Source organism: Ornithorhynchus anatinus, chromosome 11, assembly GCF_004115215.2.
Source record: "Ornithorhynchus anatinus isolate Pmale09 chromosome 11, mOrnAna1.pri.v4, whole genome shotgun sequence".
Taxonomy (NCBI): Eukaryota; Metazoa; Chordata; class Mammalia; order Monotremata; family Ornithorhynchidae; genus Ornithorhynchus; species Ornithorhynchus anatinus.
The window spans coordinates 43,884,120-44,111,169 of NC_041738.1; the positions used below are offsets into that span (position 1 = coordinate 43,884,120).

Here is a 227,050-nt window from a genome sequence, read left to right on the forward strand (position 1 = left end):
TCTGATGACCCTGTATCTCCCCCAGCGCTTAGAACAGTGCTCTGCACAGAGTAAGCACTTAACCAATACCAATATTATTATTATTATTGTTATCAGGTTGCCCCACGTAGGGCTCACAGTCTTCATCCCCATTTTACAGATGAGGTTACCGAGGCACATTCATTCATTCATTCATTCAATAGTATTTATTGAGCGCTTACTATGTGCAGAGCACTGTACTAAGCGCTTGGAATGCACAAATCGGTAACAGATAGAGCCAGTCCCTGCCCTTTGACGGGTTTACAGCCTAATCGGGGGAGACAGACAGACAAGAACAATGGCAATAAATAGAATCAAGGGGAAGAACATCTCATGAAAACAATAGCAAATAAATAGATTCAAGGTGACGTACATCTCCTTAACAAAATAAATAGGGTAATAATAGGCAAAAAGAGAAGGCAAGTGATTCGCCCAAAAGTCCCCCGGCTGACTAGGGCAGAGGCGGGATTCGAACCCATGACCTCGGCCTCCCAAGCCACCGAGCGGCGCCGCTTGGAGCGGGACGAGGACCCCGGCGGGGACAGCGGCCAGAGGAAGCGGGCTCTATCTGTTACCGATCTGTTCGTTCCGAGCGCTTAGTACAGTGCTCTGCACAGAGTAAGCGCTCAATAAATACGATTGAAGGAATGACCCCTCCCCGCCGACAGGGGGCAGCGCCTCGCTGGCCTCGGGCGGGAGAGGGGAGGAAGCCGCCGGAAGTGACGTCACGGGGCGTGGCCCGGCGAGGTCCCTCCCCGCTCCGCCCGCCCGACTCGGCTCTTCCCGCCCGACTCGGCCCTTTCCGCCAGTCCTCGGCCCTTCGCGCCCCGACTCGGGCCTTCCCGGGGCTCCCTCAGGATGGGGAAGAAGAACAAGAAGGAGAAGAAGGGAAAAGGGGCCGAGAAAACCGCCGCCAAGATGGAGAAGAAGGTCTCCAAGAGATCCAAGAAGGAGGAGGTTTGGCTTCCTCCAAACTAGCTCTCTTCCTCCCCCCCCGAGCCGGTCCTGCTGAGAGCGCACCTCCTCCGGGAGGCCTTCCCGGCTTCAGGGTCTCCCTCCCCCCCCCGCCTCCTCTTCACTCTACTAAGGCCAAAAGTCCATTTACAGCACTGGGAGGAGCCTCCAGGCACCTAGTTCTAAGAGGTGCCCATATAAGATAGTAATGTAATAACAGCTATATAATATAATATACTTAGAACTTGTTTTATCAAGGAGGTGGATAAATCCAAAATTCCATTTACAGCACTGGGGAGCCTCCAGGCACCTAGTTCTAAGAGGTGCCCATATAATATATTAAATAATATACATTTATATAAATATAATATACTTAGAATTTATTTTATCAAGGAGGTGGATAAGTCCAAAATTCCATTTACAGCACTGGGGAGGAGCCTCCAGGCACCTAGTTCTAAGAGGTGCCCATATAATATATTAAATAATATACATTTATATAAATATAATATACTTAGAATTTATTTTATCAAGGAGGTGGATAAGTCCAAAATTCCATTTACAGCACTGGGGAGGAGCCTCCAGGCACCTAGTTCTAAGAGGTGCCCATATAATATATTAAATAATAGAATATGCATTTATATAAATATAATATACTTAGAATTTATTTTATCAAGGAGGTGGATAAGTCCAAAATTCCATTTACTGCACTGGGGAGGAGCCTCCAGGCACCTAGTTCTAAGAGGTGCCCATATAATATGTAAACATATTAAATACTATATGTATACATTTATATAAATATATTGTACTTAGAATTAATTTTATCAAGGAGGTGGATAAGTCCAAAATTCCATTTACAGCACTGGTGTGCCTCTAGGCATGTATTTCTAATAGGCGCACATATATTAATATAATATACATATATATAAATATAGTATATTTATTTTACTAAGGAGGTGGATAAGTTCATAATTCCATTTACAGCACCTGTGAAACTATAGGCACGTATTTATAATAGGCACACATATAGAAATAGACCTTAAATATAAAGTTATGGTAGAATAAACATATATTTATAATAATTGAATAATGACTTAAAATGTTTATAAATTTATATAATATAACGTGTAATATTTATCATTTATTTTATTAAGGATGTGGTTAAGTCCACAATTCCATTTATAGCACTTGTGTGTTTGTAGTCACGTATTTATCATCCTCTTGATTTTATTAAGGATGTGGATAAGTTCATAATTCCATTTACACTTGTGTGTATATAATGGGTGCTCATGTAATACATAAATATATATTAAATAATATAACACTTATAACTTTATATACTTATAACATATTACACATATAATTTACTTTATTAATGATGTGGATATGTCTATATTTCCATTTACAGCACTTGTGTGCATATATCCACGCATTTATTGTCCTGATGATTTTATTAAGGATGTGGATAAATCCATAATTCCATTTACAGCACTTGTGTAAATATAGGCACATATTTATCATCCTATTGATTTTATTAAGGATTTGGATGAGTCTATAATTCCATTTACAGCACTTGTGTGTATATGGGCACATATTTGTAATAGGTGCACATATAAGATATATAAACATATTAAATAATATAATTATACATTTATGTGCATAAAATATTTATAATTTATTTCATTAAGGATGTAGATATGCCTATAATTCCATTTACAGCACTTATATGCATATATGCACATATTTATAATCCTATTGATTTTATTAAGGATGTATCTATAATTCCATTTAGTTACATCGATGGGGAGTGATGCCCGTCTGCTTGTTTTGTTTTGCTATCTGTCTCCCCTTTTACTACTACTACTACTAATAATGTTGGTATTTTTAAGCGCTTATTATGTGCCAAGCACTGTTCTAAGTGCTGGGGTAGATACGGGGTCATCAGGTTGTCCCACCTGGGGCTCACAGTCTTAGCCCCCATTTTATAGATGAGGGAACTGAGGCCTGGAGAAGTGAAGTGACTTGCCCAAGGTCACACAGCTGGCAAGCGGCGGAGGAGGGATTAGAACCCATGACCTCTGACTCCCAAGCCCCGGATCTTTCCACTGAGCCACGCCGCTTCTAGGCTGTGAGCCCGTTGTTGGGCAAGGATGATCTCTATCTGTTGCCCAATTGTACTTTCCAAGCGCTTAGTCCAGTGCTCTGCACACAGTAAGCGCTCAATAAATACCATTGAATGAATGAATGAGGTTAAAAGCTGCGGGAGAGCGGCGTGGCTTAGTGGAAAGAGCACGGAGGAGGTGAAGGACCTGGGTTCCAATAATAATAATAATATTTGTCAAGTGCTTACTATGTTCCAGGCACTGTACTAAGCGCAGGGGTGGATACAAGTCAAGTGGGTTGGACACAATCCCTGCCCCACGTGGGGCTCACGGTCTCAATCCCCATTTTCCAGATGAGGTAACTGAGGCCCAGAGAAGTAAAGTGACTTGCACAGGGTCACACAACGGGCAAATGGCGCAGCCGGGATTCGAACCCATGACCTTCTGATTCTCAGGCCCGGGCTCTATCCACTATGCCATGCTGACTCTCGGTAGTAATGATGGTATTTGTTGAGTGCGTACTGTGTGCCAAGCACTGCTCTAAGCGCTGGGGTAGATACAAGGTCACGAGGTCGTCCCTTATGGGCCTCACAGTCTGAATCCTCATTTTACAGATGAGGTAGCTGAGGCACAGAGAAGTGAAGTGACTTGCCCACAGTCACCCAGCCGACAAGGGGCAGAGGCGGAATTAGAACCCACAGCCTCTGACCCCCAAGCCCAGGCTTTTTCCACTAAACTTTTAATCCCGGCTCCGCCATTTGCGATGATGGTATTTGTTAAGCACTTACTATGTGCCAAGTACTGTTATAATCGCTGGGATAGACACGAGGTAATGAAGTTGTCCTACACAGGACTCACAGCCTCAGTCCTCATTTTACAGAGCTGGGATTAGAACCCACGACCTCTGACTTCCAAGCCCAGACTCTTGCCACTAAGCCACGCTGCTTCTCTTGTCTGCTGTGAGACCTTGGGCAAGCTGCTTAACTTCTCTGCGCCTCCGTTGCCTCATCGTGGACTCCAAGAAGGAGGCCAAGGACTCCTTCTGCCAATTGAATTTACCCCCAGCTCTTAGTGCCGTGCTTGGCACATAATGCTTAACAAACAGCACAAATAATAAATTATTAATAACAGTTATCATTATTCCGTCGCTCATCCCTTCCTGAGAAATCAAGCAGCACACCCCTCTCAGGGCTAAGTCAAAAGAAGAAAGAAGTGAGCGGCTCCTACAAAATACCCCAAGGTGGAGGAATAAAGAAGGCTTTTAAAAGAATAATAATATTAACGGTGGCATTTCTCAAGCACTTAATATGTGCCAAGCACTGTACTAAGCACTGAGGGTATATATAAAGGCATCAGGTGGGAGATAGTTCCGGGCTCTTATTGGGCTCAAAGGTCAAGTAATGAAGAAAACTGGGTGGGGTGCAAAAAAAAAAAGCCGGTTTATTCAGTTGGGACCGTATCTCTGCACTGGTTGATAAAGGTCCCACATCTCTGCTCTTATCAGGCCAGCACAGTAACAGTAATAATAATGATAATAATTGTGGGTGTTTGTTAATGGGTATTAAGCACTTGAGAGAGGACAGTACAACAGAGTTGGTAGAAATGTTCCCTGCCTACAAGGATCTTACAGTGTAGAGGGGTTAAGTGTTTACAATGTGCCAAATGCTGTAACAGATAAATAGAAGTAGATAATAATAATGTTGGTATTTGTTAAGCGCTTACTATGTGCAGAGCGCTGTTCTAAGCACTGGGGTAGATACAGGGTCATCAGGTTGTCCCCCGTGAATCTCACAGTTAATCCCCATTTTACAGATGAGGTAACTGAGGCACAGAGAAGTGAAGTGACTTGCCCACAGTCACACAGCTGACAAGTGGCAGAGCGGGAAATCGAACCCATGACCGCTGACTCCGAAGCCCAGGCTCTTTCCACTGAGCCACGCTGCTTCCCCAAGATTACAGATGGATTACAGCCTCTACCACATGGGTGCACAGTCTTAAGAGGGAGGGTGGATTCCCTGTGTGACTTTGGGCAAGTCACTTCACTTCTCTGTGTCTCATTTACCTCATCTATAAAATGGGGATGAAGACTGTGAGCTCCAAATGGGACGACCTGATCCCCTTGTATCTACCCCAGTGCTTAGAACGGTTCCTGGCACATAGTAAGCTCTTAACAAATGCCATTATTAGTATTATCCCCATTTTATAGATGAGAAAACTAAAACACAGGGAAATTGTGACTTGCCCAAGGTCAGGCAAATGGCAGAGCTGGGACTAGGACCTAGTTCTCCTGACTCATTAATTCAATCCTGTGCTCTTTCATCTAGCCTACGCTGCTTCTCTAGGCCACCGTCTTTCCTCTTACAGTCCTTTTATAAAAGTGGCGGAATAAACGCGCACTGTTTCTTAGGAGCGTTCTTTATGACACACACAAAAGGTAGGAATAGAGTGACCGTAATCGCTGGATGCAATATCGCCTGGTGAGCTGTGCACATTTAGAGTTCGAGTTCCAATCCTGCCAATTCTGGTATTAGGTGCCGTTTAGATACCAAGCCCTGCAGTGAGCTCAGGGAGAGACCCAAGCTGAACAGGTCGGATACAGACCCTCGTGGGGCTCACAGTCGAAGAGGGATAGCGAGCAGGCATCTTATCCCCATCTCACAGGTCAGGAAACTTGGGGACCGAGGGGTAAAGTGGCTTGAGCACGGGCTTGGGAGTCAGAGGTCATGAGTTCGAATCCCAGCTCTGCCACTTGTCAGCTGTGTGACTGTGGGCAAGTCACTCAACTTCTCTGGGCCTCAGTTACCTCATCTGTAAAATGGGGATTAACTGTGAGCCTCACGTGGGACGACCTGATTACCCTGTATCTACCCCAGCGCTTAGAACAGTGCTCGGCACATAGTAAGCGCTTAACAAATGCCAACATTATTGCCCAAAGTCACACAGCTGGCCATTGGCAGAGCGGGGATCAGTATTGCACTCTCCAGTGAGATAAAATTATGTGGAGGAACATGAGGAAAAGGACTGGATACATCGATTCCTTTAATTCCCTTGGATTTAAAACAGAATCCACACTCCCCACACATTTATTAAGAGACTGCATTCTAAATGACTAGGTGTTTGTTTTCTTTAATGGTGTTTGTTAAACGTTTGCTCTGTGTCAAACACTGTTCTAAGCTCTGGCTCACTGTCCACGTTGGAGGGACAACGGGTATCAGTTTCCAGATTGCATTTGAGGAAACTGAGGCACAGAGAAGTGAAGGGACTTGCTCAGCAAACAGTTGGCAGAGCTGGGGTTAGAACCCAAGTCCTTTGACTCCCAAGCCTGTGCTCTTCCCACTAGGCCATGTTGCATTCCAAAAGTCAGGGAGAGGGTGTTGCCCTATGGCTGGGTAAGGAACGGGAAAATGGGCTGCTCTGGCTTTGGGGAGGGTGTCCTGGGATGGGCGGGGAGAGAGGAGGTTTCTGACCGTCAGATACTGGGCTCATTAGAAATTATAGAGCCAGTCAAAGAGGAAAAATATCTAGGAAAATATCCGTTTGCAGATGACTCCCTGCCTCTGCCCATTGGCATTTGGGGCTTAATTTTAAATGGTATTGGAGGAAATGTAGCCTTTAGCTCTATGACCTGTCTGGGTCATTACACTCTGATTTTGCAGAAACCATGTGATAGACAGTTAACTTTCTCAAAGTCTTCCAGCTTTCAGGAAGTCAATTGCCAAGAATATGTAATTTGAAAATCCAAATTCCTGAATATTGGGTCGGAAGACTACACTTGCCATATTCTCCCCCCTAGGTCCTGTAGCTATTGAAAATGTACCTGGTTATGGTGGAGGTGGGAGTGAAGAACTGTATAATCAAGACTATGTTTTTAAAGTTGAATGTGAATTTATGGAGGAAACAAAATAATCCAATAGGATGCTAACTAGTAACAAAAGTAGTAAAAAAAAAAAAAATTACTTCCAGTGAGCCATCACTTTCAAAATGGTTTTTCCATTTAGTTTAAATTTTGTGAAAAAATGCAACAACTCCGTTTTATGATTAGACCTAAGTCAGATTTTGACAGACTAGAAATTAACATATATACTATTGTAATTGAAGCCCTCCCTTATATGAGACCGTTTGTTTGCTTTCAGGAAGACCTGGAAGCTCTGATAGCACATTTCCAGACCTTAGATGCTAAAAAGACCCAGATCATTGAAACACCGTGTCCTCCACCCTCACCAAGGTAAGAAAGCAGAGGTTCCATTAAGCCTGTTAGCCACTAGGTCTGTTGAAGCAGCGTGGCGCAGTGGAAAGAGCACGCGCTTTGGAGTCAGGGCTCATGAGTTCGAATCCCAGCTCTGCCACTTGTCAGCTGTGTGACTGTGGGCAAGTCACTTAACTTCTCTGTGCCTCAGTTCCCTCATCTGTAAAATGGGGATTAACTGTGAGCCCCACGTGGGACAACCTGATTCCCCTGTGTTTACCCCAGCGCTTAGAACAGTGCTCGGCACATAGCGCTTAAATACCAACATTATTATTATTATTGAAAATTTCCTCTCTCTGGATAAATTGGAGCAGTGGAGCATTCCCCATTGACGTAATATTATCATAAATGACCAAGACATTTTAACCTTCCACAAACTGAAACTACAGGGTGAGTATGCTACAACCTGTTTCTTTCCTCTCTTACCTGGAGCACCGAGTGAGAAACTAGAGAAAGTTAGCGATATTTATGGAACTATGAAGTCTCCCATCACAGATGCTTTAAAGGTGACATTATAGAGCACCGTAAATGGCAGCATCATTTTCCCACTGATATTTTGGGAGACCGAAAGTGTTGAGCCAACAGGTTTTTTGCAAGATATTGCCCTTAAAAATGGGAAGTCAACAAGCAAGGCAACCCCACCTGAGTGAAGTTTTGTTGTGTCTGGTCTTAAGTGATTTGAAATCCTCAGCTGAAGGGTGTCACTCTCATTATTAAGTGTTTTGAACCTAAAGTGGTTTGAATGTGGAAACACAGTACAAAACTTCTTGTGGGTTTTGTTTTTTTTTAACACTGAGGAATTAGACTGGGAAGAGGATGCTATGAAGTAGTGTTTTCCAACCATTTCCTTCATGCTGATTACCAGGTCTGCAAATGGGAGGTGAATTTGCTGTTACACCAGGGGAAACGGATTGAGATGGTGGGGCTCCGCAGGAAAAGGTTGTCAGTTTCCTCTGCCAGTGCAAAAGCAGGCTTAGCAACAGCCTTGCTCGTGTGGTGCCCGAGATTCCCAAGGGCCTTCTGGTGGGGTGGCTGAGATATACTTTTGGGAAGCTGCTATAGTTAATCGATTCATCGTACTCATTAAGCGCCTACTCTGTGAAGAGCACTGTAGTAAATGTCTGGGAGAGTACAGTAAATGTAGAAGACAGAATCTCTGCCCACAGGGAGCTTAGAGCTTAATTAACTGACTTATCTTCACGCTGGAGCGTTGATCGTCATTTCCATTCATCTCTTGTTGTGAATCCCGGTAGTCTTCGGCAATTGCACGACACCTTTTCCAACTGCGGCTCCGAGCGTCCAATCTTAATTTTCTGTTTACCGTTTTGGCTGCCATGGTATACAGTTTTAAGTAATTTAGCCTACCTTTGCTCGCTCTTAGTTCGCCGAAATGTTAATCGGCTATGATAGGGTGACCAGACACTATGTTGTGCACAGCCAGATTGAAAAAGGCTTTCATGTGTGTGTTCCACCAATCCCAAATTTCGCAGCCAGACAGTTTGCAACGTCCATTAGGCCTTCAGCCTTTGGAATTGTCACCTACAGTTTTGGCCTCGGCGGGTACGTTCGGGACCTTTACACCCACGGTGGGTGACGGAAACTAGTTCAAGAAAGAGATAAAATATGGAGTATTTCCTGCTAACAAAGATCAAAAGACCATGCTTTTAGGTAGGACAGTCTTAAAACTAGCTGATGGAGATGAAGGGGAGTCTGTTCTCTCTCTTCTCCCTTTCAAGTTTAGGGGAGAAAACAGGCCTTTCTTTTGCTTCCTAAATAGAAATCTTTGTCCTCAAAACTAGATGAGATCAGAGAGACCCAATCACTTAATTTTTGAGATAATACATCCAAACCGAAGTCTAAAAACAATGTTCTATGCGGGGAGCATTATCCGAACTTACTATTTTCCTGCAGCTAGGTGCAAAGAAGGCTTCCTTTGACTTTGTCGTGGTCCCTGGGCAGAGTGGATTTAATTATCATCTTATAAAAGGGGGAAAGAGTGAAGTGGTGTGCCCTCGTGCTTAGTGAGCGCTAACTAAAGCTTCTTCACGAAATGAATGAATCCTTGGTGTTCACCTCACAGTCAGACCATCATCCGTGATGCATTTTGGAAATTGGGTCAGTGTTTTTTCTGCTCTCTCCTCCACTCTTCCCCTCTCCACCAAATTCCCTAGGGAAGGGAGGTTGGTGGTTTATCTACCCTGCTGAGTTTGGCGTCCGTAGAGAAGAGTAAAACTTCTTCAGAAGGTTTGTATCCATCCAGTCACTTGGCACAGAGTAAAGGCTTGACTACCACAATTATAATTGTCCAAGACATGTATCCCTCTCTGGGATCTGTGACTCCTTTTGACAAAACTTGAGGGCTTGCTCAGTGGTGTGATTCGGTGCTAGAGATATCAGAATGCACCGTTTAAATCCTCAAGAGGTAATAATGTTGGTATTTGTTAAGCGCTTACTATATGCAGAGCACTGTTCTAAGCGCTGGGGTAGACACAGGGGAATCAGGTTGTCCCACGTGGGGCTCACAGTCTTCATCCCCATTTTACAGATGAGGGAACTGAGGCACAGAGAAGTTAAGTGACTTGCCCACAGTCACACAGCTGACAAGTGGCAGAGCTGGGATTCGAACTCACGAGCCCTGACTCCAAAGCCCGTGCTCTTTCCACTGCGCCATTCATGTAGCAGCCATCTCTTCAACTGAAAATGGAATATTGCTTTTGACCGGCTGCCTAGAATGCAGTGTTTCCATATAAAGTATAACTACTTTATACTCAATAAATACTATTACTTCTACCGACGCAAGGTGAGTGATGCCAAGGAACTTGGAATGGGAAAGGCATATCCAATAGGGAACAGGTAGCGGGGATAGTGATCTGCAAGGCTGATTTCTTGAAGGCTAATTTAACTGCGTAACCAACCCTCAGCTTCTTGCCCTGTGTCCACCTCAAAAATTTGTTTTAAGAGTATTGTTGTATCTTCAAACGCCTACTGAGACTTCAGGTTCTTTGCTCTTGACAGTTTCCAGATGATTTCTGTCACTATCTAGGAGAAAAGCAAAAGGGAGCTAGATATTCAAGAAGACAAGGACAAGAGAAGGTGTCTGTAGAAACTGAAAAATGGTTTCAGACATGTTATAAATGGACCTAGCCTTTGCTGATGTCTGCGCTTTATGTCCGGCAGGTTAAACGCCTCTCTGTCTGCCCATCCTGAGAAAGATGAATTAATCCTTTTCGGAGGTGAATATTTCAATGGCCAAAAAGTAAAGTATATTTCTTTTTTTTTCCCCTTCCTTCACTGTCATTTGCATGGATTTCATTTCATCTGGTGCAAAATTAACCTGAATCATGAAATATGTATTTGTCCTAGAATGAGAGCAAAATAAGTAACCTTTTAATTCGATTCTCATATTGTCATGAGCCTGAGCTGTCAGACCAAATGTGAAGTTCTGTCCTTGACAAGTCGAACTGGGATCCATCAAGGGACTGAAGTGACTCTGTTTGCATCAATTTTGCAGAAGTTCCTAATTTCTTGGTTCTGTTATAGTCTGTATATATCTTTTTTCTTTGGCTGTCTCGACTAGCATAATCCTAGTTTTTTCCTCTTCTCTGCTTCAGCTGAAGTCCTTATTCAAATTTCATTAAAAAGGACAGCCTTTGTCCCTGTTTAAAGCTGATGTCTCTTTTTTTAATTTTTTTCATGGTATTTGCTAAACGCTTACTATGTGACACACACTGTACTAAGCACCGGAGTAGATACTAGCTAATCAGATTGGACACAGTCCATGTCCCAGATAGGGCTCACAGTCTGAGGGAACTGAGGCGTGGAGAAGTGAAGTGACTTGCCCAAGGTCACACATGGGGCAAGTGGCAGAGCTGGGATTAGAACCCAGGGCCTTCTGATTCCCAGGTCCGTGCTCTGTCCGCTAGGCCATATTGCTTCTCCGGTGTTGCAGAAATGCTCGGTGTTGCCCATAGATGGAATATGCTTTGTGGAAAAAAGCTTGTTAGTGTCATTAAATTAGTTTTAATAGGAAGTATTCTACTGATTGGGATATCCCAAATGGTTCTAAAATGGGTTGGAATGAAGCATGGCAACACTTCCTAGTTCAGTGTTTGGGAAACAGTGTGGAGCGTAATCTTGGGCTCTCATTTCCCACTTGTAGATAATCTCCCAAGGTTGGCAGGCTGCCTGCACATTTATGGTGGAATCCTGAAAAATTGCAAGTCCTTTAAGTTCCACAAAGCATTGCTTTTTGGGATGCATGTTTCTTAGAAGCGAGCCCGCGAAAGCCTTCCTTTCCACCTATCTGGGGTCTCCTCCCTGCTCCTTCCAGCCTTTCTGGCTCAGTACGGGGGTGACCTGTCTCTCTCTAGCGAGTTGGATAGGGATGAGAACCAGAAAAAGCCTGCTCAACCGTACTGCCAGGTGGGCAGCCAGAAACAGAAGTAGACATTTTAAGATGCTGGGCCCTGACATACATCAACCAAGTCACTCTTTCCTGGCACCCAGATTTCTACCATTAAAATGGGGTGCAAATCTTTGACACTTGGGCAAAATCAGTTGCCTGTTTCTGTTCTTGAAATCATTTATCTTTAATCACCTCCCCTTTTTTTGGTGGACACAAACACATTTCAGACACATTTCATATCCTGAGAATGTAATAATGTTGGTATTTGTTAAGCGCTTACTATGTGCCGAGCACTGTTCTAAGCGCCGGGGTAGACACAAGGGAATCAGGTTGTCCCCACGTGGGGCTCACAGTCTTAATCCCCATTTTACAGATGAGGTAACTGAGGCACCGAGAAGTTAAGTGACTTGCCCAAAGTCACACAGCTGACAAATGGCCGAGCCGGGATTTGAACCCATGACCTCTGACTCCAAAGCCCTTGCTCTTTCCACTGAGCCACGCTGCTTCTCTAATGTACCTGACCCTGGAAAATAAGTTAGGAATCACAGACCCGTCTTGGAAGTTAAGAGCAACATCATATTTATGTAGCATGAGTTAATTATATCCTAGACTGTGGATGACCAGAGGCTACTGCTGAGGAGCTATTTTTTTTTTCCAATCTCTGCCCCCCATCTTTTCTCCCTTAACCATTTAGTTCTCTCGTCCTGAATTCCTTCTGACACATCCCCTCACAGATTCACGAGTTCACGAGTCTGCTATTGATCTCACTGACTCTTTGCTGCAAGTCTTTGGAATTTCCTTTTCTTTTTAATAGAGTTTCATTACTTGCTCATCCCTTCACCAAGGGGAAAGAGGATTGTTATTGATGGAGAGTAAATGGCTCACAAAATTAGCGCCTGATTCAGGATGAGATTGCTCAACCCGGAATTTATTAGTCTGCCACTTTAGCGAGCTACATGTCTGCCTTAGCTGCTATTATTCCCCTCTTCTCTTTAACACACTTTCTTTATTATCTTTCCTTTTGCATTTCCCATTTCATTTGTAGATTTCTGTATGTCCGGAGATACTGACAACCTGAACACAGTCTGCTACTGTCTCATAGGTGACCCTCGATCCCCTCCCCTCCCTAGTCTCTTGTTCTTCTTTCAGAGTCTGCTCACTGGCATATCAATCCATTGTCAGGAAAGATCCCCGTGTCTCCATGTGCTTTCCTCTTCCCCTGTCCTATTTTTACCCCTAGCATTGAAACCTCGCACCCCCTTGGGCTAGGCACAGAGCAGAGTGTTAAACAGGTCTTGGATATTCAATTTCCATCTTGCTCCTCTGTGGTGGCCCTTCTAGGACAGAATCCTCTAGACTGTAAGTTCATGGTGGGCAGGGATTCTGTCTACCGAGTCTGTTGTTCTCCCACAGGTGCTTAGTACAGTGCTCTGCACACATTAAGCGCTTAATAAATGCCATCGACTGATTGACAGAAGACACTAGTATCAGCTGGGGGAACTTTTGCTTCTGTTATTCCTATTTGGATAAATTACCATGTAACCTCATCTGCAATTCTGTCAAAACAACTTGAGGGTTTCTTGGTTCGTTTTATAATTTCCATCCCCTGTCCACCTACTGACTCTTGAAACTCCATGCTCCAGCAGAAACATGAACAGAAGGGACAAGAAGGCGTGAGTGCCAGTGTACAACCGATATTCTTCTAAGCAGTTCCTCTGCCCAGCCTTCCTCCTGAAGATCCAGGACTGAGGCTCATCCATTGTCATCAGTGAGGATTTCCGTGGTCACGCTTTGTTAACCTCAATTCCCCACACCTTCAGTGCTTTTCCAGTCTTTTTTTCCCAGTTGCTTAGGGTCATTTGCTTCCAGGAGGCCTTCCCAGACTAAGCCCTCCCCATTCCCCCTACTCCCTCCCTCTGCTCTACCCCTTCCCCTCCCCACAGCACTTGTGTATATTTGTATATACTATTTATTACTCGATTTTATTAATGATGTGTATATATCTATGATTCTAATTATTTTGATGGTATTGATGCCTGATGGTTTTGCTGTCTGTCTCCCCCTTTTAGACTGTGAGCCCGTTTTGGGCAGGGATTGTCTCTATCTGTTGCCAAATTGTCCATTCCAAGCGCTTAGTACAGCGCTCTGCACACATTAAACCCTCAGTAAATACGAATGAATGAATGAAAAATGGTATTCACTGCTTACTAGGTGCCAAGCCCTCTGGTAGGCAAAAGATAATCAGGATGGACATCATCCCTTTTTCATCTGGGGCTCGCAGTCTGAGAGAGAGAGAGAACAGGTGATTTATCCCTGTTTTACAAGTGAGGAAACTGAAGCATAAGTTTCCCACGGCAGGCAGGTGCCAGATCCAGGCTTGGAACCCAGGAATAGCTGCATTTCTTCAGGAGGTGAAGTTGATTTTTGAATTTGTAGAAATGCTTTGGAATTCTTTGAAATGTAAATTGCTGTGATTTATAAATATAGCTGTGCTCTCTTCCTTCCCCTACTAAAAGGGGTTTTTTTAAATGGTATTTGTTATGTGCCAGGCACTCTACCAAACACTGGGGTAGATACAAAGGTAATCAAGTTGGGCGTAGTCCGTGTTCTGCATGGGGCTCACAATCTTAATCCCCATTTTGCAGATGAGGTAGCCAAGGCACAGAAAATCTAAGTGACTTGCCCAGGGTCACACACCAGATGAGTGGTGGATTCTGGATCAGAACCCAGGTCCATCTGACTCCCAGCTCGTGCTGTATCTACTAGGCTGTGCTGTTTCTATTACTAAAGACTGTTGGCTGATTGCAGTTGATATTGGTTCATTTTAGAAGAAAATCTCCAGAGTGTAACCTGCTGTTTTAGGGATAAATGTCACTTCATGGTAAAGGTCAGTATATATATATATATATATATATATATATATATGTTCTTTTTGGCAGACTTTCCTGTATAATGAGCTGTTTATCTACAACATCAGAAAAGACACATGGACTAAAGTGGATGTCCCCAATCCACCTCCCAGGCGCTGTGCTCATCAGGTAAAATATTTCAAAGTCTATCTTAAAATAAGTGAATTTAGGATTGTAATTTCCTCAGAGTGGAAATTCTGCATTATAAACTCCTAGAGATTGAAGTATACAGGGATGTTGTCTCTGTGTGGGGGCGGTCTGCCTCAAGCTTTCTCCAGCTGTGGGCCATGGGGGATAGGTATTCTCATTTTTCTTATTTAACTTTCAGATCTTTTAGTGACCAATGCCCTTTTTAAAAAGCCTTTTTAGCATGTCTGGGTTTCTGCTACAAACACATGCACACACACACACACACCTCTCATCCTTGAAGAATTAAAGTTTGGAAACCATTTGGGATTCTTTTGAGTCAAAGGTATTTGGTAAGGGGCTGAAAATAGGATCTGATTTACATAGCTACTTTATAAAGACTAAATAGACAGGGCTTATTAATGCTACTGTAGTTAAAGTTGCCTTACTTTCCGTTGTGAATTCTCATTATGAACTCTTTTGTAATGGATCAGGGAATTGGAAACCAGAAATTGATATAGAACCTTTCAGTGCTCTAGCATTTTTGATCTTTGGCTCAGCACTTCTCTGTGCCTTAGTTTTCCAATTTCTATGCAGTATCTTTGGGATAGGATTGATATCCTAGATCTTTAGGGGATTTATTATTATATCAACACCGTTGAGCGACAGGAAAAACAGGACTTTACTTTCTGCATTTTTATAACTCAAGCCTGTGGAACCTTAAAGTTAGTCACTAGCACCTTCTTTCCAAATCATCAAACAAAATTAACAAAAAAAAAAAACCTTGAAAAACTTTGAACTAATGTTTTGGGAAAAATATTCACACTATGTGAATAAAAAACAAATTGGATATATTTGATGTTTTAAAAGAATAACCAAATGCAGACAACATGGGAGGTTAATCCCATCATGGCTGTTGTCAGATAACCTGGGATGTTTTATTCATTCTAGGCATTTTATTTTCAAAATGGAGAAGAACGTTTTTAGGAGCTACTAGAAAAGCAAAGAAATTATTAAGGAATTAAAACGTTGAGTAATAAAGGAAAGTAACAGCTTACACATACAGGAGGAAATTGAAAAAGGTAAGAAGTGGAAAGATTGGTCCCAATGTTCAAAGATAAACCAGTGGCACTTAAGCATCTTTGTACAATTTTAATATTACAGTACTCACACTCCCTAAGTGCTCAGTATATTCGATTGATTGATTCTTCTGACAAGACTGTTAATGCATTGAATTTTGCAACTGATTTTCAACTGGTGCTGTGATTTTCATAGGTAAAATTTGTTTGCATTGAACATCTAGTTCTTTTATACACACACACATACACCTCTCTCTCCCTCTCTGTAGATATATATATTGACCTAATAATTGGTGCTGTAGCTGAATTGCTAACTTTGCGAGTTGTAAACCACTAGCAAATAAAGGTTTATAGACAACCTTAACTATAGCATTGCTTGCTAAGACCCTGTAATTAGCCCTGAGGAAAGAAAATGTCATGAAAAACGCAGTTGTGGCCCAGCTAGCAGTGACTTAATTGTTATTTATGCCAGGATACTGGTCCTACCAACTCTAGCTCTGCGGGGTGCCTAGAAGTACACCAGGGACAACTCCTGAAAAGAATGATTGTCTGACCTTAAATGCCCTTAGTTCCCATCTAGCAGGCGTGTGTATCCCTGTCTCTCCGATAGATTTGGGTTTCTATTTCTACAGTCAGACTTCTATACTCCCCCTTCCCGTCTTGGAGGAACCCACATTTGTGGGTGTTTATTATCAGACCTGGGAGAATCTTTATAATTGCGGTGCCGAAACAGCAATTCTGGGTTGGCTATTTTCACATAGTTGCTCGCGAGGAGTTGCCCTCAGAGATGTATTACAGTACAATAGAAAGCTGATTATGTGAACTGGATAATTATGTGAACAAAATGGTTATGGAACTTACTAAGCGCTTACATGACTATGTCCTACAGGGCGAGGGTGGATTCAAGGTAATGAGATCGAACACAGGTCACATTCCACATGTGGCTCACAGTCTGTCTCGTAAGCCCAGAGAGATTAAGTGCCTCCTTGCTCATCGTCCCGTTACTGGCCAGTGATGGGGCTGGGACTCCATCCCGGATTTTCCGACTTCCAGTCCCATGCTGTTTCCATTAGGCCGCCTTGTCTTCAGAAGCTGGTCAACCACCCATCAGAGCTTTCTAAATCCCATTTTGTTTGGTTATCCAAATTTCAATGATATTTATTGAGTGCTTACTCTCTGCAGAGACTAATTGTACTATGCACTTGGGAGAGTATAATGCAGTAGAGTTGATAGACAAAATACCCGCCCTAAAGGAGCTTACAGTCTAGACGAGGAGGCAGACGTGAAAATCAGTGACAGCAGAAGGGTCAGAATATATGGATATGGACAGAAGTGCAAAAGAGGACTGAGTATCAGAGTGCGTAAGTGATACAGACCCATGTTTTGGCATGGGCTATTAATGATACGGCTTCTTAGTGACAGGGCATTCTTTTAACTTGGGCTGAATTTAGGAGGGGGCGCTGAGACTATAAATGAAAGAAAAGTTGTCGTATTAAGACCCAACCCTGTCTTGCTAACCGGAAGAAATTTATATTAGAAAAGAAGAAAAGTAAACAAGGAGAAGGGTGAAAAGATAAAGTCAAGATGAGAGCTCAGATGTTTTAAGTAATCAGAGGCTAGGTGAGCCGCCTGAGCGATACAGACCAGGCTAAATTTCCCACCTGTATAATCTCTCCCATCACTCCTTGGAGTGCTCGGAACACAGTACGCACTTAATACCGTTGCTACTATTACCTGCTTATATGCAGGGAGCTATCTTGGACTTTAAGCCTCTATAGCCCAGAGGCAGGTCTGCGACCTATCCACTAGGCCACACTGCTTCACTGGTTGGTCATTGATCGGAACTTGCCCATCACTGGAAATTGGAAGATTTCAATCCCCCACCTTCATGATTACGCCACTCCATCAACATATCTATTTGTTTGTTGATCTGCTTACTTTGTTTCTCTGTTTTTTTAATTATTAATGATCATAATAATAATAGTATTTGTTAAGAGCTTACCATGTGCCAGGCACTGCTGTAAGCACTCGAGTGGACACAAGCAAATGGAGTTGGTCACAGTCCCTGTCCCACTGTCTCAAATCCCATTTTACAGGTGAGGTGACTGAGGCCCAGTGAAGTGACTTGCCCAGGATCACACAGCAGACAAGGGGCGGAGCTGGGATTAGAACCCATGACCTTCTGACTCCTAGGCCCATACTCTAACCATTATGCCATGCTGCTTCTCTACCTAATTTTTCCCATCTTGCATTTTGGAATTTAAGTTCACCTGGTTTTCCATTAGATGACAATCACCTTGAGAGCCAAAACAGTGTTTTTTAATCCTATGTTCCCAGCACATTTACACAGCACTTTGGATCGTGTTGATGATCTGGGTCATAGTTACTGAATGGATTTTCTGTTTGAATATTTAGGAAATGAGAATTGGAACCTGCTAACCAATCTAGAGCTCTCCTCTGGAGTGTAAGCTTGTTGTGGGAAGGGAACGTGTCTGTTTATTGTTGTGTTGTAGTCTCCCAGGCGCTCAGTACAGTGCTCCGCACACAGTAAGCACTCGGTAAATTCGAATGAATGCATGAGTGAATCTGGATCTGATTAATTATGCTTCTATTGGTATGTAGACTTTTACCAATTGCTATGTAGCTTTCTCATTCTTGAAAGTGAAAATCCGACCATAGTGGAGGCCTGCAAGGTGGGATGCTAGAGGATGAAGACTGCATTATCTATTGCTTTCCCTTTTTTCGTCAGTGGGGCAGTTCTTGAATACATCCTTCAGCCTGTCCAAAGCAATGCCCGGGGGACAGATGGCTGTAGAACATAGGGTTATATCGACCAAGATCCCTCTTTCTGAGTTTCTTTGAAAACGCAAGCCCAGTTCCTTCATGAGTTTGAAGTTTTTCCAGAAATATAACAGTAGGCAGATGGAGTTCAGCTCCTGAAATATACATTTAGAGCACCAAAGCTCAAAAAATGTCTTCCACAAGGCTAAGATTTTTTTTTTTTGCCCTGCAGTGAACTGCTAAGGAGAACAAAACATGAGCACTCTTGATTTTTATGTGCCTGTTTCTTCCTTCCCTTTGGCTTATTTCCATATGGGACTGTGGGATTCCAGTGGGTGTGTTCTTGTTGCTATCCTTCTGACACCTCTTGCCAACTTCATAATGCTGGTAAATATTATCAAGTCGAGTGATGGAAAGGGAAGGAAAATCTGTGAGTTTTAGCCTTCAGTAGGTTTAAGAATTAAAAACTATGAATGTCCTATGAGAAGCAGCATGGCTCAGTGGAGAGAATATGAGCCTGGGAGTCAGAGGTCATGGGTTCTAATACCGGCCCCGCCACTTGTCAGCTGTGTGACTTCGGACAAGTCACTTAACTTCTCTGTGCCTCAGTTACCTCATCTGGAAAATGGGGATTAAGACTGTGAGCCCCACGTGGGACAACCTGATTATCTTGTATCCCCCCCCAGTGCTTAGAACAGTGCTTGGCACGTAGTAAGAGCTTAAATGCCATAATTATTATTGTTATTATTATTAATGTTCTTGTGAAATTTGAAGGAGCAGAACCATATTTTGAACGTCCCCCAAATACTTTCTAGCCTTCCACTTAGCTAATCAGTGAATTATTTTATGTAGGTGAATGTGTTGAAATTAATGAATATTTAATTTGCGAAAGCCACACAGCACAGTGTACTGTCCATTGTTTTTTTAAGTCAGTGAGAAATCTTGTAAAGTTCCCATACAGTTGAACGTGCGTACGCATACTGGAAAGACAGTGAACTGCAAGAAGTAAAAGTAACTTGTCAGGAGTTAGAGATTTTTCCAGGTTTAAAATCGTATCCGTGTTTACTTTTGTAATTGGGGCTTAATCCGAGAAGCATGATTGTATCTTCAGCGACTCTGCCTAGCAGGTGGCAATCTAATAAATAACTCTTATTACGTGGCTGAATAGTAGGGAATTGCAGCAGACACTTCTCTCCCTCTCCTCAGCTTTCCTTCGCCCCCAGCACCCCTCCCCGTTTTTGAGAAGTGTTGGGCGATCAACTTTTCATTGCCACCACGAGCCTCCAGTATCACATTCTTAAGCCTGCATCATTCATCTCACTGATCTCTCTCCCTTCTCCAGTCCATACTTCGCTCTGCTGCCCGGATCATTTTTCTAAATTCTGCGTGCATCTCTGCACTCCTCAAAAATCTCCCGTGGTTATCCGTTCCTGTCTACATCAATCAAAAGTTCCTGATACTTGGCTTTAAAGCACTCAGTCAACTCTCTCCTTCCTTCTGGTCCACTCCCTTCTCCCCCTATATCCCGGCTCACACTCTTCGTTCCTCTCAAGTTAAGCTCACTGTGCCTCGATCCCATCTCCTCTGCCGTGGACCTCTTGCCCGCACTGTCTTCCATTCCCCCCATCCCCACCCATCTGAAACTCTTTTCCCTTTCATATCCAACAGAGCACAGCTCTCCCCCATCCTTCTAAAATCACATCTCCAGGAGGCCATCATTCAGTCGCATTTATCGAGTGCTTACTGGGTGCAGAGCACTCTACTAAGCATTTGGAAGAGTACAGTACAGTAAACAGATTCCCTGCCCACAGTGAGCTTACACAATTTCTAATATCCCTAACTGCCATTTCAGCCCTTCTGTGCCGCTTCAGCAGCTAAGTAATCTCAACTTTCATAGTACTTATATACATATGTTATATCCTTTAGTACTCCCGCCACGTGTCAGCTGTGTGACCTTTCTTTCTGCCTGTAATTTAAATGTTCGTCTCCCTCTTCCGGATTGTAAGCACCTTGAGGGTGAGGATCACACTTACTTTATTGTAGTCTTCCACATGGTTGGTACAGTGCTCTGCACAATTAGGTATTCAGTAAGGGCTAGTGGTTGATTGTCTTCTTTCCCTTAGCAGCTCCGTGGCCGCTTGATGGCATTTTGTCTTTGGTCGGGCACCTCTGTCAATTTCACGGCTTACTCCCCTGATTCAAGGAGGTATAATGGCTTTAGCCATATTTTAGGCAAATCCTGCAGACATAAAGGGACGTTATAGTTGTGGTGCTTCTGGATTCTTCTCTTTAAACACTTTAACTTCACCGTGACTTTCACTAGAAATAATTACAGGTCAAGTCCAGTGGCTTTAGAGTCATTTCGGTAATGTGTGATTTTTGTGCCCATCCAGGAGAAAGACTTGGTCACCTTTGAAAGCAGTGAGAATTTCTGTAGTAGGCTCGCTGAGAAGCTCAGTTTGAGGTCTCTGCCTTAGAATGCTGCTGATGTTGTCCACCGAGGAGGTTTTGCCCCAGTTTTTACAAGGTTGATATAGTGTGATTTTCTAATAATAATAATAATGTTGGTGTTTGTTAAGTGCTTACTATGTGCCGAGCACTGTTCTAAGCGCTGGGGTGGATACAGGGTAATCAGGTTGTCCCACGTGAGGCTCACAGTTAATCCCCATTTTCCAGATGAGGTAACTGAGGCACAGAGAAGTTAAGTAACTTGCCCACAGTCACACAGCTGACAAGTGGCAGAGCCGGGCTTCGAACTCTTGACCTCTGACTCCCAAGCCCGTGCTCTTTCCACTGAGCCACGCTTCTTCTGCTTCTAAAGGAGCTATCTTTATGAGTTGGGATTTAAATTGGTTCAGGAAAATATGATAAAGAGGATAAGAAATACCACATCACTAAGAAACCATCAGATAACTGGAAAAGGTTGAGCATAATCTTCAGAGTAAGCAGGTACTCAATCTTTCCCCCGTCACTCCCCCCACCCCCCGACCCAGACATGTAAAAGTCCACAGAGAGCTGCTCATTCTTAATAATAATAATAATGTTGGTATTTGTTAAGCGCTTACTATGTGCCGAGCACTGTTCTAAGCGCTGGGGTAGACATAGGGGAATCAGGTTGTCCCACATGGGGCTCACAGTCTTAATCCCCATTTTACAGATGAGGGAACTGAGGCACAGAGAAGTTAAGTGACTTGCCCACAGTCACACAGCCGACAAGTGGCAGAGCTGGGATTCGAACTCACGAGCTCTGACTCCAAAGCCCGTGCTCTTTCCACTGAGCCACGCTGCTTCTATTCTTAGTTTGAGAGTCTCAAAGCAACGGCATTGGAGAAGCCTGGCGATCAGAAGAAAACGGGGACCTTGTTGTTCGTGCCATACTTGAAAATCCTCCCTTGAAAGGATGAGTAATAATGATCTCAGCTGCAGGTTGTGTCAGCAGCTACTGGAGGGGGCATTCACTTCAGAAAAAGACATTAGGAGTGATTAGGATTCTTAACTAGGCCCCTCTTTATCTTGCCAGGCTGCAATGGTGCCACAGGGAGGAGGACAACTCTGGGTATTTGGAGGGGAGTTTGCCTCTCCGGACGGAGAACAATTCTACCACTACAAGGATCTCTGGGTCCTGCACTTGGCCACCAAGACCTGGGAGCAAATCAAGTAAGTTCCCTCAGATCTTTCTTGCTCTCTTCCCCGTTCATTGCATCTTTGACGTCAGGCTTTCCTCAGGTACGTGTATTAGGAAGGGTGGAGGTTCTACCCGAATCACCAGAGCTACGTCTGCATGTATAACTGAAAAAGAACGAGGGAGGCTCTCGACTGTTTTTACGTGATTGATGTCCGGATACCCTCATCTAGAAATAAAGCCCGTCGCCCGGATGAGTTGCCATCTGCCACGTGGCTGTGTTTGAGTGCATTGCCGTTATCCGCCTCGGTCAGCATTGTGTTTTGGCTCGTACTCCTCGCCCTCCTCCCAGCCACGCTCAACCTCGACATCCATCATGTTTTAATGCCTTTCTCTTCCACCGGGCCATCTGTCTGTTCCCTTAGAGGCCACCACTTCGGTAAGTTCGCTTGCAGTGGAGCTGTCCCTTACCACGATGCGATCATTTCCTCCCCGTTGAGCTATCGCGATTGGTTCGGAACATAGGAAGAGAAGGCTTTAAGTCTCTTATATAATCCAAGTTAAGCACCTTCTCAGTGGACGGCTTATTTTACGCCTTCACCCGTTTCGTGGTTCTCTGCTGAATCCTGCCCCAAAGATTCTCACGGCTGGGGACGTGCAAGCATTTAGCTCGGAGCTAGCCAGAATGTTAGTCGTCCGATATTTACAACTGCTTGACATTGCTATTTTGGAAGTCGGGAAAAGATTTTATTTAGGAGGGGGAAAAAAAAAAGATGCTCCTTGATGGATTCATGCTCAGATAGAGAGATTGAGAGCTAACAGACATTATTGCTCAAATTGTAATTACCCTTACAGTGTATTGGAACTGTGCAAAATTTAAATGAGAGGTGCCTACCCTAAGGGTTTGCCATCTAAATTATTCAAGGCAGCGAAAATGATCTTTCAGTACAGTGAAATGAATTAGAAAACACATCTTGAATTCTTATACGGTTTGGCGATTCTGTCATTAGATGGCTCATCCCAAGCCCAAGAAATGTAAAACTGAGGAGAAAAGAGACAACAGTTCTTAGAAAACTACCTCTGAAAGAACTGCTCTCTGTGTGCCATCTTGTTTCTGAGTTTTCTCACTTTCTCACTCGTTTCTGGGAGAGGCCTATTAATGAGCAGTCCGTTGCCAACGTACAGGATAGGTCCAGAGTATCTTTCGCGGGGTCACCTAGGAAGCTATAAACGAGCCAAGATTAGGCCTCATTATCGTTGTAATCGTCAGCTGTAACATCACATAGTAAGCGCTCAATAAATATGATCGAACGAATGAATTGAATGAACCAACTGGGCCTGTGGTTTGCAGAGCACTGTAATAGATAATTGAGTGACACTCAGAAGTATTAGATGTGTTCCACTGTCCTTGAGAAGTTTACAGTCTGAGAGAAGTCAGACATGAATCGATGAAAATAAAATAGTTCAAAGAATATGAGCACAGATGTTGATATAGGCACTTGAGTTTATTATTTATATCACATAAGCAGATAAATGCATAACAGTGTGTAGGTGCTTGAGGATAGGGCTTAACTAGGGAAATTGGGAGGATTAATCAGGGAGTGGCCCCTGGAGGAATTGGTGTTTTGGAAGGCTTAGGAAGGAAGTGGTTTGGCAAAGTCAAGGAGGTGAAGAGGAAGATATTTGTAGGTCCCTAATTCGTTGCGTATTCACCCAAGAATATCGTATAGGTGTCTGTATTTTGGTTTACAGTCAGTCCTTGCCTGGGGCTCCATTATAAAGCACGGGGCCTATGCTTAAATAGCTTCCAATATATTATTAAATATGTAGCTGTTTAATTCCTAAATATAATGTTGATCCTGTGGAGGAGATGTTTGTTGCATTAAACATATAACCCCTGTGGAACACTGAAGTTCAGGGGTGCTCTGAGTGGTAAATATCACACTGGAGCATCGCCAGCATTAATGAATTCTATTCTCGCATCTTGAGCCAGTTTTCAGTCCAGTTACTGTTTAAATATAATTTGTTTTGCACTCAGGGTGATTTAACCAAGAGCATATTTATATACCTCTTTGGAAAAATTACAAAATCTACATTAATATAAGGTATTTTATGGAAATTGATAGAAGCATCTTTGTTACATGACAGTGCTAAAAATCAAGTTTAGCTCTTAATTTCAGGCCAAAAGTACATGAGGGGTGCGGGACAAAGCTAATCTGCTTTGTTAGGTATGTTTTCGTTATAGGCATTTAATTCTCTGAATTCGGTTTCTCCGGAACTGCCCCAGTCTTTCTAGTGACTCAAGCTGACCATTGGCCAAGAGAGATCATTGGTGAAATGAGTAGCAGAGACAGAAGCCCATCATGGTATTCTTTTTCGGTTGTTCCTGTCTATTTAAATTATGATAAATGAACTCCCCCCCGCCCCCCCCATAATGGGACACTTGCATTAAGGAAGAACCTTACGTTATAGGAAAATTGTGATTTGGTAACCATTGATTCAGGAGAAATTAATGCATTTGGGGATAGAGGATTTGAAGCTCCCATCCTGCCAGGTGGTTTCTGATACATCATTAGTCTGCTACTAGTAGAATGTTTTACATCCTTCCCACGAATTGTGCTTTTACCGTATTAAATGCTGTAAGATGCCCCAGACACCAAGAAACAGAGTACTGAAGAATACAGTGAAGCTGAGGCAGAGTCTGGGTGGGAAGCATAGCAGCATCTTGCTTTGACCTATGCCCCCATACATGTGCACAAACTGCGTCTTCTGATTTTGAATCTACTTGCAGCAATTTGAGTTCTCTCCCGAAGAAGCTCTTGTCGCGAGAAGAACATTCCCTAATTCTCCCTCCATGTTATATCCAGATTACATAATGAACACGTGTTAATAGCAGAAGTAACTCTACTGTAATCAGTTCTGTGTTTAGTTCCTCGAACTTGATAAGGAGACTTTGTACCTAATTGCCTGAGCCCAGAATTAGAACTCATAAATCTTGCTCTTGCGCTGATTTTTGCCGGGTGATTTTGATTAAATTAGACAGCAGCCATGTGCATGTGTATATGCAAGAATATTTTCACGTTCGAAATGAACTCTCTCTGCACACTTACTGTTAGGAAGAGAAGAAGATAGAAGGCGTGCTTAAATGAGGTTGTATCCTTACTTTCTCTTCCTCCTCTTCATTACCTCCCCAATCCCTACTAAACTAGATAGTTCAGCTTCCAGACTTAAAGGTACTTAAAAAGGCTTACTGTTCTGCCCATTTTTTCATAGGTCTGCATTAAACCTCGATTCCCCCTCACACCCTATTAGTCTCCTGCAGTCTACATTTTAGCAAAAAATGTGTTCTCCCACCTTAATTCTTACAAAATGCAGTAGCCTGCCTGTAGATTCTAGGCTCCTCACTTCCTCAGCTCTCCTCCCAAGTCCTGCCACTATGCAAGAGGGTAGCCTTGCTGTTGTGTGGGAATAAGGAAGCCGAGGAAGATAAACCAATAAAAAAGGGTTGGGAAATGGGTTGTTATTTATTATGTCAGTGAACCGATTGGGTGGAACTGAATGTTTCTGGGTAGCCCCGAACTCTTCTGGTCTCCTTGAGATCTCCTGTACTGAGGATAGAACCCTAACCTGACTTGTCCTGACTTCCAACCCATCGGCCTCCTGTTGACCTCCTTGTAAGGTTATGGGAAGCAGTTGGTTTACTAGCGAGGGAGGGAGTAATTTGCAAAGTTATGGTGAGTTTTGCTGGTAAGGGGGACTGTGTGCAGAGAACGGGGAGAATTTTAGAGGCCTGGGGAAAGTGTGTGCAGAATTGAACAGCTGGGAAAGGGCATATCAGTCATATTCTCGTTTTAAAAATTGTTGAGCTCGTTCATGGAAATGTGAATAAACGGCCGAGTCACAGCTATATGGTTTTTTTTTTTCCTCTTTTGACCAAGGATTTATGGACTGTTAAAAGTAGGAGACTAGATTAAAAGGACTGATGCTTTTTATTTAATTATAAAATTGAATCATCAGCCACTAACTGAAGTTTGGCAAAGATTTCCTTAATGACTTTAACACAAATCAAAGCGGCACAGAGTAGCCATTGGAATGTTCAAGTGGCCCGATGAATGCAGGGGGCCAGTTGATCACAATCAAGATCAGGTTACAGAAGACAGGAGGTAGAGTTAGAGGAATGCCGACAGGATCCTGTCTCTGTCGATTTGGTCGATCGGCACCAGTAGCATAATAGCCAACCTTGGCAAAGCTCTCCTGTGTAAAATTTTAAAACTGCAGATATGCTCTTGTTGCTTGGTCCTTGTTGCTTTTCTTTTAGATCAATACAATGAGAACGGAAAAAAAAGGGAAGCATAAATTACGACGTTTGTGCCAAAGTTTGCCTTATCGAGGTTACATTGCTGAGGTTTGAAGATTATGGAGTAGGTTCAAATGAGATGAAGAACAGACGAACGGTTCTTTGTGAGATATAGCGGGTTTCCTTTAATTTATGGACACAACTGGGTACAAGGTTTTGCGTCAGGACTCTAGTTTTACAAATGTTTTACGGAAGGAAAAGCTGAAACAGGTTGAGGCAGTCAGCAGGCGTAATGGAGGAGGTGGATTAGAATTCCGTCTTTAGATTTCAACCCTCTGTTTATGCTGAGTGTTGTAGGAAAGGTCTCCTCGGCTCCCCAGCTGTTCTCCTCTCTTGCTCGTGTGCACCCTCCCCATCAATCAGTCGTGTATTTATTGAGCACTTACTGCGTACTAAGCACTTGAGAGAGTGCAGTACCACAGAACTGGAGACACATTCCCTGCCCAAATGGAGCTTACAGTCTAGAGGGGGAGACGGACGTTGAAATAAATTGTGGGTATGTATATAAGTGCCGTGGTGCTCAGAGTGCGGTGAATATCAAGTGCTTAAAGGGTAGAGATCCAAGTGCATAGGTGATGCAGAAGGGAGGGGGAGAAGGGGAGATGGAGGCTTAGTTGGAGTAGACCTCTTGGAGGAGATGTGAGTTTAATATGGCTTGGGAGGGAGGGGAAAGGACTATATGAGTGGGAAGGGAGTCCCAGGCCAGAGGGAGTGCTAGTCTGTGTTCTCTCTCTCTCTCTCTCTCTCCCCCTCCCTCCCCTCCTCCTCCCCCACCCCCTTCCTCTATCTCTTATCCCCCCTCCATAACATCTTTAAATACCCCCAGGTAAAGCAGCATGTCATAGCAGAAGGAACACAGGCCTGGGAGTCAGAGGACCAGGGTTCTAAGCCCAGCTCCTGCTGTATGACCTTGGACAAGTCTTTTAATTTCTGACCTTCAGTTTCCTCACCTGTAAAATGGGGATTCAATACCTGTTACTCTGCGAGCCTCATGTGGGACAGGGACAGTGTCCAACCTGATTATCTTGAATCTGGTACAGTGTTTAGTTCAGTGCTTAGCCCATAGTAAATGCTTAATAAACACCGTTATCATCATTGTCCTTATTAAAGCCCGAGAGGTAAAGACCATCATTTTTTGGCTCTCCCGATATTTGTTTTGGATCTGAGTTCCAGTTGTGTAGAAATTGCTCTTGGCCGGGTAGTTTTGAATAAGTTGAATAGGTGTGAAACAGGTATTAGTTAAACGGCATGTAGCTCGAATTTGCTGTGACCGGTACAAATCGTCGAAAAGCTGGGTAGCCTGTTTAAAAGTTAGTCGGTGCACTTCGGTTGGCATTGAAACGTAATGCTCGCCAGGTGGTGTCTGATGTAATTCATAGTCCAACCACGAAGAAATCATAAAACATTCCACTAATGTTAATTTAGACCAAAATGGAGCTAGGGTGGAGTGATAGTCTGGGCTCCAAAAGTGCCCAAGTGAGCAGAAATTGAGAGAATTTGTTCAGTGCCAAAGACTCCTCAAGTGGACTGCCCCCACCCCTTTGGCTTTAGTGATGATGTCACTTCTGCGGCACTCTTGACAGCGAAAGGACACTCAGACTGATGACTTGTTGTGATTGTCCTTGGTAGTTGCTCTGTGGCCATGTTGGCAACAGAGACTTTTTAATTGACTCCATAATGGCTTGGAAGTGAGAGGGCAGAAGACACAATCCCATCAATGTCAAGAGCACTCTAAACCAAATGAAATTGTTGGTGTCCACCTCCCAGTCTCCCTTGTCCTTTATGGAGCAGACGGAAACCGGCCTACTAAGTACAGGCATTTGTTTTAAGAACAGTTGTCTCCAACCTTATATAGAGGGTGGGCTAACAAAACTGTCTCCCAGTTCTGCCTCTGCAGCCCTCCGGTCTACCATGTGTCCGTGGTACAGTTTGGTTAACCAGAGTAAAAATCTGGCCACCTGTGTCACCCCACCGCAGTAGGATGTGAAAACTCTGGCCGTGATCTGTTTTCGTAAGAGGGTGGAAGAGTCTAATATTGGCTCTGGAACCGTGGGCCTAAGGAACGGGAAGAAGGATCGAACTGGAATGGAAACCGAAAGAGGTGATCTGTAGCTCCTTGTGAACAGAGATCGTGTCTCAACTCAATGGTATTGTTCTCTCCCAAATGCTTAGGACACTGCTTTGCACATGGAAAGTGGGTTCACTAAATATCATTGATTGATTTATCTGTGCAAGCTGTGAAATCTGAATATCCCGTCTCCTGCTTTCTCTGAAGAAGCTGATTTTCTAAGGCGATTTCCACTGCTCAGGGTAGTGTTGGACCTCCGCCAACCCTCTGGGATGTTTGTCTATCCCCTATCCTTTTCTGGGGAGTAAAGGGACTTCCTGGACAAAATCAATCCATGGTATTTTTTGAGCACTTATTGTGTGCAGAGCACCGTATTAAATGCTTTGAGAAAGTACCAAACAGTAGATGGAGGCAGCAGCGGCACGGGAGAGAATCGAGGGCGGAGACTCAAGTTTACAGCTTGGAAGGAGACAATGGTAATCCACTTGTCAGCTCTGTGACTGTGGGCAAGTCACTTCACTTCTCTGTGCCTCAGTTCCCTCATCTGTCAAATGGGGATGAAGACTGTGAGCCTCACGTGGGACAACCTGATTACCCTGTATCTCCCCCAGCGCTTAGAACAGTGCTCTGCACATAGTAAGCACTTAACAAATACCATAATTATTATTAATTACTATTACTACCAAGAAAACCCTATGACTACACTACCCAGAATGATTGCAGATGGAGGCGAGGCGTTCTGAGAGATCTGTCCGTGGCATCGCTGTGGGTCATAGATGACCCGTCAGCATAAGACAGGATGTGATCCCTACCCACAAGGAGTTTTTCGATCTACGGGGTGAGCCAGACACTCTGTAATAACTCAGAAGTGCAGCACAGAACACCAGGCGCCAGCTATTGAAAGCGAGAGTAGCTGTTTTACAAAATCTGCACGGCTACAACAATGCGTGCAAAATTCCCACCTCATTTTTGAGGGAAACAGCCTTGTCTTGTCCGACATCACCAAGTGCTGTTTGCTCACCTTGTGAGACCCTGAACCTTGGGGACTGGATTGAAAATGAAAAGCCGCGTGGTTGCAGACAAGTCGCTTAAGCTAACCAACACAGCAGTAAATTCTGTACCTTTCATTCAGTTTGGTAAGGTGTCAACTTCTAGGAAATATTTGGGAAACAACTGTCAGGTGTTGTGAATATGACCACATACGTTTTGTAGAGCAATCCTTGTTGGAAATGGGGCAGGGGGGACAGCTGTCTTGAGTGGCAGCTATCTCTGCTGGAATGATTTTGCCCCTGACCCTAATGCTCCCAGATGAAGAAACTCCCACAACATTATGCATGTATTTTTGAGCTGTGTATGAAGACTGCTTGCTGAGTGGGATTATATTACATTTTTTAACACTCCATTTAGAATGATGGCATTCAAAAGGGCTGTTGAAAGGTGAAATATAAAGGAGTTTTTTTGTTTTGGGGGGAAGGTTGACTCCTTTTATAGGAGAGCCTATCTTCTGTTATACTTCCAAGACACGGTAGAACTTGGCTTCTGTTGCCGACGATGTGGCTGTGTGGTCTTGTCGGACTCAGCTGGTAAAACAGAACTGGCTCAAAGTCTGCAGATGTACAGTGCTCTACCCACAGTAAGCACTCAGTAAATATCACTGATTGAGAGTGTATTCTTAAGTGGGCAGCTCCTTGAGAAAAGTATTGCCATAAAGTGCTGTAGCTTTTTGAGCAAACGAGTTGCCAGTAATGGTGATGTACACTTAAGTGGAATGTAGGTTTAGGTTGGAGAGTGGTGGGGGAAATGATGTTTTACCATCAATAGGATATGCTCTGGGCTTGTCCAGAGTAGTTAAGTGACTTGCCCAAAGTCACACAGTAGACTCCTCAGGGAGTAGAGTGGCCTCCCTCTGACCTGGAACTCTCTTCCCCTTCGTATACAACAGACCGCTATTCTCCCCACCTTCAAAGCCTTACTCGGCCCCTCTAAACCCTCATTTCCCCATTTCCCTCTCCCTTCTTCATCACCTTTGCGGCCTCTAAGCACTTGATATTCACCGCACCCTCCCCACGGCATTTTTGCCTGTATCTGTAATGTATTTTAATGTCTGACACCCCCTGTTAAACCGTAAGCTTCTTGCGGGCAGGTAACGTCTACTAGCTTGTTGCCGTTTTGAAGGAAAATGTGAGAGCTTTTTCCGGAGGAAGGAAGACACTCATAAAACTAGCTCATCTCACAGAAAACAAGTCTAGAAGGAACACACTTGAAATGTCGAAATGCAGACCAAAAGCTGACCCTATAAGGAGAAATTTATGGCTTTTCATGTTTCCTGGCTTGTATAAGCTTGATGACTCGACTGATACTTTACTGCTGCTTTGCAGTTGACAGTTGGTGGTTTTTATAGCCCCTCACAGTCAAACACAAAGATTTAACCTAGCTGTGCAAATTTGCTTAGGTGCAAGGACTGAAAGAAAGCAGGCGGAGGAACTAAAAGAAATACCAAGTACCTATCCTTGTAAAACTACTAGCAGTCCAAGGGTGAAATATGGCACTCGTTTAGCTGGGGAATAATTGGGAGGATATCAAAAATTGGGGCAGGCTTGAGGTGTGATGAGGAATGGGGTTTGAAAAGAAAGTAATTTTACTGAAGAACTCAGCTTTGAAGAACAGAATCGAAGTTATGTAAAGGAGAATTGTTTTCAAAATTCAGATTCTGCTAGGAAGCTTCAAAGCAGTGAAGGAGCTTATTCTGAAACAGTTCTAATGAAGACTTCAGTTCTTTTAGAGCACTCACCTTGTTTTGTGTTCTCTAAAACAGGCTTCTAGCACCTACCTAAATTGTTAAAGTTGTTTGTTCTATATTTCTGCTGTAATTAGGGCCTTATTTTGATTGTTTGAACTTTGATCTATAAAATATAGATCATCAATTTTTAAAGATTTAAAATTTAAGTGAATTTGTTAACCTGGAGTTTCCCAAGGATTTGGATAGAGCAGTGTACTATATTAATGCAGAAGAATGTCTTTTGGTTTTCAAACTTCTGTGCATAGATGGTGTGAGTTTCTGTTTATCGTCCACTTGCTGCTTCCTTGTCCCTCCTCCCGAACCTGACTGAAGATTAGGGATAGGGTCAGATTTCGGGAGAGATCCAAGCAGTGAAGGTTGGGTTTCTACCCTAGATCAATCAATCAATTGTATTTATTGAGCGCTTACTCTGTGCCGAGCACTGTCCAAGCTCTTGGGTGAAGACAGTACAACAAAATTAGCAGGCAAGTTCCCTGCCCCTAATGAGCTTACAGTCTAGAGGGAGAGACAGACATGAATATGAACAAATAAGTAAATAAATGGGAGAAGAGAGGCAGCCACGTTTTCCACATTGCCCGTTACTGGTCCTCCTTCTCCTTTTCCAAGCCTGTAGTGAATCTTTGGTATGTTTTTAGGTACCAACTAAATGCCTTTTGGTCTCAACTAATTTTTTTGAACCCGGGTATTTAGAACCATAAATGGCACTGGTGAAAATTTAAATGGTCTTTTATCTCCTACCTTGTTTCCAAATCCAGCTGTTTTTCCTCCACTTCATTTCTTGGATTCTCCCGTTCCTCTCCGTTCATATGGCCACTACTTTGGTTCAAGCTTTCATCAGTTCCTGGATGCACAAAAGCCGCCTTGCTGACCTCTCTGCCTCCAGCCTCTCCCCTCTTTAGACTGACCTACGTACAACAGCTGGGTCATCATTTTAAAATGCTGTTCAGGACCAGAACCAGTCACCCTACCCTTCAAAGAATCACCAGTGATTCCCCATTTCTCTATCTCAAATAGGAACTTCTGATCATTCAATTTAAGACTTTCCTACTAGCACTCCTTCTTAGACCTATGCCACAGCTTAAAAAAGTCTCGAAGTCTCCTCCCTGTGTTCCTTCTCCCCATCTTCAAAGCCCTACTAAAATTTCTTCGCCTCTACGAGGCCTTCCCTGATTGAGCCCTCCCACCCCATCTTACCTCTCCCTTTTGCTTCATCTATACATTTGGCTGTGTTGCCCTCACTTTGTTATTCCCCAGCCCCTCAGCACTTTTTAAATCAGTGATACTTATCGAGCATTTGCTCTGTGTCGAGCACTGAACTAAACACTTGGGAGAATACAATATACAACACAGTTGATAGACACGTTCCCTGCCCCCACAAGGAGCTTACAGTCTATAGTGGGAGACGGACATTAGTATAAATAAATGAAATATGAACATATTCATAGGTACAGATAGATATGCATAAGTACATAGCCATCCGTAATATATTAAATTGTGTCCGCTTCTCATCTGTAAGGTTCTTCTTGCAGGGATTGTGTCTGCCTACTCTGTTGTATCGTACTCTCCCAAGCTCTTAGTTCTGTTCTCTGCACACAGTAAGCACCCAGTACATACCACTGATGATACGGTGGGCAAAGAGGACTTACCAGTACTGGCAAAATAAAGAACATGCACATGGCATTGTGGTAAGTCTCACCCCAGATCTAGAAATTAGAATCTGAATTCCAAACCGGGTTTCGCAATTCCTTTCTGTGGAAATGATCTCATCCATCTCTCTGTACTGCGTCTGTTCTCCAGATCTGTGAATTTGTCTCCGTCTCCTTACCTAAGCGAGGTATTCGAAAATGCGTGGTGGTTTTAAAACTATGTCGAAAAGGCAGTCGAAAAGCCCCTGATTTAATTACTTTCCTCCCTGTTGTGTTATTTGCATTTCAGGGCAACAGGGGGCCCCTCGGGCAGGAGTGGACATCGGATGGTGGCCTGGAAAAGACAATTAATTATCTTTGGTGGATTCCACGAAAGTACACGGTTGGTGTCAGCAGCAGAAAATGGACAGTCTTAGTGTTGCACTATTTTCTTCAGGTTCTTTGTTCAATAAACCAATAATACCTTAAATATTTTATTGCCAGATCTAACCTCTCGGGGCACCACCTCCTTTCTTTTGCTTCGAATGAGAGAGTGTATACACTCTGTTAAAGCAGTGGGAAGCTGACTTCGTATGGGAAGAATAATTTTGAACTGCCTTCTGGAGGACTGCTTGCCACCTGCTAAAATAACCTGGTTAAATGATCTTTCTTTTCCCCTCCTTTCACTCTGCATTCAGAGCTGCTGCAGTGGTACATGTTACTCCGGGGTTGTGGAAGTGGATGCAGGGTCTGGGTAGCGTTTGCACCTAGCAAAAACTATCTGCATCTCCAGAGGGCTCTTTTCTAACCCTGGGAAAATGCCTCCAGAGGTTCAAGGAGTTACTTCAGTACTTAGATCTGCCCCAGCCCTCTGCTGTAACACTTTGTCAAGCAGGTGTGCTGTCGTCTTCTATTTTGCTGGGTAAGGAAGTAGTGAAATCATTTGTAAGGCCAGCCTCACAGGACGTTCAAAGCAGTGTTATAACTAATAACACGTACAGGGCAAAGATGATGACTGTGAGTCCCTATAGCCTTAGCCAGTTCGGGGAAGTGGTGATGGGTTTTGGGTGGAGGGGATGGGGGGTAGAGAGGGAAGGAAGGATGGACAGACTTTCTTACCACCGCATTACTTCCCCCTGACCGTTCTCCCCTCGCCCACCTATTTCCATGATTTACCACTGCTCAATTGTTTGCCACTATGTCAGTGGTGTTTCTTGAGCCCTTGCTTTGTTCAAACCACTGAATTAAGTGCCTGGAAAGTACAGTTCAACAGAGAAATCGGAGTTGCTTCTAAAAGTCAATTGAGCAGTAATAGAAATGCCTTCTTCCATAGTTGTCTTTTATTTCACTTTGTTTTAACCAGAGACTACATCTACTATAATGACGCCTATGCCTTTAACCTGGACACTTTCACCTGGACCAAGCTTTCTCCCACGGGGCCTGGCCCAACACCAAGATCTGGCTGCCAAATGTCTGCCACTTCAGAGGGCAACATAATCATCTACGGAGGCTACTCTAAACAGGTAAAAGACCTCCTGAGGAAAATCGGTGCCACTTTTCTCTGCCTTGCCATCGTCTAGTACTTTCTCAGAAAAGGAGACTCCAGATCAGATTGATGACTGTCACTGACATTTGAGGATCATTTTTGTCCAATACTGGAAAAGAGGAAAAAAATTGGAATCTTTTTGTATAATTGCATGTACAGCAGCGGCCTGCACAAGATGTGGAACTTGGCGATTGTGACTTGGTGTAAACCACGAGGAGTCTGAAACGCCATTCTTCCAGCCACGGTACCCTGCTATCATTCTGTATATTTAACCAAAGACCCTGTCTCTTCCGATGTTTTTTATATTGTTTCACTCTTCCTTCTCCCTGCTTTAGTCTTAAATTATAAGCCCCCTGAGGGCCAGGAACCCTATCTAATTCTCATCTGTATATTCTTTCCTAGGAAGAGTAAAGTAATTTGCACACAGTAGGTAGTAAATAGACACCAGAGCTACTGCTATAAACTCTCCCACATTTAACTAGATAGAATAAAAGTTATGTAATCGATTACTACCTTCAAATCTGAATTCTACTAGTAGTTGTACTTTAAGTGCCTAGTGGTATTTTTAGCAAGTAGCCCCCAAAGTGCCTACTGTTCTCTAAGGAGCACAACAGAAGTACAGGGCACATTCCCTGCCCACAGAAGTGGAGAGTTTCAACGAAACATAATAAAAGCAAAAGTCATCCTTCTATATTGATAGTCTTTCTGATTGAGAGTTGAATGTTAAAAACTCTCTGGATATTGGATCCAATGTAATATGAGCTTAATAATCACACTTCCCACCTATATTTGAGGAAAACGAGCCAACTATTCACATTTTAAAATAGTATTTAAATGCTTCATTCATTCAATAGTATTTATTGAGCGCTTACTATGTGCAGAGCACTCTACCAAGTGCTTGGAATGTACCATTCGGCAACAGATAGAGACAATCCCTGTCCAGTGATGGGCTCACAGTCTAAATGGGGGAGACAGACAGCAAAGCAAAGCAGAACAAAACAAAAACAAAAAAATGCTTACTATATGCCAGGCACTGTTCCAAGCTCTAGGGTAAATACAAGATAATCAGGTTGGACACAGTTCCTGTTCCAAGTGAGGACTCACAGTCTTAATCCCCATTTTACAGATGAAGTAACTGAGGCCCAGAAAAGTTGTGACCTGCCCAAGGTCCCACAGCAGACTAGTGGCTGAGCTGGGAGTAGAACCCAGGTCCTTCTGACTCCCGTGCTCTATCCACTAGGCCACGCCGCTTCCCTGTCAGAAATTATTGCTGAACTGCTGTCTCAAGGATGAAGAAGTGTTTTATTATTTTTATCTGTGCTATCTTTTTCCCACTGTATGTTTGGAAATCTGTCTCTCCTCGGCTTCCCCCTTTGGAATGTCAAGTCCACTAATAATAATAATAATGTTGGTATTTGTTAAGTGACTATGTGCAGAGCACTGTTCTAAGCGCTGAGGTAGATACAGGGTAATCAGGTTGTCCCACGTGAGGCTCACAGTTAAGCCCCATTTTACAGATGAGGTAACTGAGGCACAGAGAAGTGAAGTGACTTGTCCACAGTCGCACAGCTGACAAGTGGCAGAGCCGGGATTTGAACCCATGACCTCTGACTCCGAAGCCCAGGCTCTTTCCACTGAGCCACGCAGCTTAGGACCCTGTCTTCTACTCATATTGCTCTTCAGCAGCACCTCGTATAATGCCCTGCCCATTGTAACAAGCTCAGTAATACTGACCGTTGATAAGGAGAGAGAATAGGCTGCTGATGGTAATTGTGCTTTTCCATTTTTGAGCAGCTGTAAATCACATGGGTGTATTCCATATGCTCAAACTAAAAATGAACTATAAAGAGCGGGAGAGAAAAGGGGATTAAGGGAATAGCTGAGTTACGGTGGAAAAACAAAAGTTAATCGGTTGGCCAGGGCAGAGTGAATCTTAGTCTAATATTTATGGATATGGTTTGGGAGTGATGGAAGACGTTAAAGAGGCAATACCTAGGAGAACTCGGTAAATCGAAGAGCCTTTCTCTGATTAGCATATACTTATTTTATATTGCTTCTTGCGTTCAGAATCCAGGAAATTTGTGCTCTGTGGCCCTTTTGACTAGATGTATTCGTGGATTGCATTGCCCAGTCTCCATGCTGGGAAGGGAGAAGTAAATATTTTATTGGTAACTTAAGCAAAGCCTTCTGTGACTGCTTTTTAATGTCTCTAATGCAGACAGAAGCAGCGGGATCTTGGTTTTATATCTCAGCAGAGAGGCATCACTTCCAGCTGAGTAGCACCCGGAGAAGTGGATACATTGTTCTTTCTCGTTGAATAAATGAGCAAAAGGAGTGGAGTGGAATGGGGAGAGGAGGGAAATATTTGTAAATTTAGAAATAGTTTGTGTATTCCCATGGATTGCTCATTTCAACACATAAAAGAGCACTGAGAACATGAATGGATTCCTCCTTCAGTGACTTGTGTTGTCTCCCTTTCCTCTCTCATCTGCCTCCATCTGCAATCTCCCTCCTCCCTCCCATCCCCGCCAATTAAAAACTGCGCTGTGGTCAAGACTACTTGGAAGATGTGAGTTTGTAATGAGTGGAATGCAGCTGAGTACCTGTAGTGTGTTGCGGCCCTTGGAAATGAGACTTTAGCCTTCTTTATCCTGGTTTTACCGAAGGTTGAATTTCCTCTAAGTGTTATGGGGTCACTTTGTTCTGGGAAATGAAAACCACTTCATTTTCTCGACCCGAAATTTGCCAAGTGTTTCAGTTAATAAACCCTTTCTAGATATTTTGGTCGGGGAGGACATAGAGAAACAAGACCAATTTCCATTAAACTGGAAGTGGTTGCAAAATGTAATCTAATCATTCATCCTGCCTGTTTCAGAGGTACAGAACAGTAAACACAGGAAAAACTCATGAAAATGACATCAGTTTATTTAAAAGTCCTGTCAAATTCTAAATAACTGATTTTCCTCAACTAGAGCAGCTACTATTCCTCATCAGTTGGCTGTCCTATACTTTTTAAATGCAAGCATCAGATAATCCAGAAGCTACGTGGCCTAGTGGTTAAAGCACGGGCCTGGGAGTCAGAGGAACTGGGTTCTAATCCTGATTCTGCCATTTGTCAGCTGGGTGACCGTGGGCAAGTCACTTAAGCCACTTCTCTGTTCCTGTTACCTCATTTGTAAAATGGGATTAAGACTGGGAGCAACCATGTGGGACATGGACTGTGACCAAACTGATTAGCTTGTACAGTGCCTGGTATATAGTAAGTGTTTAACCAATACCAGTTTTTAAAAAAGAAGTCCATTTTTGCGCATTCCTTTCTTTTTTTTTAATAAGGTTACAGCATATTTTCATAAAAGCCTACCTGGGTCTTTCTCTTTTCTGTGTCTTTTTCTCTCATTTTTTTTTCCCCCATTTCCTCCTTTTATTCCCTTTTCTGTGTTTTACTGTAGCCAGTGGCTTCCATTGGGTATTTCTTAAGTTGCTTGGGAACATTTGGGCTGAAGAGATTGCCAATCCCTGTAGTTCCTTACCGCTATAACCTTTTACTGTTCCACTGAATTCTTTTCGTTTATCTGTCAAACATAGCCCTGAATTAGTAGAGCGTATGTATGTGTAGTATAACCATCATTTATACACTACTATTTTCCCTACCCGTAATCGCCCTTTATACTCTACTATTTCTCTTATCTGTAATTTCGAGACTGTCTCTAATCTATGTCTGTCTTCCACTACATAGTGTAAGCTCTTTGTGGGTCAGGGATCGTGTCTACCCATTCTGTCGTCCTCTCCCAAGCAGTTAGTACCGTGTTCTGTGCACAGAAGTACTCAATAAGCGTCACCGATTGATTTATACATAGCCAGCCCCGGAACTGTAAAAGGTTACCACCTTTCCTTTCTGATCATTTGGGTGAAATTGGTGTGGAGCCGAGGGAGGAAGGGAGTAGAAACAGAATAGAGGGGCTTGGTCTGCCATCAGATTAGTAGCTACCCCAGTGCTTGACACAGAGTAAGTGCTTAACAAATACCATTTAAAAAAAAAGCAAAACCAATGTGTTGACTCAGCTTTCACCCTCATCCTCCTTCTCTCCCCTCCCCAACTCACCATGGAGTGGAAATGGGCTGGGAACTATCCAGGGCTGTCCACTTCGTCCAAAAAAGGTGTTCACGTTGTTCATGGAGCTGTTTACCCCAGTGCGCTCTGACGTGCCTGGGTACAGGAAGACTCCCGCATACTGCAGAAAGTTGGCTGAGATATTAGTTTCTTCCTTTCCCCCTGGCTGTAGCAATTTGGGTTGTTGGTGGACTCTTGGTGGTGAGTTCTTCTGGCGGGAGGGGAGAAGGAAGAAGATGGAAACCATGGAGGAATGGGAACGATGCAATTTAGGAGGGAACCAAGGCGCATCTCAGTAGATATAGATTATTGAGTGAGATTGAAGTAACTGCTGCATTAAAGACTCGGGTATGCTGCCGCTGCAAAGGTACCGTTATTTATGGATAAGGTGAAAAGCAGTGTGGCCTAGTGGATAGAGCAGAGGGCCTGGGTCCCAATCCCAGCCCCACCACTTATCTGCTGTGTGACCTTTGGCAAGTCACTTCACTTCTCTGGACCTCAGTTACCTCATCTGTAAAATGGGGATTGAGACTGTGAGCCGTATGTGGGACAGGGACTCTGTCCAACCTGATTAAGTTGTATCTACCCCAGTACTGTAGTACAGTACCTGGTACATAGTAAGTGAATAAATATGATTGACTCACTGACAAATGCTATTAAACATATCCCCACCAGAAACAAAACAAGACAGAAAAACTGCCCTTTACTGGCCCACTGTTGCTGGTGACTGTACCTGGACTCAATCCTCGAGTTAGCAAGTTATTGCATTTTTTTTTTTTTTAAAGAAAACAATCCATACTTTTGGTCCAGTGGAAAGAGGAAAGCCTTGGGATTCTGGAAGGCTAGGATCTAGGCTTGGCTCTGCCAGGCGGGACGTACCTGGCGGGGATTTGCCACCGATGCTGAAGGTGACTGATGACGAACTAGATAAGGTGTCCTCTTAGTTGAACTGGCCCAGCAGGAGCCCCCAAGAATAACTAGCCAACAAGGCTAGTGCAGATCTCAGGGCCTATAAAGCTAACCACGTGCTGGATTATGGCATCAGGGCTGAGCACGCGTACAGTGCTGTGGTTATTTTGCCTGTAAAAGGGTCTGACGCACCCACTCACGCATTTTGCAGTGTGCTGCGCCCCAGCCCATTTACCCCATTGCATTTTGTGCCCCAGAGGGAACCCAATTCTGCTACCTAGACTGGGAGCCCCATGTGGGACAGAGGCTGTGTCCAATACTGTGTCAACCCCCAGCACTTGTTTCACAGTAAGCGCTTAACAAATATCACACTCGTTAATGTTATTCTTATTATATTTTTCACCAGCAGATAAAAGAAAGTGCATGTCACCAGCACAACAATCAGTTCCTTTCCACAGACACTCAGGGGAGACCCATCCACTGTTCTCGACATGTTTAAGAGAAATATATCCCTTCATTAATCCTCACTCCCCAATTGTTATGGGTTTCACTGCAAACCCAAAGAGAATCTTGGATGCCGTTTATATAGCTGTTGCTTGTTTGAAAGAGGAAAGCGACTTAGGGATAGATTACAGCAGTTATTCGTGGCTGGGATCTCCTCTGGCTCACCTCGTCACCCAAAAACAGGGATACCAGAGTATCCTAAAAGCAGGATTCCGGATGCTGGGATAAGGGGCAAAGTGGAAACCAGACAGAGCCGTGTCAGGCCGAGGTATCATTTGTAAGGTGATCTACTGATTCGGGCCAAGACTGACCCTTAAAACCTTGGGTCCATCTCTGTTTTTGGTTTCTGGGGCTGCCTCCCCCCTTAAGGAAAATGTGGAAGGAAGAAGATGGAACTAATGTTTTGGGAAAAAAAAACTGTGGTGTTGCCATGCAATAACTTAGTGTTGGTATTTGTTAAGCGCTTACTATGTAGCGAGCACTGTTCTAAGCGCTGGGGTAGACACAGGAGAATCAGGTTGTCCCATGTGGGGCTCACAGTCTTAATCCCCATTTTACAGATGAGGTAACTGAGGCACCGAGAAGTTAAGTGACTTGCCCAAAGTCACACAGCTGACTAGTGGCGGAGCCAGGGTTCGAACCCATGACTGCTGACTCCAAAGCCCGTGCTCTTTCCAGTGAGCCACGCTGCTCTCTCTCATCTGTCTCAACACAGGCTTACGCAGAGTGCCTCAGACACCAAAACATTTTAGCTGTGCTGTTTGTTCAGCAATTGAGTCAAAAAGCAAGGAGGAAAATCTAGCTCCCCAAAGACTAAAAGGGGACACAAATGGAGGTGTTGGCTGGGAGTGCAGAATCTGATAGGAATTGAGAAGCAGCATGGTCTCCAGGCTAGAGGAGAGAATTTGGTCAATCTGCTCCCCCACCGCCATTTACTCATTGGCTCAAATCACATAGTAGTGATGCTATGGCTCTGCCTTCTACTCAGTGGGGGTATTGAGAGTGAATTTGCTAACTTTAAAACGTGTTTTGAAGCCTGCAAAGGTTTTGAAACACCTCATCTATGAGGACTAGGGTACTTTGAAGAGAGAGAAAAGCCCTCTCGATGAGGACCATCAGAGTTAAGAACCGTACGGTGACCACATCCAAACATGGGCATGATTCCCATGCAATTGGAAAGACCCGTTCTCCCGCCTCCTCAGCCCCCATTCCTGGGAACTGAGCTATTCCAAGGACTTCCTCGGGCTCCCAAGAATCAGGGGGCTTGTTCAGTGGGATACCAACTGCTTGCTTGACATAACATTCCTGGTGGGTGATTTAGACTTCTTGCTTGCAGCATAGCAATCTTGTTTTCAGAAGTTTTCTCCTGGATCCTTGTGTTCTCTCTTTTTTTTCCCCTCTCTGAAGAAGCTGCAGTCACTGCATCCTTAGCCGAATAAAGTAATGAGAGCCTACTATTGCTAGGCAACCAGCACAGAGTGTGCTTGACTAGACCACAGAATGCAGCTGGAAGATGTCAAGAGACTAATATCCTGCACCTCACCAGTAAAAATTGCTTAGACATCGCAGTGGGGCAGTATGTGAGGCGAGGTTTTGGATGCAGAGAGGTAGTGTGCTGCATTTTAACTGAGAGTCTTTTCATACTTTCCTCTTACAAGTAAATACAGTCGTGCCGTCGCTTGCTGAGAGATGTTTACAGAGATGAACAGATCACATGATTTTCCCCCCACCTTCTTTTCCCCAGCATCTGAGCTGCTTTGATACGCTTTCAAGAAAATTACTGTTGGAAATTGAAAAAGAGTAAAGGCATCCTGTGAACTTGAGGAAAACAAAGACTAGTCAGCAAGGATGCCGCATATATTTCTGCAAGGAGATTGATAACATTACCAGATTAGGAAAAAGAATGTACTTTAGCATGATTTCCCTTGAAGTAGGGAGCTCTGTAATTCTTAAGAACTGAGAGATGTTTTCAGATGGAAGAAAGTAGCTGCTGCTTGAATGCCAAACATGACCAAGCAATATCTGGATTTCATTTGGAATTTATCTGCCTGCATAGTTGTAATGTACCTTATGCCCAATATATTCAGTCAAGTGAGCCGGGTATCGTTAATATGAAAAATCTGTAGCAATGTCTCCAAACCTTATTTTCACCTGGGCGACAGCTTTGTGCTCATAGATGGTTTTCTCCTCTCTACGGCGACTAGTTCTCTGTGGCAGACAGCTGGGCCAATCGATCTTCCTCTCAGCCTGTCCTCACAACATGCCTGCCCAAGAATGGAACAGCCCCTCACATTTGTACTAAAAAGCAGCAAGAGCAGTTTTTAAATGGTAGAGGAGACAGGTGGTGTATTTTCTTGGGAACATTGTGTTATTTTATGATCTACATTGAAAAAGGTGGTCGAAGTGGCATTTGAAAGCAGATTCCTTGAAAGCGGCATCGGTTCCTCACCTTTTAGCTTTACACCTGGGCAGGGTTTTGTCTTTTTAAAAATTAATAATCACTGCCTTTTTGAGGATGAACCCCCACAGGTAAGTTCTAATTACAACTGTGGCCTGGGGAATGGTTTAGAGAGGTGTTTTAAGTTCAGAAGAGAATAGATACTACTCTTTCTCCTTTTGAGAGAGACAGCTATTCTTGCTGTTGATCCTTGCTGGTGCTGTGTGGGTGTCAATTCTGTCTAGGTCAGCTGGGAGACGTTCAGATTGCCTCCCTCTTGCCATATAAGTCTAGTTCGGAGGCGCAGAAGGAGGCTAGTGGAAAGAGCACAGGCCTAGGAGTCAGAGGACCTGGCTTCGAATCCCAGCTCTGCCAAGTGTTTGCTCTCTGACTTTGGGCAAGTCACTTAACTTCTCTGCGCCTCTGTTCTCATGTTCTCCCTCCTACTTGGACTGTGAGTCCCCTGCAGGACAGGGATCGTGTCCAATCTAACTCACTTGTATCCATCCCAGCACTTAGAACAGTGTTTGACACAGAGAAAGCGCTTAATAAATACCATTTAAAAAAAAAAAAGAGGGTGCCCACCTCACTTTCTTTTCATTCATTCATTCAATCTTATTTATTGAACGCTTACTGTGTGCAAAGCACTGTACCACAGCCCAGCACCCAAGTCCAAAGGAACTTCAGCTCTTGATTTTGGGACCTGTAGGAGGAGTTTACTCAGCAGACCAAATTACTTACAAATGGCCACATGTTCTTTAGAAGAGGGGATTGGTCACCGGATTAATACTATAGCGTGAGTTTTTCCTCAAAACTAAGTTTTGCAAGCACGCAGTCCTCGCATTACCACGGGACTAGGTATACCGAAGTTTGAGAAACCTTACAGTAAGTGTGGTCTTGGAGAGAAAAGAGTTGGAAGGAGATGGGGATACTCAATTTTATAATTGTTAAAATACAGGGAACTGGGAATGCAGAAGTTGAACGGTTGAGACTTTGCCAAAAGCAAAATGGAATATTGTCATTTGATGCTTTGGTTGGTCCCGGCTCATTGTAGTCTCTCTGGGCCTGCGCTGGTTCGGGATGACCTACGGGATTGGTGTTCACTGCTCAGTAAATTCCACTGGTGGATTGTCTCTGGGCCACCGGGCTGCAAGTGCGCCCATTCCTGGGAAATGCAGAGGCATATGATATTTGGTCCAGAGATCCCCGGAGCCACGAAACAGCTGTTCACGGACAGCATTGGCCCCTGTAATGAGGGTGGCACAGGACTCCCTCGTAGTTTTGTGGCGCTCTTGCCGCCGGATACAGTTACAGCTCGGGGCCAGGCTTGACTGGGAACCAGGGCAGACCGGACCCTGTATTTTGGCCCATGGAAGGGTCTACCTCAGTTTCCCTGTTTGGAGATGGAAATAAAGGATTCAATCCAAAGCTCGCTGAAGGTCCTGAAGTATGAAAGACCCAACATTGTCATTCATTCACTCAGTCGTATTTATTTAGTGCTTACTGTGTACAAAGTACTGTAATAATAATAATAATCGTATTTGTTACGCGCTGTGTGCCAGGGACCGTACTAAGCTCTGGAGTGGATTCAGGCAAATCAGGTTGGACACAATCCCTGTCCCAAGCAGGGCTCACGGTCTCAATCCCCATTTTCCAGATGAGGTAACTGAGGCACAGAGAAGTGAAGTGATTTGCCCAAGGTCACATGGCAGACAGGTGGCGGAGCCGGTATTAGAACCTCTGTCCTTCTGACTCCCAGGCCTGTGCTCTACCACTACGCCGTGCTGCTTCTGTACTAAGCGCTTGTGTTTTTTATGAGGTTCCCCCCAACTTAGCTATAGCTTTAAAGAAAGTGTGGGGTGGCACAGCAGTACTGGGGTAACTAGGTCTTGGGTGGGAAGATCTGGAGTGCTTCAGCCATCTGAGTATGAGCTGATACATATATATATTTTTTTTAAAAAAAGGCAGTGGATGACTCCGGTGTGAGGCATTAATTTTGTGTTCTCTGCACAGTAGGCCGGATCTCTCCATTTATAAGGTGATGAGAATTAAGAATAAGCAGGAACTGAACTAGGAGGATGGATGTATAATGGTATTATTAAGCCACCTGCAGTGGTGCTGAATGGTGCCACCTTCAAATAGAGCAAGAATTTCTCTGTGCACAGCAGAACTCTCCAACAAGAGGTAGAGGTGGAAAAGAGGGATTTCAGAAACGACCCTGGTAACTAGATGTGCCCTTTTCCCTCCCCCAGCTCTCCCATCTACTAGAGAACAATGCTCAAGAGCTGGGGCTCGTTGATTGTAGTTTGGTAGCTTGATGGTAATGAGATCAAAGTTGAGTGTGCAAAAAGACGTGTACCCCCAGTCCTAGAACGCATTCAATCAATCAGTCGATCAGTCTTTATTTGTTGAGCGTTTACTGGGTGCAGAGTGAGGTACTAAGCACTTGGGAGAGTACAACGCAATATAACAGAGTTGGTAGATACGTTGAGTCGAGAGGAGGAGATAGAGGAGGAGATATTGTGAGGCCGAGAGAGGGGTGAATAAAGAGAGCGAATCCAGATGCAAGGGTGATGCAGAAGGGAGTGAGAGAAGAGGAAATGAGGACTTAGTCAGGGAAGGCCTCTTGGAGGAGACGTACCTTCAATAAGGCTTTGAAGATGGAGAGAGTAACCGTCTGTCGGATGTGAAGAGGGAAGGCGTTCCAGGATGTGGGCGAGAGGTCGGCGGCGAGATAGACGAGATTAAGGTGCGTTGAGTAGGTTGGCATTAGAGGAGTGCAGTGTGTGGGCTGGGTTGTAGCAGGAGAGCAGCGCGGTGAGGTAGGAGGGGACAAAATAATTGAGTGCAGGTGTTGTGTTCTTGTTAATTAAAGATCCCACCATACTGTATCTGACACCGTGCTCTTTCCAGACTCACACTGTCAGAAGCACATTCCTTAATTCTCCTATCACTTTCTGGCCAAAGCACATAATGAAGCATGCATCTGGCAGAACTGGTCTAATAATAATGATGGTATTTGTTAAGCACTTAATATGTGCCAAACACTATTCAAATAATCATGGTATTTGTTAAGCACTTATTATGTGCCAGGCACTGTACTGAGCTCTAGGATAGATACAAGATAATCAGGTTGGACACAGTTCCGGTCCCACATGAGGGCTCACAGTCTTAATCCCCATTTTACACATGAGGAAACTGAGACACAGAGAAGTTTAGTGACTTGCTCAAGGTCACATAGCAGACAAGTGGAGCCAGGATTGGAATCCAGGTCCCCTGGCTCTTGGGCCTGTGCTCCTTCCACTGGGCCACACTCTTTCTGATCTGATCAACATTAGTTTTTGTCTGGAAAGAAATAGATTGGCAGAGGGCAGCTCCTTTACCTACGATTCGCTGAGAACTAGGCTGCAAATGCCGAAACGCCGGAAAGCCAGTTGTGACAGCTGCCTCTCGCTATTTCTAAGGGTAACATCCCTGAGACAGAATGATCACTTAAAAGGGCTGCGATTTTACAGAGTATAGTATCATGTGCGTAGATGACATGTTTAAGCTTACTCTGCTAGTTCTCATCAATCCCTCCTCTTATTTTGCAGAGAGTTAAGAAGGATGTTGACAAAGGCACTCTGCATACAGACATGTTCCTGCTGAAACCAGAGAACACGGAAGGAGGTATCATATCCAAAAAGAAAAAAAAAAGTGGGGCACAGATTTGTCTTAGGACTTGGCTACGTTGTTAGAGAAAGCCAGTGCCTTTAATCCCACAGAATGAAAGAAAGTGAAAGTCCTTTCCATTGGGAAGTAGGAGCTGATTTTATCAAGATGTGGTCACTGGAGCCTTTTCCCCCTTGGCAGTAATAGTAATAATAATGGGATTTAAGTACTCATTATGTCCTAACACTGTACTAAGCACTGGCGTAGGTACAAGATAATCAGGTCCTATCAGTCAGTCATATTTATTGAATTCTTACTGTGTGCAGAGCACTGTACTAAGCGCTTGGGAGAGTATAATTCAGCAAGGTTGGTAGGTACAGTCCCCGCTCACAATGAGCTTACATCCTAGAAAGGTCCTATATAGGGATAACAGTCTTAGGAGGGAGAACAGGTATTCATTCGGTCGTATTTACTAAGCGCTTACTGTGTGCAGAGTATGTGAATCCCCATTTTGCAGATGAGGGAACTGAGGCACAGAGAAGTCTAAGCCCAAGGTTACCCAGCAGAAAAGTGGTGGAGCTGCGATTAGAACCCAGGACCATTCTCTATGCACTAGGCCACACTGCTTCTCAGTAATATCTCCTAATAATAATAATAATGTTGGTATTTGTTAAGCGCTTACGATGTGCAGAGCACTGTTCTAAGCGCTGGGGTAGACACGGGAATCAGGTTGTCCCATGTGGGGCTCACAATCTTAATCCCCATTTTACAGATGAGGTAACTGAGGCAAAGAGAAGTTAAGTGACTTGTCCACAGTCACACAGCTGACAAGTGGCAGAGCCGGAATTCGAACCCATGACCTGACTCCAAAGCCCGTGCTCTTTCCACTGAGCCACGCTGCCTCTCTTGTTGGGACTTTGCAGTAGGAATCTAACAGCTGAGACTTTTTATAATCTGACGACAGGTCAGGGCGGGGGGAGTAGGGTGGTTAGCAGGCATCCGTAGACCCCCACCTCCCAAATCATCCTACACCAAAGAATTTTTTTTAAATGGTATTTACGTGCTTACTATGTCCCAGGTACTGAACTAAACACTGAGCTAGATACAGCTAGAGAAGCAGCGTGGCTCAGTGGAAAGAGCCTGGGCTTCGGAGTCAGAGGTCATGAGTTCGACTCCCGGCTCTGTCACTTGTCAGCTGTGTGTCTGTGGGCGAGTCATTTCACTTCTCTGTGCCTCAGTTACCTCATCTGTAAAATGGGGATTAACTCACATGGGACAACCCGATTACCCTGTATCTCCCCCAGCGCTTAGAACAGTGCTCTGCACATAGGAAGCGCTTAACAAATGCCAACATTATTATTATTATTATACAAAATAATCAGATTTGGCACAGTCCGCGTCCCATATGGGGCATGGCCCAGGGAAGTTAAGTGACTTGCACGAGGACACACGGCAAGAAACGCTCTGGGCATGTCACTCCCCTTCTTAAACAACTCCAGTGGTTTCCTATCAACCTCCGCTCCAAACAAAAACTCCTCACTGTAGGCTTCAAGGCTCTCCATCACCTTGCCCCTTCCTACCTCTCCTCCCTTCTCTCTTTCTGCCGCCCACCCCGCACGCTCCGCTCCTCCGCCGCTCACCTCCTCACCGTCCCTCGGTCTCGCCCATCCCGCCGTCGACCCCCGGGCCACATCCTCCCGCGGTCCCGGAACGCCCTCCCTCCTCACCTCCGCCAAACTGATTCTCTTCCCCACTTCAAAACCCTACTTAAAACTCACCTCCTCCAAGAGGCCTTCCCAGACTGAGCTCCCCTTCTCCCTCTACTCCCTCTACCTCCCCCCCCTTCACCTCTCCGCAGCTTAACGCTCTTCTCCCCCCATTTCCCTCTGCTCCTCCCCCTCTCCCTTCCCATCCTCTCAGCACTGTACTCATCTGCTCAACTGTATATATTTTCATCACCCTATTTATTTTGTTAATGAAATGTCCATCGCCTTGATTCTATTTAGTTGCCATTGTTTTTACGAGATGTTCTTCCCCTTGACTCTGTTTATTGCCATTGTTCTCGTCTGTCCGTCTCCCCCGATTAGACTGTAGTCAAACGGCAGGGACTGTCTCTATCTGTTGCCGACTTGTTCATTCCAAGCGCTTAGTACAGTGTTCTGCACATAGTAAGCGCTCAATAAATACTATTGAATGAATGAACACGGCAGACAAGTGACAGAGCTAGGATTAGAACCTAGGTCCTCCAACTCTCAGGCCCGGGATCTTTCCACTAGCACCCGCCGCTTAGAGGCATTGGATCCCTAATATCGATTTCCTGATTTAAGAGTTCCTCACAACTGCTACGAGGCTTCCCACTCTAGATTTACAGCTGATTTGGGAAGCAGCCCAGTAACACCATCCCCAAGTTAGCACTCCTGGAAATAGCCATCTTGAAGAATCTGTTTTAATGCTGAACAACCCAGATGGACTCCTGTTCTGAGACCAACCTCAAGTTGGGGTTTTTTTCCTTCTTTTTCTTTTCGTATCTGATCCACATTTTAAAATAAGATGGAACGCCATGATTAACTGCTCATCTTATGATATTATGTAATGCTTTCCAATCTCTTTCTTGTTAGGGAGTGTGGCAGTCCAGCAGGCTAGTCAGCCTCTCACACAGAAGAAGGAGAAAAACCCAGAGGTTTCTAGAGCAGGACTCATTCCTCGGGACCCTTCACAGAAGGGAAGTTCTCTTGCGTTGGGATGATCACATACCTGGTGACATCAGCTGTAGCGGAGCCAATGCGGGAAGAATTGGGCCAGGAAGTGGAGGCTAGAAAAGTGAGGAAAATCCTCAGAGTCATAGGAAGAGTTACTCCCTTACCACCCTCCCAGACTCTTGATAGGGAAAGCAGCCTGAGAATCAGCGGGGTGAACCACCAAGAAAGAATCCCTGGATGGCATCCCCACAGAAATGAAACAGTATTTTAGTGAGGTGGTAGGATTTGGAATTTTTAAAAAAATGGTATTTGTTAAGCGGTTACTAGTGTCAAACACCGTTCTAAGCGCTGGGGTAGATGCAAGTGAAATAGGTTGGACGCCGTCCCTGTCCCGCACGGAGCTCACGGTCTTAAATAGGAAGTAGGAGGGAAAACGGGAGAACTGAGACACGGAGAAGTTGAGTGAGTTTCCCGAGGTCGTACAGCAAGCATTTGGCGGAGCCGGGATTAGAACCTAGGTCCTCTTCTTCCCAGGCCCGTGCTCTCTCCGTTAATCCAAGATGCTTCTCTGTTAAGTTAGGATCTAGTACCAAGTCAGAACTAGTTGTTTATTCCTGAATCGGTAAGATTCTGTTGTATCACTACCGATGCTGATGAAACCTTAAAGTGGACTGGTTCTGTGTTTATAACTAAAGGAAGTTCCTGTGTAGTCTCTGTGGGTGGGGCTTGCACATTTGAAGGGAGGGAGGGCATTTGGCATTGAGTGCCTCGGTAGCTGAGCCCCTAGGATTTGGGGCTGGCTAGCTGGACTCTGGCTGCTTGAAGTACCAAATTTAAGAATAATGCGATGATGACAGAACTAGCAGGGCAGTCTCACCATGCACTAGGAGTCCCTGTCCTGGCTTTGAATTGCCAGGGACCCTAGAAACCCTAGTGTTTGAAACTGGGTGTCCCACTGCCAAAGTGACCAGACACGTTTCAGGCGGTGGAGACTGTACTTAACCCGTGTCCCTCTGGGCTCCATGTGTTCCGCCGGGAAGGCCTTTCTTCTCACCCCTGGCTTATCACAAGAAAATGGTCAGTGTGTCAGCAGCTGAGATTTGCCACTTTTCATTTTTAGCATCAGGCCCCTAAGCATAAAGAGCTGGGTTGCTCAATAAGGCAGAAACGGGGCTAGGGTTTTGCCTGGCGGTTTGCTGTTTGAGGAGCAGGGTGGCCTAGTGGATAGAGGACGGGCCTGGGAGTCGGAGGACCTGGGCTCTAATCCCGGCCCCTCTACTTGTCCGCTGTGTGTCCTCGGGCAAGTCAGTTAACTTTTCGACGCCTCAGATCTGTCATCTGCAAAATGGGGAGTCAATACTCGGTCTGCCTTCCCTTCCCCGACTTTGACTGTGAGCTCCCTGAGGGACCTGATTATCTTTATCTACCCCAGTGCCTGACGGTAGTAAGTGCTGTGTACCTTGATGATAACGATGGTATTTTTTAAGCACTTGCTATGTGTCAGGCACTGTATTAAGTGCTGGAGGTACTCTCGTCTGTCGCCGACGACCTCTCGTCCACATCCTACCTCTGGCCTGGAGCACCCTTCCTCACATTAGACAGATAATTGGTCTCCTCCACTAGAAAGCCGTACTGAAGGCACATCTCCTCCAAGAAGCCTTCCCTGACTAAGGCCTCCTCTCCTTTTCTCCCTGTCCCTTCTGCATCGCTCTGACCTGCTCCCTTAATTTGTCCTCCCTTCCATCCCCACAGCATCTACGTATATTTCTGTAATTTATTCATTTGTTTTTTAATGTATATTAATGTCGATCACCCCCTGTAGACTATGAGCTCATTGTGGGCAGGGAACATGTCTGTTATTGGGTTATACTTTCCCAAGCACTTTGCACATAGTATAAGCACTCAATATGATTGAATGAATTAATGCTTAAATACAATAATAATAGTATTATTATTATTCCCCTTGGCCTGATCAGGAGCTTCAGCCCTACTTCTCTCCTTTCCTTCCTCCCTCCATCCTGTCCCTCAACTCCTACCAAAGATGCTGGGACCTGTAGAAACAAGTTCACTCGGGATCTTGCCCAAAAGGAAAAAATCTAGGGGCACCCTAGCTGAATGTCCCCTGAGGGACAGATCCCATGTCTTATTGCCAATTTGAAGGTGGTAGAATGGTGGTCTGTTGGATATGAAGGGGGAGCGGGTTTCGGGTCAGCGGGAGGATATGAGCAAGGGTTTGGCGGCAAGACAGATGAGATTTAGGTACAGTCAGTACGTTGGTATTAGAGGAGCAGAGTGTGGGCTGCTCTGTGGTAGAAGGTTAGCGAGTCAGTTAAGAAGGGGAGAGCTGTTGAGGGTTGTAGTCGAAGCGGCGTGGCCTAGAGAAAAGCCACTTGATAAGGAGTTCGTGTTCGATGCTAAGGAAACAAGTGCCGAATGGTGCGTTTTCTCAAAGCAGCACTGTGAACAGTGGATCCACCCCAAAATGCTCAACTGTAGCATTCTACCCAGTGAAAGTGCTGAAGTTGTTTTGACGGCAGGGACAAAAGGTGTGACTTTAAAAATCTAATTTCATTTAGTAGTAAAATAGTAAACAAATTGTCGTAGGTACCTGGAGGAAGATGGGATCAAAGCCAGTAAGCAAACCTAGAAATTTTCAATGAACAGATGATGACAGGCTTTTTGTTGGTGTTTGTGTGTGTGTGTACGTAACCTAATTATACACTCAGTATTTAAAAGAATAATTTTGGTTTCTTAAAGCCATACAGTAGCTCCACAACTTAATGTTTAAAATAGCTCAGATTCGAGCCTCAGAATGAGGACTGAGACCTATAGTAAAATCACATTAATTTGGACTCCACAAATGCAGAATTCATAAGTCAGATCTTCTTTTGCCCTTCAGCGCTGCTAGAAGAAGGTAGGTTTTGATCTAAAAATGGAAGTGTGTGACAGACCCCAGGGTTTTCCAAACCTCAGCTAAACTGAAACTGCAGGAGATATATAGAGGCATGTGAGAATCAGTTGGGGGAGGAGCCAGAAGGATAATCACCTACTTGGCTTATTACCTGACTCTCCCACTAAATTGTAAACTCCATGAGGGTAGTTATCATGTCTTCCAACTTCCTTGTACACTCCACAGCATTTAGTAAGCACAGTGCTTTGCTCAGAGGAGCTCAGTAAATACTGCTGATGGATTGATTTGAACCTCCAGCTGCATAAGATAGATTTAAAAGCAAGCAAGCAAGCGAAAGAGAACAATGCAATAAATAGCTAAATTTCAACTGAGCATAAAGGAGACATCCAAAATTTTCTGACAAAGTTGCATTGAAGTATTACAATTCAGGCTTTCCATTAAATGGGATTGACCGTCCCTCCCTTCTTCCCTTCTAAATTGGTGGTTTTCACTGTGCCTAGAAGGCCAAAAATTCCAGGAAAGGGTATATTCAGTCCACAGAGCTGCATTAGAGATGAATGTTAAAAAGTTAGGTTTTTTAAATGCCTCTGTAATTTGATTCTGGATGGGAGAGTTAGAGCTCATGGATTCTTTTTAATTTGAACAAGATAGGTTTTGGGATGAGCTGAAAGTGAGTGAATATAAACAAAAAGTTTAGAAAGACTAGAGATTTGGGGAGGGAAGAACTTGTTATTTAATATGAACCAAGTGAAAGAAAGATCATGTGGAAAGACTCTCTCAAATAGACTTCAAACAAATGAAGAAGGGAGAATCAATCCAACATGGTGTTTATTGGTGTCCTACGTGCAGAACACTATATTAAGTGCTTGGGAGAATTCAGTGCAACAGAATTGGTAAATACATTCCCTGCCCAAAAAGAGCTTACAGTCCAGAGAGGGAGACAGACATTAATCACAGATATATCAGTAAGTACTGAGGCTGGGATGAATATCAAGAACCCTGGGGGAAGTAGAAGCGTTGAAAGAGTTATTTAATAGAAATCTGGGTAACTCCATTTCTTTTTTTTTATTTTAGAATCCCAGATCAAAATGTTATTCTAGGAGCAGAAAAAGAAACCCCTCTATTTCCCTAAATTGTCTTTGTATATCAGCAAGAGTGGAGGAGATGGTGTTGTGGGATTTATCATTATGTAACAAGCCTTTGAATATACTGTTAGGTCATGATAACCCAAGGACCTGTCTGTATCATTTACTTTTGTCTTTTTCTAGATTTGTGATGAATATTTGACCATCACTGTATTTCACCTCCTTGCTTGACTCTCTTCTTCTATCATTCTTTAAAATTGTGTTTTGCAGTTGCCTTTCATGTTACGGTAAAAGTATGTAATTTATAGTTGAATGCATAATTACTCCTTAAAGGGAACAAGGGGAAAATGTAATATGTACATCAGCTGTGTGATTAAACTGACAAATGGATATGATTTAATATTTGTATTTTAACAGTTACTTTAAATAATGTTAAAGCAACCAAGTACGTCAGTGGGTGGTATACAGATATCACTCTGTAGCTGAGGGATTACTAAAACTTCCCAGTAGCTTTGTAAATACATAGAAAAAAGTGTACTTTTCTTCACACATTTTTACCAACCTGCCTTTCTTCGTGGAATTCTGGCAATATATTTTTATTTGCCTGCCCTAAAGTGTCCTGGCCCCAGTTGAATAGGCAAGTGACCACTTCCAAACCTAGACTAGAGTTCTGTAATTTCCCCAGTCTTTTCACGGGCCTGGTTTTCAGCTGTCTCTCATCCCTTTGAATTGGCCTGTTTTCTCTCTGTTACCAGGAAAATGGACATGGACTCGAATGAACCCTTCCGGAGTGAAGCCCACTCCGAGGTCTGGCTTCTCCGTGGCTCTGGCCCCTAATAGTCGGACCCTCCTGTTTGGCGGGGTGTGTGATGAAGAAGAGGAGGAAAGCATCGAGGGTGATTTCTTCAATGACCTGTACTTGTACGACACAGCCAAGAATCGCTGGTTTGCAGGGCAGCTAAAGGTATTCTCACCCTCAGGTGGATGAATTAAGCCGTCGTAATAGGGATGACTACAAGTTCACAAACGTCTGTTTTAGAAGAACAGAAAAAAATATTAGCAGTAGACTTGGGTACACCAGGTGGAGAAAAATCTGAAATGGCATTTATTGCTGGGATTTTTTTTTTCCAGGAATAGATATTGCCATGGAGAAGCAGCGTGGCTCAGTGGAAAGAGCCCAGGCTTGGGAGTCAGAGGACGTGGGTTCTAATCCCGGCTCCGGCACCTGTCAGCTTTGTGACCTTGAGCAAGTCACTTAACTTCTCTGTTCCTCAGTCACCTCATCTGTAAAAATGGGGATTAAAAAAAAATGTGAGCCCCACATGGGACAATCTGATGACCCTGTATCTCCCCCAGTGCTTAGAACAGTACTCTGCACATAGTAAGCACTTAACGAATACCATAATTATTAATTATTATTATTATGAATTAGTAGGAATACCTAGCCTTCTGGATAAATGTTTTTTTTCTTCCACCCCTTTTTCTCTCCCCTCTTTCTGTAATTTCCTCCTGGTCACTCCTCTCATCTCCCCTGCTACTCCTCCTTTAATGGTATTTGTTAAGTGCTTACTGTGTTCCAGGGCCACGTGCAGGGGTAGATACAAGCTAAATAGGTTGGACACAGTTCATGTCCCATGTGGGGCTCACAGTCTTAGTCCCCCTTTCATAGATGAGGTAACTGAGGCACAGAGAAGTGAAGCGACTTGCTCCAGGTCACGCAGCAGTCTAGTGGCGGAACCAGGATTAGAAGCCGGGTCTTCTGACTCGAAAGCCCCTGCTTTTTCCACTAGGCCATGCTGCTTCCCAGCTCTTCTGCTAGGTCCCTCACCAGTTCAGTGACTTTATTCGGCTGTATCTTTTTTCCTGCCTCTCTCTCTTTCTCTCTCCCTGCCCCGTCTCTGCTGTCTTTTCTCTCCCATCCCTCCCCTATTCTCTGTTCCTGTCGTTACATCTTAGTGACTCCTCTCATTTCCCCGACTCATTCTCCCCTGTTGTCTGCCACTATGTTTTCGCTGCAGTGGCAGACAGCACTACATTTTCACTACATTGCCACTAGAGAAGCAGCGTGGCTCAGTGGAAAGAGCCCGGGCTTGGGAGTCAGAGGTCATGGGTTCGAATCCTGGCTCCGCCACTTGTCAGCTGTGTGACTTTGGGCAAGTGACTTAACTTCTCTGTGCCTCAGTTCCCTCATCTGTAAAATGGGGATTAAGACTGTGAGCCCCACATGGGACAACCTGATCACCTTGTATTCCCCCCCAGCGCTTAGAACAGTGATCTGCACATAGTAAGCGCTTAACAAATGCCCACATTATTATTCTTCTTAGAGGGGGACACAGACAATCAGTCACTTATTGAGCACTTACTGTTCAAGTAAGTGCTGACATGATCTACCGCCCATACCTGCAGCCCATTTCTAAGTACCTGTTCATGCTGTAGAACTCCCCACCTGCTTCCATGTTGCTTCCCAACCTGCTGGGATCAGGAGGCCTGAGGGGTCTCTGCTCTCGTTGTACTCCCTTCCTCGCTTACCTCCTCCGCACACAAGGAAGCAGCAATCCTGCTGCATCTCTCACTCACGTGTGGGCTCACACGCACAGACAGATACATACACTCCTTTCTCTTGCTCTCCCTCTTTCTCCCCTTTCTCCCTCTTCATCTCTCTCCAACATAAGTCTTGCCAGGTTTTGAGGTTTTGAGTCTTTCTAATGTTTACTTGAAAAAAAAAATTCCTCTTCGTTTTTTTAAGGTGTTTGCAAAGTGCTACTTTGTGCCGGGCACCGTACTTAACACTGGGGTGGATACAGGCTGATCGGGTTGGACACAGTCCCACACAGGGCTCATAGTCTTAATCCCCACTTTACAGATTAGGTAACTGGGGCCCAGAAAAGTTAAGTGACTTGCCCAGGGTCACAGAGCAAGCAGGCAGCAGAGTCGGGAGTTGAACCCAGGCCCTTTTGACTCCCGGGCCCGTGATCTACCTACTGGGCCACGCTGCTTCTTATCTTCTTTCAAGATAAGAGGCTCATCGACTGGACCTCCGTCGATGGTCAGGGATGGAGTGATTCAACTGACGGCACAGATCTCCCCCATTTGACCTTTGCCTTCTTACGGACTTGATTTCCGGACCTGCGTTTACCGCGCCACTAACTGATATTAAGTATCATATGTATTTCCACACCTCTCTGCTTTGACTATCTGGTGAGCCATAGCGGATGGCAGAGGGAATGAAGTGAGGTGCTCACACCTAGTAGAGGAGCCTTTCCAAGTTCACAGACCTAAAAAGCTAGTAAGATGTCGATTGCTGCCAAATCGCAGCCTTAAAAATCGAACGTTTTCAAGAGATAAAGATTCCATTTGGACTCCAAGTTAAGAGCCCGTTGGGTAGGGATTATCTCTATTTGTTGCCAAATTGTACTTTCCGAGCGTTTAGTACAGTGCTCTGCACACGGTATAAATACGATCGAATGAATGAACGAAGGTCTAGGAAGAGGAATAGGCAACCTCAGGCCAGAGAGCAGCAAACTTGTTACCTAAAGTGGCTGAGAAACTTCAGCTACTGTGAATATTTATGAAATGAAAAAGAGAAATTAGAATCTTTATGAAGAAAAATTTTAATACATAAAACTTTGGGAGGCGGTGTTCATTTCTTCATGCTTTCATTAGCTTGGCATTGAACAAAGGGAAAAAGTAGGTATGACTGCAGCCTTGTTTTGAGTTTGCCCTATGAGGTATTTGGTTGTTACCCAAGAAACTTTCCCTCTTTGAGAGCAGACTGATCTGCTTCTAAATTCTTGGCAGGCCTCTTAGTCCTCCAAAGGCACTGAGTGTTACTCAGCAGTGCACTGTAATTTATCACTTCGTAATTGTATTTTGATTACATTAAGTGGTGGGTTATTTTCTCCTGCCTCGGTCACAAAATAGTGACGGCGCAGGGGAGACTAGAGGGTTAATTCCTCTTTTTTTTTTTTTTTTTAAGAGGCGCTAGGCTTTCAGTTGCTATAGTAAAAGCACCAGCGTTCCTGAGCCCCAAGTTTGATTTATATTTTTTGCTGTAAAAAATTAACAACAGCCAATACAGAGACCAAAAGCATGTGAAAGAATGTGCCGTTCAGAATCGATTTAGGCCATCGGTTGTTTTAAAAAATTTTTGTACTTGAAAAGGCCGTTCCCTCTTCTGTGTCGTTGGAGTTCACTGGCTTGTGTGTTCTTTGTTCTTTGGCTTCTTTCTGTCGTGTCACTAGGGACCTAAATCGGAAAAGAGAAAACGCAGGAGGGGCAAAAAACCGGAAGCCGGGGGACTTGAACACGAAGAGTGTACAGGGCCCAATCCCCAGGAACCTTTGGAAGTGATCAAAGAGGTTGTTGCAGAGGATGGAACAGTCATGACTATTAAACAAGTCATCTCAACCCCGGGGATGGAAGCGGAGAAATCTGAATCTGAAGATGAAGCTGGAGGAGAGGCCCGCGGCCCAGGCGTGGAACCCTGTCCTCGCTCTAATGCTATGTTGGCCGTGAAACACGGCCTACTTTACGTGTACGGGGGCATGTTTGAAGCTGGAGACCGCCAGTTCACACTCAATGATTTCTACTGCATTGATCTTCACAAGCTGGAAGAATGGAAAGTGTTGGTGGAGATGGATCCAAGTAAGCTGGGGCCAGAGTTTCTCTGTTGTCTTACCTGTGCATAAGAAGTGCCATTTCCAGGGTCGGACCGATAGTCCGAGCCGCCAGCGTGCTGTCTCTGAGAGGCGACAGGATGCCCTGGGAAGCGAGCAGTCTGGTGGTTGCTCTCCTTGACAACCAAGGCAATCCACTGTTCAGAGATCAGCCTCAGAGGCACAGGGTCAAATTTCCCTCCTTTCCCCGCGTTGACCACATCTCTCGGTCGGCCGGGTTCATTCAGCTTTGAATTTTGCTTCTCCGAAATTCCGTCCGGTTAGTCCGAGACTTAAGCCTGATGAGCTGATGTTCATATATGGGAAAGGGATGATTTAAAAATGCAGTCACTCTGCCCCTGGGTTTTAGGCAGCTGTGGCTAGTTATATCTTGAGACTATTTTTTCACCCCGGATAAATCTCGTTTGAGCCGACAGATCTTTTAGTGGTGGTCTATTTAGGGTGCTGCTGATCGGTGAGTCATTGCAGAACAGATTTTAGTCGGGCCCTGATTCTTTAGATTGTCAGAAGGCTGCTGTTTTTATTCACAGAAGAACTAAACTTGGCAAAGGTTAATCTCTCTAGCAATCTCTCTCCACCTCTAATTTTGAACTCTGTGGCTTTTTTCATTGTTTGATCTGAAAGTCTTCCTTTAATCTTTCAATCACCATCTAAAATAATTCCACAATTTCACCGGTTCTTTCCACTGCCTTATTATTTCTAAAGTAGGCTTTTCTAGGGTCAGGTCAGTGATTTTGTTACACTGTGGCTGGAGAATAGAGAAGAAACGGATTGATGAGAGACTAATAATTGTTCTATTTTTTAAGTGCTTACTATATGCCAGGCACTGTACTGAGCACTGGGGTAGATACAGGATAATCAGGTCGCACATGTGGCTCACAGAGTAAGCAGGAGGGAGAACAGGTAGTGAACTCCCATTTTGCAGATGAGGGAACCGAGGCACAGATAAGTTGTAACTTGCCCGTGATCACACAGCAGATAAGTAGCGGAGCTGGGCTTAGAAACCAGGTCCTGCGACTCCCAGGCCTTTGCTGTTTCCTCTAGATCACGGTGTCTCTCTGGACGGACGATCCGTATCCATTGCTTTAGAATGGATGATTATGCCCAGGATATGTAACCGGTTGAGAAAAAACGATCCCTGCTTGGCGGGAGTTGTTAGAAATGTTCAGCTTCTAAAAAAAAATCCAAATTTTGAGAACACTTTAATATTGCTTAAAAGGTGGATCCCAAAGAGTCTATCCCAGACTATTTTGCTGAAATATTATAGAATTAAATTACAAGGGTAAAGTGAGGAAAAAGTGTATTTGAAAGTGTCACTCTCCTCCTCTAGACTGTAAACTCGTTGTGGTCAGGGAACATGTCTGCCAACTTTATGTTGCGCTCTCCCCAGCACTTACTGTATTGGTCTGCATGCAGTAAGCAGTCAATAAATGCGATTGAGTGATTGAAATGCCATCTGGGTCGGTCACTCCAGCGGTCTCCTCAGCCCAGTGTTCTGTCAGTAGTAGTTATTGAGTGCTCATCCCGTGTACAGCACTGAAATCAGTTATTGGTAGAAGTTGATAGTCAGTGGTCCGTGGCTTCCAGTCACGTACAGTTTAGTCGGGGAGGCGGACCTTAAAATATATTACTGGTAGGTGGAAACAGTTAAGGCCAGAGATAGGTTCATAAATGCTATTGGGGATTGAGGCCGGGGGCGAGTATCCAAGTACTTAGGTGACTTGGAAGTCCTGAAGGGACAGTGGGTGAGGTGAGATTAATCGGGAAGAGTCCTCCTGGAGTAGGTGTAATTTCAGAAGGGTCTGGAGGATGGAGGGGAGTAGAGGGCTGTCAGATGTGAAGGGGGAGGGAGTTCAGGGCAGAAGGGAGGGTGCGAGCAAGAGATTGCTGAGAGAGATGAGAGTGAGGCACAGTGAGTAGGTTGGCTAGAGAGGAGCTGAGTGTACGAGCTGGGGTTTAATGGGAGAAGAGTTTGGGGGCACAAAGCTGATGGAGTGTCTTAAGATAATGGTCAGGAGTTTCTTCTTGTGGCAGAGAGGAATGGGAAATCATGGAGGTTTTGGAAGAGTGGGAAGACGTAGGCAGTTAAGCGCTTAACATGTGCCAAGCTCCGTACTAAGTACCTCAAGCATAGTTTGGGAAGTCTGGAAGACTTGCAAAATAGATTCTAATTATCTTCTGTAATCTTGTTGTTTGACTAGATTTGCTTTCTAACGCCACTTATGAAAATCAAGGAGAAGGGCACATCTGGGAAAATTGTAAACAAGATTTTTATTTGTTGAGGATTTAAAATTAGCAGCCCTAGCAACAGTCGTTCGGGTGGGGCCCGGGCAGCAGGTTCACCACACTGAAAGGGTTAGAAAGTATTACTCATATGACACTGGGGAATGGGCAAGAAATAAAAGTGATCAGGCTGTTCCATTTCAGTTCTCTGACCTACCGGGCTCTCACCGTTTTCACTCCTCTGTGCTCTGATTCTGCCACAGCATCCCTTCGCCCCCCTTTCACCTCCTCCCTTGGGTCTGAGGGATGCCCACTGGTGACAGGGTGGCATCGATTATCAGGGCATTGGTGGCCTTGGACATCTAGAATGTTCCATTAGTTGGTTGAAGGAAGGTAGATGTATGGAGATAATCAGACTCAGCTACTTTGTCCTTTTTTGCAAGAAAGTCAAAGCTCCCTAGAAATTTTGCCCGGTCAGGCCCATTACCTCCGATTTCACACTGTTAGGGTTGCTACTCGTAGGCGATTCAAAGTTTGGCATTCTGAAAAGTTTCAGCAATGATAATTCGTAGTTTTTATTGAAATTGCCCCAAGGAGCAGAAGCATGTTTATTCTTTTCATTAAATACTTTTTCCTAGATTTTGCCTTAGGGAGGTCTGAGAGGGAGGGAGGTCTTTCTGCATCCCTTTGGTACAATCAGTCCATTCTGGCCCTGCTTGCTCTCTCTCTCTCCTCCTTTCTCACTCTTCTTTTTCTTTCTCTTCCTCTTCAGGAAAAAATACAGTAGCAACATCTTTTGAACAAATCCATATGACTCCCACATTTAAAGATTAGAAAATAATGCATTTTAAGACCGTGCTACTTTTGAGTGGGGAGAATACTTTATTTCTTTCGTGACTCCTTCCTATTGCAGCTCTCCAATGGTAAACCAATTCCTAAATGCCGCTTGTTTGGGTGATCTAATGAGAGGGGAGATGAGTTACACCCAAAAGCTTTGAGTCATTGCTTCTCACATCTCTTGACCCTCCCATCTTCCTTGGTGGCACTCATTTCAACATTATATCATGCAGTGAGTTTTTGCTTTATCTAATTTTTCTTTTGCCAATGTGGGATTCTTTGTTCCAATCTAATGTACACAGTGGGGAAAAACTCGTATATCTTGCCTCATCTTGCATCTGATTCTCAAGGATGATCAGGGAGCGAAAGAGATATACTTCAAACCATCTGTTTCCATAATAAACAGTTCAACTGTTGAGTAGAGCATTGAATTCTCAGAGGAAAGCACCAGGTAACATGTAATTCTCCTGTGGCATTCCTGAGGTCTAATTTAAAAACCACGTGAGTTTATTTTGCTGTTACAGAAACCCAAGAGTGGCTCGAGGAATCCGACTCTGAAGATGGAGATGATGGAGAAGGTGCAGAGGGAGGGGATGAGGATGAGGACACAGAAGAAGAGAGCGAAGAAGATGAAGGTATTTGTGTAGCAGAATCGAAGACAATTTTGTGTTCGCCAGGATCCCGTTGATACTTGGGGTTTGAAGTAGAAACACGTGGCCAGTGTTTGGTGTCTCAAGTTAGGGTTGAGGTGCGTCGATTACCTGAGGAAAGAGGAGAGTTTCTTGGGAAACTTGTAGATGAAAGTGAAGATATATTACCCGAATAGGTAGTGGGGGAGACTTACCTGGTTCAAAGTCTGTTCTGTGAGCCTGTGTTCTTGGACTTTGAGCCTAAAGTTGCAATGTGTGAACTGTGAACAAAAAATGGAAGTGACAGCTCGAATCCTAGTATGTCCTTTCGTTACAGAAAGGCTATTAAATTTTGCAGTTGGGTGGCTTTAATTGTTATATATAGTAACAAAATTGCAAGAGTGACCTTGAGTTTTTCACCTCATGGGATTGCCTTCACAGTTTATGAATTCACTCACACACATTCTCCTTTTCTCTCTCTTCCTCTCTTCCTCCCCCTTCTCCTCCCCTCACTTTTCTTCCCCTCCTGACTCCCAGAAGAGGAGCAACACCCTTCAGTTGAACCTGACGAGAAATTCACAGACTATCTGCCTAGGACTGAGCAGTACTGGGTTAAACTGGCCCAGAGCAACATGGGGCCCGATGCAAAAGAGAAGAAGGTGCTGAAAGTGGCCCACGCCATGGCAAAGACATTCTTTGACAGCTCCGTCTAGAGACAGTACTTGGTCTCTGCTGCATAGAATGGGTATTGTACAGTTGAGAGACGTAACTACGCTGAAATTGAGGTTAATGCAGATAAATCCGGCCCACTGCAGACAGACACCTGCAAGCTCACCCTAAAATCTCAGGAGGCTCCGTCTTTCTGGTACTATTCACCGACTTGTGCCATTCAGAACTGAGGAAAAGCGTGTGGCAAGTCTATGGCTGCCAGTAGCTCTTGCGTATGAAACCACTGGAGGAAGTATTTGGAAGCCAAGCGGAAAGTATTTGTTGCAGATGTTTTATTTTAGTGATGGTTGAATGTTCTTCAGTGTTCCCAGCTTACTTTGGTGTCTGAAAACTTGCTGAAGTAGAGACGGGGTCGGGGCTTGGGAGATTTTGTAATAAAGAGCCATTTGGTTGGCTCATTTGTTCCTAGTGTCTTTCCATTTGTTCTTTGGCGTATTGCACTTTACAACTTTCTGGTGGCAAGTGTTTTTGTTGAAATAACAAGCTGTCTTTCACCCCCAGCTGTCTCTCATCTTCCCTCCCACTTCCTCTGCCTTCCCAGGAGTGATCCTTTTTGAGTTGGGAGGGGGGAGTAGACTTGGAGAGAAGGACTTTAAGAGTCTTTGAGGCATAATTTAAACACCATGTGCTTTAGTTCTGCAGAAGGCGAAGAGAGTGGAAGTGGGGCACAAAGATTGGCAATATGATTTCTGTATTCAGGCGGAGTAAAGCACACTACAGTTCCAAGAGGCTTGGGGAAGAGGCAATGGGAAGTGACTCTAGGAAGGGAAAACCAGAGTAAGCTGGGAGGAATGGGACTCTCAGGGAAAAGGTTTCATAAGGAGGGGAAGAGGCTTATGATCTCTTAAATTTAATTCAGTCCTTTAGATGGGATTCACGTATACCCAAGAGTTGAAAAAATGCAAAAGTTGCAGTAATTATGACAGAGCCTGAAATTAGCTCCTCTGTCTAGCTCCCGATCACCTCTGTAAGTAGGTGATCTGCGGAACAGGGTCAGATGATCAATCGAAGAGAAAGTGATTTTTCTGTGGTAGCTCTAGCTGCGGCTGGAATTAGGCCAGGTGCAGTGACTCAGAAAAAGGAGGCTCTACTTCTTGGAAGGGAGAGGATAGACTAAAAGGAAATCCAGCGGTTGGGGATACTGGTGGAATTAGCTGCAGCATGAGACTAAATACACAATCTCTACCTCCACCGGACATCAGATTCCATTTCAGCCCTCTTAAAACGTTGAATATCTGTGGTGTTGGGCCTTCCTCTGCTGTCACTAATTTAACTGTTTTGCTCCTCACATCAGATTACAAGCACTTGTTCCTTGCTATAATGTTAATGATATTAGCCCTCTTTTTATCGTCTAATCGGTGTAAATGGTTGTTAAAATGCGTTCGGCACAAGAACGCTGTTATTTCCTTAAACCGTACTATCCCGTATGCCACAAAGATTTACAATTTTCAGAAACGAGCCAAGGTTGATAACCAGCAAACATCCCACTTTATTGCTTAAAAGCTTTAAAAAAAAAATTGACTCGCGGCAGCGAGAGTGTCGACAGAGGCAAAGTCTATTTAACAGTGTAATGGTGCTTGGAGCTCTGGCTTTTTCTACGAAATGTTTCATGAGAAATAGCCAAAGGCTGCTTATTGACGTGGAGGTAAAGCTTGAGATGGGTCCAAAATAGACCCGCGTATCTGTGCTGGGCCCGACCCATGGATAACTACATTAAAATTTTGGGTCATATCCAGATATGGGTTTGGGTCTAGTTTGGGGAAGGTTAGCGTGTGCTGCACTGAAAGAAAGAGTAGCCACAGCCACCATCAAAATGTCCAGGATATGTCAAACGGGAACTGTTCCCATGGCCCGTCCAGAGGCAACACTTCCATTTTTCCACTTTTCCCCCCCATTTCTCTCTCCTCTCCTGGCCCTGCTCCAGCCAACCCATCCAAGGCACCACTCTGCCTCAAGGGGAGGGCAGGCCTGGCAACACCTTTTGTAGTCATCTGCTCGAATTAAGGTGGCCACCCTCTAATGTGGAGATTCACAGATTCGTACCTGGTCCAGCTGGTAGATTTTGACTGCAGAGTTGTGGGTTGGGCTGGGTAGAAAGCTTCCTCTTTTGGAGGCTGGGGAAAAGGTCACTGAATAAGGACCCCAGATTGCTAGCCCAAAGATAGTTTTGGACTAGAGAGATACTCCATCATTGTTTACATAGGAAAGCACAAGAACTGGATCTCAACTGGATAAAAGCAAGCCAATCACAAATGGCTGTCCTTTGAGCAGTATTTACTCCATGGGGATCGTTGATCTTGGCAGCCAGCCAGCTGTATGCTTAGATTAGATCACGTCGGAGGGTGACTTGCTCGAGTGATTTTTGTATTTCTCGGTCAGATTAACCACATTCCGATTGGTAAAAACGAGCGTGACAGTGCTGCGATGAGTAGCTCAGTCCTTTAAGCAGCAGGAAAGGACGACAAGTATTCCATATAAGGGGCTTAGTGAGTAGCGTCGTTCCTGAGAATTATCTTGAAGATATCGCTCCAACCAATCACCGTTAAGTAAAAAAATAGAATTCGTACTTAATGAATTTAAGGAGATGAGCCATCTTGGTAGGGGAATTAGGAGCATTTAGTTTTCTGCTGGAACCAGTGTTCTGCACGCGAAGCATCTCTCCCTGAATACTAGCCACTCTTCTCTCACCCACTGGGATACATAGTTATTCTCTTCATCCAAAATGGATTGGGGATGGAGTGGGGGGAACCCATGTGGAGCCTGAAAACAGTGGTCTACAGTCTGTGGCTACTAGTAAACACTGTTTGCTTTTGTCTATGCCGTTGTAACCTTTCTCAACCCGGCAGGTAGTGAAATCTGAAAGGGAACTTTTCTTGGTGCTTTTTTGAAAAAAGGATCCTCAAAACTGCTTAGCCAGCAACCTCTTCTCTGAACGCAGGATTCTGTAGCACACACAACCTGGTGCGTTGTCTCGGCCGCAGCTGCAGTGTCCCACTGTTGTTTCCAGAGAAGGCAAGCGGATATCGTGCAGCAGCACACGGCCTTTCTGAGTTTTGAGTGGATTGAGTCCTTTAGAAGATGCCTGTGGTGAATCAAAGTGGCCTCGATGACATTGACAGCTTTCTCTGTGGAGTTCCCTTCCGGATGCCGGGGCGCTGCCTGTTTGTCTAAAAATATTCGGGGGTGAATAAAAGGGAGAGATCATAGGGCTGACTGCTAAATCAGGCGGGGAAGAAACCGAAGTCAGTGAATGGACCGGCGGATCCTAGCAAGAGTCAGAAGGGCCATTCTAGCTCCTCTGTTACATTTCTGCAGGCCAGCCCCTTCTCCCTGCAGGCCTGTGCTGATCTAATTTTCCCCTCCAAATTCTACAGCCCCTTTTTGAGAGGGGAGAAGGTGACGCCAACGATGGAGAGACGCTGAAATGAATGGTGTTCTTTCCGAAACAGGTTCCCGTCTAAATTGGGGAGCACTTTTCCTCCAGCAAAGCGGCCCTTGGCCCCAGGAACGGTAGGAACCGAGCAAAGGTTTTTGCCAAGCTCAACCGAAAAACCATAGCAAAGCACCAAAAGGAGAAGCCTGACCTTTTTCAAGTAGAATCCAGGATGCTCTCATTCATTTCTGCGGGATTATCGGTAGACTCGGTTCCTTAAACTGGAAGAGGCTAATTTGAACCCAATGAAGATGAAATAAGCAAGGCTCCACCAAGTGAACTGCCTATACCATTTAATTGCCATGATAAGAACAGGACCGGTAAAGAAGTGTCTTGTGTGCGGCACAGCAGGGGAGAAGTAAAAATATTGTACGGGGCTCTGTGGTAGCCGAGAATAGAATCTATAGTGCTGTGCTTGGCACAGCAGTAAATGGGCTGTCTTTATATTGTTTTGACAATAGGCTGGTTTTCTGAACTTAGTACTGTGTGCTCAGGCAGTTCACACTCAGGGCTCAGTGAGTTCAGGTTAATAAGTGATTAGTGAAGGCCTGGAGTTGCCTAGATTTATTGTAACGCTAAGGCGTAATCAATCAGTCGGATAGAACAGTGCTTGGCACATAGTAAGCCCTTAACAAATGCCATCATCATCATTTATTGAGCGCTTACGGCGTGCAGAGAGTATAACGCAGCAATATTACTGATAGGTTCCCTGCTCACAACGAGCTTACAAGATGCCAGGAATCTGTGTCACTGAGAGGAGCTAAGGGGTCAGACTCCTTAAATTTCTAATTACTGCTAGTTTGAGAGAGCACGGGACCGAGTCAGGAGACTTGGTTTCTAATCCTGATTCTGCCGCTTTGCTGTTGTGTGACCTCGGACGACTCTCTGTGCCTTAGTGTCCCCAACTGTAAAATGGGAGTTAAATACTCGTTCTCCCCCTTATGCGAGGCAGGGGCCGGGTGTGGTTGGCATGTGGTGTGCGCTTAACGATTCCACTACTAGAGAAGCAGTGTAGCCTAATAATAATCATTATGGTACTTGAGTCCTTACTATGTGCCAAGCACCTTTCTAAGTGCTGGGGTAGATACAAGGTCATCAGGTGGTCCCATGTGGGGCTCACGGTCTTAATCTCCTTTTACAGTTGAGGTAACTGAGGCACAGAGAAGTTAAGTGGCTTGCCCAAGGTCACACAGCCGGCAAGTGGCGGAGTCAGGATTAGAACCCTCGTACTTTGAGCCCCAAGTCCGTGTTCTTGCCACCAAGCTAAGCTGCTTCTCATGCTGCTTAATCCTAGTGAAATAAGCACAGGCCTCAGAGGGCTCGTGTTCTACTCTTGGCTCCACCCGGCTGCTCTGTGACCTTGGGCATGTCATTTAACTACTGTGTCCTTTAGATTCCTCATCAACAAAATCGGGATTAAATACTTGTTCTCCCTTCTATTAAAAATGTGAGGCCATGTGGGACTGGCACTGAATCTGCTGATTGCCTTGTATTTACCCCAGCGTTTAGTACAGTGCTTAGCACATAGTAAGCGCTTAACAGATACCATAACAGATACCATCATTATTATTGCCTCCTCGATTGTTTTTATCATTAGCATCCGTTTTGGTTTAATTTGTTGATGTGTGATTTTTTTCCTTCTTTCCCAATGCAGCCAGCTCTTTTATTCAGGGATTTATTGTATACTTTTTGGAATGGGGAAGAGTGGAAAGAAGAGCTGAATCAGCCCATTTTTTTTCTTCTTAGCAGAAGTGGTGAAAAGGCTGAGTATGAGAGGGGAAATAAAAGAAATAACCAAAATGAGTATTTTGGATAATGTTCCGATAATCTCAGCTCTTTCTCTCCCCTCGCCAAAGTCGGGGTATTGGTAAATTGGCTACTTTCAGATTGGTGTTTGGCTCTGTCATCTCACTTCGGTGTATAAGGTTGGTACGTTGACATCTAGAGTTAATAATTTTTCATTAGTCCGTATGCCAGCGGCCCAGGGGATGCCCTTTTGGTCTGGCTTCCAGCCATTTTGGCACATGCTGGTCTTTCAGGTACCAAGCTTGGTCCAAAGCAGAGCAACTTCCTGCCACCCCGGAAGACTCCGAACCCCATGGGGCACCTTGGTTTCAATCAGACTGGGGGCACTCCAGGGCCCCACTGCCCTGGGGTTCAACAGCAGGGGCCAAGAACGCTGCAAGTTGTTAACCCTCTGCAGCAAAAAGCAACAGCAGAAACCTCCTTTGCCGGTACTCCAAAAACCTTTTCCTTTTTTTGATTTTTCCGCTGAAATCCTTGACCTAGGGCACGATCTATGAGCAGCCATTTGAAGGGAAAAGAGAAGATTAATCGTTCCAAGAGGGAATTTAGAAGAGCAGCCTAGGGTGTGCAGCAGCAGAATTGGGAGACTTATTCCAACAGGAGAAAAACAGAATGCTGTTTGTGCTCCTCTTTTTCTTCTTTTAGGAAAAATGGTGAGAGACAGGATCCCAGGAGAAAGATAAAAACTCTTAAGCGGGAATTGCTGAGTTTCATTTGGTAAAGAACAAATTATAGTCTGTACTGGGAATGGGGAAAAACACTCAGTATTTCAGAACTTAATGCTCCTTGCGTTTTTGCTTCTGGAAAATTCAGCGGGGCCATGAAAGGTGTATTTTTTTTTTTTTAAAAAAAAACACCGTCAATGGCAGAAGTTCCTTTCTTTAAGAATAAATATGCATTTAACCTGTCCCCCATTAATGACAGGGTATCTTCGCCATCAGGGGCTGGTTCTTGAGAGGAGCTAGAGAGCCTCTTCATTTTGCAAACCGAATGGATCCTGTTCACTCACTGCAAATTAAGTGCAAGAATTACAGCCCTTGAAAAATCATGGAAAAAAATGAAAGGTTTTAAAGGTTTCAATAATTTACTTAGGTGATGCTTTAACTTACTCTATTAGTTGCTTAAAATAAACATCATGATGGCATGATTTAAACATAACATTCATTAAAGAAATTATTTTATTACCATTTTTTAAAATAACCAAGCTATTTTTTTTCCAGCTAAGAGAAAAGAAAAAAGGCCGAGGTAACTTTTTTAGCCACTTCATCAATGAGAAAAGTTAGAATATAGTCAACATTCCCTTTTTTGTCAATGCACAAAATAATCGCACTGTCAGCAAACAGTTTACATGCACCAGGAATGAAAAAAGAACAAAACTGGAAAAAAAGAAAATGCAGTTAGAGACCATTTTACTTGAGGATACACAAAAAGGCATCGATGTTAAGGGTTAGTGGTTTCATGTCTAGTATAAAATTGACCCAAAAGACAATCGACTTGAACGTAGTCGAGATCAGACTCTACTGGGTGTGGTCTGGGGGGCATTGCGTGTATAGACTGGTTACTACCGTGTCCTAAACACATTGAAAATGACGTAGCTACACACACAGTGAGGGAAAGCAGCCCTGTGGACTTGCTTTCCGTGTTGTCACAGCAGACTTCCTGGAGCTGAGGAGAGATCTTGGCACGGCAGCATTGGCCCCAAACTGCCCCCCACCAGGCCCACTGGAGGTGAAAGCGCAAGTCCCAGCTACCTCGGGTTATGGCAGTGACGGTGCTAAACAGGGCAGGTCTTGCTTTCTTGGCTTCCCAAGTAAGAATAGCTCACAGTTCGACAGCTGGAGTTAGAGAAGGAAAAGCTAAGTCAGGCGGGTGCCGTGGAAGCTTTGGATATCACTTGGCAGCCACAGCAGTTCAGCTCCCTTGACAACTGTAGCCTAAGTCCCGGCGTCAGACGTTTGACCTAATCCATCCTTCTAAGTGAACCATCTGGTTTCGGTTCGAGGCAGAGCAGGGGGCTAAGTAGGTCCTACAGGACCGCACCAGACCTGTAACAGCGGGTTGGCTGTTCCTGTCGTAATCTGCCCGCATACCCCACGGACAAGACCCTGCCGACTAGGAGAATTTCCCTTCTTCTTCAGCTGTATATTGACCACCCTTTAGGGCCACCTAGTTGTTGATAATAGTTGGGAGGTGTTGGTAATTGTTGGCAGACCGGCTGAGGTTTTTTTGGAATCAACCCGGTAATGCTTCCTATTTGAAGACCACTGGAAGGCCCAGCTTCCCTCAAACTGGTGTTGGGGCATGTCTGGCATCATGGTTGACAGCAAAAGTCGGCCATACGGGCCATCACGATGGGATGAATTAGGACTCGGTACTTCTCACACAAAACACATCTCCCTTAAGAAGTTGCAGAGTTTTCTGTTCTTGACAAAAAAAATGGAACTTGGCATTAGCCCGTTTCAGGGAACTGTGCTTATTCAGAGGCTGTGTTGACCTTTATTTTGGATTTTGGTTTGTTATTCTGACAGTTGAAATGAAAGTTTATAAAACTGGAAGTAAATGACTGTCTAGGGGCTGTACCACTATCGTGTTCATTCATCGGCTGCCCTGGGCCACTTTAACGTGCCAGTCATAGAGTCCTTTATAGCTTCCTAAATTTCAGAACTGTGGAAGAGAACTGCCTACCATCATTTTCATTGCCTGTGTGATAGCGGATTAACAGGAAGTAAAGAAAATTCCAAAGAAGGGAGGACATCCTCTAACCCTGGCGGCTGTGGAGTGAGCGCTTTGTATCGACAACTCATCGGTCTCTTGATCTTTTACATGCCCTTTACATAAGTGACTAAAAATGAAAAATCAACATGAATGTTGATCGAGGATTTCATAAGGAAAGGTCGGCGTATAGTGTAATAGCAAGAAGTTAGGGACGGAAATGAGAATCTCTAGTTCTTACCAGTGTGGCTCTCAGCCTTTCTGGCCTTTTCTTAGCAGGGTTTAAAGGACCTTCACAAACAAGAGCTTCAATTTTTTTGTCCATGCGCTACCTCTCTCAGCACCATTAATGTCCCTGATTTTATTCGTGACCTGCATGCTCCACATACTTAAAGAGATTTGAAGGGAGTGGTCTTCCCTAAAGGCTATTTTCAACTAGCCTCACTTTAGACCCTGCTTCTGTTTTCGCCACTAAAGTTCTAGAAACCCCTCCGCACGAACCATTTGCCCCTTTCTTGTAGGCCAGAAATATAGGAAACATTTACTTTCCCCTGAGGTGGAGGGCAGTATGGTTATCCATTCTTCCCCCTGCCAGTGAGTTGGGTTTTAACCTGGACGTCTTCCTTCGCATCCAGCCGTAAATAGGCCGCGACACACCTCATGCACTTCAAACCACAGATAACTTTGCTTTCCCTCACTTTTCTGCATCCATAATTTTTCTTCCTTTTTTATCTACAGGTTCTACCTCCCATTTTAAATCAGGAACCTCTCCTTTGCCAATATACCCCATGAAAGCTTAAAGCCTCATCAGCTTCCTGAGTGTGGCCCTTAACTAGTCACTTTCTTAACTAGTCACTCTCTTTCTGCATTTCAGTTTCCCACATTGCTATGGCCCCAAGCTTTGTGACAGTAAAGCAAAGTAGGAGATTTATCCCTGCGTTGTTTCAAGCAATCTTAGTTACCTTTTGATCCCTGATGTCAAGGAATTAATCATCATCCTGACAGTGCCACTTCTCACATTGAGGGGTGCGAGTAAGACAATGTATCTCTTGAGAATTCCTCCTTAGGAAAATCACTGAAAGGGAAAAAAGCTCCAACCTTCTACATGTTTTTCCTTGAAGAGGAGTCAAGACCCTTTGGTGCTTTGCTCTTGTTCTAAGAAAAGCCAAGTCCTTCTCCTAGAGACCCCCAACACAATGATTCAGATGTACAAATGGTTTTCCCGCCAGGAATGTTTGGAATGATAAGCCGGAACCCTTTATTTTTTGCTTCTTTTATTTTTTCATGAAAGAATTCAGGGGAAGAATGCCCCTGGTTTATTCCTCAGTAGAGGCAGGGTGTTCTACACCAAAGAAACCCTTAGTTATTCCTTTTTTCTGGCTGAAAGGGAAGGCCCCAAACTTAGAAAGTAAGACCTAAAAAGAAAAATGAAAGGGGCAGGCGAGGAGAAAAGGAGACAAAGTAACACTTGGTTGTTTCCAAGACAATGAAGGGTGAATTATATCAAGTATAGTGACCAGCTATGCCTCTCTTCCCCCAAAGACAGAGCATTAAGGAACAGGATAGTGGGTAGAGCGAGGGCCTGGGAGTCAGAAGGACCTGGGTTATAACCCCGGTTCCCCCACTTGTCTACTCTGGGTGGGTTAGTCACTTCACTTCTCTCTGCCCTCAGTTCCCTCATCTGTAAAATGGGGCTAAAGACTATGAGCCCCATGTGGGACATGGACTGTATCCAACCTGATTAGCTCATATCTACCCCAGTGCTTAGAACAGGACCTGGCACATAGTAAGTGCCTAACAAATACCATAAATCAAAAATGATTAAGAGATAGCATGAAGGATTTAGGGTAAATCTAAAACAGAACTGCAAATGCCTCAGGGATCAAATGAAAAATACCTTTTTCTGGAGAGTTTTAGAAAATTAGAATAGAATTCATTTCTCGGGGATGATTCAGGTGTCGTCCTGATAGGACACAAAGACTTACTGATCTTTTTCTGTCTCTTCCAGCCCTATGAGTATAATAATGTTGGCATTCGTTAAGCGCGTACTACGTGCCGAGCACTGTTCTAAGCGCTGCGGTAGATACAGGGTAATCAGGTTGTCCCACGTGAGGCTCGCAGTTAATCCCCATTTTACAGATGAGGTGACTGAGGCACAGAGAAGTTAAGTGACTTGCCCACAGTCACACAGCAGACAAGTGCCAGAGCCGGGAGTCGAACCCATGACCTCTGACTCCGAAGCCCAGGCTCTTTCCACTAAGCCAGTCATCTGAAGGAGAAAAACATTTGAGGAATATTTGAGGGGTGTTCCTTCACCCTCCTACAATTACCAGTTCAAACTGGTGTGGCACAATTGTTTAGGAGTGAGGAAAAAATGGTCAGGCCAAGAGTCCAGCCAGTCCACAATATTCTTTTTTATGGTGCCAATAAAATTCTTGGAGGGATAGTCGTAGTCAGCTCTTTCGATACTCATAGCAATGGTTGTGCCATCAAACAGCCCACCTTTCCTCTCAGGGGCACTTAGGTAAAAGGTCACCTGGGCTTTATCAGGGCCGACAACAGTTTGGGGCCCCATCCAGAAGATGAGTTTTTTTGTCTTCACATTGTGAAGACATCTGATAATGTGATTCAGTGATATATTCGTACGGTGGAGCTGCTCATAAGAGGAAGATGGTTGATATTTGGGTTGAGGAGCAGTGATCATTTTGGAGAATGGATCGGCAAGCAGTAGGTTCTTTGAAATTGTATTTGCATTTTTGGGTGTAGTGTTTATGATTTGCTCAACCTAGAAATTAGGCTTTGGAAACATTCAAACTTTCTTCTGAAGATTTGTAAAATAGAGTTATGTCCCATTCTTATCAAAGGCAGTTCTATGATAAGTTGATGAAAACGTAGTTTTAAAAACCAGGTTACGTTAAAAAAAAAATGTAGCCAATAAAATGTCAAAGAAAAGATTCTAGGAGATGAACCTCCAAACATTTCAAGTGCATGAATTGCTTTTCAAAAGGCAGAAAAATAAGATGGATTTCCAATTTTTTTTTTACATCACTTAGCCAGAGATTTTTCACCTGAGGATTACAAGGAGCTTTACCAACTGATAAAAAGTAGTTTCCTCCCCCACTAACAGGTGGGTCTACTGAGGCACAGAGCCGACAACTATGCTTTTGAAAGCAGCGAGGATGCAAGTTACTAGCCTGTAAGATGCAGTTTTTAGTATCATCAAATAGAATTTCCTCTGAGGTCGTGCCGACACCCCAAGCTTGTACCACACACCTCTTTGAAAAAATTCCTTAAACCCTTGTGTAGTGTTACCCTATGGTTCGAAGATGATTTGGTGTTCCTTAAACCACAGAAAATGTGCCAATTAAGATGGAGATGGGCTCCTGTTATGCTGGCTGTCACATTCACTGTGGGATCTTAGATAAGTCACCAAAGCACTCTGTGCCTTAGTTTTCACATCCGCAACATGGGAATAGTAATGTTTCCTCACAAGGATCCTAAGTCCAAGTTTGTAAAATGCTCCCAGGAGGGCTACTAAATGTTATTGTAAAAGCTGCATGTCAACCTCCTTCCGTTACCTCTCAGCCCTGTGCTTTGCTTAGCTTTTTGTGTCTCCTGGGGCATTTGAACCAGGGCACGCTAGTACTGACATGTCAGGCAGCATCTTTACAATGAGTGATTGGGCCGTCACACAGATTTTTGACTTCGGGCAGAGAAGAAAAGCAGGTGCTGTTTTAAGGCATTCAACCTGCAATAATTAAGCCAATCCTTGTTTTTAATCACATTGTTTGGAATCCAATTAAAGTTCATCTTTCAAACACAGTACACGTTATATCCCGATTCAAACAAGCTCTTAAGCCAATGGGAATTGCAGGAAATGAAACCAGCTTGTAATGACTGAAAGAAGAAAAGGCGGGGGGGGGGGCAGTGAGGCATTTGGAATTTGGAATTTAATTCACTGGCCGCCTGCACAGGTGCTATTGGAAAACTAGTCACTCACCAGTATAAATCTCTAGTCATGAAACCACTAGTTCTTTTATTCCTTGATATGCATTTTTGTGCTGTTGCTTTTATACAGATCTAAATATCGTGTGGTGTTTTCATGTAAATATGTAACCTGCATCTGTAGGTACCACTGTGTCATGCAGTTATTGGAAGGTACAAAAGAAGTCTCTCTAATCTTTACAAAGAATTGCAAACAGAATTACAAAACACATATCCCAGCATGTATGATTTGTAGAGCTGCAAGTAACAATAATCTTTATTTGGTTCACCTCAGGTCTGCAGCAACCACTCAATATTAAAAAAGAGAAACGAAAAATTAAGATGTACAAAAAGATGTAATATCCCTTGAGAAAGCAAGATTTATCAGAAATGTAGTTGTCTTACCTACCGATCCTATCTCCCACTCTCATGCCCCTCCCCCCGCAGAAATAAAACCAAACCGTGTGAAGGAACAGGGGTTGAATGTGTAAGGAAAAGAACTGAACTTAACGGGAACATGCTCTAATCTTTAGTTTATTTCTGGTTAAAAATATAGCAATCCAGTGCAGTGTAGTAAAGAAATCTGCTTCAAAGGTAGCAGAGAAACAGCTAAACGTAAGCAAAGCAAAGCAGAGTCCATAAATCTGGGCTGCACCCAACAACTTCGTACGTGAAATAACTTGAAAGAATTTCCCGAACGTGAAGCCTAGGCGTTTTGGATATGGATGTTGTCTATAGCTCGGTATAGACAGATACATAGTGTGTCTGGTGTTGTCTCCAATAGCTACTGATCAGAGGAGCAGTCAAACATTTTGGTCGTACCCTATCCTTTTTGTCGGATCATGGAGCAGAGCTGCTATAATAGGTAGAAACGTACCGAACCCGTTCTTGTTTGACTGGAACCGCAGATATATTGTACATTGTCTTTTGATATGCAACACAAGCTCAGGAAATTTTCAAGCCACTGAGTTAAAAACACGTTCCTGTTATTGGGACCGGAACAGCTTCAGAACAGGGATACTGCATCTTTAATGAATATGCATATCTATCAGTGGGGGAAATCAAGGCAGGCATATTACAAAGATGGTAAAACCAATGAAATTAAGTGACATATACTGTAGAAAAGAATACATCCTTAAGAGGCTGTCTTTGCCAGTGATGTCTTACAAGGGACATGTTGGAAGCCTGAATATACATCCTGCATACAAAGTGCAAAAAGATTACATGCTCAGAGCCCAAGCATGATGTCAGAAACTGTCCATGGCGAGATGTACCAGACACACCTATCACGCCGCTCCTCTCCTGCCCGAAGCCCCCAAACTTCACATTTAGATGACTCATCTGCCTCGAACCTCCTGATCTCCTCTAGCAGCAGCAAGGCTCTCCTCGGTCGCTGGTGTGTGGGGTGGCAGGGGGCGAAAGGGGTTTGGGGGGTGGGGGGGGTCGGGAAAGGGTGCCTGAAGGCAACTTAACATCTCGGGCTTAGGTGCGTTCACCCACATCCATGCTAGATTTGCATTCTCGAATTTGCGGGGGAGGGAACGGGAGGCGCCGGGAGTTAGGCGAGGGATCGGCCTTCTCGAGGCAGGAAGAGGGGTTCGGCTGGGGCGCGTGTCTATCCCTTTCCCTCCCTAAATACACATTTGCAACTCTTTCAAAGGCCCATCCCCACTACTCCCCGCTAGGAGATGCCTCAACTGCCCCAGGCTCCTTCCAGTACTCGCTGTCAGGGTATTCCAAAGCTGAGAGGAGAGACACAAAATACGACTCCCTGTGTTTCCATCTTCCCTCTCTACTCCCCGCCCCGACTCAGTGTCACCACAGTAGCTGCTTTCTCCCTCACGTCCAACTCCGTTCTGATCGACTTCTTGCTCCAACCCCTGGGAGCCTCGCTTTCCCCCCGCCCCGATCTGTGTAACTGGGATGACGATGATGCTGATTTGATTTTGCCATTGATTTGCCGGGATCCCTTCTCTTCCCATGTCAAGCTGGGAGGGTCGGCGTGTCGGCCACCTTCTGCCATGCCACACAGCATAGTGTTATACAAGCAAAGAATTTTGGCTAAAATCCAAAAAACATTACCCAGAAAAAAAGGCAAACTGTGAGTGATACCCAATCGTGTTGTTCTTCTGTGAAAAGACTTGGAAGTTGTCGTTGGACAGTTTGAGTTGTTATCTTTCCCCTTTCGTGTTTTGCTTTTATTTCCCCGTTCGTACACGGAATCGTTATTTTTGCTACCAAGACAATCTCGTCAGATGAAAAAGTTAATAAACAAAATGGCGACTCCAATGTTTAGCAAGATCACCATGACTACCAGAATAGGAGCCGAGCCCTGAAACGAAAAAAGAGAAAAGGACGGTGAATTTTATATAAAATAGTACATAGTCTCCTTTTCGACCCCCATTTCCCGCACCCCAGATCTGATGGAAGCAGGAAAGAGCCAGTGTTTCAGGGTCTAGCCAGCAGGGTGTCTGTCTTAGTTCGTCAAAAAAAAAAACAACTTACAGTCAAGTTCAAGCAGAGGTATGTGGGTTTGAAGGCAGGGAACATGTCTGCTAACTCTGTTGTACTCTCTCCAGTGCTTAGTACAGTGCTCTGTACATAGTAAGTGCTCAATAAATGCCTTTGCTTGAGTCCCTCATATGAGCTGCCTCTCACTGACCACATTTCACCAATACCCATGACCGATTCTGAACGGTCGCTGGACTACTGGTGGCCGATGAGGGCTTCTGGTGGCCTGGAGCCTTAGCTTAGATCCCATGGTGGCTTCTCCGGAAGAAAAAAGTGTGCTATGCTATAGAATCTGAACCACGGGCAGTTTCTCCCCCGCCCCCCGCATCAGAATAGGTATATGTCAAAAGGAGGGCTCTTTGCAGCCAACGGCAGGTGGAAACTAGGAAAGGCTGAAGGGGTCTTGTCTTGCTTTTACCCTCGCAAGCGAGGGTAAACTCAATGCCGAGTGAAAAGCTTGCTGAATCAAACACAACACACGTTATGCCAAATCCCCAGCCTCTCAGTGTTCTGTTTGGATTCTCCCCACCCCTGCTTTAATTTGGTTTTTTCCAGCCATGTGATTTTAGACAGCAGCTTCTCTCATTTCACCCACCTTGGCTGTCGTTGGGTAAAATATGTCAGAATCCAGTGTTCCTGACCCAGTTGCTCTGCAGGAGGTACATCCAAACCCACACCACCCCAGTTCCTAAACTGCTCAGTACAGCGCTTGGCAGATAATAAGCTCTTAACGAGTACAGTAATTAAATAAATTAAACCTGCTTTGTTCATGGGGACTGTATGTGACCCAAATGAAAGCAACAGAATCAGAAGAGGGGGCGGCGGAATCCGGCCTTGAGTCGCTCAAGACCTTCCCTGGTTACGGCCCTGTTTCTCTTCCCCGGGGAGCTGTCCGGAAGAAGCGGATCACACAACCGAGCCGCGAACTCAGCCGGGGTCGTGAACTCAGCCAGGTTTACGGGAATAACTACTACTCGTCTTTTAGACCAATAAGGTGAGGGAGCACCTGGTTACCTGATTTCTCAAGAGAGACAGAGCTGGTTGGATACATTCAGGTCAGCACACCATAGCTGCTTGTAAAATGAGAGCACGATAATGTCGAAACCCCACATCTGCGGTGAGGGGAGGTGTCGGGCTCGAATTCCCTGCAGGGGACTTAGAGAAAGGACCCAGTGGCGTCTGAGTGTTTTCCATTTTTCCTCCTCATCTCGGGGCCCTTTCTCGGGCCAAGTGGAGGTCGGGGTCCCTCAGCTGCTTCCAGGCCTTTTAACGGGTTCATTCCGTGCGTCACTCAGGGACCCGAAGGAGGTTTTTACATTTCCCACACCTGCTCTCTCCCCAGCCCTGATGTGTGTTCTGCGGCAGCGGGCATTCAGATGAGCATCTTTTTAGGCTTTTGTCTCGCTCTTCTGATCTATTTTTAAAAAAGCCTCCACTCTGGATGGGTAACATTTCTTCCTCTGGAGTGAACTGACTCGGGTAGGTGGGGGGAGAAAGAGTACTGTCTCCAAGCGCTGGAGCTTGCTGGAAAGGCATACGGAGTTGCATAGCAACCGGGTCAAGGGAGCCAATCAAATGGAAAGATTTCACAGAGCCTCTCCCAGCGGCCAGGTACCTGCCCCGGATTGGTAAATGTGGATCCGTTCGCTTACGTGAAATAGCTCCTTTGGTTCAGCTGACTTCCCCCTCCTGCTGCCAGGTTGAAATCACACTCAGTGCCCCCGTGCAGTCTCCTATGTACCAGCAGTGGGGGTTTGGGTGTCTCTCAAAAAGATGATTCCGTCTCTGTCCCCGTTTCAGTGGAATAACCACAGATTGCACAGAAAGCGGATGCTGGGGCAGTTTCAAGCAGCATCGATTCCCAGACAGGCAGCAAACTTTCACCCCTGGCGGCAGTCTGGATCCTGAGGGAAAGGAACGTCCTCGATGCTGTCCTGTGCCACTCTAACAGCCGGATGCCCGGATGTCTGGTCCGGCAGACGGGGCGGGAATCGGTTGAAGTGTGGCTTGGGCTGAGGGTCGTGGGCTCTCTCTCCTTTCCCAGGCCCACAGAGAAGAGGGACGGGCCCCTCGGTCTGTACAACTTATCAGACTTGCTCGCTCTTCACTAACAGGCAGCTCTGCACAGCAGCATGTTTGTGGCATGCCCTGCCCTTGACGTATTCAATCCAAGATCTAATGCGCGTACATAAAAGGGGAATCTTCCACACTTTCCTGAATGTCCTCACCCTTTCCCGTCCTCTTTTCCCCACTCATTTAGCCTCCCCTCCCTCCAGTGTCATTATTTCTCTCAGAGAAGCTCAAAGCCTTTAAAGGCAACTGTAGTAATTCAGAGATTTACTGTAAGACTCAAGTATGGGGTGTGTGGATGGCGGGGGGAGGGGGCAGCTAGAGTTGTGTCTATTTTACAGATGAGGTAAGTGAAGCACAGAGATACGAAATCCCATCTCCCACAGTGAGAAAAGGGGAAGTCCCTGCCTTGAGGGCTAGGGCAAGCTGGGACCCTCTTGTCGGAAAGCAGTGGCTCCGGAGTCAAGGCGCTTTAGAAGTGAGTGGCAGAGGTTCTTTCTCAAATCCAGCACTGACTTCACTCTGGATCCCGACTTTTCCATAGTGTCCTTGGGGTCTAAGCTCTTCTGCGGTACGTCAGATCCTCTGGGAGTGGTGGTGATTCTCCCATCAGCCATCAGGGTGCTTTTAGAACCCAAGTGGTGATGCAGTGGGCACTGGGAAGAATCTTGGCTTAGACGTACCCTTTAAGAAACTCAAATCACCCTCCCAGGTATCCTGTGGTCCCTTTTCTGAGACGTACTATCTCAGACCATCGCACAGACAGGCAGGAGGATTTGGACTCATTGCCCACTGTGGCCACGGCCCCTGGGCAAAGCCTGGGGCGTGGGTGGGTTAAGTCTCCGGGTCTGGATTCCAGTCAGCCGCTGACTCACTGAACAACGTACCCGGGAGCTGAAAGGGCAACAAGTGATTTGCCTTCCCTAATTCACATTACAAATTACTTAAATGGTGGTTAGCCACATCTGACGGGCAGGCAGACTCTGCGGTAGGAAGCAGGGACTGATCAAAACCTGCGGGAGACTGAGAGCTGGGACATAAGCCGTAGACGGGGAGCCCCATGAGGGACAGGGACTGTGTCCAACCTGACCACTTGTATCTACTCCAGTGCTCAGAACGGTGCTTGACACATAGTAAGTGCTTAACAAATATAATAATAATAATGATAAGCAACCTGACAGGTGAGTTAGCCCCTGAACCTAAGAGCCCTCCATGTCTCCACAGCATAAGGGAAAACCAAGGCGTGTCCTCCTTCCCCCATCCTCTGGTCTGCTCCTTGAACAGAGCCTTAAACATTAGGAGGAAAAGGAAGACGATCCTACAAAAAACATGGTGATTGGAAAGTCTACTGACTCTGTCGTGGAGGCAGGAATGGAAAGCAAATGAGACTTTCTTTGGGACCCACTGAGTCCGATCCCTAGGGACTCTCTTTAGTCAAACAGGAGGTGGGTGGGTCGGGGAAGCAGGGGGAAGCTGCCGGGCTTCAGTGCAGCAGAACGTCTCGAACCTTACCCTTCTTGGTGGCGTGTGATATAACTGCAGTGTTCAACTCCGAAGTTAACATGGCTCTGCGCAGACATCTCCCTTTCATCCAGGAAATAAATCCACACATTTTAGGCCTCCAGGGGCTCCGGTGCTCATTCCCATCGCCCAGTGAGCCAGAGGCAAGAAGCAGAAACCAGCTCCCAGCCCACCCCGATAAAGCCCTGAAGAGTGTTTCCATCTCCAGAGCACATGAACTTGTGTCCCGAGGTCAAATCCCTCCTTTTATGGAACCCAGAGCCAAGTCCCGAGCTAAGGAAACCGAGCACTTAACACGGCCCTCCGGGCGAGTCAGCGGGAAAAGGTTTCTGCTGTTAGGGGTCATCTGCTTTTGTTTCTTGCATTACATTAACGTTTGCTTCTCATACAGAAAGGAGGGAGTGGGAATGGAAGGATGTTGGGCCAGAATTCAGAGAATCTGGATTCTAGTTCCAGTTCTGCCCCTGGCCTTCTGTGTGGCCTCAGGCATATGACTTTACCTCTTTATGCTTCATTTCCTCATCTGTAAAATGGAATAATAGTACCTGCCTCATCACACTTCATACGGGTAATATTAGAATAAAAATAAGATAAGAAATGTGAAGCTGTTTTGAAAGTATAATACCAATTCAAAGTATTTTTTATAAGAAGAAGAATGCCCAGCCTTGTCTGGAGCACCAGCACACACATGCACGCTATACGCACTCAGCCTGTGGGTGTAGCCACTATCTCCCCCTTCCTGTTCTCCTGCCCTCACTGAAGGGGGATTCTCAGACCTCTAGGTCTTGCCCCTGAAGGCAGAACCCTTCTTTCAGCATTTCTGAACTTCATCCATCTATCAAGCTTGTACACACTGGGTGAGACAGTCCTGGAGCCCTCACACAAAGCCCAGAGTTGGGCAGGGAGCAATTGTGGGGATAGGAGGGATGGGTGTGTGTGTGTGTAAAACAAGAATGACACAGCTGCCTGTCTAAGGAGGGGCTCAGGAGTATATGCTCCAGAGCTCTCTGGACCCCCTACTTTGTTCTCATGCCTCCCTAATTTCCCTTTTGACTAGGTGACAAGGATGGGTAAGACCGAACTGAAAACACAGGGCCTTGACTCAAATCTGAACATCACTCCCCCTTCACCCGACGTTCCTCTTCTTACAACTGAAGTATTTTGGGGAGAGGGGTTCCTGGCAGGTTCCATGTTCTGCTCAGGTCCCAAGCACACTGATATAGTAATAATAATAATATTGGTATTTGTTAGGCGCTTATTATGTGCATTTATCACTGTTCTAAGCCTGGTGGTAGATATAAGGTAATTAGGTTGTCCCACGTAGGGCTCACAGTCTTCGTCCCCATTTTCCAGATGAGGTAACTGAGGCACAGAGAAGTTAAGTGACTTTCCCGAGGTCACACAGCTGACAAGCAGCAGATTTGGGATTAGAACCCATGACCTCTGACTCCCAAGCCCGGGCTCTTTCCACTAAGCCGCACTGCTTCTCTTGATAGCGGCAGTAAGAAGAGAAGAGAGGGCCCATCCAAAACCAAAAGGAAAATAGTACCATGGCCCGGTGCAGTCAATTCTCTTCCTCTGTGTTCACCCTCCCAGGTCCTTTCAGGCCAGCCCTCTTTCACCTACTTGGTTTTCCATTGCTTAATCTCCCTTAGTATCCGGGAGAAAGAACAAAATGCCCAGAGAGGGGAAAGACATCTTTCTCTAGCCAGGTCGGGTTATCCAGGATTACAAAGGCCATGTCAGCCCTTTAAACTGAACCTGACCCCGCACGGCCCTATTTCGGAACAGGATCCAAGACCGGAAAAGCTCCTTCCTAATCTTCAGGGATGATGTCCAGCGACTCAAGGCCTGTGTGTTGGGTTGTTCTTGCCTCAACGCACAACCCATATTACCTCAGGCCTCCACGAGACCCTTGCTACCTTCTGCCTCCTTGTCCCTAGGTGACCAGAAGAAATCAAAAGGCTAATGGGAAGCAGCATGGTGTAGTGGATAGAAAACGGGCCTGGGAGTCGGAAGGCAATGGGTTCTAATCCCGGCTCCGCCACTTGTCTGCTGTGTGATCCTGGGCAAGTCACTTCACTTCTCTGTGCCTCAGTTATCTCATCTGTAAAATGGGGATTAAGACTGTTAGCTCTACTTGGGACAGGGACTGGGTCCAACCTGATCTGCCTGTATCCACTGCAGCACTTAGTACGGTGCCTGGCACATAGTAAGCGCTTAACAAATATGATTATTATTATTAATAAAAGTCACCTTTATTCAGCATGATTTTCTGCATTCTTCCTCCTCCACCAGCTAACCAGCTCTTCTTAAATTTCCCCCTCCCCTGCCCACACACAAACATACACATGTATATCCTGGCCGCTTGATGTGGAAAAATAAAGTTGTAAGCTCAAGCTGGTATTTTGGTCTCAGCAGGAGCAGACAGGGTTGGGGTGGAGGAGGAAAGTTGGTTTTTGAGTGTGAGTGTTCTGGATGTGATGATATTTTAAGGACCAGCCAATCTGCAAGAATGACAGATGCTCAGAGTGGCTTCAGGTAAAGCCCGAAATCCAGCGATCCTGCTTTCGCTACGAAGGGCCTCTCGGAGTAGCCCCGCCACTGGGAGGATGAATGAGTCTTTTTTGCAGGGTCCGCCCTCTTCCAGAAAGACAGAATGGGGTTACCGAGGTTAGGGAAGGTGAGGGCTCTGAATGACTGCCACAAACAAACTCTCCCTGCAAACCGTAACAGAATGCTGTGGGCCATGGGGAGAGAGAATATGGGGCCTCAGTGTTCACCCCCGACCAGATTTTTGATATTTTTCGAAGGGATCAGGGCGCATTCAATGAATCCTATTTTTTTCTCTGATAAAGCATGCTCAGGCAGAGAACCAGGGTTTCACAAGATTCCCTTCTTGGCCTGGGCGTCTTTGCAGTGGAGATTATGGGGAAGCCACCAAAGTTAGATACAGTTCGGACTGACCCGCAGAAGAGCAGAAGAGCAGCAGGCCAGTGGTCTGCTTTGGGAGCACTTTCAAGAGTATCAAGGTACTGCTTCCTCTCACACCGAATTTGGGACTTCTCCAGGAGGCTGTTTTTCCCAGCATTACAATCGTGCTCCTTCCATGGTCTAAGATGAAGAGCACAGGTATGGTAGACAGGAGAAATGGTCTCTAATCTCGGTTTTGTCACTCACCTGCTGTGGACCTGGGGTAAGTCACTTAACTTCTCTAGACCTCAGTTTCCTCATCTGTAAAATGGGGATTAAATACCTGGTCTCCCTAATTCTAAGACTCTGAGTCTCACAGGGACTGTGTCTGCTGTGAGTACCTTAATAATAATAATAATGATTGTGGTATTTGTTAAGCTCTTATCATGTGCTAGGCACTGTACTAAGCACTGGGGTGGATAAAACCAAATCGAGTTGGACACAGTCCCTGTCCCACGTGGGGCCTCACAGTCTAAATCCCCATTTTACAGATGAGGTAACTGAGGCACAGAGAAGTTAAATAAGTGACTTGCCCAAGGTCACACAGCACACAAGTGGCAGAGCCGGGATCAGGACCCACGACCTTTTGACTCCCAGGCCTGTGCTCTATCCACTACACAATGCTGCTTATATCTTGCTTATATCAGACTGAGGACTTGGCATAATAATAAGTCCAATAAATAGCTCAAGTATTATTATTCTGTTTTATGGTAATTTTGTCCCACATAACTATGAAAGGCTGAACTTGCACGCCCTTCCAAATGGGAGAATAAGACCCCGCTAGATTTCTGGGCCTCTTTCTTCTGCAGATTCAAACCCTGGTTACATCTGTTTCCTCATCTGACCTCAGTCACCTCATCTGGTGCAGTGAAGAAAGGGAGGGATAAGATTCCACGTTTTACCGATGGCAGGCAAAGGAAGGGTCTGGATCACACCTTGCCTCTTCCCTATGAGGGCTATGGCTCTCATGCAAGGTTCAAGATGCAAGATGCAAGGTTCCCTAAGAGGGCTATGGCTTGGCCAATCAGCTCCCTGAAGAGGACAGGGTCATAGCGCTGGACCCGGGGTTTCCGGTAGTTCCATATGGTCAAAAGGCAAGAGGGGGATCGGCTGGGCACTGAGTTTGCCCAACTGGGATCCTACCGGCAAAATCCATCCATAAATCACTCCAAGCCCCTCAGGCACAGACTGTTCTCTCCTCCCTCCAACCCCTGGAGGCACCCCCAGTGTGTGGCCAACGAGCTCGTTTCGAGTCTGCTCCTCTTCCAAGTCCAGCCATCCTCCTTTCCCTCTGTCTCTGCCACGGGCACAGAGCACTGTCCCTGGGAGCACTCTCCCCCTCAGACAAGGACCACCAGCAACAGAAATTATTCAAATCCTAAAACAGTTCTTCCCTTGCTACACCCTAAGCCTGGGCCATCTGTTCCCGCCCTTGGTGAGGACAGTGAGAACGAATGTGCAACTCCACAGCCGGTAGCAGAAGATGTCCTCAGGCGGTTCCCACCCACAACCCAGGGTGCTTCTCCACTCCGCTGTCCGATGCTCACTGCCCACCTCAGACCCTTCCCAAAACCATGCGCGACGGCCTTGTTGCTTCGTGGGAGGCATTCACAACTGGTGGGAGCCACTGCCCTCAGTCCCTGTTGAATCCTTGGGCCTGGGACCGCGTGAGCACTTTAGCCCAAATCATCTTGGTGTTGCTGGAGGAGGGAGCCGTTTGTCCTCAGCTGCCTGAACGCCCAACTTCTAATGAATGCTGTAAGGGGAAGTGAATGGGGGAGGAGTGTTAAATCACAGGACGCCCCCCCCACCCCAGGCCCAGCAGGGATTGGTCGAGAGTAGGAATCTCCACTACGGTTTTTCCAAAGGTCACATTCAGTTGGATGAAAAGGTTAGGAAGACCACAGGAGTCTTTTTAGAATATCTGCCTCTACCTTTGTTTTTTTTTAAAAAGTGGGTTTAAGTGTTTACTGTGTATCGGTCACTGTTCTAAACGCTGAGGTAGATACAAGGTAAGACAGTTGGACACAGTCCATATCCCCCACGGGACTCTCAGCCTTAATCCCTATTTTTTAGATGAGGTAAGTGAGGCACAGAAAAGTGAAGTGACTTGCCCGAGGTCATACGGGAGACAAATGGCAGAGCTGGGATTAGAACCCAGACCATTCTGACTTCCAGGCATGTGCTCTATCCACTAGGCCATTCTGCTTCGCCTGACATGTTCCTGAATTGACTGGGAAGATTCATCATATCAGGTCACTGTGGCAGTGAGCGACAGGGAACGGGAAGCGACCCGGAGCCAACGGGGAGAGCCCAGAAACCGTGGCGAGTTCCCACTGAGCCTTGTAGCCACCCGGGAATGGCCAGGGGCGGGGGGCGGGGGAAGAGAAGGAATCTTCCCGAGCACCCCGCGGGTCCCGCGAGGTGAAGGCCGTGAGGCCCACTGGCTTACCGTACTGGGCTTGAGCTCCTCTCCGTTTTCCTCGTCGGATTCTAGTGCAACAGGTAAGGATTTCTGCGGTGGGGAGAAGGTTAAGTCCCACCTCAGAAGCCGGGGTTCCGCTTTGTCCCCGAACCTCAGGTTTTCCAGTTTCTGCACCGTCGGCTCAGCGGAGGCAGCTGGCCTGAAATTCTCCTTGTTCTGGGACTTGGACCTCAGTCTCTGCACCCCGAAACCCCGGTCTTCCGAGCGGTGGTCCTCCGCCAAGCTCCGGCAGGCGCCCGCTTTGCTGTGGTGTCTTTTTTGGGTGTGGACCTCTTGCATATACGAATCCATCCTCATGAGGGGCTTCATCTCCATCTCGTAATTGCTCAGCTTCTCCTCGTCCAGCTCAAGCAGCCTCGTGCTCCCTGAGCTGTGGTTGTGGGCCCGATGGTGGCCGGTCCAAGAGACCGGGGCAGAAGGGTCTGTCCACCTCTCGCGGGCCTGGTGGCTCCCGGCCAGGTGCTTATGGCCCACGCTGCGCCCGCCGCGGTAGTCGTCCAGGGCCCCCCCCGGCTGGCTGCCCCTCAGGGTGCCGCTTCGCACGCCCCGCGTCCCCCCCGCCTTCTCCTCGCTCCAGCTGTTGGGCCGCCCCGGGTAGTCCCCGCCCCGGCCCTCCAGCAGCATCTGGATATCTCCGCTCCGCTCCTCGTCCACCGAGATCTGCCGGGAAAAGTGGGCGCTCTTGTTCCGGGAGCTGGGGGCCGGTGGCGGGGTGGCCGAGGGGCTGGCGGGGAAGCTCTGCAGGGGGCTATCGTCCGGGGTGAGGTCGGAGGGGGTCGTGCCTTTCCGGTACAGTTCGGGGCTCTCCTGCTGCAGCGGGGTCCCCGTGGAAATCACCTCGATGTCATCGATGGAATTCTGACGCTTTGGCCTCTGGCATTCAAGCCCTTTGAAGGGAAGGAGACAGAAACAGACAAAACCGGAAGTCAGGGGGATTCCGCAGATGCTGAAGATGTCAAAATAGGCACGCTTCCTCTTTGGGAGGAGAGAAAAAGGAGGGAATAGGGCTGAAGTGCGGAGCCGGGCCGAGGACCGTCCCCTCCAAGAGGAGACGGACGGTTACGTTTTTTGCCTTCGCTACTTTTGAATAGTTTGAGCCTGCTATCTCGTGGTTTTCCTTGACTTTGCTCTGGACCACCCCTCCTGGACTGTGAGTCCCTCGTGGGCCAGGGACTAGGTCTCAATCGACACCCTCGGGTGCTTCCCAGAATGGAGTACAGCGCTTCCCAACCGCAAGCCTTCGAGAAACTTCTGTGAGAAAGAAAGCTGGACAAGGAGAAGCTGAGCAACTATGAGCACCTCTTAGATGGAGGTGAAGCCCGTCATGAAGATGGGGTTGTAAGTGAGGAGCAACACGGCTTAATGAAAAGAGCCCAGGCCGCGACCTGGATTCTAATCCCAAGCCCGCCACGTGTCTGCTGTGTGACCTTGGGCGAGTTACTTAACTTCTCTGTGCCTCAGTTACCTTAACTGTAAAACGGAGGCTCGACTCCCATTCTCCTTCCTACTTAGATTGTGAACTCTATGGCACAGGCACTGTGTCGGACCTGATTATCTTGTATCCTCCCCAGGACTTAGAACAGTGCTTGATGCATAGTATTCTATCGCTCAATCGATCATATTTATTGAGTCCTTACAGTGTGGACAGCACTGTGCCAAGCACTTGAGAGAGAACAATATAACAGAGTTGGAAGACAAGTTCTCTGCCCACAAGCAGCTTACAGTTTACTGTTTATAGTCAGCATTTCAATATCACAATTATTATTATTATCATCAGCATTATTCTATCATCCTTAACCCAACTGGGACCTTTCGTGGAAGCAACCCTGGTACCTGCCATTGAGGTCTAAGCTTGGCTCCTTCTCTGATGAGTCCAGCTCTGGCCCTGCTCAGAGGCCCAGGCTGAGCAGGAGACAGTCGGGTCAACCTCTGGCCTGACAGGGCAGCTCACATTCCTCAGCCCTTTACGTCCTGCCCCGTCCCCACCCTACCACAGCCGCTCCTTTGAGTCATTCCCTTGGATGACTGGATGAGCACCTGCGTTCATTCTCCAAGAGCACTCACGTATGTAATCCTTGTACTCTGTTGCTTCTCCTTATCTGGAAATGATTTTATTGTCTGACTCTCCCACTAGATTGCAAGCTCCTTGTGGGCAGGGATTATGTCTACCAACCGCAGTGTCCTCTTTCCAGCTTTTAGTACAGCGCTCCGCATAAAGAAAGCAAACAGTAAATACCGCTGCTTGCAGTCCAGCAGCTGTAATGGCCGAGGTGGGTGGTTTTCCAGCCTGGTTTCTGATCTTTCCATTTTCTATCCAGGCCTCCTGCCCTTCTGCCCGGGGCTGATGGACCACCGGCTGTTTCCAAGTCTCTTTTCTCGTCTTTTGGGTCTGTGATTCGCTTTCGCTTAAGAAAAACCTAGCACATAACTTGAGCAGCACCTTCCTTGCACTAGAGGAGAGCACAGGAATGCTCAATCCCTTAGTTTCCTAGGAGTCAAATTTTATCACTATAACTATCTCTAATGAAACTTATTTCCAAGCCCTAACCAATCAGTGATATTTTTTGAGTGCTTACCATGTGCAGAGCCCTGCGCTAAGCACTTGTGAGAGTACAATACAACAGAGTTGGTAGACGTGTTCTCTGTCCACAACAGGGTAACAGTCTAGAGATGAGTTTACAGGATAGCGCCTGAGCCAATGGCTTTGGTTCTGAGAATAAATTCAACCACATTTTGCCAAGGCCAACTCCTCTGGCCAGTTCCCTGAGGTTCAGGTTATGGACATGAGATTTGATACGTATCCCACGGGCTATTCTGATCTCACTCATTATTTGATCTTGAGGAGCAGGCATCCCAAGGAAAGATATACTCATTTTTCTGGGCGGAGTAGCTTTTGCCCCTCTTTAAAGAGGATACTAACTTCATCAGTCACTTTCACTCCATCCCAACAGAGTCTGAGTTCTGCCTGAAGAAACTACAGCGCTTTTGGAGTTCTTTTATGGTATTTGTTAAGCACTTATTATGTACCAAGCACTGGGATAGATACGTGCTTAGCAGGTCGGACTCAGTCCCTGGCCCACAAGCGGCTCACAGTCTTATTCCCCATTTTACAGGTATCTGAGGCCCAGAGAAGTTGTGACTTGCCCGAAGTCACACAGCAGGTAAGTGGCAGAGCGGGGATTAGAACCCGGGTCCTTGTGACTCCCAGGCCCATGCTCTATCCATTAAGCCATATGTTCACTTTTGGGGGGCAGGCCTTGCAGAAGGGCATCAGTACTTAGGGGCATGGGTGGACAGTGTTTTATCAGTGATATAACAGAAACGATCGACACACGCTGAAGTCCGGGAGCCGGCGGTTCTTCAGAAGATCCGGCCAGCGATAAGTCATTGGTCAGACAGGTTCTTTCCAGGGGGTTCCATGGGCCAGGGTCACAGTCGGGGACATCTTCCTGGGAAGGCCAGCTGTGCAGTCACTTGTGTTTGGGGCACCTCCGGTGATTCCCCCAAGAATAGCCTGACTAATCCCTCAAACCCTTGGTTGCAACCAAGTCTCAAGGAGAGATCCAGTCTGTACATCAAGGGGAGCTATTTGGAAAGAATTACCCCCTCCAGCTCCTTCTCTCCCCCTTCTCCCACCTTAAGTAGGGGACTTGGGCCTACAGCTCTCTTCTCCCCCAAACCTAAGCTCAGTCAATCAATCAATCATCCCATGTAGTTCTCCAATCCCTATCCATTCAGGCATGACTCTGCTACAGAACATAGTCCTGATGACCTGACTGCTCTAATGCTGCCCTGGCTGTGAATTCTCTTAATTATTAAGACTTCTCTTTATGAATTATTCTCTTAATAAGACCAGAACAGCAGGGTTCTAAACTCTCCTAGTGCTAAAGCCACAAGGATCTCCTACCTAAAGTTAAAGACATGCTAAATTATGCGTGTGATCTGGTAACTACTTTGACTCTCTGGCACCTCCGAAAAGCACCTAGATGGGACTCTCCAAGAAAGCACCGGAAGAAGGCCGGGCTAATAGTGTGGTAAGTAAACCATCCACTTTGTTCATTCAATTGTATTTATTGAGCCCTTACTGTGTGCAGAGCACTGTGCTAAGCCCTTCTGTGGCCTCTCTGGATGGGGTGGGAGGGGAGTTCGGCTCCATCTCTTCATCTTCTCCGTCTCAGGGAGTAGTGTTTGCCGAGACCCCAAGTCCTCAATCAAGGGGAAGTCAGCTCCCCACCAAGAATGAGCTGTTGTATTTTTCTAGATCTGCTGGACTATAAGTGAGGCCCATTCTGAGGCAAGCCTACAGCAGACCCAAGCAGACCTGTTCACCCTGGGTATGGTACAAGCCACCCTTGTGATGACTAGTTGGAATCTTTAATAACTACAAAAGTCACATTTTCAGTTTCCAAATAATCCCTTCAGTAACAGGCTGGGCAATCTGAACAGCCAATGGATTCCTTCCTCACATCAGATGGACCTCAGCTGTCCCCACATTCAAATCCCTCCTAAAATCCCACCTCCAAAAATTTCCAAACATCCTGAGCCATATCCCTTCAGCTAACTCTAGCACTTACGAGCTTATTTATACCCTCCTAGCCCTCATTTATATGTGGGTGCTCAATTCATTTACTTTGACCACTCTGTAGTTGTAAATATTTTTATGCTTGTCTCCATCATTAGAGTGTAAGGTTCTTATGGGCAGGAAAAATATCATTTTTTCCCAAGTGCCTAGTACAGTGCCAAGACCAAGTGGCGCTCAATAAATGCTACTCTATCCTGGCTGACACCAGCTGGGCCCCTTGGAGGGCCACGTGGAAGTTGCCCAAGGCTGACCAGGCTGGGGTTAAGCAAGCAAGGGGCAGGAGCTGGGGGACATCTGGGTGAATGCCTGGGTTCCCGCCTTCGGAACTGCAGTACTGCAGCCTTCCTGGCCATTCTTGGGGTGGGGAGGCCTGTCCTTTAATGAATTCTAAATGAAAACAGAAAACGCACGAGTATCGGGATGACAAAACTCAGAGCCAGTCAGACAGATGTCCTTAACTCAAAACTAATAAAAAATGCATTACCTAAAATATCTCTTCAAGAAGACAGGCTTAAAAGAAAAAGTCTCTAAAACCAGAGGCCTCTCTCTATGGGAGAAGCTAAGTGCCACCAGGTTAAAGAAGTCTCCAGGACTCTGAAGACTTTTAAAATGCTCAGATCTCTGATAGCTGAATTATAATTCTGGGAAGCAGAGAAAACCATGGAGGGTGAAACATAGGGAAAAACCTTTTCTGGGAAAGCAAAGCTAATTTCTTGATAGAAGGCTCACCCTCCACCTGCAACATCTTCCCCGACCAAGAATAGTGAACTGACTGGTATAGGTTCTAATAATAATAATAATTTTACTTGTTAAATGCTTACTTAGTTCCAAGCACTGTTCCAAACACTGCGGTAGATACAAGTTAATCAGCTTGGACAGAATCCCGGTCCCACACGGGGCTCACAGTCTAAGTAGGAGGGAGTAGGATTTAACCCCCATTTTGCAGATGAGGAAACTGAGGCACAAAAGCCAAGTGATACAGTAGACAGGTAGAAAAGCTGGGATTAGAATCTAGATCTTCTGACTCCCAAGCCTGGGCTCTTTCCGCTAGGCCATGCTGCTTTTCTAATCTACATCAATCCCAAGATATTTCTGTTAACATTCAGAAGATACTAACTCAACAACAGATACTAATGGAGGGGATGGTGTACGAGTGTGTGTGGATGTGTGTACGTGTTCGTAGATTTTGCTTTGCAAAATCCATAGGATTAGCTGAATAGTTGGGGGGTGAGGTGGGGATGAGCGGGCTGGGGAATGAAGGAGACATGGAATCTGACCAAAGGTAAAAGGAAAGCTCCTTTTATGAGCTAGCAGAAGGACAACTCTGAAAGGGAAAACCTGTACCTTCTAGAAATCCTTCTCATGCTATCTTTACGCACGCACCCACACTCACCCGATGCTCCAGGCTATCCTTCCCAGTCAGTCACTCGGTCAGTGAGAAGCACCTTGGCTTACTGGCTAGAACATGGGCCCGAGAGTCAGACAGACTTGGATTCTAATCCCCGCTCCACCACTTGTCTGCTGCGGTACCTCACTTAACTTCTCTTTCCCTCAATTACCTCATCTCTAAAATGGACTGTGTCCAATCTGAATAGCTTGTATCTACCACAGTACTTAGGACAGTGCCTGGCACATAGTAAGCGCTTAATAAATGCCATAACAAAGGGGGACGAGGGAGGCCATGTCGTGTTCCGGCCCCTGAGGCGGTAGAAAGATGCCTAAGGCCGTGGGCTTCATGCTATTACTGACTTCTACATTTCCCAGAGGTAGGCTAGTCACTTGGGGAGTCACAGTCAATCTTTCAGTCCTCTCAGAGAGGCATTCACATGACTCCAGCAACCTTTCATGAGCCAGTTCATTCATCCATTCAATAGTATTTATTGAGCACTTACTATGTGCAGAGCGCTGTACTAAGTGCTTGGAATGTACAATCTGGCAACAGATAGAGACAGTCCCTGCCCTTTGACGGGCTTACAGTCTAATCGGGGCAGACAGATGGACAAAAGCAAGACAACTTAATCGCAATAAATTGAATCAAGGGGATGTACACCTCATTAACAAAATAAATAGGGTAATAAAAATATATACAAATGAGCACAGTGCTGAGGGGAGGGGGAGAGGGGGAGGAGCAGAGGGAAAGGGGGGGAAGGGGGCTTAGCTGAGGGGAGGTGAAGGGGGGGCCGAGAGGGAGCAGAAGGAAAAGGGGAAGCTCAGTCTGGGAAGGCCGCTTGGAGGAGGTGAGCTCTCAGTAGAGCTTTGAAAAGGGGAAGAGAGTTAATTTGGCGGAGGTGAGGAGGGAGGGCATTCCAGGACAGCGGGAGGACGGGGCCAGGGGTCGACGGCGGGATAGGCGTGAACGGGGGACGGTGAGGAGGTGGACGGCAGAGGAGCGGAGCGTGCGGGGTGGCCGGTAGAAAGAGAGAAGGGAGAGGTAGGAGGGGGCAAGATGATGGAGAGCCTTCAAGCCTAGAGTGAGGAGTTTTTGTTTCCTGCAGAGGTTGATAGGCAACCACTGGAGGATTTGAAGGAGGGGAGTGACATGCCCAGAGCGTTTCTGCAGGAAGATGATCCAGGCAGCGGAATGAAGAATAGACTGGAGCAGAGAGACAGGAGGAAGGGAGATCAGAGAGAAGGCTGACACAATAATCCAGCCGGGATATTATGAGAGCCTGTATCAGCACGGTAGCCATTTGGATGGAGAGGAAAGGGCGGATCTTGACGATGTTGTGAAGGTGAGACCGACAGGTGTTGGTGACGGATTGGATGTGTGGGGTGAATGAGAGAGCTGAGTCAAGGATGACGCCAAGGTTGCGGGCTTGAGAGACGGGAAGGATGGCCGTACCTGAGACCCAGAGCCAAGTGTCCCGGGCTGCCATAGGCTATAACTGGAGCCAGTGTGTGTGCTGGGCGCCAGTCAGGAATGGAGCCTTTGGAGGCAATATGGCATGTGTGGTGACAGTCCCAGGAGGGGAAATGTATCAAGTGCCGTGGACACCACTGCTCTCCTATTTATGGGAGCAACCGAAGTCTTCCCAAATTAGGAGCTGGGATATGGAGTTCGTTATGGGCAGGGAACATGTCTGCTAATTCTGTTTTATCGTATTCTCCCCAGCACTTAATATAGTGCTCTGAACATAGTAAGTGCTCAATAAATACAACCGATTGATTGATTGAGTCTAACATCCTTTCTGGTCCACAATATTTTAACAGTTGCCATTGCCCACCGAAAACCAAGTTGTCTCTTTTCCAACTCATCCAAAGCTGTGATGTTTCCACGTTCTGTGGTTCCATCCACACCGGGCCCCCAAAGCACCTCCACCTACAGTCCCAGGGCCTGAAGCCCACAGGTCCCGGCACGGTCTGTTACCCTAGTTTTACCTAAACCTTACATGAGACCAATCATGTTTTCTTCCCTAATGCCTGGGTCCTCTTGTTGCTTCACAGTCCATGACAGATTTCATTCCCCAACGGGCAGGAGTCTGAGGAAACATCCAGCAGTTGGGCAGCCCCAGGCTCCCTCGGAGAAAACAAGAGGCTCTCAAGCCTGACTTTCCAGCGGGCTGAGCTGACACTGTTTTCAGCTCCTTCCAGCTCGCTGAAGCCCAAAGGATACCCTTCACCCCATCACAACAGGTGTTTTCACACGAGTTCCTGACATCTCTGGAAGGAAAGACCTCTGGCACACACACGGCTGTTTTCGCATACGTATGTGCACACATCCACACATGTGCAAACACACATACACATAAATATGTCCACATATATCCAAGACACACAAATAGGCCCACACGGAAACTACACTCTCATACATGGAAAGACAAACAAATACACCCATGTATAGGCCCCAAGGCAGGGATTCTGTTGGGGAAGAAGTAAGAGGACATCAGACCAAAAGGACTCCAGGCAGAAAGAGGCAGGGATGGGCAAAAGGTGGGCATGGAGGATAGGCATGGGAGCCCGGAGCCAAATAGCACTGGTCAGACCACCTGCAGACTCACCATTTTCCCTGTGCTGGAAGGAAGGTGAGAACTCTTTGGCAGTGATCCTGGCTATTCGAGCTTCTTCCTGGGCCTTCTGAGCTGCTGTGAGGGCGGCCTCCGCCTTGGCCCGAGAGTGAGAGGTCCTGCAAGTGGGGAGAGGGAAGATGAAGAGTGAATCGATCAATTAATCAGTCAATGGAACTTATTAGCACTTCCTACACGCAGCTCATTTTACTAAGCTCTTGGGAGAGAACAATACAACAGAGTCAGTAGCCATGTTCCCCTTAGCACGGCCTAGTGGATAAACCAGGGGCCTGGGAGTCGGAAAGACCTGGATTCTGATTCTGGCTCCACCACTTATCTGCTGTGTGTGACCTGGGGCAAGTCACTTAACTTCTTCACTTACCTCTTCTGTGAAACGGGGATTAAGACTTTGAGTTCATTCAATAGTATTTATTGAGCACTTACTATGTGCAGAGCACTGTACTAAGCGCTTGGAATGTACAAATCGGCAACAGATAGAGACAGTCCCTGCCCTTTGACGGGCTTACAGTCCATGAGTTTCATGGGGAACATGGACTGCATCCAATCTGATTATCTTGCTCTACCCCAGCACTTGGAACAGTGCCTGATGCATAGTAAGCACTTAACAAATACCATGAAAAATAGAGCAGATCCCACCCAGGGCTCAGAATCTAAGGCGGAGAGACGACAGGTATTGAATCCCCATTTTGCAGATGAGGGAACTGAGGCACAGAGAAGCTAAATGGCTTGTCCAAAGTCACACAGCAGGTATGTGGTGAAGCCAGGATTAGAACCCTCATTCTCAGGCCCAGGCTCTTTCCGCTAGGCTAAACTAATGGTATTTATTGAGCAGTTACTTTGGGCAGAGCACTGTACTAAATGCTTGGGAAAATACAACAGACTTGGTAGACACGTTCCCTGCCCACAGTAAGCTTATAGTCTAGAGAATTCTTGGAGCTAACGAGCCCTCTAGGACCAGTCCACCTGCAGGGCTGGCAGAGAGCATTTTGTCACCTCCTCGGCCGCCTTATCAGCGGAGCAGCACGGCTCAGTGGAAAGAGCCCGGGCTTGGGAGTCAGAGGTCATGGGTTCTAATCCCGACTCCGCCGCTTGCCAGCTGTGTGACTCTGGGCAAGTCACTTAACTTCTCTGCGCCTCAGTTACCTCATCTGTAAAATGGGGATTAAAACTGTGAGCCCCTCTCGGGACAACCTGATTACCTTGTAACGCCCCAGCACTTAGAACAGTGCTTTGCACATAGTAAGTGCTTAACAAATACCATCATTATTACCTCATCCTTCATCCACTAAAGGGTTCAATAAATACAATTGAATCCATTCACGCCCCCACCCTGGACGGCCTTAGGGCTGCTACCAGACCTTGATCCATGGTGACCGAGGAGCGAACCTGTTGCGGTTGGGCTCAGAAATGGGCCCGGTTCTCCTTCGAGGGGTTCATGAGCTGGATGCTGTTATTATTATTATTAATAATAATGATAGTGGTATTTGTTCAGCACTTACTATGTGCCAGGCATGTACTAAGCGCTGGGGTGAAGATAAGCAAATCGGGTTGGACACAAGTCTCCATTCTCATTTTACAGATGAGATAACTGAGGCCCAGAGAAGTAAAGTGACTTGCCCAAGGTCACACAGCAGAGAAGTGGCGGAGCTGGGATTCAGAACATAGAGAGTGGTGTCAGTGGAGTGTGGACCACTGGGACACCAGGCCAACCCTGTACGGCCTCCTTCCAGCTTTACACAACCTAAAATGCACCTTCTGTGTGAGACGGAGTAGTGACGCCTCGCCTGTGTCTGACCAGGCTTTTGGAGACCCCACGGCAGCTGATCTATGCCCGTATGGGGCTCTGGATCATCCAACGAAACCCAATTTTGACACATTTCCTTCAAAGGGTTATCGTGGCACGTTCTATTACATGTTTCAGTGGTCTCCTCAGATAATGACTTACCAAGAATGTCCAGTTCTAGAGTGAACCCCCAACCCCCTCAAGAGATTCTCAGCAAGGTGCGTTTGTGAGTCTACCCCATTTTCTGGCGTCTACCGCAAGGCATGTCGCTTCCACTGGCCAAAGTGGACATAAGCCCCCGGAATCTTTCAGCAGGGGCTGATAACCAAGGCACTGTACTCGGATGCTCAAACCATTTTTCTAAACCTTCAGTCTGTTCACACCTCCCTACTCCTCAAAAACTTCCAGTCATTGTCCATCCCTCTCTGCATCAGGCAGAAACACCATACAGTCGGCTTTAAGGTGCTCCATTAGCTCTCTTCCTCTGACTCATCCACTCTCTTCTCTCATTACACTCCAGTTTTCATGCTTTGTTGCCCTCATCTTTACCCACTCACTGTGTTTTGTTCTCCTGCCGCTGATCTTTTGCTCGCTTCTTCCCCCTTCACATCATCCTCATCATCAGTGTTATTTATTGAGTGCTTCCTGTGTGCACAGCACTGTACTAAGCATTCGCATCCAGCAGAACACTGCTCTCCCTATTTTCATACCGCCTTCAGGAAGCCATCACTGATTAACCTTTCACCTCCTCACATATACATAACTTTACGTTCTATTGCTTCCTCCCACCTGTAATTTACTTTAGTTCCTGTCTCTCCTGAGGGCAGGGCTCATGTCTACTAATTTTATCGCACTCACCCAAGTGCTTAGTGTAGTGCTCTGCACACAGGAGGCATCCAATAAATATGATTGATTGATAGAATGGTGGATTAATAGAGAAGGTCCCTGGAATGGCCACTTGGTAGGTCTACATCAAAAAGAAACCACAATCAAATCAGTCCCGAAGCCAATGAGATAATTCTCCCTCGGCAGAGCTTTTTAGACTAACCTAGGACCTTTTCCTGAGCAGGCTAAGTGCTTTAGAGACATTGGAATCGTTATACATTTGTGGAGTCAGATGATTCCCCAGGGCTCTAGTCACTTCCTGGCTCTGAGGTGTCTTTGGAAGTTTCATTAACTCTTTCAGGTCACTAATTACTGTTTCCAACAACTATAGCAGCCTAGCGGCCTCACCCATAGCAGGAAACTTTATATGGCAGAATTGGGTTCATGAAGTGTGCTCACTGTGCAGGTGGTGGGCTTAGGTCCTGCTTTAAGAATTTAAATTATTTTCCTCTGAGGGAGGGGGACGGCAGGAATTTATGTTTCTCAAAAAGATTAATGGACAGGACCCAATTAACCTAGCAAAGTCAAGGAAACTTTGGGGATAAACAGGAAACTTAACCCTCCCTTACACATCTTCCCCCTGAACTGTCTTGCCTCCCTTCCCGATATGATTAATAACAACAATAATGATGATAATAATAATAATTGTGGTATTTGTTAAGTGCTTACTATGTGTCAAGCACTGGGGTTCACAGTCTAAGTAGGAGGGAGAACATTTATTAAATCTCCATTTTGCAGATGAGGCAACTGAGGCCCAGAGAAGTGATGTCACTTGCCCAGGGTCATACAACAGACAAGTGGCTGAACTGGGATTAGAACCCAGGTCTCCTGACTCCCAGGCCTGTACTCTTTCACCGACTGGCCAGGGGAAAGCCTTAAAGGCCAAAGCTATGGGACCTAATCTACCTCAGACCATTTCCTAAAGGGGAAAGCGCCTCTCAAGGAAACCGTATTAGAGCCGTGTGACTTTGGCAGGGTCAAAAACACTGAAACTTCTAACTCCTCAAGGTGGAAAGGCCATAGGAGAACCAACCTACTCGTTAGACCTACAACACCATCTCATTTTGGGATTACCCAAATAGACGACAACAGCAGAAGTCACACCCAGAGGCAGAGAGCTGAAGAAAAAAGGCTGAACAAATATAAAATTCATACATATCACCCACACATACACACACGTCCTGGATTTATCAATTGCCTCAGACTGGTGGACACTCATGATACATTTAGTGATTTCCCAAGGATGTTGGATCTGATGGGGCTCAGAGAGAACCCCACCACAATCAGAAACTATCAAGAGCATCTGAAAGACCCTGATCCAAGGACCCCGAGGGCTAGCCCATCTTCCTCACATTCCAGAAAGCAGCCCCGGGGCCCCCAGAATATCCATCTCCTCCAAGCTATCACGGTGACTAGTATCTGCTTAATTCCATGTCTTGTCTTGTCTTATACCCGTCCCCGACCCATAGCGACTCCACGGATACATCTCTCCCGGAACGCCCCACCTCCACCTGCAATTGTTCCGGTAGGGTATAAGGAGAGTTTTCATGGTAAAAATACGGAAGTCCTTTACCATTGCCTGGTTCAAGATTTTGCTCATTATGACATAGAATTATCATGATCACTACTGACTGCTTTACCAGGAGCTGAGGGGGTCAATTGCCTTTGAGCCATCTGGATCCTGACTGAACCTAGTCACTAGATCAAGAAGCTAAAAACTCAACGTAAATCTCCCCTTCTATTTTTTAAACACTATCAGAACAAATGGTTCCAACACAACAGTTACGGAGTGCTGTTCTATTGGGTTCTGTCCTCCAGAATTCTAAAGTCACCCTATTTTCCATATAAATGTACAGGGAGGGCTCGACTCTCCTTCATAAGCAACAGTAATCAGTGTTAGAGGTTTAAGCCCCAGCAGCTTCAAGTCTATCCCCAATCCCTCCAATGTTCTCCTAGGCCATAGTACACTTGGCCCACAATAGAGGAGGCTCTCTTCAGGCTCCTGCCATTACCCAGCGCCTCCCTATCACCTATGTCCACTGAAAACATTTTTTGGTTTTTCCTCGTCTGTTGTTTAAGCAGCCTGGCCTACTAGCTAGAGCATGGGCCTGGAAATCAGAAGGACCTGGGTTCTAATCCCAACTCTGTCACTTGTCTGCTGTGTGGCCTTGGGCGAATTACTCAACCCCTCTGTGCCTCAGTTACCTCAACTGAAAAACGGGGATTGAGGCCGTGAGTCCCAAGTGGGACGTGGACTATGTGCAACCTGATCATCTTGTATCTAGCCCAGCACTTTATACAGTGCCCGACACAAGCAGCACGTCACAGTGGAGAGAGCACGAGCCTGGGAGTCAGAATGTCATGCGTTCTAATCCCGGCTCTGCCACTTGTCTGCTGTGTGACCTTGGGCAAGTCACTTTACTTCTCGGTGCTTCAGTTGCCTCATTTGTAAAATGGGGATTGAGACTGTAAGCCCTAAGTGGGACAGGGACTCTGTCCAACCCGATCAGCTTCTATCTACCCCAGTGCTTAGTACAAGGCCTGTCACATAGTAAGCACTTAACAAATACCATAATTATTATAACTACATAGTAGGCACTTAAATAACTTTCAAAAAATCCACACCATTTCTTCCCTTCTTTAATGTGGATAATTGAGAGTTGAAGGATTCATTATTGGTCCTGAACAGATCCACTCCTTCCCCCTGCTGGCCTTTACCAGACAGTCTCACTTCTACTATCTTCACTAGCAACTCAGTGGGATTGTAATCAATCAATCAAATTCACTGAACGATTACTGTGTACAGAGGACTATACTAAGCGCTTGGTAGAGTACAATAGAACAGATTTGGTAAACATGTTCCCTGCCCCCACTTTACCAAGCACTTAATACAGTGTTTTGCACGTAATAAGTGCTTAATAAATACTACTGATTGGTTAAAGATTGATTCTAGGTGGCCTGGTTCTGTAAGATGCAGAGTCAGGGGCTTCTCACTATCCTCAGCCTAAAAGATTATGTTGAAATTTGCTTTTTCAACACTCACGTAAGTTACATCTAAATGCACAGAGCTGGAGAGAAAGAGAATGAAAGAAAATTAAAATTCATACCTATACACACCCACGCAGACACACACGTCCTTATAGGTAGGCTCCCTCTACACCTCCAGAGCCATGTACAAACGTCGGTCTGTACTGCTCTGTACATATAGTATATATGCTCTGCTCCTGTTTCCTCTCATTAGAGAAATTTTGGCCATTTGGTACTGAGCTAAATCCAGACACTTTCACAACATATGCTTCCATTTTTGTTCTGAACCTGCTGGGAACAAAAACAAAACCGCCCTCTCGTGTAGTCCTGCTTTTCTGAGGCTCCTGTAATTGCCTGAATGAGGAAAGGGAGGGTTGGCAGAGCAGCAAGTACACAGCAGGATAAATTCCCACGAGAGCTCAGCCTGGCCTGAGAGGCGGGAAGAGGAAGAGAAATCCACTGGCTTCCACCATGCTGTTCAAGGGCGACTGCAGCTGTACACTGGGCCCTGAAGCCCCTGAGCATTTGGGGAGGCCAAAATCACCTCTTCTCCTTCACTCCACCTAGCCAATCACATTTAGTAGGCAAGGGATTGATGGCAACCCCAGAACCCGGGCTTGGGGAAAATGGGTGGGGACTGGGGACTGTTTTGGCACCGAGTCCCCACAGAGGGCTAATCTCTAATGGAAAGAGTTTAGGTCTGGGTGTCAGAATGCCTAGGTTCTAATCCCGGCTCTACCACCTGTGTGCCGTGTGACCTTGGATGATTCACTTCACTTCTCTGTGCCTCAGTTACCTGATCTGTAAAATGGGAGTTGAGCCTGTGAGCCCCACGTGGGACAAGGGACTGTATCCAACCCGATTTGTCCATCCCAGCGCTTAGTACGGTGCCTGGCACATAGTAAGTGTTTAACAAATACCATAATTATTATCATTATTTGCCTGTTTGTGACTTTAAGTGAGTCACTTAACTTCCTTTTGCCTCAGTTTCCTAATCTGTAAAATGAGGATTCAACACCTGTTCTCCCCCTACGTAAACTGTGAGTCCACCATGGCACAGGGACTGTGTCCAATTGGCATATACTGTATCTACACAGAGCTTAGTACAGTGCTTGGCACACAGCATTTAATACAATGATTATTGTTGCTGTTGCTATTGTTGCTATTATTTTTTTAAATGGTTTATGTAAAGCGCTTACTCTGTGCCAGGCACCGTACTAAGTGCCGGGGTAGATAGATGCCAGTCAGGTTGGATACAGTTCATGACCCACAAGGAGCCCATATTCTTAATCCCCATTTTACAGATGAGATAACTGAGGTACAGAGAAGTGAAGTGACTCACCTAAGGTCAAACAGCAGTCAAAAGGCAGAGCCAGGATTAGAACCCAAGGCCTTCTGACTCCAAGGCCCATGCCATAGCTGCAACGCTGCTTCTATTATTATTATCATTATTATTATTGTTGTTATTATCCACAACAGACATTTGCAGTTTTTGCCATCAAATTCAGTAGGGACCTTTGAAATTCTCTCTTTCATCCTATAGGGAATGTTCATTCATTCAACAGTATTTATTGAGTGCTTACTATGTGCAGAGCACTGTACTAAGCGCTTGGGATGAACAAGTCGGCAACAGATAGAGACAGTCCCTGCCGTTTGACGGGCTTACGGTCTAATCGGGGGAGACGGACAGACGAGAACAATGGCAATAAACAGCGTCAAGGGGAAGAACATCTCGTAAAAACCGATGGCAACTAAATAGAATCGAGGCGATGTACAATTCATTAACAAAATAAATAGGGTAACGAAAATATATACAGTTGAGCGGACGAGTACAGTGCTGTGGGGATGGGAAGGGAGAGGTGGAGGAGCAGAGGGAAAAGGGGAAAATGAGGCTTTAGCTGTGGAGAGGTAAAGGGGGGGTGGCAGAGGGAGTAGAGGGGGAAGAGGAGCTCAGTCTGGGAACGCCTCTTGGAGGAGGTGATTTTTAAGTAGGGTTTTGAAGAGGGAAAGAGAATCGGTTTGGCGGAGGTGAGGAGGGAGGGCGTTCCAGGACCGCGGGAGGACGTGACCCGGGGGTCGACGGCGGGATAGGCGAGACCGAGGGACGGTGAGGAGGTGGGCGGCAGGGGAGCGGAGCGTGCGGGGTGGGCGGTAGAAAGAGCGAAGGGAGGAGAGGTTTGGAATGTTAGGTTTCAGACACTGAATTTAATTAAGCTGCAATATCTTCATGTCCAGAGGTCTTTGGATAGTGGACAGCTTTTGAAGAAGCCTAATAAATACAGGCTGACACCTAGTAAAAGTAATGTGGACGGCATACTGCCAATAAACTTATCGAAGAGCCTACCCTCGCCCAGGTTGGCTGTATTTTGGCAGTTGGCCTAACTCTTCCAAGAGAGGCCAAGACCAGCCCAAGCTTTGTAAGCCAATACCATGGATGCGTAATGAATCTGGGAGAGAAGTGATTACCTGGTAGATCTGACCAATGCAAACCAAGTCATTCCAGCAATTTTCCCCCCCTCAAAAGCAGGGGTTTGGGACAATTAATCAGATAACTGGTCTCAACTGTCCACTTAGCTTTTCCTGTTCAGACAAGCCACTGTCTTCTACCCATTATTCAGACTTTGATGGAGATTCAGGGATTACTACTGACTGTCCTACCTCAAGAGAGACACTGGGTGTCTGATCCAATGGAAGTGATACTGGGGTGGGCTGGGGGTGCCATGATATTTCTTGCTCTTGTTGATCTAATGGGTTATCAGTATCAGATCTTTTGGTTTCTCTCCAGTGACTATTATTGAAAACCTCATATGCTCAGACTTTAGAAAGAGTCTGGAACTCTATCCAAATGATCTTTTGGAAATCCCAAGAGATTACACAAGTCTCTTAAAGTTTGAGTCAGAAATTCCAGGCTAGGGTTTGTGTGGTCATTAGAATCATCCCATGTGAATTCTTGTGAGTTTGTTGGATGTCATTTTAAGAGACAGTCTCGGGGATCACTAAAATCCACAATCGTCTCTCCCAGAGGTGTCAACTTTCCATTTTGAATGTGGGAGCTGAAACAGGGAGAGGATTTTAGAGGGGATGACTGCCTCATAGAAATAATAGGCCAGAAAGCTGCCATTTTGTCTCTTTTGAGCTCAGGTTGGAAATTATCAGATCAAGTCAGAGATCTGGGGTGATCAAGTCTGGGAGTAGAGCTCTAACATCTAGAATGTCTTCACCCCCATTACCCCTGCGGAGCGGCACCTATGCTCTCTCCCTTTCCAGAAAGAACCTATTCAGTTATCCACACATTTACAATATACCGTGTCAAAAGTATGGAAGAATAAAACCAGTTTTCACACAAAGGAGAACAAAGGAGCCCAAAACCAAAAAAGCTGGTCCGCAGCCCCTTCGAAAGGCTTCCGGGCAAGGCAGCAGGGATCTGCCGAGCCCTGACCCCCTGGAATACGTCAGCCAGTCAGTCGTATATATTGAGCACCTACCGTGTGCAGAGCACTGCACTACGCACTTGGGAGAGTACAACAGAATAATAAACAGACACGTTCCCTTCCCACAGTGACCTTACGGTCTACGACGGTGTGTGGCTGAGGCGTGGTGGGAGGCATGGATTAGGAACAGGAGAGGATGCTGGAAAATGTCCTAAATGACAGTTGATATTCCCCTTTCTCTGCCAGCCTCCCAACAGGCTTCTGCCCAGCTGAAGTCACCTTAAAAATGTGCATTGCCAGAGGCTATAGGTTTGTTATCTCCCTCCTTAACCTGAGCAGATATTGGATTTGGAGGGACAGCAGAGGATACGGTGGAGGGGAGAAGTGAACCATCCACTCCCCAGCCCCACCTGCATGGTTATATTAGTTTTTCTCTTCACTTCTAATCTACTGCATTTAGAAGCTGCCTCAGCAAGAATTGAGCAATTACCCATTGAATTTGACCCATATAAAGAGCCAAGAAGAACAGAAGAGCATAGGCAAAGCCATACTAGGTCAGGTCAACAGTCCCCCCAGATCGGTATTCTGGCTCCAACAGTAGCCCCAAAAGGTGCACGGCAGAACCGTGAGATGGTGCTGTCTGCCATCCAACCGCCTCGTGCCATCTAAAAAACAACCCAATCTGGACTGCTTACCCACTCATATTTTCAACCCCTTCTTGAATCGATTGATATTTTCTGCTGCACAATTTTCTGTATAATGAAGCTGAGTATCCAGGGAAAACAACTCTCACTTCTCCCAGAGAAACTGTTTTTTTTGGCCTAAACAATACGGGAAATCGACCTGGGCTCTGCAGCCTTGTCTTTAAGGTTGAAATCAATCAATCAGTTAATCGATGGCATTTAATGAGCACTTATTGTGGGCAGAGCACTGTAGTAAGCACGTGGGAGAGTACAATATAAGAGAATTGGTAGACACTTTCCCTGCCTACAACGAACTTACAGTCTAGGGGGGAGACAGACATTAATATGAAGGAATAAATTACGGATATGGACACAAGTGCTGTGGGGTGGGGGTGAATAAAGGGAGCAAATCCAAGCTCAGAGGCGACGCAGAAGGGAGTAGGAGAAGAGGAAATGAGGGTTTAGTCAGGGAAGGCCTCTTGGCGGAGCTGTGCTTCTAATAAGATTTTGAATGTGGGGAGAGTGATCATCTGTTGGATAAGAAGAGGGAGGGCATTCCAGGCCAGAGGCAGGATGTGGGTGAGAGGTTGGCGGCAAGATAGAGGAGATGGAGGTACAGTGAGTAGGTTGAGATTTTTGGCTCATAATAGGGGTTCTTTCCAGCTCCTACCTCAACCAACTTCTATAGCCGATATTCCAACGAGAATCTAGAACAGATGGCAGGCAGTTGGTCCTCTCCTTCCATGGGTGGGATATGAGGAGGATAAATAAGAGGAAGCCCAATTAGCTGGGTTTCTGGGAGCTGAAGTGATGCGGCCATAAAAAGAAAGTTATTTTCTCTGTGAGGTCAACTCACCGTAAACTGGGCTCCAAAGCAAGGAAAAAAAATCTTAGCAGTCAACCGATCTGTTAGTTATCTAGTAAATCGGTCCTCCTGTTGATTGGAATACAAGTCCCTGTTAAGCACCGAAACACAATCCTCCCCATTTCTTTTCATTTTTTTTCAGTCTCTCATCTGTTATATGGCACAGACCTAGGTGGAAAGGCTCCAAGTTTATTATTTCCGGGGCCCTCCTGCCCTCCTCTAGGACTACCTGTGAGTCTCCCAGTTCCCCAGGTCCTCAGAGGAAACTGTATACTATAATAGTAATAATAATAATAGTATTTGTAAAGTGCTTACTATGTGCCAGGCACTGTACTAAGCGCTGGGGTAGATGCAAGCAAATCAGGTTGGACACAGTTCCTCTCCCACGTGGGGCTCACAGTCTCAATCCCCATTTTACAGATGAGGTAGCTGAGGCCGAAAGAAGTGAAGTGACTTGCCCAAGGTCACACAGCGGACAAGTGGTGGAGCCCGAATGAGAATCCAAGTCCTTCTGCCTCCCAAGCCGGCGTTCTATCCACTAGACCTCACTGCTTCTAGTGGACGGCCACAATCGATCTAGAAAACTGACACTGTTAGAGGTTTTTTTTTTTACCCAATGCATTTGGGTAAAATTAATGCTTTGGCTAAACAAAAACATCATCCAAGGATGTTCTGAGACTTGATTACTTATAAGAGGTTTCGAGAGTCCTCGGATGCCAGGTAGGTAGAAAATGCAATATAGTACTATTCTAGGTGAGTTATATAATGAAGCATCAAATATATAGTTCTTTTCCAGATAGACCTTGCATAAGAGTTTGACACAAACTGTGATTAGGACTGGTGAGGTCATAAATGCATAGAGCTGTATATTCCCATACTTTGCCTCAATTCCCTAGCTAACGGTTCAATTTTCTTTCATTGGAAATTGCCTTCTACGCACACAACGGGTGCGCGCACACAGTAACACACACTGGTCATTCTTCCACCGAGTCATGTCTTCTGGGTGGCTTTGGAGTCACCGAAGAAAAGTGCCAGGGAAAATGAACACCGCATATAACAAAGGCATCCAGATATATACTCAGACGGGCAGGGTTAACTTCAGTACAGTAGAGTTTAAAGTTTGGACAGCGACCTTGTTCATTCCCCGCTCTCCTAAGGCTAAAGTTGCCCTTGATACGGGAAATCTCTGGCTTGTGTGTTAGTGTGTGGCCTATCACTTCTGACATTTTGTCTTGCTGTCTGTGGCTGGTTTGCTAAGTCTGCTGGTTGGAATCGAAAGCCCCTCTGACGGTGTCTTCTTCCCTGGGTTGTCATTCTCCTGAGTGGGACATGCCACCTCCGGGTTCTGGTGTCATCTGGGTAGAAACAATTTGGTGTCAACGAGTGCCCTGGCAGAGAGGGCTGTGAAGCACTGTGGCCTAGTAGATAGAACACTGGCTTGGGAGTCAGAAGGACCAGGGCTCTCATTCAGGCTCCACCACTTGTCTGCTGCATGACCTTGGGCTAGTCACTTAACTTCTCTAGGCCTCAATCACCTCATCTGTAAAATAGGGATTGAGATTGCGAGCCCCATGTGGGAAATCGACTGTGTCCAACATGATTAGCTTGTATCTACCCCAACGCTCAGAACAATGCCTGGCACATAGTAAGTGCTTAACAAATACCATTTTGAAAAAATACATTTTAGTCATTTAGCTACAATCATTCCTTCTGACCTGTAAAAGTCAGCATTGCCCCCACTCTCCTTTCCCCATCTCCCTTCCTTACTTTCCCAGTCATCTCCATGGACCATGACACGAAGCTAAGAGAACACAAGTACTGGCGTATGGAGACACCTTCACTGCTTCCCACTGGTCCAGATTCCCATGAAAACCAAATCAAAAGGGAACAGGACGAAGTCTCCCATTTCTTTTAGGCTCTATGCCTGGTTTTCTTTAGTTCTGCCGCCTGGCTTCCTTTAGGCCTTGGCAAATGCTTATTTTCATGGTTGTTTCCTCCCACCCCCGCCCTGCTTCCTGGCAGAAGGGGCCCAGGCATCTGGTGCCTGTCCTAGGCTTAGGTTTCCACAACCTCTGTGGCAACCCTTTCTAGGGTCTCACCACCTTTTAAAATGAGCGTGTTGAAGAGCTGCGGCTTGGCGCAGTGGATAGAGCACAGGCCTGGGAGTCAGAAGGTCATGGGTTTTAATCCCGGCTCCGCCGCTTGTCTGCCATGTGACCTTGGGCAAGTCACTTCACTTCTCTGGGCCTCAGTTACCTCATCTGTAAAATGGGGATTGAGACTGTGAGCCGCATGTGGGACAGGGACTGTATCCAACCTGATTAACTTGTATATTCTGCAGCAGCTTAGAACAGTGCTTGGCACATAGTAAGCCCTTAACAAGTACCATAATGATTATTATTATTCTGAACAATTTTCTCATCTGTCCTCTCCTCATCAAAATCCTTGATTCCAATGAGAAGGCTGGGAGAGGGATAATCTTGGTTGCCTGATCAAAGTTTACCTAGCCTTAGAAGCCAAAGCTGCCGATTCACTGGAGGAGTAATACAAGTCAATCTATTCAGCCACTGAAGCTGGAAAGTGGAGGTTTAAAACAGACCACCAGAAATACATCATCACTTCGCAGGTAATGGTGGAATCCCCTGCCACAGGAAACTGTGCAGGCTGAAAATATCAGTAGGTTCTAGAGGAGCCAGGGTAAATTCATGGGTGACTTGAGGGGAAATTAGGGATGTCAAGGAGAAAGAAGGATGCTAGCTTCTTCCTTAACCACTAGAATGGAAGTCAAGGAGGGCATTTTTCACGATATCTCCACAACCATCCTGTTGCCCCTGCTGGAGACCAGGAATGCCATTTCCTGGATTCTCCACTTCCTGCACTAAACTGCTCATTGGTGCCATCCAGCTACCATATTCTTTTCCAGAGGTGGGGGCCCCTCCACAGTGGGGGAACTGAGACCTGACCGGATGTCCCCTGTTTTGACATTTCCCATTTGACATTCATGGGGCAAAGGCTCCCCGTGAATATCATTTTTGTTTCCATTTCTGATCCTACTCAGAGAAAGTCTACAATCTTACTGTGGCTTCATTTCTAGCTAACCCCCACGAGTGAAATCCGTGAATTGGTTTTATCCTCCGGGTGTGGAGATTCTCCCTGAAAAAGATGTTTTTGTGGTTCCAGACTGTTAACTGAATGGTAAGCTTTCCGTGAATGTATCTATAAATCTCCCGATCAAAGGATCTAGGCTGTAGGCCCCAAGCAAACATGCAGAAATAAAGTTTAATCTTCTCCTCTGATATAAGCATAATTCTTGCAGGGGCAGCTGAGTCTGGGAGGAGGACCCCGGCTTGATGCCCAGGTGGGTGTGGGAAGTTGGGAAAGCGAAGGCCTCAGCGAGAGGAGCGAGGGAAAGTGAGGGGCAGCTGAACCAGAAGGGAGGAAGCACGGAACTGCTAACGGGCTTTGGGGCCTGCAGGGTGAAAGGCGAGGGCAGCATAGAGAAGGGAGATCCTTCCTTAATTTGAACAATAGCAAACTCCCGTCTTCTTGCGGGAGAGCTGGCACTGGCTCGGATTTTTTCTGCTGAGCTGGTTTCCTCCATATTACCGGGCAGCCAGACAGATTGTCAGGCAACACGCCCGGGAGAGAAAAAAAAAATTTAACACCCCAGTCAATAGATCTCCTTAAATCTCTGCGGATCTTTTCAGATTTAAATACAGCTGACAGGTCGGGGATGTGGGGAGAGGCAAGGGGGTGGAGCTGACAGGTGACAGCTAAGTCTGCAGTGTAATGCTGCGTTCAAGTCATCTCTCTTGCTCGTCAAGGAGTCCGAAGGAAGAGAAGCAGAAGGCAGGCCCTGGCTTTTCAGGAATATGAGCTGTCCACCCTGAATCGGTATCCCAGTCCATTTTCCCTCAGGATGCTCTGAAAGGTGGCTCTCTGGCTTTTCTAGGAGGAAGGCACTCTGAAAAGCTCGGGAAATTACTAACCTGCTGTTTGGGAAGCAAGGACTTTTCAAGCCTTGGCTTCTACTTTCCCAGAAATATTCAGTGTTCACCATTCAATTTTTGTCCCATGGAACTGATTGATGCAATTTAAAAATTCTGCGGCAGATAGAAAAATACCTCTCTGAAAGGCTTCCCTTTCCTACTCGCTATGCCTACCCATGGGACGAGTCTGAGTTCAGATTTTGTTTACTCATAATGCACTGCAAAACCCAACAAGACCTGTCTTTCACCAACCAAATCATTGGTGAAGCCCTAACGACGCTCCCTGCTGCTGACACAGCTGGCTTTGCAGCTGAAACACTGAGGAAGTGGCTGGCTTGATTCTAGCCCGTTTCTGCTGCTGGAGGAGGGAAGGCCTTCGCGTTAGAGTAAATCCATTTTATCTCCTTATCAGCCTTGTCCTGCGAATCCCCAGGAACCTGGGGCAGTTCCAGGGCTGAAAGGAAAGTTGGAGGTCCATTTTGGATTGAAGGACTGTAACCTCCCTCCTCTCTCTGCCACCGCACTTGACACTGAGTTCCAGGGCTCAGAAGCGGTGTCCATAGTTACATTCGTTGATTGATTGATTCATTCTTTCAGTTGTATTTATTGAGCACTTACTGTGTGCAGAGCATTGTAATAAGTGCTTGGGAGAGTAAAGTACAACAACAGACAGAAACATTCCCTAATAAGGGAACACAGATGCTCTGGAGCAAGCGAGGGTGCCAGGGCTCCCGTCTAGACAAGGTTCTCGATTCAGGGAAACATAGAGCACGTCTGCAAAATGGGAGACGTGACATCATATTAGGGGAGGCAGCACGTTCTAGTGAAAAGAGCTTGGGCCTGGGAGTTAAGAGTCCTGCATTCTAGTCCCAGCTCTGCCACCGGCTTGCCGCGTGACCACAGGCAAGTCACTTTACCTCCCCGGACATCGGTTTCCTCATCTGTAAAATGGGGATCACCATACCTCTCCTCCACCTCTCAGGGTCACACCTGGAGAGTTTTCAGTACCCTACCAGTCTCGACTATGGGAGGGAGAGTCAAGCAGAAGCATATCCTTTCCATGCCTAGCTTGGGCAGTGGCTGGCGAGTGGAAGGCAATCTGCTACAAGTCAAAACTCATCTGGGCTGGGCAGCAGCAGCAAGGGAGAGAAGCAAGGGCGGAGATTCAGGTTTACCGTGCGGAAGGAGACAATGGTAAACCGCTTCCGTATTTTTACCAAGAAAACTCTAGGGATATCCTAACAGAACGATTGCAGATGGATGTGGGGAGTTCTGGGAGAGATGCGTCCACGGCGTCACTGTGGGTCGGACACGACTCGACAGCAAAAGACAAAAACAACATACCTTTCCTCACCTCCCAGGGACGTCGAGAGGATAAAAAATGAGTTAACTGATGTGAAAGTGGTTTGGAAAAATAAAAGGGCTGTGCAAAAGCGATACTACTGTGCCGCGAGTAATACGGGGGGATGTCACATGGTTCTTCTTGCCAGATATCTGTACAGACAGACCATCAGTGTCCATCCCCTCTCTCCTAATTCTCCATCCAGCTACAGAGGCCATGAACTTATTTTATTGCCTCTCCCCTTGGAGACTGTATGTTCTTTATGGGTAAGGATCACACCTCACCAACACTCTCATATTGTACTGTCCCAAGTGCTTACTACAATGCTCTGCACATACTTGATTGATTGATTGATTGATTGATGAATTACATTTCACAGTGGAGCAAAGAGATCTCTCTTTGGGCATCTCAAGATTCCCAACCTAAGTTTGGCTCTTAAGGCATCTTTCTAGGTCTAGCCCAATTACAATATTCAATCGTATCTATTGAGTGCTCGTTATGTGCAGAGCACTGTACTAAGCGCTTGGAAAGTACAATTTGGCAACAGAGACAATCTCTACCCACCAATGGGCTCACAGTCTAGAATATATAGAGAATATATATAACAGACATATTCCCTGCCACAGCGAACTTACAGTCCAGAGGGGGAAACTGCCAAGTGCTTAGTTAACAAATTCCATAATCATTGTTATTATTATTACAGTGCTGTGCACACAGTAAGCACTCAATAAATACCACTGATTGACTCATTGATAAACTGTAGGCTCATTATGGTCAGGGAACATGGCTGCTAATTCTGCTGTACTGTACTCTACCAAGCACTTAGTACAGTGTTCTGCACATAGTAAGTGCTCAGTGAATACCATTGATTGATTGACTGAGTCAATCCCTATGGATATATTGAAAACACACCCAGGACCCAAAGACCATCAAGCAAATGTTCTGAAAGAAATTCAGCGATTCAAGAAAAAAAATGCCACGAGCAGCCCCCAGCGGGGGTAGTGAAAACTCAGGAAATGTCTCCTACCCCGACCTCTGTTGTTGGAAGAGATCAGGGCAGAGAGTTCAGTTGAGCCCCTTCAGCCACTGACTTTCCCTTAGTTTATGATTTCACCACCTGGATCTCCACCTTGGGGAAATCTGAGGGGGGAAAATCCTTGAGAAATGACATCTGGCTTTCCCAAAAGGGCACAGAAAGCAGTATCTCCCTCTCCCCATCTTCACCTTACCTCCCAAATTGGCTGCCATCTGAGACTCCCACCCACCTCCAGGAAGGTAACTGGGGTAAATGATCACAGTACCCTCTACATTCAGCAAATTCCTGCCCTTTCCAGGAGCTAACTGATTCATTACAGCCACTTTGCTAAATAAGCCACCCCATCCAGCTGAATACCACCACACAAAGGAGTTCACCCTCCTTCCATAAGACGTGCAAAATTTGATATCTTTTTCCCACTCACCCGGCACAAAGTGGGTGATCTCAGAGTGAGACAGACTACTTCAGGCCGAACTCTCCTCTTAAGCCCAGTGGAGTTTAACCCCCAAATGATATTTTCTGGCAAGTAATCACGATTACCAGTAAGTCTCATCTTTCCAAGTACCTTTTTCTCCAGAACTTCCTTTCTTTGGAAAGTAGTCTCTGAGGTGGCTGCCAAGCTTTCCCCTGGTCTCGGCTAGTGACATCATCTGTCTGAGCCTGGAGCTGAAGACGTGACTGGAGTAAGAACCCAGGTAAAGCAATCGGACTTGGCAAAGAGGGTATGGGTCCTCACTGCTCAGAAAAGAATCCCCTTAGGTCTTCAGAGGTGAGTTTAAGAGAATGCCCTTTCTCTGGGAAAAGTGTTTAATTAATCAATCAATGGAATTTATTGGTATTTACTGAGTGTTCATTGTACGCAAAGAACTGTACTAAGTGCTTATCGAAACTGCATTTGGTCCCTGAGGGAGTTCCCTGGATGTTCAAAGGGCTCCCTCCAAGTTGTTCAATGAGCTAGTCAGAGTTGGCCTCCCTAATGATCTCAGAGAGCCTCAGTATTGTTACTTCCATTTTATAGACTGGAGAAACTAGCTCAGAGATGGTAAGTGGCTGGTCCAAAGTTGCGTAGCGACAACAAATGAACAAACCAGGAGTTGAACCCAAGTCTTCTGCCTTCCAATTCACTCCTCTCTCACATCCAGAAAAACACTACAAGGCTTCCTGGGAAAGTTTGTCGTGACAGGTTTCTGAGGGGCTTCCCCTTCTCTGATTTATAATGTGTGCTATCTTTAAGCCCACACAAACACCCAGGCAGAACAATGATAAATAAATAAAGGGCTAAGTCAGACTGAAGCTTCCTGGGGTTGAGGGGGAAGCCGTTGGTCTTTCCTGAGTCTTGTTGATGTTGGGGACAGATGCTGGCAGACATGCATTTCCCTGACTCTGAGGTTTTAGGGTCTGCCCCTGACTCTCCCCCAGATATGGGGGTAAGAGGCTGCCTGGCTCCCTACTGACGATTGGCTGAGATCAGTGGAACAGAGGTTGCTGGATTCCTGGCCATCCAAGGACCAGGGTAAGCCGGAAGGCAGGAGACCTCGTCTGCCTTGGGGCGTCGGGAAACTTCGGCTGTGGCCAAGGCGAGCAGTTGAGGAAAATATGACTTCATAGGAGATTATGAAATGTCTAGGATTTTTCCAAGAGGCCACACTAGCTCTCAGGTAAGGCTCTGTCTCAGGTAAGCATCCAATGAGGCTGATCCTAGTCAGTAATCCTTGCTGAGCAAATGTACTGTAGATTCGTTCTTGGGACTTCTGCACCAGGGCTTCTCAATCTGTTTCTCCATTTTAATCAGAGCAAAAGGTGACCCTCACACACGCCGGTGTTTTCAATCAAAGGGCATCTTTGGAATCATCATTTTTCACCTAAACCCTGATTCTCTAGCAAACCCCACTGTGGGAGAGTTCTGTGATAGAACGATAACCCTGATCACGCAGTGCCTGCCTCCTCTGGCAGGTCTAGTGTTTTTACATTTAATTATGTAAAACATCCCTGAGAGGACGAAAGCAGGTGTTTCCCAAGCAGAGCAACTGAGGCTCGGAGAGATGCTGGGATCTGTTCACAGTCATCCCAGAAGCTCACCTTGCAAACCCTGTCACTGAGGTCAGTAGTCCTTGCCCAGGCAAGAGGGTGGTATTCACAATGTCCTGGCTTGAGAAGGAGGCATCAGGTTGGACACAGTCCAACCATATGGGGCTCACAATCTTCTCGATGGTTAATAAAAGTCTCTATTTTATCTAGAATTTAGTACAGTCCTTTCCGTAAGGGAGATGTTAATAAGTACATATAATATAACTCTTCCTAAAGTTGTTTTCTAAGAGGACTGGGATTTAGATTGGCCAAGACCAGAGTTATGGGCTCTGCTTATCTCGTCTTTTGACATCCTAATCTACTGGTGAGCTCCATGGGAGCGCTGAGGTGGGTATGCTATCCTAAGGCTTCTGAGGTTTTAGACGTCTCAAAACCTCCCATGAAGTCATTTTTTCCTCAACTTTCTCACCTTGGCCTCTGCCCAAGTTTCCCAATGACCCAAGGCAGTGTTGAGAAAAAAAAGAAGATATAAGGCAGCTGGATCATAGAATTGTACCAGAGAACTATCTCACTAAACTATAACCAAGTTTTCTCCATCACACGTTATCTGAGACATCTACGTCTCACTAAATGTCCGAATCCTATATCTAACGAGAGTGGTGACTCTTCCTTTCCTCAGGCTTGTCAGCTTTGTTGCGGCGCCAAGAGATACAAAACTTCATCCATGACATGGTTATCTTCTCCAGTAGTTACCCAAAACCCAGGAGACTGAGGCTTTGCAGTTGGGTTTGTGCTCCAGGGCATTGCTGCCGGTTGAGTGGCTGCCTGGGACCAATAACGCCGGCTCACCTAGAATGTTTTCTACCCCTGGATTAGCTGGATAGCAGCCCTGCCATTGTCTGACTCTCTCTGGGTTAATCAGGGTCAGTGCCCTCAGCATCTCTTCATGCTCACTAGAGATTGCCCACCTCAACATGAATTATTTAAGGCCTCTGGAGATTGCCTGACTTCCTCTTCTGGCTGAATGCAGTGGCTGATTCAAATGTTCCACAGTCTGGCCTCACGGAGCCAAAGGTTGCTCTGCACTCTACTGGCCGGTTAAGTGGGCTCCTGTAAGAGCAACCATTGTGGAAATTCAGCTCCTGGAAGGTACAATCAGTGTCCTGTGTGAGCTCTGCAATAACACCCAGTACACTGTGAGGGCTTAATAAATACTGAACATATCATCAACAACCAAGGGCTGCCCTTTCTTCATCTCCTGGCACCCCATCCCTGTCACCTACTGTGGTGATCAGACAATTCATCCCAGGATACCGTCTTCTCTCCTTTCTTCAGGCCTTCCCTCAGGATGGCTCCCCTCAGTAGAAAGGCCTTCCCTTCCCATTCACCAAACTGGGCTTTACCCAGTGTTTACAATAGTGCGGAAAGCTAAATGCCTCCAGGAAGATTTCCTTGATTGCCTCAGGCCTCGATATGTATTCACTTAATCCTAAAACGACCGCTTTGCCCACTGCGGTCATATGTGTTTTCTTTTACATGGTTGGCTTGGCTCATCTTCCCTCTCCTGTCTCATACCTAATTATGAGGAATAAGTCCAAATCTAATATACCAGTTGCCGGTTTAATAAATATCACTGATAGATTGATTACTCCCACCATTTTATTCCTTCCGGCTTTACCTGCCCAACTCACTCCATTCTTCTATTCTGGCCTTTCCCACTGTTATCAACTCCAGGAGTCCAAATAACCATCACTTTCAGGTCCCCGGAGGTTCACTGAGCTGCTGAAAAGTCAGATGTCTGTAAACTCTAAGGAAGGAGGAGAGAGGGAGAGAAGGTGCTAAGGGACTTTAATATTCGTCAGGGAAACACTCCTTTGAGAAAAGACCAGCAAACTCTCCTAAATGTCTGTCAGGTCCCATCCAGGCTTTATCCACTCGGATTGGGAACAGATACTGTAGATCCCTGGGCATGATTTTGAGGAGAAACACAACAGTTCCTCCAGATCCAGAATTTAAGATTTGCTGCTATTTTACTGGATTAACTCCACTGGTCTGAGCAGCCCAGTGCCTTGGTTGACCTCCGGTCGGACTGGTGCTGTGGCTCACACTGACAGTTCTCTGCCTTTACAATTGTGATGTCTGTCTTCTTGTATGCTATGCATCTCATTTCTCCTGTTTTTCTAGTGGACAGGATCCATGTCTCATTTTCTCCTTTGTAACCCTACACAATGCCTAGTAGCAGCTCAGTAAATACTGATGTTGGGAGAATGAACACATGGAAGAAATGATTAGAGGAAAGGGGAGATTGTGAAGGGTAGGAGGCTTTTACCAAAAGACAATTGGCCTCATTTTCATATCCCTTTGTTACCCCAGTTGTGTGGATGTCAGCTGCTCTTTTTCCACCCTAGGTGACCCTTTCTGTATCACAAGCTCCCAAGGCTGCCATGTGCAAAGAACAGGGAGGAGGCCAGGTAGGGGCCGGTTGTGATGGAAAAGGATGGGATGGATCATCAAGTGTTGAGAGAAATACGGAGAGATAATAAAGGCAAAGCTATTAAGAGGAGGAAGGCTCTTCCATCTCTTCTTCAAGTCATCTCCACTCCTAAATTGGTCTCTTCTCTTATTTCCTTTCCTTAGATCTTCCCTTATTGTGTTGCCTTCTTTCTTTCCTACTGTCATTACTCTCTTGGTAAAGGGGTACTGAGAAAGGGCTGGGAACACAAGCTCATCTGAAGCAGAACCACGAGGCAAGTGTCATGTGACAGAAGACTGGTTTCTGAACATTTTGCCAAAAGGAAACAAAAAGAGCCTAGATTCAATCCTTACTGCAGCCAGGCACCTAGCAAGTTTATGCTGTAAAGTTCCCATAGCAACGGCAGCCTCTTATGACACTGTGGGAGAGAAGCATGTAAACAAACTGCATTTTTAAGTCTTCTTCCCTTGGGCAACCTCACTAAAACCTCACGGCAAAGAGAAGCAGGAGAAACAGCGTGGCCTGGCGGAACGAACACGACTCCCACGAGTCAGGAGACCTGGGTTCTAATCCCAGATCCGCCACTTGCTTGCTGTGCGACTTGGTACAAATCATATAAAGTGAGGTGCTTCAGTTTCTTCATCAGTAAAATGGGGATTGAATAACAGTTCACTCTCAACCTTTAGACCATGAGCACCCTGTGGGGCACTGACTACGTCCGATCTGACTGTTTTGTGTCATGCTGGGCATTCATTCATTCAACAGTATTTATTGAGCGCTTACTATGTGCAGAGCACTGTACTAAGCACTTGGACTATACGATTCGGCCACGGACAGATGGGCATATACAACAGCTTAGCATCATTTTCACTTTCCAGCTCCCTTTTCCTTTGCGGTCTACCAATCGGAAGAGTCCCATCAACCGGTCCTTTCAATATTCAGTCGGTTACTTAGACGAGCAGTGTGGCCTAATGGAAAGAGCATAGGTCTGGGAGTCAGAAGACTTGGGTTCTACTTCCTGGCTCTGCCACTTGCTTGCTCTGTGACCCTAGACCATATAGGTAAATGCTTATTAAATAGTACAAGTACTGAGATGCTGAGGTCGGGGCCTTCTAATTTAGCAACTAAAGGTTGAGTTCAGTGTTTAGAGACAGTCGCTTGTATGCTACCTTTGCTCTATCAATCAGTCAGTTGCATTTTTTGAGCACTTACGGTGGGCAGAACACTGTACTAAACGCTTGGGAGAGGAGTTGAGTGCGCCAGCCTGGTTTGTAAATACCTAGGGTCCCTTCCTGGCAGAGGCGGTAAGGGAACATCTCCAACTCCCTAAGGAGAAATCCAATCCTCTGTTTCTGGATCACCCCGTAAGCCCTTTTTCAATCCAAGCAAGATGAACCTCCTTAACCCCTGACATCCCATTAACATCCATTACTCTCACTGAAAAACAAAATCCTATTCACGCTCAGCCTGTCTCCTGACCTATCTTCCGCTGCGAGCGTCTCTTGTCAGGCTGCTGGAGTCCTCTTCTCTCCTTTTCCCTCCCCTCCCCAGTTTCTCCGCCTCAACTTCCGCCGGTGCTGCATTCAGCACAGCCTGCCTGTCTCACCCAGAAGGAACTGTGTAAAATCTATTTTTGCGGCTGTGGATAAGCAAAGGCTGAAAGTACCTCTCAATTTAGACTCTGCTGCTTTCGGAAATCAGGGGGTTTGCAGCTCTAACAATGGGCTTGTTATTTTCCCACCAGGTGTTTATTGCTCCGATAAAACCCGTCCTTAAGTGCCAGCTAGTCTCTCTCTCCAAAGGTTTCCTGAGGCCTGGTTGCCGGCCCGCCGGAACCCGCAACAGGGGGAGACAGTCTCCCCCGACTCCCAGAAGCGAACATCTATTCGGGCACTGTAGAGGGGGCATGGGGAGTCAGTGGTCTACCCCTGGGTTAGGGGCCTTTTCAGGAAAAGGAGCCAAACTAAATGAATACTTTGAGCACTTGGTGCCCAAAGAGCTCATCCCCCATTAACGTAGTTTCCTTCACTGTGAATCTCATAGATTTAAAGGCCTTGCCCCAGTCGATCAATCGATAAATGATATTTATTAAGTGCTTATTGTGTGCAGAACCCTGTACTGAGTGTTTGTCCCCTGTGGCAACCCCACACAACCCCACACCGCTGGGCTAGATTGATCCCCCCTCAGGGGCCTAGGACTGTTTGGTTTTACGGGGGTCCCCACGCGGTACGTGGCATCATTACATCACTCTGTGCTGGGTGCAAATGTGATGATGTCGACTACATGCATGACTGCTTCCGAGCAACGGCTGTTGCGGCCAGTGGGAAGTGGGAGAGGGGAAGGAAAGGGAAGGAAGGGTAAAGGAAAGGAGGGTGGGGGAGGGAGGACTAGTCCCTTTCCCCTCTCCTCCCCTCTTTTCCCCTCCCCTCGTCTCAGGGACGCGAGAGGCCGGGGTCACGGGGCAAGGCAACATCATGGCCTCTTCCTCGTTACCTAGGCCCAGCAGGGAGGACAGGAGTTCCTCCGCCTCCCACTCCTCTCGCCCCGGCAGGGCGGAGTTGCAGCGAGGTCTCTGGGGACTGGTGGGCCCTGCTCTCTCCGGCTCGGAGGAGGACACAGGCCTTCCATGCCTAGTAGCCAGCCACAGGTGCCATCTGTGCTGCTTGGGTATGGAGGTGAGGGGAGAGCTCCTCGGGGCAGCGTGGTGGGTGTCAAAGACCTGCTCCTGCCTACAGACCTCCAACTTCTTTCCTTCCCAGCTCCAAAGAGCTGCCGAGGCCAAGGAAATCTCCCTCCGGGGGTTGGGTGGAGGAGGATTACCTGGTCCTAATGGAGCAGGGTGGGCAGTCCAAGCAGCACGGGTCCAGTCCCAGCCGGTGCTGCCTGCTGGGCCTTAGTCACCTCACCTTCACCCCCACTTGGGCCATGTGACAGTTAAAATAATAATATTAATAATGTTGGTATTTGTTAAGCGTTTACAATGTGCCGAGCACTGTTCTAAGCGCTGGGGTGGATACAGGGTAATCGGGTTGTCCCACGTGAGACTCACGGTCTTAATTCCCATTTTACAGATGAGGTAACTGAGGCCCGGAGAAGTGAAGTGACTTGCCCACAGTCACCCAGCTGACAAGTGGAGGGGCAGGGATTCGAACCCATGACCTCTGACTCCCAAGCCCGTACTGTTTTCACTGAGCCAACTGCCTCTCCCTCACAGGACTCTAAGTCCTGCCACAATGCCATTCAGACAGAAATCTCCCGTGCTGCCTCTGTGCAGCCGAAAGGAAAGTAGACCCTGCGAGGAGCTGAAACGTGTAGCATCTCCCCTTTCTCCGCAGTCGCGTTCCTTGGAGAGCCTGGGGGCGGGCAGGAAGGGGTTGGTTCTTCCAGAAACATCTGTGCTGTCGGGGCTTGGCCCGCATGTACTTGGGAGGCTGGGAAAGGCAGCCAGGACCTCTCTCTCTGCTCAAGCCCAGTCTGGGGCTCAAAGAACAACGCTATCCAATGTTTAGCGCATACAGTTAATATCTGGTGGATTACTCCTGGCTCTGTCACTAATGCACCTGGAGGCTCTGGGCAAGTCATTTCCTAATTTGGGAGCCAGTCGAGCCATGTGTGAATGGAATGGGGCATCCAGTAGGGCAGTGGAGTTAGGGCTTCACAGTAAATAACTGGAAAGCACTTCAGCCTTTCATTGGGAGGGTTAAACCAGCTGTCCAGGGAGACTGTCTATTCACGCCTAGAGAGCAGAAAAAAACTACTTTGTTTATTCATTTTACAACCAGCGTAACCTCCCCAAGGAAGGGCAGGATGGTAAACAAAGTGGGGAGGCCGCTGCTTTTTCTGAACTTATTTTCCAGGCTGAGGCATGGTTTCACCCACCTGAATGTCAGCTGCAGGCTGGACCAAGTGATGCAGCTCACATTCCTAGCTCAGGACCTGCCCCGAGACTCGAAACCAGACTCTGTGGTGGCTTACCCATCCACGGGCTAGAAGGGCGATAACGAGTGGGTGCTTAGCCCAAGGTGTGTGGGGTGAAGGGAGGGGAGAGACAAGACAGACGGACAAGACGCCCCACGGGCACACATATGCACGCACACACACACACACTCAGAGACACTCGGAGTGGCCTGGGGGTTGGAAGGCATCTTGAGCCCTCCATCGGGGACTCTCAGAACCTGGGGGAGGAGGATGAGACATTATGTTAATTCAATTTTGTAACACACTGAGTCACACCACTCCAAAAAGAAATCCTGGAGGGGAGGTCCCTCCCTACGCTGTGGGGGACAGAGCTACTGGCAACTGAGCCAAGGCACACCTCTCCACTCTCTTCCCTTCCCCCATCTCTCTCTTTCTCTCTCGCTCTTTTTTGTCTCTCTCTTTTTCTCAAGAGCTGCCTCTCCCCACGCAGCCTCTTTCGAAACCCCACATGGCCGGAAAGCCAACGGCCCTGTGTGGGCTCCCTCAATCGCCCGATGCTCGTCTGAAAAGCACCATCTACACGACGGCTGTAGATCTGCTGCTTACCAGGTGCCCCCACGTTAACTTGGGTTAAAAATACTAGTGTTATTTTTAGGGCTGAGACTGTGCGAGGGATGCAGGCACTCTCCTTTGGAGACACTCGATTTCCTCAGGACCACTGAAAACCGACCCACTCCCTCTCTTGGCCCCAGGTGAAGCCCCGGCATTTGCCAGGCTCCACGCACCCTTGTGAATGCAGCATCGCGGGGCTATTTCAGATTGCGGTAGGATTAAACACAGGCAAGAGAAGGAGAGAGGGAGGGAGAGAGGGAGCCCAGCCGCTCCAGCCATCTGTCACGTATCATGGAATTATTGAGGGCAACAGGCACGTTCCCGATTAAGACAAGGCCGGCAGGAAATACCTGGTTAGAGCGAATCGAGGTGCTTAGAATATGTTCTCAGTCTTAAAGCTGTTTTTCTGCTTCTCTCCTCCTCCCCCTCTTTGACTGACCTTCTATCGGGTTGTTGTTTATGAAATTGAAAAGCCACAGTCTTTATGGGGAGAAGTGGGGAGAAGAGGTGCAAGAGGAAAGAGGGGGACCACTCACAGGAATCACTCTATTTTGTCTCCCTCTTTTAATCACTATCCCCTGCTCATCTAGGGTGTATCTGTTGATGACGATGATTAGACTGTTTAACCCCTAGCTCTTTTCCATGGATGGCCTTATTATTTCTAATACGCACTGCAGACCCTAAGGTCTAATAATAATACTAAGTATGGTATTTGTTCAGCACCGTTCTAAACTCTGGGGTAGATACGAGGTAATCAGGTCGGACAAAAATCCCTGTCCCACATGAGACGCACACTCTTAATCCCCATTTTACAGATGAGCTAACTGAAGTGCAGAGAAGTGAAGTGACTTGCCCAAGGTCACACAGCAGACAAGTGGCGGAACGGGAATACAACCCAGATCCTTCTGACTCCCAGGCACATGCTCTAAGACATGAGGTCTGCCTAGGGACAAAAGAGCCAGCATCAAAGGAATGAGGGTGAAGGCACTCGTCCCCTTGGACTGGGAGAACTGATTATCACGTATCTACCCCAGTGCTTAGCACATGATGAGTATTTCATAAATACTGCTATTACTAATAATAATGTTACTAATTGTAATATTACTATTATCAGTAGTATTAGCGAGTCCACTGCTGAACAGTCCTTCTCCATATGGATGACACTTTCCGTAGGGAGAAGCAAAGTCTGCGAATGGGAGGAAGGAGGTCTTAGCTATGCCCAGCACAGATCAGAAGACCATGTGGTGCCCTGGTTCCCATCGAACAGTTTAAAAGGATCCCAAAATTCGACCTCAACCCACACCCATCGGTCTTTCAAATCACGTTTCTAGGCAAAAGACTTAGCCCCCAAAAGAAGGTGATTAAAAAATTACCCTAGTGTCTTGGCAGAGATCCAGACACCTTCAGATGCCCAAGGATATCAAGTCAAATCCTGAAGAGGATAGAGAACACTCCCCTTGCTGTGGTATAACCACAGGATGCAAGTAGAAAGCAGTTTGGCCTGGTGGATAGGCCTGGGAATCAGAAGGACCTGGGTTCTAATCCTGCTTCCGCTACCTGCCTGCTGTGTGACCTTGGGCAAGTCACTTAACTTAATAATGTTGGTATTTGTTAAGCGCTTACTATGTGCAGAGCACTGTTCTAAGCGCTGGGGTAGACACAGGGGAATCAGGTTGTCCCACGTGGGGCTCACGGTCTTAATCCCCATTTTACAGATGAGGTAACTGAGGCACAGAGAAGTGAAGTGACTTGCCCACAGTCACACAGCTGACAAGTGGCAGAGCTGGGATTCGAACTCACGATCTCTGACTCCAAAGCCCGGGCTCTTTCCACTGACCCACGCTGCTTCTCTAATCTGCCTCAGTTATTTCATTTTAAAAATAATAATAATAGTATTTGTTAAGTGCTTTCTATATGTCAAGCACTGTTGATAAATACTGTGAGCCCCATGTGGGATAGGGACTGTGTCCAACCGGATTTGCTTGTATTCACCCCAGCACTCAGAACAGTGCCTGGCACATAGTAAGTGCCTAACAAATGCCATAAACAAAAAGTAGTCCTTCAGGTCAGGTCTCCACAGCCAAAGTTTAGAGAAGAATAGAGGTAGTTCCCCAGATAATTTGAACTCAAAATCCCAGGGATGTTGGACAAATCTGGAACGATCCAGAACAGTTCCTACTTCCCGATGATTGTGGAGGCTTGTATATATACTGTATACATTCCAGCTCCTGTACTCCATTGCCTGAAGAAAAGTGAGAGTCTGTGGTGGAGTTCTTGCTTTCTTTCCTCATCCTGCAGTCTCATGTTTCATGAGGATTGAATTTCCATCCCTTTCTTCCAGTCTACACCACACTCCTGTGAGTAAGCTTTTAAAATCTGGTTTTCCACTCCCCTCTAAGCAGTCTGACTTCAGCACTATTCTCCTGGGCCCTTGGGAGGGAGGCAGAGAGGGGGACGTCTGGAGAACCTGCCGTGGGAACTTGTTCCTATGGCTGCATTCTTACCCAGACCGTCCCTGTCCCTCCCCGCCACCACTCCTCTCCTCCCCCTGCCTCCCCGCCACTCCTTGCCAAACCTGGATGAAAACATCAGCTAAGTTTCAAACCTGAACAGGGGTCTAAAATGTTAGCGATCTCTGGGGGATGCTAGAAAAATGAAAACAGGGTCAGGATGACTCACAGAGGTGCGAATTACCCGAGAATTCCCTTGCTGCCCGAAAATTCTGAAAGAGCAAGGTCAGGGGTCAATCTGTTCCTCGAGCAGATTGACATCAGGGGCGCACTTAGTGGGGCCTAGCGAATATAGATCCCCCAACAACCTCAAACTAACACCAACACTGACCAATGACAGTTTTCAGGAACCCTGAGGTAGGAAAATACAAGGTGGCTTTCCTGGGAACTGACTTCAGCCTTGTTCTCTGGAAAAGGTGCTTTTATCTTACCTATCTGGTTGTAACTTTACAAGTCCTTTTAGACCTGCTTCATGCGGCCAAGTGGCTGGCTGGGGCCTAACCTGAATCTGTCTAACATCTGACACTTTAAATCGCACCTTCAGTGTTATTCCTCTCCTCCTAATCCCCTTTCTCTCTCCCGCTATATTAAAAATTGGACGGAAAGAAACAGAGAGGAGAAAGCACGTTGAGAGGAAACCACACAAGGAGTCAGTGAGGAGTGGAGTAAATATGGTTGCCTGGGAACAGCTGAGTTCAGATCTTACGGCCTCACGGCATTTTAGTTTTCTCCTGAAGGCCCAGGAAGCAGTCCCCATATCAAGCAGGCCACAGAACCTTTTCTCCCATGACAGAGTGGTCTGGATTGGAGATTTTGCCCACTGAAGGTGGGGAGGTTTGCTCCAATGTCTTCCAGAGACTACTGACAGTACTTGAAAATATCGGACAATGGGGTGCTGATGTCATCCTTCTGCACATGTCTCCCCACTCCTCAAAAACCTTCCAGTGGTTGTCCATCCTTCTCTGCATCCAACAGAAACTCCTCACTCTCAGCCTTCTCTACTTTTTATCACTGCTCCTCTGCCACTGCAACCTAACCTGGATGCTTGCTCTCCTAATGCCAAACAACTCTCTATGCCTCTCTCTCACCCCCCTCAGTCAATTCTATTTATTGAGCACTTACTTTGAGCAGAGCTCTGTATTAAGTGCTTGGCAGAGTAAAATATAACAATATTACAGACACATTCCCCGTCCACAGTGAGCTTATAATCAAGAGTCACCTTTCCATTGCTCAAGTCCTCCCTCTTGCTCATATGCATCCCCTTGCCTGGAACTCCTTCCCACTTCACATATGGAAGCCCACTATTCTCCCCATCCTCAAAGCCCTACTAAAAACATATCTTTTGCAGGAGGTCTTCCCTGTCTAATTTCTCATCTCCCTATCCTCTTTCCCTTCCTACGGCATCTTCTACGCACATGACGACTCATCCTCAGAGAAGCAGCATGACTTAGTGGATGGAGCACCATCCTGGGAGTCAGAAGGACCTGAGTTCCAATCCCGATTCTGCTGTGTGATTTTGGGCCAGTCACTTAACTTCTCTATGCCTCAGTTACCTCAACTGTAAAATGGGGATTAAGATAGTGAGCCCCATGTCAGACGAGGATTGTGTCCATCCCGATTTGCTTAAGCACTTAACAAATATCACAATAATTATCATTATTATTATTACTATCACCCCCTGAGCACTTATGTATTCACTCCACCCCTTCCCCCCACCCAGCATTTATGTACATATGTTTAAACTCAGTTTCTTCCCCCTCCCTATAATCGGTAGTGTTTTTTGAGCATATACTCTGTGCAGACCACAGAGTACACGCTTGGGAGAGTTCACTCCAGTTAGTAGGTACAATTCCTAACCTCAGGGATTTTACAGGCTAGCCGGTGAGAGAGTCATTAAAATACATTACACCTAAGGGGAAGCGATAGAGCATAAAGATATGTGCATGAGAACTACTTGGATAGGAGACCGGATCAGAGGCTGGGAGTTACCTGAGCGCTTAGGCGACTTGGAAATTCTGATGTGGTGATAGCAGGGATATAGGATGGGGAGATGAGAGATGAATCAGAGAAGGCCTCCTAGAGGGGATATGATTTCAGACTGGCTTTGAAGCTGGGGAGAGCAGTGGTCTAACAGATGTGAAGGGGGAGGAGGTTCCAGGTAGGAAAAAAGGTGTGAGCAAGAGGTCCGATGGTGAGAGAAAAAGAGAGAGAGAGAGAGATGAGAATTGGGAACAAAGAGTAGGGTGGTTTGGGAGGAGTGAAGCACAAAAGCTGGGATGCAAACAGGTGCAATTACTACTGCAAAGACGGGGATTTCTGGAACATTCTTTCAATATGCAGTTAGGTACTGTTCAGTGTTCAAATGGCCACTGTCAGGGCCCAAGCCACTACTACGAATAGTAGGCTCGCCCAGACCTCAGAAATTTGGGCACAAAGTTCAAACTCAGCAGAAGTAGCTTTACCTGGCTTAGTAATGACTTGTAAAAAATCTTCCTGCTTTGGAGAAGTAATTCTAGCAGAGTTACTAATCATTTGCTTAATGTTTTTCACTATAGCCAGATGGAGACCTGCTGTGGAATGATTTTCTTGTACACTGGAGGAGTTCAGAGAAATGTCTTAGCTGAAGCAGTGTTGAACACCTCCCTGCCCTGGAGGTTACAAAGGGTGGGGGGGAATGTTTCTACATATATATACGCCCGCACAATCTGTGAATGGGATATGCAGCCCCAGTTCTTCCCAAATGAACAGATCAGTTCCCTTTCTCTATTCCTTTCTTCCCAGCCCGACTCAACCAGAGCTACTGAACTCCCAGGCTCTGGCGGATCTGGACACCTCAACAGTAACTAGAGGGAAATCTACATTTGCCAGCTAGCCTCCCGAGCCCCCAAATCCAGGGCTGCCAGTTAACTACAATGTGCTTTCTTTATCACAGCAACAACCCAGGGAAGGCAGAGAGATCGGATTCACCAGAAATGCTTCCCTGTTCAGAGCCAGTCCACAGTGTGTCTGTGGGGAAAGAGCTCATCACTGTTGCCATGACGACGTGGGCTCTTTCCTCATTAAAACTTCAGACACCATCTGAAAGAGTCGATTTTCAAATATTAGTTCATCCCCACCTCCACCCACCCTCAACCCCTGAGCTCCATGTTTACGTTTAAACCATCCAAACCTCTCCTTTTCCCCACATCCCCCCCATCCCCCGAAGAGCAGGCAAACACCATCGCCAAAGTAGCCTAAACAGCTACTGAATAAATCAAAGGACTCTCTGCATTCTGGTTGTTGCTGTTTTTTCAAGCCGCCTGTCTGAGTGGAAGCCTTTGCAACCTGGCACACACGGACCATATTTACCTTTAATTGGATGTATGTCAGTGGAGGGGAGCCAAAGCAGGAAATAGAGATGCTACCGTTCTGCGACAGGATGAGCCACCTATCAGCCCACTGTACTGTTTTGTTTTTGAATGCCAGTGTCAAACAAGAATGGATGAACCTTGCAGAGCAAGCAGATAGGTAGCTTTGGATATTCTCTCTGGCTCATGCTGCTTTTCCACATTTTTCTTTTTAATTCTCTCTGGTTGGGCCCTGATCTCTGTAATAACCAAAAACCCCAAATGGAGACAGACTAGTATAACTGTGAGTGCTTGGTGCAAGTCTGCGGACTCTCTTATCTCCAGAGATCTTGGTGGGGGAGAGGAACGTTCTGACAGAACATCGTGTCATTCATTCATTCCTTCAATAGTATTTATTGAGCGCTTACTACATGCAGAGCACTGTATTAAGCGCTTGGAATATACAATTTGGCAACAGATAGAGACAATCCCTGCCCAATGACGGGCTTACAGTCTAATCATGTACCTCTTCTCTTCTCCTTCCCTCCAAAGAGCAGCAAATTCCAGTCCTGGAGGCAACCCTGACTTGCTGTGGGATGTTGTGCAGGGCATTTAAGTTCTCTGGGCCTCAATTTCCTCATCCATTAAATGAAGAGAGTAGGGTATGTCCCTTCCCACTTCAACCAATCAATCAATCAATAGAATCTGTTAAACGTTTACTATGTGCAAAGCGCTGAACTATCCTCTTGGAAGAGAACAGTTCGATAGAGTTGGTAGACAGGATACCTGCCCACTAGGAGCTTACAATCTAGAGGAGGATGCTCTCAGGATAAACGAGATATTAGATGTGAAAGCACTTTAAGATCTTCAACAGATGCTATGGAAATCCAAGGTATTATGTTTATTACTGCATTACTATGATGAGGTGAGTGACAGGCTGGAACCCCCTTCCACTGGCTTCAAACCTCTCCCTCCACCACCTTTCTCCAACTTACGTACATGCTCTTTTCACCCACTTCTCTCCAGCTCCCACTCTTTGCTCCTCCAAGCTCAACTTCTAAATGGACCTCGTTCTCAACTCTCCCACCTCTGACCACTTCCTTTAGCTTTCCTTTCCCCGGAACTCCCTCCCCTTTCACATCTGCCAGACCACAGCTTTCCCCATCTTCAAAACCTTCCTAAAACTCCACCTCCTCCAAAAAGTCTTCCCCAATTAATTCCCAACATTTCATGTCCCATCAAATCAACAGCCACCCTTAACCCTTATGCATTTATACCAAGTTGCAGGACTTGTGTGTATATGCATAGTCAATTATATAGTCAATTATTTATTCAGCTTTTTAATTCTGACAAACTCATGCTATTATCTGTCATATCCTGTTGTTCCTCTTGCTCCCACTACTTGTGAATAATTTATGTCCGCACATCTCCACCATTAAATTATAAATTCCTTGAGGACAGGGAGATCTTTGGCTTCTGGTGTATCCTCCCAAGCATTCAGTACAGTATTCTGTACATTCAAGGGGCCCTCCAATGACTGATTTATAAGAACCTTTTTACCTGCACGTTAGATGAGATCCCTTTGGAGGCACAAGCACCCTCCTCCTTTGTGAATGAAAACCCAGCAGAATGTCCTCCCCAGATTTTGTCAAGTCTGATGTCGACTTAAGTTGAGCCCTAGAATGCAATTCTCCTTCCAGCTACCAGCTTTACTTTAATCCTCACCCACAGTCCTCTACCCCTACCCAACAAGTGTGCCCTAGTAGAAAGAGCATAGAGCTGGGAGTCAGACGATCTGGGTTCTAGTCCCGACTCTGCCACATGCCTGTTGTGTAACCTTGGGCACGTCACTTAAGTTCTCTGTGCCTCAGGTCCCTCATCTGGAAAATGGGACTTCAACACCTGTTCTCCCTCCTACTTAGATGGGGAGCCCCATGTCAGACAGGGACTGTGCCTGACCTGATAATCTCGTATCTTTCCCTGTGCTAAAACAATGCTTGCCGGGTAGTGAGTGTTTAACACACACCACAATCATTATTAACAAATAAAACAACCAGATCTCTGCCCCATATCCTTCAGGGGGATGTCATGGGTTCGAATCCCGGCTCTGCCACTTGGCAGCTGTGTGACTGTGGGCAAGTCACTTCACTTCTCTGTGCCTCAGTTACCTCATCTGTAAAATGGGGAGTAAAACTGTGAGCCCCTCGTGGGACAACCTGATCCCCCTGTACTTACCCCAGCGCTTAGAACAGTGCTCTGCACATAGTAAGCGCTTAACAAATACCAATATTATATTATTATATCAATATCCACCCCATTGTTTTGTCTTTTCATGGGGATGGAGATGGAGGAGTCAGAGGGTTTTCAGACAGTCAGGTGTGCTTTCCCATAATCATTTATTATCCACATTGATACACTCTCCCCGTCATTCAGAAGCAGCATGACCTAGTAGCGAGAGCATGGGGTTGGGAGTCAGGACGTGGGTTCTAATCCTGGCTCCACCACTTATCTGTGCCTTAGATACCTCATCTGTAAAATGGAGATGAAGACTGTGAGGCCCATGTGGGACAGGGACTGCGTCCAAACTGATTACTTTGTATCTAACCCACCGTTTAGAACAGTGCTTGGCACATAATAAGCGCTTAACAAAAACCGTCATTATTATTATCCTTTTAGTTCAATACTGGATGAGGCGACCCACACCCAGAAAGCCTGCCAACTTTCCCTCAGATTTCCCTGATGAGAAAATAGCCAGCATCGTCCTTTCTGCCACTGTGCAGAATAACCATACCCTAGACTCAATCCAAATGGAAAGCTGGAGAAAATATGATCTACAGAGGATGAGGATTTTTCAATGCACTGAAAGCAGGATTTTAGGGAATTGAATGTCCCTGGGCTCTTAGGAGATATCCTCATCAGGTAATCTTTTGGGAATGTTTGCGTAAGCTTCTGTGCCGAAGAGGTTCCAGGAAAAGCACTTTGTCCCAGGCCTAGAACATAAGATATAGTAAAGGGAAACTGACCATACAGGCATAATGAAAGTGACTCATCTCGCTTCCTTTCCAGGCAGACTAAGATATCAAAAGCACACACACCGTACCGAGTGTCAGGGAAAATTCAGGTATATTCCTAAAATGTTACCACTTATGTAACCAAAAGTATTTTTAAAACAATATGATTTTTTAACTTTTAGAGCCTGGCAGAGTATTTCTTCTCTTCGGCCTATTGTCAGCAAATCTTCAACTGATGGCCATCGTGGTGCTCTGGCTCCCTCCTCCTCAGTTCCTCCATCCCCTCAACACTAAAAAGCAGATATTTGGAAGGTGATGGAGGGAAGGCAATAGAGACTTTTCTTCCTTCATCTATTTGCTGAACAGCACAGCCAGCAGAGAAGGATCTTCAGAGTGAGGACTGTAGTCCTCACTTACTCTTTTGTACTCTCCCAAGCGCTCAGAACAGTTTGTCCTGAGTAGGTTCTCAATAAATATTCCTGATTAATTGAGACTCTAGAATAGTACTTCTCCATTGGCAGTTTTTCTTTCCCAGTATGACAGGAACAATCCCAGTCTCCATAGCTGAGAGGTGGGAGGAAAATTCAGTGACTTGATTCTCAATTCCTTCCTGAGGCTTCTCACATAAAGAGTCTTCATTGATTTAAAGAGGTAAGAGGGGTTGGGAAGGTGGGGGTGAGGGGCGGGAGAAAAGAGGAAGGAGTTTAGCAAAATAGAGCACACCTTCCCGATAATAAGGCTATCTTCTACCTTTTGCAAATCTAAGGAAAATTGTCTACGCTCTCTTTCAGAATTCTTGCATGATGCAGGATTGCTTCTGGGGGGGTTTACTGGAGGAATGTGGTCACCAATCAATCAAGGATGCTTATTGACCGCTTACTAAATTGCCTATCCTCTCTCTCAGAGTTCTTGCACGATACTGGATTGCTCCTGAGAGTTTTACTGGAGGAATGTGGTCACTAATCAATCAATCAAGGGTACTTACTGAGCACTTACTACGTGCCGAGCACTATAGGAGCGCTTAGGAGAGTACAATATAACTGAGTTGGAAGACATGTTCCCTGCCCACAACAAACGTACAGTCTAGGTGGGGAGGCAGTCGTAAAATGGTCCTCTGGAAAAAAGGGTTGAAGATGCTGCTAGAGTGAGTGTCAGTCTCAGGCAACGAGAGGTTCCGATTCAGGTTTGAGCGATGGATTCCCAGAGGGACAGAATGAGACTTTAGTAGTTCAAGAGGGTGCTCAATCAGGAACTAGTAGCAAAGACTGCACTTCAGTTCTCATCCAAGCCTCTCACTGGAGCCGCAGCACAACAAAACTGGCAACCTAGCTGAGGTAGACGTCGTCATTAGCGGCAGCAGAAATAGCAAATCTGTTCACCCTAAGCGTAATAAAGCTCTGTACTAGATCTCTAGACACTTAGAAAAATAGATTCAGTCCCTGCCCTCCAGGAGTTCACTGCTAAATAGTAGAGACGAATCTCACAAAAATCACCCAGAAAAATACACAAATGGTAATTACATGGATGAGCTGGGGAGAAGAATAAGATCATTGATTGTGTGAACCAGTCCAAGGAGGGGTGGGATAAATCAAGGAAGGCTTTCTGGAGAAGGTAGCCTTGGACTGCGATTTAAAGGAAAGGAGGAATCTCGGGTTATGTAAAGGGGGAGGATGATTATTTCTAACACACAGGTCAGCTTGAGCAAACGCTCAGAAAAGGAGTCTGAGGAAGAACTGAGAAGCAGCATGGCATCAAAGATAAAGCATGGGTCTGGAAGTCAAAAGGACCTGAGTTTGAATCCTATCTCCTCCACATGTCTGCTGTGTGTCCTTGGGCAGGTCACTTAACTCTTCTGTGCCTCATCTGTAAAATGGGGATCAAGATCGTGAGCCCTTTGTGGGATAGGGACAATGTCCAAACTGATTAGCTTGCATCTACCCCAGTACTTAGTACAATGCCTGGCACGTAAGTAAGTGTTTAACAAATACCATTTAAAAAAGAAATATAGGAAGGCAAGGCTTCAGTGAATGTGGGCTGAGGGACTTGAGGGAATCAAGAACCTGGACTGCAATCACTGACTGATGGGATTCCTCCTTTATCCACAGCAAACAGCATGAGCTGGAGATAAATTAAAGATTAACAAGTCAAAAAGTTCCTCATTTTATTGTCTAGTCCTTAATGAGGTCTCCTGAGCAACCATGAAAACAAAAAGAAAATCAGGATGGTTCTAAAGAAAATCAGGCTTTTAGGATTAAAGAAAATCATGCTTTAGGATTAATGAAAATCAGGCAGCGGGCCAAAATTAAATCAAAATGAGTTTCTGCCAGCTCTGGGTTTGGTTTCAGGAGACCGGGAGGGGAAGGCTGAGTCTTTTGCTGTGGGTGGATGTTTGACTCTCAGACTCTCTTGACAAGACTCTCTTGACTTCTTGCTGAGAAGCAGCGTGACCTAGTGGATAGATCATGAGTTTGGGAGTCAGAAGGATCTGGGTTCAAATTCCAATTCCAGCACTTGTCTGCTATGTGACCTTGGACAAATCACTTGACTTCTTTGGGACTCAGTTCCCTCATCTGTAAAATGTGGATTTAAACTGTGAGGCCCATGGGGGACATGGACTTTGTCTAACCTTAGTTTGCATCTATCCCAAACAGTGCTTAGAACAGTGCTTAACAAATACCATCATCATCATTATTATTATTAGATCTAAGTAAGGATAGGGGAGTTGGAGGAGAGGCTGTCCCAGGTAAACGTGAGTGAACCAGTGCAAATAATAATAGTAATAATAATTGTGGTATTTGTAAAGCACTTACTATGTGCTAGGCACTGTACTAAGCACTGGGGTGTATACAAGATAATCGGGTTGGATACAGTCCCTGTCCCAGACAGGGCTCACAATCTTAATCCCTATTTTACAGATGAGGTAACTGAGGAAAGCGACTTGCCCAAGGTCACTCAGCAGACAAATGGCTAATTTAATAGGTCCTCATGATTTCCTAAAAGGAACAGCAAGAACACTGCTGAGCCAGCCTGCCAGTCTCCTTTCCCCTGCACAATATTTCATTGTTTCCAATCTCTTTACAGGATTAATCTCCTTCCAGATTTGATCTAATCCAAGCTCATTTCCGAAGGGAAATTGGCTGGGTGCTCTTCCTGCTGCTGCTCGCACCGCTCTTCTGCCGGCCATAATTTTACAGAAATTTTGCGGCTAGAAAGCGGCTGTGTCCGCACACCTACATTATGCAGATAATTCAGGTCCCTGATACACTTTGACCTCAATCATCCAGATGTTTCGAATGTTTGAGATTCTTCCGGTCAGAAGGATCCAAATCACTACGTTAATTTACACCTATAGACCCATGCAAAGGCAGGCTTCTTGCCAACACCCAAAATCTTCCTTGGACACAAGCATCATCCCCATCCCAGTGGAAGGGACCACACCACATTTTAATCATAGAATATGACATCTGCTGTGCGATCTTGGGCAAGTCACTTAACTTCTCTGGGTCTCAGTTACCTCATCTGTACAAAGGGGATTAAGACTGTGAGCCTCATGTGGGACATGGACTTTATCCAACCTGATTAGGGTGTTCCCACCCCAGCACCAGCACTTAGTTCAGTGCCTGGCACATAGTAAATACTTAACAAATACTATAATAAAAGGTGGAGTTGGTGATGGATTGTTCATCCTAGGTCACAGAGTCAAGGGTGAAATCTCTCATCATCTGTTGCATCAGCCCTGCCTCCTGAAAGCTGGTCACAATGCCAACAGGACTTCCTGTTGGTGCAGGATCCTGCAGAGATGACTAGAGGGACAGATAGAAAGATAGGTAGATAGGTAGATGATTGATAGATAGATAGATAGAGAGAGATAGATATATAGAAGCGGCATGGCTTAGCAGAAAAAGCACGGGCTTGGGAGTCAGAGGTCGTGAGTTCTAATCCCGGCTCCGCCACTTGTCAGCTGGGTGACTTTGGGCAAGTCACTTAACTTTTCTGTGCCTCAGGTCCCTCATCTGTAAAATGGGGATCAAGACCATGAGCCCCACATGGGACAACTTGATTACCCTGTATCTATCCCAGAGCTTAGAACAGTGCTTGGCACATAGTAAGTGCTTAACAAATACCATCATTATTATTATAGCCAGGTCTGTGTACATTGGAACTACATGGCATGAGGGCTATTTCTTTTCTGGTGACAGGGAAACTTTACAGCATGTGGGATTCCCCCACCTTTCCTTGTTTTCCTGAGGATGAGCTTTCCAGAGGATCTTAAAGTCTTTTCCATTCAGACACCAGCTCTGCAAGGGCCAGACAGCTCAGAAGAGGAGCTGCTTCCCCACTGGGAATTCGGGCATTTGCCTTGGGGAGTGCTGGGCTCTCGGCTTATCTAGCCTGGAGCCCCTACAGAGGCCCCTGCTGGCGCCAGTCCTGGTGGCCACATCATCTGCATAGCTTAGTGGATAGAGCACAGGGCTGGGAGTGAGAAGACTATGGGTTCTAATCCTGGCCCCAACATATGTCCATTGGGCAAGTTACTAGTATGCACCCCAGCGCTTAGTACAGAGCCTGGTGACATAGCGCTTAACAAATACCAAAATTATTATTATTATCTGACTTCAAGAAGTTACAGGATGGACCTAACAGGGCTAGAGCTCTAGGAAAGGGGGTCTGTACATTTTCCCTGATGCTCCACATTAGAACACTAGGAATAGCACTACCGGTCCAGACCAATAATCCATCCAGCAGAGAATTCTGTGACTGACAATGGCTGGGATGGAGCTGGGATTAGAACCCATGACCTTCCGACTCCCAGGGCCATGCTCTATCCACTTCGCTATTAATCACTATTTAACATCCCTAATTTTCCCTCCAGTAACTGGTCTCAACAGTAGGCATCCAGTGTTATTTTAGACCCACACAACTGTGGTAATGCTTTACACCTGCTGTGGGAAGAAATGTTTCCTTGTGTTTATTTTGAAACAACCCGCTTCGAGCTTCAGTGGGTGCCTCGGTGTCCAATCTGGTGATCAACCAGTTTAGATACACTCTGTCCTCACACTTCACCCTCTCACAGCCTCCTTCCTCTTACCAGGCTGTTGAGTGTTATTAATAATAATACCAACAAAACCAATAATAACAGTAATGACGGTTTCGTCAAGTGCTTACTATGGGCCAACCACTGTACTGAGTGCTAGGGTAGACACGATAAAATCAGGTCCCACATGGGGCTCACAGACTAAGTAGGAAGGAGAACAAGTATTGAATATCCATTTTGCAGAAGAGGGAAATGAGAAACAGAGAAGTTAAGTAACTTGCCCAAGGTCACCCAGCAGGTAGATTGAGGATTGGAACTCAGGTCCTCCAACTCCCAGCCCATTCTCTTCCCACTAGGCCGCTCTGTACTCTAACCTCAGATAGAAGCTTCTCCGTTTCCTCTGGTGATCTTCCATCTCTTATCCATCTCCACTCTACTGTGTCCTTTCCAAGATCCAGGGGCCAGAACTACATGTAGTTATTTCCAGTGTGCCTGTACTATAGTTACATAACATTCCAGCAGTAACAACTGCCAAGGTGAAAGAGAGTCAGGGAAAAGAGGCATGGTGAGGAAAGCTCTAGCAGGAGACAGAGACTGGGGGACGGCTGAGTAGAAAAGTATTTCCCCATTCTCTTATACTCAATCAGTCAATCGTGTTTATCGAGCACCTATTGTGTGCCAAGCACTGTACTGAACTCTTGGGAGAGTACAGTACAACAAAGTTGACAGACTTGTTCTCTGCCCACCACGAGCTTACCTTCTACGGGGGAGACAGATACTACTATAAATAATTTATAGATCTGTACATAAGTGCTGTGGGACTGAGGTTGGGGTGAATAACAAGTGCCCAAAGGGCATAGATTCATTACAGTCACTCCTTAAAGCTATGCTCTCTTACTTCCCTTCTCCATCAACCTTAAGCCCGAGATCTGCCATTCTGAAAATTTGCCCAGCCTGCTCAAAGGAGGTTTTCCAAAACCTAGGAGACTCCAGTTCCTTTTCTTTGTTACCTCTAATCCCTGGCAGTGTTTTATTTCTTTAAGAATGCCCCACCCCTCTCCTACTGGAGAAGTGAAAACACTCTACATTCTCTATAGAGTCAAAGCAGGAGAGCAAACAGTCCAAGGCAAGTTAGATGGATGAAAAAGGTTCTGTAAATAGCCACCCTGACTCAGCCCCTATCAGACACTTATTTGGAGCCTCCAGATCAGGCATCTGGGATCAACATAATTGGAGATCTTTCTGCCCCCAGGCTCCTGCCTCCCAGCCAAACATGGACAAGGAAGCTGACCATTCAGGGACATTTTCTGGAGGGAAAACCCAGCCAACAGACCAATCGGTTTGACAAAAGCATGGCCCATTCTCTAGCCCTGGTGTGGTCAAAGATCCCATTCTGGGTTCTGTGAGCAATGGTCTATGCCTCTGGGGACACCGTGAACAGAGGAAGGGAAACGCATCCCTGGAATTTCATCAGGTCTGTTTTGGAATGGCCAGGCGGCACAGTGGAGAAGCAGCCAAACTAACAGATTAACTGCTGCTTCTCCATTGAGCCGTCTGGCCTCTCCAGAGCAAAGCCCTTATCCCCTAGGAAAGCACATCAACAAGAACACTAAGAATGTCATACATTGGTCTCCTTAATGCCTGGAGGGAAAAACACCTTTCCACACGGGTCCAGGAGAAGCAGCCCTTGCTATGCACCTGTTATGTCTGCAGAAATTAATCTGAGCAAGAGAGAGACAGGTAGGAAGGAAACTGTTGGTTTGATCGAGTTTGACACTATGCTCTGCTCTAGGAGTCGGGGGGTGCAGGACTGAGGGACGAGAAGCCCGAATTCCATCCTTTTCAACTCCATCATGGCAGTAAATAGTCCATTACTTTCCCCCCCTTTTCCTCTGCTTAAATTGTAAAATTTAAAATTGGAAAATGAAGGAACTGTCCAGGCTTGGTGAGTATGTGCCAGGCTGCGGGAGGAAAGAATCTACCTCTGAATGGGTGACCTGTCCCTAAATGTGACCAGAAAATATGATTTGGACTAATCATTTGGTTACTAAAGGCCCAAAACACTCCACTCATTTAAAATACCAAGGTCATTGCAGGCAAAATGTAGTGGGAGACCTTAACGATCTGCCTAATATATATATGTGTACAGACACAGCCCCCTTCAATCTGCAAAATTTTGGTAAAATATGGCCGGCAGAAGAGACAGCGAGAGCAGCAGCAGCAGCAGGAAGAGGACTTAGCCAATTTCCCCTCACAAATGAGATCGGATTAGATCAGAGCTGGAAGGGGATTAATCCTGCAGGGAAACGGAAGAATCTCCTACCACTTAAGCGAGTTCCTTCTGCAGAGCTGTAAATGGTGCTGAGGGGGCGAGCCCTTGCACAAATCGCGCCTGCTTGTTCCCCAAAGAGCCACATTCAGGAGTCGGTCTATCAAGGGTAAGGAATTACTCCATCCTGGGACTCTTTCAGGGTCATTCTGGTACAGGCAACATCCTGGGGAGGTGGCGAGAGGAGGGTTTGCAGTATGAAGTGACCGAGAGAAGGTCCCCGACTGATTTCAGGCCACTGAGCAGCCTTTAAAGGTGAAAAACGTTAGGGCTCCGCCAACCTGGATCCAAATTACGGACTGGGAGGTGAGAAAGCATCATTTCCTTGACATCTCCACCACTACTAGATTGGCAGCTCTTCTCATCTTAAGCAACTTCCTGAAAAGCGATTCCACTAGGAAGCATTCCCTGATTGAGCTCCACCTTCCAGGTCATATTCTAAGTCAACCTGAGAAGTTATGCTTATGCACCTTAGCACTAAGGCAGATTCTTAACTTTGATTACTTAAGTCTTCTTTACTTATTAATTGATCCCTCCATAATTTTGCTATCAGCAGCTGTAGAATATGTGAGGAGCTGCGTAGCCAGGTGGAGAGAGCACAGGACTGGAAATCAAAGGACTCGGGTTCTAATCTCAGTTCTGCCACCAGCCCGCCTGCCGTGTGATCTTGGGCAAGTCACTTAACTTCTCCCTCCCCCTAAGACTGTGGTACAAGGACTGTCTCTGACCAGATTCTCTTGTAACACCCCCAGTGCTTAGTGCACTGTTTGGCACTGTATGTACGTACATATCTGCAATTTATTTATTTATATTAATGTCTGGCTCCTCTTCTAGACTGTTGTGGGCAGGGAATGTGTCCTTTTATCATCATATTATAATCCCCCAACCGCTTAGTACAGTGCTCTGCATACACTAAGCGCTCAAAAAATACAACTGATTGATTGGCACCTAATAAGCACTTAACAAATATTATCATTACTATTCTCTGTGCCTCAGTTTTCTCATGTGCAAAATGGCGATTCAATACTTGTTCTATCTCCCACTTAGACGGTGAGCCACGAGTGGAGCAGGATTGTCTCCAACCTGATTAACTTCTCAGTCGGTCAACTGTCAATCTTGTCTCTACCATAGTGCCTACTGCCATTGTTATTACTGTTATTATTATTGCTATCATTATTACTTATGAGACTGTAAGACCCTTAAGGATAGAGTCCAAGTCTACTCCTCAGTTGTACTCTCCCAAATGCTTAGTACAGTTCTCTGCACACAGTAGGGACACTATAAATATTACCAATTGACTGACTTTCTTAGTTTCCTCTATACCCAACTGCACGTGATATTAAGCATTTTCCACTGTGCCAATGTTTGACAATATGGAACAGCGCCCATTTGTTGATCTGTATTTCAAGTGGTATCTGCCTTCGGTGGGGTCTTCTGGATTGGCTAAAGTCCAATGCCCAACCTAGGCATATAGTCTTTAAAAAGCCCCCACCTGGTACTCTCCTTCTGGACACACATGACGGGAGCAGACTAATAATAATAATACAGTGGTAATTCAGTGCTTACTATGTGCCAGGCACTCTACTATATGCTGGGCTGGATATGAACAGATCAGGTTTGACACAGTTCCTGTCCTACGCGGGGCTCATGGTCTCAATCCCCATTTTACAGATGAAGTAACTGAGGCCCAGAGAAGTGAAGTGACTTGCCCAAGGTCATACAGCAGACAAGTGGAGGAGTGGGAATTAGAACCCATGACCTTGTGATCTCCAGGCCCATACTCTATACACTACGTCATGCAAACTAAAACTGCTTGTGCTTACTGATCTTCAGCCAGTGGTGGATTTACGTAGAGGCCAACAAAACCAAGTCCTAGGGTGGCACGTGGCTCATTTCACCACCCAGGGCCATCCCAGGGTTACTGCTATGCCCCAGCCACACCGCCACTCATCTCCCTAAAGCTCCTGCCCCAAACTTCCTTCTTCAACTCCACCCTTTTCCCTCACCCTTCTCCAATTTGCCGGGAAAGGGCAGCATCCCAACTGGGCAATGGATAACAATGAGAAATGAGTATTTAATGAGCGCTTACTATGTGCAGAGCACTGTACTAAGTGCTTGGAATGTACAATTTGGCCACAGATAGAGACAATCCCTGCCCAGTGATGGGCTCACAGTCTACACGGAGGAGAGAGCATGGCCTTGGGGAAAGAGCACAGGACTGTAGTCAGGAGACCCGGGCGCTAATCCCAACAGTGTGAACTTGGACAAGTCACTTCATTTCTCAGTGCCTCAAATTCCTCATCTGTTAAATGGAGATTAAATATCTGCCACCCTCCCCTTTAGACTGTGAATGACATGTGGGTCAGGGACTGTGTCTGATCTGATTACAGTGAATCTAGCAGAGCACACAGCACATAGTAAGTGCCTAACAAATACCACAATAATTATGCGGACGTCTGCTACCGTTTTCGGGCCTGGGAATCCCCAGTTCAAGGATGACATGGCATCAGCAAAGCTCTTTCCCTACTGTTTGATCCAGGAGAAGCGAAACTCTAGCAGGCAGCTGCCTCCGGAACCAAATTAAACCACCACCTCCTGCGTCGTACTGTCAGGCCCTGTTGAGAGGGTTTGAAAGCATCAGGGTTGGCAGCAGCCTCTTGGGGACTTGAAAATTGCATTTCTCGCACTACAAATTGTATCCTGTCCTGACTGGGAAAACATCCCTGGACCTAGGTTTTCTGGGAGGGCTGGGTGTCTTCCATACCCTTCCTTTCTGCAGGACAACAAGAACTTGAGCTAAGGGGGCCCAAGCCCTGGACTGGGCTGCAGAAATTCCTGCATTTCCACTGTAGCCTGGGCCCCGATCACGGAGACAAATCAGAGACTGGGACCTGGCCTTGTAGAATTATAAGAGTAGAAGAAATAGTAGTAGTAATAGCAGCAGCAATATTTATTAAGTGTTTATTGTTTGCAAAGCATTGTACTACCTATTGGGAAAGAGCGCGGAGTTAGGAATTAGACAGGGATCCCATCTTCTGCGATGCCTAAGATTAGCAAGAGCCTTGATGCTTCGAAACAGGACTGGGCACCAGTCTGCCTTCGCACTACAGCAACCCTTATTGTCTTTGGACACGCACTCGAGTGCGTGGGGTGTGGAGGGTAAAGAGAAGAGCTACCCACGTCCTTTGGCCGAGCCCCAACCCCTCCTAGTTGGCTTCAAGGGTCTGCCCGAGTTCTCCCCACCTTATATATCCACTCGCCTTGCACTCTCCCTTCTCCCAAACTGACCTGAAAATCATACCTTGCTTTCAACTCTCCGGCCTCCAACCCCTCTCTCACCTGTTCCCTGGGCTTGGAACTCCATCCTGCCCCAACTCCACCAGACCACGACTCAATCCATCTTCAACGCTCTCCTAAAAATCTCATCACCTCCATGAAGCCTTCCATCCCTAATTAAGTCAACACAACTGTCACCCTCACTACTTATGTATTCAATTCCTACTCTCAGTCAATCAATTATATTTGTTGAACACCTACAGTACTAAGCATTTAGGGGAGTACAATATAACAGTAAGCATTTATCTGCATATGACTACATATATTGGTATATTCAATTATTTATTCAGCTGTTTCATCCTGATACGTTTTCTCTCCCTCCGGTTATATCCTTGATCTTCCTCCTGTTCCCACTATTTGTAAGGTCTGTCTCCTCAGTTAGATGGCAAGCGAAGTGTGTCTGTTGTAGTTTTCCAAGTGCTTAGTACAGTGTTTTAATAGATACGCAGTAAGTACCATTTGTTGACTGAAAAAAAAGAGAATGGCCACACTGGAACAGAATGAGCAGAGATTCTTCACCTTCTTCTCAAATGACACAGTAGGAAGAACTGTTAGATTCTAAGACTTGATGCCCCAGGGAGTTGACTCTCCAGTCACATCTTTTATTTCCTAGATTGGGACCACCCTCAGGCCCCTATCTTGTTGACTGCTGCAAAGAAGAAGCTTCTCTGTCTCTTTTCCCTTCAGGCTCTCCTTGGCCTCCACCAAAGGCAGGTGCCAGGAGGCTGCAAGGTGTCTAATCTCTTTCTCCGGATGGGAAGCAGAAACCTGGGAAGGGTTTTGCAGGGAAAATATTGCCAATCAAACAATCTTTTACTGAATGGTATTTATTGAACACTTAACTGAGTGCAGAGCACCAGACTAAGATGCTCATCCGCTTCCCATCAGGCAGCCAAAAGGTGAGAGAAAAGTGCTTCCTAAACATCTGAAGAGTAGAAACTTCCCCCTCCCTCCCTACTTCCAGGGAGAAGACTGTAGAGTAAATGGGTCCAGGCACTATGGGAAAGGGAAAGAAAAAGAACCAAAGAAAACTTTTCCACATCAGAAAAAAAAAATACCTCGGAGTAAATTCCGCTGGGCCAAATGCAGATTTGCGTATTTGAGGCTTTAATTTCAAAGTCTGGGAATACTTTACAAGCCGGTAATCCCACTTCACAGGCAGGAAGGCTAAGGCTCTTGAAAAGCTAACTGAATTATCTAACATTAGAAAGTGAATCAAAGGTAGTTTGAGAGCCAAAAGAAAAATATCAGTAAATAAAAACATTCAATTCCACCCTCTCCTCCCCAACTCCCTCAGACTTAGACAACCTGGAAGCCAGGGAGGTTTGGATAGGGGGGTTTCTAGTCCTCCTCCCTCATTCTATCCCCAGCCTTGGCTACAAGACACACACCGGTGAGAGGTGAAAGTAAGGGGATGGTGGAAAAGGTAAGCCTGAGCTAAGGAAGGGGAGATGCTCAAATTGCATGAGAAGATGCTTCATGGATGAATAGGGCTTTCATTCTTGTTGCTATTCTCCCAGAGCACTGTCCAGCAGGCCCAAAGGTACAAATAGAGGAAAGAATAAGAGAAAGAGGAGAAAATTGAGGAAGAGGAAAAGAAAGGAAAGTCAAAGGATTCTTCTCTCTCATATCCCAGATCAGGCCAGCTTCCTTCTTCCAGAAGAGAAAAGATTAGGGCTAAGAGAGCAACTATGTTTCTGGTTACTGGGGATTTTTTTTTCAGCGATATTGCCTCTTCCCATTTCCTTGAGTGTCTGGCTAGAGGTGGCCCAAGAGGCAAACTGAGGAAACACAGGAACAGCCATGTAAACAGAATCTCTGATTCAACACCAGTTTATTCCCACCCACTAGGCTCTCCCAGACCTATTCCTTTGACCAATCTGACCTGTGGTCTTAGGTCTTTGGTGAACAGTCCCCCAGGCAGCACTCACCAAGCTGTCCGCCTCACAGAATTCCTAAAATAATAATGATAATAATGATAATAACAGTCTTCTAGACTGTAAGCTCACTGTGGGCTGGGAATGTGTCTACCAATCCTGTTATTATATTGTATTCTTCCAATCACTTAGTACAGTGATCTGCACAGTTTGTGTTTAATATGACTGACTGATCAATAATGATAACAATAACAATAGTATTTGTTAAGTACTTACTATGCGGTAAGCGCTGGGGTAGATACAAGATGATCAAATCAGGGCCCTTGTCCCACATGGGGCTCATAGGCGAAAGCCATGGGAGAACAGGTATTTCATCCTTATTTTACAGAAGAAACTAAAGCACTGTCTCAAGGGCAGGCGATCATCTTTCCCCCAACTCACTTCCCTCAGCAGCCTGCCCCAGCTCGCATACTCTACTCCTCTAAGGCCAAACGACTCAACTGTTTCTCATTCTCATCTATCTCACCACCAATTCCTCACCCATATTCTACCTCTGGCCTGGGTCACCCTCCCTCTTCATATCTGACAGACGATTACTCTCCCACCTTCAGAGCCTTATTAAAAGCACATCTCCTCCAAGAGGCCTTCCCTAACTACTAAGCCTTCATTTCCTCTTCTCCTACTTCTTTCTATGTCACCTTTGCACTTGAATTTGCAGTCTTTATTCAACCCTCCCTCATCACCACAGCACTTATGTATGGTGTAGTGGATACAGCAAGGGTCTGGGAGTCAGAAGGTCATGGATTCTATTCCTGGTTCCGCCACTTGTCTGCTGTGAGACCTTGGGCAAGTCACTTCACTTCTCTGTGCCTCAGTTACCTCATCTGGTAAAATGGGGATTGAGACTGTGAGCCCCATGAGGGATAGGGACTGTGTAGATTTGCTTGTATCCACCCCAGTGCTTAGTATAGTGCCTGGCATGTATTAAGCGCTTAACAAATACCATCCTTTTATGTACATATCCATACTTTATTTACTTATATTAATGTCCGTCTCCCCCCCTACTGTAAGCTCATCGTGGGAGAACGTTTCTACCAACTCCGTTTTATCGTTCTCTCCCAAGTGCTTAATCCGGGGCTCTCGGCTCAATAAATGCGATTGATGGATTGAATGAAGCACCCAGAGAGTCAGCTTCCTCAGCGACCTCAAGGAACAAGATCCTATGAAGCCAGGAGGCTCATGCAGTGACAGAAAGTCTTCAGCAGTTCGACTGCTAGCTCTGTGGGCAAGAATGTGCCTGATCTGCGTGCTAATTACAGCAAGACATTGAGTACATCAATAATAGGTAATAATAAAGGTTACTGTGGCCATGGAGGCTGCTCAGTAATCTGTTCCCTACTCTGCTGCCTCATGTAATTATTCCACCGAGGCAATAACCCCACTGGGTAAATAACTAATAAAGGGATCATTAGATTAAGACGGTTTAGCAGATCTGGATCGGGGAGGGCAGGCCGAGCCACGGCGCCAGTAGGCACCGAATAACTGCATTGTTCGTTTAAGACTTCCCTGCAAGCCTCCAACAGTCTGTGATTAGAAATCAGACAGATGATCCGGGCTGGGACACACTGCGGTGTCGCTGTCAGGCACAGAGTAGCAGGTGGCGGTGAGGAGGAGGAAGAAGAGAAGGAGGAGGAGGAGGAGGGAGAGGGTTGAGGAGGCTGCAGCTGGCTCCACCAGCATCCCAGCAGAGTGCCAACAAAAACGCCCCGCCCCAGCCTTCCACCCAGTTCCCCACTCCCCAGACTGAGAGCTTCTAGGAAATGAATCATGCTGATCATATTTCCCTCCACCCCATTTTTCACTGGGCCCACCCTGACATTTTTTACTTGTACCCATTTCCATCTGCAGTAACACAGCGTTCAGTTTTTCTCCCCTGAAAGTCAGAACTTTCAACCCATGACTTCAGGCCCATTCAACCCCAACACACACATCTTTTGGATCCTTAGATCTGCCCCTTACCCAGGGACCCACCATTAAGCTGTGCCCAATGGTTCTCTCATACTACTAACCCCTAGTGCATCTGATGTGCTGAATCTCAAATCTGCCTGGTTGCTCAGTAAGGTACTCTGACATGTCACTTTTCAGTTGGCATCGATGTACTGACTCAGAGAATAACAATCTGGAGCCTGGGGCTTAGCTAATTAACTGTGGTATTTGTCAAGCGCTTACTATGAGCCGAGCACTGTACTAAATGCTGGGATAGATATAGGATAATTAGGGTGGAAACAGGCTCAGTCCCACATGGGGCTCACAGTCTCGGTAAGGACGGTTCTAGATGGCTTGGGTTCAAATCCCAGCTCTGCACTTGTCTGCTCTTGTGACCTCAGGCAAGTCACTTAATTTCTCTGTGCCTCAGTTAACTTATCTGTTAAAATGGGGACTAAGACTGAAAGCCCCATGTGGGACTTTTAGTGTGTCCAGCCTGATTATTTTGTACCTACCCCAGCACTTAGTACAGTGTGTGGGACATAGTAAGTGCTTAAAAATACCATAAAAAGTAGGGGCCTATAGGAAGAAGCCAGTTGCCTGGTTCTGTAACACCAGAGTAGAACCATTGAATGAAAGAACCCTAGGGCTGCCAAGGACACCAAGTGGTCATCTAGTGTTAACTGTCCCCGCCCCACAGATCACCCAACCATTCGTTCAGGGTGAGGAAGGTGGTTTGAAGATTTGGTTCTGAACCAAATGCAAACTGGATAAGCAGAGACCCAGGGCAGAAGAGGGAAATAGGTAGTCAAACATTTGGACTGATGCCCAGATAGACAGGCTGGCACCCGGGCAAATGAGTGGCTGGCAATCTCCTTGGGATATATGAGCTCGGACCCGTAGAGCTGTCTCATCCAAATTAGTCAGCAGCCCAGGCTGCCCTCTCTTACTCCACAGATGGGCATGGAGCAGGCATGGCCTCATCCTGGTTAATGTCAAAACAGAAATTTAAGCAGGGAAGAAGGCCAGTCTAGTCAACCAAATACAGCCCTTTATGGAGTCTTCCTTCCCTACAGCATATTTGTCTTCCTCATAGTAAGCGGCTTAGGTAGGTGCATTTGGTTTTCGAGGCCTCCGTTGACACAACTGAATTGTTTCTACAGAATAGTCTATTATGAGGAAAAGCAATTATCGGTTAGCCAAACCAGCCAGTCATTCAAATCAAGGCTGTTTTGGGGAATCAAGAAAAAAAGAGACAGAATCACTGATAGAACTGGGAGTATTCATTCTGAACTAGCCAAACCTCGTTTGGTTTGGTTTCGATTAACCTTATTAACTCTGGCACCGATTAATTTGAAGGACTGGCTTCTCCCTCGACTAAAGAGCAGGTCACATACCAGAGCGAACACACCGGAGAAGCATTTCTTTGTCTCATTCTTGATATTTTCCCCCTTCCCTCTCCACACACATAATAATGATAGTAATTCTGATTTTTAGACTCCTTGAAGGTGGAGATCAAGTCCACCATCGCTACTGTACTCTTCCAAGAGCGTAGTTCAATGCTTTGCTCTCAATAAGTTTTAATCAATACTATTAATTCATTCAGTATTCAGTATAAACTAATACCTGACTAAACTCTGCTTCAGTAGGATTTAATCAATACTATTAACTCATTCAATATTTAGTATAAACTAATATCTGAATAAACCTGAATATACCTGAATTAGTACAAAGTAATACCAGCTATAATACCCGAAAGAGTTAATGTTCCCTCCCGAATACCTAGCATACTTCCAGAGAGGGACTCAGACACTGGGGGAAATCAGGTTAACTAGACAAAGGTAGAGTGAATAATGGGTACGAAGATTTCTATTTGATTTTTCTTAAATCTCCATGGATCCTTCCATCTGACGAGCTTTTTTCAGCCCCGAGGCAAACTGATGCAGCATCTCTGCTTCCTGAGACAAGATCCGATTCCCCACTCCCCCCGCAGCTGGATTATAGGGTGTTTAAGAAAGACGTGGGGTTCAGAGATCTGAACGGCTTCTCCGGCGTTCTCCCTCAAGGACACTGGGGAGCATGGCTCTGCTCTGCTGTAATTCGGTCTAAGGAGATTTGTTCACGAGAGGCCTAAGTTGGGGGAGGAGACTTGTCTCTTGGGCAAACAGCTGAAAGAGCAGCTGCTAAAGAGAGGAACCCATGCTGGGGATACTCTACCCAAGAAACTTCAGCCTGACTGACTGGCCTGTGACTCAACAAGGCCCAGTAGTAGTCGTCATTATAGTAATGGTATTTATTGAATGCCTCCTGGGTACAGTGCACTCAGCTAAGCACTTGGGAATGTAGAATGTACAACAGAAGTGTAGGATAAAGGAGTGAAGATGCTTTGACCTGGAGAAGAGAAAGCTGAGAGGAGATTAAGTATTGCTTTAGTGGTCTGCTGTTCTTTGACTGCAGTGAAAACGAAGGGAAATGGGCTTAAACGTGAGGGATTTAGGTTAACTAAAAGGAAGACTCTCCTGGCAGTGAAATGTATTAGATATTGGACTGGATCATGGAGGGCCGTTGTGGAAATTCCTTCTTTAAAAATGAGGTCTGATCTTTGCGGGAGACAGGGATGGACTAGACGACCTCCCAAGATTCCTTTCAGATCACGGAATCTATAATCAAGTGATCTAGAAGTCTCCTCAATGCTTGTGGCCCTGAGCTTGCTCTTCATCTCCTTCGTCGTTCCAGGACCTCTTCTGGGGAAAAGGCAGAAATGTTACTCGCACGATCACTCAGAGGCCCCCCCCCCCCCCCCCCCCCGTTAGCCAGCCTGACAAGGAGCATAGTCCGATATAAGGGCAACAGAGAATCAGGACCTGATCCTAATCACATCTGACGGCTGTATCTCCTGACCCTGTCAACAGGGGCAAGCCTGAGTGCGAGAAGAAGGGAGAAAGGGGTGAGAGGTGTAGGAAGAAGAAAGCTTCACGGAGCCTCGAGGGGCCAAAATCTATGCGGTTCCAGGCACCTTGTCTTCCCAGAAGGAAAATGACTGGCAGAGTGAGAGACAGCTCTGCATGCTGGAAATACTCTTGACGCCTTCTAGCCCGCCTGAGAATCACTGGAGTAGATGGTGCTGGACAAGGTGAGATGGGATGGGAGCAGGAACCTACTCACAGAAATCAGTCAGAGACAACCATTTGTTGTTTTTAATAGTACTTAAGTGCTTTCTTAAGTGCCAAGCACTGAACTAAGCGCTGGGGTAGGTGCAAGCTAAACAGGTTGGATACAGTCCATGTCCCCACATGGGGTTCCCAGTTTTAATTACCATTCTACAGATGAGGTAACCGAGGCCCAGAGAAGTGAAGTGACTTGCGCAAGGTCACACAGCAGACAAGCGACAGAGCCGGAATGACAGCTTAGGTCCTTCTGATGCTCAGGCCTACGTTCTAGCCATTAGGCAATATGGCTTTTCAGTTGGGGAAGCAGTGGAAAGAGCAGGGGCCTGAGAGTCAGAGGACCTGGGTTCTAATCTCTCATATACCGGTTGTGTGATCTTGGGCAAGTCACGTGACTTTTCCGTGCCTCAGTTCCTTCATCTGCAAAATGGGGACCCAATACCTGTTCTCCTTCCTATTTAGTCTATGAGTCCTATGAGGGACCTGATTATCTTGTATCTAAGCAGCGCGGCTCAGTGGAACGAGTCCGGGCTCGGGAGTCAGAGGTCATGGGTTCAAATCCCCACTCTGCCACTTGTCAGCTGTGTGACTGTGGGCAAGTCACTTAACTTCTCTGTGCCTCGGTTACCTCATCTGTAAAATGGGGATTAACTGTGAGCTCCAAGGGGGACAACCTGATTACCCAGTATCTACCCCCAGCGCTTAGAAGAGTGCTCTGCACATAGCAAGCGCTTAACAAATACCAATATTATTATTATTATTACCCCAGCACTTAGTAGAGTGCTTGGCACAAAGTTGGTATTTAACAAATATTACATTACTGTTATCATTATTATTAGTTCCCGTTTCCTCCAGCTTGGCCCCAAGCCTTTCAATTCTCCAGGGACTCCTCTCGAAGCCTTCAACTTTTGCTTGGTTTCTTCTCCTGTTTGAGTGCAGAACCAAAAAACATATAGCTCACTGACTTTTGCATTATGCACTCAGCCTGGCCAAGAGGTAGGAGGCAATCAGTGAAAGGCATTATAGCCTTGTGGAAAGAACATGAGCCTGGGAGTCAGAGGACCTAGGTTCTAATCCCGCCTCTACCATTGCCTGCTATGTGAACTTTGGCAAGTCATTTCACTTCTCTGTGCCTCAGTTACCTCATCTGTAAAAGAGGGATATAAGACGGTGAGACCCATGTGGGACATGGACAGTGTCCAACATGATTATCCTGCATCTACCCTGAGGCTTAGTACAGCGCTTGGCACATAGTAAGTGCTTAATAAATACTATAATTATTATCATTATTATTCACCCCTCCAAAATGAATGAACACACCATCATCAGGGGAAAGGGAAAAGGAAAGGTGTGCAGTGTATTTTTCAGATTTGGCAAGTCGGAGAGCAATCCTTCACAGAAAGAAGAATCTAGCAATCTGAGGGTGCAGTGGGCAGGAGATGAACTAAAAATAGAAACCCCCACCCAGGGCATATTTGAGCAGAGACCCTCCTTAGGCAGAGAGACTATGAATAGAATCCTCATGAATAGTGAGTGAAACCATCAACTTCTTGGTGCTCTGTCTGACGCTTCGTTCATTTGGGAACCAAGGGTGGGCAGCAACCTATGAAGTCAAAGCTGATTCTTCTGAGTCACAGAACTTGACACACAAGATCTCTCTCCCTGACTCAGATCATGTCCTTAGCATCACCCCCCCGTTGTTGGGTCATGACCCTAGAAACACTCAACCTCTTCCTCTAGGGCTCATCTCCTCAGGGAGATGCTGCATCTTTACGCTATTCCATCCAACCCGCACTCATCTGTTTAAAGAACTGAGGCAGTGGCTACAGGATAACAGTGGCAGCCACACTTCTGCTCCCTACATGCACCCCAAGCATTTCCCTCGTAGAGACAGCTCACTCGTGGATCACTGCTGTTCTTCAGCCGCAAACCTTCATTCTCAAGTCAGAAGCTGGAACAGACGCCACTTCCCTCCGGTTAAACATTTCAGTAACGCTCCCCTAAACTCAGTAGGTGGAACGTCATTCAGTCTATGGGTGGTATTTATTGAACACTTACTGTGTGCTGAGCACTGTGGTACTGAGACCTTGGGGGGGACAGTACAAGAGAGTTGGTAGACACATTCCCTGCCCACAAGGAGCTTAGGTTCTACTGGGGGAGACAGACATTAGTATAAATAAATAAATTACTAACATGTACAATAAATACTGTGGGGCTGAGAGTGGCGATGAATGCCAAGTGTCCAAAGGGTAGAGCACCAAATGCAGGGGGGAAAGGGGTCAGAGAAAAGTTGACTTAATCATAGAAGGCCTCTGGGAACATCAATCAATCTAAACATATTTACTGAGCACTTAGTGGGTGCAGAGCACTATACTAAGTACTTGGGAAAGTACAACACAACAATTTAACAATTTTCCTGCCCACATCGAGCTGACAGTCCAGAGGGGGACGAACATGCCAAGAGGCCCATGTGAGCTCGCACAAGGGAGTCAACGATAAGGGACCTGCCTCAGAAGTTCAGAAATCACCCACAATTGGGCAGAATAACACACAATGGGATTTTTATATGAATGACATGGTTGCCGGGACCGAGGTTTTGTGACTCATCCAGAAAAGAAGCAACTGTTATCAATCTCTTTCTTCCTACACCCTCCTGATCATTGATTTGTTCCTGATTTGTTCCTTATCCTGGAGCACCTTAAGATTCCCAAGTATCTTGAGAAGTAGGGAGGTCCAGCCCCTTTTATCTCTATCCCTGTAGGAGGGAGGGAGAGAATATTTGGAGTTAAATTGCAGTGTGTCTTAGGGCACAGTACTGGGAGTCGGGAGACCTGAGTTCTATCTCAGTTCTGTCCCAACTCTTCTGGGATCTTGGGCAAGTCACTTAGAGAAGCAGCGTGGCTCAGTGGAAAGAGCCCGGGCTTGGGAGTCAGAGGTCGTGGGTTCTAATCCCGGCTCCGCCGCTTGCCAGCTGTGTGACTTTGTCACTTAACTTCTCTGTGCCTCAGTTACCTCACCTGTAAAATGGGGATGAAGACTGTGAGCCCCACCTGGGACAATGCGATCACCTTGTATCCCCCAGTGCTTAGAACAGTGCTTTGCACACAGTAAGCGCTTAACAAATACCACCATTTATTTAACCTCTTTAGGCCTACATTTCCGCACCTGTAAAATGGGGATAATAGACTTTGAGCCCTGTGTGGGGCAGGGACTGTGTTTAATCTGATAACCTTGTACTTACCCCAGAATTCAGCACATAATTAGCACTTAATCAATGCCATAATTATAGCTTCCATATTCCTCTGTTCCGGCCTAACATTTCCCATCTCCCAGTTACAGCTGTAGGGCAAGATGGGAATTGGAGAGGGATCATAAATAGGAATTCCATTTCTACCTCGTCTCCCCCGCCCACCCCTGCTTCTAAAAGACCTTAATCTTAAATGCCATGTGCTAATGAAAGTCTCTTTAGCACTGACGTTTCATAGCTCATCGAACTCCAGGGCCTTTCAAACTAGATCCATCATGTTCCCCGAATCCACCAGTACCAAGGGCGCTGCAGCCCCAGATCGAAAGGCATAATGGTATTCGGATGAGGTAATTTACATTAGAACAAGACAATGGCTTCTAATACGGCTTAGGTTAGGAAGACTCGGGCCAGCAAAGGGACCGGAAGCCGAAGCCAATTTGGCCTTCCAACCAGAAGGACAGACCCAGCCAAGTTCAGCTGGGCTGTTTGCTTTTTCTCTCTTTTTCTGTTCAGTGTTTTCTGAGCTGGAGATATAATACTCGATTCACCGATGATAATCCAACATCCCAACTCTAGGGGGTTATTATGGACCAAGACCCACTGTTCTCTTTTTTTAATGACATTTTTAAGTGCTTACTATGTGTCGAGCACTGTCCTAAGTGCTGGGGTAGAAACAGGTTGACCATATTCCCTGTATCACATGGAATTCACAATCTAAACTGGAGGGAAGGGAATTCGATTTCCATTTTACACAGCAGTTGGTATTTGTTAAGCGCTTACTACGTGCAGAGCACTGTTCTAAGCACTGGGGTAGACACGGGGGAATTATGTTGTCCCACGTGGGGCTCACAGTCTTAATCCTCATTTTACAGATGAGGTAACTGAGGCACAGAGAAGTGAAGTGACTTGCCCACAGTCACGCAGCTGACAAGTGGCAGAGCCGGGATTCGAACCCATGACCTCTGACTCCAAAGCCCGTGCTCTTTCCACTGAGCCACGCTGCTTGTCTAGCCAGAGGAGCAGTATGGCGTACTGAAAGGAGCCCAGGCCTGAGAATCAGAGGACCTAGGTTCTAATCCTGACCATGGCATTTATCTGCTGTGTGACTTTGGGCAAGTCATTTAACTTCTCTGTGCCCCAGTTACCTTACCTACTAAATGAGGACCAAGACTGTGAGCCCCATGTGAGACAAAGACTATCTTGTATCTATCCCAGGGCTTAGTGCTGTGCCTAGCGCAAAGTAAGTGTTTAACAAAACTCATTTACACAAACAAAAAAACGTTAAAAGAGTGATTTGCTCAAGGTTGCAGAGCAGACATGTGGCAGAGATGGGATCGGTCCTCTGACTCCCAGGCCCATGCGCTTTCCACTAGACCACACTGCTTCCCAGTCTTGAAAAGGTCTCACTGTTGCTTCTGCCACAGATGAGTGATCTCAGTGTTTAGTATATGCTTTTGCCCTCTTGGGCAACTGACTCTGGGCTGTGGACATTCTTTATTCAGACTTCATTGAGAAAATAATGAGGATATTCAGCTCGGTTCTATCCTTTTCCTGGATTATGGCTGAGGGGCTCTGATGGAAATATCCTGGGATATTCTGGGAGGAAAAGGCTCTCTCCCAGTCATCCTCCCTACCCCCAATCCTGCTTTCTCACTGACGGGAGGAGTTCTGACTCAGGCATAGAGGCAGATTTTGAGAGCCTGCTACTTATCTCGGTACATCTGTCGTGACCATTTGTATCAGTCCATTTCATTGCTGCAGAAAGAAGAGTTTCATTTGCCTCCGGATCACATTGTTCTGAACAAATAAGTAGTAAATACCTCTCTCCATGGTTGCCTCTCAAAGATTCTATGAAGAATGGAATGAGGGAAGGTTTTCAAAGAGAGACTAGGGAGGGTTGAGATGGGGTGGTGTGGGGTTGGCATGCATCACAATTTATGAGCTGCCATTAACCTGATGAGAGCAGCTCTCTCTGTTTATTCTCTGACTACTTATTACTTAGTCCAAATGTATCAGATGTCTTCCGGTGCATGCATATTCCACAGTCTAAGCCAGATTTTAGCTGCCAGCAAAATGATCAGTAGATACAGCTAAAGTACTCTTTGTCATAATAATCTGATCTTAGAGAACTTTAAAGATTCAATTGGGGAATGTCCTCTGGAAGCAGGATAGAGTTCAGATATAACCCCTGCTCCTCCATTTTGTAAATGGGAAAAGTGGGGTTGGAAGTGGGTTTCTCCAGCTGTCATCCTCATCCTCAAGTCTAGGATATTCTCCATTAACTGTATCAGTTCTCAAGGGTGAGCTAGTGACGTCAGAATTGGGCAAAAAGAACCGAATGACTCCTGGTTTTGTGCCCTCATTTCTACATCTGTAAAATGGGGATAATACTAACTGTCTCATGTACACCACAGACATGTTGGGAAAAAAGGATGTGATCATAAAACTGAAAGGTCTTGAGTTTGGGAAGAAATGTGCTATAGAGGTTTGTTGTTTTTATTATTGGTCATAATAATATTAACAGTAAAAGAGAACCCTCTAGTCCCAGGGCAGACCAGGGTTGTATTAAAGTCCTTTTATTGATGAGAACAGTCTTCTGTGGGGTTAAGCGTTTTTCACAGGGAAGAGGGGAGTGGGACAGTCACCAACATCTCCTCCCAACTTTCGCAGAACCCACACTATCCTCCAGCTCTTTTCTCCGCTTTCTTCTTCCCACTTAGAGATACAGCCTAGAATGGTGCAGTTAACTTCGATTCAGCTTTCTTTTCAGCCCTTTCCTTGAACTTTTCGGCATTCTACCCACCACCAAGTCTTTGAGGCCAGCAGAGGCCTCGCCAGTGCTTGCTCCAAGGGCAAGAGCAGGGAGCTGAGGCTATTTCCTCTTTGGCTTAACCCAGTTTAAATTCAAGCTTAATATTACTATTCTGGGTGGGTCAGAGATCTAGAAAGGGGGGCAGTGGTGGAAGAACTATGGCATTTCCTGGCCTTGGTGAATGCAAACTCTCCCGAAGGGTTCTTCCGGTCTCTGAGGGAGGCAACTTTCTGCAGTCTCTCCCTGCTGTGATGTGTGATGTGACGTGTGTCTAACTTTGACTGGTGAGTTCTCCTGTGACACCTGTAAACCTGTGGGAGTCCTAGAGGAGGCCCTGAGGAGAGTGGAATATGGCGGTGGGGAGCTCCAAGGAAGAAGAGCTGCTTTCCTCCCAGACAACAGCTGCCCCTCAGGAACCACCTCTTCCTCACCCATGAGTCATGCCCACTGACAGAAAGTAGCCCAGGAAAAGGGAGGTGTCAGGTGGGAAGGAGGAAACAGAATCAGAACCTTCCTGTGCCCCTTTTTTCAAAGGACAGAACCCCACAGAATTTCCGCAATGTCTAGGGGTAAGGATAGTGGGCAGGGTGGGCAGAATAGGGAAGAGCTAAGAAATGCACCTCAGGACCCCAACGAAAAAGACACATGATGAGGCAGAACATGGTTACTAACAGAAAAGAGAGATGGTGTCTCCATGAGAATGGAATTTAGTCCTGAAAGGTTTCTGAGAGTGAGAGAGACTGCCTCAGAGAGTCTGAGAGAGTCAGTCAGTAGAAGGTATTGAGCAGTGGACAGACCACCAAAGGGAAAGCCGGGCTGGGTGGTCATTCCAAAGTCCCTGGAATTTGGGTGCCAAGGACCTGGCTGTGGTGCCTTTTGGTTGCTCAAAAATATGTGATCGATAATAACCATCATCATCGCAGTCATTATTGGTAATAATACTATTGGTTAAGCACTTACTATGCACCAAGTACTGTACTAAATTCTGGGGCAGATACAAGATAATTCGATTTAACACAGTCCCTATCCTACATGGAGCTCACAGTCTAAGGGGGAGGGAGAACAGGGTTTAATCCCCATTTTAGATATGAGGAAACTGAGGTTCAGGGAGGTTATGTGAATTGCCCAACATCACACAGCAGGCAAATTGCAGAGCCAGAATTATAATCCAGGTCCTCTGACTACCAGGCCCATGTTCTTTCCACTAGGCCACAAGTGCTGCTTGTGATCAGTCATAGCTCTTCCATTCACTCATTCATTCATTTATTTTTAATGGTATTTGTTAAGTGCTTACTATTTGCCAAGCACTGTACTAAGTGCTGGGGTAGATACAATATTGGACACAGTCCTCGTCCCACATGGGGCTCACAGTCTTAATCCCCATTTTACAGATGAGGTAATTGAGGCTCAGAGAAGTGAAGTGGCGTGCCTGAGGTCACACACAGACAAGTAGTGGAGTCACGACTATTACTATTATTAATAACAACAATAATTGTGGTATTTGTTAAGCGCTTACTATGTGCCAGGCACTGTATTAGGCGCTGGGGTGGATACAAGCAAATTGGGTTGTACACAGTCCCTGTCCCATGTGGGGCTCACAGTCTCAATCCCCATTTTACAGATGAGGTAACTGAGGCACAGAGAAGTTAACTGACTTGCCCAAGGTCACACAGCACACAAGTGGCGGAGCCGGGATTAGAACCCAGAATCTCGTGCCTCCCAGGCCCATGCTCTATCCTGCTTCTCTATTAAAACCCACGACCTCTGAATCCAAGGCCCGTGCTCTTTCCACCCGGCCATGCTGCTTCTGGTCAGTCACCACTCCAGAGGAAGAGTAAGGACCAACTGTGGAAATGGCAACATCCTGCAAGGTGAGGGGGCTTCCCAGATGAGAAGCGGACGGTCCAGTGGGGAAGAGGTGTTTCCCTTTCTGTTGATACTTGATATGCCCACTGCAGCCTGGGATCAGGGAGGTGGAACACCTTTCCCACACCCAGGCACAGAAACACTCCTTCCCTTGTTCCCCAAACCTCAAACCCTAAAGACTGAGTCAGGATAGAGGAAAGAAAAAAAGGGAAAAGGGTAACGGACAGCAAAGGGGAATGGGAAGAAGAGAGGAAGTGAACAAGTGACTAAAAGGGACAGTATGGAGCTTCCGTCTGCCTGACGCTTGGGAAAGTCCTGAAAGTCTATATGATCATCCTTCAGGGGACACTTTCTTCTCACCAAATAATCAACCCATCTCCAAGATAACTTCATTAGAACCATTTGAAATCCCACCTTCCTGATTTCAAGAAGCCCTCCGCCCTCCACCCCAAGGTTATCACAGTCACCTTCCTGCTCTCCTGCCATTATCAGGTGGGAACTCAACGATGCCAGCGTCAACCTCGTCCTGGTCTCCCGACAAGCTCCAGAGACAACGAAGGCCTCGAAGCTGCCTGCACCACACTGGGCCAAGCTTCTTCCCGCTTGTCCCTCTTGCTTTGCCCTTCTGCTCCGTAGGGTCTCGGTGTTGCGGCGGGGGAGGGTCCCGCGTCCCCGTCCTCACTCCCCTCCCTCCGCCCACGCCACGCGGTTCCTCTGGGAACCCGTCTCCCTTACCTAGATGCCGCGATTTCCGCTTTCTGCTTGGCGATGGTGGCCGCCCTCTCGGCTGCCTCCACAGCCCGGTCGACCTTCTCGCGGATCTTGCTGGCTCTCAGGGGGATGAGGTTCTTGCGCTTGCCGCTCACCAAGATGTTCTGCTTGTACTTCCCTTCCTCCTTGGTGCCATCCGGAAAAGTCATGCACCCGTAGCCATGCCGCTTGTTGTTGGCCCACTCCCCCTCGTACTTGAGCCCGTCCGAGCGCTGGCTCAGCCCGAAGCCCGACCTCTTGTCGTTCTTCCACTCGCCCACGTAGGTCTCGGTGGTGGTGGCGTCGATGTCGTCCTCGATGACGGACAGCTCCGCCTCGCCCTCCCCCAGGCTGATGGTGGAGTTGATGTCGCTGGCGGTGGAGCTGACCGTGCTCATGCCCGCCTCGCTGCGGAAGGAGCTCTGCTTGCTCCGCTGGCTGGCCAGCGAGCTCTTGGACTCTGACTTGCGCAGCTTCAGCCCACTCAGCAGCGACCGCCGGAACAACCCCTTCTTCTTGCTCTTGAGGATCTCGGCGTCGCTGTGGGCCATGAGGACGAAGCCCCCCCGGGACACGGCGGGGCTGCCAGCCACCGCGGGGGACGAGTCCGGGTGCAGGGCGGTGCCATTGGTGTGCTCGCTGCGCAGCGAGTTGATGGACGTCCTCAGGGGCGACCTGATGACCGCAGCCATGCCATATGGCACGCTCTGCCGGACGCCATAGCCCTGGCGCATCCCTCCGACCCACTGGCCCTGGTACGTCCCTGGGGAGGCAAAGACAAAACAGTGAGCTGGCATCACGGCTTGGCCCCCAGCACTGAACGGTGAGGGTCGCCACCTACGGCTCGGCCGGCAGGAGGAATGGCGACTGGGGAGACGGGCCACCGGACCAGGACGGCGATCGCAAAGGGCTGGGCCATGGCAGGATTGCTTGTCGGGTAGGGACTGTCTCTATTTGTCGCCGAATTGTATTTTCCAAGCCCTCAGTACAGTGTTCTGCACACAGTAAGCGCTCAATAAATACGACTGAATGAATGACTGGCTGAATGAATGAAAAATAGCCGCCTACTTGGTTGTTTAAACCGAGGTGGATGTATACAGGTAGCTCTACTTGTCTGGAAGTTTCCTTTGTTAATGTTTGCAAAATTCATTCATTCAATTGTATTTATTGAGCACTTACTGTGTGTTGAGCACTAAGCACTTGGGAAAGGACAACACAACAATGAACAATGACATTCCCTGGGCACAGTGAAAAATCTCATGGCAAGAGATGGAACATCTAAAAACTGAGAGCCAGAGAGTAAACTGCTTACATGCAGAGTTGGCAGGAGGGAGGGTGTGTGAGCGTGTGTGAGAACATGTGTGCCTGGGTGTGTATACGCATGTCTGCCAGGAATATCTGTGGTATCTGGCTAATTCCCAGGACTCCCTTCACTTTACTGAAACTGTGCCCTTACCTTCCCCACATCCCTACCTACCTCTTGCACAACAATCAGAAAGAAGTAGGAGGCCCTGCTCCTCTTGTCCTGTCCCCTGCACCTGTCCTTCTACACTCTGGCAGTTTTGCTCTTAACTAGGGTGAACCACAGAGATCTGCCGCCCGCTCCTTTTCCTGGGTGGTGTTCTGTTATTGCAACTTTATGTCATCATGATGTTAGCTCCTCAACCCTGCTGAGGGCTGAGAAACTTCCAGTGACGACTTTTCAGCCATAATTCCCGTAATAGGCTCCTACCAGGTGAGCCTAAGTCCTCCCTAGGGCCTGTAGTTATCATCTTAATCTCTAAGGCAAAGGAGGTCACCAAGGTACTAAGACAACTGGTTTTGGTACTTAGGACCCAAATTCTCCAGGATACAAATGAAAAACTTAGTTGGCCCAAGGCCCAGTGCCTAACTGGAGTTTCATGAGATTTCTTGCTACTTTAGGATCCGTGGAGGAAAATCATTAGCAGCCCAAACTCTCCCTAAAGCTGGAGGAATGAGAAACCTTTATCCTGGTGGGTTTCACTGGAGACGCTATTCTTACAAAGGTAAACGATGAGACTAATCTTTTACACTACATTATCTGTCTCAGCTTGCAGGCTGCTTACTACCTCGGCGCATTTATTACAGAATAAAGCTGAAGAAGAAGGTGTAAAGGGCCTGAATCCTTTGGAGACTCACATACACCCACATGTTATGTTCTATCTGGGTTCCTGATATTTCCATTAAAGTTATTCCAGGGGATAAATCTTCTTCTGGGAATCTTGAAATCTTGAGCAGAAATCTATGCCTATGGGGAAGGAGAGAGGAGGCCTGGACTCTGGGAGTTTTGGCCATTATTGGCCCGAAATTGGACTGATATTGTTAAACACACACACACACACACACACAAACTCACAATTCTGTTATGTGTACAACTATCCTGGTTATCTGCAGAGCGACAGAACAATGAAGTTTGCTCATAACTGCCTTTCTGATTCTCTGTCTCCATTTTGCATCACCCTACAAACACCTGAGAAAAAGCATTTTAGAACAAATCAGAGGCAGTGCAGTAGCAAAGCCTAGCCTACCTGGTGACTAGACATCAATCAATCTATCAATCGTATCTATTGAGCACTTATGTGCAGAGCACTGTGCTAAGCGACTGGGAGATTAAGCTTGTTGTGGGCAGGGAATTTGTCTGCTTATTGTTGTATTGTACTCTCCCAAGCACTTAGACAGTGCTTTGCACAGAGTAAGCACTCAATAAATACGACTGAATAACTACAATTCAACAAAATTAGCAGATAAATTCTCTTCCCATAATGAGCTTAGCGCCAGTGAGTCCCTGTTTTGAAGCAAGGGCCGAGCCCTCCAATCAGAGGGAAAAGTCAATTTTGTTAATAGGGATCTTACTGAAAAGCCATTGCTCGGATTTTTCCTCTACTAGTTGGTAGGTCTGTGGAGATGGCAGTTCTTTCCACCAGAAGGCCCCTAGGCAAATGGTTGAGATTCACAACCATTCTAATTCCAGTAAGTGAAGCCTGCTCCGTGTGTGCTTATGTGTGTGTGTGTGTGTCTTTTTGTGGTTGAGGCAGGCAGGAGAGAAGACTGACAGAGGAGGGATGGAAAGGGACATGGCTTTGAAGAATCTAGGGACAAAGCAGTCACTTTCAATCCCTGTCGTTTTATTTCTTGACCTCTTGGTTCCTGGGACAGTTGAAGAAATCCCACTGGAAAACAAACCAAACATACAATACCCTCAAGCTATTGTTCTTAATGTACAAGAAAAGCCCTGTTGTTTTTTTTGACAATATGACAAAGACTCCTTAGTTTTGTGTCTGGGAGTCATCTTGAAATATCCATTATCAATATCATCTCACTTCCAATGACTCTAGAACGGTCTTTGGCAACTTTACTTCTGGAACCTCATGGAGGGCTTTACAGACTAACTTCACAGGGTCCAGCATAACCATTATTATTATTTAATATATGTTGAACACCAACAGTATACGCTGGTGGGGGGTTGACAGAAAAGAGAATTACACTTAGTCCTTGAACTCAGGAGTCACCATCTAAATGTAATGAGATTGATTAATGAGTTGCAGCTGTCTCTGGGGTGGAGCCCGGCAGCTATTTAACAGTTGCCCAGCCCAAAGGTTTGAGATAGGAAGAATGATACATTTCAGTGAGAGGATAGGGAGAGTTTTAAGAAAGCTTGGATATTACTAGGACATTGGACATTGTCTAGGACATTATTTTTTGGATGATCTCAACGAGCTGTGTTTGGGGCAGGGGGATTTAGGATTTGTTTAAAAGAGAAGCAGTTTGGCCTAGTGGAAAGAGCACAAGCTGGGGAGTCAGAGGGCCCGAGTCTGAAAATGTTGTTTTCAGCAAGATCCAGCTCTCCTAACACCCAATCCGGTTCTCGGTGAACCCTCAACAATCACAGCGGACTTCAGAACAGGTAGTACTTTTGAAACTGCCAGGCAGTTTCAGAGAAATACCATTTGTCTTTATTTCTTTTTAGTTTCTGCTATTGCAACTGGGTAATTTTTGACTTACTCTAATCATCCAACCCAAAGACACCCATATCCGTAGCAATTTGCTTGACTGTAGCAATATTCACATAATCCATCAACCAAAGTGCTTCACACAGCATTAATTACATGAGCGCCAGAGAGAGATTGCCTGTAGGAAAATGCAGCATCCATTATGCGGTCAGTACCCTCCTGGGGCCCAGTGTACGCACCGGGGCCGCTGGCATGGAAACCAGTGGCCAAATCAAATTGCATTTAAAGAACATCCCGATAGTCATCACAATATGTGGAATTAGCTGGTGCTTTTCCTCTGAGGAACTCAAAGCACTTTACAGACATTATCTCACCAACCCTCAGCCGGCCCCCTGAGAGAAAGGAAGGTGCCAGAGGCATTATTCTTCATTGCAGAGGGAGAGATTGTGAACCTAGGGAACTTGAGGCCCAGCACAGAGTTTCAGGCTCCAACCACCACCACCAGGCTTCAATTTTCCTTTCGGGTACAAAACACCTACAGACTTGATCAAATGGAAAAACAAAGGGAGAAGTGAAAAGTCTGGTCTCCACTTGCTAATTATCTGGCCCACTCAAACAAAAAAAAATACATTTAGCCTTCATTATTATTATTATCAATAGCAATTATATCAACATATTTATATATAACAATTATATATTAATATGTGACAATAATATTCAAAGTAATGAGACCCTAGAAAATTTCTGCCTGCAAAAATCAGTTAGTTGCAGCCGGTTCTGGGAAGGAGAGGATCAGATTACAGTCTAAAATGCTTTGATGCCAAATTCACTCTGTTCTTTCCACCCTGGGTTTGCCAGTCTAAGTGTGTGACCAGCTCCTGTTCGGTGCCCAGAGTACTTGACGGGGCTTCCTGTGCTCAGATACGCTACCACCCCCACAGATGGGCCTTAGCCAGGCTTGAAAGCCGCCCACACCAACAGAGATGAAGCCTGGAAGGTGAAAGCTTGGAGACTCATTAAGCGGAGCGAGGGCAGGAGACTTGCTACCTAACTCAGGGCACTCATGAAATATTTCAGTACAAATTTGGCCAAATCAAAAGAGCACCGGTGGCCACACCAATCTCCCTAAGATGACTTCACTCCCTGCTTCATTTCCCCTTAGAGATGGAAACCTGTGATCCCAGGAGCCCCTGTATTGTGGAGAGACTTGGAACCAGGACGTGATACTCTTAACCCTTCCTTGCTCTCAGCTCAGCCCCACTTCTTCCTCCCTGGATCTAGTCCCTCTTCCTTCTGAATAGAGACCTGCTAAATAACCACTGCTTCCTAACCTAATAAGTAGCTGGGTACTAACACGTAAACTTTCTGTCTCGGTCTAAAAATAGCTGCGTTTCAGCAGGGTTTGGACCTGTACTTGAGGCCCTTGGGTAACCCAGAGAGTAGGTTAAATCAGGACATTACATTCAGTGGATTGTGCAGTCTATTAAAAGAGGATATCTGCCAGGAGATTAATGGTAGTTTACAAAGATAAATGCTGAACATCCTTTCATGGAAGGCCATAAAAGATGGCACTTTTGAGCTTCACTGAGTGTTTGACTCAGGCACACTGCCTTTTATCTGCAATCAGCCAACATTTTCAGATAGCAAACTCCTTGACTGACACAGATTCTGCTTGATCTAAAACAGCTCCAGATACAAATACACAGAGGTTGCCACTTCTAAACTTTAGGTTTTCATCCTGGGTATTTCCTTTGGCTTGCTGTGTTGATTCCCTGTGATAGGATCACCACCATCACTGCCCTCAAGGTAAAGAGCCAAGATGAGATCCTTTCTGACTGGGTGCAAAGAGGGAAATCCTGCTAGAATCAGTTAGTAAAATGTAGCCCGGGGTAGACGGATAAGCAACAGGCATCTTCAAAATGTAAACAATCTTCTGGGAAAGACTGAGAGATCTGTTATATAAATATAAGCAAGAATATAAGCAGACATGAGGAAAGAACTGCTGAATGCCAAATACCTGAGATTATCCGCAAATGAACCGAAGTGGCAGGGGAGTAGGAGGGAGAAAAACAGGGGAATAGAGGAAGAAAGAAAAATAGGGAGAAGCAGGAGAGAAAGAAATGAGGGGAAAAGGATCTTGTTAAATTGGAAAAACGGATGGTAAGGAAAGGAAAATAGGAGAGCGGAAAATGGCTGGCATATTACTAAATAGCTCCTGATTCTACCTCTGCCCAAGAGAGGCTGAAGGGTGTTACCCCCTAAAGAGATACCTCTCTCTGTCTCGTCTTATAGGGGAGGAATTAGCGTGCTGATATGAGGCCAGAAAACACTGCGAAATTTAGGAGCCCCTAAAGCAAAGTGGCATGTCCAGATAACAGAGTTATTCCTGCAAATGGAAGTAAGAGCGGAGATGAGGCAATTTGGAGGAGATAGGCAGCAGATATAAAGGCTGGAGTGTGGCAAAAGTGTCATCTCTAATTACAAAAAAACCCACTAGATTCCAGAGCAGGGAGCTCAGAATCTCCATAGAGAAGGTGTGAGAAATTACACTGCAGACAGGGTTACTGGTGCAATGTAATGAAAAGCAGGGTCTAGTCAGATTCCCCCAGCTCACCCTCTTTGAGGAGGTATAGGAAAAGTTTAGGGATGAGGTTGGATGGAGAAGAAGGACCGGAACACCGGAACGCACGGGGGTGAGCAGCAGACAGAGTGAAGCCCGGGCCAGGGAGAAGTGGACCGAAGAAATATCGTGACACCAAATTATCAGCAAGCAGAAAAGAGCTCACTCAGTGGAATGGGATTGATGCTCTGCAGAAATGCAACTGCCCCAAAAGACAGACTCTGGCCTAAATTAACACAAACTATATAGGGAATCCCCCTACAACGTGAGGCTTGGTTCTTATAGGACCTCATGTTATGGGAAGGTCTGTGTTACAGTAACCATTGAGTCAGTGGGAATAACTGAGTCGGGTGTAGACAACTTGCATTTTTCAATACAAATTCCTATTCATTCATTTAATCGTATTTACTGAGCTCTTACTGTGTGCAAAGCACTGTTCTAAGCCCTTGGAAGAGTACAGTGTAACGACAAACAGACACATTCCCTTCCCACAAAGAACACCACCAGCAGACTGCTTTGCACCCTTTACACTCATTGCTCCCTTACTTTTTTAAATACTGTAAAGTTGTAGAACTACAAAGAAATACTATATAGCCTAGTACAATGAGGCTGAGGCAGGGGCCGGAAAGCAGAGCATTATCATGCCTTACCGACACCCAGTGCATTCACAGAATCGTTTCTCCCTATATGCCAACTTGTGGATCGTGTTGGGTCAGAACAGGTGTACGTTGCAGGAAGGAACTGCCCTAACTCTGCCAATCAATCAATATTATTTATTCAGTACTCAATGTGTGTAGAGAAGCAGCATGGCTTATGGGAAGCAGCGTGGCTCAGTGGAAAGAGCATGGGGTTGGGAGTCAGAGGTCATGGGTTCGAATGCCAGATCTGACACTTGTCAGCTGTGTGACTGTGGGCAAGTCACTTCACTTCTCTGTGCCTCAGTTACCTCATCTGTAAAATGGGGATTAAGACTGTGAGCCTCATGTGGGACAACCTGATTACCCTGTATACGCCAGCGCTTAGAACAGTGCTCTGCACAGAGTAAGCACTTAACAAATACCAATATTATTATTATTAGAGCGCTGTACTAAGTACTTGGGAGAATTCAACAGAGTTGGTAGCCCCTGCCCTCAAGGGGCTTACCATCCAGTATCCATCATGTTATATCTAAATCAGGTGAGGAAAAAATGTGTAACATCAGAAAAGGGGAATACTCTGCCACTCAGGAGAGGATGGAGGGGTTCCCTTCTCACCCCTCAGTGCCAGTTTCAGACCTTTTCACAACCTCCATCATTTACCTTCATTCACATCACCCACCCCTATCACCTACTAGAGCTACAGATTTCAAATGACCACACATCAAGATTTTTGGCCCTTTGCCAGCTGTCTTCTCCTTTTGCCATATCTACTCTTCTCCCATAATATTCCAGCTTGCATCCTTCACTCCTCCCCAACTGTCTTTCTGTTATCTTGCTCGTGACTCTCCTGTCTCCATACCACTGTTCATACTTGTCACGCTGCCTGGGACACCTTCCTCACTTAAGATTGCCAAATCAAGCCCCTCCTAAAAAGTCACCTCCTCCAAAAGGCATTCCCTGACTAATTCCCTGGACATGACATCAATCAATCAATCAATCAATGATATTTATTGAGTGCTTACTATGTCCAGAGCACGGTACTAAGTGCTTGGAAAAGTATAACAGAGTTGGTAAACATCATCCCTGACCACAGGGAGTGTATAATCTACAAAGGAGACAGAATCTTTTTAGTCACCTTAGCGTGTATTTATAGAACAGTTTATTTATTGGGTGATTTTTCATTTAATTGCTTTCTAATATTTTTTATAATTTGAATCTATTCTCTTCGCCAATTTGCCAAATTTGTGTTCACTCGTCTCTCCCATTAGATTATAAACCTGAGAGCTGATAAAACATCATTTACTCTACATTTCTAAGTTCTAAGTCTAGTGCTCTGAACAGAGTAGAAACTCTAGAAATGCCAATGCTGAAAATAACAATGTCTCTTAACCAAATCACCAGGTTTGCGGTTAAACTCCTGGAGAATGAATATCTCCTACAAGAGGCTTTTGGGTAACACCGTAATGAGAGTCTTAGGAGAAATAAATCTACCAATGCAACCAACAAATAGGTATCTCTAAGGGATTTGGTCTCCAAGATGTGGTACTGTAAACAGAAAACTAAAAGGCTGAAAAGACAACAACTTCTCTCAGATCAAAAGAGCTACTTGCCACAAAGCAAGCCATTCCTCATCAACTCCTTGCAGCTTCTCATGACTCTGACAAAGGTTACGTCAATGCACTCAGAACAAGTTAAGAAATATGTGCAAGAAAGACAGAGAAGGCAAGACCGAAGAGTTATCAGGTTACACAATGCCCTACTAAAATCACATCTCCTCCAGGAAGTCTTCCCTGACTAATCTCTCATCTCCCTACCCTAGTCTCTCTCTGTGTCACCTATGCAGTTAGGTCAGTACCCGCTAAGTACTTTGATACCCATCCCACTCTACCTCACAGCACTTGGGTACGTAGCTTTAGAGCATGTTGCTTCCCCTATCTGTAATTTATTTTAAGGTCTGTTAACTTCTTCGTGGCAGAGATTGTGCACACCAACATGATTGAACTCTCCTAAATTCTTAGTCCAATGCTCTGCACACAATCAATCAATCATCAGTGGTATTTGTTGAGCACTTAGTATGTGCAGAACACTGTATGAAGCATTTGGGAGTACAATACAACAGAATTAGCAATCAATCAATAAGTGGTTTTTCTTGAGCACTTACTGTGTGCACAGCACTGTACTAAACTCTGGGGAGAGTACAATACAACGGAGTTGGTAGACGTGTACCCTGTTGACAAGAAACTTAGAGGCTTAGAAGGGGTTATATTAAAAGCTCAGTAAATACCACTGATTGATTACAAAAACCAAAATTAAATCAAATAGTACCCTATGGGCTCATGTATTGCTATAACAGACCTGATGAGGGTAGGTGATTCCTCTTTCATTACATAAAGAGGGAATCCTAAAGATACGGCATTAACATTTTAATGATCTTCTGAACTCCTCACTCTAGGCTTCAAGGCTCTCCATCACCTTGCCCCTTCCTACCTCTCCTCCCTTCTCTCTTTCTACCGCCCACCCCGCACGCTCCGCTCCTCTGCCGCCCACCTCCTCGCCGTCCCTCGGTCTCGCCTATCCCGCCGTCGACCCCCGGGTCACGTCCTCCCGCGGTCCTGGAACGCCCTCCCTCCTCACCTCCGCCAAACTGATTCTCTTTCCCTCTTCAAAACCTTACTTAAAAATCACCTCCTCCAAGAGGCCTTCCCAGACTGAGCTCCTCTTCCCCCTCTACTCCCTCTGCCATCCCCCCTTTACCTCTCCGCAGCTAAAGCCTCATTTTCCCCTTTTCCCTCTGCTCCTCCACCTCTCCCTTCCCATCCCCACAGCACTGTACCCGTCCGCTCAACTGTATATATTTTCGTTACCCTATTTATTTTGTTAATGAATTGTACATCGCCTTGATTCTATTTAGTTGCCATTGTTTTTACGAGATGTTCTTCCCCTTGACGCTGTTTACTGCCATTGTTCTTGTCTGTCCGTCTCCCCCGATTAGACTGTAAGCCCGTCAAACGGCAGGGACTGTCTCTATCTGTTGCCGACTTGTTCATCCCAAGCGCTTAGTACAGTGCTCTGCACATAGTAAGCGCTCAATAAATACTATTGAATGAATGAACATGCCTTCCACTGCTGAGGACAAAGTAGAAAATTTGCCACTATTTGGAGGTGTGGCACTCACTCCAACTTTTAAGAAAGTCACCACTCAAGTTCATTATGAAAAGTCCTGTGTCTAACGGAAAGAGCACGGCTTTGGAAGTCAGGGGACCCGGGTTCTAGTCTCAGCTCCACCACTTGCCTGCTGTGTGCCCTTAGGCAAGTCACTTAATTTCTCTGTGCCTCAGTTTCCTCACCTGTAAAATTCAGTACCTGTTCTCCCTCCTTCTTAGACTATGAGCCCCATGTGGGATAGGAAATATGTCTGCCAGTGCTTAGTAGAACGCTTGACATATAATAAGTGCTTAACAAATATTATTATTATTGTTATGAAAGGTCAACCTCCTGGGTTGGATGGTTTACCTGCAGAGATCTATAAGCAAGAGGGGAATATGCTATTTACACTCTAGTCACACTAGTCTCTCCCTTAATAGAGAGAATACCAAGGAAGTGTCACATGCTTTGAGAAGACCACGCTACCAAGAGTTAGAATTGAAAATGGCACCAGACACTGCAAATAGCAAATATGACAAGAGGCAAGAACAGTCTTTACTTGCCCCCAAGTGAGAGAGTTTGTCTCTAGGTCTTGCTTAGCTGACTATTCCCCTAACCCCACACATAGATTGAAATCTCATTATCAAAAGTTTCATCTTGAAACTGAAAGGAAGGCTGTCCATATAAAGCAACTGGAAAATTCCTCCTCAGGGTTGGTTTCCTCCAAATTGACTACTAAGAGCTACTGTCAGGCTGGCTGATGAATGAAATGAGGGGAGGTTGGGATTAGCTTATTTCACTTACATTGTCAAATCTCTCTAGAATGTAAATGCTGCCACAAGAGATTTTTTTTTGAAGCATTTAAAGCTGTTATAGATTTCCAGAGTGCCTCCACATTGCTAGGGGCTATTGAAAACATACCCACAGCATAGGAACTGCCTTCTTGGACTCAGTACTACCAGGCTTTCAACTCCCTATGGAGGTTTAATAAATGTTAAATAACAGTAATAGCTCAGAAACATATTGGCCTGGGACAATATGAACCTCCTTAGAAATCAACAAGGACAAGCTCATCCCATTCTGAAAGTTCTCACTTGTAATTTCACACTGTGTTTTCACTCCAGAAATCCCATCACCTCCTGAATAATTCCCTTCTTCCTGGATCAAAGATACCCATCTCCTCTTCAGGACGACATACTCCCAGCTACTGTAGAACTTTTGACCAGACTGATTTAATGAATTCTGTAGAAGTCCTTATTTACTCACCCACACATCTTTTTTCGTTCTCTTGTTATGAGCAATTATGTTTTCCCTCCTAACAATTCATTTTGTGTCCCTCTGTCACCTCCATTAAACAGTAAGCTCCCTGAGGGCAACAACCATGTTTTTTTAATCTCTATTATAGTCTCCCAAATGTTTAAGTACAGTGCTCTGTACACAGTAGGTGCTTAATAAATACTATCCCTGGATTGATAAGGACATTTGAACAGTGACCTATCTCGTTGGTGTGAGTGGGTCAGTTGCCCATCCAACTCCGCATTAAACAAAAACTCCTTACCACACCAGCTTTGAAGCGCTCAGTCAGCTTTCCCCTCTCCCACGTTACCTCGTTGATTATCTACTACAACTCAGCCCACACACTTCACTCCTCCAATACCAACCTATTCATTGTACCTCAATCTCATCTATCTCCCTGCTGATTATTTGCCCACATCCTCCCTCTGGCCTGGATCTCCTCCTCTTGACTGTAAACTCACTGTGGGCAGGGAATGTGCCTGTTTATTGTTGTATTGTTCTCTCCCAAGCACTTAGTACAGCGCTCTGCACATAGTAAGTGCTCAATAAATACGAATGAATGAATGACTAAGACAGACCACCATTCTTTCCACATTCAAAACTTTACTAAAATCATGTCTCCTGGAGAAAGTTCAAACCTGAGGGACAGAGGACACTCACGACATCAGAGGATACAAGTCCCTGTCCATCGGCATTCTCTTGCCCGCATCCCGCCAAGCTTCTGCTACTGCTTAGAAATATTTCTCTTTGGACCTTGGGTGTTTTTTCTCACTGATGCGCTTGCCCTCCCCTAGGAGAGCAGACCCAGATGGCTGAGAACCAGGTTGGGAGTGTAAACTCGCCAGTGAACCGTTGCTCCCCAGAATTGAACTCTTGGTACAGAGGATGCCTTGAATAGCTGGGGAGGAGTTGCTGATGCAAGATGCTGATGTACGGTATGTTCTGGGACAAACGAACACTACAGAGACTTTGCCAGAGACAAGGAGAGGAAAAAGAAAGAGGAATCCAAGGGTGAGTTTGGAGATTTGTTTGTTTGGTTTTCTTTTATCTGTTTAGAATACTGTAAATGTAAAAACTCCAAAGTAGGAAATCAAGCTCCTCGGTATCTTGGCAGGGGAGATGAGGGGGGAGGAAATCTGCATCTTGGGGGAATGAAACCTGCTCCCATTCTAAAATGCATCTTCTGACTCTGCTGTGTAACCCGGCCATATCCTGTAGGCTGCCTGGTTGGAGTCTCTCCTTGGCTTTTCCACCCAAGCCACAGACACTCCCATCTCCCTTCCCAAGGAGAAAAGGCAACAGCCAACATGATACTCACTAAATTTGGTTTCAGTTTTCCCCCCTTTCCCTTGTTCCCCTTCCCAACCCCATTCTCCATTCCTCAATTGTCCCCACAGATATCTGAGAGCTGAAAGTATCATTTTAAATTTTCAGGACATTAGCTGGGATTCAGACTTCTAGTCTGGTCTGGTACTTTTCATCCTTTTTAATGAGACCCACTCATTTGGCCTCCAGACTGTACCACCGAAGGCCTTCAGGTCAGAGTGGGGAATAGCTGATGGATGAGAATGGAAAGAGTAAAACAACAATTAGAGGGATCAAAAAAACTTTAACCATAAACAACCTCTTCATATAAATAGAGACCCTTCACTTATCTAAAAGAAATGGTTTAATCAACAGATTACCCTCATCCTTCCTTAGTTGAGAAATAGTACATTGGTGATGGTTTACCTAAAGGATCTGGATGGAGTCACTTGTTGGACTGTAAGCTCGTCCTCTAGACTGTAAGCTTGTTGTGGGCAGGGAATGTGTCTGCTTATTGTTGCATTGTGCCCTCTTAAGCACTTTGTACAATGCTCTGCAAATAGTAAGCGCTCAATAAATACAACTGACTAACTGACTTGACTGTGAAGTGTCACTGATCACTGGCCACTCACCCCAGAGGCTCCCACTGTCTGTAGAGCTTGGTTAGAGGCTCTGGAGAAACTATAAAGGAAGAAGATTTGGTCCAGACCCTAGAGGGTATTTTGTACTTGTGGTATTTGGTAAGTGCCTTCTATGTATCAAGCACTGTACTAAGCACTGGGGGAGATACAAGATAATCAGGTCCCACAGGGGGCTCACAGTCCAAGTAGGAGGGAGAACAGGTACTGAATTCCCATTTTGCAGATGAGGGAACTGAGGCACAGAAAAGTGAAGTGACTTGCCAAAGGTCACATAGCAGATAAGTGGCAGAGCCAAGATTAGAATCCAGGGGCTCTGAAGCCCAAGCCCATGCCCTTTCCACTAGGCCATGCTGCTTCTCCACAGTTACATTACAGAATAACTTACCGAACAGCACCAAAGTGGCCTAAAAAAGTTAATGAAACTTCCGAAGGTGCTTCACTCAGGAGGCAGCGCAGGCCGAGAGAGTATTTGGTTGAGCTGCTGATTATCTGTCAAGAAAAGGCATTAGAGACAGCCAATACTTAGGCTGACAAATATTTTCTGTTGAAAACTGGCATGCTGGGGCACCATCCAAAACTTGTGTACATCAACCCTTCTCTCTCATTCATGTTACGTTACGTAAATAAGGGTGTCATAAGGACACACACAAAAAGCTTCTTTGTGGAAAAAGCTGAACCTCAATAGTTACTGAATATGTCATTGGGTGGACCCTGAGCCCCTCCACCACTCCAAAACTGACCTGTTTCCTCTCTCAGGGCCCTGTAAACTCAGGGGACTCTTCTGAGACACAGAGCTCAGCGGCAAGAGCCAAGGGGAGGGAGACTGGGTGTTTGAAAAGGAAATGTTCCTTCTCCTTTCCACTTAGATTGTGAACCAGGGACTGTGCCTGATCAAATTACAATGTTTCTACTCCAATGTTTAGCACAGGGCTTGACAGACCATGAGCGTTTAACAAATTTCACCACTATCGATTATTGGACCGAAAAGCATTCGGGGCTATATTATTGCTAGACAGGGGACAGACCTGCTGAAATCCAGACTATACAGTATCAAATCAGACCAGTGTCCACTCAACTCTGGGTAACTATAAGAAGAGATGAAGTTGTGAAGTGTTCCTGTTTGTCAGGCGGCTGAGTGTGTGTACTACGAGCTACACGTTGCCTGGACCTAAACTGAGTATGTACTGAGTCCAGTCTCCAACCTGGGCATGAAAAACCATGCATTAATTGGAAGAAGGCCAGCTGGGGAATCAAAACAAGGTAGGCCACCCTCTTTAGTGAGAATAGAACAGTTCCAATTCCAGGATACTTATCTATTTTTCTAAAATTGCCCAGATGCAATAAGCACATAATAAATACTAATAATACTATTGTAAAGTCCAAGACCATCTGGTCTAAACTAGCGTATGCCCCCAGCCTGACTATGCTTCAAGAGATCAGTTCTCTCCTCTTTTAGCACCAATCGTATTTATTGAGTGTTTACTCTGTGCAGAACACTGTACTAAGTGCTTGGGAGAGTACAATAGAATGGAGTAGGTAGCACAATTCCTGGCCCACAGCCATTTCAGCAAGTAAATAACAATGTTGGTATTTGTTAAGCGCTTACTACGTGCACAGCACTGTTCTAAGTGCTGAGGTAGATACAGGGTCATCAGGTCATCCCACATGAGGCTCACAGTCTTAATCCCCATTTTACAGATGAGGGAACTGAGGCACAGAGAAGTGAAGTGACTTGTCCACAGTCACACAGCTGACAAGTGGCAGATCTGGGATTCGAACCCATGACCTCTGACTCCCTAGCCCGGGCTTTTTCCACTGAGCCACGCTGTGAGGGTAATGGTGGTTGGTTTCTCTCAGCAGATTTCCATAGCCTTTTGTGAGCCAGGTAGCCCCCTGGATGTCTGTCCCTTGTCCACATGCTCAGACTATGCCAGCAAATACTGTAAACTCACTTGGAGTAGGGAATGCATCCACCAACTCTGCTACAGTGTACTCTCCCAACCGCTTAGTAGTGTTCTGAACACAGTAAGCGCTCAATAAATACAACTGATTGCCGAATTGTACATTCCAAGCGCTTAGTACAGTGCTCTGCACATAGTAAGCACTCAATAAATACTCTTGAATGAATGAATGAATGTAATATCAGTTTCCCTCCTCCAGCAGCTCCTATTAGCCCATGTGAAGTCACAGCAGAAACCAGACCTCACCCAGTCCAGGCCAACTCCCTTGGAGTCAGCAGACCTAAAACTGCTCCCCGATCTGCTCCCTAAAATACAAACAGGCCTTGTAGGGAGAACAGTTAAAATAAGACTAATCAGTAGCCTGTCACTGGAGTCTGGTTTCCGGGACTCACACTCTGACCGCTGGCCCTCAAGCTATTTATGTCAGTAATAAATCACTAAATTGCCTCTGTTGGGGGTTTATCAGGTTTTAAGAACCATTAAATCGTTCCTTCTCTTAACTGAAGTCAAGGGTTAATGGAAATCCTTGTCAGGTGTGAGATAATACTGTGCCCAGTTCATTATTACCAACAGATAACCTCTATACAATTAGCTGATGCTTGGTAAACATTATTAACAAGTTCTTACAAATCCCGCTGCCACATTTTAAATGGTTGAAGAATAACAGCAGAATCATCCTGCATATTCATGAGCACTCTGAACCAGAAACGGAGCACGGTGGCCTCTTCTCTCCTCGCACTGCTGACTTGTCTCTGACAGAGGCTGAGGCTCACTCCGGGATACTATCTTACGGGGGAGGGGGCCATGTACATGTCAGAGAACTCCCGAGAAGCAGTGTGGCCTAGTGGAAAGAACATAAGCCTGGGAGACAGAGGACCTGGGTGATAATCTGGCTCTGCCACTTGCATGGCATGTGACCTTGAGCAACTTACATAACTTCTCTGTGCTTCAGTTTTCTCACCTGTAAAATTAGTATTAAAATACTTGTACTCCCTTTCTCTTAGCCTGTCAGCCCAATGTAGGACAGGGGCTGTGTCTGACCTGACTGTCTTGTCTTTACCCCACTGCTTAGAACAGTGCTTGGAGCAGAGTAAGCAGTTAACATATACCATCATTATCATTATCTTCATCATCACCGACATCACCCCTAGCCATGGGACCTTAGCATTCATGTCATTCTAGTAGGAACTGGACCTTTAGCATTTCCCCATATCCCCAGAGACCATGCCAGTCCAGAGTCTTGGCTGGGGTTGGAACAGTGGTCTGGATACAATCAATCCTTCCCTTCCCTTCCACACCCTCAAATTTCCAGTTTGCTTAGGAGGGAGCCAGAGGATCTCATATGCTAAAATGGCCAAGAGTTGGCATCACAGCCAAATCAGAGGCAGTTCTTCTAATATGCATTCTAACCTTGCCTTGCATCACCATCTTTTTCCTGCTGTGTGATATTGCAAAAGTCACTTAACTTCTCTCTGCCTCACTCCTCACCTGCAAAATGAAGATGAAATACCTGTTTCCCCTCCTACTTAGACTGTGAGGCCCATATGGGACCCAGACTGTGTCTGATCTACATCCCAATGCTAAGAACAGTAATTGGCACATAGCAACTGCTCAACAAAGACAACAATTATTATAATCAACATTTGTGCCCCTCCATGTGGGCAGAATGCTAAGGTAAATTCTTAGAAAATACTTTTTCTAATCTTACAAACACTGGACACGGGGGTCAAATTTTAAGATAGGTAAGTGTGGATAGGTTGCAGTCCAGGATAATGCCTATTTAATGCCTCTTTTAACTAGGGCAAATTGTAGGCCCATGTAATGAGAAAGTGCACTGGCCTGTAGAACAGACACCCAAGGGAAGGGAGCAGAAGTCCTACTGCCTAATTCACTTTAAAGCTAAGCTAAACTGAATAAATTGAATGAAGTCCGAGAATACTCATAAGGGAGGAGAAAGCCAGTGGAAGCCGAGGCAAAATGGACCAGTTGATAGAGCTCCAGTGAATCTCTGTCTGATCCAGGGCTACTTCACACAATTGGTAAAACTCTTAGGGTAATGGATCCCTACTCATATGTCTCACCCTTCATGTGTCACCATGTGTTTGGGAAAAAAAAAGAATTGCATGAGAAATGAGAGTGGCAGACTTCAAAGCCAAGTGGAGGGGGAGAAGGAAAGGTTGTCCGAGGGGTTCATTCTTTGATCTCAGCAGATTTCCATCTTCCAACCTTGTCAGAAAGAAGCCTCACTGAAAATGAACAGCCCCTCCTCACCTAGGACTTTAGAGGACTTTCTACTAATCCAAACTGGTCTCCATTAAAAACTGAATGGAATGAATTATACCTTGTAAATTGAAGGAATAGCCTGTTAATTAATCCAAGCAAGCTCTTCAATCCTTTCCCTGTAAATGTGGTGGTTCACTCATTAAAGAATGCTAATGACCATAATTAGGTGGGTCTAAATGCTGAACCTGACTGAGCCTGGGATTGCTCTGAATTTTGACACAATCAGCAGACAACAAAGATAACACTTTCCAAAGATTTTAAGTTTTGATTATTACTGAGGCAGCGGCAGCTGTAATTCTGGTAATGTGTGTGCGGGGCAATTCATTCATTCATTCATTCATTCATTCAATCGTATTTATTGAGCACTTACTGTGTGCAGGGCACTGTGATAAGCACTTGGAAAGTACAATACAGCAATAAAGAGACAATACCTGCCCATAAGGGACTCACAGTTTAGAGGTGGGGAATGCACTTAACCTCCCAAGATCACCTAAACCACTCCCCCCAAGAATGCAGATGCTAAAGGAGGAGAGAAGGAGGAGGAAGAGAAGTAGAAGAAGGAAAAGGAGAAGGAGAAAGAAGAGAACAAGGAGAAGGTGGAAGAGGATCTGAGATCCTCAGGCTTTACGACAGTGTCGTAAATTATGGAAGTCACTTCCACAAGATAATTGTATGACTTCTTCATGTCCTATAGGAGGTGGAGTTTATATCACCATAGTAAAATTTCAGCGAGAGAGTTCAGTCAAATATTAAGTCAGATTTGTGTACTGTTCTGGTAACTGAGGAGGTTTTGGAACCTCTATCCCTAGAAATCTCTGTAAAAGAAGAACTGACATCCAACCATTCTGGGAGGTTTAAGTATTCACCAGCCTGGTCAGTCAAATATTAAGTCAGATTTGTGTACTCTTCTGGTAACTGAGGAGGTTTTGGAACCTCTATCCCTAGAAATCTCTGTAAAAGAAGAACTGACATCCAACCATTCTGGGAGGTTAAGTATTCACCAGCCTGGAGGCAGGAGGCAAGACCAGATGAGCCTTAAGATCCCTTTCAAGTGGAGAATTGTGTGATTAGGTGGCCTCTCATTTAGGCAGTGACAACAGAATAATGGATTTACCATGGCAACTCTAACCCTGGTTATTAAAATTATAGATGACATCAGCATCATCACCATCACCATCATAATGGTATTTGTTAAGCATTTACTATGTGTCAAGCACTGTACTTCGCATTGGGGTGGATACAAGATAATCAAGTCTGTTGGGCTCTTATTTTCTTCTTTGCTATGAGCCCTATATTACAAGTCCTGTCAAATAGTGAAAGGATAAGAATTCCCACGTGACTCCTCACACACTGGAGGCTCATAATCTAAAAGGGGGAACTGAGGATAGACACCTAAGTAAAGCGAGAACATGATAGTACTGCAAAACCAATAAACCAACAATAACACCAATAACACCTTGCAGGATATTACTGATGAGAGGAAACTTTTACAGACTCCTCGCTGCTCCCACCGGAGCCACCTGCTTCTCCTCAGATCACAGAGGTCAGTGTGCATGAACAATCTTCTCACAGAAGAAAATGCTCTTTCTGATAGTTGCATCCCAGGGAAGTGGAATTGAAGAGAATGGATGGTTTCCTCTACTCTGGGTGTCTGGATCTTGGTTCATCAATCGTGAGTCCAGCTCCAAGCCTCACTCCACTGAGGCTTTTGGGGCTTCTCCGGACTGGATCTTTCAGACTGGTCCAGGCCTCAAGGTGTGAACTCCTCAAGGAATGCCAGGCCAGGTCAGTTTCAGCCAAAACATTGAATACAAATATCACTTAGTCTATTGTGTCTCATTCCCCAAAGGCCTTCCTTTTCTGCCAGGCTTCAAATATGGCCTGAGAGGGAAAGGCCTTATTGAACTCACTGATTAGCTTGTGTTTACCCCTGCACTTAGCACAGTGCCTGGCACATAGTAAGGGCTTAACAAACACCAGAAAAAAACCAATCAAACAAAACTGTGATGGGAATCGGGTTTGAATTCTCCCAGGGGGGCGGGGGGAGAGGGGGACTATGAAGTCTCAGGGACCAGGGGTCACACTCATTGAGAAACTCTCACCCAGTGGGTGGGGCCTGCTCTGAGGTTAAGCCCACCTAGCACCAGAGGGGCAACCTGCCTGCCTCCCCACCTGCTTCCTCCGAGCCACTAGATAGAAGAGCCGAGTTCAGATCTCAGCTTCTGTAGCAGGGAATTGGCAGCATTTCAGCAGCAGGCGTGGAGCCCAGAGAGAGGGTGGGGGGAGGGAGAAACTCACCTTCTTTGCCAGCTGAGGACGCAGCTCTGGGACTCTGAGTCCCTTCAAACCAGAGGTTGGCATGTGAGGCTTCAGAGAGAGAGAGAGAGAAGAATAAGGGACCCACCCTGGTAAATACAGTGGAGATTTTTAGACTTCTTCTTTCCTGGCAAATTTGTATTCTACATTCTGAATCCTGGGAGCCCAGTGGTGAAAGTAATCCAGAACTCACTGGAACAGGGTTCCAGAATAAATATAAGTGCCGGAATGGGCGTTTTGGTATGAATTATTCAGAGACGCCCCGCTAAGCCATGGCTGTGCCAGATTTTACCCTGACCCAATAGGAATATTGCAAGGCACAGGTGTGGAATGGAAGACTTGCAGGGATTCAGTTTAGTGGAGGGAGGTAGACAGGAAGAAGTGCTTTTTGAGGACTGCCAGATTGTGCCATTCGGACATGTCCCTCTGCCGCTGCCTGGCCATTTGCCCGGCTGCTCAGGTAATGAGCCCACGGCCTCTCCCCTCCTCCACCTCCATCACCCCAAGCCCAGCCATCATATTAACAATAATAACTGCAGTATTTGTTAAGCACTTACTATGTGCCAGGCACTGTGCTAAGCGCTGGAGTAGATACAAGGTAATATGGCTTGATACCGTCCCTGTCCCACATAGGGCTCAGAGTCTTAATCCCCATTTTACAGAGGAAATAACTGAGGCACAGACAAGCCCAAGGTCACGCAGCAGAAAAGCGGTGGAGCCAGAATTAGAAGCCCGGTCCTTCTGACTCCCAGGCTCGTGCCTGCCCACTAGGCCATGTGATATCCACCGAGGTGGGGTTGGAGAATGCTTAGGGTGGGGCTAAGTTGTGCCAAGGAGGAGGCAAAGACAGATTCTTGCAGAGGAGGGAGGGACAAGCAGAGAAAGGGAAGAGGGAGGGGGAGGTCCCTAAACATCCCTGCTTGGTCACCCAGAGCTTCCATGGACCTCGAATCCAAGTACTAGGGAGCTGGGACAGCCCTTCAGTCCCTGCATGACCCAAACCGTGACTCCATCTCCACATGAGAAAGAGTCCCGGCAGCTCTAGCCTCGGTTGCAGCCCAAACCAGCTCCAGCAGGCTGCAGGAAGAAATCCACTCGCAAGGCAGATGGGTAGGTGGGGGACAGAGGCTGCTTTGGAATTTTTTGCTGTCTTTTGCCCAGTAAGGGGAGAACAGCCAATGAAAGGCAAGGGAAAAGTCCACCTCTCCAGTATTCAAGGGGGCGGGTGTGTGGGTGTGTGTGCGCGCATGCACACACACACCCACACACACATGCACCAAGGACTTGGGACACCAGCTATTTTTTTTAAATTATTATTTCTCTTCCACCATGGCACGAGTCATCCCCTTTGCCCAACCCCAGGTCTTTGCCACCTTATTAGGACACTGGATGGACCATAATAAAATCATCCAGAATCTGCCAGCAACCAAACCCCACTGCCTGAGCCCAAGCTTATTTGTTTTGGTTTTTTATATGTTATCTGTTAAGCACACACTGTGTGCTAGGCACTATACTAAGAAGTGGGGTAGGTACAAGTTAATCAGGTTGGACACAGTCCCTGTCCCACAGAGGGCTCGCAGTCTTAATCCCCATTATACAGATGAGGTAACTGAGGCACAGAGAGTGAAGTGTTTCACTTGACTTACCCAAGGTCACACAAAAGAGAAGTGGCAGAGCCAAAATTAGAACCCAGATCCTTCTGATTTCCAGGCCCGTGCTTTATCCGCTAGGCCGTGCTGCTTCTCATGGTGTACAGGGAGTATATCTGGCAACTCTGTTGTACTGCACTCTCCCAACCACTTAGGGCTTACAATCTAGAGAGACTAGTGCCTCTAGTTTGGGAGGGTGAAACTAAAGGCTGGACCTTTTGTTTCTTTTAAAGCTAGTTCTCAAAAGACCATTCAAAAGCTTTGACTTGGCCATGAGTGCCTGGTTTTTGATTATATCAATATACTGAGACTTTTGAGTTGCTAACTTTTCCCAGGGTATTGCAATATCCCAGGTTCCAGTACCAGAGCCCAAGATGTTAGCTGTTTTTGTCACAGTTGAAGCCATAAATATATATTCTCCTTGGACCGCTGGACCTAGACGTCTCTAGAAACAAACCTGTCTGAATGAATCCTTGCAACCACCAAATGGGCAATCTTCAGAGAGAGGAAATGTCACAGGAAATAGCACCTTGACTTTCCATAGCACTTTAAGGGGCATTATCCAACTAACCCCTATAACATTCCTGGGAGATATGGTGGAGATGGGTTTCCTTCTTCCCTTTTCACACAACTGAGGCCAAAGTGAGCCAGCTTGTCCAATTTCATTCAGAAAAGGTGTCCCCATCTTCAGATTCCCAGCCCTGTGCTCTACTCAGTAACACACACTAATATTAGCGGGCACACCTGTAGAAACTCCTCAGTTGTGGCTTCAGCATATTTATGCTGCAGTCTGGTAGTAAAAAACAATTTATTCTTTGCTGTGAAATCGTGAAATAGAGAGGAAAATATAAGATGGTGGTGAGAACAGTGGGGTGCTGGTTATCCATATACCAGTCTTCAAGTCATTGGGATCCCAGGACCACAGCCAATTTGGATGAATCGAAAAAGATACTAATACCAGGTGCAGTGGGGTGACCCTCTCTCAAAAGGCAGCCACATTATTTTCTGTTTTGCCAGGTCCCCACAATCCCAATGAGCCCCTGCAAAAACAGCCCAAACAGCTACTTTTGCTGACTATTTTGTTCTTGTTTTTTTTCAAACTAGCTTCAGCCTCAGTTAGTTCAGATTGTTGATGCTCTACTATATGAAAAACCTGCAGAGTTAGAGGCCTGTATATTTCCTTTTAAGTATTTCTGGATTTCTCCCTCTAGACCGAAAACTTATGGGTAGGAAACGTGTCTCTCAACTCTATTATACTGTACTCTCCTTAATGCTTAGTATAATGCTCTGCACACAGTCAACATACAATAAATATGGTTGATCGATTGATTACCAGCTCTAGGCCTCTGAAGGTACAAATCAAAGAGGCCAGATGTAAGGAACTCTACACGCTAATATACATGTAAACTCACTCTTTCTCACACACACACATGCACACACACACATCATCTTCATCATCATCATCACCCTTCCAAAGAAAACCATCAAATCAACCAGTGTCAGTTTTGACCACCACTCAGTTTCATCGAGAGCTCCTTTAATTCACTGCATTCCAAACGTGAAAGAGTGATACCTAACAACTTCTTCTCACTTCTTTTAACTTTCTCCCTTGCATTCCTGCTTTTCTCCCAGTGTTGCAGCAGGACTGTACAGTTAACGCCTAATCATGCATGGCAAATCGCAAACAATCACCAGCATTGGTTTCAATACAAACCATAAAATATGTCATCAGACCTGTCAGTAAGGATTCAAATCGACTGCTTGAATATAAAAATGGAGTAAGATCATAAGAAATACAACACTGGGTCAATTCGGTGCCTTATTCATCCCAGAATTCTGTCCCTGTCAGAGCACCAGTGGAAACTTGGAGAAATAATGTGATAATTGCCTTTCTTATATCCATTCTCATGGTTAGGAATGTTGAATCTCACATCCCTATCTCTTCCCTCAGATGCTACATCTCTAACCATGATGACAAATAGCATCTGTAAACAATACCACTCTGTGTGCATTTTTTCCTGAATGACACTAGTGCTTCATAACACTTTCCCATCACTGCCACTACCACTGTATGAAAAATATACAGCAAGCAAATCTCCTTATACCGGCTTTTCTGTTATTTTCCATCACAATGTTGGATGGCTGTAGATCTCAGGGAGCTAAACTAGGCTTTCTCCCCTCTTGACAGCTCAGAGCTTCCACTTTTTTGATCTCCCAGTGAAACCTTTGAAGTGGAAATCTGTAAGCTCCTAATCCTTTTCTTTCACAACAGCCTACAAAGACCCAGACCAAGTTTGACTCCCGAACTCTAGAATCCACCAGGTTCCAGGTCCAGAGGAGGAAGAGTACAGTATTGAGCCATGGCCAGAAGCATGTGCTATAGCATTGCCTAATGGGTACTTATAAACTGCGTTTCTGCTAGGGACCTCAGTTTTAAGTATAGTATCTCATTAAGTATCATTATATTTATTTAGCACTAACAGTGTTCTGGACCCAAGGCACACACAGCATTAACTACAGTCTATTTCTTGTAGAATTGCTGTGAGGTCGGTGTTTATTAAAATCCATTCCATTTGGCCCATGGGGAAACCTAGGCACCGACTGATGAAACAGTTGGCGTAAAGTCCCTCAGCAATTCAGAATATAGCGTGAGAGGCGGGATCTTACCTAGGGCTCTCACCTGAAATCACACGAGAGGTAACGGCAAGGAGAAGACACGGAAGGAGACGAGATGGACATTTCTTTTCTGTTTGTAGATTTTAGGACCAAGTAACAATGATAATGATGGTATTTGTTAAGTGCTTACTGTGTGCCAGGCACTGTTCTAAGAGCTGGGGTAGATACAAGGTAATCAGGTTGTCCCATGCGGGGCTCACAGTTTTAATCCATTTTACAGAAGAGGGAACTGAGGCACAGAGAAGTTAGGTGACTTGCCCAAAGTCACACATCTGACAAGTGGCAGAGCCGGCATTAGAACCCATGACCTCTACTCCCAAGCCCGTGCTTTTCCCACTAAGTCACACTGCTTCTCTTTGCTATTAGCCTCATGGGGACTCAGTGAATTTAGGTAACCATGATTATATTCATAGTTGTGTTACTGTCATGTACTATTTGCATTATTGGGTACCACCTGCTTAAGTCCTGCAAAGAATCACCTTGTAGAAATAGTTTTAAAGTGACAGTTAAATCAGGTGACGAGGAAACCCCAAAATAACGCTTTCATTCTTTAGAAGAGAGAGAAGTCTTTTGAAGTGGGAGTCGTAAGGGCAAGTTCCTTTTTGGTTGAGTTTGTCCACATTGAGATTATTCTCCCTAGAGAGCTGCTGCGGGCTCGGCACCATTCTCCTTCTAGGGGTCAGCAGAATCCCTACATCTCTCCCCCACCTCGGTGTAAACTCACTTGGCGGCAAGAGCCACCAGCTGTCCCAAGAAAGCACTGTGCTCCTGCTCCTCCTGCTCCCCCCAGCAATAGGGCCGACACAAGGCCACGTTACTAGGAAACACCCAGGTGGTGTCTCTGAGCTCTGAGGTGTTTGGGGGTACCCTGAACTTGCCAGGGGCTTAGAAGAGAAAACTAAAAGGGTCTCAGCAGGGAAAACTGCAGATGTTCCCAGGAGAAACTGGGCCGGAATAGGAAAATTCCCAGTTTGGGAGCCTCCCCCCACCAACCCCGAGTTTTGAAATCGGGATAGGTCCCTCAAAGACCACAATGTATCTCTGGAAAGTCCAGAGTTCCCTGAGGTTCTTTTAGGTAAATTCAGATGATCAAACCTACGGATAACTGAACAAAATAGGATCTGGCTCTCTCAGGAAGACCCATGCCCAATGTATTTAGACTGTTTTGGGAGATTATTCATTCAATAGTATTTATTCATTCAATAGTACTTATTGAGCGCTTACTATGTGCAGAGCACTGTACTAAGCGCTTGGAATGTACAAATCGGTAACAGATAGAGACAGTCCCTGCCCTTTGACGGGTTTACAGTCTAATCGGGGGAGACGGACAGACAAGAACAATAGCGATAAATAGAATCAAGGGGGTGCACAGCTCATTAGAACAACAGCAAATAAACAGAATTAAGGCGATATACATTTCATTATATTAGTGCCTATTTGAATAACAGACCCTTAGATAATCAACCTTCTACCTTTTTTATTCAAATGTAGGTGGGGGGGGCAGGACAAAACGTATCATGCCCACGTCCACATTTAGTGCTGCTCTTATTATAGTCCGAGGGATTGAGCCACACGTACATCTAAAGGCAAAAATTGGCCTCAACTCAAATTAGTTACGGGCAAAACGAATCCCGCTAGAGTTAGCTGTCTTTTTCCCAGAAACATTCCTTCACTGAAGCTGTGACTCCCTGAAGTTTCCTTAATATAGATCCCAGTGCAACCGATAAGATAAAAATAGCCAAAATGACTACGAAGGACACATTAAGAGGTGTTTCTTGAAGCAGGAGAACGACTCTAGCTCAAGAGCACTTGCTGAATTCGGGTCCAAGCTGTCTGCCCTAGAGTTTCTCTGTTTGACTTTAAGGCGGGACCTGATGTGGGGGGTTGGCCTAAGGCTGAGGGCAAAAGAGTGTCGGGTCCCCCGTGGAGGGGGAGAAAATGTATTCGGTTGGGAGCCTGGGGTAAAGCTGGGTGTGCTCTCCGAGGTCCTGTAGAAAATGTGAGCCCCATGTGATGGAGCTGTGTATTTTTGGGACGAGCTAGGCTCAGGTTTGATGTCAACGAGGGCTAGTCTCTACCATGTCACTGAGCTGTCTTAAGACGGTGCCCTTGTGATTGGAATTCCACCAATCTAGTTGAGATTTCCTAATACAAAGCCGAATAAACGACTTCAGAGTTGCTTTGGGAGTAAGGGGAATTGTTATTCAGGAACACTTTTTTCAGTTAGAATTGCCAATAAAGAACAAGATATTTCCTTTGTTCATTTTAGTGAGTCTTTTTTATTCAATAGCTGAAAAGGGAATATTTTAGAAGTTGCTTTTATCTCCAATTGCTGGGTGGTTCTACTTTTTTACATTTAATATGAATTAATAAAGGCATCATTTCTGTTTCGCTCGAACTGTGCCATCACAACTTTTGCTTTTGAATTAAATGCTTTAATGCTTCGGCTCGGACTGCCCTGCCACCAAAAGACCCGTGATGCGATTGGAAAGAGAGAACATTAACGGTCCCTACGCTTATCAAAAATGGGTATCTTGAGATCTCTTCAAGGGCAGTTGATGCGGATCTATTCATTCACTTAGAGAAATAATCCTGACCGTGAAGGGGGGGGGGGGGGCACGTTATCGAGATGTGTTTATGCAAGGGTCAGATATCTGTGTGATGGAAGATGGGGAGAATTTCAGGTGCGTATGTCAGGATGGGAAATACATGGCTTTGTTTTGATGGGCAGGATTGAAAATGTCTTTGTAGAGCAGATGTGTGTGTGTGCGCACACGCGCATGCTCATTTGCGCATGAAATATATCTGAATTTTGAGAGTGGGCGTGTGTGATATGTGTGGGATGAGTAATCCGGGACTGGGTATGGAATATGTGTATCAGGGAGAGATGTATATGGGCATGTGTGGAGGAGGGGGAGGGGTGTGTGTGAGATGACTCACATTTTCATGGTGTGGGTGAATTTATTTATGGGGGTAACTGAAGAACTTGGGGGTTCTGCGTGCAGAGAATCAGGGAAGAAGTCTTTTCTGAGCGAAGAGCATGAAATTCACAGAGGGTGGGAGAGGACAGTGTATTTTTGCTTGAGCAGTGAGTGGGTAAGAATAGCCTAATGGAAGGTGCCTTCATACTGGAAGACTGCTCGTGAGAAAGGAGAAGAGGAGTCAAGTGGGCATGAGATACGGAGTTCTGAGACAGGAGAGTTTCTGCCTCAGTGGGTTCATGGGTCTGGCAGGCGTGTATATCCGTGTCAGTGTGTGCGCGTGGCGGATGTTCAGGGAAGTAGATCAACCAGTGGGGCATTGAGTCTGGCCTTTGTGACCCCGTGATTTCACCAAAGAGAAAACCACGGGTACCTTAGGGAAGAGAGGGAAAGTAAAGGGGGGAGGGGAGGAGAGGAAGTTGAGGGAAGAGAGGTTGTCAGAAAATAACTCAGTTTAAATGGATTCCATACTGATTCCACCTAAATGTAAAATACATTTGCCATTTGTGCATTATTCATGAAAAATTCTGTTTTCCCAAGTCAGCACTGGTAGCAGTGCTAGACTTCTGAGGCTTTGCTGATGCTTTGCTGATTTTTTAAAAATCTAATGCGCAAAGAAAAGTAGGATTAGATTCAAAACCATTAATTCATTAGGTCTGTGCTTTCTCCACGCCAATGTATGACCCATTATTTACCACCAGTTGATTTTTTTCAAAAGATTCAAGGGACCGTTGTTTATCTTTGATGGCAAGTGTGAATATCTGGCAGATTATAGCACAATGGGCCTAATGGGCTCCCAAAGAGACGGAGCTGATAGCAGTGCCGGGCTGCTGTGGGGCACGTAATTTTCAATAGCCACCTCCTTCTTAATGAGAGACAGAGGACATCAACCTCCATATAGCTGATCATAGAGCTGGACTTAATTATCTCTTCAAGGGCAAGAGGTTCACTTAGATTTACTGCCATGGAGCCACGATGATGCCAAGTCAAGAACAGCTGCCCTGTCGGAGGGGTCTGTTGCCATGTTTCCTTGCCGAGAAATTTGAAGAGGGCCTAGTATTTCTAGCCAGTGTCGGCCACGACCAAGTACAAAATCCAGGGGTGCAGAGAACCATGAGAAGGAACAGCGTAAGGAGCATACCCCTGAAGTAAAAGTTCCTTATATCCACAGTTTATATGTTGGAAATCACCTGGTCAGTCCCATGGACTTTTTATTCCTCCCCTTCGTAATTAGCTCCTGGGGCTACCTAGGGAGACTGGTATTAAATCATCTCACAAAGTCAAGGGACCTTGAACTTCTTCTCCAGCCCTAAGGCTGGTCCAAGAAAGGACTAGTGGGAGGCCGGCTTTCTGGTAGGTTCCTGGGAGTTGCTGGCTTGTGCTGATTCTGAACCACTGGGGCAAGGTTCGGCAGCTTACCGTTTGGGGCACCGTCCCCCTCGGGGCTCTTTAAACCACTGTTTGGTGTGTTACAACTCTTCCCTCGGCACAGGGCAAGTGCCAGCTGGGAAGTGCCTGCTGCTCGCTGTCTACATCCACATTCATCTGCTCCCATGGCCTCCCCAAACATGAAGCCAACCCCGTTTTCAAACTGCCTAGCATCTGCCTGGCCTCAAAATTTCATCGTCAAGGAGGCTTCTCCCCTCCCTGTATGGAAAAGAGAGAAAGGAGCGAGGATTCAGAAAATCTGGGGTTTTGGTAGACAGGAGAATTATATCATGAACTGCACCAGAATCCTTTTTGTTTAGTAATGAACCTGCCCCTGCCATTTGGTTGCATAAGCCAAAACAATAATTACTTTCTGGCCCAAATTCACCTTGGTAGATCAGTGCTGAACCGGTGTTTAAAGCTTTCTTCGTCACCCAGATAGAAAAGAGCCTAAATCAGAGAGTACAGACCTGTTCTCTTTGTATGTATTTTTTTTTTCTTCAGCAAGAGGCAACTCAGATATCTGCAGATTTTTCTTTTCCAGACACCCACACTTGCAAAATAGAACTGCTCCTTTAGGAAAAGCAACCACCTCTAACTCGGCTTGTCTTATTAGATAGGAGGGTGGAAACACACCTTGGAAGGAGGTTTGTTTGGTCCCCAGCTTCCAAGAAGGATCAAAATTTCCCACACCTCTTTTATTACTGACCAAGAAAATTAGAGTCTTCGGGACCCGGGGATATACAAAGGAGCAGAGACGTACGTCAAACACACACACGAAAAAAGCTGCCAGACTGTAAGGAGGCTGGATCTGGCTTCTGACTTGCAGCTCCTCGGCCTGCTCCTTGATGGAACAAGCATCTCAAAGTCGAGCTATGAAAAGATCACCAGAGCTAATATTAAAAGTAATATGAACACTTGTGTCAGAGCGTGAGCTGTTCCCACGAAACAGCCTGGGAGTTGCTTGTTTTGATGCTGTTAGATTGCTTGTAATATCCTGGAAGTTTATTTGATTTTTTTTTTCCCTTAACACTCACAATTGTCATTACATTAGCTCAGGTTATATCCAGACCTGGGAGACTCGGAATACATTGGGCGGGTCCCTGTGAATTGCCACGGAGCAGGAAATTTCAGCCCAGAGCCTCTCTCTGTATACCTGGATTTATAAACATGTTCCCTAGAGAACGTGCATCCGGAGACCCATGTGTGCAAGAGGAGAGCTAGACCTCCGAAAGGCCTTCTCGCTGGGATGCAAACCGGCAGTGGCCCTAGCTAAGGTGCCCAGGCACCTGGGCAGGGGGCTTATCTGCTTGGTTCCTTGGGAAAGTCGCATGGCCTCGTCTCCCGTCTCAACTGGGGGTCGTCCCCCCCTCACCTTCCCCAGCCCCTTACACACACACACACACACACACACGCCCTTCCTGAGGAGCCTCGTCTGGCCTGGTTCCCCAAGACCCTCTCCCCTCCAATGACCATACAGGGCAACCTGTAGTCACAGGGCCGGGACACCCCACTAGAATCTTTCTCGATGCCTCCCTGCCACCACGGGCGTAGACGGCAGGAAGAAGCTGCCAACCTGAGGGCCCTCGGCCGGCACAGCTGGAAGACGCTGTCAACCCGAGGCCCCTCGTCCGACACTGGAGGAAGACGCTGCCAACCCGAGGGCCCTCGTCCGACACAGGAGGAAGACGCGGCCAACCCGAGGGCCCTCGTCCGACACAGGGGGAGGACGCGGCCAACCCGAGGGCCCTCGTCCGACACGGGGAAGACGCGGCCAACCCGAGGGCCCTCGTCCGACACAGGTGGAAGACGCTGCCAACCCGAGGGCCCTCGTCCGACACAGGGGGAAGACGCTGCCAACCCGAGGGCCCTCGTCCGACACAGGGGGAAGACGCTGCCAACCCGAGGGCCCTCGTCCGACACAGGGGGAAGATGCTGCCAACCCGAGGGCCCTCGTCCGACACAGGAGGAAGAGGCTACGACCCGAGGGCCTTCGGCCGGACCCCCTCGGCGGAGGTGACTTGGGGTGGGGTGGGGGGGAGATCCCGCACTTTTGAGATGGAGTCTCCCCTTCCCACCTCCTCTCCGTGTCCCTCCCCCGCCCCCCTCCTCCTTCCAGCCCCCCAGTGGGGGGATGGATGATCCTTACCCCCATCGGAGTAGGTCTCGGTCCCGTAACCATCCTGCAATCCATTGCTCCAGGTGCCTTCGTACTTGGCGCCGTTGCCCGTGCACTCTCGGACCCCGTAGCGTCCCTTAAATCCATGGGTCCACTCGCCTTTGTACACCCACTTCCCCTTGCTCTCCAGGCCGATGCCGTGGCGCTTGCCCTGCGCCCAGGTGCCCTGGTAGGTGTTGCCGCTGGGCCAGGTGTAGACGCCCAGCACCTCGAAGCCGTGACTCCAGGAGCCCGTGTATTCCCCTTGCCCCTTCGGGCCGGTGCAGATGCCATGGCCGTGAGCCTTGCCGTCCTCCCAGCCTCCACAGTAGGACCCTCCATCATCAAAATTAAACCTTCCCCCACTGGACATGCATGTAATTCGGTTTGCAAATCCCCCCAAATGTGAAAAAAAAAAAATCTCGATCAAGCGATCGATCGATATCAATCAACCGGAGGTATTTTTTTTTCCAAAAAAAAAAAATAGCAAAGAGGAGCAGGGCGGTTGGGCGGCGGCGACGGTTCCGATGGAATTTAAGTCAATTGCTGGCGAATATTCATTATCTGCGCGAATCCGGATCGGCCCCTCCGCTCGTGCTGTTGATACAGTATTGAAGGGAAAGGGGAGGGGGAGAGAGAGGTAGCTACAGCTTTTGCTGCAAACGGCTCCGCCTAAAAACCGGCCTGGGCAGACCCCCCCCCCCAAAAAACCCCCCAAAACGTCGTCCTATAATTAATGATCAGGGAGGGTCCGCAGGAACCGGTGCGGATCCCCGGAGCGAGGGTCGCCCGGGGAAGGGAGGAAAAAAGAAAGAAAGAAATGAAAGGGAGGAAGGGGCTGCACCCCACCCCGCCCCCCCTTCCAGCCCCCCAAAAGGCGTCAAGCCCACCGCGCGGGTCTCCACCTGCAGCTGCCGGCCTGCTGGTCCTGCCCCGAGCTCGGGCCGGCGGGCGGCGGCGGCGACGGCAGCATATTGGGAGCTCAGTTTGCAGGAGATTCGTGCATCAGCAGCAATGCGGTGCCTCTGCCTTTCCCTCTTCCTAGCCTCGCTCTCACCCGCTCGCACCCTGCCTTGCACACGCACCCCGCCTTGCACACGCACCCCTGGGCGCACCCCCCCCCCCCTCGGTGCAGCCCCTCACCCTACAGAACGGGGGGCCGGATGGGATCCCATTTCCCTGCCCCAGCCGCAAACCTCGCTCCGGGAGCTGATGAAGGGGAAGGGGTGGGGGGAGAGAGAGAGAGAAAAAATCAGTCCCGAGGCAGGCTCCGGTCCTTGGATGAGGCGTGTCCGGGCCGGGGGAGGGGAGATGGGAGGGGAGGAGGACCAGGAGGGGATGAGGAAGGAGGAGGGAGGGGGAGGGTCCTCTCCGGCCTGCCTGGAATGGAAGCCCTCCTTTCCCTGCCTGCCTGGATGTTTTGGATCTTGCCTATTGAGGAGGAGGAGGAGGAGGAGGAGGAGGAGGAGGAGGAGGAGGAGGAGGAGGACGCATCCCCGATGTTCGCCCCCCTCGGCTCTCAGCTTTAGTTTAAAGAGACAGGGACTGCGTAAAGGTGGGACTTGGGGAAACAGAATTCTCCTCCACCTCCTGGGAGACTGGAGGCTCATCCCCAACAAACAGGCCCCGGGCGAGCTTTCAGGACAATGCATCTGAAATGCTAGGCTGGAAAGTCTGGACAAAGCGGGCGGGATTTTCCTTTATGAAGAAGAGACCAGATGATTTCAAACACACACACACACACACACACACCCTAACCCTCCCCTCTCCCATCCCTAACCTGCCCCGGGTACCACATTCCCACTTAGTTCAGCTCCCATAGACTTGTTTACAGACCAGCCCCGCCTACTTAGGAGCCAAGCTGAATTGTCCATCATAGAGACACCACAGGTGACTTTCCATGAAAGAGAGGTTATCCGTCAACTGCATCCTATCGAACCGCTTCAGTTTTATGCACCTCTCTTTAGGCATCTGTTGTGATAATCATCGTTGGCAGAAAAGGAGTGAAAAATCCAACCATTGGGCATGATTTTTCTGTCGTTTAACCTTCGAGAATGAACAACAGGTAGCGTCGCTGGACAGTGTTGGAAAAACGACACAGTATGCAATCGAGGTGTTCTTTTCTTTTTTTCAACCCCCAAATATGTTTTGCCCGATTCTTGGAGTAGAGCATCCTGGGGCCGATTTAAAATTCATTTCCTGGATCATAAGCCCCAGAGAAAACCAGGATTCTCCCCCAGAATAGTTGCAATTACCATATGGAAACTGGTGCAGTGCATTGCACAAATGAAAGGATGATCAGGTCTCTTTATTAATTGTAGCGGGGGCAAGATGAGCAAAATGTTTTTTTTTAAGTTGTCTTCTCTGCTCAGCACAAGGAGTCGTATGCCTCTAGCAAGCAATCTGTCCTTATTATTCATCATCGTGAGTTGATTACCATTGAGGATCTCCGGTCCTTATTGCGTGTGGTTTATCTAGGTTCCGGAGAGCTCGGTCTCATTTACCCTCCTCAAAATAATGGATTATTCCAGTACACTGACTGGGCCGGTTTTCTCTTCAGCATGGAAATAGAGAAGTGTATGAAGTAATTATTGATTTTAATGAGACAGCCCAGAACATTTACCTAGACTCCTGCCCAGAACAAAATTCCTACCTAACTGCACTCAAGCCAGGATGAATTCAGTAATATGCTAATGACTCGTCCTTCATTTTATTATTTTTTTTTTGCATCTGATGCACATTGAAAAACTTAAGATTGTATGTGTGAAGTTGTGCACATTTTTTGTTTCTTTTTGATTAATTCGGTCCTGGACAGTCCATGTGCACTATCCTTTGTACTCCCTCAAACTTCAGTGAAGCTTTCTCTTTGAAGTATAAAATAGACTCTAGACAGGGTGTCTCAAAAGTAGCACAAGGGTTATGATGCCACTGGGTGAGCAAGAAGAAAAAAGCCCTATCCGCCCGAGTCAGTGGGAGTCAGTTGAAGGGACCCGTGATAAATAAATTTAACTGGCCAAATGGATCGTTGCACCAAATTAAATATCACAGATGAGGGAATGAAGGACTAAGGAAGTTAAATGATTTCAATAGGATCTGGAGGTAATTTAAAGGGCAAATCACAGTTCTTGGACCTTTGGTTTCTATTGTGGCCTCTCTTTTTTCGAGCAAGATCCTAGCTAGAGTCCTTCTGGATCAATTCTGAAAAATACCACTGCCAGTGTGATCCCGGGATCACAGTGCTACATCAAACTCCAGTGATGGCACAGCAAGTAAAGAGAAGCGGCACACAGGCTTGGGAGTCAGGGGTCATGGGTTCTAATCCCACCACCACCACTTGTCTGCTGTGTGGCCTTGGGCAAGTCACTTAACTTTTCTGGGCCTCAGTTACTTCATCTGTAAAATTGGGATTAAGACTGTGAACCCCACATGGGACAACCTGCTTACCTTGTATCTATCCCAGCACTTAGAACAGTGCTTGGCACATAGCGCTTAACAAATACCTTAATTATTATTGTTATTATTATGTCTGCATGTCAGATGTAGAAGTATCTGGAATTGTGAGAAGCAACCATGGCCTAGTAGCTAGAGGGTGGGTCTGGGAGTCAGAAGGACCTGGGTCCAAAATCTTGCTCTGCCACTTGTCCACTGGGTGACCTTGGGCAAGTCACTTCACTTTTCTGGGCCTCAGTTACCTCATCCGTAAGAATTGAGACTGTGAGCCCTATGCTGGATGGGGACTATGTCCATCCTGATTTGCTTGTATCTACCCCAGTGCTTAGTACGGTGCCTGGAACATAGCAAATGCTTAACAAATACCATTAAAAAAAATTGTACCAACACCTCTACCTAGTTTTCGTAGCCCTTGCCTCAGCATTCAACACCACCAGTAGATCAGGGCTTTGGCAATTACTTGGTAAATTTGGCTCCTTCAAGGAGTTCATCAAGATTCTGAGACTGTTCCATGATGGCATAACTTGTCATTTCAAAGCTGGTAATGTCCTGGTTCATTCATTCATTCAATAGTATTTATTGAGTGGTTACTATCTGCAGAGCACTGTACTAAGCGCTTGGAATGTACAAATCGGTAACAGATAGAGACAGTCCCTGCCCTTTGACGGGCTTACAGTCTAATCGGGGGAGACGGACAGACAAGAACAATGGCAATAAATAGAATCAAGGGGAAGAACATCTCATTAAAGCAATAGCAAATAAATAGAATCGGGGTGATGTACATCTCATTAACGAAATAAATAGGGTAATGAAGATATATGCAGTTGAGCAAACGAGTACAGTGCTGAGGGGATGGGGCGGGAGAGGGGGACGAGCAGAGGGAAAGGGGGGAGAAGAGGGTTTAGCTGCAGAGTCCGGTTGTTCTATTCGACATTGCCGATTGAGTAAAACAAGGCTATGGGGTAGCCAAAGTCATGAATTTATTCTATTTAGTTATGCTGAAGAATGCAGCAAGATATCTGGATGGTGGCTATAGAAAATATTTCCAATCCTCTGGAAATTCTTCCAACTCAGCAAGCCACAAGCATCACTGAAAGTTTTAGAAAGAGTCATTCACAAGTTGCTGTGCCCCAAAGACACAAACCCAAAATGACACTCGGATGATTGTGCCCTAGTTGGTAAAATCCACCAAGAACTAGGAGAGAAGCCGTGTGGCCTAGTGGATAGAGCATGGGCCTGGGAGTAAGAAAGACCTGGGTTCTAATCCCAGCTCCTCCACTTGTCTGCTGTGTGGCCCTGGGCAAGTCACTTAACTTTTCTGGGTTTCAGTTACCTCATCTGTAAAATGGGGATTAAGAATGTGAGCCCCATGTGGGACAGGGACTGTGTCCAAACTGATTAACTTGTATGTCCCCCAGTACTTAGTAGCGTACTTAGCACATAATAAGTACTTAACAAATACCAAAAAAAAAAAAAACCTAACGAGGAATGTGAAGAAATCAAGGGAGTATATTATTTCACAACAGAGAAATCCTATTATTATTATTATCAAGTGCCATCAAGTCGTTTCCGATTTATAGCGACTCTATGGATATATTTTCTGCAGAACGTCTTGTCTTCTGCCATAATCCATAACCTTTCGAGTGGTTCTTCCGTTATCATTATTATGGTTTCTATCCATCTAGCCGCTGCTCTGCCTCTCCACATTTTCCCTGGACTTTTCCTAGCATTAGTGTCTTCTCCAGAGAATTAGTCCTCCTGATTATGTGTCCAAAATATGCTAATCTAACCCTGCACATGATTACAGTCCTTTATTAGCAACATAAAATTGAATAGTGTCATGGAATTATTTTTCCTGAGCATGCCCCCGTCCAGTGTTACAGAGATAAAATAAATTCAAGGAGACCCATATATTTCTAAAGAGTTTGTCAGTGTGGCAGCAGCAGGACATCAAGCTTCCGGTCTTCCAGCCCCACGATGCTGTTCAGTGTCCCTTATGACTGGAAGAAGCAAGTTGGCCTAGTGGATAAAGCTCAGGCCTAGGAGTCAGAAAGACCTGGGTTCTAATTCCAGCTCCTTCACTTGTCTGTTACATGACCTTGGGCAAGTCACTTAACTTCTCTGTGCTTCAGTTATCCCATCTGTAGAAGGGGATTCTCCTCCAGCCAGAACCCCAATCCAGGGTCAATAAGGGGGATGCCAGGACAGGCCCCAAAAGTTGTCATTTCGGGGTAGTGCAGTCCCGTGAGGTATCATTTTATAAGTTCCTGAGAGACTGGACCAGTTCTGCATCACCTCCGGGTGATTTGGCCTGTAATCGTTGTGCCGTCACCCAGCAAACTGACAGAGTATCTGCAGTATTGAGATGCGGCATGGCTGGGCCTGGAAGTCAGAAGGACCTGGGTTCTAATCCCAGCTCACTGCTTGTCTGCTGTGTGACCTTGGGCAAATCACTTAACTTGTCTGTACCTCAATCACATGGGAATTAAGACTGTCAGTTCCTCGTGGTATTATTTTGTATCTACCCCAGAGCTTAGAACAGTGCCTGACACATAGTAAGCACTTAACAAATACCATTAAAAAATGCTGACTATACCTTTTTCATTTTATTTCCATAATCTTTCTGCTGAATAGTCAACCCTGCTCATAATACTGTTACAGACTAGCTGAGATTCTGTTGGGAAATACTGACTGGTGATGATACCCTGCTAGCTGTGCCCCACTTCAGCTCATTATCTAACTTTGGAAAATAAATCCAAGTTTTAAACAATTAAGGATGGGAAACTCTTTCCATCTCTGTTGTTCTCTCAAACTCCTATATTCCCGAGCAAAGTATCCTTTGGCTTAATATAGATTATCCTCTGAATAATGGAATTTACTTTGCCAAATTTCCTATATGAACTAGGTCTTTTATTGATTTGATGGAAAAAAAAGCTTTGAAATCACCAAGAAAATACAACCTAGCTTTCAGCAAAGCTTTTAAAAACCAGGGAGCATAGACAAGCCTCTAAAGGCCGTGTGGTTCAGTGGGCTAATAGACTGCATCTTAAAGAGGCAGAGGTTTCTCAACTGAAATGTGGCATTAACTTAGTATATGGCAGGAATCAATCAACCAATCATATTTATCGAGTGCTTTTTCTAGGCAGAGAACTGTACTAAGCACTTGGGAAGATACAATAGAGTTAATAGACCTGATCTCTGCACTAGAGGAGCAAAGAATCTAAAGGACAAGTTAGATAAAATAAATTACAGGTAGGAAGAAGTATAAAGGTATGTACATAAATGCAATCGGGAGAGAGAGGTTATGTGTACTCAAGGGTGAAGTGGAAGGGCTGAAGAAGCAACTGGGAGGAATATAGGGCGGGCTGATTAATAAGGGAAGGTCTCCTGGAGGAGATGTATTTCAGAAAAGCCTTGAATAAAGAGAGAGCAGTGATCTGCTGGGTGTGAAGGGGGATGGAGATGATTCGGAGTTTCTGTTCGATGCAGACAGGAATGGGCAATCATTTGAGGAGTGGGAAGACGTGAGCACAACATCAGATAAATAAATTCACCAGTCTGCGCCATAATTTATTCATCTAGAAAATGGAGTTTTAAAATATTACTCCCCGTCCTGTGTTTTGAGGAATAATGATTGTGAAATAATTAGTAAATGTAAAGTGCCATATGCATTCCACATTAGAACAGACTACTCAAAACAAGTGTCTGTTCTATGTAACTTCTATAAGGTTATTCAAGGTGAGAAACTACGGGCTAGACTTGGAACAAAACCCAATCCAAAGGCTTACACGGATATTTCTGCATGACTTTTGCCTCTTTCCAGAAGACAAGAGCCTGTCATTATCCAGGGAGATTATTCACCTTGAAAACAATTCCATAGCCTCTTTCAGGGTATTAAAGAAGCTTGACATCTGTAAATATGAATCTTCACATCTATAAATATTGCCTGTCCTGTCCTTTCATTCTTTTCCTTTTGCTAGTGAGTACAGGGAAGGGGAGGGGGGCTTTGTTAGACTTTGGGCTCTGGTTTGATTTACAAATCAATTAAACATAGCAAATGCAAACAGGGCTATCATCTTTCACTGCAGCTCCCAGTCAGATATGTCATTTAATTTCTGGAATGCTGGGGTTTTTAATCACTTTCCATTATTCTTGCGTTTCAGTCTTGGCTGGATAAATGAGGTTTGCTTGTATGATAACACACACATATAACTTTATAGGTAGACGTGACAGTTTAAAAGTCACAGACATGAGTGGTGAGAGATGGAATTGATTGACAGTTCTGGAACAGTCTCATTCTTAAGACTCAGATTCTAGTAATAGAATGGAATATTTTTATAGCCTTTAGTTGTCAAGACTGGTAACAATTTACCTGAGAACCAGTTGTTAACCTTAGAAGAGATTCTTCCAACAGAGTTTAACCAGCTTCCTGGAGCTCACAGTCTTAATTCCCATTTTACTGAGGGTAGGTAAAGTTAACACAAATTCCTATATTAATGTTAAGTCCATCAGTAGCAGAACATTTTGTACCCTGTAAGTCATTATTAGTTTGCTGTATTGAATTCTATGAAATTGTAGAAATGTATAGAAACTCATAGTACTGTGCGGCACAGTAGAGCAAGCTAGAGTCTGTGACCAGGAAGGATGAAAGCATCACACCTTTACTGATGCCATATGCCCAAGACCAATTATTTCATCCTTCAGCAGATCTATTGGAGTGAACTTATGGATGGTGTTATACCCAAAACAGACTCATGTTAAGAGAAGTACATTCCAACTACACAATCATGGCATTCCGTTGTCCCAAGGGAAAAAATGACTCACAGATGGATGAGGGAGTCTGGATGGTGCTGTCCAGACCACCAGCACTATAATCAATACCTCCATTTAGACGGAAGATTCCTGGGTCTTGAAGTCTCAGCACTGAGCTGCTCCTCGAGGCTGTAAGCTTCTTGTGGGCATCTAATGTGTCTACCAACACTGCTGTATTGTACTACCCCAAGTGTTTAGTACAGTGCTCTGCTTGCATTAAGTGCTCATTAAATACCACTGATTGATTGATTGATCTCCCATCATTCCTCATAGTCTCCATCATCATCATCATCCACTGAGTTGTATCCAAATCATGTAAAAATGACATGAGTTACAGCACAAATGATCACTGCATAAACATTTTCTCTCTTTCTCGCTCTCTCTCACTTGTTCTCCATAAATAAAAGTATCTACCCATGCAAATTCTGGAGAGATTGGCAAGTCAAAAAAAAAAATGGCTAAAAGTGAATCACTGACAAATCCTATTTGTCACCCTTTCCAAAAAACAATTAATCTGTCTAAAAGCTCCATCTTCAGAAAGGGCACTGAAACTGAGACTCCACTTGAGTATTAGACTCAGATTCATCTGGGTCATGGTTGAAATCCTCTCTGGGAGAAGCGGTTCCAATTATTTCAGCTTCCTCCATTCCAGTGGAGCCTCCTCATCCTCTTCTTCCTCCTCTTTCTCCTCCTTCTTCCCCTCATCCTCCCCCTTCCCTTCCTCTGTCTCCGCCTTTCCCTTCTCCCCCTTTTTGTCTTCCTCCTCCTTCTCAGACAGACATGGTCTTCTGTAGTGATGGAGTTGCAGGTTGTACTGATCTGGAATCTCCTTCTAGTGTTGACTGACTTGGTCATTCACTGAAGTGTCAGGGATTTAACATTGGTTTAAAAGTGCACAGACTCTAGCTTGCTCTACTGTGCCACACAGTACTATGAGTTTCTATACATTTCTACAATTTCATAGAATTCAATACAGCAAACTAACAATGACTTACAGGGTACAAAATGTTCTGCTAGTGATGGACTTAAAATTAATATAGGAATTTATGCTAACTTTACCCCACCTACTCCCAACCTATTAATTTGCTTTGAATTAATGGTTACTACAATGTGATTTCCCCATAACATGAGGTTCTTCAAGACCAAAATTATCACGGTATACCAGAGCTAACTGCATTTGGCTCTTGCATACATGTTTCTGCCTCTGCCACATTTATGAAAACAATTAAGTATATGACTGTATTTCTGCAAGTGATCTACTTGTGATTTTCTTTGGATGAAAATCATTTGTGTTCTCATTCTCCTTGAACTAAAAGTGAATATACTTTCTATGTGTAAATTAGTATACCTAAGCAAGATTATGCCGGGTCATTACAAAAAATAAGAGAGCATGAAAGACTTTTGATAAAAATTGAAATTGTGATCCAAAAGTCCAGGATTGACCTGCATCAAACTGCTATCCCATGTAATAGTGCTATGCTCCTGAGAAAATAATTTAAGGAATGGAACTATTTGTTTGAACTGTTGGCCCTCAACTCTGCATTTGTGAATGAATTTATGTTGGTGTTGAAAGAATAAAAGTCATTAGCCAATATTTTGGCATCTTGTGCAGGAGGCATTATGGAGGTTGCCTGTTGCCATTTGGGGCCATACTGGAGGTAAAGTAAGGGGAGTGTCTATGATCATATTAGAGAAGCAGCGGGGCCTAGTATATAGAACACGGACCTGGGAGCCGGAAGGACCTTGGTTCCAAGTCTGGCTCTGCCACTTGTCTGCTATGTGACCTAGGGCAAGTCACTTCACTTTCTGTGCCTCGATTATCTCATCTGTAAAATGGAGATGAAGACTGAGAGGCCCATGAGGGACGTAGACAGTGTCCATCCTAAATTAGCTTGTATTTACCCCAGTGCTTAGTCCGTGCCTGGCACACAGTACGCATTGAACAAATACCATAAAAAAAACCCCAACCCATAGTTGTTAAGCACTTACTACGTGCCAAGAACTCTAGTAAAGCTTGGGTTAGATACAAGATAATCAGATTACACAGAGTCCCTGAAGTCAGAGGCCTGGAAGTCAGAGGACCTGAGTTCTAATCCCAGCTCTGCCACTTCAACCAATCATATTTACTGACCGCTTACTTTGTGCAAAGCACTTTATTAAGTGCTCGGGAGAGTACAGTATAGCAATAAAACAGACACATTCCCTGTCCGCAAGGATCTTACAGTCTTGAAGACTTGTCTCTTGTGGGACCTTGGGCAAATCACTTATTTTCTCTGTGCCTCAGTTACCTCCTCTGTAAAATGGGGATTAAGGCTGTGAGCCCCATGAGGGACATAGACAGTGTCCAACCTGATTAGCTCGTATCTACCCTGCTGCTTAGTTCAGTGCCTGGCACACTGTAAGTGCTTAACAAGTACCATTAAAAAAAAAACAAACAGGCATTTCATCCCCATTTTACAGATAAGGATACTGAAGCACAGGGAAGTTAAGTGACTGGACTAAGGTCATACAGCAGGCAAGTAGCACATAGAGCCAGGGTCCCCTGATACTCAGTTCTGTGCTCTTTTGACTTGGCATTAGCACAGCCTCAGTTCTCCACTACATCCTCACTAAGTACTAAGCACTTGGGAGAGTACAATCCGACAGAGTTGCTAGACATGCTCCCTGCCCACAATAAGTTTACAGCCTTACAGTTCTTGTCAAGTCCTGGATCCTCTAGCAATTTACACACATTGGACTAGCTTAAAGAGTCATCCTTAACTACTCTGCCATTTTTCCCAAATTTTAAAGACCTATTCCCTGTGACTCTAAATGCAGCTGAGGCAACTAGTGATTTCAGCTATTACTACTACTACTAATAATAGTACTACTTCTAAGCACTTACTATGTTCATTCATTCATTCAATAATATTTACTGAGCGCTTACTAGGTGCAGAGCACAGTACTGAGCGCTTGGAATGTGCAATTCGGCAACAGATAGAGACGATCCCTGCCCAGTGACTGGCTCCAGCCCTGTTCTAAGCACTGGGTAGTTATAAGTTAATCATGTTGGACATAGTCCCTGTCTCACATGGAGCTCACACTCTTAAATCCCCATTTTACAGATGAGGGAACTGAGGCCCAGAGAAGTGAAGTGACTTGCCCCAGTTCACACAGCAGACATGTGGTGGACCGCGTTTAGAATCCAGGTCCTTCTGACTCCCAGGCCCTTGCTCTATCCACTAAGTTAAGCTGCCCAGGAGAGACCCTTTCTCAAGGCGGCATGGCCTCCCACCCCAAGTCTATGACCTGTGGCATTTTTTTTCCAGAAAAACGTTTTGACACTCCATGCCGAGGCAGGAAAAAGAACCAAAACATGTTTGTGGAGAGACAAGACCAGTTAATGGGTACACTGCATGCATATAGTGTTTCTGCACTTGAGCAAGGTAAATTAGCCTGATTGTTTTCTATGGTCTGGGCACTGGCTAATGCATTCACTGGTCACTGAATGCATCCCATTAACTGGCCATGAACAGTTTGTATCTGTTTATCCAGCCAATTACTGTACTGCAAATCTGATCAGCCCATGCTGGATTAAAAATAGACTCAGTTCCGGGTAGAAATCAAAAGGCACAAGAATGACAGCAGCAGAGGAGGAAGGCAGCAGGGAAAGCTGAGTCTCAGGGTAGGGATGGGAAGCTTTAAGGTTTCTGAGTTTCATATGTGACATGTTGGATTTATCTCTTCAGGTACCGGGGCCACTGGGTCTCAGTCACAGAATCCAGATGAGCTTAGAGAGGCAGCCCGGGAATAGAAGGCAGAACAAGGGAGACCTCCTCTGGACATGGGCATTTCATACACACTGAGAGTGGATCGTTTTCCAAATTCCTGCTCTCATGTAGGATTAACTTGGGGAAATGTGGGGGTTCAGAGAGTGAAAGTACCCCAGCTTTCATATGGTGGATGAAGTGGAAGGTGGTGCTTGTCCAAAGAAGAACTTCTGCTGCATCTACTCTCCTCCCCAGCTCCTCGCCTTCCCAGGCCTTCCATCTCACTGTATCTGTTCATTTATTCATTGATTCATTCATTCAGTGGTATTTACTGAGCGCTTACTGTGTGCAGAGCATTGTACTAAGCACTTGGGAGAGTACAATACAGCAATAAACAGATACAGTCCCTGCCCATAGTGAGAGGGGATTCTAGCCCAGGCAGGGCTACTTTCAGATCTTTGACTGGCTGGACAGGGAACAATTTGCAGTTTCCTCCCATTCTGTTTGAGGTCACATGCAATATTTGCATGGAAGTCTGTCCAAAGAAAGCTTCTCTTCTCCTGTAGTTGCCACCTTCCCCAACACCCTCCTGAGGAAGAAAAGGAGATTGACCTGGAGAAGGGAGCGCAGAGAGAGAACAGAAATGAGAGGAGGAAAAGGGAAAAGGAAGTAGAGAAAAGAAGGAGAAAATAGGGGAGGGGGAAGACAGAGAGATAAGGGGCACAGCAGGCTAATCTACAACTCCATCTACATTTGAAAGGCTTCTGGGAAAATTTTGTAGTTCCATTCTCTCCAGTTAAAACATTTCTTTACCAACCACCCTCCTTGGATTGTCTCCCACAAGAAGCAATTGACTGGTAGGAGGAGGATTGCCATCCATAAAGTCACACTGACTTCATGGTACTAGTCAATCAATCAATCATTTGTATTTATTAATTCAAGGTACTAAGTGCTCAGGGGAGTACAATATAACAGAGTTGGTAGACATGTTCCCTGCCCATAGCAAGCTTACAGTCTATAGGGCGAGACAGACATTCATATGAATAAATAACCTATGGATATGTACAAAAGTGCTGCAGTGCTGAGGGAGGGGTGAATAAAGAGAGCAAATCCAAGTATAAGGATGATGCAGAAGTGAGTGGGAAAAGAGGAAATAAGGGCTTAGTTAGAGAAGGCCTCTTGGAGGAGATGTGTCTTCACTAAGGTTTTGAAGGTGGGGAGACTGATTGTCGGCTATGAAGAGGGAAGACATTCAGGATGTGGACGAGAGGTCAGTGGTGAGGTAGATGAGACTGAGGTACAGTGAGTAGTTTGGCATTAGAGGATCAAAATGTGAACCCTGGGTTGTAGGAGAAGAGCAGTGAGGTAAGGTGGGAGAGGGCAAGGTGATTGAGTGCTTTAAAGCCAATGGTGAGACGTTTCTATCGGATGCGGAGGCAGATGGGCAACCACCAGGTGGAGGGAGCTGATTCTCTACTGAGACCCTCTTCCCCTCATCTTTTCCCTCCCTTTCCTTCTACACTGCCTGTCTTCCTCCTCCTCCTCCTCAGTAAGCACTTAATAAATACTACTATTACTACTAATTTAATTTGGTTTCATTGTCTTTCATTCCAGCTGTCACGAATCAACCCTTCAGCCCTAGCTGTAGTGATGTTGGGTAATTCTTTAAACCATCATTTCAAGATAGTGACAGTTTGTATAAAATCCTCTTGTGTGCCCAGTAATATCCCTATTCACCACCATAATCAAGGCAGCAGCCTAGAAAGTGAAATCACCAGAAAGTGCTAAGCATATTAACCCGGCTGTAGAGATGTGTTCAGTATCAGATGGAGACATTTTGATCAAACAATAAATAGTATTTATTGAGCATCTACTGTGTGCAGATCATAGAACTAAGGACTTGGGAGACTACAGCAGAAATTAGTACATATGACCCTACCTTCAAGGAGCTCAAAATCTAAGATGGAGACATACACTTAAATAAATTACAGGAAGGAGGAAGTAAAAATAATAATAATAATAATTACGGCACTTATTAAGCACTTACTATGTACCAACCACTGTTCTAAGCACTGGGATAGATATAAGTTAATCAGGTTGGACACTTTTCCTGTCCCACATGGGCACACACTCTTAATCGCCATTGTACAGATGAGGAAACTAAGGCCCAGATAAGGTAACTGATTTGTCCAAGGTCACACAACAGACATGTGTCAGGTCCTTCTGACTTCCAGGCCCCTGCTCTATCCACTAAGTCATGCTGTGTACATAGTGTTACGGAGATTTGAGCATTCAAATACCCATCTCACTTGGGTGGTGAAAAAGGGCTGAAATTTGGGATACAAATCAGGGAGTGTAGGAATTAATCAGGGAAGGCTTCCTGGAAGAGATGCAATTTCAGTAAATCTTTGAATATGGGGAGAGTCGTCGTGGTCTGTCAGATATGAAGGGGGAGGGAGTTCCTGGCAGTGAGAAGGATGTGAGCCAGAGTTTGACTGTGGGAGAGATCCTGTTACTTGTGTGGGTTTGGCTATATTTCAAAATGGGAAAAATGAATCATATGTCTGAATTTTTATTTTGAATCTTTTTTCACCTAGGTAAAGAAATATTTTATTGTTTGTGGGCACTTATTGTAGAAGTAAGGTTGTATACCTATTTCCGCCCACTCTGCTTACTTCTCATAGTCAGAACCTCATTCTCTACATGAAACTGCACCTCAAATATCTATTCATAAAGCAGTCCTCAAATGAACCAATAAGTTCATTTGGAAAAAAAAATGAAGCTGATTCCTGGTGCACTATGATATAATTACTTGAAATAACATTTCACTGGGCCACCCAAAATGTGTAGGGGAATTCAATCAGGTAAAAAAAGGTTTAGGTTTAAATTGCTACCTCAGGCTGTAGGATTGAAGCGAATGTAGTAAGTAAAATCAATCAAGACATTTCTCCTCAAGAAGAGATTTTATCCAGAGAATTATTTTAGATCTTTGATGTGTCTCTTTAGAATTCCAAAACAAGACTTCCAATTTTCAAAAAGCCTTCTTCAACAAGGCAAAAAATGATGCAGACCTGCAGTACTAGAAATCTTATCAAAAGCATCTTGGAAATACATCAGTAAAACTGGTATGTTTGAAAGAAACCCAAGGCTTATTTATTTAACCCATTAACACATTCCCTCTGGGGTCCCCCAATTCAAGGAGAAAATTGAATGGGCCTTAAAGCAAAAGCGGAAGAGTTTGAGAAGAAGCTGAAGGAATAGTTACAAAAATCGAATAAGCAAAGCAGTTGTTAATCCCTTTTCCATTTTTAAAATTATTTTTGTGGTGTTTAACTCTTGTATTCGTGCAGTTTTTCAACACCTGTGCAATTTGGTGTTGGGCGTATGATACAATCATGACAAAACAAAAGCAATTTTAGGATTCATCTGCAAAAGGATAATAGGGTGAGAAATGGCTTCATCTAGCTAAGCGTTGGACAACAAATGAATACATTCTGCTTTGGCCATAGACTCAGCATTCCTCCTGGTATCCGTGGGCATTCCGCAGGGAACGAGCACAAAATGTGAAATAGGAATATTTGTATCCAGACTCAAGTCAGATTTGTTACCCATGTGTTGGCTCAGCTGTAGCTTAGATTCTCAGCACAAACACATGGAGCTTTTTGGAGAGATACATTTTCAAAAATCTAATATCAAGAGCCTGATAAATCTGCGGTGCATCTTCTGCCTAGATATTCTAGTTGAGATTGTTTTGAGTAGGATCGCACTCTTCAATATCTAGAGCTGGGCTTCCATCTTGGATTGAATGGTCCTTGATCTCTGGGCTAGTAGGGTCTCTTTGTGGATCTCAGGATTCAGATCCCAAGAACACAGCATTGCCTAGGGGGTAGAGCACAGGCTTGGGAGTCAGAAAGATCTGGGTTCTAATCCTGGATCTGCCACTTCTTTGGCTGCATAACCTTGGGCAAGTCACTTAACCTCTCTGTGCCTTAGTTACCTCATCTGTAAATGGGAATTAAGACTGTGAGCCCCATGTGGGACATGGACTCTGTCCAACCTGATTAGCTTGTATCTATCCCAGCACTTATATGATGCCTGGCGCGTAGTAAGTGTTTAACAAATACCATAAAAATGGGAATCTTTTATTAGGGTGTAAGATCTGCACTGACAGGAAGCAAAATACTGCTGGGGAAGCCATGATATTTCTAGATGCTAGAAGTGAGTATCCAGCCCACATGTTGACAAAATAGTTCCCCTTTGAGTTCTTCAAGGGCATTATTAGTGTGGTAGCCAGAAATACCAAAGGGCAAGTTGCCAAGAGGACAAAATATTGGCTGGCATATAGTTTTCAGGATTACTGGGACTCCAAATTCTCAAGCAATTAGTCAATCAGTGGTATTTATTGAGTAACTTTTGAGTGGTAAGCCCTATATGAGGCATTTGGGAGGATACAACAGATGCAAGATAGACAACTCAATCCATCACTGGTATTTATTCAATGCTTACTGTGGACAGAGTCTGTACTAAGTGATTGGGAGAGGACAATTCAACAGAATTGGTAAGCATTCTCCCTATGCAGAAGGGGCTTATAACAGTTCCTGTCCTCAAAAGCTTACAGTCAAGTCGGGGAGATAGATTATTTACAAAGAGACTGAGTGGGAAGAAGAACAAGGGTAAAACAGGAAGCAGTACAAATATATCAGGATGAAATTGCTGAAAAAATAATTGAATTTATAAATAATATGCACATCTCATTTACACTCTGATCATCTGGGTCCACGACAGGCAGAGAAAAGGACTCAGTGTCCTGGTGCCATCCCCCAGCTCCCTAAAATCATCTGGGAGCTTTGCAATGCTGGATTTACTAGAAAACAAATATGCTGGAAGAACTGCCTGCCATAACCCATTGACCTATAGGTAGCTCTCTCTGGACAACGTGAGGCCATCAGTTGTCTCTTAGCTGCTGGGCATTCGGAGCAAATGGAAATCTGCGAATGTGTTCTCTCTGCCACTACACAGATATAGTCATTGCAAAAAAAGTTTGATTGGAATTTAATGACAAAAAAAAAGCCACTTCATTTCCATGAATCTGTCCCCAGAACTTGGTAAATCTCCCATTGTGTGTTTCCAGGCTCTCATCGTCGAGGGGATCTCAACCTAACTTGACAGACTGCTGTCCCCAATGTTTCAGTGGGGGCGGGGGGACCTTGGCTAAATTGGTAAACTGAATCTGGGAGGCTTAATATGGTTTTCTCTTGCGCTTCTTGATGACATTTGAGGAACAATGTGAAAAACACAACAAATTTACTGTGGTCTTTAAGACATGTAGCCTTTGAATTCTGTTCTGGAAACTGCTAGAAAACTGTCGAAAACATCAACCTTCAGCCTCATTGGCTGCCCCTGAGAAAGAATGGGAAAAATTCCAGTGGTCTTGTGGCTAAATTGGCTTTCCCAAGCCCCTGAGGTTACTCAAGGTGGTGGATTCAAGGTCTGGGTTCCTTGCTCTATGTATTAGTCTTCTTTTTATATCCAGAAAAGTAGCTGTTATATTTTGTAAACTGGAATACGCCACCACTCCATCCTTCCCCACATCCAGGCCTTCTCCATGTTGTATGGTAAAAATCCCAACTACAGATGGGATGGCCACTTACAGTGTTCACAAATTCATAAAGTGAGGACACCGTTTTGCGGAAGTAAGCCCAAGTTTGATCGATCCTAGAACATATCTCCAAGGAGATCCCTGACTCCTCCGCTTATTTCAAAGCTGTTGCATTCCTCTCCCAGGTCCAAAGGAACTCCGGTGTCACACTGAGAATATGAAACTCAATATCAAGAGCCAAGGCAGAGGAAAGCTTGGCACTGATTTTTTTTATAAAAATGATTCCATATCAGCACTGGACAGGGAACATGCCAGTTGAAAACTGGACTGTCCAGTATAAAATCAGATGAATAATCACCCTAACTTCAGCAAAGCGATTTGGTTCTTCTGAATTCCCTCCCTAATTCCTGACCAATTTACCCTTCCTGATGGAGTGCCATCCTTGTATTGGCTCAGTTCACTGGTTTTAAAATAATCCAGTTCTGTTGGGCAAAGAAAACCTCTTGCCAAATCACGGTTTGTTTCTTTTTGTATTTTGTGGAGGCACTAAAACCTTGTTAATAAATGGAACACGTCAAGCATGTAGCTTTCATGTGTTTAAAAGGAATGAACCTGCCAGGGGCATCAGATGTGAGCTATGAAATGAATTCACAAGCTGAAAGTGAATAATCTCCACCCAGTTTTATTTTCCCAAATGACATTTCACTATTATTCTGAATAAATCATTTTAGAAAATGAGCATCATAATCCAGGGCAAATAATGGCCATCTCTGCAGAAAATACACGCTTCTAAATAAACTTCAAAAACACTGAACAATTACATAAGTCACAAGGCCTAAGGGTAAGGACTTTAGGAGTAAAATTGCTTATAAAAAATTCATTTAAAATTATTCTCTTTCTCCTATCAGAGAAGTCTACTTCCATTCCACAATTGGGAAACAGCAACTTAAAGAGAGACCCATAACAGTAGAGGGACCAAAGAAAATCAGGATTTAGGTACCTTCAGAATCATCCGTTTGTATAGCACAGAGACACCCTTGTCAAATGTGTTCTCTTAAAAAAACCCATACACTGTTATTTGAATTATATTCCATAAAATTTCCTTACAACAAAATGGATGTGTTAAAGCTCATTTATTACTAATTACAGAGTCAGAATCTCCCAGTTTCAAAAATTCCTCCCTGAGAGGAAGTTAGGCCTTTCGGAAAAAAGAAACTTTTATTCTTTCAGTTATCTATGATGCAATGCCAGAGATGAATATATCTCCTTAACCTGCAACCAGTGAGAATATGGTTCCATATTGGACATTGGATGTGCCCTTAAATCTCCTCTAAGCATCTGAAGGGCCTCACTGGACACCTTCTAAGGAGAACCTGTCCACTCCACATCCCATCTCTTTACTTTTGATTTTCTCTTCAGCCAGGACCATGGAAGAGCCTTCAATCTATCAGCAGCCACTAATCACCCAGCCACTGGATAAAGGGGAAAGGTTTAGTCACTTTAATCAGGCCGCCTGAGTTCTCCTTCCCAAGGACATCCTTATTTCACTATTTCCCCTATCTCTAATCTAAAGTCTGTCTCCAGCTGTAGATTTCAAGCTCCTTGAGGGCAGGGATCACGTCAACCAACTCTACTGTGCTTTCCTCACGCTTACTATAGTGCTCCACATGCAGTAAGTGCTCAATAAATACCACTGATTGATTGATCGTGGCTTAGTGGAAAGAGCATGGGCTTGGGTGTCAGAGGTCGTGGGTTCTAATCCCACCTCCCCGACTTGCCTGCTGTGTGACTTTGGGCCTTAACTTAATAATAATAATAATAATGTTGGTATTTGTTAAGTGCTGACTATGTGCAGAGCACTGTTCTAAACGCTGGGGTAGATACAGGGTAATCGGGTTGTCCCTCGTGAGGCTCACAGTTAATCCCCATTTTACAGATGAGATAACTGAGGCACAGAGAAGTTAACTGACTTGCCCACAGTCACACAGCTGCCAAGTGGCAGAGCCGGGATTCAAACCCATGACCTCTGATTCCCAAGCCCGTGCTCTTTCCACTGAAACACGCTGCTTCTCTGTGCTCAACTGTAAAATGGGGATTAAGATTGTGAGCTCCACATGGGACAGCCAGGTTACCTTGTATCTACCCCAGTGCTTAGAACACTGCTTGGCCCATGTCCACTTGTTTTGTTTTGCTGTCTGTCTCACCCCTTTAGACTGTGAGCCCGTTGAACATTCCAAGCGCTTAGTACAGTGCTCTGCACACAGTAAGTGCTCAATAAATACAATTGAGTGAATGAACAAATGCCCTTATTATTGTTATTTTTAAGCGTGGCTCAGTGGAAAGAGCACGGGCTTTGGAGTCAGGGCTCATGAGTTCGAATCCCAGCTCTGCCACTTGTCGGCTGTGTGACTGTGGGCAAGTCACTTAACTTCTCTGTGCCTCAGTTCCCTCATCTGTAAAATGGGGATTAAGATTGTGAGCCCCACGTGGGACAACCTGATTCCCCTATGTCTACCCCAGCGCTTAGAACAGTGCTCGGCACATAGTAAGCGCTTAACAAATACCAACACTATTAACATCCAGCAGCTGAATGAGAGAGTTGCCACCCCTGAGTTGCCAGTGGTCCAAGCCCTTGAGTATCTTACACATTTCGACAATGATTGACATGCCTTTGTGAGAAACAGCATGGACTGGGGAATTGAGCACAGGACTGGGAGCCAGAAGGACCTGGGTTCTAATCCTGGCTCTGCCACCAGTCTTCTATGTGACCTAGGCCAATTCACTTAAATTTTCTCTGACTCAGTTACCTCATCTGTAAAATAGGGATTAAGACTGCGAGCCCTATGAGTTTAGTACAGTGATTGGAACATGGTGAGCGCTTAACAAATACCACCATTCTTTCTTTCTATATTATTAATATTACTATTGTTATTATTATCAATAAAGACGGTCCAACAGTCCAAAAAAGACAATCAACTGGTCAACAGAACTGACTAGAGTGAGTAGACAACTGAACTCGACAGAGGGGAGATGGCAGGAGGATAATGTTTCCCTCCTCCAGGAGTTTAGACGTTACGGAGAAAGAGGCGGAGTAAAGATAAACAAATAAGAAAATATCCATAGCAATTTAAATAGTGATCATTAAAGGAAATACACAAAGGGGAGAAGATTTGAAACATTTTGTGACAAACGCTGTGCTTGCTTCCTCATAGATTTCCTCTCCCTCTCGCCACCACTAGGAAGCATCCTTCAGCAGCCTACAGTGGCCTGTCGGTCACGTTAGGCCTCGGGCTGCCAGAGGGGTTTAACCCTGCAATAGGGGCTGCTGCAATCTTTTGGGTTTGGAAGATCAACACAATCCCTGTCACCTCAAAGACATTTTCAAGACCCAGCAGATGGACTTCAGAGGAGCCTAATCCAACAGCGACTCTGCTAATTATAGCCTAAAGGAGCTGGTAAAGACAGAGCTGCAGCAAGGGCAAACCAGGGCACTTCCTGCGGTTGGGGGTGTGTGTGGGCAGCTATCTTCCTCTGGGTTCCTAGTCAGTCTACCAATCAAGCATATTTATGGAGTACTTACTGGGTGCAGAGCGCTGTATTAAGCGATTGGGGCAGTACAATATTACACTGTTGTTAGCCACGGTCCCATCTGCAACCAGCTATTCCTCCTAGACCGGCATGTAATTTCAATTGATTTGGAAATCTCTCTTTTGCCACACGTGTCATGTCCTGATGACTGTGTTTGAATAATAATTATGGTATTTGTTAAGCACTTACTACGTGCCAAGCACTGTTCTAAGCACTGGGGTAGATACAGAGTAATCAGGTTGTCCCACATGGGGCTCACACTTTTAATCCCCATTTTACAGATGAGGTAACTGAGGCACAGAGAAGTTTAGTGACTTGGCCAAGGTCACATAGCAGATAAGTGGCAGAGGCGGGATTAGAACCCACGACATCTGACTCTCAAGTCTGTGGTCTTTCCATTAAGCCATGCTGCTTCTCACCGAATTAGATTGCATTAGTTCATTATTTAACTTAAGTACTTGGAGATCTGACTTCTTGAAGTCATTATTTAAATTTAGGCAAAACGGTATTTGGAGCTAAGAGCCCTGTTAATGCTTTCTTAAAATCAGGACTGCAGCAAGGGACTGAAAGTGTTTTCTTCTTCTCAAGAAAGAGTGGGAAAGTTGAAAGTAGTTGTTATTAAAATCACCATTCACTTCAGACACAGGACGAGCTCTTCACAAACAAGAAACTATCTACCCCTGTAGTAAAGATGGGTGAACTAAAGCATAACTGGGAAAGGGGCATCCAGTCTGACAATGGCAGGTCCAGAAAATGATGCTCCAGTTAAAATGGCTGGAGATAGAGCACTGTAAGATCACTGTTTGAGGGGATATTTTATCTTTTTCCATCCTCTCCCCTCTGCCACCATGCCATTCTTCAGCAGTCTGGAAAGATCATCCAACTTGAGGGCCACAGGATTATTAGATGAGCACCCAAGGCTGAGTCATGGGACTCTTGGGCAGAAATGGGAGAAGTGTAACAATGAGAACCATGGGGTGCCTGCTGAACTGTACTTTCCAAGTGCTTAGTACAGTGCTCTACACACAGTAATTGCTCAACAAATACGATTGATTGAATGAATGGCAGGAGGAAAAGCCCTAGATTTTGGATCTGGTAAATGTGAAAGGATGAATCCTGATTTCAAATTCCACCACTAGGAGAGGGGTGGGAGAACAGAATTTCTTCTTTTGCAGTAAATTAGGAAAATGACTTGCAAGTCTCCATTAGGCATTAGAAATCCCTTTATGCATCCCATCCAGCACAACCTGGGGAGGTAGGAGGGCCCCTCCTTGTTAAACCCAAGCAGTGTCCTAGCTGGGATTTGATGATGTGTATATTCTAGGCTTGGAATGTAGTCCAGGAAGTGAAAAAGACTGGTTTGGGTATGTTCTCTTGACCAAACTCCCACCCAACTTCAATTTCACCAGGCCTGGTAAGGACTCCTTTAGGGAAGAGCAATGAATCTACCATACGCTTGTCTTCCAACTTGCTCCTCACCTAAGCAGTGGGGCAATTGATTAATTTAACCCTATTTCTGTGGTGAGTTGGGGAGTAAAGGCTCAGGGCTATGGGGAATGAAAAGACTCCTTAGAGCAGTAAAGTGATAGAATTTTGGCAGATGGGTCTTTGTCACTAAATATCTTGATGCAGAGCGATTTTCTCTTTCCATCTTATGAAAAAGGACATTGTGGGAATTGAAGATCCCGGTTACTATACAAGCTTCTCTGCTCCCAGAATCAGAGCAAAAGGTTAACGCTCTCCCTTTTGGGAGGATCCATGACAGTGTCTAATTGAGCCATATTTTTACAGTATTTGTAAAATTTTTATTATTATTATTTTTAAGCACTGCTGAAGGTACTGGGGTAGATATGAGTTAATCATATTGGACACAGTCCCTATCCCTCATGGAGCTCCAAGTCAAAGTAAGAGGGAGAACAGGTATTTAATTCCCATTTTACAGGCGAGAAAACCGAGGCACGGAAAAGTTATTTGACTTGCCCATGGTCACACAGCAGGTAATTGGAAGTCGGGATTAGAACCCATGTCCTTTGACTCCCAGGCCTCTGCTATTTCCTTAGGTTATGCTGTTTCTCAACAAGTGCAATGCATCATCAATACAGAGTGTACCCAGTTTCAAGATGAACCCCCCAAAGTCCAAAGCAATTAGATATGAATTCAGGGACCCTGGGAAATTCAATAATCCATTAGGTTCTACCCTGGTAAATTCAAAATTTAGGCCATTTTTTTTTCCTATACAGGCTCAATCTTGTGATGCTAGACATAAGTAAATGAGAAAAAGAAATGACATTCCTGGGCCAAAGCAGTATTCATTCTTTCGATCAATCATATTTATTGACCACATACATGCAAAGCACTGTACTAAGCTCTTGGGAGAGTACAATACAACAATACCTGCCCTCAACGAGCTTACAGTCTACAGTCTATTCCACCCCAGCTCAGAATTGTCTTCAAAAGCGGCAGTAAGATGCTTGGAAGAACTGTGTGAATGTTGTCATCCTTGACATCCATCCTAATGTTTAGGAGTGGACCCCCTGACATCCCTAATTTTTCCCCCTATTTCCCTATTTGGTATTTATTCCAAATCCCTTTTGAATTAATTGATAAATTCTGTCTGTCCAACTTCCTTTGATAAGAAATTTCATATGATTCCTTATCATCTGCTTGGTGGAGATGTGATTCCTCAAGTAAAAAAAAAAAAACTGATGCCCTTCAACTTTTGACCTTCATCTTTATACCTGCAGAATACTCTCTGTTTCACCCCGTTCTCAATTTTTTGAATGGTATTTGTTTAGCCCTTACTATGTTCCAAGTAGTGAAGATATAAGTTCATCAGGTTGGACACAGTTCATGTGCCACATGGGTCTTAGTCTTAATCCCCATCATATAGATGAGGGAACTGAAGCAGAGAAGTTGATTTGCCCAAGGTCACACAGCAGACAAGTGGCGGTGCTAGGATTAGAACCCAGGTCCTTCTGACTCCCAGGCACTTGATGTATCCATTAAGCCATACTGCTTCATATGGTAGGTTTTCCATCCTCAAGATCATCTTATTTGACCTAAGACCCTGTCCCCAGAATTGGATGGTGAGTTCAGGCTTTTGCCTCAATTCAACATGGTTTTCAGGGGGGTTTTCTGTTTTTTAATGGTTCTTGTTAAGCATTTACTATGTACCATTTACTCTGTACTTTGTTCTAAATGCTGGAATAGCTGCAAGACAATCATATTGGACACGATCTCTGCCCCATATGGGGTTCACAGTCTAAGTCAGAGGGAGAAGGATTTAACCCCCATTTTACAGATGAAGTAACTGAGGCACAGAGACATTAATAATAATAATAATGTTGGTATTTGTTAAGTGCTTACTATGTGCCGAGCACTGTTCTAAGCGCTGGGGTAGACATAGGGGAATCAGGTTGTCCTACGTGGGGCTCACAGTCTTAATCCCCATTTTACAGATGAGGGAACTGAAGCACGGAGAAGTTAAGTGACTTGCCCACAGTCACACAGCCGACAAGTGGCAGAGCTGGGATTCGAACTCATGAGCCCTGACTCCAAAGCCCGTGCTCTTTCCACTGAGCTTCGCTGCTTCTCAAGTCACATTAAGTGACTTGCCTAAGGTCACACAATGGACAAACGGCAGAGTGGAAATTAGAACTCAGGTCCTCTGACTCCCAGTCCCATGTTCTTTCCAGTAGGCCAAGCTGCTTCCCAGCTTGCACAGCCTTGTCAGCTTGCATTCCAGCTGCAGTCTATCAAACCATCTGACCAGACGTTCAGTTTCCCACAAGAAATGTCCCAAGGATTTTGCATCATTGCATCACACCGGCAATCCCAGCTTTACACAAAAGGGGTGGTGTTTTGTCTTTACTGGATTCGAAGCCACTATAATCTCGGAATTAGGAAAAGACCAAGAACAGGAGTGTGGGGCAGTTATGCTCTGTGTAGAGCCCTATTTTGGCCCTGGCAGGCCTGTGAGTCAGTCTCAAGCTGGGCCTCATATAGTTGGACCGTCTTGAGGTGTCCTGCCCTCCATGTTGGATGAAGAAAAACTGTGGTCCAAGAAAGAGTGATCAGGCCATGTTCTAGAAAACCATTTGCTAACAGCAAGGCATTAAGTAGATATAAATTCCTTCGTGTCCTTCCCCTACCCTGAAATTCAGCTGCAGGGTATCATCAATAACGAGTGTTCCCGGTCTCTAGATGAACCCCCAAAGTAAAAACCAATTAGACTAGAAATTCAGGGACTCTGGGAAATTCAGCACCTGATCTGTCTCCTCCTCCAAACTGTAAATTCATTATGGGCAGGGAATGTGTCTATTGTTATATTGTTCTCTCCCAAGCACTTAGTACGGTACTCTGCATTAAGTAAGCACTCAATAAGTATGACTGACTGAATGAAAGGTCTTTCCCTGATAAATTCAAAATTAAGCTTATTTCTGTTTTCCTATATAGGCTCCATCTTGTGAGGCTGGGCATAAGAAATTCAGCTGGGTCTGGCCAGAGCAGAGATGTGTTTTAGGATGGGTACATGTCATCTTTGTTAGGTTTGGTCCAGGTTTGTCTGAATGGCATTGACTGGGCAATATCTTCCCAGCAAACTGCAGGCCTTCAGCTTTCCCCAGCTCTGACCAATCCGTTCTAAGGGAGACTCCCTCCCTATCTAGTTAAGAGTTGCACTGATTTCTCATTTCTCTGATCTGTTTCCTGCTTCTATTCCTGTAGTACCATGTGATCAGAGCTGAAGATGATAGAACCTAACCCCCATTTCCAAGCTTGGCCTTGGGTTGCTGCAGAAAGGAAGGGAAGTGTGTGCCTTAGGAAAGGAGGGCTGGGCCAGGACTTCACATGTGGCTGGTGTTCCTCTGCTGCATCCCAGCCACGAATGTCCATCCCTATCCAAAAGGGTGAAGTAAATAGCCACTTAGTCTGCTAAAAAGGAGAGAGGGAGAGAGCATGGTGAGGGCTTATATTTCCCTGGCCCTCCCACTGGCTCCTGGCTTCCTAATTTCCCTGTCACTTGTTTGAGCACACATAACTCCCACGGGTGAGGGAGCCTAAACCAATAAGAGGCCTTAGAAGTGTAATGATCCTTTCTCTCTCCTCATCCAGCTGGGACAGCCAGTAAGAATTTGGCAGCCTAGACCATCTACAGCTGCCTCCTGCTCTTTCTCCTTCCCTTCCTCCTCCATCAAAAAGAAGCAGCTGATCCCTCTAGAAACCCACCACTTTTTAAAGTAGAAGAGAGTAGGCAGGTGTTTGGAAGGTGGCCTGTTCTGTTTTCTTTTATCTAGCATTACTGCGAACTCTTGCATGAGTGGCATTATCAGATCTCTGAAACCCAGTACCAAATCTCTAATTATCCTGGTTATCGGGACTTATTTACTGCCTACTGTGGGCATAGATCAGGACTAGCTACTTGCTGGGGGCGGGTGGGAGGAGAGTCATTCTGAAGAACTATGATTCAGGATTGTTGCCTTTGAGGAACTTAAAATCTAATGGGGGAAGATGAGCGGGAATAAATAGCATACAGTAGGTTACAGTGTTAGAATAGATATAAATAGTAAACATATTGCACTAAGCTCTGAAGTAGATATAAGATCATCAGGATGGATACACTTCCTGCCTCAAATGAGACTTGTAGTCTAAGGAGGAGGGAGAACAAGTATTTAATCCCTATTTTATAGATGAAGAAACTGAGGCACAAGAAGTTAAGTGACTTGCCCGGGAACATATAGCAGGTAAGTGGAGGATTAGAATCCAGCTCCTCTGGCTCCCAAGCCTGTGATCATTCCATTAGGTCACTCTACTTCTCTAGAGGAGCACTAGAGAACTGAAAAAGGCAGTCAGCTTTCTGGTGGGAAATGTAACTCAGCTAGGTTTTACCAATCTGTATCAGTGGGAGTCCGGGAGAGCTGGATATTTGAAATCTACAAATAATCCAGAAACTTGGTAGCTATTAGTTTCATTACCCTCCCCAACAAAATCATTTAACAGGGTAGCAAAATGTACTGAAAAAATTTTAACAACTCTCCCTTCACCCTGACCATCTTTTCTATACTTGTCCCTTCCTCTGGGAGCATTAGCAAATGGGAAGCGGGCAAGAGATTGTCACTAAGAAGAACAAAGATAAATCCACCAACGGTTTACCTCCAAATTAGCCATAATTACGGTAATTGCCCAAGAGCACAAAGGTTTTTGCACATAGCTCGCTAACCTTCCCAAGAAGCTTCTGGTTGAAGAAATAGTTCCATTTTGTACAGATGTGGATTCTGAAGATTGAAAAGGGGCTTTGAAGCCAGACGGGTTTTCAGAATCTAGTGTTCCTGGCCCTTTGCCTGGGACCGATCATCCAAACTAAGCTACCCTCTGACAAGCTTTGCATTCTGTACCCGCTCCAAGAAGCAGCATGGCTTAATGGAAAAAGCATGGGGTTGGGAGTTGGAAGACATGGGTTCTAATCCTGCCTCAGCCACTTGTCTGCTGTGTGACCTTGGGCCTCAGTTACCACATCTGTAAAATGGGGATTAAGACTGTGAGCCCCACATGGGACAACCTGATTACCTTGTATCTACCCCAGTGCTTAGAACAGTGCTTGGTACATAGTAAGTGCTTAAGAAATACCATAATTTTTATTATTATTGCCGAGAAAGTAGGTGTTGGTCATGGCACTTCTGACAGATTGAAGCACAGAACTCCTGGCTTCCAAACATCACGGCACCCCTCTTGTCTCTTCCTGACCTTTGAGTGTTACTCCAAACACACCAGAATCCAGATACTTGCAGCATGGCCTAGTGGAAAGTGCACGGCCCTTAGAGTCAGAGGACCCGGATTCCAATCCCATCTCTGCCATGTACCTGCTGTGTGACCTTGGGCAGAACACTTAACTTCTCTGTGCCTCAGTTACCTAATGTGCAAAATGGGGATTCGAGATCTGTTTTCTCTCCTACTTAGACTGTGAGCCACAAGTGGGAACTGATTCTCTCAAATCTATCCCAGACCTTAGCGCAGTGCTTGGCGCCTAGTAAACGCTTAACAAATACAGTTATTTTATAATTACGTGTAGGGTGAACTGGTTGGGCAGTTACATGGGCTGAAATGAGGTAGAACCTGCAGTCCACAGATCCCAAAGCAGAAAACATCACAGATGATAGTGGTGGTTAAACTTTTGATTAAGACGCAATGGGGTGGGGAGGAAGGAGAATATTATGTGATATGAAGCAGCCTCCATCAGCCCTCAAGATGCATGCAGGAAATTCATTCTGTTCCAGTCAACTCTTGGCTCTGTAACCATGTGCCTGCAACAGTATGATCTTGGCACCCTCTAATGGAAAGTCACGTCACTGAAATACTGCTTAACCTGCTGCTTTAACGATCACTGCGAGGAGGCTATTTTTACTCTAATAGAGCAGTCGTAACTCTCAGGCATACTGGGTTCACGCAGAGCTCCAGCAAGGACAAGAAAATACGCTGCCCAGATGTCAAGGCCACACACGGGAAATGGAGGTCATTTCATCCTCCCTCCCCGCCTCCGCTCCACGTCTGGAAGTTCTCATGTAAACGGATTGCTGTTTTGCTTTCCTTTCCAAATGGAAAGAAACAAAATCCAACTCTGACCCCGTGACTTTGTTTGTGAGCTTCACTCAAACCCCGGGGAGAGCGTGCTTTGCCTGGTTATAAATAGCATTCTCTGGGCTTCTCGGACCATGAAACCGTTCTGCAAACTGCTTCAGTTTCCTGCTAAGAGCGGGTTTAGCGCGTCTCCAGAGCAAAGCCAAACAGGAAAGGAGCTTGAGTTTTGGGCCTGATTCCCATTCGAGATACAACAGTTAACACTGCTCCCCTGCTAACAGTTTGAGAGAGAGAGAGAGAGCCCTCAGGGAGGAGGAAAAACCCTTCCTGTCAGCAACAGATAATTACACAGGTGCAAATTCAGGTTCTGTGTGCTCCAGTGCATGCCCGGGTGAGTAGAGAAGAGGCATGTTCAGGCCAAGAGTCCCTTGAAAATTTCACCCTCTGGGCAGGAATATTTCCTAATCTTCTTTTTGCCAATTTGTGGTGATTATGGTTTGGAGCCCTGAGATGCCTCTTCTTTCCCAGTTCTTCAGTCTCCAGGCCTTTCATTTTGCCATTCTTATCCCTGGAAACCAGGTGGAGCTTTTCTCTTTCACTCACCACTACTTAATTGGCTTATTTCTCCTTTTCCCCAGGGCTGCTGCGGTCTCTGCGGTAATTCTGGAAGAGGTGAAATAAGGAGTAACTTCTAATTGGCTTGAGGGTCGGAAAGTGATAATCAGCGGGGAGTGTTTCATTGATGAATGTATGAACTGACACAGACATGTGGATATCATCGTCATCATCATGTTTACTGAAAGAATAATTCTAAAGATTTCAAAACCTAAAAGAAAGTCAAAACCCAGAGACTCCAGTAGCATGGCCTAAGGCGGAACCTCTCAAATGATAGATTTCTGCACATATTCTGGATTTAACTATACAGATACACTCCTGCACGCGCTTGTACCACGTACATGCACCCCAGGCCCAAGATCAGGCAACATGCATGTGGGTACAATGACTCAAGCAGTGGCCTCTGCAAAGCCCATTCAACAATCAATCATTCATCCAATCAATGCTATTTATTGAGAGCTTACCCCGGGCAGAGCACTGTACTAAATGCTCGAGAGAGTGCAGTGGACTTAGAAAGTATGATTCCTGCTCTCGAGAAGCTTACAGTCTAGCAGGGTAGATGAATACTAAATGAATAACAGATGGGGGAAGCAGTGAAGTATAAAAATATGTCAAAAGTGTTTTGATGATGTGGAAGTGCTGAAGTGTCAGTAAGGAGGGAAATAAAGTAGGGAGATGAGAGATGGTTCAGGGAAAGCCTCCTGGTGGAGATGTGATTTTAGAAGGGCTTTGAAGATGGGGAGAGTAGTGGTCTGCCAGAGGTGAGGGGAAAGAAGATTCCAGGCACAAAGGAGGGGATGAGCAAGAGGTCGGAAGCTGGAGAGATGAGCCCAAGGCACAGTGAGTAGATTGGCTTGAGCAGTGTGAAATATGTGAACTGGGTGTGGTGGGTGAGGAATGAGGAAAAGTAGAGAACTGTGTGATTTGAAACCAATGGGCAGGAGTTTCTGCTTGATGAAGAGAAGAATGGGTAATCATTGGAGGTTTCTGAGGAATGGGGAGACACATACAATTTTTTTTTTTTAGTTGGCATGAACTGGAGGCAGAGTGCCATATGGACAGGAGAGGAGAGGCTGGAGGCAGGGTGGCCTTGTGAGAAGGCTTCTCACCAGCTTTGTGTCAGGGTCTAAAAGCCAGGGCCAGACCAGATTAGAGCTCAGATGGGACAAGCCAGTGGAAGTTAGAGGTATCCTCTCCCCACAGCCCAAGGCCCAGGCCATAGTATTCCTAGTCTATCTGCTCTGGTGCATCAAGCACCCCTAACTTTCCCCTCGCCACACCACCCAGAACAGGGGCTGCGGTGGAGGGATGAGCAAGGGAGCCAAGAAATGTTGCCTCTCCCACCTTAATTCCATATGCTACACTATTGTCTGCATCACCTCATTGAAATGTTGTTCAGATCACATATCTCTTTTCAAAACACCCCTTCCCCTCGCACCAGTCAATGATTCCTTTCCACTGGCTTTAAGGTTTTCCAACAGTCTTCTCCTTCTTACTAATCAGTTCTCCTCATCTTCTGTGACCGTGCTCACACTTTGGACCTCCCAAGCCCACCCCACTCTCATCTTGCTCACTTGTGATTACTATCACAAGTAAGTTGTCCCCAGGGCCTCGAAAGAGCACAGGCTTGGGAGTCAGAGGATGTGGGTTCTAATCCCAGCTCTGCCACATGTCTGCTGTGTGACCTTGGGCAAGTCACTTCACTCCTCTGGGCCTCAGTTACCTCCTCTGTAAAATGGGGATTAAGACTTTATCTCCCCCAATTAGACTGTAAGCCCATCAAACGGCAGGGACTGTCTCTATCTGTTGCCGACTTGTTCATCCCAAGCGCTTAGTACAGTGCTCTGCACATAGTAAGCGCTCAATAAATACTATTGAATGAATGAATGAATGACAGGGACTGTGTCCAACCTGATTACCTTGTATCTACCCCAGTGCTTAGAAGAGTGTTTGGCATACAGTAACAAATACCCAAATCTGCCAGATCTTTACCCTCCGTACCCTTACAGGATTCCTAAAATCTCACATCCCCCAACAAAGTTTCCCACCCCTTCAACCATCCTTTGCCCTTATGTTTTTATTTATGCGCATCCTCAATACTTGTGTACACCTGAGTATTCAACTAAACATTCAAATTTATTCTGATTCCACTACTAGTGAATATTTCTGTCTTCCCTAATAATAATAATAATAATAATAATGGTATTTGTTAAGCACTCGCTTTGTGCTGTTCTAAGCACTGGGTTAGATACAAGGTAATCAGGTTGTCCCACGTGAGGCTCACAGTCTTAATCCCCATTTTATAGATGAGGTGACTAAGGCACAAAGAAGTTAAGTAGCTTGCCCAAGGTCACACAGCAGACAAGTGGCAGAGTCGGTCTTAGAACCCATGTCCTCTGACTCCCAAGCCCTTGCTCTTTCCACTAAGCTCCACTGCTTCTCCCTGTTAGAATGTAAGCTCCTTGTGCTCTTCAGGTAAAAATGCTTAGTACAGTCCATTACATTCAGTAGGTGCCCCATAAATATCATCATTACTGCTAAGATGGCCACACTAATATATATATCACTGTGCATTTATATGCTAACATAGGAAGGTATGTTGGCACATCTTACTGGTAATAGAGTCTCACCCTGTCTTTCCAGTGATTAAAGTGATCTTGGCTGGGTGCCCATCCATTTCATGACAGGAAACTACAGTGCTCTGCACACAGTAAGTGCTCAATAAATACGACTGACTGACTGACTGACCGACTGACTAGGAAGCTCTGGTCTAGGATAAACACCACCTCGGCTTAGTTTCCAAGACACCTGGATCCCAGTCCCATCACAGTTACTGATTAGCTATGACCTGGGGCAGCTTTCTTCATCGTTCTATGCTTCAGTTTCCCCACCCATAAAATGGGAGGACACAATTCCCACCCAGGGATAATTGCATGGAGCCTTATGTGTCTTTGGACACACTATGCTACACTTAGTGGTGGGGCTGTTCTATGCTACTGTAATGGACAAGAAAGGAGGTGATCAGATGTTTTTAGCATGAAGTAGTAGGAGAAAGGCACTGAGGCCTTGAGTACTCTCAGATTCTAGCAGTTCTTCCAGGCCTCCTGGCCAGAAGGAGAGGTTCTAGAAAAGAATCCCTACCTAGACCTTGATGTCTGAATGAGGAGGAGGGGATTGTCCATAGATGGCAAGCTCCTTGAGGTCAGGGATCACCTACCAACTCTATCGTACTGTATTTTCCCAAGCTCTTAATACATTACACTGCACACAGTAAGCACTGAAAGATACCAACGATTGATTCTCTTTTCAGAGCCAGCTGCTCAATAAGCCCCTGAATATTCTATCTCCTACTATTTCTCATCCCCAGAGAAAAATACTTTAAAATCAATCAATCAGTGTTATTTACTGAGCACTACTGTGTGCAGAGCACTGTATTAATAATAATGTTGGTATTTGTTAAGCGCTTACTATGTGCAGAGCACTTTTCTAAGCAGTGGGTAGATACAGGGTAATCGGGTTGTCTCACGTGAGGCTCACAGTCTTAATTCCCATTTTACAGATGAGGTAACTGAGGCACAGAGAAGTGAAGAGACTTGCCCACAGTCACACAGCTGACAAGTGGCAGAGCTGGGATTCGAACCCATGATCTCTGATTCCCAAGCCCGTGGTCTTTCCACTTAGCCATGCTGCTTCTGTAGTGTTTGGGAGTGTACAATATAACAGAGTAGGTAGACATGTTCTCTGACCACAATGAGCTTACAGTCTAGAGGGGTAGACAGACATTAATATAAATAAATAAACTATCTGTATGTACGTAAATACTAGGGGGGCTTAGGAAGGATGAGTAAAGCATGCAAAATTCAAGTGCAAGGGTGATGCAGAAGGAAGCGGAAGAAGAAGAACAAGGGCTTAGTCGGAGAAGGCTTCTTGGAGATGTGGTTTTAGCAACCTGATTGTTTCATATGTACTTCGTCACTCAGTTCAATGCAGGGCACCTAGAAAACGCTCAACAAATACCATAAAAAGGAATAATAGTCTATTGTCCTTGAAGTTGATATAAACCAGCTGCACAAGACCATGGAAAACTCACTCAGGAAATAGTTTGGGTTGGTGCCCCTGGGGGCAAAGCCTTAGAAACCAGACAGTCAAAAAGAATGTCAGTTGGTCCGACCCTCTTATGACAAAGCCCTGTCTGGGAGGATGCATTAATATAAGCACTGTGCGGAACTGGGGCCTGTTAACATGTGTGTTAAATTGGGAGCTTGTGGATGTCACCGCCATCTGCTGGTATGGTCGAATATTTCTTCCCTGTGTTTAAGTCTCTCATTCCCACTTCAACTAAGAACCAAATTCAGTGTTTTTTCTGGTTTATTATTTGTTTTTTTTACTAAGATTTGTTAAGTGCTTCCTATGTACCAGGGACTTCAATAAGCGCTGCGATAGATTCGAGAGAAGCGGTGTGGCTCGGTGGAAAGAGCCCGGGCTTGGGAGTCAGAGGTCATAGGTTCGAATGCCGGCTCTGCCACTCGTCACCTGTGTGACTGTGGGCAAGTCACTTCACTTCTCTGTGCCTCAGTTCCCTCATCTGGAAAATGGGGATTAAGACTGTGAGCCTCACGTGGGACAACCTGATTACCCTGTATCTACCCCAGTGCTTAGAACAGTGCTCTGCACATAGTAAGCACTTAACAAATGCCAACGTTATAATCAGGTTGGACACAGTCTATGTCCCACACTGGGGCTCACAGCCTTAACCCACAATTTACAGATCAGGTTATTGAGGCACAGAGAAGTTAAGTGACAGGCGCAAGTTCACACAGGAGACAAGTAGCAGAGCCGGGATTAGAACCCAGGTCCTCTCAGCCGCAAACCCAGGCTCTTCCCCTAGGCTTCACACCGTCCCACCATCCAAACTGTTATGTCAGTTATGGGGGTTTATGGGGGTGCACCTTTTCCTTCATGAGAGGTGCCCCGATGACTCCAGGATGTCCTGAGGTGATTTGGGTAAATACTCTCAAAATTCCAACCAGGGCCTGGGGAACAGGATGGAAAGAGGCAATAGTATAGATCCTTGACTCAGGGACAAAAGAAGGAATCATGAGGCAACCGTGCAGCCCTAAACCTCTGAGAAATTGAAAAATGATTAAAGGGCTCTGTTCAAGGCCTCCTTGTCTTTCTATCTCATATTCAAAGCTGACAGATGGGAAATAGAGGAACAGTACACAGAGGATTCAAAGTTGAGAAGAGCACAGGGGGTGTCAGACAAAACACATGCACCCTGTCATTTGTCTTCATAAGCTGCTCTGGGAGAATCCTTTCCCAAGGACACCCATGACATTCTGGGTTAGGAAATGGGGGCTTATACCTTCTCCCCACGTATTAATTCGCACCTGGACACCCCTGCCCGCAAATTTAGTACATGAAAATGGAAAAGCCACTCACTAGTCTCCATTTAAGAGAGGTGATTACATTTAAGAGTCCCCAGTGGTACTTTCTTCGATGGCTTTTCAACAAATGGGCCTCACATCATTTGAAGTGTTTTACAGAATGTTGGGAGGTACAGCCCCATCCTGCATCTGAGAAGGAGATGGTGAGGAAGGAAAACCCGTTGATTTGATTCTTATCTGCAGCCACCTCACATTTTATCTCTCCCTTATGTCTCTCTGATGTTAAATAATTATGGTACTTCTTAAGTGCTTACTATGTGCCAAGCATTGTTCTAAGCACTGAAGTAGATATAAGTCAATTGGACTGGACACTGTCCCTGTTCGACATGATGCTCACCCTCTTAATCCCCATTTTTACATAGATGAGGTAACTGAGGCCCAGAGAAGTTAAGTGACTCACCCAAGGTCACACAGCAGACATGTGGAAGAGCTGGGATTAGAACCCAGGTCCCAGATCCATGCTCTATTCATTATGCCACACTGCTTCTCTGAAGTTTCCCTTGCAGGGTTTACCTATGATCTTGGAGGTACTTGGGGAAAAGTGTTACTCTAAAAGAGGGTAGAGAACCCTGTCAGTCAGTCAGTTGTACTATCTAGGGCAACAGGAGAAGAAGCTAGGTTTCCTCTTCTCCCCTCAACCCCAAAGTGGAAAAATAGCTCAGTTAAAGTTAGGGTGATGGCTGTAGAATTTGATCTAGTCCCCAACTGTGTTTCACTGTGCGTGACTCTGCTACTGTAAGGGAAAAAGATATATGTGAGTTGTAACGTTAATTAGACTTTGTGAATTCTTTGACTCAAATAAATTAATGTCAGGGTTCTGTGTGTCTTTTTTCATAAAAGATATCTTTTATTTAGGACCTTCATGGGCACTATGACAGCAATGAAAGAAATCGTGGTCCCAGACCACTAGGACCTCTATATTATCTAAAATAAAGACAATATTGTTCCCTAGTCACCATCAGAACTCAGCCATGAGAGAGGTGCTCAGAAGAGCCCTGTAAAATCCTTAACTGTAAAATGGAGATTAAATCCCTGATCTCTCTACTACTTCAACTGTGAACATCTTGTGGGACAGGGATTGTGTCCCACCTAATTATCTATCTCAGGGCTTCGGACAGTGTTTGACACAGAATAGACACTTAAATATCATAAAAAAAGAGGATCAGAAAGGGACAGAAAAAATTTCCTTTCTGCTACCTCTTGAGACCTTTTAAGGGATAGGGTCTGTGTCTACCTAGACACAGCATGGTGTAGTGGATAGAGCACAGGTCTGGGAGCCAGAAGTTCTAATCTTGGTTCTGCCACTTGTTTGCTGTGTGACCTTGGGCAAGTCCTTCACTTCTCTGTGCCTCTCTTACCTCATCTGGAAAATGGAGATTGAGACAGCAAGCCCCACCTGGGACAGAGACTGTGTCCAGTCTGATTTGCTTGTATCCACTACACTGCCTGGCACATAGCGCTTAACAAATACCACAATTATTATTATTGTTATCTGTGTAGTCTTTCCAAATGCTTAGTACAGTGTTCTCACACAGTAAACACTGAAAAAATATGTTATTACTACATCCCTCCAGCCCCAGGGTTTCTCCACAGGTGGATTAGTGCGCCTTCATGTGTCCCACTTTCCCAGGCTTCTCCCACTGCAGCGTCAGCTCCTCAAGCTCTTTTTTTTCTGGCCTATTAGGAAACAGTGCTTCTATCAGTGCTATTTATTGGGTGTTTACAACCATACTAAGTGTTTGGGAGAGTACGATTCAGTCGGTAGGCACAATCCCCCTTCTAGACTGTAAGCCTGATGTGGGCAGGGATTGTCTCTCTTTAGTGCTGAATTGTACTTTCCAAGTGCTTAGTACAGTGCTCTACACATGGTAACTGCTCAATAAATATGATTGAATGAATGAATAAATATGATTGAATGAATAAATGAATAATGGGGGAGAGAAATATTAAAATAGATTACAGGTAGGGAAGCCACTCATTAGAAGGATATGTAGTTTGTAAGTGCTTTGGGAGTGGGACAGGGTGAGTCCCTAAGTGCCTAGGGGGTGAGACTAGGTGAGTAGTCAATCAATCAATTCTATTTATTGAGCACTTACCTATGCAGAGCACTATACTTAGCACTTGGGAGAGGGCAATACAATCAAGATGGTAGACAAGGCCCCTGCCCACAAGGAGTTTACAGTCTACAGGGGGAGACCGTTATTAAAATAAATTACAGATAGGGGGTTAGGTGACACAGTAGGGAGGATAAATAGGGTGGAGTGATGAGAACCCAGAAAGAAAATCCTGGCTTTCTACCTCAGCTTCCTCCTCCAAGCCCTTCCCCTGGAGCAGTCTAGAGTTCTGGAGATTGTGCCTTTCAAGCTGTTCCCACACTTTCCATCCCTCCAGCATACCTCCTTTATGCCTACACAATTCGCTCCTCTAACGCCAACCTATTCACTGTGCCTTGATCTCACTGCCAACCTCTTGCTCATGTCCTCCCTCTGGCCTGGATCTCCCTCCCCCTTTATATATATGATGGACCACCGCTCTCCCCACATTCAAAGTCTTATTAAAATCACACCTCTCACAAGAAGCCTTCCCAGACTAATCCTTCATTCACTCTCCCTTCTATGTCACTTATGTATTTGGATTTTTACCCTTTAAGCACTTGACATTCATCCCACCCTCAGCCCCACAGCAGCTATGTAGAGACTGTTGTGGGCAGGGATTGTTACTGTTTATTGTATTGTACTTTCCCAAGCACTTGGTACAGGTTCTGCACGCAGTAAGCGCTTAATGAATATGATTGAATGAATGACTGACTGAGTGAATATCTATGTTGTATTTTAATGTCTGCCCCCCCCCCCAGACTGTAAGCTTCTAGTGGGCAGGGAACAATTCTACCCACTCTGTTGTATTGTACTCCCCCAAGTGCTTAGTACAATGTTCTGCACATGGTAAATGCTCAGTTAGTACCACTGACTGATAGGTTTCCCAAGCTGGGTTCTAGATAGAGTTAGGGACTGGACAGAGGTAGGACAGGGCCTGGCAAACTTCTCAGTTGGTCAGAAAAGAGTAAGGCCACAACCTTCAGAAGTGGTGGAGGCAATAATTTTTTTTAATGATATTTGTTAAGTGCTTTGTATGTGTCAAGCAGTGTTCTAAGCCCTGGGGTAAATCCAAGTTAATCAGGTTGGACACAGTCCCTGTCCCCCATAGGGAGAGTCTTAATCCCCATTTTACAGATGAGGTCAACTGAGGCACAGAAAAGTGAAGTGACTTGCCCAAGTCATACAGCAGACCAGAGGCAGATCGGGATTAGAACCCAGCTCCTTCTGACTCCCAGGGCCGGGCTTCATCCACTAGGTCACACTATTTCTCCTTAATACCCTAAAGAAACCTGGCTTGGGTGTGTGCTAATTTGGGTTCCACCAGGAGATAAAGAGAAGAGAGAATGTCCCTATGGAAGACTGAACAGAGATGACTTGACTCTAAGAGAAGAGCAAAATGTGGTGCAATTATTATTCCAAATTAATAAGATTCTTTGCTTTTCTTTCCCCCCTGCTGCTTATAGAAAGGGAAAGGTTGTTTTGGCCATTTAATTGCTCATTAGTGTCAGAGAAGATGGCCCAAGGGAGCACTGATATTGGAGTTGTCATGTACTTGCACAGCACACCAGATTTTGAACATACAATATTCTTAGACTCAGAAATGCTGCTGGAATAGTTGAGGACATAGCCCTGTCCTGATTGGCCCCGGGAATCCAACCAGATGATTCAATCAGGAGGGTGGAGATCTTGCACACCTATACCGTGGTCACTTGACTAGGAGAGCCAATTAGCACACCCTTAGCGGGCAAGTGGTGGATGAAAGTTGAAGGACTTAAGGGAGGAAGGTGAGCACTTTAGCTTACTATACAACCAATATTGTGGAAGGGTGGCTTGCTGCCATGGCTCTGTGAAGTCTTACCCACTAACCATTCTACCTGCAGGAGAAAGGATAAGTAGAGGAAGGAGAAATTAAAGGCTAGATTTGCTTTTGCTTTTTAAGAGACTTCCCTGGTCTTCCTTTCTCACATATTTTTCTGCTGTGAGGTAGGGTGGTCTAAGGAAAAGACCATGGTGCTGGGTTTCACCCTTGGTTTTGTTGCCTGTCTGTTCTGTGGCAAGTAGTTCCCCGTTAATGGCAGTATCCTTAGGCAAGTCACTTATCTCTCTGTGTTTCAACTTTCTCATCTGTAAAGATAAGGATTAAATACCTCTTCTCCCTTCCCTTTAGATTAGAAGCCCTATGAGACACAGACCCTGCCTGACCTCATTTTGTATCTACCCCCAGTGTTTGTAGTTGTCTTATACTGTGGAGTCATCTCCAACCCATCGCGACACCATGGGCATGTTGCTCCCAGAGCACCCCACCTCCATCTGCAATCGTTCTGGTAGTGTAACCGTAGAGTTTGCTTGGTAAAAATATGGAAGTGGTTTATCACCGCCTCATTCCACGCAGTAAATATGAGTCTCCACCCTTGACTCTCCCACATACTGCTACTGCCCAGCACAGGTGAGTTTTGACTAGTAGCAGATTACCTTCCACTCGCTAGCCACTGCCCAAGCTGGGAATGAAATGTATAGGCCCCTGCTTGACTCTCCCTCCTGTAGTCGAGATTGGTAGAGTCCTGGAAACTCTCCAGGTGTGACCCTGAGAGGGGCCCACATTGTTTTGCACATAGTAAATGCTACTATTGTCACTAGAATTATTGTTGCAGTCTATTTTAAGCATCTTTCTTCACATCTGGAAGCTGAAAATTTATGGGCAGGGATGAAGTATACCAAGTTTAGAGTACTTTTTTCAAATATGTAATACAGAGCACTGTTCACAGTAAGTGGTCAATAAGTACCATTGATCTGATTGGAGCAGGGAACAGGGACACTTACTACAGAAGACTTATTACATACATTTACTATGAGAAGCAGCCTGGCTCAGTGGAAAGAGCCCGGGCTTGGGAGTCAGAGGTCATGGGTTCGAATCCCAGATTTGCCACTTGTCAGCTGTGTGACTGTGGGCAAGTCACTTAACTTCTCTGTGCCTCAGTTACCTCATCTGTAAAATGGGGATTAACTGTGAACCTCACATGGGACTACCCCAGCGCTTAGAACAGTGTTCTGCACATAGTAAGTGCTTAACAAATACCAACATTATTATTACAGGCTACTCTAACCTCTCATCCCAGGTTCTCTGGTCCCTGAGGTAGAGGAAATCATCAAAGGCCAAAGATGGTGATAAAGGGGGATGGGGTTTGGGGAGGAGAATCATGATCACTGGACCCATATCACCAGAGGCTCCATTAAAGGCTTTTCTCCCCAGGTGATCTTCAACAGCATATGTGAGTTCAGATGGTCTGAAGTAAAAAAACAAAAAAAGTTAATTGTATTAACCCACTGTGCTTCCAGGACCCTGAAGCTTTCTCTAGAAGGCTTTTAGTTTTAGAATCCCAGTTTCCACAGCAACAAGACACAATGGTTTCTGTGGAGTTAAGGTCTATAAATAATTTCTAGATCAGTAGTTGTGATATTAACTATGTGGATTCAGAAAAAGAGTGCACGGTAACTAGCAGGAAAAGGTCATTGTCCAAAGGAAACAGCCTCATTTGGGGATGCATAGGGCAGCATTTGTTGCATGTGTATTTCAAATAACTATTTTGTTTAGC

The 227,050-nt window shown here is 45.7% G+C and overlaps 2 protein-coding genes, 1 long non-coding RNA gene and 1 other non-coding gene across 9 annotated transcripts; 2 read left to right on the top strand and 2 right to left on the bottom strand.

Moving 5' to 3' along the window:
• The first annotated feature begins 796 nt into the window (after positions 1 to 796).
• Positions 797 to 62,445, top strand: KLHDC4 (kelch domain containing 4). 4 transcript variants are annotated; one of them, XM_029075400.1, is made up of 12 exons: positions 797 to 975; positions 7,205 to 7,296; positions 10,495 to 10,573; positions 14,662 to 14,760; positions 22,138 to 22,274; positions 33,400 to 33,492; positions 34,453 to 34,612; positions 46,190 to 46,265; positions 53,698 to 53,906; positions 57,184 to 57,586; positions 61,203 to 61,313; positions 61,848 to 62,445. In XM_029075400.1, exons 1-12 carry the CDS (start codon positions 877 to 879, stop codon positions 62,018 to 62,020), a joined length of 1,731 nt encoding a protein of 576 aa, XP_028931233.1. In that variant the 5' UTR covers positions 797 to 876; the 3' UTR covers positions 62,021 to 62,445. The 4 variants fall into 4 exon arrangements, with proteins under 4 accessions (XP_028931233.1, XP_028931232.1, XP_028931235.1 ...); XM_029075399.2 differs by having other exon boundaries at positions 798 to 975; positions 61,845 to 62,445; XM_029075402.2 differs by lacking the exons at positions 797 to 975; positions 7,205 to 7,296 and adding an exon at positions 15,709 to 15,839 and having other exon boundaries at positions 10,509 to 10,550; positions 61,845 to 62,445.
• On the bottom strand, positions 59,870 to 65,937 carry LOC114815083. The gene is made up of 3 exons (XR_003762864.2): positions 64,080 to 65,937; positions 61,523 to 61,588; positions 59,870 to 61,439 (listed from the first exon to the last, which is right to left on the bottom strand). It is a non-coding gene; the product is annotated as an uncharacterized LOC114815083 (long non-coding RNA).
• An 8,287-nt stretch (positions 65,938 to 74,224) lies between these two features.
• Positions 74,225 to 187,856, bottom strand: JPH3 (junctophilin 3). Of its 3 annotated transcripts, XM_003431402.5 has the most exons (6): positions 187,435 to 187,855; positions 186,521 to 187,126; positions 155,448 to 156,225; positions 94,112 to 94,236; positions 85,499 to 86,418; positions 74,225 to 76,303 (listed from the first exon to the last, which is right to left on the bottom strand). In XM_003431402.5, the coding sequence occupies exons 2-6, from the start codon at positions 186,900 to 186,902 to the stop codon at positions 76,223 to 76,225; spliced, it is 2,286 nt and encodes a 761-aa protein (XP_003431450.3). In that variant the 5' UTR covers positions 186,903 to 187,126; positions 187,435 to 187,855; the 3' UTR covers positions 74,225 to 76,222. The 3 variants fall into 3 exon arrangements, with proteins under 3 accessions (XP_003431450.3, XP_039769455.1, XP_039769456.1); XM_039913521.1 differs by lacking the exon at positions 187,435 to 187,855 and having other exon boundaries at positions 186,521 to 187,371; XM_039913522.1 differs by lacking the exons at positions 74,225 to 76,303; positions 85,499 to 86,418; positions 94,112 to 94,236 and having other exon boundaries at positions 155,444 to 156,225; positions 187,435 to 187,856.
• On the top strand, positions 109,774 to 109,911 carry LOC114815282. Its single transcript, XR_003763046.1, has one exon. It is a non-coding gene; the product is annotated as a small nucleolar RNA SNORA7 (small nucleolar RNA).
• Positions 187,857 to 227,050: the final 39,194 nt, after the last annotated feature.

Bases quoted from the DNA above. Each gene is read 5' to 3' on its own strand.
- JPH3 (XM_003431402.5), bottom strand. From the start codon at position 186,902: ATGTCCAGTGGGGGAAGGTTTAATTTTGATGATGGAGGGTCCTACTGT. The intron at 156,226-186,520 runs GTAAGGATCATC...TTGCCTCCCCAG, and splicing joins CGAGACCTACTCCGATGGGG to GGACGTACCAGGGCCAGTGG. The intron at 86,419-94,111 runs GTGAGTCTGCAG...TTCCCTTCAAAG, and splicing joins CTTCCAGCACAGGGAAAATG to GGCTTGAATGCCAGAGGCCA.
- KLHDC4 (XM_029075399.2), top strand. From the start codon at position 877: ATGGGGAAGAAGAACAAGAAGGAGAAGAAGGGAAAAGGGGCCGAGAAA. The intron at 10,574-14,661 runs GTAAAGTATATT...TCTTTTTGGCAG, and splicing joins AATATTTCAATGGCCAAAAA to ACTTTCCTGTATAATGAGCT. The intron at 61,314-61,844 runs GTATTTGTGTAG...CCTGACTCCCAG, and splicing joins AGAGAGCGAAGAAGATGAAG to AAGAGGAGCAACACCCTTCA.